Below are 288,358 nucleotides of genomic sequence, written 5' to 3' on the forward strand. Positions count from 1 at the left end.
TTCCAATCCAAGTCCATTTCAAGTGACAACATTGCTCCATGATGATTTTTTGAATTTCAATAAAATGAACTACAAAATTAAATCACAGGAAGGAAGCTTCAAATTCCGAAATATTGTCTGGCTTCAATTCAGAAAGGAAGAGCCAGACGTTTTTTACACAAAATCTGAATATGCAGGTAACTTCAAGAAAAATTTTCTACAAAAGAAAATAGGCCGTCCTTCTACTGAAGAGCTCATGAGAATGTACCCATCAGAGCTGGAAATCTCTGCAGCGAAATTTAATGATCTACAAATGCTATGCAAAAATCTTCTTATTCCAAGAGCGTACCACACTTACTACAATAATTTGCCAAACTCAAATTCAGTTCGTGATGCCCTCACCGAACCTGATTTTGAAGAGTCAGATAGTGATAATTGATAGTCAGAACATGTAAAAAAACGATATTTCTTCAAATTTCTACTATAGTATCATAACATTACGTTCTTAAACATTGATTTTGTTGATTAAATGATTAATACTATCATTAAAGTCATTTTTTTCATTCACTCCATTATCACATTCGCAAAAATGTTTTGTTGTTTAACAAAAATCTGACCATGGTAAAGTAACGAATCTGCTTTTTCAATATAAAAATAGAATAATTACTAGATTTTGAGTTCACCAACAATAAATAACAATAATCAATAACACATAGCCATAAAATTAGATTTCATGGAAAAAACTCGATTTTATAGGCAGATCTCAAGTTACTTTTTGCTCTCCTGAAAAAACAGGATTTTGCAGTTTCGCGACTTTACCATTGGACCGACGATATGGTCTAATTCTTATGGAAATTTTTTTCTCCTCCAAATCTGTAAATCAAAGTGTGAACGCTACACAAAACTATAATGATGATGTCTCTATCTAGACGGCTTATAGACTGTGTTCCTATCTATACACTGTCTAGAGACAATCTATAGACATGTCATGCAACTTGGTCTCCTAGTTTTTAGAAGAAGCTTCTACTAGGCTTTACAAAATAAGTAGAGGCATAGGCACATAGGCAATCAAGCCACAAGGTATACTTTTCAATGGTTCAAGGAAAAGAACATTGGTCAATCGATGAATATGTATGTATACTAAATTAAATACAGTAAGTAATTTATTCGTCATACTCTCTGTATTTTAAGTAAATAGACGTAGGCTATTTATCTTCTAAAAATTTGGATTTTTGAATAATATGATATTTTTAGTTCATTAATTTTGTTCATTCTTATTTTTTTTCGTGTGTAAAAAAGTAAAATTTGATTTGTTTGTACCTATATTCTTTATACTGCGTAGTTAAATACAACATTTCAAGGTCGTATAAATTCAAAATTTTTCTATGATTTAGGGACATTGTCCAACCAATCAATATGTATATATTCATTTGGTTAAATACAGGTATTTATCCTTCATATTCTCTGTATATTTAATAAATAGACGTAGGCTTTTTTCTTCCAAATATTTGACTTTTTGAATGATAATAATATTATTTCATACCGTAGTCTTCATGTTATTTTTAGTTTAATTTAGTGACTGGAAGAGTAAAATGTGATTTTTTGTGTGTCTATGGACTGCGTAGCTAAATCCTAAATATAGCATGTCTAGTATATTATAGTATAGGTAATATTTATAGTTCAAATAAACTTGACTATCGAAAACACCCCTTCAGTGAGGATAACATATTTAATACGATATTGGGGAGCCACCCAACTACGCACCCGAGTAGCGCAGAATTTATGGATGGCCCGCTTATATAACGGCTGTTCTTCAAGTAGAACAGCAAATCGCAAAACGATTTGCGTTTTCCAAAGGTCTTGGTCTGAGGTCTGGTCTGGAGGTGTGTAGGGGGCTTTAAAACAACACATTTTCACCTCCACCACTAATTTCCCGGTACTTACCTACTTTTAAATAACTCATTTAAGGCTCCCGATATTATCTTACAAGAAATTCACTTGTTTTCTGCACTTAATTCTGGCTTTTTTGAGGGGCATCCTTTGAAGCGACATAAAATAAGAACAACCATGAGTTTGTATATGGATACAATCTCATTCTTCCAAGCGTTTCATGGCGATCTAAAAGTATGTTTGAAAAATATATGGCCGAATTTCTCAAGGTTTGTCAACCTTTTTTCTTTCAATCAATAAGATGGCTCTCGATGATGAGAAACTATTTTTGGTCTCAAATTTTGTAGTTATTTTGTGTTGGATTTTTTCTGCCCTGTTGAGGAATTTGTGTGCTTTCAAAGTTTGGCACGTTTGTTTCAATAAGTAAAAGAACTATAATAGAATGACTCTTTGTTTGATAACGGGTGAATATTGGACAGTAATGTCCACTGTTGAAGCTTAACTATTATGAATAATTCATTATTGAATAGAATAGGATGACTTTCTGTTTGATCACGAAGAAAGATTGGAGAGCTATCTCCACTATCCTATTTGAATTGAAAATTGACGGAGTTCTCCACTTTTTCACTAACAATAATAATTACAATATAGAGTGACCTGGCTGGCTCAGGTCTGGTGTCAAAGTTTTCAGGTCGCAACTGAATAAATTTCAGAGCCTCTGACATGACCCAAGGACTGCTTTTTAGGCAGCCGGGACCGACGGTCAAAACTTTTTCACTGTTGAAGCTAAACTATTATGAATTGAAGAAAAGAGTTGAAAAAGAACTTGAGACAACAAACTGAGCTTGTCGAAGATTGATTTTTATACAATTCAATAACCATTTTATTATTGTATTAATTGCAGGATTTTGATTAACAGTAAAATTATAAAAAAGTCATGTTAATGTTTCTAATTGGATGTGACTGATAGCGAGCTCATGACATGGAATCATTCATTGGTGCTGTCTGCTGTGAAACAATGAAAAGAGGCCAACATTCTACCAAAAACAATTTGAAATTTAGTTTTCTGAAACTCCATTGTTTCCCAAATGGTAATAATAAAGCAACTATACCTCTGCATTGAAAAATTATGATTATGTTAAAAAACATTCGAATCATTCTATTTTTTTGGTAAAATAGCAATTGAAAAGTCAAAATTAAGAGAGGTAACATAAAAATATCTCTTCTCCAATTCCCTCTGAATTAATAATTGGATGAACTCAGCATTTTGGAGCTTTACCCAATAGTAACATTAATTCTTCTATTTTAAATAATTTAACATGATGAACAACCTCCGAATAATTGATAAATGATGGAAAGTTGTCTTCAAGTTCAAAATTTTGATAATTTAATCTTATATAATCTTGGTTGTTGCATCTCATCATTCTTCAACATCTCTTTAATCATGAACTCAACAGTAATAATTACTGATTAATTTCAAGTATGTGCTACATCAAATCTATTTCTTTGAAAATTACATATAATAAAATTTGTTGACAAATTATTCAAATAGTTCGGAATTCAAAAAATGAGCTATATTTAATGAGCAGAAAAGTATTCATAGTTTCTCTCAATCTATCGTTATTTGTGTTGATTATCCAAAATTATTAACACATTTCGAATATTGCCATTCAAAAGCAAAAATCTAGCCTCCTCAACCACTCCTATGATTTCTAACCTCCCTAACCTCTCCTTTAATTTCTCGTTTGATTTCCTAGTGTTCATACACTGGACAAATTTAAATCTCGCAGTATTGAGGCATTCCAATCGTAAAAATGACGTCATAATATGACAGCACATGCGCGTGAACTTTGGCCGCTATTTCCCCCCTTCAATGCAAAGTTTCCACAGTACGGGCAGTAAGTGTTATCATTCTTCGGTCGACTTCCCTGGCTTCAGCGTTGTCTCCTGTTCTCTGTGCATTACTTACTGATAGGTGTCTAGTGTGTGCCTCAAACTTGGAAAATGTCGCGTTTTCAAAAAATGTGTGTATCAAGTTTCTTATTATTTTTTCTGGCATTGGAATCAGTACATTGTATAAATGGTGGTAAGTTGCAAACTCAAATTTCTAATTCTCAGTTTATCCATGCCTAGAATTGGAATTCGATGAAAATGACCGAGTAGGTAGGCCTACTGTTTCAAGAGTTTCAAAGATGAAGATGTTTATAATACTTGACAATCAATTATAAGTTGTAACTACAACAAATATTATGTATGTTTCCCCAGTTTTTAATAGCATTTTCAAAGGATTAGGATATTTGAGAATTGTCAAAATCTTGAATCTTGTCAAGTAGCCTACGGTTTCATATTTTCCCATATTTCTCCATTCTTCATTTCTTCATTTCTCGGATTCATTCCCATTCTTTACTGTTTCAAGACTATAATTTTCGGAATTTACAGGAATGAGATCTGTTTTAGGTTTTCTAAATTCACAAAAACTTTTTCTGAAATTCATTCATTTTAACCATTTTAAGTTTATTATGATCTACAAACATTATGCAATATTTATGCGAGCTATTTCAATAAGATCATTTCTTCAGTATTAATTTTTTAAATGACACTGATTTTTGAAACCAAATCTCATCCAATGTTGAAAAGTTTCATATTATTTTTCCATATTCAGTTTTTATTCACCCTCTTGATTAGTGCCTAATGTCATTTTTCCTGATATGAACTATGAATGGATGTTCAAATTTTAAATAAAACTGGCCAATCTTGATATTTTTTGCATTCATTAATTGATTCAAAATATTCCCCATTCAATAATTGTGGTGATGAAGCATTGAATGTATTTATTGTAGTACTGTGGATATACTGGCTGCGTAATTCAGATTTGCATTATTAGAATTGATGAGATTATAGAAATTCATACAAACTTGAACTTCATGATCATGTTGTATGATAATCATTTGAAATGTTATAGTTTTCAGACATTTTTGAATTGCGTGATAGTGTATCAACAATATTTATTGAGATATATTTATTGATTCATGATTCCATTTCAACTAAACATTTCCGATTCATAAAATATAATTTTGGTACTAACGTCTTATCAAAGACTTGTCAATGTCACTGGGATTATAATATAATTTATTGATTGCACATTATTTTACATGAAAACCGGTCAAATATAATCAGCATGAATTTAAACAATTAAATTTTAATAAAGAATACCAAGCTAAGTTAACTTAGCAAAAATATTATTAATATTCTAAGCAAGGATGGCACGTTGAATAAATGATAAACATGGAAATTGGGTGAGAATACTACTTAAAAGACCGATGTTACCGTAATTTAATACCACAAAAAAACAAAATGATTGAGAACATTATTTTGCTCATACTTCTCATATTCAATGAGTGTAATATAATAGAATAGAAATGTAGAATACTTTCCGTAATAAAAATGTAGAATATTTTCCGTGCATCAAAACTGTGTCAGACTTTTAATTTTCTGGAAAATTTGCAATTCACATTAATTTTAACCCTTCAAGTAGATTGAATTTATCTTATGGTTCACTTCTTTCACCCCTATGAATGTAATTTAGTCTCATAAAGTTGGATAATAATTTACCAACAGTTCAAGTAAGGATGAAAACCATAGAAAAAATCAAATTAGTACATTAGATTGCAAAATACACAATATTCATAGAACGTTCATAATAGCTCGTTTGCAATGCTTTAATTGCCATAGTTTTAGTTTTCCAGTACTTATTTCATGCTATAAAATCTGATGGAGATGAAAATAAATTATTAATCCGAATAATGCAAATCAATTTCACAGCAATACTGTTTTACGAATCAATTAATTACCACTCATTATTATGAGTCATCACAATATATCATGGTGTTAATAATATAATGAGAAATTCATAAGCCTGAAATATGACTCATCCTTTCTGTAACATGTCCTCGAATGAGAGACATAGCGGATACCAGGTGACATTGGTTTCCAAATCTGTTTATGTACATGGAATGAGTGAATTTGGAAACCTTAAGGTCTACATCGTCGCCTCCTTCTTTTTCTACTTGGTCTTACATGTTTGTTTCACGAATCAATTGATTACCACTCATTATTATTCGTCACCACAATAGAATATGGTTCTAATAATCCAAGATAAGAAATTCACGTATATGACGCATCATCACGTCTGAACTACTAGACTGATGAACTTGAAATTTTGCTTATAGTTTCACAGAGGATGGTTATTGGCCTATTTAAAATCCTTCAAGATCTCATTAAGTCAAGTTCTCAGTTTGGCAAGTTTTAAATTCGTCATGCTTTCATTTTGTTATACTTTGTTGAATTTGCTTGAGAGTCATCATCATCATCATCATCATCATCATCATTATTATTATTGGCACTACAGCCCATGTAGGTAGGGCTTTAGCCTTCACAACCACATCCTTTCATCCCTCTCGACATTTTGCTATTTTTCTCCATCTTCTTACACCCAGTCTTCGCAAATCCTCCTCCACATCGTCAACCTACCGCTTTCTTGGCCTCTCTTGTAGTCTTCTTCCTCCAGGTTTGCCTTCCAGAACCAATTTTGGCACCCTCTCTACCGGCATCCTGTGCACCTGACCTGCCTATCTCAGCCTCATACTTTTCACAACAGATAAAATACTGTTCTCCTCGAACAATCTTCCTAGTTCCTCGTTTGGTCTTATCCTCATATTTCATTTTCTTTGATTGCTCCAAAAATTCTTCTTAAAATATTTCGTTCCCATCTCTATAGTAGACCTTCTTCTACTAGTTAATGCTCGAGCTTCGGCCCCATATATCACTACCTTCGGTCTTAAAATTGTTGTGTACATTTCCATTATGCCTTTTTTGACACATTCTTGAACTTGAAGATATTCTGCAGGGCGAAATAGACCCTATTTCCGAACATTATCCTTTTGAATGGCTTGAGATATCGACATGCATTTTTCACCATTCATTCAGTTTTTATTTTCTTCACCGACATCAGAGTGTTGAATTTTTTCTGTTCTGTTGAGGAATTTGTGTGCTTTCGAAGTTTGAAACGTTCGTTTCAATAAGTGGAAGAACTAGAATAGAATGCCTTTTTGTTTGATCACGAATAAAGATTGGACAGTAATCTCCACTATTCCAATTAAATTGAAAATTGACGGAGTTCTCCACTTTTTCATTAACAATAATAATAACAATATAGAGTGACCTGGCTGGCTCAGGTCTAGTGTCAGAGTTTTCAGGTCGCAATTGAATCAATTTCAGAGCCTCTGACATGACCTAAGGACTGCTTTCTAGGCAGCCGGGATCGACGGTAAAAACTTTTTCACTGTTGAAGCTAAACTATTATGAATTGAAGAAAAGAGTTGGAAAAGAACTTGAGACAACTGAGCTTGTCGAAGATTGATTTGTATATGATTCAATAACCATTTTATTATTGTACCAATTACAATATAGAGGATGTTGATTAACAGTAAAGTTATAAAAATCATCTCAATTTTCTTAATTGGATGTGACTGGATGGCGAGCTCATGGCATGGAATGATTCATTGGTGCTGTCTGCTGTGTGAACCAAGGAAGAGAGGAGAACATTCTACCAAACAATTTCAAATTTCGTTTTCTGAAACTTCATTATTTTGAAAATTTTAATGATAGAGCAACTACATCTCTGCATTGAAAATATGCGATAATGTTGAAAAAACGTTCAATTCTCATAGTAAAGTTGAATTACATTTTGGTAAAATAGTATAGTTGAAAAGTCAAAATGAGGAGAAGTTGTTGAAAAATATCTCCTTTTGGATTACCTCCAAATTACTACCTGGATAAAATCAGCATTTTCAAGTTCTACCCAATTCAAACATCCATTTTTCTTTTTCCCATAATGCAACATAATCAAGAGCCTCTGAATAAAGTTTAAAATTTGGATAGTTCCATCTTATAGAATCTTGGTTCTTGTAACTCATTCACAGTGGTGTATCCAGGGAAAAAAAAATTGTGGGGGGGTCAAAACATTGGAGTAGAAGCACCTAAACTTTGGAGGATGACACGGAAGGGTATGGGGGTATGGAGTACCCTACCAAAGGGGGGTACGGGGGCTCTCCACCAGAAAATTTTGAAAATATACCTTCAATTTGGTGCGTTTTTTCGCAATGTCCACTTAAAAACAAACATTTCATTCAAGTTTTTTTGGTGTTCACGTTCAGTGGGCCACTTAATTCGATCTTATCTTGAACATATTTCATAGTCCTAGGGTTTTTTTTATTGAATAACAAATAGAATGGAATAGAATTTTATCAGTCATTCGATCGTTTTAAAAAATATTGATTTCGTAGAACGTCTACTCATAATTAGATAACAAGCTAGAATGCTTCAATTTGGGCTCCAATAAATCACTATTTCAAGCAACTTAAAAAAATTGGCTTTAATCTTTTTTCAAATAAAAGAGGCATGTGTCCGGAAGAGACTACGCCTGTTCATCATAACTGTGGAACTTCTTAGTGCTATCTGTAGTTTCTCTATCCCCTGCTATCTAATCCATACGCACTAGATCACTCACTATCTAGTCCGGGCGCAAATGTCATTCCATAGTCATTTTTGGGTAACAACCGTGGAAGATGTCACAATTTCTTCGTTAGGTCTAGCATAATAAGGATCGTGATGATGAGAAGTCGAAATCACAGGCAAACACCTCGGAAACAAGATGGCCACCAAAATTTTTAGGGTTTTGCTATATCGCTTGTATTTCAAATAACCGTTCAAGATATTCAACCGTTTTGTTAGACGAAATATTTTTAAAATTTTCTCTACAATTTTTGTTCTATAAAATTAATGGTCCTCTAAAACGCATATTTTTTTCAGTTATAACCTTCAAAAGCCCAAATAAACTTTTTTCAAATTTCATTCCATTATAACTTTTTTTGTGCAAGAGATACAGTGAAATTTTAGATCTATGAAATAGAGCATTTAGATTTTAGATTAGAGCATTTTTCAACTCTTGAACGGTATATCTTCATGCACTGTACACCAAGAAATGAGTTCTCTAGCACCCTCCAAAAAAACCCCGCATGATTTCAGGTGTGTTTTTCCATAAGCATAAGGTAACAACAAGCAAGAACTATGAAATCGATTTTCTCTTGACTACTTCAAGATAGAGACTTGCAAATGGTCTCAATCTCTCCGTTACAACAAGCCGAATAACGAAACTATTCATTGAAAACAACGAAAATATTCGACATCATTGAAAAATTCAAGATGGCGGTCATTATTGACAAAAATTTCTATATCGCGTTTTTCAGTTTCTGAGAGATATCGGATTGGTATTATCGCCAAAGTGTTCAGAATTAACCAGAATATGATTTTCGAGATAATCGTCTAATCTTGACCACTCTTTTCATGATTTATTCAACTTAAAAAACTTGAAACATGCATTTTTCGGGGACAATATTTCATTTTCCACCCTGTAAATATATTAGCAGTACACATACACTAGTGTTATTGGTACAGTGGTTTAGATTAATTCCAAAGTTTTAAAATGACATCTATTTGGAGACTGTAAGTTCATATCCACGGCTGGAGCGTCATCGGAAAAAGAGAGAAAAAAACTGTTTACAGCGGAAAACACGCTTTTTCCACCAAATGCCATCCCAACAATTAGAAAACCGTGTAACTCATGACTCCTTGAAGGTACAGACTTGGGAATGGTATCAATCTCTTTGTAATGATGTGTAGAAAGAGATTATCCATGATGGCAATCTCAAAAATGTTTGTCATCATAAAAAAACACGGTTTTCCAATTGTTGGGATTGGCATTTGGTGGAAAAAGCGTCTTTTCTGCAGCAAAGAGTATTTTTCTCTCTTTTTCCGTTGACGCTCTAATAGTAGTAGATGGACTTACAGCCTCCAACTAGATATCATTTTAAAGCTTTGGAAATATTTTAAAACTCTATACCAATAGAAATAGTGTATGTCTACTGCGAATACATTTACAGGGTGGAAAGTGGAATATTGTCACCGAAAGAAGTATGTTTCAAGATTTTGAAGTTGAATAAATCATGAAAAAAGTAGTCGAAATGAAGTGATTCTTTCAAACATCATATTTTGGTTTGACATATGATGTTATCATCATATGAAAGTAATCATGTGATTAATTCAAAAAGTAGCTAACAGTAGTGTATTCTTGCAGATTCTATCCTCCAATCACAGAGCAGTATTTTAATTAGGGGGCGGAGCCTAAGCCCCCAAGGGGGCTCCAAACCCCGCCCAAATCCCCCTGTGCTCTGCGTGGGAAAACTCCATTTTATAACCCCTCGCCTGGACCAGTTCTCCCACCGATATGAAAACCGCCATTTTAGTTCAAGTATTTATTTGAAAAAAACAAATTTATGGGCGTACCAATTGTAGAATCCCCCTCCAATCAATCCCCCACGCTTCGCGCGAGAAGACCCCTCGCCTAAACCTCCCACTAGAAGACCTCCATTTTTGTTCGAGTACTTATTTTAAAAAAATATGTAGACATATCACTTGCAAGATCCTCCTTCCAAACAAGCCCTCCTACCACCCCCTATGCCGCCGTCCCCTGCCGCCCTGCTACTTTTAGTAAGCAGAATACCAGTTATGTAATGTAAGTAGATTGATGGTTTTATTTCTTGCATTAGAAAAAGTGTATAGCAAAAAGTATGTAGTATTACTTCTTATCTATAGAAGGAGCATGTATGGAATGTTGTTTTAACAATGAATGGAACTCTGTTTACATCCACGCTGACACATACTCCGGAATGTTGTTTTGACACTTCGTGGGAGAAGCTGAATGAAAGCTTGTTTACATCTGTACTGACCTACCCTACTCTTTTTTCTTCTTCTTCTCTCGTCTACCTTTTTTCTTCTTCTTCTCTCGGCTGCTAACTCAAACAGGTTCTCAGTTTCTTGCTCACATCAAGACCTAGTCTTTTTATTGTTCAGAGTCATATTGTAGTCATCATATCTTTTCAAGAGTCTAGTTTGGAGCGGTCTATTTAAAAGTGTCTCATCATATTTCACCTCAGGTTCTGACATGTTAATCATTTTAAAAAACTAATTTATTATGTGATAATCTGGTGGCCCCCTCTCTTGTAGACTCTTCCAATCGAATGTTTTTGATGCAGTAAGACACTTACTAATTAAATAATAAGTAAATTTAATCATTTCTGTGTTGAGTTTTTCTATGAAAATATTATTATCAAAAATAATATCACCCATACTATCTTTCACAACTTGTAGCATCGTATTTAGATCTCCAATACTAACAAGTTGTGCTCTCTCAATATAAAAATGTTTTCTAGATATAAAATTCGATTTCTCATTATTACTGATATATGCTGAATTCAATTTCTCCTGAAAATCTCTGTTTTCATATACTAATTCTGGAAAAATACTTTTAATTGTTTCTACTGTAGTATTTAAATTTTCTAAGCTTACCAATGTTGCTTTTTCAATATTAAACTCTTTTCTTGATATAAAATTCGATTTCTCATTATTACTTATATATGCTGAATTTAATTTCTCCTGAAAATCTGTGTTTTCATATACTAATTCTGGAAAAATACTTTTAATTGTTTCTACTGTCGTATTTAAATTTTCTAAGCTTACCAATGTTGCTTTTTCAATATTCAACTCTTTTCTAGATATAAAATTCGATTTCTCATTATCAAACAAATCTCTTACAGCTGCTTTAAAGTTTAACTGAATATATTTAATTTCCTTTTCTAGCAGATCTACTTTAGAATTACTTGTATTTATTATATTAGTTCTATACTGATTAGCAGAATTCCTGTTAATAAGCATTCGTCCAAACTTATCAATACTCATTATTATAATCTTGCTTATATTATATATCCGAACTCACATAGTTCTTCAACGATACTAGCGATCTCAACTTGATGACTGTCATGACCTGTCTGTTGTGATCTGATCAACAAGTCTAACCTTGAAATAAGCTCATTTACATCATCCCTATAAATATAAGTATGGTTTGGATTCATGTTCTTAATAAAAGTTAGACCTTTACCTTTCTTTAATCGTAAACTTTGTCATTGCATAGGAAACAGTAGTCTTTGAATTAATTTTGATTTCATACCATTTACACGTTTTAAATTCCAGTTAGAGGTAAGATGTGCATCTGTAAACAATAATAGCCTTTTATATTTCTTGAAATCATTAGTTTTAATAAGGTTAATATCTGGTTTACTTTTAAATAGTAATTCCAGCAAACCTTGACTCAATTTAATTTTAAGCTGTACTGATTCTCCTATAACTAAATAATCATTATTGAATATTAATGGTATCTTTCTACCCATATAGTAAGAACTTGTATACTTATCAAATTGTATTCCATACATTACTGATTTACGTTTCAAATCATGTTATTCGTAGGTTACTCGTTTGAAGATCATCAAATATAACTAAGCTATCTTTCGCTATTTTGGCTGGATACGGAATATTAATCGTATCACTTGATTTTATAAACTTAACTCTGCTTAATTTAGAAAATACTTTATCTAGAAATATGTATTTATCTTGTTTCAAACTTTTACTGAATAGATATAGATGTGTGAAGCTAAGTCCATCAGTATTAGGAATTAAATTCAATACTAGATTCAATTTTCCACATCCTGATGGACCTACAATTAATGCTCTAACATTGCTAGGAAATAAACTTCCATGTTTATTTCTATTTTCCTGTTCAGTGGAACAAGAACTAACAACCAATTTATCAAAATCTACTATAGCTAATCCATTTTTATTTTTTGAAATATCTTTCTCTTCTACCATAATATTCTATGTTGTTAGTATGAAGGCTTCCTTACTACTGTTCAATCGATTATATGTGTACATACTCAATCAGACTAAACCAGCTTCATACATTATTTGAACTTACTCATACCTTTACAACTAGAGTAGCTTGGTTTAATTCAATAAATCAACATAGAATGAGAAACATTATACAGCATTTATTTTTGATAAATCTTTACATAATTGAAGTATATAGTTTATATTCATTAAATATGGTATACGATAATCAAAAATTTGTACAATATCATCTTTATTTTTCAAACTTTTGTCGATAGTTATAATTATTTTACATTTATTTATTTTTAACTTACAACTAATACATTTATTCCTTAAGCCTCTACAAGTATTACTACTACTATTACAATCAATTTTCTCATTCAAAGCTAAAGTATTTAATAGTTTTATTCTCTCCTCAATTAACGAGTTCATCATGATTTCTGTAAAAAAGTTGAATTTATGGTTTATACAACATTGCTGACTCTCCACACATTTTCATAGTCTCAAACGTGAATCTTATCTTATCAGTGTTTTCATCTCTTCTATCATCAATGAAATAATGCATTTGAATATTTAACCAGCCTAACGAATTACAGTAGCAAAATTCAGGGATTTCATTTAATTCACATCTTTGATGTCTTTCAGTTTTATTTTTACTTATAATATAGCATACACTTATATGTTTTGATTTTTCTTCTTCACTTTTACCAGGTTTTATAAATTTTCTTCAAGTGTTAGTCCTACTTTCCCGAATTTATTCAATTCAAATATTGCTTTGTCAATGAGTTCAAAGTAACAACACCTATATTTTTTATCGATTTTATTTGAAAAATGGTTAATATCGAATGATTCCATCAGCAATCTGAAAATTAAACATATACTGTCAATCCTGTTCTAGCCCACTCTCATATGCACATTCATAGAAAAATTCCAGATAAGCTTATTTAATTGTTCTTTTGTTAGATGTTTATTCTTTTCTGTTATAATTTTTTTAATTCTGTCAATAGATTTTTGTAGTTTTGAGCAATCACATCTCCACAAGTCCAGTAAATCCTTATCTATGTGAGTATTATATGTTGTACCATATAAATCACAAACTAAAATATGATTATATTCATCACTATGCCAAACTCCTAATTTTTCATAGTGAGCCACAAATGGCGACCACGTGCTCTCCTAAAATTAAAAAATTGTAGATTTCTGTTATTTGTTGCAACACGTGCTCTGAACATATTGTATTTAAGAATATGAACACTCAAAGAGCTAGAACAATAAAAAGAACCGTTTCTCGAAACTATTGAGAATGCATTTGAATAGCCTACCTAGCCAGATGACTGGGGTTATTATTCTTTTCAAAATAGTTTGAGATAAAATCATTCTGTCATAGGAACTTGCTAACAATATATGATAACAGTAACGTCAGTCACAGACACGTTTACAATAGAAACCACATGGCCCACTGTGTTTTGTGTCAACCCTTGCATAAGGGTAACCCTACATATCTATAGCATAAGTTGATGGCAGGTAAATGAAGATTGTGAATAGTGATATTAATATATAGTTAGGAGAGAAGTGAATATAGATATGTAGTTTTCAATGTAACCACGTGGTCAGCATATGCTACAATTTTACCACGTGGTCAGCATATGAATATTATTGAAGCAATTATTTGATGATCAGTTATTTGAATGGTGATCACATAAAACGATAAACATGAGTAAATGTATTTATAAATTAGGTCATGAAGTAGATTAGGCTATATTTATAAAGTATTCAACAAATATAATGTTGTACAATAAATTATAATTTAATAATTATTATAAGCTAATTAAGTTAGTTGGATCCGAATTCATAGGCTAAGGACAAATTTGTAAATAGAATAAATTAGGTATATTTGATTGAAACATGTTGACAATGAGTATAAGAAACCTGCTTAATTAATTAAGTAGTAATTGATTGGTATCTTATTAATTTGATTTATTCAACTCGATTGTAATGATGTACTGTATGACATTGTATTCTGTTCATTTCATGTATTTATTATTGAAGTATTTGCCATATTAGATTTATAAGATTGATTACTGTATAAATCAAATCAATGCATTCAATTGTCAGTATCCAAACTTCAGAGTTTAAATATTGATAAAATATATGATATCATTTGTTTTAATAATGAAGGGGAGCCATATTTTAAAATGATATAACATAATAAACATTATAGTAATTTTAAATTGATATTTGAATCCAATTTGTAAGTAGAATATTAGGCTGATGAGTTTGAGTGTAGGCGGAGCTAGGTGGTGAGAAGGGCGATGAGCGGTGGGAAATCATGGTGCTAGTATATATGCAGGCAGACCCTGTCTTGCAAGTTAGTTGCAGTTAGTTGCAGTTAGTGGCTGTGAGTGGCAGTTAGTTGCAGTTAGTTGCTGTGAGTCTCTTGGATTTTGGACAGTGTTCAGTGTAGGAGTGAGTTTTTGGTTTCAGACTTCAATTATCCTATAGGGAATTGACTGAGCCAGGTAAAGATTGTATTTAGAATTTTCAATTTTTCTCATTTAAAATCCACACCACTCCACCCTAAAAAGCCCAAATAAGTATATCAAATTTTATAGCATTATAGTAAAGAGCAAACTTAATTATTACTTCTCTTTAAATTCATATCTAAAGACACAATCTTAATTAATTTCTTGAAGCTTACAGTTGAAATTCACTTCTAAGCACAAATAATAGTTTTTTAAAGCAAGGCTCCCCTAATCATATTCATTCTTTAAAATTTATCAATTCTCTTATTTTTGACTATAATCATATTTTTAACTAGAGTTGTTCAATATTTTGATTTAATTACTTACTTTTCAAGTAACCTGTTAAAATAGGAACTGTTTGTTAAATTTTGTTGTACAAAATTAAAACTTGAACTGTAGTATTTTTGAAAACTTAATCATCTTGTATTTATATCTAATCATCACTATATTTTTGATCAATTTTTTATAAATTCATATAAAGTTAAAATTCAATAATAAATTCATAATTAACCTTTGTTTTGCCTTTCACTTCGTACATTCCCTTACACATGACCCTGATCTATCTATCTTTACCTTTTTCTTCAATACTATTATTAGTTCAGTGAGTGAAATATAAGTATCCACACAGTGAGTGAAATTATAGTAAAGTAATTATTCTATCAATTCATAGTAATTGATTGGCGCCGGTCAAAATACCGTATAGAGTGAGGGAGTTCGAAATCCACTCTAAACAAAGACCGACTGTGGGAAAGAGTTCAATAGTCTCTCACAAATGTTAGATATTGTAGACTTGTCCATCCTTTTTCTGCTAATTGGTTCAATAACTCTTGATGCATCTCCAATAGCTCAGTTAGTTTACATCGATAACTCTGTATTCTCAGCATTTTCTCTAAAGAAACAGAATCATATTTACATAGTTCATTAAAATGTCTCTTTATAATATATGCTGACTTACACCATATACTAGATTATATTTTTTAACAAGGTTACAAGTACGTTTATTTCAGTTAAGGTCAACTGTGCTAAATCAGGTTCTCTTTATCTTTAATGTTTTCGAACTCACTTCTTACTTCAATACCAGTACATGTACTTCCTTCTAGCAAGGTTACGTAACTAACTGGTTTTCCTTGTTTTGAAAGTAGACTAGTCCAAATTGTCTGTATCCGGACCTACCTCAATACTTGAACCATCTGATTCATACTGATCCAACAATTTCTTGATATCTTTATGACCCCAAGATTTACTTTCAATGAAATTTGAAGATATAATAAATCTTTTATCATCAAAAGGACTTAAACTGATTTTTGACTGTTTTATTTGATAAATATCATGCTTAAATGATCTAATATTATTAGAAGTTTCATATTGAATCTTTCTATTGAACAAACAATCCTTATGAATATCAAAATTCAATTTCTGTGCTATGGTTATTCAAGAAACTCCCTTAGCCAAACATTTCTGTTTCATACTTAATACTCCATCTTCGTCTATGCCATCTATATATTTAAAACTGTATAATTTTGATTTTAATCCTACAAAAGAAATTAAAATTCGAGAAGAAAGCTCATCCTTAAATTTACCAGGTTGCTTCTTATTTTGAGTAGAATAACAAAAATGTGAAGTAGGATATTCAGAAGTATCGAATAAATATGAGTTCAACTTTATATCAGCATATATGTCTGGTGTGAAAATTTGATAGAGGAAACTGTCAGTATCTGACATTAGTAATCCTATTTTATCATAATTATACATTTTAAGCATTGATTTATAATGAAACTCATACATATTCAGTTTACTTAATTCTAAAACAGTGAAACCAGCATAAATAGGTTTATTAAGTACTATATTCTTTTTTCTAGATTCAATTGCAATTACATTTTCATCAAAAATCATCCATCTCTTAACAAATGTAAATCTTTTACATACAAGTTTTTCCAATTTTTTTTCGTCAGTAACTAATTGAATATCTAACAGCTTACGTTGATTTTGAAATAATTTTCCAAAAAGATGATTATTCATTGCCTTATAAAGTGATGAGTCAAAACTATTTGTTGATTCTTGTCTTAGTTTTGTGTTAAAGTTGATATAATCTTTTAGCCATGCTCTCTGCCTAAATTTTATAATTTTATGTATTTTTTCTAGCTTCATTCCAAGTTCTAAGTATAATTTTTAGTTACGTTAATGTAAAACATAACTCTTACGATCATAAAAATGAGCTAAAAGCTTATAATTTTTGTGTCTTACTTTGGGTTCAGTCTGGTTCAATTCTGTTCTTTCTCTCAGAACGGTTTCACTATTCTATCTACTAGAAAGGAAGCTTCCGCATCAACACTGCTACATACGGGAAAGGAAGCTCCTATCTCATCTACTGGATACAAAGCTCCACGTTCCACATTTTCTCTAAGCTTATAGCTTATCTCAAAATCTTTTGTTTTCTGCTGATAAAGTGAAAATAAATTGATTGGAGCTTCATCTTTAACTGGGGTTAATGGATAAGAGTCATGTAGATGTTCTGGATATGATAAATCACACTGTATAGCATACCCGTATTCTGAATCATCAGATATTGTTCTAACATCAAAATTTTCAATTTCCACATCACTTAAAAAATTAAAATCATTAAAAGGAAGGTTCTGACACATCACCCAGCCATACAGGTTATTGGCATCTATGTACAGAAGGTAATTAGAGGGTAATTTATAATTATAAAGATGTGACATAAACTTGTTATTAGCGAGTGCAAATCTTTTCACAATGAGTGATAACCAACCCTTTATGTTATCCTCAAAAAATAAATGCTGATCAATATCAGTGAGTAATTCTAATTCGACTTTTGTTTTTTTCTGTGCTGCAAACCATGAATAATGTGCAAGACTCAAAAAATGACAAATATCAAGATCATAATGTTTATAAAAAATCTCACATGCATTTTCAAAAACATCACAGAGTAATAAGACATCACTTATCAAATAAGTATCATGGAACTTGCCTAGATTTTTCATAGAGAATCCTTGCCATACTCTAGTTGCATGTTCATAATCTGTTTCATCTACATGTTTCCTAGTTAAACTATTATAAAATTTATCTTTGGATGGGAGTGAAGTCTCTGCAAATTTTTCTACACAGTCAATGTATTTATAAGGATAGCACCCTTTTTTTAAAAAACATTCCTGCTGATCTTTTTCACTGAATACAGTACACATTCGTTTAAACCTAACTTCATAGTTTGTATCAATTGATGCTAGATTTTTCACAAGATTATCTAATGATGTACTCAAAAAATTAAATGAATTCAAAAACTTGATATGACCTACCTTTATTGATGGAAATTTTTCAGATGATTGAGCAACACACTTTATTTTGTTCGTATTTTTAGATAATGCTTTTATTATATAATGACAGTCATAATTTTTCATATTATGAAAATAGCATGGAATATATTTCGGAATACGACATAGTAAATTACAAGTTTCATATGCATAACCATAAATTTTTGATGTAAAATGGTCATGATGTAGATGTTTCACATCTGTCTCACAGAACTCAACATCACAAATTACACAATTTTTTTATTTGCTGAAGCCTGTTTTGTTCTTCTAGACTTATATCTTCCATTGGTAATCTAATAATTAGATCCTTATACAATTCTTCACCTATTTCTACGATTTCATTGATAAATCTCTCAATAATTGGTTCACCAACATAAGTAGCTCTATGTAAAAATGGACCTTTTTAGATTTCACCATCATAGTTTAAAACTAAGAAAGAATAAGAACATGGTAGATGTCTACTGGTTTTTTTAGTGTATGAATAATTCACATGCTCATCATCATCATCATCATCATCATCATCATCATTATCACTGCTATCATTATTATCAATTGGAAGAATGAACGATTCGAAATCTCCATATATTCTATACTTAAATCGAAGCATAATACTATAATCTCTAAACTTAATGATTGAATTATAGCTATTCGGTTTTGGAAGTGACGTTTTCTGTTCACCATACTTAGAACAAGTAATCAAATGTGATTTTAAATTCGCTTTCCCATCAACATTTTTATTGTTATCACTTGTAAACCTATGAAAACAAAACTGACATACATGAACAGATTTATGATCTGAACTTAATGAGGATAATAGATGAGAAAGCCCATTTTTATTCTTTGTTGTATTAATTAATGTGAAATGCGCATTCTTCACATCACTTTTATTAATTAGTAAAAGTAATGAGATATTATGTTCACATTCCTCATATATCGAAATTCTATATGGATAAAACTTTTTAGTTGCGATACAATAAGCAATCACGCTAACCGAAATATCTTTATTCAACATTTCAAATTTTTTAATACCTTGTACATTGATAGGAAATTTTATAACATTAATGTTCAAAGTATGCTCAAATTGTTGTAGGTTATTTACACTCACCATAGTGTAGATAAGCTAAAATACACCAAACAAAGCATTTATAATCCAAATTCTGGATATTAATGATAGCTTTCTTTCGTAAAATCTCCTTCAGTGTTTTTATGTAACTTGAATTTGAGCCATAAATTAGATTATATCTCATAAAGTTGATGTTGAGATATTCTATTTTTGAAATACACCACCCAGAACCTTCTGAAATATATTTATCTAATGAGTTATATATTTTATTACAACCAAAAATGAATTGATCATCCAACTCTTCAATATTCTCATTAATATTAATAATATTCTGTGATGTACTGTGGAAAATAACACCAGCTTTTACTTGATGTTCTTCATCATCATTTAATGTTAGAAGTTTTATCAGATTGACTTTAATAGCGAGATACCATCTTATACAGCCAGAAAACCTTGTAGATTCATTAAGTAATATATTAAAAATTCTATCTTTCAGCTCATTAAAAGTTAGAGTTACATCTACTTCATTATTTCTAAAGCTTATTCTATATCTGATAATATTACTATTAATAGCAGTGACCCACTTAATTTTAAAGTCTATCATTTCAACACTCACCCTTTGAGACTGTCATGTCAATATCATGAACACGCGCGCACCAGGTGTTCGTTAATACTGAAGTGGAAACTTTCTCTTGGAGTCGAGTAGATTCTCTCGCCAAGTCGAAACTGTCTCTCAGAGCCAAGTAGAAACTCTCTTCGATTCTCTCTGACTGCAATGATGAGAGAAGTGTTGTTATTGACTCGGTGTAGCAGCCAGTTGCTTCATTACAGAATAGTGTATATGTTGTTGATTATTGTTGATTCTCAATAGTCAGTCTTACTGCGAATATGAATATGAAAATAGTTGAAATTACTGAAGCTATAGTTGATTAAGAAATAGTGTAAGTATTAATGTATGATGTGAGACTTGTCAATGAATTCGAAGCTGAAAGCTATACAATATTCTAAACAGTTGTTTATACTATCAAGTCTAATGAATAAATGTGAAATCGGGTTACATACAATTGATTTTATTTATATGTTATTGTAAATGGGAAGAGAATAAATTTTTCCCATTTCCCTCATTTCTGGTTAGCTGATCAATAATGTAAATGTTTTTCCTAGCTCTATCCTTCTCTTTGTATTAGATGCAAAGCGAGGTGAGCACATTCGTGTCAATGATTTCAACTTCGTGTTGAAAAGAGACAAACAATATTGACTTCTTTGTTAGATGCACTGTACTTGAATGCAGTCTAATCATGTATATCATAAAAGACAGGAAATTTGGTACATGGGCTTAACTGCACTTACAAGTAACATTAACATATAAACCTTCTAATTTAAGTACAAGGATGTGTTAGCCTTGCTATTTTCACCAAGGTCATGAAATACACCCCTTCCAATTCAGAATTACAGAAGACAATATCCCACCATCAGATTTTAGAGTGTAGAAGGAGAAAAGTTTTAGTATAAAAGCAACCAAAGTTTTGATTTGAATCATAGTGTTCATCTGATGAAAATGTCATCTACTAACTCTACTGATTTGACCAAGAACGTTGCTATGGATCAGCCAATGGTAAGTTTTAATCAATAAACTACTGAAACTATATGCATAAACTAACTTAATAATATAACTCTTTCTCAACTTAAATTAGTAGTTAATATCTAATGCTATAACAAATACAAGATTTATTTTATATTTCAAATATACTCAAAAAAACTTGTTTCAGATTTAAATGTGTTAAAATTTAAATTAGAAATACTGAATACAAAGGAAGTCTGTATTGAAATAAAAATATTGATTGTTAGATAGATTTCATGATTCATCAAATAAAGTCAAATATGGTATGAGATACATTAACTTTTTAACAGAATGAAGTTCACCAGACAAGCTAGTTATCAATAATTGGAATTTGTGAATCCAATTCTTTTTAGTAGTTACCAATCATTTAACTTAGTAAATGATCTACTATAAATTATCTTTATTCAATTTCAGGTAACATACGCAAGTGTTGTAGCCACACCAAAGATGGTGTGTTCACCAGCTCCAACGACAGTACCGCAAATACTGTGGGGATTCCCATATAACATATGGAGTAATCCTCAATTTATAATCAAGCATTTCCTGGATTAGGGATGATGCAAACCATTCCTGGACTGACTTCATCTTCACCACCCACATTTGAACCAACTGCATCTTCACCTACTGTCTCTAAACTGTCCACTTCTTCGGCAGTTGTCTCCAAAACGTCTATTTCTTCACCCACAGCCTCTGAAATGTCTATACCTTCACCTACTGTCTCCAAGCCGACTACTGATCGACCTGTTACTGTCGAGGAGGCTGCGGTCTTGAGGGTGAGTAAATCTTCATCCTCATGATGAGGATGAAGCAACATTTTCAGTTAATAAATTTAACTGTGCACAATCATATGTGAACAAACGCTGTATATCTGCACAAACTCTAAGTACCACATTTGAATACTCGATAATCAAGGCAAGATTTGTAAAGACATAGTGATGGGGATAGCTACATATTACATTTAATGAATCAAAAAATAAAGAAATAAGCATATTCCTCCCAGAAGATATTTAAGCTGGCTAAATAAAAAAAACTTAGATTCGTTCAATAAATCTAAATTGACACTAAAAGCAAAACATCGACTAGTAAACAGATTAATAAAAGGGAAGGAGATATCAGTAATGGTTACCGACCTTACCTTAATAGACTACTCCTGAACTCTTGTAAGGATATGTTAACTATATTAAACATTCGACTTTTAACAATTCGAGTATAGCTTAATTTGAACTTGATGAAGATTAAACAACATTTTCAGTTAATAAATTTAATTGTGCACAATCATATGTGAACAAACGCTGTATATCTGCACAAACTCTAAGTACCACATTTGAATACTCGATAATCAAGGCAAGATTTGTAAAGACATAGTGATGGGATAGTTACATATTACATTTAATGAATCAAAAAATAAAGAAATAAGCATATTCCTCCCACGAAGATATTCAAGCTAGTTAAATAAAAAAAAAACTTAGATTCGTTCAATAAATCTAAATTAAAACTAAAAGCAAAACATCGACTAGTAAACAGATTAATAAAAGGGAAGAAGATATCAGTAATGGTTACCGACCTTACCTTAATAGACTACTCCTGAACTCTTGAAAGGATATGTTGACTAAATTTCTTGATTCAACTTAATATTTGTTTTGATATGACACATTATTTATTTTCATATGTTTGAGTACAATTGAATTTATTAACAGAAAAAAGGTAGTCATATATAAACAATTCTATAAAAATTTCTCGATTTGGCTTAATGTCTGTGTTGATATGACGTATCTGGTTTTATACAAAAATAATGTATCAATAATAAAATAATAAATAATAATCAAAATTTCTTAATTTGAAATAAAGTGAGTTAAAATTCAATTTGTAGATTATTCACTTACCTTTCAATTAATGATAGAGTTGATTACTGCTACAGTCCTGCTAAAGATGTTATAGTGATGATGAAGATGATGATGATGATGATGTAACACTATTATATAGTAGTTGCTTCCTTCTTGAAGAATCACTAAGGCCAGTTTCACACGGCAGAGTCCTCGCTCCTGGATGATCATATTACTGAAGATCATATTTCATATTTTGCAGCTCTCCTGTACTTTCACATGGGGATCTTACAAATAAGCCGACAGATCTAACAACTATGCCGACGCTTGCTCAAAGTATGACTCATCACTTTTTCTCAAAGTCTAACTTCCTTAAAAATATAGATAGAAGATTTCTGATTTCGGATTTGGATTCAGCGACCCCAAATTCTTTAAAGCGTAAGTCCCATTTTCAAAAATACCCGAAAACAAGGGAGTTATAGCTGTTTTTAATATAGCTTTCCATTATCATATGATTATATAGTAAACATACTAAGATAATAATACTCCTGCCTCACAAAGGGACAGGCAAAGGTTTCAAGAAGTTTTGAACACCTGAGAAGTTTAAACATAAACATTTTCAATTTTTAAAAGTTCTAGTTTTCGAAAAAAATATTGAATTATGAAAAGATGAATCCAAATATGAAATCATAAATCATCTCCACTCATCACCCAATAAAATAGGAGGAGAAGGAATGTTGTACAGTAAAATTCACTAAATTTCAGTTGTCATTCAACAATCCAATTTATCAGGTTCAAATCGTTGAATATAGCTTTAAATTCCCAGCAATTATTGACTATTTCTTCTTAACTTCCATCCAACTTTTGGCGACTTCATTCTGGTCCTTGTAGATGACAAGACTTTTATCCCAAAGAGCAGGTCGGTTGCAAACTGCAGTAATCAACAGCTCCACATCAAACTCAGACATTGCATAATGACAGGTGTCAAAGTCAAGTCAAGTAAACAACTGACAAGTCAACAAGTGTCAACTGGAGAAGTGAGTGAGCAAGCACATTGCTGCCATAATGCGAAAAGCATTACCGTTGTACAAACTATTCTAAATTATTGTACTGTATTTCGTGAAGCCATGCTTTGTTAAAGCCAATTACTCAGAAAGGGTTTTTTTGTTGTTCGATGTTTTGTCGTCCTTATGAATTCTGTTGAAGCAAACATAATGTTATTTAAGAAGTTGTGCTGAACCTGTATAGTAATTCATAGAATTCTTAGAATTCATAGGAACGGTAAAAAATCAATTTTATGGAAATCAATGTACATGTAACTGGATTTAGAAGATCAATACGATAATGTGCTCTATCACAATTTAATCACAGAAATGTTTAAGTGAAAACTTTGGGCGCAAACCTTCTGCCATGAGGAGACAAATAAATTTATGAAAAGCTTGATAGCTTGAATAGTGATCTGATATTTGTTACACGTTTTTAGTCTAAGACATAATATGTCTTAGACTAATTTTTAATGTTTCTTCAATCGGCAGGAAAACTTTGGTTTTTCAAAGTTATCTTACTCCCTCATTTTGGGGTATTTTCAGAAATCAAGATAAATATCCTACTAAATTTCCTACATGAATACAGTGTAAGTTGTATTATGATAGCTACAGTACTTACATACTGTATAGTAAAGTACCTGTTCGTTTTTACCGTATAATTATATGATAATAGAAAGCTTTATTAAAAACAGCCATAACTTCCTTGTTTTTGGATATTTTCAAAAACGGGACTTACGCTTTAAAGAATTTGGGGTCACTGAATCCAAATCCGAAATCAGAATTCTTCCATCTATATTTTTAAGGAAGTTTGACTTTGAGAAAAAGTGATGAGTCATACTTTTGAGCAAACGTCGGCATTGTTGTTAGATCTTGCCTCTGCTTGCCTCGAGGGGAAAAGACATGACAAAACGAGGTTCCTGGATAGGAGTCACCATGTGAAAGACACGATTTGACTCAATGTACTTCGACAAAAATCGTGAACACTGTTCAGTGTTCAAGTTGCATGTCTCCTATCGTGTGAAAGTAGCCTAAGGAGTGAAGATTTTCCTGATCCGAACTTATATTTATACTTTTTTGTATTGAACAGTAAAAAGTCTGTTAGCAACGTTTCACATACATGTTTGAACATGTATAAGAAGATGGTGACTGGTTATGCAACAATACATATACTGAATAATGAATCAACACTTCACTTACATGTTCAAACATGTGTGTGAGATCAATAGTTAGTTCTTACTCTACTATATAGTAAAGACTGTATATTTGTATTTATCAAACTTGCATTTATCAGTCTTAGTTGGAGCTTTGAGAAGTTCAGACATAAAATGTTATTACAAAATGGATCTGATGAGTGTGAAAATAATAGCATGACTAAAACCAAAATTTCGTATTCAATCAATTTATTAAAATTAATTTGTATTTTCACTGTAATGTTATATTGGTTTGCAATAATTATCCCATTATATGCAAATTATAATGAAGTCTGTAGATGTGGTGACTTGGCAAATACGTAATAAACAGTATTAACATGGGCCTTATTGTTTACAATTTGCAAGCATATTCTAAATATAGAAATGTAAATCAGACTGGATGGAAAGGACAAAGTATGAAACCAATTAAATGGGGTGTGCCTAAAAAGAGAAAGAAGTTAATGCATAGATACAATGGTGGAGATTTGATTAGTAAGAGTTCATACTCTGTGCCGTTAACATAAAAAAACGCACGCATTTTAGAGAGATTAGGATTCCGTGTTAATTATAATTTTGTCAATGCGGCAATAAGTGAGATACTAGATGTAGAAAGCGATGTACACTACTACAATGATATTACAAGTTTTGAGTATCATACACATGGACCATATGCAAATCAAAAACTTGAACGCTCAGATGAAGTGAGAATTCCTATAAATTCTATGGATCTTTATTGTCTTCCATGTCGTTCGTTTCTATTAATTGAAGGTCGAATTGATTGTAGAAAGGATGTGAAAGATGATAAGTTGGATGCTGTGACTGAGGTGTCAGCAACATATAAATTAATAAGTAATGCAATTGGCTATTTGTTTGATGAAATCAGATATGAGCTTGCAGGTACATCTATAGCTAAATCAAGATTGGTTGGTATAACTTCTACAATAAAAGCATTATTGTTGAAAAATTTATTTGATAAGAATATTTTTCATTTAGCAGGATTTGATCATGAAGGATATACATTAACTGATAATAAATTCAGCTTTTGTGTACCACTAAAACTAATTCTTCCTTTTTTCGAGGATTTCAAACATGTAATATTGAATTTAAAACAAGAGCTTGTACTACTTAGATCATCATCAAATATAAATTGTATTGAATCAGCAGATGGTAAGAGAGTTTCAATAACTTTGACTAAGCTAGTATGGAAGATGCCGTATATTGAGCTAGAAAATCATAGAAGAATAAAATTCCTGAAAATACTTGATGCAGACAGACCATTAAAATTAGCTTTCAGGAAATGGGAGATTCATGAATACCCAGTTCTTCCTTTAACAAAGGAGCATAGTTGGACAATCAGAACAAACTCCTCAGCAGACATTCCAAAATACGTGACTTTAGCATTTCAAACAAATAGGAAATTAACAATGAAAGCTAATATGGCGAAATTTGATTTTTGTCATCTTCATAATGTTAAACTTTACTTGAACTCGCAGTATTATCCCTATGATCATTTCCTAGGTAGTAAAGTTTTGATGTACAAATCATTTCTTGATTTTGCATTATCATACTATAATTTAACGGTAAATGCTGAATATGGAAATGAAGTTGATTTTGCTAAGATTAAGGATGAAATACTGATTTTTGTAATAGATTGTTCACATCAATCAGATCACTTGAAGGTATCGACTGATGTTAGAGTAGAAATTGAATTTGAAAAGCCAGTAACAAATTCGACAACAGCATATTGTATTCTTGTAAGTGATACATTAATGGAATATAAACCACTAACATCGCTTGTAAGAGAAGTGCAATAGGTTTCTAATAGTATGTGTAGGTTTGTCAACTTCACAACATAGTGCGCATAAATCAGTAAATAAGTTTAAGTATGAAGGTAGGTAAGTAGTTGCTCGCGAGACGTGGTGATACACACACCATTGATTCATCGTCAACAGCATTATTCTCGAGACTACTGCAGAAGATGGAAGAACTAGTTAAGATCAAGGAGGAAGAAGGGGGTGATATTTATGATAGACTTTCAGCTTACTATACTGGTACTAATAGTTCATTTAATGAGATGCATCATTCTAAACCAGTTTCTAAACAAGGACGACAAACATATTCTCGTGCTTTTCAGTGTAGGTAATTTAGATAGTGAAGACACTTCACAAACAGAGACGGAAAGCGAATTGATTGAAGAAGATGAGGTGCTTAATAATGAAGCTGAGAAGGAGAATGCAGTATTGAAAGAAACAGGTGAGTCAGATATTTCAACTTTCTGTGTGATTGAATTTCGTTGATTTAAAAATTATTCAGATAATTCATTTATTCTAAAAGAATTTGCGCTTATTGATACACGTCAAACATATGTTTTATATCATTTCAAACCACCATTTCCTAAATCAGAACTTCCATGGAAATCATATCGTGATGTATCTTGACTGGAATTTTATCATCATAAGATAAAATGGGAGATTGGAGATACTGAATACTCAGATAATATTATCAAAAGTTGTCTACAAAACTATCAAAAAGATTATACTGAGGGTAGAGAAAAGATGGAATTTTTAAAGAAATTTCATGCTAATGTAGAGATGATATCAGATAATTTTGAAAGACCGGATTACAAAAAATTTGAAAGTAGTTGGTGTAATGAGATTTGCAAAATACATAGATCGGTTGGGAATGGACGTTGTGCACTTTTCAGCGCAAATCATTATCTTTCAGAATTACTAATAAAGTCAGAAGTAATGTGTAAACAACATGTGGATTATATGTGTGAGAGTGAGAGGATGAGATCTATGAAAAGTTGTCCTTTTTATAATAGTGAGAAAAAAAGAAAGTATGCAAGACAGGGTTTTTTCTACAATGGTAGTAAAGTAATTTGTGTTTATTGTGGATATGAACTGTTTATGCATAGAGCTAGAATATGTAATCTTAATAGTGGTATAAATACAGTAAATTTTTCAGTCTTGGTTCCACTGGTATAAATAGAGCTGAAAATGGTAGGATGATTCAGTGTGCTATTAAACATCGGTCAGGATGAATCTGGCAAATTGGTTAGCAGCTGAAGATAATTTAGAAAGTGAACTTCGCGAACATTTAGATTGGTTTGATATATGTGAAAATTCAATCAGTAAAGCTAAAAAAGAAAATCGAGATACAACGTTATTAGTGGAATTACTATCAGTTTTTTTATCAACAGTGGATATTAATGACATTAACGAGTATTTATGTTATTATAGACTGTTCAAATTAAATGGGAATAAACTATTTAAATTAGAAAATGCTGTATTAAATAATATTACATCATCTATAAACAATGATAAAGTTCATTGACTGCTCGCAAACATGTTTGTGCAGGTCTTCATAGTGGAAGTAGTGGGGAAGAGTATTGTGGGAATGAAGTCAGTAGCTTGAAATTGATATTCATTCTACTTTCAACATCGTGCGTGTGTGAACGTGTTTTCAATCATGCAAGACACTCTATCTTTTGATTTGGCAAAGTTCAACCAAACATCATATGAAGATATTCCAATTGTTCAAATATATGATTTAAAACCTGATTTAAAATATCCTATACAGAAAGCAAGATTAGCACAAACAAAGTGTCGAGTAAGGATTGTAATGAGACTATATGAAATTAATAAGAAGAGCGGTGTGTATTCGTTTTATGATGTTTATCTACCTGAGAAGTATTTATCAACATTGAATGCAGCAACTTTGGATGATTTTAACAGTAGAAAGTATGTAATGAGATGTCAACATAGAGAGGATAAACCATCTTTAATTCACTTGGAAATGCAATAGTAAGAACTCAAAACTAACTTAAACTGGATTGTTTTAATTTACTTGGAATTAATGAAACTCAGTGATGTAGGTCCATATCATAGTTGAATGTTAACAATTGATATTTCTTTATTAGTCTAGATATTAAGTAAATATTTAGTCTACTATAGATAATCTATCAATATTTAGCTAGAGATGGAGATGAAGCTCTTAAAAACTTCAATGCCTGCGCTTTTTACTGCATGGATAAAGTGAATATTCAAATTAATTATATACTATCGAATTATATTCATATTCATTTTCATCCTACAGTCAGGTGGAAAGAAAAGCATATATAAAAGAAAGTAAGCTGTATTTTACTCAGTCTTTGCTGAGTTCAGCCAGAGTTAACTACAAAAGGTGTTAGTACATACATAACCTATAAATTATAAGTCAATGCTTTAGTTATTCAAAGTTCAAAAAGCTATCAAGGCTTCTAATGGGTATAACATTTGATGAATTTTTATGAACTGGTAAATAGTGTAAGATATTCAAAGTACTGTTTAGATAATGACACTGACAGTAAGGAGGTTAAGCATATCAATCAAAATTCAAACAATGTAAATTCAAACAATTCAAGATTCTCTATATTATCTGAAATATATGATTTACTAGATATTGTGATTGATGGTTATGGTCATTTCCATTATGGTTGTAGCTGTGAATCTTCAGTTATGACAATAACTGATGTTAATGAGCTCTGGGAAGCATTATTTGATGTAGCTGAGCGTAAGTGTATGAAAAAGTAATAAACATCAAGCGTCAAAGCTATAAGATATTCTGCTTGCTAAAAGTAGCAGGGCGGTGGGGGGCGGTGGCATAGGGGGTGGTAGGGGGGCTTGTTTGGAAGGAGGATCTTGCAAGTGATATGTCTACATATTTTTTTAAAATAAGTACTTGAACAAAAATGGAGGTCTTCTAGTGGGAGGTTTAGGCGTGGGGTCTTCTCGAACGAAGCGTGGGGGATTGATTGGAGGGGGATTCTACAATTGGTACGCCCATAAATTTGTTTTTTTCAAATAAATACTTAGAACTAAAATGGCGGTTTTCATATCGGTGGGAGAACTGGTCCAGGCGAGGGGTTATAAAATGGAGTTTTCCCGTGCAGAGTGCGGGGGGATTTGGGCGGGGTCTGGAGCCCCCTTGATGGCTCAGGCTCCGCCCCCTAATTAAAATACTTCTCTGTGGTTGGAGGATCGAATCTGCAAGAATACACTACTGCTAACATCGTTAATAATTGAATAAATAAACAAGTTAGTTTTTACGAGAAAATCTCAATGTATAGATCAAGGAAATGTTAAATGTGAATGTGTGAAATTAATAAAAGTTATTGATTTATAACAGGATTCATAGAATGATATTCTACATTTTGGGGGCCTGTCCGGGATTGAATAGAACGGGATAAAAGGAATTTATCGCCAGATAGATCTGAAGTTTTGTGTGGAAAATATAATATTTAACAAGGTCGAAGAAGTGTGACTTGCTGAAAATAGCAGAAAGAGTTGAATATTGAACTGCCTATCAATGCAAGAGTAGTTTAAATAAGTAGATTGATTACCGAATCGGAAGGCTACAACGAAGAGTTCACCAAGAATCTGTTGGAGAGAGTAAAGACAGATAGAGAAAATGATGAGGAAAAGGAACGTGAAGAGAGACGAGAATGTGAGGAAATATTTACTTTGCAACTCAAGCAGCAATATGAATTGAGAAAATTTGAACTTCCAAACAGAGTTTGTGTTAACTATAGGCCTAATCACAATCAAGAAGTTAGTCTTGACGCGGAGTTGGTTTCTAACCCTGTGAAGGCCTGACGGCAAGCCAACCTGTCAGAATGACCGAATGTAGGAAATCATTTATTTTGCAAGTTATTACCCAGTGTGGTCGAACTCTAATTTATGGTAGATACAATAACATACGTGATTACATCATCATGTGTTTCAAGAGTTTGAAGTTATATTCACCATAGTAAAAGTTGTTGGAATCAGATAAATCTTTCGAATATTGTAGCATGATTATTTTGGAGCTTCCAGATGACTGAATTGATCCGATATCCTCGACATTATTAGGATTACAGACGATTTCTTGAAAATCGACATACGAGTATTTTTGCCGCCATCTTGTTTTTTTATGATGAAAAACATTTTTGAGATTGCCATCATGGATAATCTCTTTCTACACATCATTAAAAAGAGATTGATACCATTCCGAAGTCTGTACCTTCAAGGAGTCATGAGTTACACGGTTTTCTAATTGTTGGGATTGGCATTTGGTGGAAAAATCGTGTTTTCCGCTGCAAACAGTATTTTTCTCTCTTTTTTCGATGACGCTCCAGCCGTGTAATACAGTATAGACTTACAGCCTCCAACCAGATGTCATTTTGAAGCTTTGGAAATATTGTAAAACACTATACCAATAGAACTAGTGTATGTCTACTGCGAATACATTTACAGGGTGGAAAGTGAAATATTGTCACCGAAAGATGTATGTTTCAAGATTTTGAAGTTGAATAAATCATGAAAAAAGTAGTCGAAATGAAGTGATTCTTTCGAACATCATATTTTGGTTTAATCTGAACACTTTGGCGATAAAACCAATTCGATATTCCTCACAATAACTGAATAGCAAGCGATATAAAAATGTCTGTCAGTAATGACCGCCATCTTGAATTTTTCCGTATGTCGAATATTTTCGTTGTTTCCATCATCAATGTTCTTATTCGGCTTGTTGTAAAGAAGAGATTGAGACCATTTGCAAGTCTGTATCTTGTAGTAGTCATGAAAAAATCGATTCCATAATTCTAGCTTGTTACCTCATGCATATGGAAAAACGCACCTGAAATCATGCAGGGTTTTCTTTGGAGGGCGCTGGAGAACTCATTTTTAGCCCATAAAGTTATATCGTTGCAAAGTTTAAAAAACGCTATAAATGTCATAGATTCAAAATTCCACTGTATCTCTTGCACAAAAAAGTTATAATGGAATGAAATTTGAAAAAGTTTATTTGGACTTTTGAAGGTTATAACTGAAAAAATATGCGTTTAAGAGGAACATTTTATAGAACAAAAATTGTAGAGGAAGATTTTAGAAATATTTTCGTCTAACTAAACGATTGAATATCTTGAATGGTAATTGAAATACAAGCGATATAGCTTGTTTCCGAAGTGTTTGTCTGTGATTTCGACTTATCATCATCACGATCCTTATTATGCTAGACCTAACGAAGAAATTGAGACATCTTCCACGGCTGTTACCCAAAAATGACCATGGAATGACATTTGCGCCCGGACTATTCTATAAGAAAGTAGCTTATAATTATTATCATTGCTATTGCATTCTCTTATCCCTTACATATATTTTGACTTACATAGAACAATAAAACGAAAATATGGCATTAATAGCTGTTCCAGCACAAAAAAATTAGGTTACACTTCGGTGGGTGGGGGATTCATCACCATCACCCCCCCCCCCTGGATATGCAACTGCTCATTCATCTTCAAACTTTCTTCAATCATAAATTGAACAGTAATTGATCAGATTAATTTCAAGTATGTGCTCAAAAATATTTGTTGAAAATTATATAAAATTGAAATTTGTTGGAATAACACTAATTGAAAATTGAGCTATTATCATTCGAATAGTTCAGAATTCCAAAAATGAACCTTATAATGAGCAGAATAGAATTCATAGTTTGTCTCAATCTTTCCTTATTTGTATTAATTACCAACACACATTTCAAATAATATTGCCATTTAAAAGCCAAAACCTAATCTCCCTAACCTTCCCTTTCACCTTTAAAACCTGATTGAACAGAAGCTTTATGTTCATAAACTAGACAACTTGAAATCTCGCAGTATTGAGGCATTCCAATAGTGGAAATGACGTCATAATATGACAGCGCATGCGCCTGACGGCTACTTTCCCCCTTCCATGCGAAGTTTCCACAATACGGTCAGAAGGTGTTATCAGTCTTCGGTCGACTTCCCTGGCTTTAGCATTGTCTTCTGTTCTCTGTGCATTAATATTACTGATAGTTCTCTAGTGTGTGCTTCAAACTTGGAAAATGTCGCGGTCTCAAAAAATTTGTTCAGCAAGTATGGTATTATTTTTTCTCGCATTGGAATCGGTCCATTGTGTAAATGATGGTAAGTTGCAAACTCAAATTTCTAATTTTCATTTTATCCATGCCTAGAATTAGACATCGATGAAAATGACTGAGAAGGTACTGTTTCAAGTGTTTCATAGTAGAAGATGTTCATAATACTTGACAATCAATAATTAGTTGTAACTACAACAAAAATATTTATGTATGTTTCCCCAGTTTTTAATAGCATTTTCAAAGGATTTGGATGAGAATTGTTAAAATCTTGAATCTTATTTTCAACTAGCCTACGGTTTCATATTTACCCATATTTCTCTAATATATTCCTCGATATAATTTTTATTTTTGTGTACGTTTTCAAGACAACAATTTTCGGGATATACAAGAATGTCAGCTGTTTTAGATTTTTTAAGTTCACAAAAACTTTCTTTGAAATTTATTCGATTTCAGCCACGAGAAGTCTATTATGATTTAAAAACATTATGAATTATTGATGAGAGCTCTTTCAATAAGATTATCGCTATTATTTTTTTTTTTAATTACACTGATTTTTGAAAATTTAATTTCAATCAATGAAGAAGAGTTTCGTATGATATTTTCCATATTCAGTTTCTTTTCAGCCAAAAGTGGTCAACTTTGATTTTTTTTTCATGGAAATAATTCATTCAAAATTTCCCGTTAAATAATTGTACTGATTAAGCATTGAATGTATTTATCGTAGTACTGTGGATATACTGGCTGCGTAGTTCAGATTTGCATAATTAGAATAATAATTGAGAAAGTTATAGAAATGCATAAAAACATGATCATGTTGTATGATAATAATTTGAAATGTTATAGTTTTGAGGCATTTTCAAATCTGAAAATTCCTTGTTGGAACGGATTCGCCATTGCAACTCCTGTCGTATTGGGCCATACATTTTTCGCAGTTCTCTTCTTTCAAAGACATGGAGTTTGTTTCTATCTTTCCCTGTCATTGTTACAGTACTTACTGTATTTCATGCTATAGAATCTCATCGAGTTGAAAATCTATTATTAATCTGAATAATGCAAATCAATTCTACAGCTATACTGTTTACGAATCAAATAATTACCAATCATTATCATCAGTCATTACTAAATCATGATGCTAATAATCTAATTGAAAATTCATAAGCCCTGGAATATGACTCATCCTTTCTATAACATGTTCTCGAATGAGAGACATACCAGACACCGGCTGACATTGGTTTCCAAATCTGTTTATGTACATGAAATTTATGAATTTTGGAAACCTTGAGGTCTACATCGTCGCCTCCTTTTTTTACCTACTTGGTCTTATGGTGAGCTACTCTATAACTCTATAGGTGGTTCGGTCACGAGAAAAAGCTTCAAATTGCAGGTCCACAGTAACCGAAACTTTTAATTGTGACTGAAGTCTATTTCATCATATTCAACTAGAAATTTCATCCCGCGAAAAGCTTTTGAAAGATCCTAATGAAAATACATTGCATAAAATGTCTCCAGAAATAAAGCAACAATTTTCATTCCGCAGGTGTTAGCGCTTATGTCGAGAAGGAGAAGGATATATTTTTCTCATCTTAGTATTGATTACTCCAAAAATAAGAACGAGAAGCTTGTCTAGGAATTTTTGCAATCAGAATGCTTTGCTTCCTCTAACTTTCCTAACAAAATATCTATTGTTCCTTCAGTAATTAGAGTATTAGTATTGTATTTCTCTGATGAAATGGAATATTTTTAAAACAAGTTTGAGTTTGAATTTTGACAAGTGTGTGACCTGTTGCCAGTCATTACATATTATTGTCGGGTGGTTAAAACTGTAACTGACAGTTTTAGTTATAATTGTAAAACAATAGATACCATACAATACGTAACTTTTCCGTGTTCAGAAATGGATTATCAGTTTCACCGCTTGCTTTTGACCGTTCAACTTATATACAAGCTATATATTAATGTGTTAGAGCCAATCAATATTTTCGTACGTTTCACTTGAGTTTTGCACTTTCCATTCCAGAACTAATTCAAGAGAATGACTTAAGTGAGAACTTAATAATTTAATAAACAAGAATTTGGAAAACATGGAGTATTATAAACTCACTTTTAAAGTTTGTATACTCTTTTACGTTCCAGCCCACATCATGGATTTAATTTGAAGTCATGTAATCAGAATATCTTCATTGAGATTAGCTGAAAAATCAGTAATAACCCGAGAAGAAGGAGAAAATTGAGTATATTTGGTTATAAATATAATTTTGAGAAGGAAGATTTGATCTTCTTGTCTGCCATGGTGATCTTTACCCGAGAACAATAGTTAAGATAAGTTTCAAAAACACATTGAAATGAAATACAATGCCTACATTAAAATGAATAAAGTTGGAGAAAACTAAATTTTCACTCTCACTTATTCCGGTAATGCTCTTTTAGATCCCTTTATTATACTTATTTTCACTCTCCGTGATTTATGATTGTGACTCAGTCTTAAACCAAGCCTAAAATATAACTTATCCATCAATATGAAAATAAGTAATTCCGTTTTACAACTGTAATAGCTCTTCTTTTGCCTCAATGACTCATTTATCATGATTGTTACTTAAAATATCCATGTTCGTGTCATTTTCAATAGTAAGCTTATTAATTAAGCTTGAATAATCACCATAAATCCATGAATCATATATGACATCCATGGAATTGTATCACTTTCAATAGTGAGATCATTATCAATTACAGTATGTTGTTCTAGAATGCTCATGTGGAGTTCAATTTGTTTAAATTCGATTCTAGCTTTGGTCATCCTACAAAATGTCTTTGGGAGTCGACGGTTGATTTTTTTTTAAATTGAAATTTATTAACAACACTGACATGTTTTACAAATATTTTTACAATGCAATTATTATGTACAAACAGTATTATGATGGGAAAAAAACTTCAGTAGCTTAACAGCTGTGGTTGAAGTTCTACACTATTGTACATTATAATATGAACGAGACAGTCACTCAATTTTTATAACTAAAAAAAAAGAAGAATAAGTCTTTGTCAATTTCACACAAACAGAAATAGAGCACTGGTAAAAAATAAAAACAAATAAAACCTGAAAAACGAACAAAATATAAATATATACTTCCTTGAAGTACCTAACAATCTATACAGTAAATATATAACATAAAAAGAATAAATAAAAAATAAGTAAATAAACCTCTGTCACCAGTAACATTTTTAACAAATGAGTCAAGAAACAGTCAAATTAAAATTTCAGTCAAATTGAGCATCATCAAAATGACAAATAAAGACAAAAGTTGAAATTAGTAATAAAAAACTACGTTTGGTGCAATTGAAGGAAAAATATTATTAATTCAATAAAACCAATTTACGCGGAAATAAAAATGAAGAACACTCAAGTTTTTATTATTATTTTTTTATTATTACTTCTATTAAAACTAGTCACTAAGACTAACCATTAATTTTGTTCTCTTATTTCTTATCCTGAAATATTAATTTTCATTGCTAAAGTCTTCCAGTGAAGCCTAAAGTTCTAATTTGTAATTTCTATACTTTAAATTCTTTCGCTACACTTATATTTGATATACTTTTTTCACTTCAATAGCACTACATCAACTCGAAGGGCTTTGTTCTCTTCAACCTCCTTGTGAGTTCAGTGCTGTCTAGTAGTTGGATGACTTCGGTGTTGTCGTGTTGATGAAGACGTGACTCATGATGGGCTGCCAATCATCTTATTTCACTGGTCACATAGGGGATGTGCAGATCTCGGTGCAAATCGCTGTTCCTTATGTACCAGGGCGCATTCACCATGTTCCGCAGTACTTTGTTTTGGAATGTTTGAATCTGTTTGATGTTAGATGTTCTAGAGCAGCCAAAGCTGAATTCCATACGTCCAGACAGGTTTTAGAATTTGTTTATAAATCATTATTTTGTTGTCCAATGAGAGTTGTGATTGTCTGCCCAACAGCCAATAGATTTTACTGTATTTTAGTCCCAGCTCGCTGCTTTTCATCTTAATATGCTCTTTCCATTTCAACTTGGCGTCAAGAGTCATTACAAGGTATTTTGCTGTGTTGCTGTGTGGTACTACATTCTCATTTAGACTTATACGAATCAGATCATTGATATTTTTGTTTGTGGAGTTGATATGAATGGACTTCATCCCATTCAATCGAATTCTCCATTTTTGGTCCAGTCACTGAATTTGTTACTAGCATTCTGTAGTTTTGTGGCTGCTTCTTGTAATGTTTCCCCTCCTGCCAGTATTGCAGTATCATCAGAAAAAGTAGCAATTGTCACTGCATCCAATTCAGGAAGATCACTTGTGTACAGCACATAAAGAACTAGTCCAAGAACACTACCTTGTGGAACTCCAGCCCTTATTTCCTTTAATTCAGAGACGTCGTCACCTTTTTTTACTCTGAACAATCTGTTGGTGATGTATGATTTTAAAAGTTTCACAAGTTGAGTGGGAAGAATTTTATGAAGTTTATTGATCAGTCCTTCATGCCACACTTTGTCAAATGCCTGTGCCACATCAAGGAAGATAGCTGAGCATATACATTTTTTTCTCTAATGAATTCTCTATTACATTAGTGATTCTATGTACTTGGTCCAGGGTTGAGTGCTTCTGCCTGAAACCAAATTAATGGGCTGGTATCAGATTCCTGCTACTTATGATGGGAGTCAATCTCTTCATTAGCAATTTCTCGAAAAGTTTTGAAATTACAGGTAGAAGAGATATTGGGCGGTACGATTTTGCTTCTTGAGGACATTTCCCAGGCTTTTGCAACATAATGACTTCTGCCACCTTCCAAATTGAAGGAAAATGCTGTATTTGGAGTGATGCATTGAATAAATATGTTAGCATGACAAAACCTTTCCTTGGAAGTTTCTTCAAGATTTCACCTGTAATCAGATCAAACCCAGGTGATTTTTTGGTATTCAGATTATTTCTTCTTGAACCTCATTTATAGAAACTAGAACAATCTCTGTATCTAAATAATCTATTATATCTTCTTCAGGATCAATTTCAGATTGAATGTTGTTTGGCTGAAAGATTTCTTCTACATGTTTAGCAAAATATATCTGCCTTTTCTCTGTTATTTCTTGCCCAAGTACCATCTGGTTTTCTAATTGGAGGGGATTGTGATATTGGTCGCTTAATTCTTTTTGTTGCTTACCATAATGAATAATCTGTACTGGCATCAGCTGTCAGATTTTAAAGGTAGTTATTAATGGATTCCTCAGTTAGTTTCCTTATCTCTCTTCTCAAATTGTTGTGTTTTGTTATTCAAGATATTTTTGTCAGCAGGATCACGAGTTTGTTTCCATCTTCTTCTTGCCTTTCGTTTTTCTAAAACAAGTTGTCGAATCTCCAGTGGGTAATTGCATCCTTTTGTTTTCCTGGTGTATTGTCTAGTGTTTTTTCAGGCTGATTTCTGGATTTTCCACATGAAATTTTCTGCGGCTTCATCTAACTGCTCAGCTGTTCTAGGTGGAATATTCAAGTTGATTTCATTCTCCAAATCCACTTTAAAAGCTTCCCAGTCTGTTGGCTAACATTGGTCTGTCTTCTTTCTTTATTATTCGTTCACTGAGTGTGAGAATTACAGCTGAATGATCAGAATTCAGGTCAAAGCTGTCTTCAATGTCAATAAAATTACTGGACATCCTCTTTGTTATGAAGAAATCTAGAAGATCTGGAGTTTTATTTAAATATGTTGGCCAATAAGTAGGTGTCCCTGTTGAATGGAATTCGCAGCCCAGCTCCTGGATAGCCTCTCTGAGTTCTTTTCCTTTGGTAGTTGTGAGTCTTGAACCCCAATCCTTATGCTTGTCATTAAAATCTCCACCCACTATGAATCTATCTCCAAGCTGATGAAGAATATTTGTATAATCATTTTTCTTTAAATTGTAACGTGGTGGAAAATATGCAGCTCCAACAAGTATTTTCTGGTTGATGGACTGTATTCCAACTACAGTTAACTGTATTTCATTACTTTGAATACTGAAGTCTTCATAGTGTTTAATACTCTCCTTCACTATTACAGCTCTTGCTTGATTTTGAGGATGAATAGTTTCGTAAACATTATATCCATTGATTTTGAAGTGAGTCTGCTCAGTTGAATGGGTTTCAGAGATAAGGCACACATCTATATTTCGGGTTTTTAGAAATATGTCTATTTCTTGTTTTCTATTATTTATTCCATTGGCATTCCAGGTAGCAATCCTAATATCTTGTTGGCCTGCAATATTCATTTTTTAGTTTTCTCCTCGATACTCCTACTCTTCCCTTCCAAGCTGTCAAGTCGTCCAGAAAGAATGTTTAAACTGTTTAATTTCCTGCAAAACCTTATTAACATCAACTGGTTGTTGTTGTTGCTGCTTTGGTTGACTCTCCTGTTGTAGGCTTGGAGTGGGTTTCGTTACTTGGGAATAGCATGTTTCTCCAGTGTACTTTCTTGAAGTGAAGTTTCTCTGTTGGGTTGTATGTGGTACTTCGCTACTTCTTTTAACCATGTTGTCTTTTTCAGTTCTTCTTCTCTGAAGTTCTTTAGCGATGAGTCAGCCTCTGTAGTTAGCTGGGTGAGCCTCAGCACAATTGAAACATTTGGCTGGGGTTTCTTTAGCCTTGGTACATGAAATGGTCCAGTGTTTTCCAGCACACTTCACACACACAGGTTCATGTTGACAGTATGCCTGAGTATGACCAAACCGCTGACAACGTTTACACTGCGGAATCATTTTATTGCTTCTAATTGATTCAATTCTCACTTTCATTTATTTTCTATAAAGAACGATCTTTTAGGCAGAGGCTTTCAAATAATCAGTGCTGTCAACAAAATGAAAAAGTGAAGAAGAAACATATTTGTTTAATTTCATATATTTTTTTTGTATATTCAGTATTATTGAACATTGGAAGTCTGATAATGTGTTCTTTTCCATCCTTCTTCACTTTTTCATTTTGTTGACAGCACTGATTATTTGAAAGCCTCTGCCTAAAAGATCGTTCTTTATAGAAAACCCAAGTAAAATCAAAAGCAGTGAGAAGTGTCTTGAAATGGTGGGAAAGAAGAGCAACGAGAAATGTATGATAGTCTAAAGGGTTAGTTGGCCTCTAGAATATTTCCTCCTCAATGTCAATCCCACATATCCACTCCTCAATTTCATTTCTAGTTACATTGTTATATTTTTTGTGAAATACTTTCAATCCATAGCTACTGAAACTGAATAGATCTTCTTTTTCTCATTTTCTTGGACAAATGTATGGGAAACGAAAGTTTTTGTTAAAATTGAAACTCGATTTAACACTGGGACTTTGCTATGCCTTTTTAATGCTAAAAAACTATGATTAGTCTATACATATTCTTATTGAATTAACTTGAAAAGACAATGATATTTTCATCATTGAGTTTTGATCTACTATTATCGAGTCTTGACTGATGCCTTCTTTGCCTGATTCAATATTTAAATTGCCTCATTACATCTATAATTGAATAATTAATCCGTAATTGTAGGCTGTAGGGTGGAGGGACTGTCTATGCCTAAACGATCTTTGCTTTCACCGAAACTGTTGCATTCATCCCAGCACCCCTATTCTAATTTTCCAGAATTTATTCTCATATAGATCTCGTCTGATGATCGTAAGATTCTCATTGGTGTGATATATCAACCTCCTAAGACGGGAAGAATGTCTCTTCTTGAGAAAGCGTTACTGAATATGTATTTATATCAGCATACAAGCTTGCTTGATGATTTCAATTGTGATTTATTGAGGAATGGCTTTGAAAAAAAAATCTTATGACTTTGATCAACTCTACGGGTTTTGAGGTTCATTAACACCAACTTATCTTCTTTCCAATTCTGAAACTCTATTGGATCTGGTATTTGTTAATGGAGCTAACACATGGTTAGCTTTCTCGTTGTGGTCAATTTCCTGCACCTTCCTTTTCTCACTATGACATGATTTTCATCATTTATGATCTGAAGATACAATAAACTACTGGGAAACAGTTCACTTACAGGAATTTCAAGAACTTTGATATTGGAAGGGTATCTAATGAGACAATTGATATGCCTTGACATCAAATTGGTCTTTTCAATGATTTAAACGATGGAGTATCATTGCTTAATCAAATGATAGTGGATATTTTTGACGACACTACAGTCAAGTTTTTTTGAATAAAAGTTATTAAAAACTAGTACTCACGTGGAGCGCTTTCGGGTTGAAAGCGTTTGAGAGTTGAGAAAACCCGAAAGCGCTCCACGTGAGCACTAGTTTTCGGTAACTTTTATTCAAAAAACTTGACTGTAATGTCGTCAAAATAGTTCAAAAACGAATTATTAACTTGCAGTTCGTCATGGATAGTGAAATAGATGAGTGTTTTGAAGTGTTCCATATTTATTTATTTATTTATTTATTTATTTATTTATTTATTTATTTATTTATTTATTTATTTATTTATTATTTATTTATTTATTTATTTATTATTTATTTATTTATTTATTTATTTATTTATTTATTATTTATTTATTTATTTATTTATTTATTATTTATTTATTTATTTATTTATTTATTTATTTATTTATTTATTTATTTATTATTATTTATTTATTATTTATTATTTATTTATTTATTATTTATTTATTTATTTATTATTTATTTATTTATTATTTATTTATTTATTTATTTATATTTATTATTTATTTATTTATTTATTATTATTATTTATTTATTTATTATTTATTTATTTATTTATTTATTTTATTTACTTATTTACTTATTTACTTATTTACTTATTTATTTATTTATTTATTTATTTATTTATTTATTTATTATTTATTTATTTATTTATTTATTTATTTATTTATTTATTTATTATTTATTTATTTATTTATTTATTATTTATTTATTTATTATTTATTTTATTATATTTATTTATTATTTATTTATTTATTTATTTATTTATTATTTATTTATTCATGGAGACAACAGGTAAAAAACCCATTTTGCCTCCTCCACACTATACAATAATTTCCAACATAATACAATTTTCAATAAAAAGAAGATAGAAAATATGAGAAAATAATAAATTATAAAAATAGCTAATTATAAAATTATGAGAATGAAATAAGACGAAAAATAGAAGAAATATACAGTCGTATATAGAATAATAAAAATACATTAACTGAATTCAATAAGAAAAAATGCACACATACCTCAGTAAACTATAATCATTACTAGTATATAGACAAGAGGAAAAAAGTGTCTGTGTAATGTACTACCACTAGCCTTTATTAGGATAATTGAATAAAAGAAATGCAAGCGGAAATCACGAAATGATGGACCACATACTACAAGACTAAATCATATGAAATCATTCGGAATTTGGAGGGGGATATTAAAGTTACATTTTTATGCCGTAATGCAAAATTTCGATTCTACCAGATATAATATTCATTTAGTTAAAATACACATCGCCTCATACTTCATGTAATAAATTATGGCCTAATCTTCTCATTTACTGCTTATTATTTCCTGATAGAGGGCAGAACGGCAGTTTTTACACATAGCGATTCCTCGACAACACGACACTAGCCTACATGAATGGACAGAAAGCTCTCCCATTGGTTGATTCTTTATACGTCAAACTAATCAGCCAATCGAAGAGCTTCCTGTCGTGTCTTGTCGTTGAGGAGTTGGTGAATGTGAAAAGAGCCATTGGGGATCATAGCGAATATGAATCCAATCATAGATAACACGGTTTCACAGCTGTTCAACTATCCGTACCCCGATTTGTAAAATCGTTGTTCAGGTCAAGCAGTAGCCCTGCTTTATAAGTCTGTTCATTTCAAATCCACCCCTTTCCAAATATAAAACTAACTTCGCTTGCTTACGAAAGGGATGCGTCCCCTGGATATTGGAGAGAGAATTACAAGTAGACTCACAGGCTAGTTCCGTTCAACCAGTCAGATAACGAGGGATAATTCAGAGAGAAACTTTAAATACGACTTTTGATCACTATACAATACTCTTCCGTTAAGAAAAGTCGTGAAAAATGTTGGGAAGAGAATTCCTTTTTTTCTTCATACTCTGTATAATTTTCTGCAAATATTTTCTAGGATTTTATCCAATAATCATTGTCAGCATCCCAATACACATTACACCCGATTATAGAAAGTCAAAATTATAATCTAACAAGAAAATTGATTTCTCACTTTAGTCTAAAATCTCTTCAATTTTCATGAAAAAACGACATCACACTCTGTACTTTTTTCTGCGTGATCTTTTGAAAATCTTTCTAATGTTTTTCTAACACTTTTTAAAAATATCGATATCTCGATATATTCCTTTCCAACTCCCCTTCCCTGGAATCCCATTTGATATACTTCAATTTCTTAGGATCTAGTCTCCTAGGCATTAATTCCACCCTCATAATTAGAGAAATGAACATTTTTGACCAAATATTTTTTTATTCCATGATTCATAAAAAGCAACCTTTTTTCCAGGATGGCTTCCTGGAGGTGAATCCGAAACGTTTTCAATACAGCATTCGAATCACACGTTTTTAAAGATTTTACATTTTCAACCTCGTATTATCTTCACGCTCAACCATCCTGGAGAGCTGAATACTCAATAACACTTATCTATCTACCACTCCTCACAAACCATTTTCACCCGGAAAACCCGAAAATTTCCCATAAACAACAAATTAAAAAAAATTGTTTTTAGGTATATTCAAGTGGTATCCTGGCACTCACTGCCAACACTCCAGGTTCTCTTTTGTTGGCAAGAGAAGGGGATTTGATGGACAGTACCGTTTTGTATAGTATAAGACAGTTTATGTCTTATTCATGATGTTAGTAACTAATTTTCTTTTGCAAATAGATTTCAATTCCAATTATCAGTTTTTGCGCTATTTCTTAATTTCATCACATGTTCTTTTTGCCACAGTCTTTCATACGGATACAATTTAATTCTCAATTTTTTGCGAATTTGTACATCCTATAACTCATTATTTAGCAGGTGACCCGTGCTTTGCACTGGATAACATTTGGTGTTGTAAAATGCAATCTCATAATGTCCAGGAAACACCAGAAAAAATAATAATAATTATTTATTATTTCGTTCAAAATCACGTGGATCACCATGTCTCGAACCTATAACCTTTATAATCTTTTTATCTATGTTCAGGATATGATGAATCTAGAAAGAATTTAATTATTGAAAGGTGGAATGAGAGTATTGAAGATGATTTAATGAATGATACGTTGTGTTGAACTCACTAAAGCTCCTTTTGTGTGTGTGTCAACAAAATATATTCATATTGGGGTTGACATGTTTTGTATATGGTACCTTGTCAAGCAGCCTCTAAGGTTTGCTTAAAGTAGCTAATTTGGTTCAATAAACTTTTTTTCTATTCCATTCCAATGGTACTCATATTCATTACTGACCAAGTGTCAAAGTAGGTCATATCTATCCTTATTGATCGATTACTCATTTATTTGTTGGAACAAATTACTCATGTTTGTAACAAAGTTTTTGGAGGGATGCTACTGTAGAGGATTAGAAGATTTTTCCCCAGAGCTGTTCGCACTACTCTTGCCGTGTCCTTGATAATGCCGTTTTCTTATTATCGTTGCATTGTTCATAACGACATTACAAGAAATGAGTTGAATGGACAGCTTTAAAGCTCATTGAATTATGCAGTTCGATCCATACTTGATGCTAGAAGTTTCTCTCGAATCACTTCATTCTTAATATACCTAATAAATGAGTAAATAATTATAATAAATCCATTCTTACAATAAATGAGTTGAATGGACAGCTCTAAAGCTCATTGAATTATGCAGTTGGATTCATATTTGATGCTAGGAGTTTCTCTCAAATTTATCCATTCTTCATGGAGGTGGCTCAAATTGATTGGGCGTAGATAGTATTTTCCTCTCTGTCAAGTGTATAACATTCTGGTCATGAGGGAAGGCCCTACTTATCTAGTGAAGGATTTCATCTATCGTGTTGTCAATCCAATATCAATCCAAATCGCAACACGAGTTCTCATTTATATACCTTGCCAATTCCTATTCATCGCACTGCAATACTCATTTCAACGATTGTGGTGACTGCTGCAAGACTTTGGAATGGTATTCCTGAACATGTAGTTTTATTGGTTAAGGAGACTTTTCAATTAATTAGTTTTGTAGAGAAATGATAAGTTTTTGTTTTCCGTTATTTTTTTATTGACATCTCGTTGTTGAATGTGTGTGTGTTGGGTATCTGTGTGGAAAAGTTAAGTCATTTTATTTATTTAGTATTAATGTCATTTGAGTTGTATTTTTATTTCTATTTCTGTATACAGGGTGATTCATAATTATGGTAAAATATTTTAATATGTGATAGTAGAGGTAAAAATAAGAAAAAAAGTTGATATAAACATATATCAATAAACGCTTCATTAGCGAGCTATACAGGATGAAAGATTTCGCCCGGAACTCAGTTCCTCTGGTGAAATACACCGATGCTGAATTGCTTGGGGACTAGTTTTGAAAAACTTATGCTGGATTCATATGGAAAAATATCTGAAAAATTGAATAAAACTAGTCTGGAAGCTGTAGTGTGAGTAGTTTTTGAGAAAAAAGTTGAAATATGCAAAAAAATTAAGTAGAAAGACACAGACTTCTACGTTTGATGCCCAATAACTTCCTTTAATGACCAGTAAACAAATAATTTTTTGCAATAAAAATTGTAGAGAATTTAATTCTGAAAAGAATTATGTAAGCTGTGTAAACTAAATTTGAATAAAAATTGAATAAAATGTATTCTTATGTAGTACATTACACCTCAAAAATTTGCTGTTTTGTGAGGAGAGAACTAATAACTCATAAGTTGTAGCTGATTGCAAATAAAATATGCAGTTTTTTATGAAAAGTTTTTTTATATGAAAGTAGCATATCTAAATGACATTAAACCTATACCAGAAGACTAGTAGATTATGCCATTAAGCCTGGGAGGAAGCTCGAACAGTAGTAGATGATCTCCTATGATTCCTGCCCAAAAGTTTACTGATAACTGATGTTGTGGAAGATTAGGATTGATGGCATGAGGATTCTCAGCTGCCCAAATATGTTGGTTGTGGACGTTAACGATAGCTGTTCTTGTAAAGTGTGCCTTGTTGGTGAATAAAACGGTTGTTAAAAAGTTTGGGTAAACAAGTTTTACTAAAAACCATCGGCAAATACCAGCACGGGGAATACAGTCTCGTGGCAATAGAGTATGAACTTTCTGGAGGTGGTATGGATGTTATTGTTGCTATTTTAGTATCCTCCAAATAATAGACTGATTGACATTAAACTGCACTGACAATTCTCTCGTGCTCTTCTCTGGATGTTCATAAATTTCATTAAGAACTTGTTCTTCTAACTCAACAGTCATAGTAGATCGGGGTCTGCCTGCATAAATGTGCTCTTGGGATATCAAAGAACATGTTTCAGACAGACGTTGATGATTAGTGGCAAAAAACCTTGAACTTGGACAGACTCGGTTAGGAAAGTTCTCTTGATACAAACGTCTTGCTTCAGTACTATTACAGTGTCCCATTCTATACATTAAATGCATGTCAGCTAATTCGGAGTATGAATAATGTCTAAGATTACCTGCCATTTTTTAAAAAGTTGAAACTCAACACAAAAGCAAAGTGGAATGGTTACAAATAACTGGTTAATAGATTAAACAAAAAACACAGCGCGGTTACAGTAGGCCTAACTTACAGTTTGTTTTTTTTTGTTCAACAGTGAGCTAAAATATTTCTGAAAAAAATTTTCAGCTGATAATTTCTATTAAATATTTCCTTATTTGAATAATAATAAATCCATGTTTTATTTGCAATCAGCTACAACCTATGAGTTATTAGTTCTCCCTCACAAAACAGCAAATTTTTGTGGTGTAATGTACTACATAAGAATACATTTTATTCAACTTTTATTCAAATTTAGTTTACACAGCTTACATAATTCTTTTCAGAATTAAATTCTCTACAATTTTTATTGCGAAAAATTATTTGTTTACTGGTCATTAAAGGAAGTTATTGGGCATCAAACGTAGAAGTCTGTGTTTTTCTACTTAGATTTTTTGCATATTTCAACTTTTTTCTCAAAAACTACTCACACTACAGCTTCCAGACTAGTTTTATTCAATTTTTCAGATATTTTTCCATATGAATCCAGCATAAGTTTTTCAAAAACTAGTCCCCAAACAATTCAGCATCGGTGTATTTCACCAGAGGAACTGAATTCCGGGCGAAATCTTTCATCCTGTATTGCTTGCTAATGAAGCGTTTATGGATATATGTCTATATGAACTTTTTTTCTTATTTTTACCTCTACTATCACGTATTAAATTATTTTACCATAATTATGAATCACCCTGTATAATACATTTGAGTTTTATTCTTTGTTTCTGAATAGTAGTGTTAGGTATGCAATTGGCCATGCAATACCTGGCAATACATTTTTATGTATGATAAAATAATCAATATAATTTTACTATTAGGCCTATATTTGATTCCATCATCAGAATCCTCAAAACCCGTTTACACTACCACAAGCAGGTCCCGAGCATAAGTGACTGGCGCCCTGGGCAAATGATGAATCTGGCGCCCTTTTTATTATTATGATGTAGAAGCAAATAATCTGTTACTAATATTTTTGGAGTAAATAACAAGAAAACACGTCTTTGTTTCTCCAATTTATTTTTATTATCTCTTTTATTTTGCACCTCCAAGACTTTGGCGCCCTAGGTAAATTTGCACGTCCAGTCTGCCCATTTACAGCTCGGGGCCTGACCACACCACAAGTGACTGTTTAAGAATAAACTGATTGACAGTGGTGTGACAACTAAATTAGTGTCTCATTTTACAATAGATAACTTACTCTATTGAATTCATTCATTGTCTATTGTCTATTATGGTTGTAACTATTTTCATACAAGAAAATATTGTAAATAAATATAAATCTGAAAACTCCACATTGAATCTGCTATAACAATAGAAGGAAAACATTAAGTAGTGAAATAATACATCAAATTGAAGAGAAAACAAGGCTCTATAAATCTGCGGTGAGTATTCATTTTTACGATGCATTGTTGGAGAGCTGTAGGCCCTGAAACATCAAAAAATAGGATTAAAAGCTGTTATTTTAACAATTTTACACATTTAAGAGCGTATATCTCGAAAACTGTTGGAGATATCACAAATCACCACAGATCAAATATTGTAGAGAATTTATCAAGCTTTGTTTTTGAATTGTTACTGATGTCGGTTCATCGCATTTTTCTCAAGATATGAGCGTGTAAGCAAAACATTGAAAAATGCAATTTTTAAACCACCCTCATCCCTTTATCACAAGAGGTAGTGATGGGGACTTTTGATATGTTCACCCCCTAACTGGTCCCAACAAAGCTGCGAAGTCAAAAATTGTGTTCAAAACATTACCTCCAAATTCCTTTGTCAATTGGTCTATTTTTGCATAACTGAAGATCTCACACTCAACACTGAAGCTGCTGCAACAGTTGTGGGGATGTGCGTGAACTTGTGAAATTATACATTAAATTGAAGAGAATTTGATGCTTTTTGATCAGCATGGATTTTTCCCATCAATATTAAAAAAGTTATAAGAGCAAAAATAGCAAAAATCCAAGGAAAATGTGTTTTTTCAAAAATTTCTCATATTTTAGAGCGGATATCTCGAAAAGTGAAAGAGATATAGATAAAGTTGTTAGATCAATATTGTAGGAAATTATGTAAGCTTTATTTTCTTATAGAATAGTCATGTCTGTAAATGCATAATTTTCGAGTTATAAGCGAGAAACGAAAAAAATGGCACATTTGAACCACCCCCACCCCCTTAGAACAGTGGGTAGGGGTGGGGACTTTTTATATGTTTACTGCGGGGTCACTGGTTACTGACTGCGGGGTCAAAAATTGTCTTCCAAACTTTTCCCTCTATAACACTTTGTTGACTGGGCTATAGATCTACTATAAGTTATACTAATACTGAGAAAAATATAATTTGATAGTTCACATTTTTTCTAGATTCTCATTTTGTATGATTAATAAGGTATCTTCATATGTAGTTTAAATATCTTTGGAAAGGTTTGAGATATCGATATACGGTTTCCATGATTCATTTTCTCTTGAAATTCTGTATTGAAATCATGTATCAAATGACCACCTCCTTATTGGAAAAATGACGTTGGTTTTAAAATGCTAAAGCTAAGATAGCGGACCAAAATTTTGATGCTACAGAAAAGTTGTTTCTTCAATTTTAATAGGATCCTCAATTAATTAAACAAACCTGTTGTGAAAATATCCTTGTAATAACAGAAATATTAAGCTGTTGCTATTTACATGCTTCACTATGTTTTATATATGACTGTAATTGAGATCTGATAAAGGCTGATTAAACATTGGATATCCACCACAAGATCACTTTTACACTGAAAGATGAATATTTGGTCTCATTTAGGAATCCTCAATTTAAGGCCGATTCAACATTTTTGCGCAGAATGTGATTCTCAAGTGAATGACAGTACAGTCATTTCTTTTCGGTTGATGATTCATGAATTATAATTTCAAATGTGAAGATAACTAAACTTACTCACCCTATCCAAATTCCCCACACAATGATGTCTAGAATCGGTGGAAAAGCAAAATAAAATTTTTGGAGAAAAACTAGAAACTGAACGAAGTGATGACAGGCGATGTTTGCCAAGCTCAAGGTCTAAGTTGAAGAAACCGGAACTGATTTATGCGATTGTTGCAGAGAAAATTTGTTCAAGGCGATTCGGAGTATGTAAAGAAAGGAACGTCCATACTCTAATTTGATTTTGATTCAGTCAGAAATTATATTCAAGCTTTGTGAAAACTGGAGCTCATGCAGCAAGTTGATGGATGCTCTGATTAAGATCACATTTCCGCATGATTTCAGAAGGAACATTTTCGACCAAATCATAAGTCTTCGTTCTACCAATAATTACCCAGTATGAATTAATCCAAATCAATCATTGGGAAGGAAATGAAAAATATTAGCTCTTTAAATGGAAAATCACTTTATAGCTCTTTCAAATAAAATATGTGTTCTAGTCTCGCAACTCACACTAATGTGGGACGCTAAGCATCCTTAGCACAGGACAACTCATAATAATTTAGAGAGAATAATATGTTCAGTGTTATAAATAATAATAAATCTAATCAGTAAAGATCGCCTCATTGTTTTATTAGTGTAGAAACCCGTAACAATAGTAAAGTAGTCTACGGACGACCTTATAAGCGTTTCTAGATTCTTATTGTATCTCATCTGAGTTCCGCCGTAGATTTATTAGGTTTTTGAAACATGTAGATTAGTTTTTTAGTCAAAAACAGTAGTTGATTACCTCAAATATCAAGGTTGATCAAAATCTTACAATACGGCATACTCATCAAAATCTTTTATAGAATACTGGTTACTATTCTACTGGTTAAAATAATCATTGTGACTCATGATAATTATCTGATGAGCATCATAATCAAGTCATTACTAGAATAGTCCAGCGTAGTGGCCTATAATGTCTGACTCACAAAATTTCCTACATTCCCACAGAGACATCCAAGTTATTTTATATTTCTGCTACGTTGATTGAATAACGCTTTGCAGTCGTAGAGTCATACAGCTTTTTCTCTGATTTCCTGAAGAATCTTCTCGTAAATAAATTGTGCAGAATTACTAACATCATACGCCAGTAATTTTAGTTAGATTCTTCGAATCGGTATTAGATGTAGTGAGATTCGTTTTAAACTGTCATCATCCCTTTATAATAACGTCAATGCTCCTCATTGAACCAATGCTGAGAATTCATGGTGAATCAGTGAATTTCATGAATGATCACTTTAGTGGAGTTTCAACTTTCAAATGACAAGTGTAGAATATTAGAAATAAATAAGTCTCAAAGATTAATACTCAACGTGTGTAATCTCTATTGAAACATGTAGGATAGAGTGAATTCCAATCAACAAACTATTAAATATTATAACTGATTTATGTCATCTGTTTTGCATAACATCTGGTTTCTGGTATACTACATCTTCCCCCTTTCTTCTTAAGTTCAATCTGCATATCGCAGTTGATCTGCGTGGCATCTTCTCATCGTTTCCTCAACATTCACTAGGTATGAGTATGGTCCATTTACTTTAACGATTTTTCCTTTTTTGTAGCCTTTGCCTGATCTGTCTAGTACCCATACGCCATCGCCCTCTCCGAACACCTTTGCGTTGACTCTCGGCTTGCTGTTCCCTTGTCTAACTAACTCTTCGTCTACTCTGTCGTTAACATCTGGTAGTAATAGATCTATTTTGCAGCGTAACTCGCGACCGAACATCATAAAAGCAGGTGTTTTTCCCGTTGCTCTCTTTGGGGATGTTCTATGAGCGAATAAAAATTTATTTAGTTTTTCTTGTAAGGTGCCAGTACTTCCTTTTGAAATTCCCATACGTTCTTTGAACGTTCGTACACAACGCTTCGCCAATCCATTGCTTTTTGTGTGATATGGGGTGATACGTGCATGTTTTATGTTCAGTTCTTTGCAGAAATTTTGGAATTCATACGAAGTCAGTTGAGGACCGTTGTCACTTACAATTATTCTTGGGTAGCCAAATTTAGAAAATAGATCTTGTAATATATTGATCGTGGATTTTGTTGTGGTTGTTGACATGGGTATTACTTCGAGCCATTTCGATCTAGCATCTACAACGACTAACCACATTTTCCCTAAAAATGGTCCTGCGAAATCTATGTGGATTCTAGACCACACTTCTGTTGGAAGAGTCCATGAGAAAAGTGGCATCTCAACATCTCTGTTTCTGTTTTCTTGACATGCGGTGCAGTGTTTTACATGTTCCTCTAAATCTTTGTCCAGTCCAGGCCACCATACTTGGAATCGTGCTTTTCCTTTCATTGCTACAATTCCTGGATGACCTTCATGAAGAATTTGTAGTACTTTTGTTCTTAATCTTGTGGGTATGACTAAACGACCCGACCAGAGGAGTATGCCATTTTCAAATGATAGTTCTTCTCGTTTATTGTAATATGGTAGTAGTTCTTTGTTTACATTTGTATCTGTTGTCCAACCACTTCGGAGATAGTTTGTAACTTTTGCAAGTGTTGTCTCATGTTTTGTTGTTTCTTGTAAGCTCTTTGTTGATAATGGTATATCTTGAAATCGAAGGTGGAAAAGATGTGCTCTATTGTTTTCCCCTAACTTTTCGTTTTTTGACTTCAATACATTTTCCAAAGGAAACCTTGATAGCATATCCGCCGTTGCATTATCTGCACCTCTGTGATAATTTATTGAGTAGTCGTATGAGCTCAAAATTAAAGCCCATTTAGCAATACGGTTGGAAACTTTTGGAATAGAGTCATTTTCACCGAAAACTTTCACTAAAGCTTTATGATCAGTACGAATCTCAAAGTGTCTGCCATAGAGGAACTGTTCAAAACGTGTTACTCCGAAAATTAAACCTAATGCTTCTTTTTCAATCACACTGTACCGTTTTTCAGCTTTGTCAAGTCGTCTTGATGCGAACAAAATTGGCCTTTCAGTACCATCAGTATATCTGTGAAAAAGAGCTGCACCTAATCCGACTTCACTTGCGTCTGTGGCAAGAATTAGAGGAAGTGATTCATCATAATGAGCTAAAGTATCTGATGTTGTTAATAAATGTCTCAATTTTGTAGAGATTTGTTCATGTTTTTTATCCCAGTGCCAATTTGCTCCTTTTTGAAGTAATTTGTGTAACGGAACGCACAGTGATTGTAAATGTGGAACAAATTTACTGTAGTAGTTGATTGATCCCAAGAAGGATCTTAGTTCTTTGACATTTTTCGGTGATGGCATATCTTCTACGGCTTTGATGTGTTCAGTTGTGGGGTGTATACCTGTTTGATCTATTCTGTGTCCCAAATAGTTTACTGATTCCTCAAACCATTTACATTTTGTGGTTTGTACTCGAAGTTCATTGTTTTCAAAACGTTTTAACACTTCCCTGACTCTGTTAATGTGTTCTTCTCTTGTGGGAGCTGTTATTATTACATCGTCTAAAAGACATGCAACGCCTTCCAAGCCAGCCAAGATTTGATCAATTTTACACTGAAAAGCTGCTGTTGCTATTTTTATCCCAAAAGGAAGGCGTGAATATCTGAAAAATCCTCTATGAGTAGAAATAGTGAGATACTTTTGTACAGAAGTATCAACTTCCATTTGTAGATATGCATCCTTCAAATCAATAATTGTGAATTCTTTCCCTCCTGTAAGTTTTGAAGTGATTTCTTCAAACCTAGGTAGGGGATAGTTGTCTGGACTTATAAACTTGTTTATGGTGGTTTTAAAATCAGCACATATCCGGACTGCTCCTGTAGGTTTCACCACAATAACTATTGGTGAGGACCATGTGATAGGTTCTTCACTTGTGTTTACAGGTGATAGTACATTACTGTCTACTAAACGTTGTAGTTCCATTTCTACTGCTTTTCTTAAGGAAAACGGAACTGGACGTGGTTTTGCAACTATTGGTATAGCATTTTTTGACATGTGGAAAAGTACCTTGCAGTTCTTTATTGTTCCCAGATTTGGATTGAAAACATCAGAAAAATCTGTGATTATTTTATTTACCAAAACTGAGTTCTTTTTTTGTGGAGAGCTTATCGTTTTTTTACTGAGCATATTTCAGCACCGGGAGGTAAGGGTAGATTGAATTTGAGGACCCAATTAAGTCCAAACAAAGGTATGTCATCTTTCTTTATAACAATTACTGGTAATTTCCTGGAGTCACCAAAAGCATTGACATTTATATGTGTTTCTCCAAGTGTTTCAATGTCAATCCCAGTGTATGCCGTGAGGTTTCTTGTTGGTTTTGAAATGAGACTTCCAATTTTTCTCCATAATTTCTCGTTAATAACGCTGTAAGCGGCACCTGGATCATACAGCATTTTCACTGTGTTGTTGTTGAGTTTAACGTTCACCATTACTTTACAGCCTTTTTCCAGAGTTCTTATATGTTCAATATCGGAAAGTGACAGGTTGTCATCTTCTATTGATAAATTTTCGCGGACCTGATTTATCTGTTTGTCTTTTACAATTGTAGCGTTCCCTACTTTTAGACATGCTCTAGCAAAATGGTTCTTACCTCCGCAAGCTTTACAAAATTTGTTATTTGCAGTGCACATGACACCATCAGAATGTCGCCGGTTTCCACAACGGAGACAATGTGTATTTTTGTTCAATTTTAGAGTCGATTTCTTTTCATATTTTTCGTTGTACTTTTGAGGGTTAGATTCCATTGCCTGATGTTTATCAGAAATTTTTACTCTATTCAAATTTGTAGAACTGTTTTTAATTTCTTGCTGTTGAAGGTTAACGGTTTCTAGCAATTTTGCTGATTCTACTATTTTTGTAAAAGTTGTTTGTGTTGATGCATGCATTCTCAATAACTCAAGTTGCCAACTATCGTTGTTGATGCCTAATATGAACTGATCTCTTAAACGTTCATCCAGGTTATCACCAAAATTACAATTCCTGCGAGAAACCTTAAATCTAGTTCAAATTGAGTTATGGTCTCACCTTCATTCCGGAATCGTCGAGAAAAACAAACTCTCTGGGATAGAGGTGCTTGTGGTTTCGTGTAGTATTTGTTTAAGACTTCTATCGCATCATTAAATCCAATGTCGTTTATGGGGGTCGGATGCATAGAATCGAAAACTATCTTGAATGGTTGCGGTCCCAGATTCTCAAGTAGTAAGTCTCGTTTTTTTTCTTCGTTTTTGATGTTTCCATTTCGTAGGAAAATCTTGAACCTTTCGTGCCAATATATCCAATCTTCGGTTGTTCCGTCGAATGGTTGACATTTGCTGTGATTTTTATTTACCGACTGCGCCATGTAGAATATTAGAAATAAATAAGTCTCAAAGATTAATACTCAACGTGTGTAATCTCTATTGAAACATGTAGGATAGAGTGAATTCCAATCAACAAACTATTAAATATTATAACTGATTTATGTCATCTGTTTTGCATAACATCTGGTTTCTGGTATACTACAACAAGCAATTTATTAGATTGAATTCTGAACGCATTAGATTGAACACTCACCCTGTTTCTATGTACAAGAACCATACTGGCTAACGGATCCGGCTAGGCCTTAAGAACTTGAGTTTGAATGAAATTGGGATGAATATCAATCATAGGAAAAAGTTGTTTTAAAGTTTCAGGAAAGATTTTAATGCACTATTCGGATAATTTCCATACTGTAATGACTTTTTTATTTTATTTAAAAAGTTCTATATTCAATTGTAAAGAAATCACTCACAGATAAATAACTTCAAAATAGTACAACTATGGCGCGACAATGAAATCATCCAATCTAGAACATTATATTGAAGATCTTTATTCATCAGTGTTGGGCTTGTTAATCTACCATGAATATCTTCGGTAAAATCGATAAAACATTTTTCAAGTTTCCTTCGTTTGCAGTGGAAGTTGTCATAAGTCACGGTTCATAAGTACCACCGGTTTTATAACCCTGTTATGAAATATAGCGAGATTCACTCCGAACAGTCAGCATTCCTTATCTCATTGCTTCCCATTCAACCTATGCTGACAATTGAAAGTGAATCTTTGCACTCACTATAGTAACTGCATACACATTGCTGTTATGCCCACTATTCAGTACTAACAGTACTAGTATATTAGGTTCGTTCAATTTGTCCATTTGTAGGGTACAATTTCATTTTGAGATAACTCTAATCTGTTATGTAAACTCAAGTTCTTTTGGAATAGACTATATTTTTTCTGTGATGAACTCCAGTTTGTTCCGTTGGACAACTATCAGTTATGAATATTATAGATAGTTGAGGATTTGCACATTACCTTCGCATAGTAGCTCATAAGAGAAACAATGTTAGGTCTAATAAGAGCAGCCACTATGATCCTTATGTAGAATAAAAGTTATTTAGAGTTTCAGACAAAGCTAGAAAACTGGCTGTAATTAATTGATGAGAAAAGTTCCCACAGACTAAAATAATTATCTGTTGTTTGGCATTGTCTCTCTATGTGGGTTAACCTTGAGTACTCTTGAGTCGCTTTCAGGGCCTTGGATAAGTAGAGGCGATCATTTTTCTTTCAGCGGTCTATTAGGAAGCTTCTCTATCTTACCGGTAACAGGCTTACCTAATTTCCAGGCACGAACCGCTCTAAACATTATTTCTTTTATGAAGAATCTTAATTTTTCTTTGCCACTTCCTCCTAAAGTGGTTTGTTTTTAATTTCTTTATGAGTGGAAAATCGTCTATTGGGAAATGGAAAATAGAAAGTCGCTGAAGTACGCTCCAATAGTGGAAAGTCGTAGGAAAACTCATCCTTTGGAGTCGGTAAACTGAAGCTTCAATAATAAGAAGTCGGAAAAATCATCTTTTGTAGTCGTAACCTCCTAGCCCATCAATGTCGGCAGAAAGTATTCTCAAAGTTTAACTTCAATGCATTTTCAGAGTATATTACTTACGATTTCATAATAAGAAGCACTATTATTTCGAGTTCAGAAGCTCTAATATAACGTATCTGATTTATACTGTAGAACGAATCTCCATTTTAGGGCCAGATTTCAACATTTTTCGTCCCCAGGCAATATTCAAAATGCCGCCTCCTTGAATCATCAGTCATGAGTGCAAAAACTATCATTAAAATAGACTATTAAATGGAGCCTAATAACATGGTACAAATTCATTTTTGTGAAAAGTATTGTTGAAAATGAAATAAAATCATATAGCCTGGACGAAAAACGACCAGTGAAAAAATTATTAATCAGTTTGTAAGAAAATGGGTGTTGAAGAAAACAATCTTCCAATAAATTATGTCATATAAAGTAGGCTATTCAAATAAATTACTCATGAAACTTACAAATAGAAATAAGAGTCAGGTCTTATCAGAAAAAGACCTTAAAAATATCAAATATGCATGTTCTTATATTTGAAAGACAATCTCTGTGACAAATTGATAATCATAATGTATTTTAATGAATCATAGCAATCACTGTCGCAGTGACTTACCTACTCTTCTATTTTTGGTTTGTTTATGATTGGTTAAATTTATCTGGAATCGAATTTTCTATTGGCATGACGATTCAATTTCTGCTTTCTTACTTACTTCCTAGGGGTCATGACTTTAATTTGTAAGTTTAATGCAATAAATTCTTGTGTTCTGTCGAATCCAACCAAAGTATGTCTTAGGTAAAGAGAAAATTATTCCTGATTATTTTCAGTTAATTCTATATCGATGTGCGGCTTCCGCCATTCATTTTCTCTTGAAATTCTGTATCAAAACATGCATCATATGCAACATCTCATCTAAAAAATGAAGTTGGATTCAAATGGCGAATCCAAGATTGCGGAACAAAATTTTGAAGTGACAGGAAAGTAGTTTTTTTAATTCAAGTCGTATATCAAATTTCACTCACTGTTTAATTACCCTTGTAAAAGAATAATTATTGAGCTATTTCCATACTATTCACCACACTGTATATCAATATTCCCGCCCCCTGATCAAGGCTTGTAGGGATAATTCCATTCATTATCACTGTGTATGGTCTCCTCTGTCTACATTTTCGTTTTTTCCCGACGTTTTAATTTCATCGAGCTCTGGGCATCTGTCCCATTCTCAATAAAAATGAAGGGCAGTATATTTTGACTTGTTCACTTTTTGCAAAGTTTGATTGGCTCAGGCCCATATGCACTATTCACGTTAAACGTTAATCTAGGCTTACATGAAAATATGTTTGAATTTATTATAATTTTTTACAATCCAGGTTTAACCAAACAGCTGATTTTTGTCTGTTTCAACTGAGCTGGTACATATGGCCCTTAGTCGAATTTTTCCAATATATCGGCCTCAGGTTCTTTGCCGCCACTTGAACGTGTCACCCCTAGGCCCTGGCCTAGTATACCTAGTTGGAAATCTAACAATGCTTCCTGGAAATGATTTCAAATGAATAATGTTTTATAGGTCCAGCTGATGTTAATTCAAGTTTATATCATTGATCATTCATGAATTCATTTGTACCAATATGGTGCCTCCAAAGTTTTAAAAATGAAGAGATTTATTTGGATATTGGATTATGTTGAAAACCAAAGTTCTTTCACGCTCATATCCATAGATGAGAATACCAGGGCAATTGACGCACAGCTGGAAAAATTGAGCAATCATATGTATTGACTATATTGACGTTGCTTATAACTTGATTATTCCATGACAATAAAATGTTATTTATTTATACAGATAGAATAATTAGGTCCATAGAGTAAGTATAGGAACGTAGGCACACAGCTACTACCATAGAATAAACAATTAACAAGTATAGAAGTTTTCTCTGGTTACTTCCTATTGAATATCGTAATTATCTTGATACAATACGTGAGTTTGGTTTTTGTTTTTTATCAAGTAGAAGAAACCATACGAATAAGAATAAGAATAAGGATGATTTTTATTCCTTTAGTGCATACAAACAATGCTATCGGAAACGTCAAAATATACATTTTAAATACATCATAATAAAATAACAGAATAATAGAATAAAAGTTTCATTCCATTCAGGACACAAACAATGCTATTGGAAACCTCTATTTAAGGTTTCCTACATATTTATATGTTAATAAAACAATAATATCAAGAGTAAAATAATCCAATATACATAATGCATCATTTGAATATAAACACACACACATATATATATATATATATATATATATATATATATATATATATATATATATATATATAAAAAAGACTACAGAGTACTATCACGTATGGTTTCCAAAAAATGATTCTCTACTGGCAGCTGGAGGAAATCAGTAAGCGAGTATAGTGGGAACTGTGAGAGAAGGTTTTCAAGTTTTTGTCGGAATACTGTTAAAGGCAAGTTTCTGGCTGAGTCTGGCAGAATATTAAAAAGTTTCAAGGATACAAATGATTAGGACTAGTTAATACTTTTTTCAGTCTTGTGTAAGGTACATCTATTTTTGTCTTATTTCGTGTATTATGGCTGTGGATGTCAACTCTGCATCTATATGATCCTATATCCTTCTTTACTTGAAGTAGGAGTTTGAAAGCTACCATACTGTTAACTGTCATAACTTTTTCTTTTATAAATAATGTCTTGCAATGCTCCAAATACGCTGCACCTGATATAATTCTTATAGCCTTTTCTGTAGTAAGAACACTCTTTGCACATCTGGGGCACAGCCCCACTAGACCAATCCGTACATAAAGACACTCTGAAAAAAGCGAAATAGCACATTCTTAAATAGTGTGCGGGTACACAATCCTTGAGCCTTCGAAGAAGGTATATAACCCTTCTAAGTTTGGAGCAGACACTTTCTATATGAGGTATCCATGTGAGTTTATAATCTAGTGTAATGCCAAGAAGCTTAGCACTTTTTCCACTCTGACTGATTTGTCTCAAACCAAGCACTAGCTTCTGGGTCTTGGTTGTATTCAAAAATAGACGGTTTGCCCTAAACCAGGCTTCTGCCTCGCCCTGACATCTGGACATCTTTTGTTCAAGAGCACTGAGATCCACATCAGCAGTAACTGATGATGAATCATCAGCATAGCATACCACCTTGGATCGATTGCTAAACCCAATATCGTTCATCATAACCAGAAAAAGTAGAGGCCCAAGAATGGACCCCTGAGGAACGCCATGTGGTACAGCAATTGGCTTGGAAAACTCTGAGTTAACACATACTGTCTGGATACGACCCTGTAAATAAGATTCTAATAGTTCAAGAGCATTGTTCTGGATACCAAGAAATTCTAATTTACTTAATAAAATGTTGTGATCCACCACATCAAATCCTTTAGTCAAATTGAAAAGAACCAATCCTGTGTGCTTCTTATCATTAAAACCATTCTCAATGTCAGCCACAATGGTACTAACAGCATCAATAGTTGACCCACCTTTCCTAAATCCGTACTGAGTTTCACTGAACAAACTATTTGATTCAAAGAATTCATATAGTTGTGAGGCAATAATGTATTCAAATATCTTACTAAAGATGGTTGGTACCGATATTGGCCTAAAGTTTTCTGGTGAGTCTTTGTCCCCCCTCTTGTATATGGGCACTGTTCTAGAATGCTTGAGTGATGATGGAAAAACTGATTCTCTGATACAGGCATTAAAACAAGATGTTAATGGCTGTAAAATAAATTCAATGACTTGTTTTATGAAGGAGCTGGAAAGGGAATAAATATCTTTGCTAGTGGAGGGCTTCATTCTAGAAACTATGTAAGAGACTTGATCACATGATACTTCTTTTAATACAAATACAGCCTGCGTTTTTGGGGAAGATACCAGAAGCTCCTCAGCAGAAACAGCTGAAGGCTCGATCACTTTATGAATTTCTGCTACAGCACTGATAAAGTATTGGTTGAATTCTTCAGAGGATACAGTTGTAACAGTAGACTGAGCAGGCTTGGAATTTTTTTCGAATAATTTTCCAAGCCGCTGAGTATTTATTGTTAGCCGATTCAATAAACTTGACATTATGGTTCAGTTGAGCCATTTTCAATTCACATCTGTACAGCTTCTTAATATTATTATACCTCAACCTAGCTGAGTAGGTACCTTCTTTTTTTAATCTATCATAGGCAATAAGAACATAATTTTTCAAGACATTCAAAGCAGGTGAATGGATATACTTTTTCTTTGCTTTATTATTATGGCCAGGTGTGCGTTTGACAACAGGGAAAGAATCTAAAAATAGTCCATTGAATCTATTGAAGAATGAATTAAAATTACATTCAGCACTATCATGTACGGTAACTCTGCTCCAATCAACCAAATTAAGCCTATAGCAAAGCCAGTCTAAAGCACTTCGAGTGATAGGCCTGGAGCTTTGTACTTGCAAACTTTGTCCATTGCTGGGATGCTTACTCACTAAAAAATTAAATTTTACATAAAAGCAAAGTGCATCATGATCACTCAATGCAACTTGATCAACCTTCACAGAGAATGATTCCGGTTTTAAATCTGTTGCAATATTATCTAGGGCTGATTCAAGTCTAGTAGCTTCAAAATTAGTGAAATATAGGTCAAGGGACTTCAAAAGATTGATGAAGTCTGACCTTCGAGAGTCCATAGTTAGAATATTTACATTGAAGTCTCCACCAATTATGAAATTGTACTTGTGTTTGTATTTATTCAAAGACAAAATAAGTCTCTCCAATGCATCAAAAAACAATTCTAGATTGCCATTTGGTGATCTATAGATTACTATAATTAAGAGCTTTAATCTTCTAAAAATAATACCTGCGAATTCATGATAAATTTCATGACAGTGAGAAGACAAATCAAGAGCTTGTAACAGATTGGCATATGTATTTTCAATAAATATGGCAACACCTCCATTTTTAAAATTTGATCTACAGAAGGCAGTTGCAAGTGAAAACCCTTGTATTTGATCTAGATTTAGAAAATCTTCTCTAAACCAGTGCTCAGAGAAACAAAGCACATCAAAAGCTTTTCCCCGATTTATCATCTCGATTTCATCCATTTTGTTACTCAAAGATTGCACATTACAATACATGAGAGAGAAAACATCATTTCTAAGAATATTTACATTGTTTTGTTTAAATAATTGAAAGGAGTTATTTCTGAAAAAGAAGTATTTTGAAAATATTGATGTAAGGATCGAAAGGAAGAGTTAATTTCTTGACTGATGACTGCAGGGATCGTGACATCAGGAGCTGGGCTGCAGGGCGCAGGAGAACTGGAAGGAATAGGTGAAATAGGAAAAGATTCAATGTATTGAATGAGAGGAGATACAGTCTTTTCACGGCTCACAATTATTACTTGCTTCTCCGTAGAAACCTCATCACTACTCCCATCACTTACAGACAGATTGTCATTACCATAGAGTAAATAAATCTATATTATTTATTTATTTCTGTCATCTCTGGAGAAGCTTACAAGAATTAACTCGTCATTATTCACTACTATTGAGTAACATAATACTTATTGAAAAATAATTAATATCCTACCGATTCAGAGAACATGACAATGTTTCATCTTGACTATTGGAAACACAAGAATAACTATTACGAATGGCAATTAGAATTAGTATAACAAAAGCATCGAGTATAAAACATCGTGATCGCTAAAATGAGTTGAGCTTAAATTTTAGTAGTCAATGTATGAATATGAATGGAGTCTCTTTCATTTCCAATGGAAGAGGTCCCATGAATTGATTGAAGATAACAGAAAATAATTTTGAACAATATGTAGTCCAATATATATTGTAAAATGAATCTACTACTTCTGTAATGCATATTTAGTTCAACATGTACTTCTCTAATATACAATAGTTTGTTTGTTTTTTACCAGAAACCCCCTCTCACACACACTCTCTCTCTCTCTCTCTCTCTCTCTCTCTCTCTCTATGATGTAAAATTAGTTTGTTTTTTTAATCTTATAATCTTATTGTACAGTGTTTTAGTTTTACTTAGAATTAATATATTGGAGGGTTAAGTTGAGTGAGGGCCGGCTGTGCCCTAACTTCGCCCTCCTATGCTTTCAATGAAGGCGGCTAATCAATCAATCACTCTCTCTCTCTCTCTCTTAAGTTAAGTTTTATCAGTTTCATCCCCATTTTACCCGTCATGTGTCGTTCTGAGGTCGGTTCACGGTTGATCTGCTGCTTCCATGATGCCTCTCACTGACACGTCAGCTCGCTCGCCCTCAAGTAGGTATGATTATTTCAATAATAGTAATAATGACGCAGGTATGTTTCTAGTAAATAAGCTCCACTCTTCCAAAAAACTTTTCAAGGCTGCTCACCTTAACGTCCAATCCCTCAGCTGCCATATTGATGAACTCAGAGCAATCTTCCGTTTTCAGGACTTCAATATAATTGGAATTTCCGAATCATTCTTGAAGCCTAGTATTTCATCAAATTTTGTTGCATTACATGGATATAATCTTTTCCGGAATTATAGATAAAATAAAGCTTGTGGGGGTGTAGCAATTTATGTGAAAGATGGTATCAAAACAAAAGTTTTAATCACATCTAAACAAGAGTATTGTTCCAGACCAGAGTTTATGCTACTTGAATTATCCTTATCTAGTACTGAAAAATTACTCGTTGGTATCTGTTATCGCCCACCAAAAACAGGCCATATTACAGATTTCGAAAATGCCTTGCTTTCTCTTATGCCTTGCTATAACCGTATACTAGTTATGGGGGATATGAACACCGACTTGAACATGACAAATCGTAACTTTGACTACTTTCAACTGGCTACAATTTTCCAATGCCTAAACATGAATATTTACCTCTCAATCCAACTCATCATACTAATGAATCAGACACACTCATTGACCTTCTCATTGTCAGTGATCCCAACGAGGTTGTTCAAACAGGTCAAATCCCAGTCCCAGCTGTTTCTGGACATGATTTGATCTACTGTGTACTTTCCCATAAGATACCTAAGCCAGAACCGAGAATTATCACATATGGAGACTTCAAAAACTTTCATGAAGCCGCCTTCCTAACTGATGTGGCTCAGACTCCATGGCATCAAATTAAAGCATTACCCTCAGTTGATGACATGGTCAAGACTTTCGAGAATTGGACTTTACTTTGTATGACAAGCATGCACCTTATGTGACAAGGAGGATTAATAGAAAACGACGAGTACCGTGGATGACTGCAGACATACTTAAGATGATGGGACGTAGAGACAAAGCACATAGAAAATTAAAAAAGACATTCGACTTGGACAGTTTGATAGAGTATAGGAGCCTTAGAACTAGAGTCAAGGAATTACGGAACTCAAAGACTAAGTACTTTAATTCGTTCATGACAAACAATAGACAAGACTCTCAATCACTTTGGCAGGGAATGAAAGAATTCGGGCTTGGCAAACAGAAATCGAATCCCCAAATTGATTTACCATTGGCCAATATAAATGACCATTTCGTTTCACATTCCAACCAACGCGATGAAGTTGTAATTGGTAATCAGATCAATGATCTTTAAGAGCCGGTTAAAAACTTAGATACACCACTTATTGATCAATTTCATTTCCACCCAATCTCAGAAGAAGACACTTTCAAAGCAATTCAACGTATTCAAAGTAATGCTATAGACAATATTCCTATTAAATTTATCAAGATGTTATTTGCTGTTTTACCAACCATTACATACATGTAAGAAGCTGGTTGCTCTACATTCACGCTTCTTCTTTCTAATCATATGAACCATATGACTTGTTAATAATTTACTAATGTTGTTTATCAAACTAACAGCAGAGCTGATTGATTGATTGATTGATTGATTGAGTACTTTATTTATGTAGATTACAATATATACTGTCTTATACACTTATATACAATAGCTTACAATACAGCAAAATTATAGATGAATTTACATGATATAGACTAAGAAAATAATTATTGAACTGTATATGATATGAAAACGCAATTTGTAATATAATAACTATAGATAATAATTATATTGTTATGCATCTACATAAATTGGCGGAGCTTTGGACATATCAATGTCCATTCTTCGGAAAGAATATTAAAAATATCCTCCCCACTAACTCTCTACCAGAACGTTAATTTCATTATTTAAACTAAGGATTTATTTATTAATGGAAATATTGTAAAAGTTTTAATCAATATGAATATTTAAGAGAAAAAAAACAGAAAATTTATAAAGTAAAATAATTATATAGGTAGATAAGATCAAATAATTGATTAATAAAATGAAGTAGGCTGAAAGTAGATCAGGGTAATCAACTTTCAGTAATATACAGCAGTATGCAGTGGATAAGTGAAATAACATGAGCTTATATAATATATATATATACAATTCGTTCTATAACAGGTTTAAAGGTTTGTATTTGTGGGATGGGTGGGGGATGGTTGTCATGTGATCGTTCTAGGGCCGGACAGTTTCAGTCATTTCTTCCAAAAGATGTTTTTTTAAAGTCAGGATGAAGCTCGCTCGGCTCTCGATGGACCTGATAGAAACAGGAAGTGCATTCCATGCACGACAGGCACTGACTAAGAAGGATTTTGTGAAAATAGTAGTTCGATGATTGGGTATCCTTAAAGTACTTTCTCCGGTTCTAGTATGTGAAGCATCTATCCTCCTACCTTCAGAGACAAATTTGAAATCATCTTTAAAATAGTTCGGATTACCGTATTTCAAGATATCTCTAACAAGCTTGACTATTCGAAAAAGCCTCTGATCGGGAAGCTTCAATGTTGAACTAGCAATGTGGGCTGGGGTGATATGATCATGGCGTTGGAGAGAGTAGACGAAACGTAGACAATAATTTTGGCAACGCTGTAGTTTATCATTCAGAGTGACTTGCATATCGTTAAGAACAGAATTACAATACATTAAATGTGGGAAGATGAGAGATTGAACCAATAATAATTTAATGTTTCTAGGGAGGATATCGTGCATTTTCTTCAATGCATGCATGGCTGAGAATACCTTTTTACAAGTTTTGTTCACTTGTTCTGACCAGTCAAGAGTATTATTCATAATAATGCCTAAATTTTTAACTGAGCTACAGTAAGGAATGTCATTACCGTCTACACTAATTTTGTGAATCGATTCAAGGTCAATATTGTTTATAAGACGAGAATATCCAATTATAATGGGTTGTGTTTTGATGGGATTAAGCTTAAGGCCATTTTTCTTTGTCCATTCCACTATCGAATTGATATCCTGATTCATTATTCCAACTGTTTCATTAATTTTTGTTATGGGACAGCCTTTAATAGATTTGAAGGTCGTCTGCATAAGTATGGAAACTGGAGAATTTGATAATGGAAGAAAGGTCATTAGCATACAAAGTGAAGAGGAGAGGGCCTAAAATTGAACCTTGTGGTACTCCATGCATAACGTTTTTCCAAGTTGACTTTTTGTCACCGACAGATACACATTGTTTCCTACCTAATAGATAGGATTTAAACCAAACTAACGAGTTGCGACTGAAACCAAGAATAGCCAACTTATTCAGAAGGACTGTATGATCAACAGTATCGAATGCTTTAGAAAAATCAAATAGGGTGAGGATGGTGCATTTTCTTTGGTCCATAGCTAACCTTATATCATCAGTGACACGAAGCAGAGCTGTCTCAGTTGAATGGAATTTTCTAAAGCCTGATTGAAAGTTATAAAGCTTACTATTGTTGTCTAGAAATTTTACAACTTGAGCATGAATGAGTCTTTCTAGCACTTTGGACAATGCAGGTAAAATACTGATTGGTCTAAAATCCTCAACTTTATTGGGTGATGGAACTTTATTTAGAGGGCGAACCAGAGCAAACTTCCAGTTTTCAGGGAAAATGCCTTCTTCAAGTGACTTGTTGAAAATGTATGTAATGGTTGGTAAAACAGCAAATAACATCTTCTTGATAAATTTAATAGGAATTTTGTCTACACCCGTAGCATTACTATGAATACGTTGAATTGCTCTGAAAGTGTCTTCTTCTGAGATTGGATGGAAATGAAATTGATCAGTGATTGGTAAATCTAAGTTTGTAACCTGCTCTTCAAGATCATCTATATGATTAGCAATGACAACTTCGTCGCGTTGGTTAGAGTGTGAAACGAAATGGTCATTTATATTATTCAATGGTAAGTCAATTTGTGGATTCGATTTCTGTTTGCCAAGCCCGAATTCTTTTATTCCCTGCCAAAGTGATTAGAGTCTTGTCTATTGTTTGTCATAAACGAATTCAAGTACCTAATCTTTGAGTTCCGTAATTCCTGTTTAACCCTATTTCTAAGGCTCCTGTACTCTATCAAACTGTCCAAGTCAAATGTCTTTTTAAATTTTCTATGTGCTTTGTCTCTACGTCCCATCATCTTAAGTATGTCTTCAGTCATCCACGGTACTCGTCGTTTTCTATTAATCCTCCTTGTCACATAAGGTGCATGTTTGTCATACAAAGTCAAAGTCCAATTTTCGAAAGTCTTGACCATGTCATCAACTGAGGGTAATGCTTCAATTTGATGCCATGGAGTCTGAGCCACATCATTCAGGAAGGCGGCTTCATCAAAGTTTTTGAAGTCTCTATATGTGATAATTTTCTGTTCTGGCTTGGGTATCTTATGGGAAAGTACACAGTAGATCAAATCATGTCTAGAAATAGCTGGGACTGAGATTTGGCCTGCTTGAACAACCTCATTGGGATCACTAACAATGAGAAGGTCAATGAGTGTGTCTGATTCATTAGTATGATGAGTTGGATCGAGGGGTAAAATAGTCATGTTTAGGCATTGGAAAATTGTAGTCAGTTGAAAGTAGTCAAAGTTACGATTTGTCATGTTCAAGTCGGTGTTCATATCCCCCATAACTAGTATACGGTTATAACAAGGCATAAGAGAAAGCAAGGCACTTTCGAAATCTGTGAAATGACCTATTTTTGGTGGGCGATAACAGATACCAACGAGTAATTTATCATTACTAGATAAGGATAATTCAAGTAGCATAAACTCTGGTCTGGAACAATACTCTTGTTTAGATGTGATTAAAACTTTTGTTTTGATACCATCTTTCACATAAATTGCTACACCCCCACAAGCTTCATTTAATCTATCATTCCGGAAAAGATTGTATCCAGGCAATGCAACAAAATTTGATGAAATACTAGGCTTCAAAAATGATTCGGAAATTCCGATTATATTGAAGTCCTGAAAACAGAAGATTGCTCTGAGTTCATCAATGTGGCAACTGAGGGATTGTACGTTAAGGTGAGCAGCCTTGAAAAGTTAATTATTTAGTTATGAATAAGAATAATAAAGAATTTAGCATTTCGAAAATAATCATTAATTATGGAAATACTTTTGGTAAGAGATGTAATTATTAGTAAGAATAGAGATAATGATTTTCTTAGTCCCCTCTGGAGTAAAGTAGTTTATGCATTGAACGTAGTTTTGGGAATTAATATCAAGATAAATCAGTATTAACAAATGTGGATCTCTTCAGTTTGAAATAATTGCCTTATTATAATCATAAATAGCAGTGGAAGGATTCATTTATAGAACAGAAAGCCAGCTCATGAAAAATGCCAAGGTATATCTACTGTGAAATCTATTAATACGAATTTCCTATTATTGTAGTGAAGGGCACCTTAGTCATTGAATCCTGAAATGATTTAATTTACCTTTATTTTTTGAAGGTCGGTCATCCTCTCGACTGTGTGGACCCTCTTGGATCCTCTCTCGCCGATAGAGATCTTAATCCTCCCGTCAGATGACCAGACATTCCTGTGCCCATGACGGTCGGCCGCAGCGTTGAGGATCTTGAGACGCTCCGCAGTCAGATCCTCGCGAATGGTGACGCCAGAACCCTTCAGCTTCCTCTTAGCGTCGAAGATCATCTTCCTGGTCCGGTAGCTGCAGAGTCGAACTATGATGGGTCGGTCCTTGGGTTTAGCTTGCCCTTGTTGAGGTGGTTGACGCCTTCCAACGCGGTGCGAGCGGTTTACATCCGCCAGAGTCACAGGCACGTTTAGCTTCTTGTTGAAGACATCGAGCGCCAGCAGGTCTGTGTCTTCTTTGTCGCTCTCCGGGATCCCAAAAATACGTATGGAATGTCGGCGCCCATATTGCTCGAGGTCGTCGACCTTCAGGTGACAAGACACCTCCAGTTCACGAATTCTATCCTGCAGCTGTTTGTTTTCCTCCTTCAATGCCTGAAGTTCCTCGAAAATTGACTTCACAGCCATTGATACAGCACAATGGACAGACTCTTCGATTTGCTGTCGAATAATTCGGAGGGTCTCTTCAGACAGTGATCCAGAAATAGCTGGCCCTGGCTTCGGAGCATTGACCTCATTCTTAGGCGTGCCTCTGTTCGGTCGAACCATCGTGTACCGTTAGGTGGATTTACACTTTTATAAGCTAGGCGAAAAGGTGAACTGAAGAACTAGGAATGTTTTTTCAAGATGAATAAAAAGAGTGTGAGTTAATCAAAAATATAATTACACTATTGAATTTAGCTCGAGAAACTGAATAACTTGATGTATAATATCTAGTGAATTGAACTGTATAACCCTACGAAATATCTGTTAGAAGACGGAGCCGAGCTGACACACGTTTACTCACTCGACATAGCCAAGAGAGAGCCTGATGAGAGAATCATTGAATGTTCATATTTGTACAGTTTAAGATTTATTGAGATTTATATTATAATTGACATTAAAATCGATTTTCTAAAGTAAATGAAAATCTTTCGTCAATTATTCATTTTAAGTAATATGTGCGAAGTAAGATCATTATATACATTTTCAACAAGTCACTTGAAGAAGGCAATTTCCCTGAAAACTGGAAGTTAGCTCTGGTTCGCCCTCTAAATGAAGTTGCATCACCCAATAAAGTTGAGGATTTCAGACCAATCAGTATTCTACCTGCATTGTCCAAGTGCTAGAAAGACTCATTCATGCTCAAGTTGCAAAATTTCTAGACAACAATAGAAAGCTTCATAACTTTCAATCAGGCGATTCATGTCACTGATGATATAAGGTTAGCTATGGACCAAAGAAAATGCACCATCCTCACCCTATTTGATTTTTCTAAAGCATTTGATACTGTTAATCATGTAGTTCTTATAAATAAGTTAGCTATTCTTGGTTTTAGTCACAACTCCCTAGTTTGGTTCAAATCCTATCTCTTAGGTAGGAAACAATGTGTTTTTGTTGGTGACAACGAGTCAAATTGGACGAAAGTTATGCATGGAGTACCACAAGGTTCAATTTTAGGCCCTCTCCTATTCACTTTGTATGCTAATGACCTTTCTCCCATTATCAAGTTCTCCAGCTTCCATACTTATGCAGATGACCTTCAAATTTATTTAAGCTGTCCCATAACAAAAATAGATGAAACAGTTGGAATTATGAATCAAGATATCAATTTGATATTAGAATGGACAAAGAAAAATGGCCCTAAGCTTAATCCCATTAAAACACAACCTATTATAATTGGATATTCTCGTCTTATAAACAATATTGACCTTGAATTGATTCACAAAATTAGTGTAGATGGTAATGACATTCCTTACTGTAGCTCAGTGGGAAATTTAGGAATTATTATTAATAATACTCTTGACTGGTCAGAACAAGTGAACAAAACATGTAAAAATGTATTTTCAGCGATGCATTCATTGAAGAAAATGCACGACATCCTCCCTAGAAGCATTGAATTGTTATTGGTTCAATCTCTTATCTTCCCACATTTAATGTATCGTAATTCTGTTCTTAACGATATGCAAGTCACTCTGAATGATAAACTACAGCATTGCCAAAATTATTGTCTACGTTTCGTCTACTCTCTTCAATGACATGAACATATCACCCCTGCCCACATTGCCAGTTCAACATTGAAGCTTCCCGGTCAAAGACGTTTTCGAATAGTCAAGCTTGTTAGAGATATCTTAAAATACGGAAATCCGAACTATTTCAAAGAAGATTTAAAATTTGTTTCTGAAGGTAGTAGGATAGATGCTTCACATACTAGAACTGGAGAAAGTATGTTAAGCATACCCAACCATCGAACCACTATTTTTACAAAATCCTTTTTAGTCAGTGCCTGTCGTGCATGGAATGCACTTCCTGTTTCTATCAGGTCCATCAAGAACCGAGCGAGCTTCATCCTGATTTTGAAAAAAAAAAACATCTTTTGGAACAAATGACTGAAACTGTCCGGCCCTAGAACGATCACATGACAACCATCCCTCACCCATCCCACCAATATAAACCTTCAAACCTGTTATAGAATAATTATATATTTATATATATATAATAATAATAAACTCATGTTATTCTAATTATCCACTGCATACTGCTGTATATTACTGAAAGTTGATTACCCTGATCTACTTTCAGTCTACTTCATTTTATTAATAAATGATTTGATCTTATCTACCTATATAATTATTCTACTTTATCAATTTTCTGTTTTTCTTTCTCTTGAATATTCATATCAATTAAAACTTTTACGATATTTCCACTTATAAATAAATCCTCAGTTGAAATTAACGTTTTGGTAGAGAATTAGTGGGAAGGATATTTTGAATATTCTTTCCGAAGAATGGGCATTGATATGTCCAAAGCTCCGCCAATTTATGTGGATGCATAACAATATTATCATATCAATGAATACTTTCATGAAATTATGAACTTTCGCTAAGAACACTTGGGGATATCTTTTAAATTGCTTTTGTTATGACAATTTCAATGTTGTTGTTTTAGACTACTGTTGTTGTTTTGAAGTAGACTACTCTTATACTCTCTCTTATATTGATGCTATGTAATTGTGTTGGCCTGGTTGGGTGGTAGAGGGAACCAAATGGTTTCAACCCTGCCAGGAGAAAAATAAAACATCAATCTCTCGCTCTATCTCTCACTCTCTGTAAATCAGTGTAGACACTGTAGATCATGAAATTCTCTTGAACAAACTAGCTATTCTTGGGTTTAGTTATCAAACCCTTGCATGGTTCGAATCCTGCCTCTCAGGTAGAAAGCAATGTGTCTCTGTTAAAGATAATAGGTCTAATTGGTTAAATGTTAACCATGACGTCCCTCAAGGTTCTATTTTAGGCCCCCTACTCTTCACTCTTTATGCGAATGACCTACCCTCTGTCATCAAATTTTCTAGTTTCCATACATATGCTGATGACCTTCAAATTTATGTAAGCTGCCCAATCACTAAAATTAATGAAACAGTAAATAAAATGAATCACGATATAATTTCAATAGTAGAATGGACAAAGAAAAACGGACTAAAACTCAACCCTATAAAAACTCAGCCCATAATAATTGAATATTCAAGACTAGTAAACAATAAAGTGGCACGCACTGTATCACTTTCAGGATGTTGACTTAGCAGTTGATCATTTCTATGAAATTATATACAGAGCCTTCTCATTTCATGTACCAAAATCTAATATAATAATCAAATCTAAATTCCCCTCATGGTTTACTAGAGATATTATTCAATTAATCAAGCAGAAAAAAAAATGTGCACGAAAAATGACTTTTTCTAGATATTACCGTAGTAAATTTGTTGAACTGAGAGCCACTATTAAAATTAGAATCAATAAGTCTTATAAAGACTATATAGCTAATCTACAGAGTAATATAGATTCGAATATTAAACATTTCTGGAACTATATTGGTAGTAAAAAGGAATCTAGATCAAAGGGCGATTGTTTGGAAATGGATGGGGTTAAGTATGTTGGTGCTGATGTACCAAAGGCATTTGCGCATTGTTTCTCATCCATCTATGATGTCATAGGAGGTGATCGCGATAATGCAGCTGCTCAACATGTAAACCGCAATAACAGTAATCGTAATTTCGATTTACCAGTACTGACCATTCCATACCTTTCAGCCAATCAAGTCAATTCCGCAGTTGATGGACTTAAGGCTACGCGTTCAGTTGGACCTGATGGCATTCCTGCCTACATTATAAAGGGTTGTAAGAATATACTTATTGAACCACTGCGATTTATTTTCAATTTATCTTTGAAAACTAATAAATACCCCACGAAATGGAAAACTGCCTGTATAACACCAGTTTTCAAATCAGGTCAACCAAATATAATTTCCAATTTTCGACCTATTTCTATTTTGGACTCTCCTGATAAGGTCTTTGAATCTGCTCTATACAGAATAGTTTTTGATCATGTGAAGCATGTAATAACCCCTTTTCAACATGGCTTCATGCCCAGTAGATCAACTGTGAGTAATTTGCTGACTTTCACACAGTTTGTTTCCTCTCACCTTGACATGCAAGGTCGTGTAGATGTAATATATTTAGATTTCAAGAAAGCATTTGATTCAGTTAATTTTAATGTATTATTAGATAAATTAATTACATACGAGTTTTCACCTGACTTAATTGAATTATTTCGTAGCTATTTGGTTGATAGAGTTTCCCAAGTGAAGTACAATAATCACACATCTGAAAACTATGATAACCCCACCGGAGTCCCACAAGGATCTAATCTTGGACCTCTTTTGTTTCTTCTTTTAATTAATGATCTCCCTGATTGCATTAAAGAATCTGAAATCCTGATATTTGCAGATGATGTAAAACTTTACAGGTCAATAAAAAGCATTGATGATTGTGTCAGATTGCAGGACGATCTTGATCGAGTTAACCTTTGGTGTTGTCAGAACAGACTCAAGTTGAATGTATCTAAAACTAAATTCATGGTGTATACAAGGCAGATAAATTTTCAGCACCATTTATATACATTGGGAGGTGACAATCTTGAGTGCGTTAATAACATCCGAGATCTTGGAGTTATCATGGACCCAAGGCTTGATTTCAAGAACCACATTAACTATACCCTAGGTAGTGCTAATAAATTACTGGGTTTTATATTTCGCAATACCAAACCATTCACTAATTGTGATGTTAGTTTAAGAATATTCAATGCACTAGTTCGCAGTAAACTTGAATATGCTGCAGTAGTTTGGGGGCCTTATAATGTGACAGACATTCATGAAATTGAAAAAATTCAAAATAGAATTCTGAGACATTTATACATAAAAAAATTTAATTGCTTTTGTCCCTTTAATTTTCCAACTAGTGAGTTAAGATCGATATTTAAAGTGCACTCTCTAGAATTACGCAGATCTGTAAATGCTCTATTGCTATTATTCAACATTTTAAATCATAAAGTTCATATTCCATCATTCATAAATTTATTGAATTTCAATGTACCTTATACTAGGCCTAGAAAAAATATATTGTTCAACATCCCTTTTGTGAGAACTACTCATCACTATAATTCATTTCTTATTAAAAGTCTAAGATTATATAATACTTTGAATGAACATATAGATCCGTTTTCGAACTCATTTAATGTCTTTAAGAAAAATTGTGAAATGAATTTATCTTGTAGCTCGTTTGAGTCATGAAATGTTATGAGCTCTGGCTGAAACTCTTTTTGTTTTCTTTATCTTTATTATTAATTTTTATTATTATTTCAATTTTTGATTTACTTTTTATCTTATTCTCTTCTTTATTTTTTTCCATAATATTTTTCATCTTTTAAGTTTTTATTATTATGTAGTATGGTTATCTATTAATTGTGTAAAAAAGGCTCTTCATGGTATTGTCTGTGAGCCTTTATATGTATATGTATATCAATAAATAAATAAAAATATCGATTTTAACTCACCTAACAAAATTAATGTTGATGGTGTCGAAGTAGCTTACTGTGACTCAGTTAAAAACCTTGGAATTATTATGAACAAAAATCTTGACTGGTCTGATCAAATTAATAAGACTTGTAAATTTTTGTTCACTGCGATGCATTCATTGAAGAAGATGCAATATATTCTTCCCAGAAAAATTAGATTGTTACTAGTCAAATCGCTCATATTCCCACATCTTATGTATTGTAATTCTGTGCTCAATGATATGCATGTAACCTTAAACGATAAACTTCAGCGATGTCAAAACTATTGCCTCAGGTTTGTTTACTCTCTCCAACGCCATGAACGAATCACTCAAGCCCATATTGACAGTTCAACTTTAAAGTTACCTGATCAGAGAATGCTTCGTATAATCAAGCTTGTTAGGGACATTTTAAAATATGGTGAACCAATCTATTTCAAAAACGACTTCAAATTTGTCTCTGAAGGTAGGAGAATTGATGCTTCCCACACTAGAACAGGTGAAAATACTCTAAGAATTCCAAATCATCGGACAACTATTTATACAAAATCCTTCCTTGTTAGCGGTTGTCGTGCATGGAATGCACTCCCAAATCAAATTAGGTCCATAGAGAGTCGAGCGGGCTTCACCCTTATATCGAGACATTATATTTTGGAAAAAATGGCTGAAACTGTCCAACCCTAGAGCGGCATGACATTCAAATTAAACCTTCCTTAATCCCTATCCTTTATAATCATTACCCTCCACTCCCAAGTAAAAATTACGGTTTTTCTCTTTTTCATTTCATTCATGTAAATTTAGCATGGAAAATGTGTATAGGCTACATTTAAGATTGTTTCTTATTGATTTATTTTTTCTCATCCTCGAATGGATCTAAGCATCCTTATTCTATATCCCTTCCCCTCTCTTTTGAATTATAATTTCCCCTTCATAATTCCCTAATTAGAATTATTATTATTCCTTCATGAACTTTCATAATCATATTATCTTGTTATTTACATAAACTAATCTCTTTTGTACAATAATTTCTCTTTGTTATTGACATTATTTTTGGATTTAAATCTACAAATCTCTTTTCTAATAATAACTTTTACTCCTCATTATTCCAATTATTTTATCATATCGATTTCCTAATTATTGGGAATCAACTTTTTCTTTATTTTTATCCTTATTATTATTTTTACTTTCTTATGTTGATTGATTTAACTCTGAAAGATTTATCGTTTCTATGATTTGGTTTTTACTTATTGATATTTTCATTCTTAGATGATATGATTTTCATTTTTCACTCTTCATATTTCGCTTAGACATAATATTTCGTTTGAATTTTCAACTTTATTTTTCTATGGTTAAGTGCTGAAGGGAAGGGTATCCTTGATACCCTCTCTGAGAATGGACTTCTTAAGGTCCAAACTTCACCGTTTCATGTGAAAACATTACACTAGTACCTTAACTTTTGCATTTTTCATCATATTTCTTGTTCAATATTGTTGTAGAACTCATTAGTTAAATATGATTCACCATGTTATTTAACTGGTACTGATTTTTATTTTTAACGCTAGAACGTAAGTTGTATTATGTTTTGTTAAACACATGAATAAAGTAATCTGAATCTGAATCTGAATCTCTCTCTCGTTTTGTGTTACCCGGTCGTGTGTTAATGGGTGGGATATTATTTCATTTCCTTTTCAGAGAGTTGACAATTAGCTTACTGTATTTGTTGAAACACGCCGATTAATGAAGTTACATCACAATATTATATTATCGTTATTCAAATTACGTTCAATCTCCATTCTGATTAATAATTGTTCATACTTTGTAAAATTCGTTGAATAATTTGCAAGACTTTCATTCAATTTGAATTAGTGTATAAGCGTATTAGTGTATTGTACAATACACTATTATAAATAGCTCTAATATAATCTCTCTCACTCGCACAACACACTAATAAGTATTCAATAACATTAATTTAAGGTGTATTACTATGCCATTATAATTTGGTTTAAAGCAATTGACGTTAACACGTCAATTATGACATTTACCATTGGAATAGGATTTAACTCACCAATCAAATTAATTTATTGTTCATATTGAATAGTAAATGGTGCAAAAACGTTTCAGGAAAGCGTGCTTATTTCCCACTGATTGATTGAGTACTTGAGATGATTCATAGTAGTCACTATCGATATGTTGCACACACGACACACTTGTTAAGAACGTTTATCATGATCAAGTTTTAACGATAAGTCGAGTTAGTATTAGATCTCTTTTGTTGGTATCTTTCAGCAACTTCACTATAAACAAGGTGTAATGTTACTGAAAGCTTGATTTATGAAACACCAATAAACTTATTATGTTTCCTGGTCTATTAAAGTCCTGTAATAAAGGAATAGGCTGTACAGACACTAAGGGACAGACCATATTACGCGTTTTTCAGGCATATTCAGACGGCATTTGTTGAGTCAGAAGGGCAGGAAGCTCTCCGATTGGCTGATTTGTCTGGTGCCTGGAAAACGCTCATCCTTATCTATGGAACTTATTATAATTTATGGGATTTCTTCTAGATCACCCAGCAGAATGTCTCCTTTTGGAGGAACTTTCAGCTTTTCTTCTTTTCCTATTCAATTCTGTTCAGACTCTGGAAAAACTTTCCCATTTTCCAGCATCCATTCCAAAATTGCCACTCCTGAAAATTCATTTTCATTTGATTATTCTTACTTTGTGTCTTAGTAATGTATTTAATAAAAGTTTCAAGTAGTTTTTGTTCGATTAGTCATTTTGCCCAGAGTTGGATCTCTTATAACATTTTCAATCAATTGCCCTCAAGTCTCCATTATTTACAAGTGCTTTATCATTTCGCTCTTTAGTGTTGAAATTAAATCAAATGGAGTTCACTGCCAAATCATAGAAATTTACAAAAATGAAAAACAAAATTTAGTTTCATACTTTGACAAACAATATTACAAAAGCTTTAATTACAACTTGATAATAATATAATAATTAATATTGGCGTTGCTAGCAAAACAAAGTTTGTGCGCTAGCAATGACAATAATTTCATCTGTATACTATGTAGTAGGCTAATATTCCACAACATATTTTTTCGAAATCTATAGTCGGGATGCCGCATTAAGTAGCTATAAGACTTGAGGCGTCTTTTTTCAAAATATGCTTTTTCACATCATTATCCTGAACAATAAACGTTTTCGCAGGTACTGTTGGTTTGGAGGAGAGTCCTCAGAACGTCTCAATAGCCGAGGAAGAGTCCACTACAATGGTATGCAGGGCACAATCTTCAGTAAAACTGTGCAAATGGCTGTGGATGGCTGAAGTTGATGAAAATCCGATTTTGGTTGAAGAATTTCCCGGATTTGGTGAGAGGAAAACTGATTGTAGCCTCTACCTGAAGAACATAACCAAGCAACATCAGGGTTTATGGTCATGCGTTGTCAAACTTCAGAATCGAACCTCAGTTAGGGCAAAACCTGTCACAGTTTGGGTTCATGACAGTGAGTTATTGTTATTTATCAATTAACTTATAATACTACTATACTATTAGTATTAAGTCTCTCGGGCTATTTACACACACATTGATTTTTGGACGTACAATTTTTTGCCGTCCTTTTAAATTCTATTAGATTAATCACATGATGTCAAACAGATGATGTTTGGTTTGTCAAGGTCAATTTAATCTGGTAGAATTCATGAGGATGGCAAAAATCGAACGTCCATAGTTCGATGTGTGTGTTTAGGGTCAAAACATAGTGGAGCGGCAAAAGTATCAGAGTGAAGGTATAGATGAGAGTCTTCGAATAATGCATGTATCTTAAGGTGACCATATTTGTAATGACCTCGAAGCGGGACACACATTATGATGGTCGGGGTATATGTCTACCCTCTACCTTCTAACCTACCTTGGCCGCTCCAATATGTTCTGACCTTCTGACACACTTGAATACATGCATCATTTTCAACACTCTCAGCTACCCTCTACTTCCTTCTCTAATACACTCTACCACTACTGCTTTACAATTTTCTGTCTTTTATTTATATTTGGTTACTGATAGATTATCACTGTTACAGTAGATTACCACGGTACTGAAGCAAAAGCTACTCTACTTAATTTTCAAAAGAAATGATATTTTAATATACCAACCGCTCAAAAATGTTTCATAATATAACTATTTATATTTCTTGTGAAAATAATGCATATTTGTAAAATACTGTACTTTTATTGGACGGATTCCCTTCTGAAACTTGCAAAGAAATCATTATTATTGCGGTAGGCTACACATTATTTGTTTACACTTCATTCTTGTTACTTGCTACACTAGGCCCTATTATTATTTGTAGAATGATCTTAAAAATCATTCTTGCTTCTTGTTACACTTTTTCTTAAAACGTTTGTTTATGGAATACGTATTGAAAATGATTACAGTTAGGCTCTTGCTATATTATTGGTTTACACGTTTTCTGTAGAATTCGTCTTTGAAGAAAAACCAGCAAATGTGACGGCCTATGTGGGAGATATCGTGAAAATACCATGCTCCTCCGCCGACGAAATGGAATTATGCCAATGGTTCTACAAAAAAGATGAGAGGACTGTCTGGGAGGAGATAACATTCATGGAAAATGTCAAGGACTGCTCACTGGCTCTGTCAGATCTGAGTATGTCAGATTCTGGGTTTTTCAAGTGTGGCGTTAAAAGACCTAGAATTGATGAATCTGTGGAATCACCTCCTATGTACCTGCTTGTGGATGGTAAGAAAATAATTTATCTCAATCTCTATTCATTGTTTTGGGAGACCAGTGCATTGTTGTTGATATTGATATGAAAGACATTATTGCAGTTCACATTTTAGGTAAAATCTATGAATTTGGTGAGTGAAACAGTTCGATTCAGCATTGGTGTACAGGTTGTGGAATAATCCCCTAGTGCTTTTATATATGCCGATAATATTTCCATAGTCACCCAAGAGAAACTCATCAAGAACACTGAGGTCACTTTTGCAAAGGATTTCAAGGTGATTGCCAAATATTGCAAAAGATGGAAACTTAGCCAAATCTGAGTAAAAAAGAAGTTAGCTGTTCACATTTGTTCAATAGGGAGGCAAGAAAGAAACTATCAGTCAAGTTTGATAGTGTACCTCTCAATCACAACTTCTATTCAATATAGCTGAGTGTCACTCTAGACTCTTTCATTAAGACATAACATTGCAAAGTCTGCTGCAAAACTGAACACCATAAATAACATCATCCAAAAAATGTGTTGTACCACTTGGGATGCTTCAGCGAATACCCTTAGATACCCAGCACTGGTATTGATCTATTCAGCTGCTGAGTACTGTGCTCCAGTTTGGTTGAATAGCACTCATGTGAAGTAAATGTTCTCTCAAGAGAGCATGGTTTAAGAGGGCTCTCTTAAGATAATTCGATTGCACATCACACTGTCACTGCATATCACATAGCACACACAACTGCCCATTCACAAAGATATACCAACTCTCAACAACAGACTGCTGGTATCGAGATTTCTGTTGATTATCAACAGTGATAAAAGCGAAATAACTAAAAAGTATTTTCCACTAGGTACTGGGAAATAGAAAGAAAATTGACTTGATGATGTCCAAACTCAGTGTTGTCCAATGAGCGATCATGGGAGAAGTAGTTCAGTTAGCGATCCATTATTTAAAATAACAATAAGGATTGTTTGAAATGTGAAGTTGGTCTTGAATCGTTTTGATATTTGTGAAATAGGCTTACTTTATATGTAATTATTTGCAGTAGTATCACTAATTCATTTGAAGGAATGCAGATTATTGGTAGAAGTTGTCGAAATTGGACTTATTGGACATTTTAGTTCCCGTGCTGCGTTGTCAATGAATTCTCAAGTACAAGTAGCTGTATAGCAAACATGAATCACACACTGGCTCACTGGCTTTGGATTTGAAGCCAGCGTCTGCCTATCCTTATTGTTATTCTAAACAATGGACTGCTTTCCCCCAAAATCGCTCATTGGACGTAACCTATGAGTTATCTGGTGGGTGAATTTGATCTTGGACGTGAATGGTTCACATTGTACAGGATCAGGACAGGCCATGAGCGAAGTGCTGCAGCACTTTATAAATGGCGATTTTCGTAGATCAGCCGAATTTTGTCTAAAGAGCAGGCCAACAGACTATATGACGCATAATTAGGCACTGCGAGGGTAGAGCATATCCAGGAAATGCAAAAAATTTAAATGCCTCATTATGCACTCTTAATGCAATTATGCTTTCAATGCAAAGTTATTTGATACTTTCAAGCAAAAATTATATATTTGGACATTTATATATTTTTCTACTATAGGTGTGAAATATAGTCTAGTGAAAATATAGCTATACTAATAAGCCATACGCTAAAAAATAATAATTAAAAATAAAAAAGTTACAGGGGAAACAACGTTTTTCCAATCATTGATTTTTGATATATGAACATCTTAGAATCTAAATTTTTGAAGCAGATAATTTCAAAGTCGGTAAGAGATAGAATGTATAACATTTTGTGGTTACATTCTTCACGGTATTCTTGATTGAATAAAAGAACATTCTCATAATCACATTGTCAAACTATGTTAAACTTTTTGGGTGGGCTCCAGCCCAGAGCTCAATTATTATTATTCCTGGTGTGCCTAGAGCCCCGACCAGTGCTCCAGCCTAGAACCCACCCAGGTCTTCTGGAGTCGGTACCACTGCTCACGATGGAAGTTTTTCAGATCACAGAACACATAATAAGAGAAAAAACAACAAATAAATAAATTAATATCGTTTTCCTCTTGTGTGTGTGTGGCAGGTGCGTAATGAATAAAAACTGGTTTTTATTCAACAAAACACTAGCATTAGTTTACTAATTTTTAATCACTCAAAAATTAACCCGTATAATTCTTCTTCTTCTTCTTCTTCTTCTCCTTCTTCTTCTTCTTCTTTTTCTTCTTCTTCTTCTTCTTCTTCTTCTTCTTCTTCAGGCTCACCTCATCAATGAGAGGTGAATTGACATATTCTATAATATCGTTTTAGCGTTATTTTTATTCAAGATCAATGTTATGACTTCCGTTCTTTCTTTATGTATTAAACTCTAATATACTCTCTTGGATGAAAAGCATTTACTAAGTACTTGCAAGAAGTATCACGCAGTTGATCTTCCTACAATCAATGAATGCGCTTCAATGCAATCAATAAGCTTATCAATGAATAATTGAACCAAAACAGCAACGTAGAGAGCATTTTGAAGTGTAGTGAGGTATATAGGATTGTTTAATGAAGATTTCAAAACCTATATTCTATTTCCTAACCTTTATAACGTGAATTGTGGAAAGATCAATGGTTTTAAATATATTCTCTTCTCATATAATATTTATTCTTCGATAATATTCATGAATGCTCTATTCAATTGCCTTATTTATTGCCTCACAGTTATTGAGCTCCAGAGGAAGCTTCGGTTTCTGCAAGATTCTTCACTATCACCTTCAGACGTCTTCTTGGTCTCCCATGCTCCTTCTTACTTCTACTTAGTGTCTTGATCAAATATTATTTTTCCAGATATTTATCAAACTTGTTCACTCCACATTTATTTTTCTACCTCAAGGGAAGTAGATTTGGTTGGTGAGTGGCTGAGTAATCAAGAGTCTCAGACCAAGTGATGGATTACATATAGACCATAACCTATTAATTTGTATTTCGTCATTATTATGGATTCATTATTATCAGAGCTTTCCATTCATGTTTTAAGGCTCTTCGGTACACCTTCTTATTTTCATTTAAATTGGATAATCTTTTCCAATATAATTATAAGAGTGAGAAAAAGTGGCTACTGAAATTTTTAAGTGGTCTAATAAGCGAGTTATGGGTTGTTGAATTGCTAAACTCCGTTTTCTTTTCAGATCATGAACGGTTTCGAATTTTCCATTGTTGTTTTTTTTTCAATACATTCAGTATATCATTGGCTTTGTTCTAATATGCGTTCTTTTTCGCGATTAATGCCAAAATAAACAAGTTATCTAATTTACAAAAAATATAACTTTTTTATTTATGAACGATATGGGGAATAAAATGCTTTAGTTTGGAGAGATAAATTTTTTGAATTTTTAAGAGAAGCTCTAATAATATAGTCGAAACCGTTTATGATCTCGATACAAAACGGAATCTGGAAAGTTAGCACTTCAACAACCCATAGCCTGCTTATTAGACCACCTAAAAATTTCAGTTGCCACTTTTTCTCACTCTTATAATGATCTTAACAATTATATTTGAAAAGATTATCCAATTTAAATAATAAAAAAGTATTTTAACCGAACAGCCTTAAGAGAGCTGAAAAGATGACAGATCATTTTGGATGCATGTATTTTGTTGGCAGAGATAAATGATTGAATTATTCATGTATTCAAATGCAAAGAATCACCAGCATCTTTACATCATTTTATTCCAGACTTGCCTGGTTTCGAGTATTTATAGCATTCTCGAGTGTCATTGAAGGTATATTATAATTATTATATTAATGATATTTTTATGTTTCATTTTCATAATTCTATCACAGGTGTAACTTGTGTTCCACAGTATGGATACGGAATTAGACACTTTTCTGAATTGTAAAATGTGATAATTTTCACTCTTGATAGTGGAAAAGCTAATGACAAAGCCGTAATGATGACTAATCACTGGAAATCCAGTATTTATTTATAATGCTTTGAAAATGCTTCATTTCTAGTATGACCTGGACACAGAAACGAGCCAACGAAAATTAATGGAAATAGTGAATTGAGTGGATAGACAGATGAAGCTTGAAAATATTTTTGTACTTGTTGATGCTTGTATTTGTATGTAGGTGACCTACTGTAAAGTTGACATTAGGATAATAATAATTGTTTTCACACACTCAGATCATTGGGGATATATTTCCTGTATACATTGAAGTTCATTGTTGTGATTTGTTTTTTGACAGGCGACAGACCATTCGAGTTCGCACAGGTTCCAGTCAACTCAATATTCATCCCAGGAACCCCAGGCTCGATCCAATGCAAGACGAAAGATGAAGCCCAAGAATGTAGATGGTCGTGGCAGCCCCAAGGTTATGACGAGAAATGGCGAGTCAAGATGCGGCAATTTGTGCCAGAGGATGGGCATGATTGTGCTCTGCAGCTTAGAGACATTTCAACCGAGCCAGGTGGTCATTGGATGTGCTCAGTGCTGCCCATAAATTCCACTGAATTTGTTGAGACTGAGCCAATTACACTCCAAATCCAATCAAATCAAGGTATAAACAGATTGTTTACAAATGAATACCGCCGTTTTAATAATTATTATCATTATTATTATCATTATCATTAATCATCCACTGACCACCTATAGAAGGGGTATTCGGATTTGTCAATCAATATTATTCAGAAGAATAAAAAAAAAAAATCATTTAACTTACATAAAACATTACAAACTAATTATTTTGTACCTCATAATAGGTAAGGAATTCTTCAATTGAATATGCACATATATTCAGTAATTCATTTTTCATCAAGGCCCTGAATTTACGGCCTGTCGTTGCTTTAAGGCTGGCAGGTAATTTGTTATAGAGTCGAATCCCAGCACTTTTAACTCCTCTCTCATATAAAGTTGTTCTGTGGGTATCATCTCTTAAATCTTCACGATGTCTAGTTCCGTAACTGTGGAAACGTGCACCAGTTTTAAATTTGTCCTTATTTTGATCAATAAAACATAAAGCCTCTAGAATATACAAACTGGGAAGAGGGAGAATTCTCATCTGTTTGAAGTGTGGTCTACAGCTTGATCGTATTGTCTCTCCAACCATCACTCTTATTGCCCACTTCTGGATTCGAAAGATGTCTATTACTTGAGTTGAGTTTCCCCAGAAAATGATTCCGTAGGCCAGAAGAGAATGAAACATTGCAAAATAGACATCTTTGAGGGTTCTATTGTCTAATAATAATTTCAAATTTCTAAGAACAAACACCACAGAGCTCAACTTGTTTTTTAAAGATTCTATATGAGGTTTCCATGAGATTTCAGAATCCAATACAACTCCTAGAACTTTAATATCATTTACAGACTCCACATTGCTGTCTTCCACTCCCAAAGTTACTTCTCTAGCCGTTCTAAAAGGTAATTGCTTAGTCTTTCCATGATTCAATATCAGCATATTAGCATATACATAATTATTCATATGTTACATTTTGAACCTTCAGGAATTATTTTCAAGTTACAGGCCAATTGAGTTCATTTTGTTAAGGGTTTCTTCACTAATAAAACAGTTGAGGCGATTTATATGGATTAGATTCATTACTTACAACACTATAACACACGAAGGTAGACTAGAAACAACTATAAACTGATCACTACCTTATAGATTAAACAGAATTATCACAAGCTTACGTTTACTAATATAAATAACTGTTCAAGAATAACTGTCACCAAGAATAATAAACTGTATCAGCAACTACAAAGTCTGCTATCACTTTATCACTGGTCCGTGACGATTATTAACACTTATCACTATTCTGTAGATGTAGAAGAAGCGAACACTCCACTGTAGTTTCTTAACTTCCCTCGCCAACACGCGCTATTTATATAGCAACAGAATTTTCGAGTCTGGAGGTGTCGAAATAGCCTGACCAATCACAGTGATTTTGAAGGAAGGAATGGAATGCGCTTGCCATTGGTCGATGTCTCCCTGCAACAAGATGAACACACGGGAATGATCTAGAATGATCCAGAAGCCCCCCCTGCCTCCTCTGTGTAGTTTACTAGAAACCCCTCGCCTCCTGCCATCCTTCTCAAGGCCTTAAAACTGTTCTGTCCCAGAACAGTCAAGATCCATCCTGAAGGTGTGTCAAGCAATCAAGCTGGTTTCGATGGATCCGCTGGTGTGGCTGCCCATGGATTGTAAACACAACAGGTGACACTAATTCCAGTGTCCTTGAAGATTCTTCCAATCATTGGTCTCACAATCTTCCAGTCCAATTCATCATAGCCACAGCAGAGTCTAGGGATCCCAAGCTGCTCCACACCCAGGAATGGAAGATGAGTCCTTAGGTGCATTAGACTTTGCCACAAGGCCTGATATGTGGATTCTTCCTGGGGTTGGTCTTTGGTCACCAAATAAAACAGATGTTGATTCTGTTTCTGAAGATGAAGTGCTTTTCCCACTGTTGGATTCTGGAGGTTCAGCTCATTCAGTCTTCCAGACTTCCTCCTGAAGACCGTAGCAATCCCTCGTGATGCTCCCACATTTCTTGCCGATGCATGAAATGTTTTCAATGGGCCGATGCATAGCCCTTGGCAAGGTGAACAGGTCCTGGCGACTGTCGGTGACATTCCCTTCTTCCTGTGGCATCTCCAGATTGGCCATGAAAATCTTCAAAGTCAGGGCTGGCTGGTTGAAGAACCTGCACTTCTTGAGCTTCCCATGCAGTATTGTCTTCATGATAGGGTGCCAGTTGATTGGAATGGACAATTCATGGAGTACCTCGTGGCTTCTTGATCTTGTAGACCACATCGTTGATCCTTGTGACCACTTCATAAGGTCCATCCCCGGAAGTCTGAAACCTTCCCCTCCTGGCATGAGCAGTGCTTCCTGTCCTTAACACAATCCACAATCTCTGCTTCTCCTGTAATCTCCTGAAATCTTCTGCTTCTCCTGCCATCTCCTGCAATCACCTGCTTCTTGTCAAACATTGACTTCTTTGGACACTTGCTTCGAAGATTGCCCCCCCCCCTCTCTCTCTCTCTCTCTCTCACTCTCTCTCTCTCTCTCTCTCGCTCTCTCTCTCTCTCTCTCTCTCTCTCTCTCTCTCTCTCTCTCTCTCTCTGCAACACTTTATCTCTTTTTTCTTGATCCTGAGCCTCTCCAAGACCTTCATAATTATTTCCTCCATGAACTCATCATAATAATCCTCCATTGATACTGCTCGACCACGTACATGGCCCGATTGTGTCACAGCTTCATATGCCAAAGCCTGGGTGAGTGTCTCACTGAGGGTCTGAGGACAAGAAAGTTGAATGGGCCGTTGAGTTTCTGGCTCACGAAGGCCATCCAGGAATCTTTCAACTGCTAAACTCTCATAAACTTCATCATCCACAGATGGGTAAGCATTCCTCACAAGGCGAGCTATGTCGGTTTCAAATTCATTTGAATTCATATGTCGGAGTGATTCATTTGGCTTCTGGACTCTGTTCTTCAATTGGGAACGGTACAGTTGATCCATGTGTCGGTGACCGAATCTCTTCTCCATGCGCCTCAGCAGTTCATTAATGTCTTGTCTGTCAGCCATTGGGATTGTCTGAAGTACTGCCAGTGCATCTCCACGAAGCAATGGCTCAACATTGCAACCTTCACTACCGGCGTCCATCCGTGTATATCTGCAGCTGTATCAAACAAGGCACGGTGATCCTCCCACGGCATTTTTCCATGTTTCCAAAAGTTGGTATTCCACTGATCTGAGTTGGCATAACATAGGCCCATTGTAGATATTAACTGGGGTATCCTTCTCAAGGTGGCTAGCAAAAGTATCATTAACTTTCAAGGTTGCTCTCGCCTCACTATTTTCATCAATTTATTTGCAGTTCTTTAATCCTCTTAACGAATTTATCTTTCATGTTTCTTAAGTCCATTTCCAATATCTCATTGTTTTCCTGAAGTTTTCCAAATTTACATTCAAATTTATCTTCCAAATTTTACTGTTTTCATGTAATTTTTCATCAAAATTGCTCTCCAGAGATCCAATTTACTTTCCAAAGATAATCTATTTTCTTCCAATTAACTTTCCAATGATGCCAATGATGATTTATTTTCTTCTAATTTACTCTCAAATGATGCCAATGATGATTATTTTCTTCTAATTCACATTCCAATGATGCAAATGATGATTTATTTTCTTCTAATTTACTTTCCAAGGATTCAAATTTACTCACCATCACGGCTCTGGAATCTATTTCGAATGAGAATGCATCTGGGTCCTCACCTTGAGTCAGTAATGCTTCGCGAAGACGATTTTGTAGAACAAATTTTGAGCCATTTGTATCCAAAACACGCTCTTCGAGTTCTGCTTTTAGTTGTCTCACTTTCAAACTTGTAAGTGTACCTTCCCAACCATTTTAGATGAAGTTCCAAAAAAATATTACAAAGTTCACAAATATTTACAGATCAATGGCGATTTTAATAACAATAAGATAAAAGACTTACTTGAAGATTCACTCACTTAAAGATTGAAATTCACACATGAAGATGAAAGTCTAATCAATCAGAGATAAAAGTTCACACTCACTCGAAAATAAAAGTTCACTCAGATATTATAATATTGGAAATGAAAGTTCACACTCAAATATAACAGTTTATAAGATCGCCTGAAGAATAATATCTGCACTTCTGACACCAATGTTGCGGGTTTCTACACTGATAAAACACTTGAGGCGATTTATACTGATTAGATTCATTACTTACAACACTATAACACTCGACGGTAAACTAGAAACAACTATAAACTGATAACTACCTAATAGATTACACAGAATTATGACAAGCTTACATTTACTAATATAAATAACTGTTCAAGAATAACTGTCACCAAGAATAATAAACTGTACAAGCAACAACAAAGTCTGCTATCACTTTATCACTGCTCCATCACGATTATTATCACTTTATCACTAGTCTGTCACAATGAGAAGAAGCGAACACTCCACTGTACTTTCTTAACTCCCCTCGCCAACTGCAACACACGCCATTTATATAGGCAACAGAATTTTCGAGAAGGATCTGGAGGTGTCGAACACGCCCGACCAATCACAGTGATAAGGTTCTGTGATTCTGTGATTCAGTGATTTGAAGGAAGGAATGGAACGCGCTTGTCATTGGTCGACGTCTCCCTGCACCAAGATGAACACGGGAATGATCTAGAACGATCCAGAAGCCCCCCCCCCCTGCCTCCTCAGTGTTGTTTACTAGAAAACCCTCGCCTCCTGCCATCCTTTTAAAGGCCTCATTCATAACAATAAATAAAAATATAATTATGATTAGGCTACTATGTTTATGCATTTTATTATCTTTTCATTTTCCTATTCTTTGGGGTTGTAATATTATACTTTATTACGTTTTGTCTACTTGATTTGTAATGTTATTGCAAATAAATCGAATTTGAATTTGAATTGAAGTGAAAAAGCAACTGTAACAGTTTTACCAAAAGTCCTTTCCAAAGAATTTTACAAGTGTGTGCTCAGTAATATTGAATCTAGCTTCTTAATCTAGTGAGGTGAGTCGGTAGTGGAGACACATGATCGGTAAACATTTTGTGATAATTTTACAAATGTAGATTTTATGGCGTTGGGTCAGGAGGGACCCATGCAAAGCAAGTCCTGTCACAATCCTAGGCTCATAAAGCGATGATAGATGGGGAGAGAAGAGACGGCATGTGACTGGCAGCCAGTGATGTTCATGATGACACTGTTTTCAATTTCCATTTACAAAACATTCATTTTGGTCTGGATGTAATGAAAAGCTCTAACCTCCAGTAACTTGCTGTCTCTACTTTCCCTGTCTATTCAATCAATCTATGAAAATAATAGTAATTGCTGTGTTCCATTCTCTTCTTTTATACTATTTTATATTTTGGGGCAATTCAACTCGTGCAATACATATCGACATCGTGCATACGTGTCGACACTGGTCGACAAGGGATGTCTAAGAGTTATCTACTTCTCTCTAGAACAGTACCTCATGCTGTATGGGATTGTGGGATGGGGAGGTGCAAGCTTCTTGCACATCGAACCGCTCCTCAGGGTACAGAAGCTGATCATGAGCGTCATCAACCAGAAGCCTCCACGCTATTCATCAGACCAGCTATTCAATGAGTTTGACGTGATGGATCCAAGACAGCTTTACTCCAAGGATATACTATGCAGATTACACAAGAACCCAACAACATTTCAAACCAGAAACCACAACCACAACACCAGATACAGGAATCTTCTCATCACTAGTGTTGCAAGGAAGGCACTATACCAGAGACATTTCAATCATTTAGCACCAAAATTATATAATCTACTTCCTGCAAACTTTAAACAGATTAATCATCCTAGAAAGTTCAAAACAATAGTACACAATTGGTTGATGAGCAAAGGAAGACAGAACATAGAAAACATTATTTCAAATAACAACTAACCACCTAATGACTTACTAAACACTAACTAATTAATAATACGCACAAAAAAACAACAAAACCTACTCTAGAACATGGTACGCCATAGTGGAGTAGGTCAATTTCCACACAGAAAAAACTAAACAAGTAGAGGACACATTATAAGATTTTTTGTAACTAACTATTGTATGTAATATTGTAATTTATCTAATATTTTGTGTAATTGATGTTGTAGTTTTAGTTTTTTGGGAAATAAACATTTATTTATTCATTTATTTATTATATATTTAGGATTCAAAAATGGGTAGTTAGAGTGATGGAGGGTGAATCTTTTAGAGCAAGTTATAGAGATTATTTCAAAGAGTTAAAGATTCTCCCACTACCAGGTGTATATATTTTGGAGGCTCTTTGTTTCATTGATAAGAATAAAGATAGGTTCAATACAGGAGAGTTGTTCCACTCATACAATACCAGATATAGACTACCTCAGAGACGACATTCATCGAACTAGTTTGTATGATAGGGGGGTAAAGAGTGCACGAATTCGGCTTTATAATTCATTGCCAACACGCGTTGAGGCTCTTACAGGTGAAAAGTTTAGAATTAAGGAGAGGGAGGAGTTGTTGCAAGTTTGTCCTTATTCCAGTGAGGAATTTTTTTTGCATTATGAAATGCAAAGATTGACGACTTAGATTATAATTGACAAATCCTTATACCCCTTTCATAGGTGGTCTGAGAAATGAAAAAAAAAATAGAATAAAATGATAATTTTCTCCAGTTTTTATTGTTATAGAAACTGATGAGGTACTAGTTATTCAAATCAAAATTATCAAGTAGACATATCAAAATAAACCAAAAAGTAATGCTCTCAATGGAAACTGCAACTCGACTCTGAATAACATACTTGTTCTCTACTGAAGACATCTTGTTCATTGAAAACCAATAGAAGATTTAGAGCAAATATATATGGAGAAGAAGAAATCAGTTAAGGAGGTAAATTTAAAATGGAATGTAAAACGTCATTGGAAGCAGAAATGTATGGGAGCATTCGTTGTCACAGATTAGCAAACTTCATTTTATCAATGGTTGTAAGCATACTACTCCACAAAAGTTTTCATAGGTAGGTATACTACATTTCTATGTAGTAGATTGCATTATTATGTTGTGAATTATTCTGGTTCGATGATAACATTCGCTATCACAGATTAGCTAACTGTGGTTGCCATTTCTATTACAATGTGAAAAATCTTATTCTGGTTTGATTTTTTTTTTGCATGTTGTAGACATGAAAGCAAATGTATTGACGACCACAATAGCAGTCGTTGAGGGGAAGTCGAGTACTCTGAGATGCGAGATTGCCAGCACCGATGTTGAAGAATGCAGATGGAGATGGCATAGCTATGGTGGAGTTGACCAGCCAACAATTGTGGTCAGGAGCTTTCCTGCCTATGGTTCACACAATATGATGTGCAATATCGTTTTTACAAGTGTCATGTATGAGCAACAAGGGGTTTGGATCTGTGGAGTCCGCTTCAGGGGAGAGCAAGAATTCAAAGAGTCAACGCCATCCACTGTATCTGTTGATATGCCAGGTAGGGCAAGTGTCTATTGCCAAACTTTTCTCAATTTTATTACCAGTTTACTTCCAGTTCAGTAAATCAATAATTTTTTAATCTATATTTCAGCTGTCCTACCCAAGTTTATTATTCATTGTCAAATAAATTAATGAAAGTCATTAGTATTAATCATTATTAATTATTATAAATAATCATATTAATAATTTATTTATTCATTGTCAAATAAATCAATAAAAGTCATTAGTATTATAATACTAGCCAGCAGGCACGCTCTGCTCGCCTTATCCGTCTAGCCAGGAGGCTCCGCCCCCTGGACCCCCGACTGGATCAGCAGGCTTGCTTCGCTCGCCTGCATTTATCACTTGGACTTGTTCTTTTACGTCAAAAAGAGACTTTCAGGTCGATTGAACACCAGTTCTATTTGAGTTATGTAGCTCAGGGTTGCAAAAAATGTCATTCTTATCAGAATTAATAAATATTCAGTTATTTCTCAATTGAAGACTTTGTTAAAATTTTATGAGAATTATTGTATTTCATAAAAACTTTATAATGGAATCTGAGTGTAAGAAATAGCACATGTCTTTCCTGGTGCAGAAAACTAGCTGGAAGTCTCGCTTCGCTTGCCTTATCCTTAGCAATGGGGCTCCGCTCCCTTGACCCCCGGCTGGATCATCCGAAAATAGTATCAGCAGGTTCCCTTCGCTCGCCTGCATTTTTCATTTGAGATTGCTTCCTTCCGTCAAAAAGTCTAAAGAGATTTTCAGGCTCGATTCAATCACAAGTTTTATTTGCGCTACAGCGCATGGTTGCAAAAATCTTTATCCTAATCTAATCGTGTAAAGGTTCAGAATTGATAAATTTAATATTCAGTTATTTCTTTATTCGAAATTTGCTTAAGTTATTACGAGAATTATTGTATCTCAGTCTAATTGTTCTTTGAAATTTTGAACAGTAATGATCGAGAGAACTTAACAAACATCTAACCCTCTAAATTATGAATTGAGATACTTGAGAGATGTAGAAAAATGCATTGAAAACTCAATGAAAAACATGTGAAGAGAAACCCTCTAATTCAGCACCACCATTACTTAGGCAAACCTGTGTACTCTGTAAACTTTAGTGTTTACACTTTCAAGTTCATTTGTTCCTAAAAACCCCGGAAAACCTTTGGCCTATATATTGAAAAATATAAAATAAAACAGGTCTAAAATAGACGGACATGTGTACCAAATTTGGACTATTTGGGCCTATGAGATAATGAAAAAGCTGAAACATTTAGAAAAACGCCAATTTTGAGCGTATCTTTGACGAAATATTGGAGTCCGTTAACATAAGATATTTAAACCCTAGCTGAACCTCTGTATCTAATTTGAACGTTTTCTGTCAATTTGGTCATGGGATAAAATTCAGTAAAACTGAAAATAACACCTATTTTGGGTGCATCTTTATCCGTAGGCTATTTCAAAGCCCTTCTGATACAACTTTTTTTTTCCACCTCAGCTAAGCCTGTGTACCAAATTTGATCTGTCAATCAAATCTGTTTATGAAAAAGCAGAAAAACGTGAATTTTTGCGTTATTTCAAAGCTTTTTCAATATAAAAATTTTTGCACCTGTTTACAGAATTTTAACATTTTTTATGAATTTGTTTTTGGAAGAGAAAAGAAAAATACTGGAAAAAGCCGAAAAGCTTGAGAAGCGCTAGAAAATGCCTGAAAAACGCTCAAAAACCGCTGATCTTGGGCGGAACTTGAGCGTCATTTCAAAACCCTCCCAATACAACATTTTTCTACCTCAGCTGAGCCTGATGTGTACCAAATTTGAACATTTTTGCTAATACGTTTTTGAAAAAGATGAGAAAACGTAGAAAATGCTGGAAAAACGCAGATTTTTTCAAATCCGTTCTTAGTGCGCCTCTAGAAGGCCAACTGAACATACTTGCCAAATTTGAACGTATTTGGTTCAGTAGATTTTTAGTTATGTTGATTATGAATCAGTGATAGTGAGTGAGTGAATAAATCAGTGCCATTTCGCTTCATACAGAGTGTTTCAGAAGTAGTGTCGAACATTTCAGGGTATTGTTCCTGTATGATAGGAGACTACAAATGTTGTATTTGAAGTGTCCAAAACTCAGCGGTTATCCTTATAGCTGCCATTTTGTTTCTTCCACTTACAATTTTTTATCTCAAGAACGAAATGTTGTATTGATCTGCAATTTGGCATGAATATAAATTTATGCTATAAAGGCTCAACTTCAAAAAATAAAATAAAAAATTTTTGATGTAAATTTTCAAAATAACGGCCAATTAAACATCTTATGGCAAATTTTACAAAAACCGTTCACTCTACAAAAAAATTACAAGAGACAAAAAAATTAGCAAATTTTATCGAGATTTCAAGGATACCTTATTTATTGAGATTGGTCGAAGAATAACAGAGAAATTAATTATTTTCGTACTGCATGCATGATTACTTTTCACCATTTAAACATCATTATCAAATTTTTAATTCCAATAATTGTATTTAAGATGAAGCTTTGAAACTCTGTTCGACTTCATAAAGCCATTCAGCTGATTTTTTCAGATGATCTTGCTTGTTTTGTAAATGCATGCAGTACGAAAATAATAAATTTATCAGTTATTCTTTCACCAATCTCAATAAATAAGGTATCATTGAAATCTTGACAAAATTTGCTAATTTTTTGTTTCTTGTAAATTTTCTTCAAGGTGAACGGTTCTCGTAAAATTTACCATCAAAAATTCAAAATGGCTGCCATTTTCAAATTTTACATCGAAAATTTTTGTATTTTATTTTTTAAAGTTGAGTCCTTATAGCATAAATATTCGTGCCAAATGTCAGATCAATACAACATTACGTTCTTGAGATAAAAATTCATTGGTGAAAAAAAACAAAAGGGCAGCTATAAGGATAATACGACATTTGTAGTCTCCTATCATACAGGAACAATACCCTGAAATGTTCGACACTACTTCTGAAACACTCTTTATAATATAGGGTACCTATTCCAGAGACAAAACAGACCAAATATTTTATAAAATATAATAATGCTTATCTGAACTAATAATGGTTTGTTGGAAGGTATGGTGCGACTCTTCCCTGTTGAACTATTTTCGTTAGTAGCATTTTTAATACAACTATTAAATAGTGGGTACAAATTCGTTAAAAAGACAATATCTATAACTCATAAATATAATTATAATATGTACTGTACTGTGTTTTCTGTATATAGCCTACCGGTAAATATAAGTATTATACAAATCAAAAGTCTTTATTTTGTGCTATACATATAGGACCAATCTGCCTCTGCCAACATAGTATTCAGTCTTTTAGTGTTTATTCTGATTTTTTCAATATTTTTCCTTCTTATTTATTGAATGTATTATGAAGTGCATCAATATTAGAGTATCAATTTGTAGTGCAATAGTCAACCATATATTTTTAAACATCTATTGTTTTGCAGGGAAGCTGAGAGTAGTAGACGTATCCCAAGACCGAGTGATTGCTGAAAAAGAATCGATGCAATTGATCTGCAGATCGGCATCGGCGGTCGATGAATGTGTGTGGAGTCTGACACCCTCCGACAAAACCTACAATCCGACCAGAATTGAATTTGTTCCCGATCCATTCGACAGAAGAAACTGTTCAATGGTGGTGAAAAATGTTGGAAAGAAGCATGACGGCGAATGGAAATGTCTTATGCGTGTTGAGAGAACTGAAAAAACCTTTGAAACTGAGGCCAAGCCAGTCCATGTGAAAGTCATCAAGCCAGGTATTTTAGTCTACTTTCCCATTAATTCTCGAATTATCAACAATATCAATCATATTCATCACATTATCATTCTCTATATGTATTGTAGATAATCTTTCTACTGTTAATTCTATGTATTCCTGAATATCCAATGAAAGCGACATAAACAGAACTGTACCGTAAGGACTGCTACTGCAAATATTGACCGAATAACTACCAGAAGTATATTCATTGAATGAAACTCACCAAAAAAACAGGAATCGAAGTTGTAAAATCGCTTGTAAAACTGAGAACTAAAAGAGGTACCGCGGGCTCGATTCCCGGTTTGGGTTCAGTTTTTTGGTGAGTTTCATTCAACGAATTACTATTTAGTTCTTCTGTCAATATTATCAGTGGCAGGAGTCCTCATTTCTATTTATGTAGCTTCCATTGGATATTCGAATTAATTATTATTAATACTAGGCCTATGCAATATAAGTGAGTGAACACTACCTAATGAGTGATATTTTTATGATTTAACAAATTAAGTTATCAAAGGTAAAGTTATCACAGATGATGATGTTATTTATTTAACTTAGTTATTATTTAATTTTATTCATGTACAATTATTACACTTAGCGATATGAGAAGGCACAACACTGTCCCTTTTCAAATTTATACTACAGTCTTAATCAAAATCTAGGTCAAGTTACTAACACTTATTAAAAGAACAATTTACATTTAAAAAACAAATTTTCGATTTGGAATACATATCATAGACATAGACATAGACATATCTTAATAATACAGTAGGCTACTAAAAACAATTATTCAAAAAGCCTGAATTGTGAATAAAACTGGATAATGTCGAACCAAAAACTTCACGCACTATGTAGGCTAGAACTGGTTACTATTTTGTTTGATTGTTAACAAAATTAATACTGTATTGTTTCTGAACTCAACAAATTTAGTTTATAATTAGGGTTTAAAATCTACAAAAATATATCATAATAGTACTGTAGTGTAATAATAATTATTGTACGATGTGAAAATAAAACTGATTTGATTTGATCTCTTACAGAAAAGATCAAATTCGACAAAGTGACCTCTGCAGTACAAGTTCTACCAGGCTACCCGGCCAAACTGTCGTGCATCGTTTCCCACCCGGTCGATATGTGCCAATGGAGATGGCTGGGACTTGCCCCGTTCGAGAAGATTGAATTCCCACCCCTGGACGGAGGAATTGACTGTAGTCTGAATGTGACCGACATGAACGTCCTGCGCGACGGCCATTGGCAATGCGGAGCCAAAAACATCGGACAACAAGGCTATTACTGGGGGCCCATCACTTCTATTCAGGTCGTTTACACAGGTAACGATAATGCCAGATTCGTAAGCGGCAGCTGCATTGTGCGGGCATTTGCTGACAACATTAGGCAATATGGTGACGAGCATGAAGAGGATGCAATAATGATTGTGCCTTGTTAAACCTCATTTTTAAAACTAGATCTAAGATTCTTCTAAGTGCCATTATGGTGTGGTGGATAAGAGGATTGTTTTAGTTAAGAGGATTTTTTTGGCTAAGAAGATTGTTTTGGTTAAGGAGGATTTGTGGTTTTTCTATGGTGATTGCATATCAGAGATGAATGATCTTGTCTGATCAAAAATGATAGTATATAATTGCAGATATAGAAGTTTTATTATTCTGTTTTATGAGAAGAAATGATAGTTCAGTGGTTGTTGTATTGACATTATATTTTATTTCATTTAATTATTATTTTCAAGTGCCATTATAGTGTGCTGAATGAGAGGATTGTTTTGTTGATTAACTTATATATCAAAGAAGCTGATAATGATCAAGTTATAATGATTCTCTTTTATTGAAATGTATAGTCAGTGATTAGGCCTATATCAGTCCTATCAGGCCTATATCAGGCCTATCAGTGATTATGCCATGCTAATAATATTTCATTGATTGTATGTCAAAGAAGCTACCTAATGTTTTAATTTTTCAATTATAATTTTATTTTATTGAAAGGATAAGTTTAGTGCTTATGCCATGCTAGTATTGAAATTTTATTCGAATGTGCCATTTCAACGTTGAGTGGCTTAGAGGATTGAATAATAATTGATGGTTGGTGATACAAGTAGCTTCAATAAATTTGTTTTATTGGTAGAAAGGTTTAGTGATTGTATAGGCCTACTGTGCTAGTATTTAAAGTTGTCTCAAATGTGCCAATGTGTCATTATGGTGTTTTGGTTAAGAAGATTGTTTTTGTGATAAGAAAAGAGGCTTTGATGGTTTTGATAGATAAAAAGGAATAGTAGACGCAGAATACGATATTAGTGAAAAAATACGTCTTCAAGCGTGCCATTATGGTACCATAAATTATAAAAGAAAGAATTTTGTCTTAGATATCGTAAAGGATCATGATAAACTGAGTATGATGTAGGTAGATAATAATAGTAAACAATAAGAGAAATTTCATGATAAATTGAATTATATTTTTGTATTTAGAGATCTATTGGAATAGAAAGAAAATTTTTATTAAGTTCCTTTGAATGTCGATATGAATCTGAAGGTTATGATATACCGTAGTAGTATAATAAAATGCTGTATCGCATGATATTATCATAAAAGTTTGTAAAATCTACTTATATTAAAGCTTTAGATAGAATTATTCAGATGATTGCATCAGAAAAATACTGCAAAAAATTATCAATGGATATTTTACTTGAAAATTCCTAAATATTTTTATATATTGATATGAGTGGAGTAAGGATAAGATTATAGCCCATTCAATATAACATTTCTGGAAAACTGCGTCTTCAATGCAATTCAATCACTCAACACTACCCTAGATAACGACATAAATTCAAGTACAGATTGTAATGAGTTTATAAAAATGTATAAGTATGTCAGTAATACATATTGTTTTGGTGTCTGGTTTTTCACTATTCTTAAACCTGCTTGCTGTTCAATCGCATGAATCCACCAAATTCACGACTTCCATAGGTGCACTAATCAATTTCAAAATAGGGAAAATGCACAATAATATCAATATTTCAACAATAGAAATTGAGATGAATAACAAGAGTACAATATTTTGTCCTTCCATACATTCACCCGACAATCTTCAAATAAATCATGAGATTGCTGAGAATTCCGAGCACAATTTAAGAAAGTAAAAATAAGCCACCGGCTCTATATTTTTTTCTCATTCAAGATCCAATGCTAGGTTTTTATGCGTACGAAATGAGAAACTATCATTGATAGTTGCCTCTCCAATGAATTACAGAATTGTACATCAATTTATTTTATTAAGTCTTTTATTTTAATAATAACTCAATTAATCGATTTTTATTGTTGTTAAACAGATAAGAGTAGTTGGAAAAATATAAATCAAATGAATTCGTAATTAATCGTATATATATACACTTTAATATTGATATATATGCTATGTTGTACATGAGATTAAAATGCAGGATTTGATTTTTCATCAACTAATGTGAAGGATTTTCAATGGCTGTAATTATGAATATTGGATAGGCCCTCACTGAATTTTCAAACATTCAATTTGTATTATCGAAATATTTTTTTTGTCATAGACTTGTCATGGTTTTTTCTATTAAATGATTTTTAATAAACGTGAAAAAGTCAGATATCAAGGTTTCTTACTTTCCTCATACTTGTCTCAATTAACAATCGCCTCTACTTGTCTCAAGGTACCCCACCAATGGCGCACGTTGGTACAGTTCAATAAAAATGTTTTTTAATTTTTTATTTGCTTCTATGTAGTAGAATTTACATTCATTGTCCAAAATATTGAAATATACATTGAATGCAATGTATCATGTTAAATTTATAAATTTTAATCAAAAGTAAGGGAAGATATGGATCATTAAACATTTGTGTCTCAAGGTACCCTACTCTCCCTATGTGTTACAGATAAAACATTATCCGTTATTTTCGATTGATACACTTTACAATGGAATTTGAATGTAAGAAAATAGCACATGTCTTTCCTGGTGCAGAAATTTCTCCTTTTCATCATACACACAACTAGCCGGCAGGCTCGCTTCGCTTGCCTTATTCTTAGCAATGGGGCTCCGCTCCCTTGACCCCCGGCTGGATCATCCGAAAATAGGATCAGCAGGTTCCCTTCGCTCGCCTGCATTTTCCATTTTTGAGATTGCTTCCTTCCGTCAAAAAGTCTAAAGAGACTTTCAGTCTCGATTCAATCACAAGTTTTATTTGAGTTATGCAGCGGGTGGTTGCACAAATCTTTATCCTAATTTTAATCCTGAAAAGGTTCAGAATTGATAAATTTAATATTCAGTTATTTCTTAATTCGAGACTTGCTTAAGGCTGTTCGGAAGTGTTCTAATAAGCGAGTTATGGGTTGTTGAAGTGCTAAACTCCGTTTTCTTTCCAGATCATAAACGGTTTCGAATTTTCCATTGGAGTTTTTTTTAATACATTCAGTACAACATTGGCTTTGTTCTAATATGCGTTTTTTTCGCGATTAATGCCGTTATGGAATTTAGAAAAAAAATGTTATTTTATTATTTATGAACAATATGGGGAATAAAATGTTTCAGTTTGGAAAGATACATTTATTGAATTTTTAAGAGAAGCTCTAATAATATAGTTGAAACAGTTTATGATCTGGAAAGAAAACGGAGTTTAGCACTTCAACAACCCATAACTCGCTTATTAGAACACTTAAAAATTTCAGTTGCCACTTTTTCTCACTCTTATAATGATCTTAACAACTATATAGGAAAATATTATCCAATTTAAATAATAAAAAAGGGTGCCGAACAGCCTTAAGTTATTATGGGAATAATATTATTGTATCTCAGTCTAATATAGTTCTTTGAAATTTAATTGAAATAGGAATGATGTGAATGACTTAACAATCATCCATATCTAACCCTCTCAAGTATGAATCTACTTGAGAAATGTAGAACAATGTTTATAAAACTCAATGAAAAACTTCAGAAAAGAAACCATTTAAAAATCGCAAGGAACGTATGGAAAACGCTGTAAAAGCGCTTATATTGTAGCGTATCTTTGGCGTAATTTTCAAGTTCTCTCAAAACAAAGTTTCTAGACCCCAGCAGAACTACTAAATTTGGACATTTTCTCTCAATTGGTTCTTGAAAAATGTGAAAAACGCAGAAAAAACACTATGAAAACTCAGTAACTCCGCCTATCTAGAGCGTATCTTTGGCATAATTTAGAGTTCTCTCAAAAAAAAAATTCTAGACCCTTATTGCTGAACTTCTATATAAAATTTGAACATGATCTAACATGAGAAGGCCTGGGAAACGTAGGAAAAACGCATGAAAACTGCAGATCCTAGGCGGAACTTTGACGTTATTTGAAAACCCTTCCATTACATCATTTTTATACCTCAGCTGAGCCTGTGTATAAAAACTCTGGGAAACGCAGATTTCGAGTCTACCTTTTGGTATTTTTATCAAATCTGTTCTTAGTGCGACTCTAGATGGCCAACTGAACCAACATGCCAAATTTGAACATATTTAATTGGCCCAGTTGATTTTTAGCTCTGTTGATAATGGATGAGTGAGTGAATGAATTAAAGTGCATCGCTTTTATATCGGCATTAGTGGCCACCCTAAGACTATAACCCTGATTGGGAAAATAAAAATAATTTACATGAACATGTAATTTGTGTCCTAATTTTAAAGTAATTCTATACCGAATACATATGCTTATTTTTGTTATCTTATTTCACTAACCACTGCAACATACTTGTTTGGATTGAGATGGTGACAGATCTTTCGCCGCATGTCTGAGCTGCGTTCAAAAACTAGCCAACAGTCTATACATCATACAGGTGGGTCATATTCTTCTTAGAACAGATACCGTACTTGAAATATTTTTTATGAAAGATCCAATTTTCTTGGTTTCAATATTGGCATGCATGATCGGCAATCAATTATTGGTGCAGGGTTCGATCCTCACTTTGATGATAACTGTATTCTTGATTTTTATAGTTCAAGGTGATATTGATAGATTTTCCTTGTTCCTGTATTACTGCATGTTTTATTTTTCACTAGTGTTCGGGGTATTTGATATCAAATAGAACTTTGTTCTTTAATATTATGCATGTTCGTACATGATACCATCATGATGACTGGAAGTTATTCCAGGAAGTAAAACTGCGGAGACTACAAACAATAAGGTGTTGATCAGCAGGCTGGCTCATCAAGTTGTCGGAGTATAAGGCAAGCTGAGGGGACACCAATGTTGGTGGTCCAAGTGATAGAGCAGCCGGCCACAAAAATATGGTGTCCCTGGTGTAAGCCCGCGACCCGCTCAGACACTAACTTGGTGTCCCTCTGGTGACCCAGCCTGGTGTTCTAATGTGATCTCAAATCAAAATCAAAACAAAAGTCTTCTTTATTACACATAATATCTTGAGTACAAATACAATGATGAGTAGTATACCGTGAGAATTATGGAAACAGCTTAATATTTCTTTTACAATGAGGATGATTTGACTGTAATAGGTTTCGTTGGGGATCCTATTTGCATTGAAAAAAAACTTTTCTGTCGTTTCAAAATTTTTGTCCGTCATTTAAAGTCCAACCTCATTTTCTTAATAGGAAGGTGGTCATACGATACCATGATATCGATATATAATACCAAGAGAAAATGAATGACGAAACCCGCTCATCGATAACTCAAACTGTTTCAAAGTTATTCTCATTCAAATAAATGTACTAATAGATCAATAAAAAATGTAATTAATCATTAAAAATTTGACAGATTAAACTTTTCTGTTCAAAGTGTTGAATATGTGAGTACACGTTACTGTAAGTGTTTACTAGCACTTGAAAAAGTGAAATTTGATAGTGAAATTTATTATTTTTTTTTAGATTGTCAATTTACTCATTTAGGTCGTTTTAGTATTATTTATCAGTATCTTTGAATGTGAATAATTTCAAAAGTGTTTGAGATATCGATGTGTGATTTTCACCATTCATTTTCTTTTGAAATTCTGTATCGAAATCATGTATCATATGAACATCTCCCCATTAAGCAAAAAGAAGTTTAAAAAAATAATGAGCAAATTTCAATGTTTTCTGTCTGAAACTTGTCACTACACTATTATTTTATGATTCTCTCATTGAAATTCGCACTAAACTTTTACACATTTACTTCAAATAATTAATAGTTTAAATAATTAATAATAATTAAATAGCTTGAACAAACATCACCCACAGAGAAAGATCTAAACGAGTTTCTTTAGATTACTTTCATGAACACGAATTCCAAAACTTCATTTAACATACATTTCCTTTCCCTTTCTCATACATTTCCTTCTTTAATACTCTTTATAACATTAATTATCTCTGCCTCAAGATTTCCTAACACATCTGATCCAATCCCTAATATTTGCCGATCCTCTTGCTCAGCCCAACTTTCATTACTGTTTTCATTTCAGTTTTTCATAAAACTCAAAGACGTGGTCCATGATTTCTTGTAGTTTGCAATACCATCCTCAGTGTTCAGTTTGGCTATCCATTTCCTATTAGTGACACTTTTAGCTCTTTATCTATCCTTTTAGTTGATCCCGGTGTAAGCATGACTGAGTTTATCACATTCTCTTAGTAATCCTTCATCAACCTTCTGATTCTTTCTCACTTCTTTTCTTTGACGGCAGTGCTCCTCCAAATCGAGAGGTACCACAAATGTGGTGGGAGTCAATGGTTCATGTTATATCTCGCGGCCTCCAGTATTTAACTCTAGTGGCCCTCCGTCTGTAGAAAAAGCTACAGAGGACGGGGACTAAGATATATGGATACAGGTGGATAATATACGGATGCGGTATAGTCTCATTTAACTCGGATTATCAAAGCACTACTGTAGTAACAAATTAACCCCATCCTCAGAAATTTATAAATGGAAGTTGGAAAAATTCACTCGGTCTCGATTATAGTTGAACATTAACGAAGTTCAAATATTATTGTTTGCTTTGTACTTTCTATGAACTCAATAAACTATTTTAATATTCCAGAGAATATCAGCACACGTTTTTGGATCTCAGAGTATAACAACCACCTGTGTCTTGTTTGCCGCTTGAGCACTACAGCTCCCCTTGATAATGTCAACTGCCACTGGACACATCCAAACAACAAGAATGCATCTGAAGACACAGATAGCAGGTAAGATTCAGCTCTAGCATGGTCTTTACAAAAATATTCTACTCGAAATGGTGAAACATCAACTAAACTATGGTACCGTACATAACAATCTACCAAAAATGAATATGCAACTGAATATATGTAACAGAAATTATGAAACTATTTTTCACCACACCACAAGAACAAACTGAAAACTTGACAAATTAAAACCTTGCCAAAATAAGAACATGAGAACTTGATGAACTGAATACTTGGCGAACTAAAAACTAGACGAAATGAGAACTTGGCAAACTGAAAACTTGTCAATAAGTTACCGTATATATTCACTTCTCCTTATATGGCCATCAAAAATTGATAGAATGAATGAAAATTTTCAAGTAATTTATTGAAATGTTTGATTATAATATTGATTAATTTTTCAATTACAGTAACTTAATTAATTGAAAATGGCAAAGAAAAATAGTCGATTCATGTCCTGGTAAATTGATGAAACATTTTGAAAGCTATATAGGTAACTACTTACTTGCAATGAGAATTTTTATTTCATTCCGTTTTCAGTAATATTATGAGGATTTTTTTTTCATGAATATTACTGCCAAGCAGGGCTAGATTTAAACCGGTGCACAACAGAGCTGAACACTATTAGTACCTACCTAGGCATATATTCAGCAGTTTAATTTTATCCCAGTTAATACATTTAAGAGAATTTAAATCCTATTCTAATCCTGTATGTTATGTTTGCTGTCTTTCAACTAAAACTAAACATGAAAATGAATCGTCATCATGATATAAAATACTATTGACCTAATGCTGATGATTTTTATTTAAACATGACACAGAAAAAATTTTGTTTGAATAGTAATCAAAATTGATACAAATAGGCCAATTTTATTAGATAAAGAAAAAAATTTTCCCGGGGGAAGACTACAGTATACTCCCTTCCCCATGGGAGACATTCCATACCCTCCCGGAGCATAGCTCCGGAACTTTCTTGTGTCAAGTATCAAATAATTAACTATGCTTTTTTAGATTTCTATTTAAAAAAATATTATGCACATAATATTATATTATAGCCTACCTGTATGGGCCTACAATATAGAATGCAGTTATTATAAAAGATATTGTATCTTATCGCTCAAAACGATGAAAGATTCAAGGCTGCTACCGTACTCCTTTAAACCAGTGACCGCACTTGAACTGGCTCTGCTTAATAATCGAACCCCACCTTGGAATAATATTATATCATATCCATCAAAAATATTGATATATTATATCCTTTCCATGTCCACATCATCATTTCACATACTGTACCCGCTCTTTCGAGGAACACGTTCAGTAAAAAACTTCCACAACAAATAGGAAAAACAGACTATCATAAAAATTTTCAATTCTTAATAACGTATAAATCATTTGCGCTCTTTATTTATTGTTTAAAAAATTATATTTTAGTTTTTTATATCGACATCTTCTATAAAATTATTGAATAAAATCTCAATGCCCATTGCAACTTCAAATTCAAAATAATTAATCACAGTTATATCTATGCAATATTGTAAATAAGACAAAAAAACTCACGTCCCTTAAAATAAGAGTGCCGTCTCTGGTGGATGTGCTGCCACATTTCCACTTGTTCGTCAAGTAAATTTAAGGGCTCATTTCCGAGCTCGGGATTTAGCTAAGTTCTAGACTTTAAACAGCTGGAGCCAGAAAATTGGCTTTCCGAAAAAGGGCGTATTCGTAGTTTTTATGGTAATCTTCATTTTCTCATTTCTATAATTATTGGAGACGTTTATTGCCTTGACGAAATGATACATTTCTAAATAATTCAAAATAGGTAGCTGAAACTTTACACTATTTTCTCTTTATTTTATTTTGTGTTCAATTTTATAGTTTTTCAAAATTTAATTTAAACGTGGACTACGACGACGCCCCGTTTTGGAAAGCCAATTTTCTGACTCCAGTTGTTTAAATTCTAGAACTTAGCTAAATCCCGAGCTCAGAAACTGGCCCTAATATTTTATATTTTCAAATCACTCCAATTATTCCAGTCCGTTCATTCCATTCAGCTGTATGTATGAGTGAATCAACGAAGTTGATAAATTGTGACCCATTAAAAAAATATGATTCCACCTCTTGGCAGGATATAATTAGCAACGTCCCGTCCGAATCCCTCCTCACAGGGATAATAAACCGATTTTCAGTAGCCGCTACCAGGTCTAGTAGACGCCAAAAGTAGATTTAAATAATAACAATAGAGTACTTAAAGTGAGAAAACGGAAAAAATGACATGAATTCAATAATTATAATTAATGCTGTTTAATTCATAGTTAGTAAAAAATAGACTCAATTACAATTTTACGATATAATTCTGAACAAAAACACTTATTTTAGAGGCAAAATAATCAAATTGTTAAAAAGATTACCATTACACTACTTCAACAAACAGAGTGCCCCAATATTAGATTTTATCAACTTGTAGGTTATACAATTCAAGAGATTTAGGTTATTACAGAATGACCCAAAAAGAATGGTCGGCTTTTAAGTGACTATAACTAGAATAATTTCCAACATACATTTTATTTCTATATATTATGAGCTTGTTCAATTGTCTAATTTCAGAAAACGTCATAATTAACAAAACTGCTTCAAAGTCGTCGACGTTCCATTAGGTGGCGTGATTATCTTTTGGCCTTTGTTTGCCGCTCTTCCTTTACAGTATTATGTATGTTAATTATGACGTTTTCTGAAATTTGACAATTGAACAAACACAGCAATATAGAAAACTAAATGTATGTTGGAAATTATTCAAGTTATAGTAATTTAAAAACCGACCATCCTTTTTGGGCCATTCTGTATCTTACAACAACACACAACGTTCACATTACACATAAGGAACTAATTTTATCATCGGAAGAAACATAAATTATCAGCCATACTAAATTAGGATATTTATTGAGAACAATATTTTCAATAAGTCAAAATCACACTGATTATCCAGAAGCGAAATGCTAGTTGCAATTCAATACAGAAGTGGAATTAGTGTTAATCTAGCTCTAGAAGATCCACATTTACGAGTAACATTTTGAATGAATAACGCAACACATTGAAAAAACTGGTTATTTATATAGTAATCAGTCTCCTACTATTTACATTTTATTTTACATACTACTTTATTCATTTCATTTACATTTATGACAGACTGGCACACTGTCAAACGAGAGAAGGAGGTAGTAATTTCAAGCATCTTTTAAAATGAAATGTTAGTAGCAGACAGATTACTAAATAAATAACCATGTTTTTCAATGTGTTTCGTTATTCATTCAAAAAAGTGTTGATTTAAGTTTCATTACTTTACCTATCATTTCTTTACAAACTAAAACTTCAATCAACCGCCATTTTTGGTAGAAGTATCATAGAAAATTTTTATTGATGCCATATTTCTAGTTTTAAAAAAGCATTTAAAATGATGTAGCACACAATGGGTGTTAACAATATTAGAGTTACAACCCCTAAGTCACCCCCTTCCTTATGAGGGGTTGAAATTCAGTTGTACGTCAAAAGGTAGAGTATTCGTCCAATAACTTATCATGAAAGTTACAGTATTATAACTACAACAGTCTCCAACTTATTGAAGGGTTCCCATACATTATGACTTACTCTGTATAAATACATTTTCAACTCAACTAACTTAACTACCGTATATGATATGTGCAGAATAATAGTTTCTTCGTGTAGATACCTCTCCAGCCGCTTCCAGTAGAATGGGAAATTATCAATTTTAAAAACAACTTCCTCACTTTACCAAAAGCGGCCCAGAGATCCTTGTTTGTCAGCTATCTTGTTAACAATAAGTTAATACAAAAGTGGTGAGTCTTTTTTCCTATTACATGAATATTAATTTCATTTATTGACTGATGGAAATATCGGTATGGATCGCTAACGATTTTTCATCACTGTATAAAAAAATTATTAGAAGTTCAATTCAAATTTATGTTTAAGTAACTTGAAAGTAAAGCAACAAGGAGACATAATTTTAGGGCCGGCCTCCGAGTTCGAGATTTAGCTTAGTTCTAGACTTTAAACAGCTGGAGTCAGAAAATTGGCTTTCCGATATGGAGACTGGAGAGTAGTCATGGTTTTTAAGATATTTATTTTCTCATTTCTAAAATATTGGAAACATTCTTTCTTGACAAAATGAAGCATTCCTAAATAATTAAAATAGCTGAAACTTTACACAATTTAGTCGTTATTTTATTTTGTGTTCAACTTAAGTGTTTTTGGGAAATTTAATTTAAACGTGGACTACGACGAGGCCCCGTTTCGGAAAGCCAGTTTTCTGACTCCAGCTGTTTAAAGTCTAGAACTTAGCTAAATCCCGAGCTCGGAAACCGTCCCTTAAAATATTTTTATGGTAAACTTCATTCGCATTGATCTGGCAAAAACCCATGCACAATTCTGGGTGATTCACAACCGAACAAAGATAATTCAAGAAACATAAATTCGGGTTGACCGTCACCTTTTCAAGTAATTCATCTAGCACTTCAATCTCAAGGGTTTACTATAAAATGAGGATTATTGACATATCGGAGATGTTATCAATTGACTTATTATAGCATGGTAATCCAAGTCTGAGCAGAAGTAATCTATGATGAAGCCTGGTGTATAGACTAGATTTTTTTTAAGATTTCGTCTTGGAGACTTCAGGAGGGAGTATAAGACAAGTCATTCTTATGAATACTCAAATTCCATACAGTACAGAACAGTCAAAGTGTATAAATCACCAATCCATACGGAATAGTCAAGTGAAATAGATGGTGATATTCTTGGTTGTGTGGTATAATAGCAAGTTCCGTTGAAGCGGCGACAAACCAGTTCAACTGAAACAGGAGAAAAAAGCGATCAGAAACAACAGCAAAATACCAAGGAATAATAAGCTTTTAATGAAATTTGTTATTACTTCATTACAAGGCATATAAGTGCTGAAATTATTAAATATTGAATATGAAAAATATTCAATATATGAATATTTCTTGTAACCGGTGGAGGGTTTTATCATAGCCACCTCTAATACAAGGCCCCGGCCTTGCAACGTCGCAGCGTAGGCCAAGAATCTAATACATGATTGGTGAAAAAGATCAGCTGGTATTTTAAAAAATATTTTTACCAATCATGTATTAGATTCTAGGCCTACACTGCGACGTTGCAATATCGTAGGCCGGGGCCTTGTATTAGAAGTGGCTATGGTTATTTATAAGCCTCTTCAACTCACACCGTACATAAAATTATGTAGCTGAGAATCTCTCTATACGATGACTTAGTTAATTTTCCAAAATATGAAATATATAAAAATGCATGTGGTTCGATAGACATTATACTACTGCTGTGCGAGGTATATCGAGGGGGTGTTTCTTCTCTTCAATAATATTTTCTAAAATTATACTGCTAGGAAATCTCTTTTGATTGGTTTAGGAGCTTATAGTGACAAATGCACAGATTATTATCATTATTCAATTGTCACCTAGTTAAGCAACTAGCAACTACGAGCCAGGAACTTTAATGAAAAATATTCATAAAATTCGACTTCAGGCTTATTAAACTAATCAAAACTAATAAATAGAATCATGTCACATTTGAAATTTTCAAACAAAACAAAGTTATTCAGCAATCAATTCAGGGCCTCGGTCATTCTATGAAACTGAATTTTGAGCTATAAGCTTATAAGAAAACAACAAGAGTTTGGCACTCACTATTTTAACAATTTAAACTTGGACTCTTCAGAGACACTTGCATACGATTTAAGAAAACTCACTATACTTGAGCTCACACGCACAAATTATTTCCTGATTCTTCTGTTACTAACTCTATAAAATTTGATTTCCTATTTATATAGATAAAAATTACTGATAACTGAAATTTGTCAATTAGTCCCTCTGGATGGGAAATTGACCCATTCAGAGGACCGAGGCTCGCACACCGTTACACGATGTTTTCCGGTAACGTCTCAATTAGGACTGTGGCCTTTTCACTGAAAATTATTCCCCTTCCACTAGCGTTGAGCATAACTTTCAGTGGAAAAGCCAAAGCTGCAAAAAGGTCAACGTTCGTAAAATTCCCAAATAAAGAAGCTTTTTCGACATGAAATTGAAATTGTATTTAAAAATGCACGAAAATTGCTTTAATTTCGACAACTAAGCAACAAGTTAGCAAATTCAATAAAAACATGGTCAATTCTCATACTAAAAACTCAAGGTTCAACATAAGGTAAAAATCAAAGTTCTTTCAGTTCAATAACATGCAAAAGAATATAAGATACACAGAAAAAAATAACTACAATTATATCCACTATTACATTTCAAACAATATGAGTATGAAATATTCACAATACAGACAATTAAAACTTACAAAACTACATTCCAAACTACAATATGAGATATCCAAAAACTGTAAAAAGATTTCACTTTTGACACTGCCAACTGAATGAAATTTTGTGAGTTGTGATTACAGTAGGAAAGAAATAATTCTTGTTAGGATGTAGTAAGCTAAATGAGCTCACCCATCATCACTCGTTCATCACTGCTCATATATTTTCTATGATATTCACAACCATTCTATAGTGAGGTCCACGTTATAATGGCAGTGGAGAAAGATAGCAAAACAACGTTGCCATTCCTCTGTCTTGTCAATGCCTTCTATAGACGGTAGCTAATACAGGTTTATTGATATAATATTTAACTTATTTCTTGTTTGAAATAATCAATTTTATTTTATTAAGCACGAAATTATATTTTCCAATAATTTCATAGGTACTGAATTTTAATGATGAAGATGAAATATTTTGTTAATTTATTATTAATTCTACATTGTTAAAAGACGATCTGGCAACAGAGTAAAGCGAGAAAGAGATAGCGCTATTTGCTTTATTGAATGATAGACAAGGATAGTATACGATTGCTAATCAAACACTGCCATTATAACGTGGACCTCACTATAGGAAGTTGTATAGTCGCTGAAGAGAATGAATTATTATTGTTTGTAAGCAGGATTATACCAGGGTCATCTTTTTCAACCTCCGATCTCATATCATAGGACACCAACAAGCGATAGGGGGGCAACTTTCACAGAGCTCAACAGTTAAATATCATTCCCACCAAACGCCCTGTGATCCATGCGGCCAGAACGTGAATTTTTGTCAAATTATAGAACCACAAACATGGCCGCCTAACTTGAGTCTGCTGCCAAGTGCTAGTTACGTAGCGTTATTAGTTTTTGCAAGCAAAATGCAAAAGTTCAGCATAAATCTGAAAATTATTTCAATAATGTGTGGTTACCGGCAATCAGATGCATTTGAGTACCAAGTACTAAATGAAGTAACGTGAGTAATCAAAGTATCGTTTCTATTGAATACGTTAAGTAGTGAGGGATAATGACTGCATCAAGTAGATGCTTAATACCAACATAACAATATCACTGAAGAGAGAAAGAAACCGAGGATTAACGTGCCGTTCGTAAGATTTGGAGCCAAGCCATATGAGGCGTTTTTCAGACGAGTCGACAGGGCAGGAAGCTCTCAGATTGACTGATTGGGTAGGCGTTCCGGAATCAGCTGATAATTGGCCAATCGGTGAGCTTCCTGCCCTGCCGACTCGTCTGAAAAACGCCTCATGTGGCTTGGCCCTTGGATCGTATGGATATATTGGAATATTACGCTAAGGAAGCGGACCTCAAACATAAATTCGGCAGACATCTCTAAAAACATATGAGTAAATTTGTAAATTCTCATTTGAATAAGCTTGAGATAATATGTCAGCAACAGACTAAAATTTTTTAAAATAGTTTTTTAAACAGACTATGTCTAAAACCCCAACAAACCGACACTGTTGGAGTTTTGATGGAACATGTGTGACAAGCTCATGTGAGCATCATCTGTGCTCTAATTTAGATTGACCAATAATTGATGATTGAACAATCTATAAATTTGATGATTGAACTAATTTATAAATTTGATGGGCAAAAATATGTATTCAGTCCAACGCTCACCTTCAAGCTTAGTATTGATAGAAAATCCAAATAGAGCACTGGAGGAGCATCTACTATTTCAAGATAGAGCCTGCGATAAGCATGAATATCAAGATTATCAATCCATTCTGAAAAAAGAGTTATACAGCATGGGTTAAATTGTGTTTTGTTAAAGAAATTTAATCTAATTATTATTCTTGTAGATCCATCTATTCAGTGCGCTCCTTAATTAATAAATTATAAAAGTGTATGAACTGTCAAAAGTGAGGAAATTGTCATGATGAGCAACGAACTCCAATTTCAGGAAACAGTTTGGAAATCTGTCAATGGCTTATTTGTAAACGTAGAGCATTTTAATGAAAACGTACAGATGCAAATGAATCTATAAATTAAATAAATATGAAGAATATATTATTAATATGGTAATATTATATAATATACAATATCATATAGTAATATGATCGATATTAGTAGTCACTAATAGGCCTACTATATATCGGCCTGTCTCCCAAGATCTTTCTTAATTGAGATTTTGATTGGTTGCCTTTCAGGGATTTGATGTGCTCTGGCAATTTATTGAAAAATATGACACCTTTAATAAATTGATCATTCTCTGTTAGTTTCTTATTTACCCTTATCCTGTGATAAAATTTAGAGTTTCTACTGTTCTTGCTATGTATGTCACTTGAAGCAGTCAATTTATGTAAATTTTTGTGGATGAAGATTATGGTTTTATATATGTAGAGAGCATAAACTGTCAATATTTTATAGTTTTGAAATGTAGTTCTACAAGAGTCTCTATATCCTAGTCTAAAAATATATCTCAATATTCTTTTTTGAACGGGAAAAGGTCTATTCATGTATTTATTGGCAGCTCCTCCCCATATTATACCATAGGCTAGATGAGAGTACATGATTCCATAATAAATCAGAAGAAGCCGATCTTCAGTTAAATATTTGGAAAGCCTTTTGAGAATGTAGGAATTTCTATTTATTTTATTTGTGATGTAATTGATATGATCTTCCCGGGTCAGTTTTTCAACAATGTGAATACCAAGAAAATTCAACTTTTTCCTTACTTCTAGTGGTTCATATCTACGAGAGCAGTTTGGATCCAGTGAAAATTGATGTAAAAATCTGATGTGGCGCACTCACACAACTTTTCTTTGCTATTATGAAAATTATTGATCACCTGACGCTAGTTTTCACGCGCATCTCAAGTCTATTATCCAAAGATCTGAGCCAGCTGGTAACAGGACAATAACGCTGGAGACACACGAGGTCTGCTATCTCTTCATAGTGAATGATTTAATAGAATCAACAGTGGCCAACAGTTTGCAATTGAATAATAACATTTTCTTGAATTTCAAGCTTATTTTCAATTTTAGGTGAACATTTTACTGAACATTAATTGTAGAGATTTTCATTCTCAATCTTTCCCACTTATTTTGTGTTTAAATTGTATCTGAAGCCTGATTATTGGGAATCTAAAATCAAACTTTGCATAGATGGGGCGGAGCTCTTCAAATTTCTACAGATGTGGGACTTGTGGCAGTTGATAGAGCTTATCGATGACTATTTTAGGTATAAATTTGATTGTGAAAAACCCTGTTTTTGACAACATTTTCGCCATTTTAGCCGCCATCATAAATTGCAGTTGATCGAAATTGTTCGAGTCGGATCCTTATTGTTTAAGGACCTTGTTATAGCCTACACTGTATCTTATAATATTCAACGTGACATTTGCCGCTTGCGTTATATGGTAATTTTAAATGAAAAAGAAATTAGACCTTTACCTTCGATCTTGTTATGGGTGAATCGAGCATCTGCACTAGATGCAACGCCAACTCTTTCACGATGGAACTCAGCCGGAATATTCTTGCACTTCATTCTATAAAGAAGAATAATTCAAGTTTAGAAGTTGTTAATCAGTTGGTTTCTACAATTGTTCACTAAAGGCGTAATCCCTTAGCGATGGCTCTAGCCGCGCAGAGGAAAAAAGTTGTTGGGAATAGCACTTTGGGAAGTAAATTGAAATAAAATGATTTTATATACCGTACACAATTTAACTTAGGCTATGCGTTAAATAATATCAAAATCAAATCATTTATTGTCACACAACATTAAAATGTTACAACAACGTCATTAATAACACAGAAACATCAGTTTAAAAACCTATTACAAAGAAATCTTCAACTTTCATTGACTAATACTTTTTTAAATATTTACAGTAACTATTAAAGCTCATTCTTTTGATATTTTCAGGCAAAGAGTTATATTATTAACATGTTTTATTAACATGTATTGCCAGTTTTTTTGGGAACTTGTACACTGGCAATACTCGACTCTTATATTATTCCTATTTCTAGTGTTATGTTGGTGTATATTAGAGTTAACATCATATTGATTTTCAGTTTTCTTCACTGAAATCAAGCATGACAATACATACAAAGATGGCAGAGTTAATAGTCCGAGTTCAATAAATAATAATTTGCATGGATTACGAGGAGCCTTGTGGCAAATTATTCTCACTGCTTTCTTTTGACATTTAAACAAGATGTCTGTAGTTGAGCCATTTCCCCACAGCTGGATTCCATATAGCAAAAGGCTATGAATAAGGGCAAACTAAACACTCATTAAAACAGACATATCTACAATATTACATAATCTACGTAAAAGGAAGATGCCCTTGTTGATTTTTTTATAAATATATGTTAGCCTATATGACATTCCCAAGTCAGGTTAGTATCAATTCTCACGCCAAGAAACTTAGGCTTAATTGAGTTTATGTCATTAATTTTTCTGTCAAAGCTCAAAGTTATATCCTCTGTTTTTGTGGAATTAATGCTCAGATTGTTTGCTGCACACCAATCTTCAATTTTAGAGGTATTATTCAATGTGTTAGAATACAAATGATCCTTATTCTTATTAGCCACTTTCAAACCTAAGTCATCTGCAAACAAATACGAAGCACTATCGTCATTACAAGAATCAATAATATTAGGCAAATCATTAATATAAACAATGAATAACAGTGGACCAAGAATGGAACCTTGTGGCACACCGTATTTGACTATTCCACCTCTATAATACTCGCCATTTTTTTAAAACATACTGTATGGTACTCTATTTGTAAGATAGGAATAAATAAGGTCAACAGCCAATTGATTCAACCCGTAATAAGATAGTTTATGACATAATATAGTATGAGTAATATAATAAACAACAATTTTGGTGTAGTGCACTATATTTATGGGCTTCTGACAATTAAGTTAGTTAGGTTTGGTATGGGTTGTGTAGGTTTTAAATCCAGTACCGTACTGATCAATGTTTATCACAAAAGTCGATGTAGCCTATATTATTATTTTACTCCCACAGGTTGCAGTGTATGAGCTTTTCTAGAAGTGACGTGAATTTTAAATTAGTATGAACAAACCAGATGATATTTTAATGATCTTTCCAAGCGATCAATTGATTACTGTAGATTCATACATTTGGAAAAAAGTGTACCGTGTTATGGGGCTACTTTGATACAGAAAAAACACATTTTGCTAAGTATTTCCATAAGAAATTGCTGTAGTAAAGAAGCATTTTTTTTTAAACCAGGGGACAGGTCTGTAGATTCAAATTAGTACTATAAAAAAAAATTAACCCTTTTAGTTTAACCCTAAAAAAATGTTAAGCGACTGTTCAAAGTAGCCCCATAGATGGGGCTACTTTGATACGTCATATTAGATGCTCTGTAATACACATACTAGAAGAGTAAGGGTATCAATTGATATACAGCTGAAAAGAGGGGGCTTCTCTGAACATTTTGATATATCACAAGTAGGTATTCCTTAGAAAAATATTCTGACTAAAAATAAAAAAAACTATGTAACTCACCCGATTTATCACGAAGGTTTGACAAAATCCTCTTGAGGTCACTTAATTAATTATAGCCATAATAAACACACTAAATTGATGAAAAATATGTATATATTATGAAAAAAAATTTCAACAACACTGATCACTTTATAAATTTGTAGTTGAAGGATAAGAAAAAAGTAGGTAGTTTTTACACTATTTACAAATGGGCTTGTTGGTATCTTGGCATGTTCTTACTGTATATTCAAGCCCGCAAAAGAAATTCCAGTGAATTTCATAATCCCTCTAGTATTTAAGCTGGGCTCTGGTAATACTTGAATAATGTCTTCTGGGCTAACTTCATCACAGTCTTCTTTATCGGGCCAGATGAAACCGCCAGATGATTGTCTTGTAAACTTGATTTTAAGACCATCTGGTACTTGTTCAAGTATCTGCCCAACAAAGTGTTTCATGGTCTTTTTTAGGGCATACTGGACAATAACCCAAGATGATACTTTAGGTACAACTTCTTCTGGTTCAACATCACTTACATGACCAATCGAAATATCCATAGAAGATTCTGTATCGGAAAATTCAGATTCCGGATCAGAGTCTGATGTGCTGCTGTCGAAAGTCTTTTTGTCTGGTTTTGTTGTTTTGGGGGTTTTAGTTATAGATGTACTGGCACCACTAGTACTAGGCTTAGAATCTGTGCCAGTTTTAATAGGCTCTTTGGTCATTGTCTTAAGTTCTTCAAAGCTAATACTTTTCCCGGCTTTTATGGGTAACTTTTTCTTTTTTGTTACTTTGGTCTGTGGGCCCTGCCGCATTTTGCTCAGCATTTCAATTACAACATTATGCATTGTTTCATTTGAGTTTTCAGGTGTAGAGTTGGAATTGTTGGATTGTTCATTTTGGTCTGGAGGTACTGGTACAGCACTTATAGGAATGGTCGGGACAGGATTTGGCAGTTTCTGTAACACTCGTTCCGGACTGAATGGTTTAATACCAGTTGCAGCAAAACCTGACAGTATATTTTTTACCTTGTTATTTTCAAGTTCAAGCATAAGCTTTTTCAAAAGCTTAGGAAAAGTCTCTTTTGGGAGGGATTCGATATTTCTTCCTGATGTGATTCGCCACTGCTCCAAAATGCTGCGCCAAAGTTTCTTCACAGGCCCATAAAAGGCAACATCCAGTGGCTGTGTTAAGTGTGTGGTGTTGGCAGGTAGACAAACAAACAATATGTTCCTTTTTGTACACTGTTTCAATACTTCTGTGGAGAAATGTGAAGATAGATTGTCCCCAATAACTAGTTTTGGCCCCTCCCTAGACTTTGCCCAGGGGACGACGATCGTAAAGAACCAGTCTTCAAATGAGTTTGAATCGAACCAACCACTTTTTGTTCGATTGTACCGTGCTCCGGGAGGCCCTCCTTCAGTCCATGTATCCCAAAGTGCCTCAGCTTTATATACAGTGTATTGTGGTAGGCACTTGCCATCATCTGTAATAGCAAACATTACTGAATAGGCTGATTTTGAGTAGTTTATAATTCGCTCTGGTCTTTTAGTCTTTGCTTTAAAAATCATCTTCTTGCTTTTTGGATCATTAGTAAAGTTTATCTCGTCGTAGTTAAGTATGTTTCCATCTGGAATTCCAACCAATGATTCTTTTAAGTTTGTAAAATATTCCTCAAGAAGCTCTCTCGAGGTAATAGCTCTCTTTTGTTTAATGTTCTGGCACATTCGTTGAGTTAAAACATTTTTGTGACGCTTCAGGAACGATAATGCCCAATCTCGCCCTGGTAGATTGCCTTTAAACACTGGTACTACAACCCCCCGTGCATCTAGGTAGGACTTGGTTAGCATTCTTAGCTCTAATTTGTCTAGAGGAAACCCCCAATCACTCAGTAAAGCTACACTATCAGCTATTATCGATTCAACTTCTTTTGAAAGGCAATTGGGATGGCCCGATTTATTTCTATCAATTTGTACTGGTATTTCATCAGGCTCCGAATCAGACTCATTATGAGTAGACCTATCATTTTCTTGAGTTTCATTTTGATGGGCTTCTCTAAGGGCTTGTTTGTAACATCTCACATACTTAACTAATGTCCCAGTACTTATCTTGTACTACTGCACTGCGTCTCTAAATTTCAACTCACCTTTTGCAATTTGTTTCACAACAGATTTTAATTGATCATCTGTATAGTTTTTGTACTGCCTAGCACCTACCTTCCTTTTATAGTTCCTTACCATTTTTAGGTTAGGCCTAGCACTGATAAAGTCACTAGTCACTAAACACAATTAGACTACACTGTTTATATGTTTATCAAATCAACTTTCTGTAGGTTCACGTTATGTAGTTATTGTTCAAGTATTTATTGGCTAATGTTCCAGTTTTACTCACTAAACTTGCTCAGTACAAAGTTCAAACAATAACCTGCAAACAGAAACATGGCTGTAAACTCAGTTATAAAAAAAACAGCATTTTAAGGTTAGAACATCTGATTTTAGATCAGCTGTTCAAAGTAGCCCCATTGTTCAAAGTAGCTGTTAGATTTCGTCTCATACTTTAGCCAGTCTTATGGTCGTCCATCTTGTTTTTGTAGCATTTGAATCTACCGCTGCTACAGTCCGCAGACATTTTTCTCTCGTGTCATGCGATCTCTGACGTCACGGTTTCATTGATCGCTTGATCGATAGTAGCGCTAGTTGTCGTCTGCTTCTTTCAATGTTTTCTAGTTTAATATTCGTCTATAAGTATTTTGAATTGTATTTTCATTGTTTTTGAACCTCCTTTGGTATACTTCAACAGTCACTTCAACCTCAACACCTTCAGTTCGCTTAATATCGATTTTATATTTTCACTTCATTCGTTGAGTTTGTGCTCATGACTGCCGTGGACGTCATGTTTCCGCTATTGGGCAGTTCCTGTCTCTTCAACCAGTTTTTGGCAAGAAGACTCACTTGCTTTGTACAGTCATACGATGTAACATCTCAGTTTTTAACGCGTCCATCTTTGGAAAACTTTATCCATTTTCATCATTCATTATGTCCTAGTTTGTGTGCTTATTCAAGAACCATTCAACGCATTTTTCATCAGTGAACGTCTTTCAACCATATTTTCTATGAATTTAACTTACCTTTCGGGACTTTTCTACTAAGCGTCCTTTTTGCAAATCACGCCATGCTTTCTGCGTACAACGTTTTTCAATTATTCATCATATTATTATTATGAACTGTAAGTAATTTCAACATGAATTCCACATGAGCTTTCAACAATCCTCAATATGAACTTTTGATTTATTATTTATCACTTCAATTTTACTGAGCATCAGTACACATTTTTTAGCGGTCACATTCATTCTTCATGTATGCTCATAGGAGATACATTTTTCAACTTGGGAAGTCTTGTGCAAGTGCAGCTTACCTTATTCAACATTTCAACTCAGGAAATTTGCGCAAGTGCAGTTTGCCTTTCATTGTCAACCGCTACTCATTTTTAGCTACTCAGTCTTAGCTACTCATCAGTTATTTAGTCGAACTTTGTCAATCTCAATTCTTACTGATGCCAGTGATTTCAGTCGTCAAGAACATTTTATCTCTTTTTTCAAATATTTATTCACTGCAATTACATCAACGTTAGGACATAACCTCAAACATTTATTCTACTTAACTCATGGTGGAACTTTTTCCAATTAACATTCAACCAGTGAAACTCATTCAATTTGTGAAGTGCCCATTCGTCGTTATACTCATTATCAATTTAATATTGGAACAGTCTCAACTTTCAATATCTCAACGTATTCAAGTCAAGTTCTCTTCCGCATCGGTCATCGTTTATCAGGATATAATCAAGATATCTTCATCGTTCAACTTCTATTAGCCCAGCAGCTGTCTGCAACTACAATGTACTTGACAGGAGTCAAGTTTCATCCTCGGAATTTGAGTCACCGTAGGCCTATCACTTTGGCAACACATCATTAATTATTCAGGGAAGTCTTATTCTATTATTCACTTTTTTGTACTTACCCTCTCAGAGGCACTGTGTTTACTGGTAGTCTTCATCCCATTCAATTTTGTTCCTGATTAACTTTTTATTCCTAAATAATAACTATTTAAATACTATCAATCATTCAATTTTTTATCTTCTATTATTATTACTTATGTGTTCTACATATAGTAATATTCCCCATGTAACTTGACATGCGTTAAGCTGTCATTTCCAAGCCCGCTTATGTATTACAATATGCTGAGCTTCGTCTCCTTTCAATATTGTATTTGGTATTTTTCAACCTTTTCTATTTGTAATTATTAATCGAACCTTCAGTTCTGGACAGACTTTCTGCTCCTTCTGCTTACATTATAGCCAAGTTGCTATATTTGTCCTCTTTCAGTGTTACATAGTCAACAGCTTGAAAGCTTCAGGTACGATTGGATTCTACCTAAACTGAATTCCTAGTTTTCATTTTTTGTGAAATTAGGTTATTGTTCATATTCATATAATTTCTGTATTTTCATACCTTTAAGATTACTAAGAATTTTGCAGGACTTTTTATCTAGGATTTTTGTCTCTCGATTGATTTTATTATTCAGGTTAAGATTCTCATATTTACTATCATTTTTCAAGTATTCTAAATTTTTATTCATTTTAAACATTGCTAAATTTTGTACGTTCAATTCAATCTTTACTCATTGTCATTATTATTCTATTATTAGTTTCAGCATCAATATACTCTTTGTGTATTTCAACATTAACATTGTTATCCCAACTTTATCTTTGTATTACTCAATCTTTTGCGCTCACAGAGGTAACATCATTTTTGAAACATTGTATCAGTATTCTTAAACGTACTAGCAAAAGTCTAGGTACAATAAACAACTTGAGTGCATTCCTAATTCTTTTTATTTTAATTACAACTACATTAATTTTAAGCATTCCAATAGTTACATTCAAATATCAGCCTTACATTCGGATAATAAGAAACTTATTATCTATCATTCTTCAATTATTAGTCATCATTATTGCACTACCTTTGTGCATTCTACTTGTGCTCAGACGCACAGTAAACCAGAGGTATTTTTTCGGATCTACACATTCAAGGTTTGTAAATCCGCTCATAGCAAATAATGAAAAGCTGTCAGTGCCTAGATCAGATATAGATCTCATCTACACACTTCCACACAGTCCACTACTTTGCAGATCGGCCTTACAACCCGATCTACTGACAGTCAACATTAGCCCCATTTTAACCACTTTTTGACGGCAGTAAACAAAAAAAAAATTTCTCACTCGGTTCTGATTGTAAAACAATATAATTTGCTGGATTTTTTTAAGAAATGTATATTCTTTCACATGTCATGGATAACATATCGAGTAGCTCAATTTCAAATAGTGCACAGATGTAATTTGAATCATAACAAAATTTTAACAAGAAACATACTTTATATTTTTATTTTTTAATATGTACCCAAAGTATCAGGTTGCATGGGTAATAGCATAAATATGGTTGTTATATACCAGAAATGTTGTTATGGTAACAAAATTGTGCTTCAACAATGCTAGCACTGTGAAAAATGTGTATTTACAATTTTACTAATTTTTGTTCAAAGTAGCCCCATTCCACGGTACCGTATTTTATTGCCATTTGAAAAGATATTCATCTGAAAAAGAACTACCTATTTAAATCATGAAGATTTATTGACAGACACCCATATAGGGCACTTTTTTAGAAATTTCAAGCAATAGGAAGTTTATAATTGAGCAGGATATAGGCCTAGTTTACTAAAGCACAGTTCCAAGTAGAATTTAGTTTATGTTACTCTTTATGCTCAAGTTACCTACTCGTGTAAAAATATTTGTTGTATGGAGTTGACTTGACTTAAATTTCATATCAATTGTTTGTTTTATTCTGATTTGTATATTCAGATTTAGTGTATAAATTAAAATGGACATACCTAACCTACATAATATTTGGACAATTCAAGACAGAATTAGGAAATTGCAGAAGTTTTAGGCAATAGCCTGTTTTTTCTCCACCAACTATTGTATTGTTTGCTCTATCCAATAAATGAATAAAAGTTTTAAATAGATTAGCATCCTTGCACTCCAATCCTAACCTACAAATTTGACTAACCTTTCATTTACTTTAAATGGTTTTTGTATATTATTATAAAAAATCACATTATTTCTATTCTTTACTTTTACTACTCTATTGAAATATTTTGTCTTCTGAATAAATGATACATTTTATGGCCAACATTGGAGTCTTTCACCAAATCTCTATAGGTTACGTGATTTCAATAGTTACCTAACTGAAAGCTTCAGTTGTAAATTATAATCCTTGCTGTCCAATTTCTACAAAATTTAATTGCTCGCACAATTTAAATAGGCTTAATTGAATCATGCAACATAAAAAATTGAGCTTATTAGATAAACTTTAGCTTTACTGTATTTGTATTATACACTAGCCTACCTTTAAAAAATACATTTAAGAAAGAATAAGTGTAAAAATAAATACATCAAATCTCAACAGACTGCATAAACTATAAACATTCTATTATAGAAAATTAAAAAAACAAACTAGTTTTACCTTCAAGAACAGCTCAAGACCGGCTATTACAGAAATATTTGCAAAAAGATAGTTCTATATTCAGATTCACTTTTAAATATTTTAGATAAGAAACTCAATTATCACATTCAAAAAACACTCAACAGTATACTAAATATAATTACATTTTGATCTCATAATAAAGTCTTAACAAAACATAAGACTGGAAGGTGAAGATCAGTTAGTAAATCTTGTATAATAATAATTAATTCAAATCAAAACAGTACTTCTATAGTAATAATGTAAAAATGGAACAGATACTACATTCTGTAACAGAGTATTAGAACAGTTTATTATCCTCCTTGGAACAGTTAACAGTATGATCGAGATGGCAATGACAAAATCATATAAAAATATAATTGTAAATATTTTGACGGTTGAATAAATTTATTTGAATGGACAAAATATATTGAAGTTGAATGATTGATTATGCTAAGGATTTTGATATGAAATTTTTACAATGTGACACCAAAGTTCACCTTCGAATCTCGCTACAATTAGGCGCGCTCCTATTAGGGTGGCACTAAATTCCGGCACTAGCCGGTACGAGATCGCAGTTTCAAAGAGTCGAGAGTTGGTGAGACACTTTTACCTAAGCTGTGAACGGTATTCTTCACCACACCACAAAAATCAACTGAAAACTTGATGAGCTACAAACTTGACAATCACACAAAAATCACACAAAAAAGCTAGGACGGTCTAGAGAAACGGCCTTAAAGTTTACGACGGTCTGGAATGGCCTCACAGTTTGCATGTGGGCTACTCATATGCCACACTAGCTTTTGACAAAACATTGAACTACCTACAATAAATAATAGGTAATAAGATTCATAGTTGTACGTGGTTTGCAGAGGTGAGGCGTCCGGTCATCTCTGGATTCGCCGATGACTGGACAAAAATTGATAAGTAATGTGTATATTATTAAATAAAAAATATTTAAAATAAATACAAAAAAAAGGTGAAGAAACCAAAAGAGAAACATTTTTTGCGAGCGCGCCAAGCTTGAATTAAGTAGACTACTGCATCATCAGTTTCATCTGTTCAATGTGATTCTCAAAAATATGCGATTCCAGTAATGCTATTTAGCATTGGTTACCACAACTCTTCTGCATCATCACTCGCTCCCTCTCCCCATAAACGATGGTGGAATAAACCAAAGACGTGTAACAGAGGTATCTTTAAGGTCTTTGGAGTAAAGGTCAAAGACATCGCTATTTTCTGTGATTCCACTGTTCCGCGGCAGTGTTGCAAACCATACGATAATTATTTTGTTTGCAATTTGTTATTGATAATAATAATTATTATTATTTATTCTATGTTTGGTTTTGAAGCAACTAAATTTAAAAATCTACATTGTGAGAAAAATTATAAGAACTGAAAATTTAGTGAAGTGAACAACTAGAGAACAACTAAAGACTAAAGCGAACAATAAGTAAAGACTTAACCTATTTCGGACTATATGTAACCTTATCTAAATTTGGGAGAGGAATAGCACAAGGTTTCCTTATTTTTTCTCTCCCTGTCATTTTTGATTATGTACTTGTTGTATGAATCAATATAGAATAAAGAATTTCATTGAATTTTTTTAAATTAATCTGAGAGCCAGTTTCCAAGCTCCAAGCTTGAAATTCAGCCAAGTTCTAGACTTTTCAACTCTAGGATTTTGAATAGTAAGCTTATATTTTACTAGATGTCATCTTTCTCGATAAATAATCGTCCAAAATGGAACATTATCTTTAAAGTAAGGGAGGTGCTATCTTTAAAGTAGGTGCAGCTTCCATTCAAACTTTGAACTGAATTGTTCCTGGAGATGACTGAGCCAAAAAGTCACGCCTCGCCCCTGGTGGTTTGTTCTCTTCACGTTATCACTGTTAATTAGAGTGTAACATTTTTTGAGCCCCTTTGTATTTAAAAAAATAATTATTAATATTTAGCACCCAACCTCAGATATATTAATTTTGTACTGTACATATTATTAGCCTAGTGAGGAAACGTTTTTATTTTAATGTGTATGTGATTCAATTACGGACAGATTGTAATAGTAGACCATCTATGCAAATTAATCACATGGATGTTATAAATACAGCATATTCCATTTCGATTCAATCTTATGATAAATAATTCATTGAACACTGTACTCAGAGATGTTGTACAATTTTTAATGATGAAAATTTGTAACCGTTAATATTGGAAATGTTTTATTTTCACAAAACCATACAATGCTAACACAAATACAGTAAATTTTGGGGGTTTTTAGAGGATTTATTTTTTGAGTACTTCTTGTGAGCTGTTTACATAACATGTCGTTATGTATAAAAATTTAATAAGGGTTTGACTTATAGGCTTTGATGTTTAACTTCAGTTGAAGTTGATGCCTTTTGAGCAACAAAGATTCTTTAAAAACTCTATAAATAAAACCTTTTTAGAAGAAAAGATAACATAATATTGTGTTTTTATTCTATCTGAGAATATTATTATCTGCTATATTATCAATTTATAATTTTGTTGTTGTGCATTAGCAATTAGTGTTTAGTTGCTTGCTGTAAAGATTTGACCAGTTTCAGTATTTTTCTGCCTTCTTGAAAACATTCTGTCTCTTCACAGGTACAGAACAACATTTGACAAAGAGACAGGAGAATGCATTATTATTTTTGAATACATAATGTCTGATTTTGGTCAATGGGAGTGCAAGTTTGATGTCGATACCGAAAATGGCACCATGGTACTTGGAAATTCTAAGTTCTTGATGCTCAACAATCCACAAAGTACGTAACAATATATTTATTCATTAATTACTATTTTTCTCTCTTATATAAGTTTTCTATTCATTTATGTAGACTCCTTCTTTCTTTTATATATATATATATAGCCTCGAAATTATATATATATATCATAATATAATGCTATTGATGTAGACATGAAATTCACTTAAAACTGTCACCATTGTTTAAATGGGAAGTGATGGTGTTATTCAAAAGGAATCCTGGCATTTTAAAGTGAATTTTACTAGGCGATTTTGTATAGGAAAATCATATCGATTTGTAATGAAGGAACACATTGAGAAACCCGAGCATTGTAATAATAGAGTAGTATAATAGGTTATATATTGACATTAGATTATTAATTATAAAAAATACAAATATTAGTATGTATTTTACTATTCCTATTTTATAGAAATATAGATAATATTAAGGTACCTATCAACTATTCATTATTGAGATTATTTCAGGTAAATTTACACCATCCAGTTTCAATTGGTTCCAGCCGGTCGGTACTGAAGCGGAGGTACGGTACGGTACTAAAAGTATAAATACTTTCTTACGAAAGATCACTCAGTATTCTTTCAGAATTTAGATTTAAATTTTCTAAACTCTGAACTGCCTGGGCAGATGATTCAAGAGCTTGAGTCCCATTTTTGATTGGTTTCATGGGTAAGAGTGGTATTTATGCGGTGCCTTGACAGTACATAGTTTTCCGCATGTCGGGAGTTGTATGTGTGCAAATCTAAACCTTTCTAAAGATGGAGTTGATTATGAAGTGTGGGTGCAATAATTCAGTCATATAAGTTTCCTAGGAAAGGTCCCAATATCACACAATCTGGCAACGCAGATTGTGCTAAATGTAGCACCAATACAGATTGGTCATGTAGCGCACAAGTCCAAGGCCCGGTTGTACATAATTTTAATCGTGATCAAATGCCATGAGAACTATAGCCAAAGAAGGCTTTTTAGATTGGTTCTTGTCACATTTAATCATTATAAAAATTGTACAGGCTGTTATGCAACCTGGCCCAAGTCTTTACTTGTTTAATTCAGAGACTTGTTTCAATCATCAATGAATTTTCAGATATCCGTTTGAGATGGGTGGTGGGACTGATGGCCGCTGTGATTCTCATCCTGTGCATAACACTGGCTGTCTCGTTCCTCTACATGTGTCCTGCTCGAAGGGACACGGCCAAATCAGTAGGAACCAACAAATACAAGAAAAAAGAGGAATATCAAAAAAATGCACCTTCACTCCCTGCTCCGCGCTACACTGAACATCCAACGAGAATCGACTTCAAATTTGAAGAACGTCCAAATACTACTCATATTGAATACATCACACCCACTTGCTCCTCATCATCACATCATTTGTATGAACGGGTTGGCCGCTTATCAGCAACCACTAGTTCTACACAAAAAACTCTGTACCAAAATATTGACGATTGAATAATCTCTTCTAACCGTCATGAAATTACAATATACTGTAGTTCTGTAATTTGTACTTGTCATAAATAAATATCATAAAACTTATTCGTGTTATTCCCTTTGCCATTGATTTTTTGTTCACATGTACCTATGGCTTTTGTTTGGGTATTGTGATAAAAGATACACTAAATACCTTATACTCTATTTAATAATAATAATTGCAATAATAATATGAGTGGAGCAGTCACTCTGTTAAAATCGCTTGATACTGTCCTTTGGGGGTCGGAGCCCAGGAAAGAGTGGTCAAGCAAACCTTAAACAGGAAAATAATAATAGTAATAATGAACTTTATTGATGGAGACAACAGGTGGAAACCCATTTTGCCTCATTTTTAAAATACAAAGATGATAAACAATTTAAATACAAATGGAAATGAATAAGAAAATTCAAATTCATTGAGCTATATTTATTTAGCGTATGGCAGATACACAACAAATAGCTAATGAGTTTCAAATGCCTAGATATACACTGTATATTTCCAAATTCTTTGAGATATAAAGAATACAATAAGATAGGAATGTCTTGAAGTAGATAAAATATAGGTTTTCGTGCTGATGCTGGCTTTAACCTTAATAACTATTGACTATAATATTAGTGAAAAGTGTTTGAAATTTAAATTTAGTATGATTTTAGTGATTTGAACGAGAAGTTGTTGTTTTCTGGTGCCCTTCTGTGTATATAGTAGGCTATATTAGATGCGAGGAATAGATTCGTATTTCTCGCCATCTAGTTCTAAAAAACGTAACGATCTACAACCTCTCCTGAATTTAGCTCCCGACCTGGAAAAAAGCGTTCAGACTTTCTAATCAGCAAAATGGATGAGGAAAGGTTTAAGGTATTACTGCTGGACGGTTTAGAAACTAGAATTAAGAAAAATTTCTATGTAAAAATATCTACTTTTAGCCACGAAGAACGATGTAACTGCTCTAACTGAGACTGTGAAAAGATTAACTAGTGAAAATAGCGAATTAAAAAGTGAATTACAATCTCTCTAATCTACTAATAAAGGGCTTAGCTAATAGACTAATCAATTTGGAAGATAGAAGTAGGAGAAATAACCTTATTTTCAAGGGATTACAGTTTGATTCTACTAAGGAAACAAATTTCGTGCTTGTAGTGAGACGTTTCTGCTTGGACTATTTACGTTGTAACGATACTTTATTCATCAGCCGTGCTCACCTACTTGGAAATCCAAAAAATAACAGTGGTTTAATTATAGCTCACTTTCCGTGTGATGATGATGTGAACTTTATTCTGTCTAATGCGAAAAAACTGAAAGGAACTAACTATTTCATTTACAAAGACTATTCATACGAAACCCGGAAAAGTAGAGGAAAACTAATGGCCTTGCGGAAAATTATTATGGACAATAAACCAGGCTCAAAGTTTAGGGTCGTCCATAACCGTCTGGTCATTGAGGAGGCGTCTTGCACGTGGGATTCTGGCTCAGGTTGGCTGCAGATCGGCAACACAAATGGCCAAGAGAAATTCATGGAATTATTGGGAAGCGAGTCCGAGGAAATTCTGAGATCTTTCAAGGAGGGGCAAAAAAACAACAAAAATCAGTAGAGACTTAATTATGAATTAGGTGGAGCCGTCAGTCGTGTCGGTAGGCCTAGTGTGAATGAATATCAAACTGATTTTCTAGTGTATAATGTTTTTGGATTGAAAGGTAAGAACTATTTAATTTTTTTAGTTTTGTGAAAGGGTTTGATTGTTTTATTTTGTTAGAAACACATGTAGAGGAGGGGCAAGATGAAGGATATGCTTTTTTTACCAGAATATACATTGTCTTGGGAGTATGCAGTGAGAATTAGTCGTTTTGGTCATGCAAAGTGGGGTATTACGATGGGATATGAAACATCCTTATCAGTTTTTTTTCATCGATGATAATATTATAAACAGAAAATTTCAGTTGATTTGAGTAATAAGGAAATATTTATTTTGCCAATTTATCTAAGTGGGGGGTCAGAAGAAGAATGATGGAAAAGAGATTTTGATATGATTTGGGATTACCTGTCAACTTCCGATAATAACATAAACACTATTCTAGTTGGTGATTGGAATTGTAGAGTAGGAGGTGAATTACAGAATATCCCAGTTGAAGTCCCTGTTGATAATAACAATGTAGCTCATGCTAGAAAATTAATCAAAAGATACAATGTTTAATACTAGAGGAGAAAGAGTCTTATCTCTCTGGGAAGTGTATAATTATATAATATTGAATGGTAGAGCTAATGGGGATGAAAATGGGGAATTAAATTTCTTGAATCAGAGAGGTGCGTCCGTGATAGATTACTGTTGTGTACCGCTAGATATTATCAAGTCTATAAATTATTTCTCTGTACTCGATGAGCACTTCACAGATCATTTTCCAATTAGCTTTAAAATAGGTTGTATGAGAGATGTTGTAAATGAGAATGATGATAAGCTGCTTTTGTCTCTTACCTAGGCTTAGGTTTGATAGATTAGATGTATTGCATTATTCCCGTAATCTTTCAGAAAGATGTAGAGATATTGAGCTACCAAATAACCCAGATATTGCAACAAACTGTTTAAAAAATCTTATATACTCATCGGCTAGTAACAGGCAACTCACACACAATAATACTAATACTTCCAATACAAATAAACAGCAGGCGTGTTTTGATAGAGATTGCGAAAGAACGAGACGTAAGATGTTTAGTCTACTCTTAATCTGTTCAGGAGGTTCGGCAATATTTCTGTTAAAAATGACTACTCAAATTCAGTTAGACAGTATAAATAATTGTGCAAAGAGAGAAATAAAGAGTATTACGAGAAGGTCAACAATAAATTTCGAAGTGTGAATAACTCTCTTCTGGGATCTTATAAAAAATTTCAAAAGTAGCCGTCCGACTCAAATCATTCCTATAAAATCTGATATGTGAATCAATTATTTATTCAAATCTATTTACTCCTGTAAGACTCAGTGAGCCAGTTTTGTATGCAGAACCTTTGGTAGAAATAGAATCTCGAGATAAAGAACTAGAAATGATTGAATTAGATGCTCTACTTACTAAAATGAATAACAATAAAGCTCCTATAGAGGATAGAAGTGTTTCAAAATACTGCTCTTAAGAGCATTCAACAATATTATAACTTATGGAAAAACCCCTGAATTAAGAGCAATTGTTCTATTTGTTCTTAAGAGCAATCATTTTTACTCTTCATAAAAAAGGAGATTCTGCTATTGTTTCTAATTATAGGGGCATCTCGTGTATGGATATTATGACAGGACTTTTGCCGTGCTACCAATTTCTCCTAAATAGGTTGGATAGCATTTCACACCTATTAACCTAAAGGAAGTTATCGGCTCCAAAATGGTAGATTCTTGATAAACTATGAATGGATCTATTGCTTATGAATGAGAAATCCAGTTTTCAGAGCAAACCAACTTATAATCTTCAGAAGAATTTTGGCAATATACAACACAAATCCACAAAACAATACCTTACACACTTAAGTATCTAGCATCATTACAAGCTAAATACTTATCCATTTATATAGTTGAAAAACAATGGCTATAGGCTTGTAGACACACAAAACAATTTATACAAACTTAAAACACCATAAAACTGTTCAAATCTCAATTTAAAACATTAAAAATTTTACTTAAACAGAAAAATATTCAGAGAGCACAAAATTAGAACACATAGCCAGCCACCATTTTTTAGAGAGAAGACCTAACAAGTACAGAGCAAAGCCCCACCTCAAAACCAGTGTTGACGTTATGAACACGTCACCGATATTAAATTCCAAAAAATTATAAATTACAAGTTTAGAATTTACATTTTACATTTGTTCTCAATAAAACTTTATTTCGAAACTGTTATTTTAAATTTATATATCCTCTATATCTATAATGATCTATTTATCTGTTAATTCTGTTAACTCAGTTTCGGTGATACCATGGAATGTGCAACACAATTATTTACGATAAATTCTCAGTTAAAAAGTTGTCCGCATATCGATTACTCTGATATTTACTATCAAGTTTTATAGATCTCGAATTGAAGATTCGATTTTAATCGAGAAAAAAATGTAATATTACACTTCTTTTCAAGGGCATAATGAGCAATAGAGTGGCCAAGTGGAAGAAAACCAGGGGTATTATAAAAGAATGTCAGGCAGGCTTTCGTTCTGGTTACTCGACCAGATATTTCGATAACATATTTGTTCTCCATAGCATTGTTGATTACTTTTTACAAGTTAAAAAAAGAAAACTTTAAGCCTACGGGTTTTTCATCGATTTCAAAAGAGCATATGACAATATTGATAGGAATGCTTTATTTTTTAGATTGTATGGAATAGGTCTATCTAGTAAATTTATTAATATTTTAAGGGGGATTTATAGCGATAATAGGTGTAGAATTTGGTGTAACAGTGGTAGAGGATTGTCGGCCGAATTTGCAATAAATAGCGGCGTAAAACAAGGCTGTCTAGCCTCGCCAATTTATTCTCCCTATTTATACATGATCTTTGCGATTATATAGGTGGAGGAGTATTTGTGGGAAACCTAGATTTAAATGGGCTCATGAATGCTGACGATGTCGTTATATTAGCCGATACCCCGATTCTTATGCAAAAAATAATAAATAGATTAAGAAGTTATTGCATTAAGTGGAACTAAAATTGTTGTCTTCCGGAAAGGTGGTAAACTTAGAAAAAGTGAAAAATGGTTCTATGGAGATGAGATTGTGGAGGTTGTTAATCAGTATAAATATTTGGGGGTAATATTCACGTCCTACCTGTCATTAAAAAGGCATTGGGATGATAGGATAACAGCAGTGAGATATAGTATAAATAGTATGTGGAGAAGCCTAATCCAGAATGAGAAAGTTCCCCTTTCAGCCAAGTGGCATGTTTTTAGGGCGGCATGTAAGTCTACAGTGACATATATGCAGCGCAAGTGTGGGGCTACTTGCATAGTGACCGAGAAGAAAAATAAAAAAAATATTTCATTGAAAGGTTATTTGGCCTTCCCAAGAATACCCCTGACTGAGTGATCTATTTACAGTGCGGTATGGAGCTGATGTGGATCTACACTTTGAGAATTCATATGAATTATATTTTTAAATATTCCATATACCAGAGAGTCGATATCCACGTAGAATAGCGTATAAATTCTTTGTCAGGAAATGTGGTTGGTATAAGGTTTGGCTCAGTCTCTGTCAGCGCTATGACATAACCATAGAATGGTCTGATAACACAATTCAAGTGGACAGATGGTTGAATTTCATCAATCAAATGCTACTAGAAGTGAAGCAGAGAACTTGTATTGCATGGAGAGAGCGAGCTGATCAGTCATTATATCATAGTATTGTACTCTTCTTTACTGATAGACTTAGGAGATCGCACGTATTTGAATGACTCTTACAAGAGGAGTTTCATAAATACAGAGTCCGGATGTGAATCGGGCGATTTTGAAATATTAAAAATCGATGAAGTTTTTAACAAAACTTTTATCCTTATCACCGTAATCAATAAAGAAAAGCATTATTTCTTAATCTACAATACTGTCAATTTCTTGAAATTTACGTCGGCAAGGTTATGTCTCTCGTCTGGCATTCAGCATGGATGCGCTGAGAATGAATCAGCTGAGTGAGAGTGTACTGGTGGAATGTAAGGATCTGAAGGAGGGGGGTGGGTGTGAGAGTCGAGTGTAAAGAGATGAAAGACGCATATTCAACTCAACGCATTTCAGTACAATGGAGACTTGCAGCAATACACGACGTGCATTCGCCGTTAAGGCTTATTACCAAACGCGTAGTTAGGAAGCTGCGAGAGAAGGACGTCACCTTGCCGACGTAATTTTCAAGAAATGAACAATATTGTAAATTTAATTATAATGCTTCTCTATGTAGATTACGGTGATACGAATAAGAGTTTTTTCAATAACTTGATCGATTTTTAACAGTTATTTCAAAATCGCCTGATTCACTGCCGGATTCTGTATAATTTTTAGAGCTAGAGCTTCCATGCTACCGCTAAACTTCAGACCAGAGAGGGAGGAGAATAGGCATTTAAATATGTTCCTTATGCAACAGTAGAGAGCCTGAGAGTTTGTTCCACTTCATGGGTAAGTGTAAAGTACTAGGGGCGATAAGACAGACGTGGTTTCGTTACACATATATGAGTGTAGATACAATAATTAGTTATTTGAATGGTAGAGATTGGTACTGCCATGTCGGGTATCTTAGGGATGCTCTGCGTTATAGGGAATGTTTGTTCAGGGAATTCAACAGCTAAGATTGCTTGAAGTTTTCTTTTAAATACTAAAGTATTACTTTTAATTTATGTACTTTAAACTTAATTTTCTTGTCAGTAAAATGGTCAGCATAGATTAAATTATGTTCTTCCACTCAAGTAGGCTTGATAATGTTTGATTTGAACAAGAAATTGCAATATAATTATTATTATTTATATGTAAAACATACTTTTTTATGCTATGAAACATGTGGCGAATCATATATTATTGCCACCTGTTATGTTTTCAACCGGCATATAGTTTGTTTATCACTAGGGGAGGGTGGGCCACAATGAGACATAGGCCACTCTGAGACATTAGAAATATTTAATCATAGAGCTGTTCGACATGTGCTGGACTATGTTGGGGATATAGCTTCGAACTCATATTCATCCATAGATTCACTTTGAAAATGGCTGCTATCTCTCTACTGGGTTCTGTTGTACTTCATCTGTTTTTGAAGAGCAAAATTTGTTATAACACTTGTTCTAATTCAGAGCTACTACTCAGATAAGATGGTGTCTCTATATTTTTGGTACTAAGCTATGAAACCCTGTTTCTTATGTGACATTTCAATATATTTGTACTAGATTTTTTAGGCTCCAAACTGGTTTCAGAGACGATTCAATGTAGGCATTCACACTGGGCCACAATAAAACACTTTGGTTTGGGCCACAATGAGACAGATTTTACGTGTATAGCAATGTTGAAATTCAGTTTTTTCAGGCTCCGTTTCTTTTATAAATTTAATTTAAAGTTCAAATTAATAAATGTAAATTGGAGAATTCAATGTCTTGTTTTTTTCTTATTCCTTTTTAAAAACCATGATCCTTAAAATGACATATGGTAGTTCCATGGACAAAATCATGTGTTTTTCATTTTATTATCATTAAACTAAAAAAGCCCAATATCATAATAAGTATTTTATATCTACCTGACGAGGCTCAATAAACTTGAAAATAATCATGTTTTTTGTTTTTTTACCATGTCCCAATGTGGTCCATAATGTGTCTCAATGTGGCCCAGTGTTGGGCCACAATGAGACACTTGCAAGGGTAAATAGAAACAAATTTTATTGGCATTAAAAATTACATTAGATCATCACAATAAGAGCAAAAGGTGCAGGAAATGATAAAGTTACTATCTGACTATAGAAATATGCATTCTGTCAAATCAAACAATTATGAAAATTGAAAAAGTGATTTTCGTCTCATTGTGGCCCATCCTCCCCAACTTGTAACATTTTATATTTCAATATTTTAATCAGAGTTCAATTTTGTCATTCCAATATTAAAAATATTTCATCATTAATCTAGTTTCATTTAATCAATTTCAACATAGGAAATCAACAAATAAAATTCCTATACTGGTGACCCCGACGTGATCAACAGCAAGCATTTTTACAGGTATTTCATGTGAGTAAAAGTTACCTAAAAATTACCTAGCTACTCAATTATCCACCACGATGTATGAAGAAAAAATTTCTGTTCAACGTGAACAGTTCACAATATTACAGCATCAATTGGATAACTTTTGCCGAGAATTTAAAAATCTAAAAAATGTATTTTAAAACTTTTATTAACCTACAAAAAGATGAAATTTTGCATTGAACACTTTCAAGTTTTAATTTCTACAAAAACGAAAATTACACTTCTGAAGAATGAATCAAGTAGTGAGCAACATAATAAAAAGGAGACACTTTTTGAATACCGCCAAACATCTGGACTGGGAGAGAGCAATATTTCCTAATGAAGCATGGATAAATGACAGTACCTACTTCAGGAATGGGAAAGAAGAGTAATCATTCAAGAATTAAACACTTGGTTCATTTACTGATGCTTCTAACCACTCAGTTGGAGAATGCTTACAACTGGTTGAAGGCGTATGGCAACCTCTTGCTTTCTTTTCAAAAAAAATATCTTTGAAAGAAAGTTGCTGGCCAGTACTATGGCAACCTCTTGCTTTCTTTTCAAAAAAGTTATCTTTGAAAGAAAGTTGCTGGCCAGTATATTATCGCTAGTTACTTGCTGTTTATGTAGCGGTACAGCATTTTCGCCACCTCTTAGAAGGACATCCCTTCACTATCTGCACAGACCACAAGCCTCTAGTCTATGCTTACCAACCAATCAACTCCACAAACTCAACCAATCAACTCCACAAACTCAATCAATTAACTTCCACCAATTATCATTCATCTCTGAGTTTTCGATGGATATACAATATGTCAAAGGTACCAAACTTCAGAAGATAACACCAGAGAATTCTTCTCTTCCATTGGAACGTGTACCCATTCCTGGATCACCACTTACTGTGCTCTGTGATGTATCTACAGAGAAACCTTGACCGTTTATTCACATACTTTTAGACGAAAAGTCTTTGACAGCCTCTACAACCTGAGTCGTTTTCCTCGACGTCAATTACAACGATGTTCTCCTGTGAATTACGAATTAAGTGCCGCAAATGGAAGCCAGCATACATCCTTCAAGACGACTCACCTCAGCCTTCCCACCCTGTTCCAGGAAATAAGTGAGCTTCAAAATTTTGGATGGCCAAATCGTCTGCCCGGGGGGGGGGTAATGTGGCGAATAATCTGATTGCCACCTGTGATGTTATCAACCGGCATAGTTTTTTTATCACTTGTAACATTTTATTTCAATATTTTATCCTGAGTTCAATTTTGTCCTTCCAACATTAAAAATATTTCATCATTCATCTAGTTTCATTAAATCGATTTCAACATAGGAAATCAACAAATAAAATTCCTATAAACATTATCTAAATCAAAAAATTTTTCTTAGTGTACATGACAATATTTTATATTAGTGAAATAGTATCAGTGTAGTATTGAGCTGTTCAAATTGACCATGACAGGATGGATTGGAATAAACAGTAGTTAAGAAAGATAAAATAAAATCGAGATTTTCTTTCGGCTAGACGAATCAGTGTTGGAAGTAGAAAGTTTCATTTCTGGTGATGAGATAAGAATCGATGCAGCAATACTGTTATAGTTTGGTTATCCAAGTTGTGAAAAATACCGTACACCTAAATCTGGTCTGTGTTGAGAATAGAATTGAAGAATAAAATTGATTTTAGCAAGACGAAGGTCAAACAAAACTCAGATAAGATAGTTATTGAAAGTGTATTAGAGTAAACAACTCGACTGACGGCTTCTGCCAAGTCATCTATGATGATTTTTCTAAAATAAATTTTTTTGATATTGTACTTTTGATTGTTGATTCTTGAGATAAAATATAAATTATACATGAGGAATATTGATGATCATTGATCAATAAGTATAATGAAATCATTTATAATAAGCGTACCGTAATAATAGTCCAGTCAATGAAAGGTTATAGAGGGAAAAGTTTGGAAGACAATTTTTGACCCCGCAGTTCTGTTTAGGGTAGTAAGGAGGTAATCATATCAAAAGTCAACACCCCTCCTTAGCACACTATTGTATCATACTCAAAATCAAATCAATGTTGGGCTTGGAGGTCCCCAAATAGGTCAGCAGTCACTAATGACAAACTTTTTATGGTTATGGGGGAGGGTGTCCATTGGCTTGGGGGTCGCAAGAAGAGATAAACATCCACAGGAGAGTCAACAAGCAAAAGAAGTTGGCAACCACTGATATAAAGTATTGCTATAGCAAGTATGGAGACTTGAAAAACTTTTCTAAATATTGTTATGATGGTGGACTAAATGAATAATTACAATTTATTTGCATGATAAAATTTCTTTTTAATGATTACAAATTGGAGATAACAGAAGAGATTTTCGTATGAATTCTAAAATGAAAACCAATAAATAATAAATAATTAAAAATCACATCAAAGTTATGACTATAAAAAATATTTTTTGAAAAGGAAAACAAAGTGACAAACGAATGAAACAGATAAACAGAGACTGTCACTTTTACCACTGATTTCCATTTTGAAAAAATAAAAAGTATAATTTCAATGATAATACATGTTTTTTTTTAAAAAACTCAATAACTGAGGAATACTATTTATAATTGGAATGGTGAGCTATTATTTGCTATATTTTCATCTAAGAGGTAAATAAAATGATTGAAATAACAGCAAACCAGTGTAATCAGTTTTGTAATCACATTGAACCCCCTCAGTAGTGAATCACCAAAATGCCATGATCAGTGTGGTGTTCAATTGAATTATACTAATAAAATTACGGATATGAACTCAAGACTGTGAGTGTTAGGCACTTACAATTATTATTATAGATACACAAAGCCAGTAACCAATTAATAATGAATAATTAAAAAGCACATCAAAGTTATATGACTATAAAAACATTTTTTTGAAAGGAAAACAAAGTAACATAAACTAATGAAACAGATACTGTCACTTCCACAAATGATTACCATGTTGAAAAACGAAACTCGATGAGGCATCATCTTCAATTATTAGTTGAGCCTAAACCTGAACTTGAATTTTACTCATTGGAAATCATTTGTGCATTTGGAAAGATTTGTTCCATTTTATCATCACAATATAGAATAGTTCAACAACAGTATTGTATCAAGTGTATAAATAAACCAATGTTCATATTGATTAATCGAGGAAGTACGTGTATACATTATTTTTTATATATTACATATTATAATTATAATCATTGATGCATTACTTAATAGCTTAACAAAATCCTAAGTGATACAATTTGATTCCTACGGTATACCTGTTTTAGCATTGAACACATACACAAAGCAAAATTATTTGATCACTAACTGAAATGATATGTGCTGGTATACGACAATATCTTATACTTAGGTTTAATCACAGAAATTAATTATGAAATAATAATAGTAGAATAATGTACCGACAAGGACTAAGAATTGTTCCGTTAACACTTTATATTTGGTTAGATTTAGATTAGAGTATAATTCATCAATACGTCAAATTAAGACAGAAAAGTACTATACTAATGATACACACACATAAGTGCATTTACTCAGTCTTATAAGCATAGAATGAAAATTAGCCATTATAACACCGACCCTAGGAGAGCATAAATCAACTTGGAACGTTTGCATTGCTACCAATAAAAGACAGATCCCACATATCAGTATCATGTCACATGTCATATCAGTATCATATTCCTATGAGTTTTCATGGACTATTCATACTCGCTGGAACCGGCTGAGTGGGAATAGTCCTTTTAGAACTCATGGAAATAATACATTCACTATACTGAACACGTACAATGATACGGATATGGGAATTCACCTCTAACACCGGACAGACAAGACATGTGCTGACATCAGTGATGACTATGCTGTAATATAATTTACATGACTATGTCTGTCTAGCATCGGTGGATGAGAAATAAGGTTCAAGTTGAACTTTCTGATATTCTACTCATACATCTGGTGTTTTCCGATATCCAAGTTAATAATCATGACTTACATGCATCATCTCATGACTACAAGATTATTTATTTGCGATTTTTACTCAAGGTCTAAATTGTAGATATTTATTTCTAATATTGCAATATACACGTTATAAATTACTCAATAAAACTTACTTTTCATTCGATAAATAGAGCACATAGCTTACAAACCGAGATGCGACGATCATTCATCACATAAGCACTCGTGAGTTCATTAAATCAAGAAGCAAGGAGAACACATTCATGAACCACCACCATTCAATATTCAATATGTAAATAAGAATTGGAAAAATGTTCAACAGATTACAAAATCCTTACTTTAGTGTCATTTAGAAATTACTTCCATCAGGCACTGATACGATTATCAAATAATTGCTAACGACAATCAATAAGTGATAATCTATTGATTCACATGTAGGAGACTGGATAGATGGATATTGCTGAATTATTACAGGAATTAAAAATTTAGAATTGTACATCAGAGTAACACAATTATTCGCTTATTTACTCAGTCTCATGTGTATTGGAAAAACATTTATATCTAGGTATTCTACATTTTTTATAGTAACAATACAGAATAACAGTTGGGATCCAACTTAATAGCATAATAAATAACTAGCAAATACAAATCCTGAGAATAATAAAGTCTATTCCAAATGTTTAAATTTGTTAATATTGCTTATAAGAATAAATCTAATTTTATTTTAGAACTTCTTCTATTATGCTTAGAATAGTTACAATAATTAACACATGTAAAAGGTTTGCAAGATTGTTATCTTCAATTCATACACTGAATGAATACAACAATCTGATTCTTGATAGTACAAATAGTTATTTTAGGTATGTTAAATTGCTTTAAAAATAAGCAACTTATTTTGGTAATAAAACTTACTATTATTATAGCTAAGTAATGTGTGTTCCCTACAGGCCACATACATATTATCTACATACATAGGCTGAAAGGCATTTTCGGCTATGGGCTAGTGCCTCAGCCTCGAAACAGGATAACAGAGACGAAAACGTAAAACAGGCTAGTCATTTGCAAAAATGGCATGATTTGGAACATGGAATGTTGAAAATGGGTATAAGGTGATAAAATTGCACAGGAAAAATGAATTCAGATTTGGGAAACGAACGTGGGAACAGGCAGGTGGAGTTGGTGGAAGAAATGCGCAGTTTTTTCAATAATTGAGAGTACATTTTTTGAAACAGTAAAGTTAAAAGAAAAGTAGGTGATTAGGTTAGGAAATGAATGCACGAATTAGAGAGCACCTATTCACTGCCTCAATAGTGATACAAGTATTACTTCCGTCATTTTATATTTATTTCTGAACTTATCCCAAACTAGATATTTGAATTAAGATAAATTGTTTCTACATATTGAGTGAATATTGAGGCTAGTGTGCTTTAAGTTATAGTATGAAGTTTTATATTAATAGTATCATATTATAGTACATCAATATGAATAGTTTTTAATATCTTCATTTTTTGTATTTATTTTTGGTAGTTTTTCTATTACTCATTTTGGATTGTGGATATGGTAGATTAGGAAAAATGGTTGACAGAATCTGTTGTTCCGCATAATATATTTCTGTTGAAAATATATTATATTGATTAATGAGTTAGTATGATTCTGTTTGATAGATTGACAAGTAAATACGTTGATGAATTAATAAAACAATAATAAAATAGGTGGTACATCAAAGCAACATTGGACTTACTGCATAAGAGATATTATTATTAAATATATACAGTATATATATATATATATATATATATATATATATATATATATATATATATAATTAAAATTGTTTTTTTAGTTTAAAAATGCCGTTTTTTATATAAATTTCATGGGATTTCGTAGAATTTCAAGAAGAAAATTTTAAAATAAAAACAAGAACAACAAAAAAATAATAAGAAAAATAAAACAAGGTTAAAAATGAAAGCATAACTGGAACAATAACAGAAATAAATAAGAGAATGGATAAGGATGTAGAAAAGAATATAAACATTTATACGATGAAAAAATAAAAAATAAAAACTAGATTGCTTGAAGATGGGATGGAGACGCACCTGACAGCAATCAAGGATGCAATACACTATTCTATACACTATTCTTGGACAGCAATGCCAGTCAGACGATGGCTACAAAAAGTGGCAGTGAGAGATGAAAGGGAAAATGTATTAAATAATGTAATGGGAAAGCCAAGATTTAGCCAGTAACTCTAGTGCTATGAGAGGAAGAAGATATATCGTAGGAAGAATAGGACAATAGGTGAGCGAAAACCCTTATTTTTCAATAAATTTCTGTTCTGCTAAGTAGAAATAGAGTACCATTGGTTCTTATGGCAGAGTTCACACATCGGTGCAATTAGAATGTGTGAACACTTCCGAAAAACCAATGGTAGTCTCTCTCTGCCCAGTAGTGCGCAAATTAATTGGGAAGTATGACTTCACAGACAATACAAATAATTTTCTTTTTATCGTAATTACATCGACCTATATTTTTATTGTATTCTATCGACCTATCCTATCTTTCCATACCGTTCAAATTCACCAACTGATTTTCATGGAAATTTTAAAATCAGTATAAAGAGAATTTCAGTAGGTGTAGTTTCCTTTAAATGACTTAATTTGAGAGAGGCTTCAGGTTAAGAATCAGTTTAGTCTATACTAACAAACAGCCTTTTAGAATCCTATCCCTAAACATGAAATTATGTAAGAAGTGAATTCTGATAATCAATGAATGAGACCAGAATTCGTGTACTTTAGTAAGTAAAGCATGAGACAAAATTTTAGTATTGGAAATAATAGAAAAATTGAAATACTTTCTACGTGGTAATATAGATGACAAACTCTCACAGTGCTTTAGCTCTAATAACTAAGACCAATGACTATTCTACGACTATGATCCAATTTATATTTTATACTTCATTTGAACCTTAATTAAATTTTTTATTAAAAACTAGTCACCAAACCTGAGCTAACCAGGTCACTTTAAATCCCGGAATCCATGGATTCCATTTTAAATCAATTGAAACTTCTTAACAACGATGATAGGAGTCTTGGAACCTTCAAGACATGTCGGAAGAGCCTATACAAGTCAAAATTAGAGTAGAGGCAAAACGTTTTTAATATTAGAAAGCGTAATTGATAAAATTTCGATTAAAAACTCTTGAAAAGTTGTGATAAAAAAAGATACATTGGGCCAGGCAGACCACAAAATGTTAATACAAATATAAATAGTTAGAATAAATTGATACCCGGGACTAATTCTTATGACAATAGGGATTCAAACCCTCTTAAGGTTACTCAACAAAGATTCTAGTATCCAGGAACGTTTGGGTCAGGTCATGAAATCAGTCAGTCCAAATGAAGACAATCACTGGAGTGTTCATGTCGTGACCTATCTAGACCCCTCTACGAGTCTAGTATCATTCTACATTCGCAAATTAAAATTTATAAAGACTTCTTTAGGACAGGTGTCAACACTTTGCACATTTTATCAACCATAAAACGTCATCCAAATAAAACAATAACGTAGTTAATCAATGTTGTCATTGCGACAGAATCATTTCAATTTTAGTATACCCGAGAAATAATATCAACGTGATCAAAAGTAGCTTATCAATAACTATCATGCATTATGAGTTCCGGTACTTCATTCGTACATTGTTCAATCCTCATCAGTCATTCCAACTACTGAAATCCTTCTCTTGAATGGGAAAATTATTTGATGTGGTGTATGTATGATGCACGTAGTGAAATTTGATGGTTGCTGGTAGTTCTAAGTATACGCCTCCAATGTTGGCATTATCCACCATTGGCACTTTGCATCCAATGTAAAGATGATAAAGATGTTCGACAAGTAAGAATCGATGTGGTCTGCACCGGCTGATTAATGACAACAAATATCTGCAACATTTTAATTGCATAAGCACAGTGATACATTAACAAAGCAAACAAACATAACTTAAAATACATCTTATATGAATATTAGATAAAAAACAATTCAACTCTAATACATAAATTTCTTAGCAGAACCCAATCGGTCTCAACTTATACATGGGTTTTATGTCACCAGCATGAAAGTTACATTGGTTTAAGGCTGTGCAAAGACCAAAAATAACTTTTAGCTGAGTTATTTTTGGTAAATTGAATGAAATTCTCAAAAATTGATATTTTTGGAACATTTTTCTTTTATTCAGTCGACAATACCATGAAGAATTTTCCCTACATTTTATCTCTTACCGAATTTGAAATGTTCTGCCCAAAGATTTAGGGCCGGTTTCCGAGCCCGGGATTTAGCTAAGTCCTAGACTTTAAACAGCTGGAGTCAGAAAATTGGCTTTCCAAAACGGGGCGTAGTCGCAGTCATTGTCATAGTCACGTTTGAATTAAATTTCGAAAAACTAGAAAATTGAACACAAAATAAAATAAAGAGAAAATAGTGTAAAGTTTAAGCTATTTTGAATTATTTAGAAATGTCTAATTTCGTCAAGGAAAAACGTTTCCAATTATAGAAATGAGAAAATAAAAACTACGACTACTGTTATAAAAGCTGCGACTACGCCCCGTTTTGGAAAACAAATTTTCTGACTCCAGCTGTTTAAAGTCTAGGACTTAGCTACATCCCGAGCTCGGAAACCGGCCCTAAAGCCGGTGCTCATATAACAAAAAGTAATGATCGGAAAAATAGCTTTTTCATTTTGATAGCTTGATAGTATACAAATAGAAAAACTTTGAAAAATATCACCAGTAGAAAGTTTATTTTTAGCCTTTGCACAGCCTTAACCAGCATAAAAGTTGCATCGGATTCATGAAGCTTAACAGGGTTTTATATGAGCTTATAAATCACATTCTAGTCGAATTCTCCATTACATATTATTTATTATTCAAGAACAACAATAGATGTCATTCATAATCATGGTAACTTGAAAGATATAAAATTCAATCAATAAAATTATACAAATCATATATTTATTTTTCAAGGTAATCACACTCTTTTTTCAAGTAGCTTCCACTACTTGGACCATGGAACCTGAAGAAACCTGAGTAAATAAATGTTTAATGAGGAGTGAATAAATTTACTTCTTCCGTTACAACGTTTTCAGATTAAAATTTCTATTACAATGTACATATATATTATCAACTCTATATTCTTTTGCGGCATGTGAATTCGTGACGGAGGATTTTGGGCGCGCCGTTATCAACCGATCTCCTAGACCAAGGTCTGCGAGATCTAGCGAGACTACTTCCTATACTGAGTTCCACGTTATGATGGCAGTGAATAAAGATGGGATAACAGTGTTGTCGATGTTCTATCATTTACTCCATTTCGCCACAGACTGTACTAGAAAACAGCCATCTATATTGAACGGCTGTAACTAAAATCTTACAATCACGTTTGAAAAAAATAACCGTATTTTTTATATATACGAATTGATAATCAATTTAATGTCAAATGGATTACATTCATAACTAAAATATCCCTTTACGTAATTTGATTCAGAATTGAGGAACTGAGATCAGACTTTTATTCTCACGCACACCTGAAATCTTGGTAGCTAATTTAAAAAGCTGTGATACAACAATCTGAACTTCAAATCAATAGAAATTAAGTTTCGGTAGGTATTATATTCCAATTTCTCTTAAAGGTAATAACAGAATAGAAATTCTATTTATAATAATATAATTTCAATGAAAAATAAATTGAATTGAAGATAATTTCAATGAAAATAATTCTGAAATAACCTATACCGGTAGAGGCTAGCAAGCATGTTTGTGAGGATGGACGAAGTCTAGGATGGTCAGGTTATCAACTTCTAACCTAACTTTTAATTTTTGTGCGGCTGAAGATTATTTACATTTGTACAGTCACTGTCAAAAGTGAAAATAATTTTTTTCTGGCAAACTGACAACATTGTAAAGCTAGAAAGGGATAGCGCCATCTGCTTTGTCGAATGATAGAAAATGATAGCAACACTATTGTCAATCAAATACTGTCCTTATAACGTGGATCTCACTATAGACCAGGAAGTATCTCAATAAAAAAGTCACTAATATTAAATACTTGGAAATAATAATAAATTATTATCTAGAGTGGGATGAACATAATATAGAGCACGTCTGTAGAAGAATTAGATATTCATCTTACAAATTGTACCAAATAAACAGAGTTCTTAATAAGAAGAATTGGGAAATGAAATTTCCAAAAAAGATTAGAATAATCTTTTGGTATATCTTTGATTATCACTATTATTTTTATGGCTCATTTACGATTCAGAATTCATTGGAAAGCACAATACTAATGATAATAATTGTAAATTTCCTTACGTGGAGAAAACAGACAGGCAAGACTCTAGTCATATGTATGACCGGGCGCATTTCTGTTAGTACAAATTCTCGATATTATCCAGTCTTTCTAAGCATTGCCTGGCCATCTGTAGTTTCCGATTAGTGTAATAGAGGCCTCCTAGCTTTAGCGCAGAGTAAAGTCCAACCTGAAACAATTTTTTTAAAAAATCTATGAAAACCATTCCACATTGAAATCAACTGGAATAAATTATAAAATAATATAAGTATTTTAAAGCATTTATATGGAATCGTTGAGATTATTATCAACACACAAATGCAAGAGACACAGTCAAAAATACCACTGATATGATTAATTTTGCATCACGGCATTGCTATGGAATTGTAAAAAATAATCACATAATTCACACTAAATCATCTTTTTAAACTAAAATATTACAAAAATAATCAATGCGGAGCATTGAAAAAAATCAATTTTCCAAATCAATCAAAGAAAGAGTGAAACAGCTATTTATGTATTAAGAGCGTAAAACGCGACTTTATTGCTTAAGCAAAACAGTTATCGTGCGACGCATAGTGGAGCACGATTATTTTGCAGAAGCAATAAAGACGTTTTACACTCGAATTACAAACAAAACGTTTTCTACAACTGCAACAGTATGAGACTATGAAACAATAAGTACAATAATACATTATACAGAGTGAGTCATATGTATGGGAACCTTTTAATAAGTTGGAGACTGTTGTAGATATAATACTGCAACTTTCAGGATAAGTTATTGGTCAAATACTCTACCTTTTGACGTACAACTGAATTTCAACCCCTCATAATTGGGTGCCTTAGGGGTTGTAACACGAATATTTTAAATGTAAACACCCATTGTGTGGTACATCATTTTAGAAGTCTTTTTAAAACAGGAAAGATGGCATCAATTAAAATGTTCTATGATACTTGTATCCAAGATGGCGGCTGATTGAAGTTTTAGTTTTTTAAAGAAATGAAGGGTTGTAACTCAAATATTTTGAATATAAACACCCATTGTGTGAACTGGCGTCGGGGTTGGGGATCCCATCGCCCAGTTGCTTCATGCAACTGCAGACACCTACTCCGGAGCCCTTCTTCCCAAATCCCCTCTTATCTTTATTTTGCTCCGAAGACATTTCATCCTAGGGCGGCTGTTTTTCCATTGACTTTGCTTTTGAGCCATCCTCTCCTATGTGCGTGACTTGACGCATGGTGGGGGGCATCGAGATGCCCATCCAAAAAGTAGCGCACAAACTTTCTTTCCTATCTGTCTTTCTTGGCAAACTCTTAGTTTTTCCTAATTTTCCAGTTATTTTCTCAAAAAACTGTTGCCTTGCAGAAGAATTCAGTGGAACACCAAAGGCTAAGGGAGCAAACCCCCTGAAAGAAAAGCCACAAACCGGTTAACGGCCACAAAGGCGGAAGAGGAGTAAAATCCCAACGGCGGAGTGGGCGGAAGAGCCTAGGGGAGTTAACCCTGAAGGAAAATCTTGCAGGTGTTCTAGGCCATGAAGCGGCGGCCCCGCTATGCCACTCGGAGGAGGTGGGCTGATAACCCGCAGCCTCTTAAACATAATGATTACAGAAACAAACGAAAATGTGAATCGGACCGGAATTTTTGGACTAAAACGAAAAGCACGGATTGGATTTTGGAATGTAAGAACCCTTTCAGAAAGTGGTAAAATGAAACAGGTTGTAAGGGAGATGATAAACTACAAGTTGGACATTTTGGGCTTGAGTGAGGTGAGGTGGCTTGACTCTGGAGAGGTGACGGTGGATGGAGAAATGACTTTTCTATTCTCAGGCAGAGAAGGGGAACAGGCTGAGCGGAGGAATGGGGTAGGCATCCTGCTTACCAGGAAAGCAAAAAGTGGTCTGATTGAGTGGAAACCAATTTCAGATAGAATTATAACAGCTCGCTTTAAGACAAAAATCAGAAACATCAGCCTAATTCAGTGTTATGCACCAACAGAGCAAGCAGATGATGAGCAAAAACAAGCGTTCTATGAGCAGTTGAGTGAGGCTTACAGATCAGCCAGCAGGAGAGATATAGTGATGGTGATGGGTGACATGAATGCCAAAGTTGGAGCCATCAATGAGGGCATAGAACACATTATGGGAGTGCATAACCTTGGTGAACAAAATAAAAATGGTGAGATGTTCACAAACTTCTGTGCCAGTAGGGATCTAGTGATTGGAGGTACTTTATTCCCACACAAGAAATTCCATAAGATCTCATGGGTATCTCCAGATCATTTAACAGAGAACCAAATTGATCATATTGGAGTGAGCAGGAAATTTCGACGGTCTCTGACAGATGTAAGAAACAAAAGAGGTGCTGATGTTGGGAGTGATCACCACTTGATGCTTGCTGAATTTAAATTGAAAATAATGTCAGCACGGAAAAAATTTCCAAACACAATTAAAGGCTTTGATGTGGCAAAGTTACGAAAAAGACAGGTGGAGGATGCCTTTAAAGTTGAACTTAGAAGCAAGTATGAAGCCCTAACTGAGCATTCATTTGGAGATGAGGATGTAGAGCATGCGTGGAAGAGTGTGAAGGATTGCTATGAAGAGACCTGTATAAATGTTCTAGGACGCAAAAATTATAGGAGAAAAGAATGGATGTCTGAGCTTACTTGGAATCTTATAGAAGACACAAAATCAAAGAAGGGCCTTCTAAATGCAAGTAAAACTCGCCTCCAGAGGAGACAAGCCCAAGTAGAATACAATGCCATTGAAGTGGAAATGAAAAAAAGGGTCAGAAATGACCACCACAGGTTTGCAGGTGAGATGGCTACAAAAGCAGAGGAAGCAGCTAGAAAAGGGGATATCAAGGAGAGCTATATAACATTACAAGGATCCTCTCAAAGAACAAGACCAGAAATAATAAACCTGTCAGAAGTAAAACAGGTGAGCTTCTCACAAATATTGAAGATCAACTGCAGAGATAGCGGGAGCATTTCATGGAATTGTTGGGTAGTGGAAAAGGAAGATGTACAACCGTTTGAGGAGGACCCTGAAATTCTTGTCCATAGCCCTACAAAAGATGAGATCAAGATGGCTCTGAATGAATTAAAGAAAGGCAAGGCACCGGGACTGGATAATATAGCACCAGATGTAATGAGGGTGGATGTAGACCTGACAGCATATATACTCCCGCCGCTCTTTCACAGGATATGGACAAAAGAAAGTGTCCCACAGGATTGGAAAAAAGGACTGACAGTGAAGATTCCAAAGAAAGGTTACACCTCCAACTGTGACAACTGGAGAGGAATCACATTATTATCAGTGCCTGGAAAAGTCCTTGGAAAAGTCCATGGAAGAGTAATTTTAAATCGAATCAAGGACTCCATAGAAAGAAAACTGCGGAAAGAGCAAGCAGGATTCCGAAAGCACCGCAGCTGTGTTGATTTAATAAACACCTTGAGAATCATCTTGGAGCAGAGTAATGAGTGGCGTGTCACACTATACTTGGGGCTGCAATGGGGTTTAAGACAGAGGCTGGAAGACCTGGATTTTGCTGACGATATTTGCCTATTAGCCCAGCGTTCCAGAGACATGGAAGAAAAACTGCTTAGGCTAGAAAAAGAAGCTGCAGAAGCAGGTCTCTGTATTGATAAGAAAAAGACAAAGGAAATGAGATCAAATGCATCAACAGATAGGCAGTTTGAAGTGGGTGGTACTCGCATCCAGACTGTAGACTCCTTTGAGTATTTGGGGAGTGCAGTGACCAAGACTGGGTGCACTGATGAAGATGTTGAAAGCCGAATTAGAAAAGCGAGTGGTACCTTCATCCAATTGAACAAGTTATGGAAAAACAGAAACATATCCAGGGCAACAAAAATTCGGATTTTCAATACCAACGTGAAATCAGTACTTTTATACGGATGTGAAACATGGAAGATCACTGGGCGAATGGTAGGGCAGCTGCAGACCTTCATAAATCGATTTTTACGCCGTATCATGTGCATCTACTGGCCAGACACCAATGAGAATCTCTGGCAGTTAGCAAATCAATGTCCAATCCAAGAGGAACTGAAAAGGAGAAAATGGAGATGGATTGGGCACACATTGAGAAAAGAAGATGGTGCGATTGAGAAGGCTGCATTGAGCTGGAACCCCCAGGGATCACGCAGACAAGGACCCACGGATGACATGGAGAAGAACGGTCGAGGCAGAGTACAGGCAACAGAGAAAGACTTGGGCAGAGGTTAAGAGGCTCGCAGCCAATAGAGATGAGTGGAGAACATTTTCGGATGCCCTATGCTCCTCAAGGAGCCAAAGGAACTAAGTCAAGTCAAGTAAGTCATTGTGTGATACATCACTATAAAGGCATTTTCAAAACGAGGAAGATTACATCAATAAAAATGTTCTCTGATACTTTTACCCAAAATTGCGCCTGATTAAGCTTTGTCAATTATTTCTTTAATAACTAAAATATCAATCAGCCGCCATTTTGGATAAAAGTATCATAGAACATTTCTATTGATGTCATCTTTCTTATTTTAAAGACTTTGGAAATGGCGTACCACACAATGGGTGTTAACATTTAAAATATTTGAGTTACAACCCCTCATTTCCTTAAAAACTAAAACTTCAATCAGCCGCCATTTGTATCATTGAACATTTTTATTGATGTCATCTTTTCTGTTTTAAAAAGACCTTTAAAATGATTAACCACACAATGGGTGTTTACATGTAAAATATTCGAGTTACAACCCCTAAGTCACCCCCTTATGAAGGGTTGAAATTCAGTTGTACGTCAAAAGGTATTTGACCAATAACTTATCCTGAAAGTTACAGTATTATATCTACAACAGTATTCAATTTATTGAAGGGTTCCCATACATATGACTCACTCTGTATATTGTGTGTCATCACGGAACTCGGATGACTAGTCTATTGTAGCTATATACAGGGGGGGACTGAGCTACAGCTGAGAGGCCCTCGGACACTGTCCTCACTGCCATTTTGAGGCCAATCTAATAATTGAAAATATTCAATAATTCATTTAATTTCATATTGTCAGTTTTTATTATTTTAAATAGTTAACGTCAAGACGGCTGGTATGAAACATTCAAATCTGCAGCTGCCGCGAACGAATCATTACATATTATTTGAACCATCACACAGATTGAGTTCGTTGGCCAACAAAATTGACCCATTAATTCGATTGTTTTTAGGAGATAACAGGATAAAATTAAAAGTGCATAGGAAGGATCATTACAAATCACAAATGAGCTGTCAGCTGGATTATGAATTGCTTGCAATTAATAACTCATTACAACTTTTTTTGACATTCAACTTCTTTCAATAGAACAGCTGAAAGAAAATCAGAGGCATTTTGAGCGAGTTTTCCAGCCAGAGGCTCACTAGTATGGAAGAGTTAACAGCTAACTCAAAGTTTCATCAGGCAAAGGGAGTTTACGTGTTGTGCCACTTAGGTTGAGACTCACTTTAATCATGCCATCGACAATCAAGTAGCACTTCTTTAGAAAATATGACTTATTCTTTTTGCTAGGCAGAGAATCTTGGTTTAGGCGATTTTTTCATAATGGACATCAAAATTTAGACCATTTAATATTCTATACTATACTAATGATGTACTGTATAGCTCAAATCATGTTTTATGCGAATGATTTTATTTGTGTTTCACAAATGAGTTGATATGAGTAATATCGAACAATAAGTTGATTCGAACAATTTTAATCTAATTTTAAGAATTTATTCCCATCTTTTCCCATTGCCTAAGAAAGATTCTTTTTATGAAATTTTCAGTCATTAAAACAAGGTCAATTGCCTGGAATTGTACACGATAGTTTTTATTCCTTAATTCAGATGTTCTTAACCTAATAGTTGAGACCCTTACTGCAAGTGGTTTCGCAGGAGATCTGGAGTATGTGAGTTCTCCATCGGTAATGATGGAGTTAGGGATGCTGTCCTCGGATTCTTCGGGAGTAGTACTGATGAAAGTTGTCTTTGGATTCACAAACTGAGGAACAACAGGCACTGGAGCTTCTGGGATAACAACCATTTTTTCCGTCTGATTGACTATTAGAATTGGGAATCGTATTGCTGCTTCCGGAGGCGCTTGTGTGATAGTGTGTGATGTATTGGTGTTCTCGTTTACCTGCAAAAATAAATTAACAGATGAAGGTTTTTAAAAAATGTTTAGAAATTCAAATTCAAAATTCATTAACCCACTAATTTGAAAAATTGAAAATTTCAACTAATACATATAATTTAAATTACTATCTAGTACTAAGTTGAATAATTAGCAATATTTCCCTATTCTAAATGACTGTATTTGGATTGCCCTTTAAAGAGAGATGAAATCAGCTTGAATATTATTGAGAATCGAGCAGGTGCAGAATAAGCTTCTCCGCTTCCTTTTCTACATGAAATTCGGAAGAGCATGTCCTCTGGGTTTTCCCTCTGGACGTTTGAGGTGCCTTTTCGATTTAGACTCTTTAGGAACTAGGCGTAACAGGTTGTCGTTGCTTTTTGTTTTGTCACTGTTGAGGAGTACTGTCGATTCACCCAGTCTCCTCACAAGGATTGGTTTTCAGGTGCCCTCCTTCAATGTAAGAAGAGTTAGGACCTTTCATGTTCCAAGGTCAAGAACTTTGCATAATTATTGCTCTCCACTAAACAGAGCACTGAGGCTTTTCAATTATATTTGTGATTGAGTTGATGTACATGGCCCTGCCAGTGAGGCTAGAAGGCGAATTGTTGAGGCTATTGTTCAGTTGCTCTGATGCTCTCTCTTATTTTTGAAATATATTTTTCCCCCTTTTTCCCCCCGTATTATAGGTAAAGAAAGGTAAATTCCCCCATGCCTATTATTAACTAAGCCTACTATTATAGATATATAACTACTATGATATAACTCACATACATTTTCTTTGTTTTTTCTTTGCTTCATTATAATGTTTTACAATTTATTTATCCGTAGCTTTAAATTACATTTAACATAATTTAATTCCTGTATTAATTTTATTTTAATCAATTTCTACTTTCACATGCTTTCCATTCACCATGCTTATATTTATACCTTATGTGGATTGCTTGACAGCATACACTGTATGAATGTAGAGTCATAATTATCTTTCGTATCTTTCATTGTACTGTATTACCATTTATTTTTCTTTTTTATAGTTAAATTTGTTGGTAAATAGTAGTGAAGACTGATTTGGGCGTAATGCCTGTAGTCTTCCTTGACATTGTAAATAAATAAATAAATAAATATCAACTTCTATTTCTCAGTGATCTAGAGTTAATGAACCAGTTTCAAAAGGGATCATTATAATTGGCAATTTCAATGTCGAAACTGATTTGCATGATAAATAGAGTTTGATGATTCAGTGCTTTCAATCTCATCAATTTGAAAATTCATCACTTACTGTAATTGACAGCAGTGAAACCGCTCCATCAATTTCTTTTATTGGAGGATTAGAATAATCCAAATCATCCTATTTTATCTCCCAGTTTTATCTTATTGAATAATATACACTGGATAATTCAAAGTGAACAATCCTCTTATAACGTAAAAAGTTATACATTATTTGGATTATTTCAATTGAGTATTAAACAACAAGGTTTATTCCAAAACTCTTGAGATTGAGAATTTAGAATAAGTTATGCCTGCGGAGAAGCAGACGTGAAATTTTTGTTCAGTTCATTTCCGATCAACCAGTTCAAAAGGAAAATTTCTATCAACGGATTTATAACCGAAAGCTAGTCAAGATTTCAAAAACTAATTGTTAATTGTTTCGAGCTTTGGAGTGAGCTTCAAGTTTTACTTCTTTGTGAAGTTATTTTCATTTTTTTCATCAAAATCATTTGATTTGAGTACTCACAATCAGTGGTGGGGCATGAACAATCGGAGTGGAAATGGTGACAGGATGAAGGCTGTTGGCAATTGTATTATTGTTGATGACTTCGCCAGTTTTCTTCTGTTTGTTAAGCACATCTTTAGCTGCTTTATGATCTGCCAACAGTTGATCGAATGATTTGCTCCTGCCTTCTATCATTCTCTTCAACAAAGCTGAATGTCTTCGACAGGTCAAAGATCTCGTACAATGCTTTAAATCTTCTGTGAAAACTCCGCAATGTTTATCAACATCAAATACTTTTCCCTGTAAATGGAAATAAAATCATCAGTATTATTTGGACATTCATCCATTCTATGAATTTTTATTTATTCAAATTATGAGTGAAATTACAAATCATATAATTATGTTTGAGATAGAACATGCTAGAACAATAAATAAGATTATAATATTACAATCTATTACAGCACTACCCATTCCCTCACTCGGATTTTCTTTGCGAATTATGATTTTCAAAAAATGTATGTGATAAATATTACAATTAATACGGTATGAATAAATGTTCATTGTTCAACATTGATATTGTTATATAAATACTTACTTAAATGCATATATAAATACTTACGGTAGCAATTTTCATTTTGACGTTTTAAAAATAATTTACTTAGTAAATCCAGACAATTAAACCTAGTGTTAGAACTAGTGACTTGAACTATATTTACTAAAGTACCTCACTACTTAACTAAACTGAAAGACCTCGATAAAATATGTGTAGTTTTCAAACTACACCGCCACAGCGCTGCATTCGCCGGTTGGAGCCAAGATCTATAGAAAAAGGCCAAGACATGCGGCAATTTTGTTGAAAAATTTGTTTATTTGCTGTTAGTCTGAGCTGATAAACAGCTCACGTATTATTAGTATGAATAGTATAGTCTAGAATTATATTATAGTATAAATAGTGTAGTATAATTCGATACAATAACATTATATGGAATAGACATATTGAGTCTCGCTCCAAAATTTACATTGGTGTCATGACCTCTATCTATAGACCTTGGTTGGAGCATGCGCTTCATGTATAGGGAGATTCACTTTAAACTGAAAGCATTGGTTGAGTAAGGAACACTGATGTTATTTACAAGGAATACTGACAGTTGAAAGTTGACAATAGCAACATCCATTGATAAAGCAGCCCATTCACTATCCGACTAGAGAGGTAAAATATTATGAATGAGGCTGCTCTAGCCTCTAAACTTGCTGCTGCTGCTGCTGCTGCTGCAACAGCATTATCCAAAATTACAGCTTCTAACTTGGAGAGAAATAATCTCAAAAATGAAGCATTTCAAGGTTAGTAAACAAGCAAGTAAACAGCTTTTTCCAAGTTTCAAATAGAATTCCATGTAGGCTTAAGTGGTGACAGTGTATATCAATAACTTATTCTGTACCTATGTCATTGGAGAGTAAAATTTTTACAGAAGCTATATCCAATTTTGAGAGATTTGTTTCAATTGTAAATCCAGTTTCTGCTGTCCAAGAACTCATTTCAATGCAGTTATCGGATTTGAAATGTTCGCAACAACATAGTGTCAGAACCTCACTTTACAACAGTACTTGAATGTTTTGTAAATTCTGAACGCGTTTCAAGGCACTGACTCGCATCTGCTGCATACAGAAATTACCTTAATATTGATGAATATCTTGAGAATCACATTACCTGAAGATTAAACACAGTGCTTTGGAACTCATTCCGAATTTACAAATATTCAAGTAACCTACTGTTGTGGAGGTAAGAACTCAATAGCTTACGATGTAAAATTATAAAAAAATTAAAATCATTGGTACCAACTATAACCCAAGAGTACAAGGGTATAGTACTCAACTGAGTACTCGAAAATGCATTGAAGATGAACTTAATTGTTCGTAACGCATCCACAATTCGAACGTCAGGTATTACTCTTTAATAGAATAGTTGAACAGTTTCTAGAAATCTTCTCAAAGATGTTCTATGAAATTGGGAAATCTATTGTTCCATTAGGATATACGATTTCTTTCTATCCTTTATGCACTATCATAGGTACTACAAGTATTATACTCAAGCATTCACAGCTCTCTCGGCGACTACCGAACCTATCTATATTCTCCTGACCGCAATCATTTCATAATAATTGTAACATTTCATTGAGCATGTGTTTGATAAAATCAGATTCAGTACAATGAAAAACGTACTTTCATTTTGCGGAGATTCTGGCGAGATTTGGATGCCGTTATCTTATCATTGGTCTGCGGGATTGGCGGGATGAAAGAAGGCGATTTGGCGACTGCGGGGATTGTGGCGGTTGGTATAGGAGTTGTAACCACTTCAACAATAGGCACCTGAAATAGAACAGCTTGGTAAAAATTCATTTTCATTCAAAACTTTCCCAACCTTTCAATTATCTATTTGATAACTGATGCTGATAGGCTAATTTATCTATTGATGCTGAACATTGAAAAAATTATCAATTGAAATCACGCTGAATGCTCATCAAATAAATAAATTATTATATTCCACTTTCCAAATTTCTTCCCACATTCTTTCAATAAATCGATTACTTTCTCATGATCTATTTCTATGATCTGAATTTTATTGTAAAATCGATGGGAGTATGTCAGATGACTTGAATGAAGTAATTTCAAGGTAGTTAATATAAACACAATAAATGAATGGAATAGTTACACTACTAATTATAGTATTACCCATACTAATATAAGCAGTACTCTTTCAGTAACTGAAAATAACAAAATCTAAGGGCGCCCACCAACGACAGGACAAGTGTGTACACACGTACTCGTCATGTTTGTTGTGTCATCAGCAAGAAGCTTCGATCAAAAACAGTGGTTTGACAGCAGTTCTAACATAAAATAAACAACCAATAACAATAAATAAACCACTAGAAAATTACAAATTATAAGGATGCAAAAATAATTTAACTCCAAATAGAGCTGCAAATAAATAATAGACAACAGAAATCGAAGATACAAAAACTTGACCTCTAAGAATTTTGTTCGAAGCCTTTCGCTGTGAAGACACATATGTTCAACACATTGTCCTGTTGACCCCCCTGGGGTGCACATCAGTCATAAATTATCAGTGTTCACATTATAGTTTATATTGATTGCAAAATAATTTATTAATACTGAATACTTCATACTTCAATACTAAACTTCTGTTCATAGATCCAAGAGTACTGTTCTATTCACACTGAGCAGTTCAAATAGGAATGAAGATTTAATGATAGAAATGTAGATACAATGTGTAAAAATGTAAACGTTACCTCTGCTCCATCCTCTCCATAAACAATGGGTGGTATCGAAACCTGTATGGTGGCAGCACTGACTACGCCCGATTTCAATTGCACCAAAATTGGCTGAAGTGTTTGAGGAGGTGTTGGAGGAGGAGGAGTGGGAATGGGAGTAGGGAGAGCCGGAGGAGCAGGAGCAGGAGGGGGAGGGGGAGGGGGAGGAGTAGTGGGAAGGAATGTAGTGGCAGGAGACGCAGGAGGTGGGAGAGGAGGAGGCAGAAGTTGAGGAGTGGTAGGAACAGCTGTAATTGGAACTAGGACTTTTGGTTCAGTGACAGCAGCGGCGGCAGCAGCAGAAGTAGCAACAGCAACAGCAGCAGCAGCCAGGTTTGATTCGCCATTGACCACAGCCTTAGTTGTAGTACTGTCCGCTTCAGCCAAAAGCACTGAGTTGGTTGTGCTATCTGCCTCCGCTAGAATGACAGGGAACGGTTTCTTGGATTTGGCGTTCTTCAGCAGTGGCTTCATCACTTTCAACTTTGACTTTTTCTTGGCCACTGGCTGAATAGGCTGGATAACCGGGAACCTGGCATCGATTACTGTTGTGCCTGAATGCCGTAGTTCTGCAAAATAAAAACAATCATCAGCACAATCAACATTACATGTACAATACAATTTAGTCGACTGGGTGAAATAAAAAGATGCAAGAGACAAGGATGGATCATGTGGGGACGAATAAAGTCTCATAGGACTATCAAGGCAAAAAGGACCTGTGACTTTTCCACTTTCAAGTTTTACATTTAACCATTAAAAATATAGATCTTCAGCACTATCACACCAGAAGAGTAAAATATACATGCACTTCAATTCTAACATACTGATGTAGGCTAGCCCTACATGGATACTAATCATGTGAACACGGTTGCCAAGGTGACTGTTTTAGCAAAGAACGTTTACAAGTCAATAGTTATAGTAACTAGTTGGAGTTTAATGAGAGATGTTCGAAGATGATGAACGTTCTAAATTGATGTTGTATTTTGCTCAATATTGTAAACTTTTAATGAATAAAGTGATAATTACAAAAGCACATTTACAACATAGGTGTCGGAAGTAGGATTGAATCCTTAAAATAAAATTGTGCTGAAAGTTTGCTACACTCAAAAAGTTTTGCATGAAAATGCCAGCAAGATGAAAAATGGTGATGGAAGCACTCAACGAGTTGGTAAATTCGCTTAAAGAAGGTATGCTAGAATCCGTATCTAATATGGGAAAAAACTTGCAACAGGAAATCAAGGAAAATTTTTAAATTGTTTATGTTAGTGTTGATAGGGAAAAAGAAAAGATGCTGGATGACTTTTAGAAGAATCATGGCCATTGGTTTGCTCTAGACTTTGATGAACCTTTTAGGTTGGCTCTGAGATATATGTATAACATTGTTAGTGGGCCACAAGTTATAGTGATTTACTGAAGACGTGAAGAGGCTTACAAGAGATACAGGCGATTGGAGTCTATGTTCTTGTAACCTGGTCTGAATGATTAAAAAATTTTATGAATTTTAGAACAAGATTTTATGAATTTTAATTTCTTTCTCATGAAGAATGATTTCAATCAAATAGATGAATTAAGAATGATCTGACTGGTTGTGAAATGGTTTTAAATATTAAAAGTTATTCAATGACAATGCCAAGATGAGAAGGGCATTTCTATATCTTGATCTAGAATATCAGAGATGAATAGTTGGAAACAACAGACCGTCGAAAGCAACATTGTTTGGTGCCTCAAGAAAGTCACACATAGGGTGTGGGCACAGGTAAATGCCTAGGGTGTGCAGGTTGTGACATACATTAGGGTATGCAAAGTGAGAAAATAAGGAGCAAGTGAGGGAGTCAGAAGCTCGAATGGGACTTCTCAGTCCTCGTCATGTAGCTGAGAGGAAGCACATCTGTCCGGAACTGCAGAAGCATGGCTGTCTGGCGGGGAGGAAGCGTGGGTTTTTTGGTACTGCAGACATGGAGGTCTGGCAGGGAAGAAGCACGGCTGTCCGGAACTGCAGAAGCATGGCTATCTGGCAGGGAGGAATTGTGTCTGTCCTGAGGTTTGGCTGAGCAGAGTATTGTTCGATTTAGAGGTTTAAGACATCGTTGGTGGGGACGCGATGAAGCCCACAAGGTTGAGGATCAAATGCTGCTATATCCAATTGTTCAAGTTTCATTGGAAATACGAAGAATCCAAATTGTTTGTTATTTGGCCAAGAATTGAATTTGGCAATCAAAAAAAAAAAAATGTTTGCTCAAAATTAGAAAGAGCATGGGAAGGCCCATACTACATTGTGAAGAGAAAAAAATGATGTAGTTTACAGGATTAAGAAAACTGAAGGGATAACCAAACCAAAGGTTGTACACATTAATCGTCTAGCACCTCATCAGGGAAATCTGGATATTGGAGGCCAATATCCCTAAGGGAGGAATAGTGATGTAGGCTAGCCCCAAGAATAGTATATAGTAGGTTGCCTTGATCACATAAGACGCGTGGAGAACGCAGCCTGCTATGGTGTGACGTCATGCTGCGACCTCTCGGCCCGGCTTAACATGCATTCAAATGTAAAAATGCCAAACTTTGAGCCCTCATAGCAAATTAACCATCAACACTACATAGAAGTGATTGACATCAAAATGTTCAGCATTTTATCCCCTTTGAAACAATATCAAAACCAATTTTCAGTAAAAATCCTATAAATGTTACTGGCGAATCTAAAACAAATCGTTTGAACACACGATTTGATTTGATAATACCATTTCAAATACGTTTTTGTACTTTCTCTTTGTTTTTTCTGCATCATTTTAGTTCTTTCTCTTAAACAGATTCTATTCTCATTTAGAAATTTTATCCTTATGAAGGTCTGTGGAAAGAACTAACAGCATCTTTAGGAATTTCAGAATTTCAGGATATTAACGTTATTTCTTTCAACAACTCCTGAAACAATGCGAACCCATCAACGGTTGCCTAGCTTTATCACAAAAATAAACAGTCTAGATAAGCCCTAAGAATGTATTATGAACATCATTTAAACATTATGAAGATTTTTATCTATCCTAATTATGATAAAAAAATAGATAATCACGACTTTTAATGACTTTAATTATGTTATTTTATCAAGAAATAAAGCGCATTACACTACTGTACTGTAAGGTAGTTGAAACAGTTCATGAATAATTAATGTTATATTTTTCAAAGTTATAATTAGTTGAAGTATTTTAATTATAATTGAGATCTATTCTTGCTTTACACAAGTGTTCTTTGCATTCATAAGTATCCCATGGACACATTGAAATAAAAAATAACATACTACCGTGAATAAAATATGATATTTCCTTTGTAAATTTGTGTCCCATGAAAATAATCAATAAAATATACTGATAATCGTCGAAAATAATAATACTGCGCTGAACAGAAACAAAAACATAATACAAGAGCAACGTGTTGGCACTACGCTTTCCAGTAGACAACTGAAATAATTATTATAGTAACCAGACAGTTCAACGTTCTAAAAATAACTTGTAACCATGGTGAACAGTTCCATGAATTCGCTAAATTTGTTCTAGGTATTTGTCAATTAATAAAGTCTTAAATAAATAGTCATAAATACAAATGCCTGCAACTAGCATTCCGGGCGACGATACTATCAATATTCACAAACGATTGTCAAATAAGAAACAATCATTTTTACATATAATTGGACGAACAGCATAAAATTAAATATGTTTAATACGCTCTATTTTGTCACATTATTGTTTAAAATAAGTCAAAAACAAATAAGTTACCAGCCTTTTCACAAATATGAATCGTTTTTACCGATTGAATATAGTGATAGATTCAAGGACTTTCTACACTTTTCGAAATAAATTAATGTTTTCAAAATACACATTGATGTGAAGCTTGTTTCTTTCTGAATTGAATGGCATATTCATATTTTTTATCAATACAGCGGTTTTTATGTGAGGAATTGATATTTGACGCGGTGTTTTGTATGTAATTCTTATGGGAAGCCGGCTTTTGCCGGCCGAGAGGTCGGAGTTTGACGTAGGCTCATGCCATCTCATTCGCGTATGTAAACGCGATCGAGGCAACCTGTTATACACAGGGCTATCCTTGGGCTAGCCCTACATGGATACTAATCATGTGAACACGGTTGCCAAGGTGACTGTTTTAGCAACGAACGTTTAGAAGTAAATAGTTATAGTAACTAGTTAGAGTTTTATGAGGAGTTTTATGAGAGATGTTCAAAGATGATGAAGTATTTTATTTTTTATCTTGTTCATAAATGTAAACTTTTAATGAATAAAGTGTTAATTACAAAAGCACATTTACAACAATACTATTAATCATTTTCTTAGTTGGAATGCAGATGATGGAAAAATTGACAGCCGACTCCTGTCCATCGATTCTCCACCACCGATATTTTATATCCATTGAAAATTCAACTGAAGCTGTGCGCAGACTTACGCGTCACATGATCATTTCTCAAACATGGATTAGCCAAGTCTTTACGAAACTCGGGAACAGTGTGCAAGCATAGCGTTTCGTTCGTCATGTTTGGACAGGAGATTGGCACGAATTGATTTTTTTTCCATTGTCCCCTCATCAACTGGGCTTCCTATGGTTCGTTGAAATCTGAAGTGCAGCTGAGATTAGCAAGAGTTCGGCTTGTGGGCGGCGTGTGTTTGTGGCGCGTAAATCTAAACACAGCTTCACGAATACAAGAACAGAACTTGTTAAAATACATTTCAATACAAAATTTAAGATAAATATTAGTACCATAGAACCCGCAAATTATCAATCAGGGTAGGAGAAAACACAAAGCGGTCAGGCGTTTCGAATTTCATCGCTCTGATCGCTCGGTGTGTGCACACAGAGAGCAGTCTTCAATAGCTAGAATTTGGAACGCCTGATCGCTCTCTTTGTTCACACACTTAGATTGATAGTTCTGTGAACAGTAGACCTCACGCAGTTATAAACCACAGCCTCCTCTTATACTGTTCATCAGAATAAATCCTGTCTGTTTGACGTGTCGGCAAGATATCGGTGTGGAAACGGCTAGTGGCTATTGGGGTTGGTGTATCAAAAATGCTAACATCAAAAGCTAATCTCCTTCAAGACATACTGGCAACAGGTCAGCCCGAGTTGAAAACAGAGAGAGATCGAGAGAAGTATGATATTTGTTCAATGTTAGACTCTCTTGAGAGGTCTATGTTATTTTAGCTACTAATATTAATATTCCACATGACAAATGATTTTTACCAAGTTACATCAAGATATTAATAGCATGCGTCATTGCATGCAATTAATAATCCACTCGACAGCTGATTTATGAAGAAAAATTCTATAGTTTGATTAATCCTATCTTCAGAGTAGATGATATAGTGATATCAGAGTATGGAGGAAATTCCTTTTCCTTTGATTTTATCCTTAAAATACAAAATTTCAAAAACCTTGTGTATACATCGACGCGCAGTTGAAAAAGGAACATTCCTGCCAAATCGCATAGAATTCTATTAACGCGTTTGGCCGTAAATGCGTTACATACATACATGCTTACAGACAAACGAAAGAAAATCCGAGTTAATACATAGACCTAACTGCGTTCGGTCAATTACTATTTTGCTGAAATGCACTAAATGATAAGGTTAGTTAGTTTTCAAATATGAACTGTTCAACACAAAAGGCCATACTGTACAACCATAATATGGGTTTCTCTTAAAAATGACGTAAATTTTACAGTATGAAAAAAGCCAGGTGATGATTTTAAAAATTTATTGACAGAAACCCTTTATCCAAATATTTATCAATATGAGTCTTACTTTAAAATTTCAATTAAGATTTAGAAGATATTACATTTCAAGGCATTTCAACATCGGTGCAAGGCTAAACAATTCAATGACTATTAATTAATTCAAAACTTTTATCATTTTTACTTTGTCGTTAAATGTTACTTTCATGGATTAGGAATATAGCATTATCAACCAAGTTCTATTCACTGTGAATATTACAAATGAAATTGTTGGTAAGCAAGTGCAGGCAATATCTTTGGTTAGTATAAGTTTCAAAACTTCCTAATAGTTTACATAGAGTACTACATACCCATATGATTCCTCAGCCCTTGTTTGTTGATTACAGCCGAGCATTGTTTGCAAACCACAAGAGTGAAAGACTTTCTGGGGAAACAGAGACCGAACAATCCCATATCTGCAAAATATTTAGCATACCACATTAAATTTTCAACCTAAAATATAACACTCCAATTTCAAACTCAAATTATATTAATTACAATTCACAAAATTAACAATTACAAGCAATACAATAACAAAATCACACAGCTCAGCGAGAAGAAAATTAATTGGCTGATAATTATCAAGTAATAATTTATACAATAGACAATAATGATTGCAGGATGAGCTGAATGATAATAGGCTATATTGATTTTTCTTTTAGTTTGATATGTGGGCTTCACCAATTTAGAAATTAGCCAATAAGTCATAAAATGAGAGTAGGTTAGATTAGGTTAGGTTGTATAGTCTAATCAAGTCATTCTAATATATTTAAAGAATATGAAGAGATCAGGGGTCTATTTCAAAAGGTAGCCCCTTTGAAATAAAAATGAATGATAATAGGGTATATTGATTTTTCTTTTAGTTTGATATGTGAGCTTCACCAATTTAGAAATCAGCCAATAAAGATATCAAGATGTCATATAACGTCTACCTTTTACTAATGTACTAGTTATAGTGAGATTCACGTTATGATATTAGCACCTAATTAACATTGGTTTGCTTTCCTTGTCTGTCATTAGACAAAGTCGATAGCTCTATCCTTTTTTACCGCCAAATCGTTTGTTGACTGAAAGAAACATAATGAAACACCAAAATACTTTGTCTCAGTTATGAAAATTTATTATAGAAAATATATTTTCTTGACTAATGAAATATATTTGAGATAGAGTTCATCATTATTAACAAAATCAGATATATCAGAATAACTTGAATCACATCAATCCAATATAGGAAGCGGTGATAGAAAAGAATCAGCAACTCTGAAGTCCTATCATTTCCACTGACTTTAAAACGCCATTCTCACATAGTACATGCTTCCCCCAAAAATTTCAACATGAAAATAAAATATAAATGGTCTGTACCTTCATGTGAAATAACAGTATCATCCAGATTTAAAGATATCAGAGATAATGCTGCAGCTACTCAATGATAACATTATCTACAAATTGATAGCACTCAAGAGTTGAACATTAAAGAAGACTAAAGTGAAATTTGATAAATTATCTAGAAAACTTATAGTTTTCCAAAAAAGTTTTTGCAAATTTCTGTATTTCTAGAATTTCAAAATAGACTTGTTTCATTACCATCAAACTTTGGGAAAAGGTAACCTAAATATCAGCTTTTTGCCCATGTCCACAGAACTAGATTGTGTTAATACATAAACAAAGAAAAGACCAACCTGATTTTGATAATCGCATCACAGAGCTTTGTTTTGAAATTTTCTCCAACTCCAAATCTTCTTCTTTCACTGTAAATAAAAAAGTTAAAATTAATGAATTGAGTTAAATTGACAATAATAGATTTGAGTCGGCTGATTTATACCTAACCATAAAGTGGGCATTCAAATATAATAATAGTAATGTTTCACATTATGACAAGTTTGTGTTATTAATCTTTAATGAAAAATAATTCTGGGGAATTGATTAGCCCTGTATAGGCTATTCATTTTGATTATCTATAAGACAAAGTTCAAGAAGCGTTAGTCACTTATGATGATGGTGATATCTTCATTTATTAATTTTTAAAATAAAGTTAAAACCTAATCGTTGACAAATAATTGAATTCTGAAGTCTTTTAAGCACCAAATGTGGTGAATAATAGAAACTTATTAAACTATGATTAAGGAATAAATATTTAAGCTTATAATATTAAAGATTCAGCCGGCGTAACTCTAGGTCCAGTGCCATTATACATGTCATCAAACGTGTCATCACTGATCTGATCCCTAACCTCCTAACCTACCTTTTAGCTTTCAAACATTAATAAACATATCTCAACCTGAACCCCAACCCCTTCCAGCATATTGCAATCCCAAACCAAAATCTAATTCCCTAACCTACCCTTTCACCTTTGAAATACTAATAAACACATAAATCAACCTGATCCCTAACCGGCGTAATTCAGTCCAGAGGTGTGCATAATTAGAAGTGTAAAAAGTCTTCAACAAAATGAAGTTAGTAGAACTATTTTTCTTTTAATTTATGATGAGTGGCCGCCGTTTAATTTTTGTTATCAAAATAGCGTACTAAATCGATCCCAACCAAAAATATGAAAGGTATAATGGCACCGGACCTGGACTTTGGCCGATTCAGCCTCAATCTACAGTAATAATCTCTAGTCTCCTGGGGCAGACCTGTAGGCCTACTACAATTAGTGATTTCATTTCATGGGTGCCGCCACTGCACTGTGGATTCGGAAAAGCTGTTTCTACCATGGCTTCAACAATATTATTAAGTATAACCATAGCCACCTCTAATACAAGGCCCCGGCCTACGATATTGCAACGTCGCAGTGTAGGCCTAGAATCTAATGCATGATTGGTGAAAAAGATTTTTTAAAATATCAGCTTATCTTTTTCACCAATCATTTATTAGATTCTAGGCCTACACAGCGACGTTGCAATATCGTATGCAGGGGCCTTGTATTAGAGGTGGCTATGGTATAACTTATACTTCAATACCTGCTGCTTCTACTATAAGGATCGAATGAACTCGCCCGAGAATTTACAGGCCCATGGACCGAGTTTCGGCTTCTTATTCTTATGGGTCAGATCATACGAGCTCAATTCAGTAGTCTGCCACATATTCTGTCCACAAGCCTATAGATTCGGCTCCTACAAGAGGTTATCAATTTCCGCTTTTGGTTATTTCCACACCCTTCAAAAAGTTGATCCTGGCATCAAGTTACCTGCTTCATTTTTTCATACAATCATCTCGCCACTGATGCAAAATTTCAACATCAGAATGAATGGTCGATAATTAACCGATTCAATTCATATGCTATGCCTAAAATTATAAACATGAACATAACCAAGCTACACGACAAAATGAAAGTTTTTCACTCTGTTCACGACTGAGGCAATTTCTGTGGATTTTTTTTGTGTTTTTGAAGTTTCTGCCTTTAAACCTTTAAACCTAAAGTAAGTTTGTGAGGAGTGAAGACTAACCTTCACTTATGCGAACATTGAAGTTGAAGCATGAGGTCTCCAACATGGTTTCCTATCTAGGTTAGATAAAATTCTACTTATTTATTGATAAGTCTAAAAATATTACAAAATGGTTTGGACATACCTTCGGGACTCAGCCGACCTGTTTTGTCGGTCCATGCTGACCATGGCTGGCCCTGAAATTGTGTCGGGCTGATACATCTTGTCTCCATTTCCATCTTCACGGATAAAGCAAAGGTGAAAAGTTTGATACCAGATAATCAACACCTTAAATTTGTAGCTGAAAGAATCATGGCAGTAATTTGAATAAACCATACCATTGAATTCTATAATTGAACTACGGATTGAAATACAGTTGTAGATATAGATGAGTTACAAAACCATAGCAAATGAGTTTGTAGGATTCTGTAATCTTGAAACCTACATGCAGCATCATAAGTTATTTTTCTTTAAATATATTTGAATGCAAATAAGACAACATTATGAACAGCAGAAAATCCCAAAACAGAACTCAAGCAGACTACAATTTAATAAATATATCAAATTATCAATGAATCAGATGATAACTGAACTGAGTGGCTGAGCATCTGCTGTCCCTGTATAACATATAACTGTATTTTTATCTACATGTTGTACTGTATATATCTAAAAATGTAGGAAAATATCGCATCCCCGAAAGTCATACCGTGACGAATACCCAAACTATATATATAGCATAACCTTGTTTTGAAATGCAAACTTTTCGTCTTTCAACTATGAAAAATATCAAATAATACGAGCATATTGTCAATGAAATCAAAAACCTAGCCTCCTAATCCACCTTCTGCTTTTCAAATTTTTCAGGTTCAATTACCTTCCAGGTTATGTTTATACTTTCACACTTAGACCAGTTATAGAATAGACACGCTGAGAAGTCTAGTCTCTGAAGCCAACATATACTGCCACATCACCATATCGTGACGTCAACATCAGATAGAAAACTTATCTGCAGTTTGTTTACATTGTTTTCTATCCAAAGCTGACGTCACGATATGGTGATATGGCAGTAGATGTTGGCTTCATCGACTTTCAGTATGAATATATAATGAGCCGTGTCTATTCTATAACTGGTCTAAGCTTTCACAGCATGACTATACTTCAGCTTACGGTTTTCGGGGATGCGATATTGTGATTCCAACTAAAAACTGGACAAACCACTCACGGTCTCAGTCAGCACCGTATCGCACATGCGTTAGTAGCGGGTTTTTCCCGTACCAGTCAGTCAGTTCTTTGAATGTAACGTTCTTTGTGATGATGGTTACCGAGCACTGTAACTGAAGCCAATCGGCATTCTATTTTGATGATGATTATTATTATCCAATGATGATTTATAATTGAATTCAATATAATAATCAATATATTATTATTTTATTTGATAAAAAAGAGAGTAAATTTGAAAAATATAATTGATGAAAAATAGTGTTTGTTATTTATCTGATGTTAAAAAACACTATAACTGAGTCAGCATATTGTCAATTCAAAGCAAAAACCTAACCTATCCTTATGAAACATAATTAAATATAACCTTAATAAAACCCAACCCCTATATCTTTCACATTTAATACTTTAGATTTATTTATCATCTTTAGAGCAAAACATAAGCATGTGGTTCATTTTCTAGAACTAAGCATATCCATTTTATGATGCGCAAGTTGAATCTTGTTGGCACATGATCAGTTGATATAGTGAGGTCCACGTTATAATGGCAGTGCAGGAAGATAGGAGAAAAGGGTTGTCAAATCTCAGCCTTGTCACCCAAACAGCTGATACTGGTATATCTGATGAATTCAACTGTTTATTATTGTTGGAAATAGTTAATCATATTTCATTTGTCAAGAAAATATATTTTTTGAAGATTAAAAATAAATTTTCATGATTCAGATAAAATATTTTGTCAATTAGTTGAATTTCTACATTGTTGATAAACGATGTGGCAACATTGCAATGCGTGAAAGAGATAGCGCCATCTGCTTTGTTGAACGATAGACAAGGATAGCAACACCATTGCAAATCACACATTACCATTATAACGTGAACCTCACTATAGATACTCAAAGAATACTTTTGAATAACTATGTGATAACTGTGACCGTTGCTGGCCGTTACTCTGTATCTTTGACAAAGAGAAGCTGCTGAAGCAGGAACTCAAGCCGACGCAGCATTAAGAATCACAGAGTGCTCAAATTGTAGGATCAACATGAACTGATTATTATTTGAAATATAATTCGATGATTTCGAGTTTATTTTTGCAAACTTGAGAGAAATTAAACGCCCATTAGTAACAGCTAAAAAGCAACAAAAGCTGATATTTTGAGAATAAGAAGTGATATCAAACTTGATGCGGAATTCAGGCACCACTGAAAAGTGGCACGCTCATTGCTTGAATCCTTGGACCAGTTCTATAACTGGTCTAAGATTGAATCAGCCCATTCTCCATAAATATCATAATACGCCGAAAGTGACTGCTTTTGTATGTATGAACGGTACATGCAGAGCTGCAGGAGAGTATTTTGTCAACGAGTCTACTATCATAATGGGAAATATTATTAATTAATGGATTAGTACATAATCCACGACTGAATTGAAATGAATTTGCATTAAATATATTATTTACTTTCAAGCATAGACCTATTCCTCATCACTAATGTTATCAGATTCAGTATCTACCTTATGAAGTCATACCATAATCAATATGTTAAGTAACTTCTCAATCATGTTGTTTTTAGACTCATCATTAATTTTTTAGGCTGTAAATCACACCGATTATCGTATTTTGACTCTGTGACTGTTTTATCATAGACAGGATTATTAGTAACTACTAAAAAGAACATTTAGTATCAAACTGATACTTTGTTCAATATGAAGCTGATAAATGATGGCCAAAGTTTGTGGTACCGGTACCGTACTTGTAAGTGCCATCGGTCGACAAAGAGATATTCTCTACCATAACAATATGCCATGCTTCACATGAGTAATTAATTGATAGGCAGGCCATAGCTAGGTAAGGTAACTTACCTATAGTGAGGTCCACGTTATAATGGCAGTAGATAAAGATAGAAGAATAGCGATGCAGATTCTCTGCATTAATTAATTATATTTCTAAACTGTAAAAAACATAATTGGCATCGTTGTGGACCTAGAAAAAGATAGTACCACCGGCTTTGTCGAATGATAGACAAGGATAGCAAAACCAAAGTTGATCAAATACTGTCATTATAACGTGGACCTCACTATAGTGTGGTACATTTCACATGCACCCATATTTTCATGTCAATTGAGTGGTGACATCGTCACTCTTTTCAAGTAGGCCTAGGCCTAATTTCATGCACATAATAATATTATTTTCCAAATGGATTATTCACCATTCACCCTCAGGCGAATAAATATCATGTGGGCATCATCCACAATAGAAATGAAAAAGTAAATACGTTTCCACAATAGTGTTTGAATACTACAATTTATTGATAACTCACCTCAGCCCATTCAAAAAACAAGAATTATTTTATTGAAGTATCATACCGGTACTAGTTAAATCATGATTAATATAAATAAAGAGCCAACGTTTATTATTAATTACTTTTCTACACATTTAAAGTTCCACTTCAGAAATAATAAATAAAATTAAATGTATTATGAGTAAACACATAATAGATACTATAGACATTCTAGCCTATATGACTAATAATTGTTTGGTGTCTCAAAATTATTGTAGTGCTATAATAATAGGCTATAGGTACTATACAATATTTTTTCAAATCAATTTTTACATCAAGGAGTTTATGATTCACTCTGTCTGCTCAATTGAGCAGAAATTCATTGGAAAGCAGGGCTTTATTTTAAATTAACTAATTCCAACTTAATAATGAAATAGGCAGTAGGCGTTGCTGCCTCACTTACTCAATTCGATATGTGTTATTCTTGTTAGTAAATTTGACGAGTGCTAGCAGCATTTTTTAACAACCTCGTAGCTGCCAGATAATGTGTACGGTAGGCCTATATTGCCTTTTCTATGGTGTTGGAGCACCCAAACGATTTGGAGGAAAATAATGAAGATTCAAGGCAAATTTGCTGAATAATATTGTGATGCAACTATAAAGCAGGACCTGTTTCAAATTTCTCGTCTTTCAAAGTTGAAAAAATAAGTATACCTACATTCGTCGAGTTCAAAGCCAAATTTCAAACACTCTGAATGCTTATAAAAAGTTCAAAAACGTCAAAGGAACAAATTATATGAATCAGATTTTGACTGATAGTTTTCTTGTTATTGACGTTTTCCAAAAATATCGAATAATCTATAGGCCTATATCTCGAAAATTGAGGTCGATATAAGAAAACCGGCCCCACCCTGATAATAGACTATAGGTTTTGTTATCAGTACCTACAAACCCAAAGTCAGTAATACATTTACTATACAAGAGCAGGACACTTTCACAGTTTTATATGGGCCACCACTTGTAATTGAATCTTAGTTCCAGCATGATTACAGTTTTATCATAATAAAAAGTCTAAGCAATTTTATCTGAAGGTACGGTAACCAAACTAACCTTCTCAGATTCTTCTTCTGGCGAATGAATGCCTATTTTGATCATATATTATTGAAAGATCACGGTTACCAACGAGGAACATTGTCATCCATGTAGTTCAACACTTACCTTAAATAATCTATCAATACAACACAATATTTTTATTAATGGAAGAAGTTACTATGCGCGCAGATTCTCCAGATAGTTGTCAACTCCCGTCTGCATAACTATTGCTGTTAGTCACGATAACTATGAGGCAATAGCTGGCCCTACCACCCCACCACTAGAGTACGAAAAATGACCTTGAGAATTTAGCATATGTTTTATAAGCTCTGAATGTATTGATTACCGGGAAATTGTAAATTCAATATTTTTCGATTACCTACTCATTAAAATTCTGATATGGATGATGTCGAATAAGATTTTGTATTTCACTTTAAATACGATAAATCACTAAATATTTGTTAAAAATTCTTTGTACTTTTGAAATGAACATTCCACTCCCTCCCTATACTTTATGATAAAGCTCCTTCTCTGGAGTGGAAAGCATTTAAAGAGAAAAAACCTATAAAACTTAATAAAAATCATATTATTATACAAAGTGTTTTTGAAATAGACCAACAAACTTCATAATGTGTTTTTTACATCAAAATAGAGAAAAAATATTGTGGGTCCAAGAATGCTTATTGTTACAGAGATAATAATGACGGAGGATTTCCCATTTATCTTCAAATTTTCAATTTTATAATTTAGTTGCGGTCTCATGAGGGTACTTGAGTGATCAATTCTTATATAAAAATCAGCTGAAGAAATACAATATGAGACCAGTTAAAAATGTTCAATTTAGGTGGTTATTTTCATTATTGAGGTAGTCGGCAAAAAAGGCTAAAAAATATTTTTTCCCAATTTCAAAGAGATAGCAATAGGAATATACCTATATCCTTTATGGTGACTGACTGGTATTTTTTAATTATTTGTAGGAATTTAATTCTGAAGAAAAAATGCTGTTCAGCAACTAATCGTCAAAAACGCACCCGCACCTCACAGATCAGGATATAGAAGGCAAAACAGCAATCTTTTCAAAAAATACTTCTTTTATCTGCTGTTTTATCTCCTTTAAGACCCGAATTGTGAGGTCGGGTGCATTTTAGACGAAAAAGCTACTGAGAATGTTTCTACGGAATTTTATTCTCTACAATGTTACCTACATGATTCAAAATACCAGTCATTAATGAAGTATCCTATTTCTACCCCTTTGAAGTTGAATTTTGAAGAAAAAGAGTTTCATAGAAAATCTTTCCCATTTTCTCAATAATCTTCAAAGTTGGGCCTACACATTTCTAACAGGCTTTATTGGATTTCTCATCTGATTTTACATAATAATTGATTACTTTCAAGTAGCCTCGTGAGACCGCCACAAACTTATAAAATTAAAAATTTGCAGATGAATGTAAAAGGCTATTTCGTCATCTAAAAACACAATCATTATCATCATCTCGGTAAAAAAGCATTTTAGGACCCATATTTACTTGAACCTATTTCTTTGTTTTGATAACAGGAAACATCAAGAAGTTTGTCGGTCTGCTATTTCAGAAACAATCTGTAGGTACCGTATATAAAGATAAATCTGTCTAAATAATCTGTAATCATTTTGAAAATATACCTGGCAAAGACCACATATGGTTATAACTATTACCTTAGGTACTTGAAGATTGGTTACTCTGCTATAATTTTTTAAAGCCTGAAATATTATATATAATACCATAGCAACCTCTATAAGTTATACAGGTGGCTTATTTAGAGGTGGCTATGATAATACACATGCCTTGTAAATTGTAATGTCTAGTTTTTTTGAGACTGAGTATGGTAACTTGGACAGATAACCAATTGTCTTAGTTCTTAGAATACTTGTAATGGTCATCAGAAGTAACTGAATGGTATAAATCATTAAACACGCATATTACCCATCTGCAGACATAATTTTTGATACTAATAAAATCATTTGTTACACCTCACTTCTTGGTGAGTTCGAAAACGTTCAATATGTGAAAAGGTGCGCCCATAAAACATGGGCCATTTGATTAGTTTTTATGTAACATTTTATAGGAGTGATAAAACATTTAGTTATCATAAAATGGCAGAATTTTATTAAATTAAAAAAGCGTGAATGCTAGTGTAGAATATTGAGAGTAGTTAGGCATTGTAGACATGAAATAAATAAGCTTCATAGAATTTTTTATAATTTTGATATAAGTAAAACTCTGTTTTCACACTTGGATGAAAGCGAAAAGTAGCTTAAATTTATTCATTTCTTTTGCGAAATAATGATTTGACAATATAGGCTAATTATTCGAAAAACTTCAACTCTAATAATTGGATGCATAATATAGGATAATTGAAGATTCTTTTTCGAAAAAATGCTTGTATTTAATATATTCAAGCATGTTATAAAGTTCAATATAGTTTTTTTAGGATATGATATAATATTTTATTTGCTGTTCAGATGTATGATGTGTAATTTTCAATGTACAGCATGATAATAAGAAGGGTCATCATTGTGATGAGGATCCCAATAATTACTACCGTACCGTACTCTATTTTTATAAGGTCTGACTACAACAGTTTAAACTAATATAAACCCCTGTTGTAAGCAAAGATGAGAAAAGCAGTACATAATACAACAAATCATATTATGTTTTCTTATATATCTGATTCATTTGCCCCGAGTTCAATATTGTTGTTGGGTGGTTTTATTAAGTAGGTAGGTAGGCCTACTGATAAATAAGTTTAACGAGAGGACGATGTTTTGGATCTTAACACTGCTGAAAGCAAATGCAGTAATGGTCATTATTGTCCGTAACATTTTCAATGAATCAATTTAGAATCCTTGGTGATTAGAATAGGCAGTCGAGATTCATTGTCAAGTAGATACGATCGAACAATAATGTGCTTCATAATCTGACATGTTCAATGAAACCTTTTCAAGTTTGTTTTGTCAGAGAAGCTTGACGTGTAGTCCCGTCAAAAACGCTCAGCAATTTCCTTACTAGGTACAGGCTATAATCTTTCTCGACATCCATTATCGGCAAGGTCAACAGCTCATTAAATGAACTCGGCTTGTATTCTTTACAAAACCTACTTTGTCTAGTAAATAACTATCATAACTATATTACTCAAGTTGAGGGGTCTCTTTATGTCTATATGTTATGAAACAGATGAAAGTACATTTTCAAAATTAAAAAAATTGTGAAAAGATTTTATATAACTGGTGTCACACCACACTGAATGTTTTATCAACAGGAAGAGCATGGTGTAGATTCCAATAAGGTACCTAATTTATTGAAAAAAGGTTCTATCCAGGAAATCAATAAAAATGTGTGAGATATTTAGTTGAGTGATATTTAGTACTGTGCACATTTCATTCAAAACGGCCTTTGAATACGTGATTGAAGTAAATACAGAAGAAGTAATAAATAGTATGAATTGACAATCTATGTATTAAAAAAGGTGCAATTCATAAAACAAGATAGAAAGATAAGACAAATTCTATAAAGTATTTATTGTATATATTTTATTCAAATAGGATAGTAAGTTTTTATCATAATATTATAACAGCAAAAGGAACTATAAGATATCATTATCGTCCCTGGAATAATGGATGATTAAAAATAATCAATCAAATATAAACTGATTTGTGAAAGTTATTGTTACATGATGTTCCTGTTTCTGATATTTGCTTATTTGTGCGATTAAAAGTGATCCATAGATTTTATTTTATTATAATATCCAATTATTGGAATGCTTGTAATTTGAAAGTTCTCAACAAAAGAATATGTTGAACAAGAATAATAAAGTACTATTCAAGCTCTATAGATTAATTATGATTAATTTCAGTTTGAAGACTGAGATTAAAAAAATGTATCACTTTTTATGGATAAAGAATCATTAATATTATTTATTTACATTTAAAATGTTTCAGTACCGTGTATATGATGAGATGAGCCACGAAAAGATTAAGTTATGAATAAAGTTATGATCGATTAACAAAGATTATTCTCGTTTCTGACATGGACTGAATTTTAGCATTTTTTGTTGTAATTTTTTATTAAACTAATATAAAATAATGAATCATCCCACAGTCAGGTAGGCAGAGAGTTGAAAGTAATAGAAAATTGGAAAAATATATTAACCTAATGATCTTTGATAAGCTGATTCGGTTTCTTATAATTTTTTTCAATCACTAAGGATGAAGAATGGAATAGTAATAGTATTTACTTAAAGAAAAGGCAAACTCCTGGGAATAACATTTTCCTTCAAAAAATAAAATATACTGAATTAACATTTTGATTCAATTAAAACTATAATCACGTGATTTGTAACTTCTTATCATAATTTAATAGAATAATTTAGGGTAATGGAATTACCATCAGTAAATCATATAGTGTAAAAAACTGGAATAAGTAAAATTGGTGGATGATTATTTTGTTGTATTTCCATTAGATGTATGAGTGACTAATATGTTTAATTTTTTCATTTTAAAATGAAGAAAATATTGTTTGTGTCTGTACACAGATGTTCAGTACAAGTATGAGGCTACATGAAGTATTTGTGAAGATCATATTTTCAAAATTAACTGGCACACTTTTTTATCTAGAATAGTAGTAAATAATCTTTTAAGTAATGAAACATTTTTCGCAGATTATTCAGTATCTAGAATCTACAGATCTGAATTTGATTAATGATTTGGTTATCCAATAATTCAGCTCTGTAATCTACCAACAAAAGATAAATGGCTCATCCTATTCAATGGTTGATGTTTAATGATGAACAAATAGAATATCTTAGAACGAATACATTCGACAAACTATCTGTAACTATAAGCATAGATAAAAGATGGCATAAGCTTATGCTATAAGGTACACTAAGTGATAACGTGGTATTTAAGAAGCTATAATAAATACAATTCATCATGATTTATGCCTAGACTAATTTCAGTTTTCATTAATCACTATTTCTACAAGATTTTTCGTTAGTTTCACATTTTAGTCATAAGTTATATCTTTCATGAAAAACATTTAAATTGCGAAATATGCCGGACTATATCAGCTAGTAATTTAGTTCCATACTCACCACTTATTTCACTCATAAATGTAGCCATTTCATCAGGATTCATACTAGCCGATTTCTCGATGTCCAATTGTGTTTCACAAACCATCATCGGAAGAAAATATGAGCAGTGCATGTAACCGTAGATACCCTTTTTAGTTAGTTCTTGATAAAATTGCTCTAAGCTTGGTGGGGAGCAGTCATTCTCTTCTACAACCTTTGATAGAGACTCGTGATAAATTCTTATAAAATCATTCCAATGTTTGGAGCGTAGCTCATAAGTCGTATTGATCCAGAGAAACAAGGATAAATCAATGGCCGGTGAGGCGTACCTAGATCTTTGCAAATCAAAAAAGCGAACTGATTTTGGTTTTCCTGTAGGGTCGTAGGAGAAAAGCAAATTATTTCTAAGAAAATCCCCATGACAAATCACAGACATTGGCTCGTCAGGAGTAATAAGTTCATCCATGATTTTTTGAGGTTTAACCTCGAAAATACTTTTTAGTTTGGTTATTAGAGGATCTTTTGGATTTTCTTCAAGCACAGGATCAATACCTCTGAAAGCGCATTTTTGTATCATAATGCTCATATCATTTTTGCTGTGATGCTCTTTCAAAATAGTTGTAAGGTTTGCGAACTCAGTAGGTGCTTGACTCTTTAAGATGTAAGAGAGAGCATGAAACTCGCCGAGAGCTGTCAAAGTTAGAGCAACGTGGTCGTAGTCAAGGAAGGCGCGTTCTTCTGTCAGTTTGAAACCTTCACCACGCAGATCTTCAATTGCTATAACATCACTTTCAGGGTCCTTTCCAAGAGTTGTAACACCAAAGTAGAATTTTGGGAAAATTGAGGGAATAACTGTTGTGGAATTGTTGAGTTTGGGGAGAATAGTTTTGTACATGCTGAACTCGTTGTGAAATTGCACGTCACTGTTCATGAGTTCTCTGACAGCCTTATCAGTGGGCTGGAATTTGACAACTACATCAAAGCGAGTGAGATGATTATCAGCTGTTGCACTTTTATTTTCACTAGCCGCGGATGCAGACAGAAAGAGCACTGAAGAAGCATACTGGTCCACGCCGGCAGCTTCCGCGTCCAACTCGCAACTCACGAATCTCAATCCGGGACCAAAGTTGCCGTCTCTCATAGCTGTTGGAAAAAGCTCATTTTCCAAGTACTCTCTTCTGTTTTTTGGCACCATTTCTGTTGTTCAACACTCAACTAACACACACGCACTATGTACTGTAGCATTGAATCAATTCAACTAAATGAAGAATGAACCAGAATTTGCTTTGGAGCTAGCCCAATTAAGCTGTATACAAGAGATAATAATTGCTGTTGCTCTGGGTCACACAACAGAAACTCGTTCAAAGGATGCTCATCAAGATACAGTACACTCAAATTAGATACGGAACATTGCAATGTATCATACCATAAACTGATAAGTTATCAAAACCTTTTAAAAATAAAAAGTAACGCTTCCACTGAAAATACTACTTCTTATCAGTTGTGATAGAAACCGAAGGTCTTTCATGTTTACAATCAAGGCTAAAATTCAGCTACCCTTACAATAGTACAAGAATTTTTTGAAGACTCCTTGACTGATCTTTATTGACCTACATAAATCTAACTCGAATTTTATGGTATTTTTCTAACTAGTATTCTATTACTCATCAATGTTGTCTTGATTGTATTTTATTTATTCTTTTGTTAAATTATTCATCCTTAGTCTATATGTTTTTATCATTAGTCTATTATTTCAATTATTATTGTGATTGATCAATATTGTATTATATGAATTGTTAAATATGACGAGACATCAGCCTTGGCAGTCACTCTGCATCTCTGGCGTTTTTATGTCAATAAAGATATTTATTTATTTAGCCTACAAGGGAATGTCTTCAGCAAATTTAGGCTGCTATTCGCCTGTAATAATAAATAACAACCACTTTATTCTCGCAAAAGAAATCACAAACAATAATTAGAGAAAATGTAAAAATGAAATAATATTGTATTGAACATATGTGGTTCAACATGTGTGTTTCAATAAAATATATGAATTGGAACATATATTTTTATTTGACCATCTCTACAAAATTATTTGTTAATAAAACTAAGAACATAAAATTATACTATAACTATCGCTCCAAGTATTATTTATCGTGTTGCATGCGCAGTATTGTTAAATCGTGAATGTAATCAGAGATAAGGAATATTACTAACTCCTCTCTTGCTCTCTGGTGTAATATTAGCAGTTACGATAGTAATATCTCAGGTTAGAATTAGATTTCGGGTCATTCAAGTTTATTTAAATTGCTGGTTCGTTTTTATAAGATTTTCCTTTCTGAATGCAAATATAATTGATTCTCAATACAAAATATAAAAGCCAAGGAGCGATAATTCCAAAATGTTGTTAGAACATTCCAAAAAAAAGACTGACGAATAAAAATAATACACAAGTATACCGAAAGTAACTGTAGAACAATGAAATTAACATAATGAGAAGTCTGGTTTAAACTAAAGAGACTCCCGAGAGGTTTCAAAATACACTAATATCGTACGAACACAATTTTTTTTATTTACATAAGTTATCTGACATTGAAGATATATTTTACAAGATACCAAGATAGTTAGTTGATAGACATAGGTATGATAGTTTTAATTTGACAACTTAATTATATGAATACCATACAGCATACACACATAATTCATAATTCGACAGAGATCAAATACTAATAAAGACTACCATATGAATCACATAATCGTTATGTATAAACATGAATACCATATTGTATAAATATATTTCAATAATTATTGAACGAGCGTTAGCGAGTTCTCACTTTTGATTTACTGGAGGCCAAAGTCGTTGTCCGTCTGTTTGTATGTTCTTCAATAGCTTTAGAAAGAATTGATCAATCAGCTTCAAATTTTGAATAGGTATTCTTCGAACCTTTTTACAGGTCAAGTTCGTTGGACAACAAAGTTGACACACTCCTTCGTCCTTTTTCAGGATATAGCAGATAACATTGAAAGTGCATAAGAAAAAAATTTGTTTTGATTTAGTCAGCTGAAGAATTCGTTGCACGCAATTACAATTTTCCATTCATTCATTCATAACATCAACTGAGGCTATTTGAAAGCTATCACACAGACAGACCTTCATGCGCTGACACATGATTTCAGCTGGTTAATATACAACATAATTTATATCTTTCAGATCAACAAACTTTTACGGGTTGAGATATCAATGTGCGGTTTCCGCCATTTTTTCTCTGTATCGAAATAATGTATTACATGACCACGTTCTCATTTAAAAAAAATAAGTTTAAAATCATATGAGGGACAAAAATGTTGAAGCGACAGAGTAATTTTTAATTTCAAATAGGTTCTCCAATTAAACCTCCTGTCAAATTATACTTGTGAAAGAAATATTTAGCTATTTTCATGATTTTCACCAACTCTATAATTGAAAGTTGCGGGTTTCAAAGATTACAAAACAACTTTAGGTTTTTGAGCGAGTTCTACAGCCCAAAGGGTCACTAGTTATTTATTTTTACCATTGGTGAAAATAACAAATAATCTGTGAAGTATAAATCAAACAAAGGATGATTACCGGTACTCCATGAATATTATTATATTCCATTAAATCGGATTTCAGGCTTCATATTACATAGAATAATTTAGGCTACATTATGGTATTACACAATATAAAGCACAAAATCGATATTCAATATCTTCCCTCTAATATTGATCATTTAACATGCTCATATTATATTTTACCATTGAAAATACGATTATTAATGAACCAGCATCATTAACCATTTCAATTAGTAAATACATATTATGACTAATATTATACATATCACAAAAACTTGGGTTACAATAATTGTTCAAGATAATAATTACATCTGAATAATGATTCCCATTAATTCAAAAATCTGATTACGCTTTTTTACACCGTACGTATTAACCTAATTACTTCAAATTACTATATATGTGCACACACAACACTATAGTACTCATTAGTGATGAATATGAACTATAGCTTATATACATTTAATTAGTATTGCTATTTTACAAGATTAAGTTAATCTATTCTAGACTTACTTATATAATGTTTAAATCATACAAAACTTGAACAATATCATAGCGGTTTCCACAAACAAGCAGTATTATCTACAAAATTCACTTTCGAATAATGTTGTAGTTACATTCTAAGTACTACTAATACTAATCTGACACATAAATTATTCATATGGTGATAAGTTCTTTGAAGAATGAATATGATATCATATTAGACTGATTGTACTCATTTTCAGATTTGGAATTCAATTTCATTCGATGGTGTATGCTTGTAGAACATCACAAAAGATTTTTTTCATTTAATGCATTACAAAACGGTAAATTGAAATTTGAGAACAAATGCATTTCATGCACACTTTTTTGTTATTGAAACTAGATATTTGATACGATAAAATGAATAAATAAATAAAAAATTAGAACGGAAAAAATCATCTTTATGGATTAAAGTGCTTTTGCAAGACTAATGGCAGATACTAATATTGTTTGATCTAAACCAAAACAAAATTCAACTATCCGTCAAGTTTTACTGATAGGCTACATTTAAAAAAAAATCAAATGCGTTGATAAAACCAGATTTAGTTTGATAAAATTATTAAAATTAATTCTAAAGGGGCCAAAAATAAAAACAAAATTAATTTAACGCTAAAAATTAGATTTTGCTAAACGTAAATGCCGCATTGTCGTTTGTACTGATTCTTCTTTGAAGGCGCACGTTTCTCAAGGTTTTCTAGTGTTCCTGTTTTCATTGCAAACTAATGATTAGTGGTTTAAATCTTGATTGCACAGAAAGTTTTATACAATAATATCCACCTTCAATCAATATTTGTTAATGAATTCTTCGATTTTTATTTTAGAAAAATAAGTTTTGACATTTTTGAATTTCTTGAGTTAGGTACGATTTTTGTTATCTGTATTATTTCTTTTTGCATAAGTATAATATCTTTCATTTGTATTATTTTTTATCATTTGTATTTGTAAGATTTTTATTGTAAAATAGATATATTTGGGGCATCCCGTTGTCTCCATTGTGAATAAATAAATAGATAAATAAATAAATATTAATGCCTGAATGTGTTCGATAAAGTGAAGGAATAAAACATTTCATAATAATTTACTTCAATCTTATATTCAATAAGAAAGGAATTATTTATGAATTTCAGAATAGCATTAAATTGAGTCCATTTAATATAAATTTGAAAAATCTAAAATTATATAATCATTTGAAGCTTGAAATAAAAAAAAGTGCATCGTTTGGAGTCAGTATCATTGAAAATATGAGAATAAATAAATAAATAATTTATATTATATTAGAATCTACATAAAATAAATGAGAGAATATGGATATCAAATACACTGTATATTCAATTAGAAAGGAATTATTTATTTTATGAATTTCAGAATAACTTTAAATTAAGTACATTTAATATAAATTTGAAAAATATAAAATATCGAAGAATCTAAAATTATATAATCATTTGAAGCTTGAAATAGAAGAAGGTGCATCGTTTGGAGTCAGTATCATTAAAAATATGAGAATAAATAAATAATCTATATTATATTAGAATCTAAATAAAATAAATGAGAGAATATGGATATCAAATACACTGTAAATACACTGTACTACTAGGGTAGTGTTGTATATGAAAATGAATATCAATGAGTTACATCAATTATGAATATCAAGAAATAAATATCAATTTCTCTATCTCTACAGTGTTTTGAAAACAAGTGATTTTCACTTGATTTATCGGTATGCAATCATTATTAATTGAGAACAGCCAGTAGAGCAGATTTTTTAAAATGACAAACAGTAGCGCTTTTGAAGTGGAGACTGAACACATGTATTTAAAATGTTCAATATGTGTCTAAAATTATTATTGTTCTTGAAAGAGCTCCAATCATTAAGTGAAAAAAACATTGCAATTGAAATTATTTCGCGTCGACAAATCTAGTAAAAATAACAGATAAAAATTTATCAATAATTCGAATTCATTATACATGTAGAACATATTACACATAAAATTGCGGACAGACTTCACCCAAAGTATAAATTCTAACTTGAATATTATTGCTAAGTGATATAATAAGTACACTTTATGTTTTACAACACTACTAGCACGTTTATGTTTCTATGTTTGGTGAAATTTTGACGAGTTTCATGGCACTGGGGCCCATTCCCATATTTAAACAGAAAAGTACGCTAAAGATGTGACCCAATTCGTTGAAAAGCATAGCTGAACACGTAGGGTAGTGATATTTTTTACTTATTACACTTTCACTAATTTCACTTATTAATTTAGTAGTTCTTACCTCCAGTCAAAGCTAGTTATTTATAGCCAATTTGATCATATAAAATCAATTTGATCAATTTGATTAAATATATGCTCGTATTATGCAGGTGATTCAAATCGTAGCATTTGCTTGGAAATGACTTAGAATTAGCAATTGCTAGCTTTTATTTAATCGAATTATCATATTGGCCTTTTGTTGTATGGGGACTCTTATCTAGATAATAGGATTTATCAAGGCGATATTTGTCCTCATCCAGTATATTGTCCTTATCAACTCATACTGCTGTTGATGGTACATTATTTATACGACTCAGTGTTGCCTGAACTTTTTTAGAGCCAGCTACAATAATATAATTATTTAAATGCATTGTACGCTCGAGGCCTCTATGACTAGCGTCACCATATAAATTCGCTAATGTGTGGCCTAATGCATTATCAGTATCTCACATGATTAAAATGGCCCTATGTTTTACAAATAAATGACAAATAATCAGACTGTGAGCTCTGGAGCTAGGGCATCTAACCGCTTCTGCAAAGACTCTCTGTCGTTGATGAGTTTCCATGCTTGCTTCTTCACCTTCTCTCCAACTGCTTTTTTCTTCAACTTCGTGTCAGCAATCTTCTTATAAATTTCTATTATCTGTAAAATATACGTGTACAAATGAGTAAGACATTTCAATGTGAATTATGAGTACATGACATGCTTATTTTGACGTAAACTGAGATAGGAATTGGAAAGAATTGGTTCTGAAGAGCGGATAAAATTATCCATCTCCAGCAAGACATTCAACATTCTGATTTATTGAATACAAGCTTAACACGAAATGGTACGAGTTTATGTCAGCTAAAATACTTGAAAAGCATGAGATTCATACTTGAATTGGCTTGATGGAATCCTGGGAATATGAATTATACGACTAAGTCCACTTGTAAAGGATAAGATAAATTCAGTTAGTTTGAGCCTGAAAGAACAAATGGGTTTCAGAACAATATCTATCATGTTGTTTGTGATATTTCACTCGAAACATGAAATACAGGTGAAAACCCTTTTTTGCGTTTGATGTTAGTTAACTATGTTATAAGGCACACACTTTTGAGGAAAGTATTTCATAAAATATAATGCAAATTAAGTAAGACCTAATCGCGAAGTAGACAATCTGAGATGCTTCGATGATTTCTCCGTGCCTTAGATCTAAAAAAGTGCAATATTGAGATGATTTTCCTTGTCTCATAGTATTATAGTGTCATATTTTTGCCACTCACTTCAGCATCGATTTGTTTCATTTCATTGCGTAGAGGAGCACGTGCCATTTCAGCTTCTGCCTTTTTCAGTAACTTTCTATAAACGGAAAGATTTCTCAGCGCTGTCGTCTTTAGTTCTTCTTGGCATTTTTTGATTTCGGTGAGAATCTCATCGTCTTCCTCCTATAAATAAAATATCAATAAATGAAGATTGTATACGTCTGCAGATAAAATACAATTTTTAATACATATAGATACCATACCACAATATGTACCGAATCATGAAAATCAACTGTTAGTTTCAGTTCGTCATGGCAATCTAAATAAAAAATCTGGATTGTATTTTTATGGACTTTAAATTGAAAGTTGATGTAGTGAAAACCAAAACCCACTTTCCGTCATACTGCACATAATATAACATACAGGGTGGGTGAAAAGTCCGAGAACGGCTTAATATCTCATACACAAAGGTAATTTGATGGTGGGTGTGATTGGGGATCCTACTCGAATTGAAAATAATACTTCACTATGACTTCAAAAATCTGGTCCGCCATCTTAGATTCGCCATATTGAATGCAATTTTTTTTTAAATAGGAAGGTGGTCATGCGATACATGATTTTGATACGAAATTTCAAGAAAAAATGAATGGTGGGAACCGCACATCGATATCTCAAACCATTCAGAAGATATTCACATTATTAATCAATACTATTCTAAGCAGAAAGGAGAGAAAAAAGTATGAGAACGGCTTAGTACCCCATAAAAGATTGTGATTCCAAGGTGGGTGTGATTGGGGGTCCCTCTCATATTGAAAATACTACTTCAAAAATCTGGTCCGCCATCTTGGATCCGACATATTGAATGCAACCTTATTTTTTAAATGGGAAGATTGTCATGCGATACATGATTTCGATACGAAATTTCAAGAAAAAATGATGGAAAAAATTAATGGTGAAAACCGCACATCGATATCTCAAACTGTTCAAAATATATTCACATTATTAATCAATACTACTCATGTATTTCATTTCTGATATGCATGATATTGATGAATAATGTGAATATCTTATGAACGGTTTGAGATATCGATATGCCGATATACCGCATATCGATATGCGGTTTTCGCCATTCATTTTTTCTTGAAATTTTGTATCGAAATCATGTATCGCATGACAATCTTCCTATTTAAAAAAATAAAGTTGCATTCAATATGGCGAATCCAAGATGGCGGACCAGATTTTTGAAGTCATAGTTAAGTATTATTCTCAATTCGAGTAGGATCCCCAATCACACCCACCATCAAATTATCCTTTGTGTATGAGATATTAAACCGTTCTCGGACTTTTTTCTCTCCTTTCTGATTTGAATAGTACTGATTAATAATGTGAATATCTTCTGAACAATTCGAGATATCGATGTGCGGTTTCCACCATTCATTTTTTCTTGAAATTTCGTATCGAAATCATGTATCGCATGACCAACTTCCTATTTAAAAAAAATAAATTTGCATTCAATATGGTGGATCCAAGATGGCGGACCAGATTATTGAACTCATATTAAAGTAGTTTTTTCAATTTGAGTAGGATTCCCAATCACACCCACCGTCAAATTAATAACCTTTGTGTATGAGCGTAGGGTCCCAATTGACAGAATCCCAAACGACCAAACGACAAACCACGTTTTTTGTCGATTGGGAAAATTCTTAAAAGTTTTCTGCCATTTGGGATTCGGCTGAATGAGAAAGTTCCAGTTTCAATATTTCATTAATTCTGCCAATTGGGAAAAAGTAGTTTTCGGCCGTTTGGGAAAATATAGCGTTTCGGTCGTTTGGGATTCTGTCAATTGGCATGCCACCGTGTATGAGATATTAAGCCGTTCTCGGACTTTTCACCCACCCTGTATGAATTATAGGCTGTTTTTAGTTTAAACGTTTCACAAACGGGTAGTAAATTATTATCAAACATAATATTATATTTAATAAAATAGCATAATTATTATTATTATTTCCTATAATAAAGGTGTATTTTTTATGTTCGCAGCAGACGATTTGCTTGGAAAGGTTCGTACAGACTTATGCGCCACGAACACGAGCATTTAGCTCTTCAGCTGATATTATGCTTATTAAATCTGTATTTTACTGTTTCTGTACAAATACAAATATAATAAACAAAGCATCAGTTGATGAAAAGCGAAATGCGCTTGTTCGTGGCGCATAAGTCTGTACGCATAAAGTCAAGACTTCTTTCCCGGACTGACCTTGACTTTACCAGACGCAAATCGCGAATCGATCAGCCTTTTTTTGTATTGTGAATGTATAGTGTTTCAATTATTTGTTGTTGTTCACTCATTTGTTTATTAATGCTTAAAATTGTCTGTTTACTTATTTGCGAGTGGCAAAAAATATTGCACGTGACTCTTTGGCCTCTTTCACACGATAGGAGACGTGCAACTTGAACACTGAACAGTGTTCACGTTTTTTTGTCGAAGTACATTGAGTCCAATCGTGTATTTCACATGATGATCCCGAGCCAGGAACCTCCTTGTCACGTCTTTTCCCCTCGAGGCAAGCAGAAACCTGATTTGATCGAGATACTAGCGGACAAATCGCCGCTTTCACATGGTGATCCTACGTCTCACCGGTCATCACTTTTTCTCAAAAACTATCTTTCTTGAAAATGAAGATAGAAAGATTCTGATTTCGGATTTGGATTCAGCGACCCCTAATTCTTTAAAGCGTAAGTCCCTTTTTGAAAATATCCAAAAACAAGGAAGTTATGGCTGTTTTTAATGAAGCTTTCTATTATCATATAGTTATACGGTAAAAACGACACAGGTTCTGTACTATACAGTACGTATGTACAGTAGCTATTATAATATAACTTACACTGTATCCGTTTAGGAAATTTGGTGGGATATTTATCTTGATTTCTGAAAATACCCAAAAATAAAGGAGTAAGAAAACTTCGAAAAACCAACGTTCTCCTGCCGATTGACAAAACTGATAAAAATTTAGACATATTATGTCTTAAGACTAAAAACGTGTAACAAATATCGGATCAATATTCAAGCTATCAAGCTTTTCATAAATTTATTTGTCTCCCCATGGTAGCAGGTTTGCGCCCAACGTTTCACTTAAACATTTCTGTGATAATCATTAAATTGTGATAGAACACATTATCGTGATGATCTTCTAAATCCAGTTATATGTACATCGATTTTCGTAAAATTGTTTTTTTACCGTTCCTATGAATTCTACCAGGTTCAGCACAACTTCTTAAATAACATTATGTTTGATTCAACAGAATTCATAAGGACGGCAAAACATCGAACGACAAAAAACGCTTTCTGAGTAATTGGCTTTAACAAAACATGGCTTCACGAAATACAGTACGATAATTTAGAATAGTTGGTACGATAGTTATGCTTTTCGCATAATGGCAACACTGTGCTTGCTCACTCACTTTTCTCCAGTTGACACTTGTCAGTTGTTTACTTGACTTGACTTTGACACCTGTCATTACGCGATGTCTGAGTTTGATGTGGAGCTGTTGATAAATGCCGTTTGCAACCGACCTACTCTTTGGGATGAAAGTCTTGATATCTACAAGGACCGGAATAAAGTCGCCAAAAGTTGGATGGAAGTTTGCAAAGTGATCAAAGAAGATTTCGTAGCTCTAACCATTTCCCAACAGAAAAAGTTTGATAAATCCATGATTATGTTAATCACTACTCATGATACAAAGTATCGAACTGCTTTGTACTATGATACATGGTTTTCATTCCGTATCATTCTTTAATAAAAATAAAACGAGATTCCGGTTTCAAAAGCATCAAAGTCGCCAGGCTGGTCTGAACTATTCATGACTTTTTCAGTATGCATTATCCACTCAGCAGTTCTAATAGAAACATAGACATCAGTTTCGTTTTACTTGGAATGGAATGACATTTTTTATTCTTTCAATTCCTATTATTACCATAGATCGATTCAGATCAGCACAATGTTTATACTGTATGTTCATAATAGATTTTTCTGATTGTTGCAAAGAAATAATCAATAATTACTGGGAATTTAAAGTGATATTCAACTATTTGAACCTGATAAATTGGATTTTTGAATGACAATAATTAAAATTCAGGGAAGTTTACTGTACAACATTCCTTTTCCTCGTATTTTATTGGGTGATGAGTGGAGATGATTTCTGATTTCATATTTGGATACATCTTTTCATAGTTCAATATTTTTTTTGAAAACTAGAACTTTTAAAAATTAAAAATGTTTATGTTTAAACTTCTGAGGTGTTTAAAAACTTCTTAAAACCTTTGTCTGTCCCTTTGTGAGGCAGGAGTATTATTATCTTAGTACATTTACTATATATCATACGATAATGGAAAGCTATATTAAAATCAGCTATTTATTTATTTATTTATTCCATAAAAACATAGAAAGGCTCAAAGACAAACTCCAGTACGAGCCTTAATGACACATTTGATAGTGTAACGTTACAATTAAAAAAAAATAATAATAGAAAAGAAAATAATATCGCAATTCATTAAATATTCACAATTCAGTAGGCTATAACTAATAAGATTAGAAGAGAACGATATATTGGTCAGATTCAGAGAGTTAGTAAAAGGGTATAGGATGAAAAATATTTAAATAAAAAGAAAGAAGAAACAGTTGAAAAAAGGAGAGTTAGTAGAGCTCAAAAATTTTTCACAAGATTTTTTGAATGTATTGAAGCGGTCATAGAAGGGGTCAAGGAATGGGTTTAGTCTATTGTACAATCTCATTGTTCTATTCAGGTAGGAATTGAAATGGTGAACGGTTCTGACAAACGGTATCTGAAATAGCATATTAAGTCTTGGTCTATTGCATGGAACATGGAAATTTAACAAATTGATGAAATCTGGCATGAATATATTATTATTTAGAATGTCATATAATAACATTAATGCTCTAATGGATCTTCTGGTTTTTAATTTTTGGACTTTAAATGTTGACCTTAAGGTTTCGGTGGAAAAAGCTATTGGACAAAATGTATTATACGTTTTGAAATAAAGATACCTCAATAACTTATTTTGAATAATCTCTAAATCATTTACGACAGTGCTCTGTGATGGCTCCCAAACAAGTGCAGCATACTCTAGCTTGCTCCTCACTGTTGCATTATAAATATTCAATATGACCTCACATCTAGTGAAGGGCTTACAATTACGAAAGAGAAACCCTAGTGATCTATTGGCCGAATTCATGACATGAGCCAAATGATCCCTGTATTCAAGTGCTGGGTCCATCAAGACTCCCAGGTCTCTCATACTCGTTACCCTGTCCAGAAAAGTATAATTTATTTTATAACTATATTGTCTGGGATTCTTTTGGCGGGTAAAGATCATGAACTTGGTTTTTGAAATATTGATTTCTAATTTATTCAATTCACACCACCTCTGAACACCGTCCAAATCCTGCTGCAAGAAGAAACAATCATGAATACTAGCTATAGGCCTGAAGAGCTTAACATCATCAGCAAACAGCAGAATACGGGACTTTTCAATGTAATCAGGAAGATCATTTATTAACAATAAAAACAATAATGGGCCAAGATTTGATCCCTGAGGGACACCTGATGTGTTGGTGAAATCAAGAGACCTCTGATTATTAAATAATACATAAGATTTCCTATCAACGAGATAACTTTTAAAAAATGTAATCAGACTCTCAGACAGTCCGAAACCTTTCATCTTATTTAAAAGTACTGTGAAACTTACTGTATCAAATGCTTTTTTGTAATCTAAGTAAATTACATCGACGCGACCTTGTACATCTAGCTCAGAGGAAACAGATTGGGAAAACTGCAGCAAATCAGTAACCGTTGATCGCGAAGGCATGAACCCATGTTGAAAAGGGGAGATTACAGGCTTTACGTGATTAAATACTTTACTGTAAAGTATATACTCAAATACCTTGCTTGTTGAATTCAAAATAGCAATCGGTCGAAAGTTTCCGATTATATTTTTAGCACCAGATTTGTGGATGGGTGTTATCCTAGCAACTTTCCATTTAGCAGGATATTTATTTGATTTGAGAGCCAAATTGAAGATAAATTTCAATGGTTTAGTGAGTATATCCTTACATCCTTTTATTATATATCCTGGCACTCCATCAGGTCCACAAGAGCGTGTGGCTTTCAGGTCATCTATGGCTGAGCTGACTTCTTCCTCAGAGATAAATTTTATTTGAAGTTTATCAAGAGGTGGCAAAATATGATTAATAATATTAGCTTCATTGTCGTTTTCGGGAGGCGTAGTATCATTATTGTTATTGCAATTAATATAGGTTGAATGAAAATAATCAGCAAATGCCTGAGGCACCTCCTGACTGGTATATTTACATCCATTCCATTCAAAACAATCTGCCACTGACCTTGATTCCTTTTTACTCCCTACGTAATTCCAGAATTGTTTCATATTGGATTTAATGTCGCATTGTAATGAGTCTATGTACCTCTGATAAGCTATATTTATTTCCGATTCTATAACTCCCTTGTTTTCGGTTATTTTTGAAAATGGGACTTACGCTTTAAAGAATTTGTGGTCACTGAATACAAATCCGAATAAGTGATGAGTCATACTTTGAGCAAACGTCGGCGTAATTTTTAGATCCGTCGGCTTATTTGTAAGATCCCCATGTGAAAGCACAGGAGAGCTGCGAAATATGAAATATGATCTCCCGTAATATGATCTTCAGGAGCCAGGATTCTGCCGTGTGAAAGAGGCCTACCAGGGACTATCTGCTGCGGTACTCGCATGATAACCCAGTCACAGCAACCCTGCTCTGGGAGCTACAGTATAATGTTCATACCGTAAACTAATACATCCCAGTCTCGTGACGAAATATACTATTATGGAACAAAATCAAAAATAATATTTATAAAAATTCGGAAAAGTGAGTTTAGGGATGTTTGACAGCTGACAGTTTGAAGTGAATCTCCCTATTTATTGAGGATGAAGTTTTCCAGTTTATCTGATAATAATTTGACACCTTGTAGGGCTGAAATCCTGACAATATATATATATATATATATATATATATATATATATATATATATATATATACATTTAGTATAGATAATAAACGCAATATAGAGACTGCATTTCTGTATAAAACTGAACATCACCGCAGTAGCAGAAATTCATAATTAAATTTAGAAGTTTATTATTAGGAACAACTAGAAAACTAATTATAATTACAAGCCTATTATACTTGGCATACCGTTATTTTCAATGAACTAGAATAAGAAAAAATAGAGTACATGAACATCAGCTGCTCCAATAAACTAAATATGAAATACAGTCGAACCTCTCTATAACGAACCTCCACTTGACGAAATCCTCTACACAACGAATTATCACCTGGTCCCATAACATCTTGGAGTTTTGGCTGCTTATTTACCTCTATTCAACGAATTTCGGACCTCTCAACAAAAGTTTTCTCTTGACTTCAACATACAAAATGTAGTGTGTATAGGAAGCAGACGATCATTTTCAAGGAACTGTTTAGTTTCAGCAGAAAGGTCGATAGACTAAAAATAATGGCAATTCAGGTAGGAAGAAGATGGGTGGTGGACAGTCAAAAGAGGTTGAAAGACAAGTCAGAAATTGAATGCAAGTTACTCTAAATTGGATTTCAAGAACTTGTCATTTGTAGACCAGGCAGGTGAACGACTGGACTTTCTAAATCTTGCTTTTGTCACACATTTCAATTCTTTGAACTGACTAAGATAATGATGGTTGTGACGAACTTGAGGAGAAGAATCCGTCAGATCCAGAAGTTCTAGAAGCTTTCAAAATCATCAGGCAAGGATTAAATCTGAAAAATAGTGTACCAGCCTTTTTATGTTCGACTGTTTGAATAGATGTGATTCGTTTATTGAACATAATGTTTTATTCAAATGCAAAATTCAACCGAAAATTACTCACTTTTCCAAATAAAACATTAAAAAATAGGGAAATTGAGTTATTATAGTATTTATAGTGAAGTCATTGACAAAATTACCGTATTTTGCGATCAATCTAATACAGTAGTAGTGTAAAACGTACTAAAAAATCTTTGGTGAAGGAAGTTAAAAAATATTGTTACCGTACTGAGTATGTACTTTGATTAAACTCTACTATAAGTACAAATCAAGCTTTCTAGAAATAAATTGGTGAGTTTACTTACCTATTACATTCTATAAATATTCAAAAAACAAGTTTTTTTTATTTCAAACAGCATGAATTTTCAAATTTCCATATTAATATTGGCCTTATAGGTACCCTACCTACGTTCGCGATGATATGTTTTATGTACCATATTCATTTATTTACCGCCGTGATACCATATTACAAGATCCATGAGACCGCGGCAGTTTTCTTGACAGAACAACCTCTCAATAACGAATACCTTTCAGCAGCGAATTTTTTCTTGGGATAATCGACTTCGTTATACAGAGGTTCGACTGTATATTTAAAATCCACAACATACTTATTTTATTCTATCCTAGAAAAGTGAAGCATTTACCTGAGAAGGTAGAGGATCCAAAAAACCAATCAATTCCAAATTTTTGCGAGCGTTTCGTTCAAAACACAATGTATTATGAAGAAGTGGAATCTTCTTGAATGAATTTGGTACTGTATTTTCACCTACAACAGAGACATAACATAAATTAATATTATTCTTATTCATTGAATTATAATAAAAGTATTTTATTAAATGATTAATGACTTTGAAATCTCATGTCGTTGAAACAAGTCCATTACTGCAACCTATTATCAATCCATCTATCATTACTGTAATAAAATTAAAAGAAAGCTCCAATTTTAGTCAGACTAGTTTAATTTCAAAAATTGTTATTCACACAACACAAAATAGAATAGAAGAAACAATAGATAATACATTTTAAGGCTATGGTTGCCCATGTGCTAGAAAACAAAGATCATTGGAATGGGTAAGCAAGAAGGAAACAGGGAAGGGAGTGGCGGAAGATAATAGTACACATCAAATGTATGGCTTCAATAGCAAATTAATTTTTTTTAAAACAAAAATGGATTTGAAAGTATTTTTCGCTAATGAAAATTATACTACTAATAATCTCAGAACGTGAGCCAAATTCAAAAAAGGGCTATAACATTTACTACAAATCAAACAATAATTCAACTTAATCCAAACAATATTTTTTTATTTGGAAAATAAATTATATTGGGCTAACTTATGAATTTCCAACTCATATAAATTAACTGTCTCTTGATGGATTCTAAGCTTGTTATTAAACCAAAAAATCGTATAATATATTTTAGCTGTGGGTCTCTAGAATGATTGATGACAATGTTTTATATTAGCGCAAGAAAAAAATTCTGTGTTCAACAACTTTCATTGTATTAATTTATACAATGTTATTTTTTACGACAGCATTGAATATCAATTAATACTACTAATGGTTATTTTTTAGGACAGCATTCAAATCAACAAATGTTGGATGAATACAATACGGGTCTGTTAAAATTGACTTTTTTCAAGTTTTTGCATTATAAAAATTTCTTCCAAGTGACAATTTTAAGAAACTCCCCGTACTGTTATACAGTATTTTATGCTATTTATGTTTTAACAGTAAAACTAATTGACCGAAGCGAAGCTGAGGTCTCAGTTTCGACTCGATCGGCTGTTGTCTGTTTGTTTGTTTGTACCGCAGTTACGGTCGCAGTTATTGTCCGATTTGGATGAAATGTGGGATGCAAGTTCTTTGAAACAAGGTGCAGAAACGTATGTGTAACGATTTTTGATAAGACCTCCGGTTTTTTGTTATTTAAAAAACCGCAGACCAAATCCATCATGGAAGTACTTTTAGTTATCTAGCGTCTTTGAAGATACAGCACTTCATGTTCCTACTTTTTCGCCTTCAATAACAACAACTCACGGTAGTGTAGAGAGCTGGAGCGTTGGATCTCGCACTGTGGGACCCAGGTTCGAATCTCGGTTCGACCAGATTTTTTTTTGCAAACGATACTTTGTTTTATCTTATCTAATAATATAAATCATTATAAAACTAGTAGTTCTGCGAACAGTAGACATCGCTCATGAATACTTTCAATCTTATGAGAATAAGGGTCAGTAGAGTAAGTACAGCATATTGTGAAGATTTAGCCATGTCATCTATTATATTCTCAATTGAAAGTGCTAGAGACACTGTTTCCAGGGACACAGCACTTATCAAGGGGGTACCTTTATATCGTCTACATATTTACAATATTAACATATATTACAAATTTTCTAATTTCTAATAATTAAGAAATCGGTCAACTGACAGAAAAATGGAATATGCAGTAGGCAATTTAGACGATAGTGAGACGGAAAATGATTCTAAATAACATGGGTTTGTTGGTGACAATGGCATTAGGTTGCTAATGATGTTTTTCATGAAAAGTGGATTTGATGTTATGGCTTGCTATGCCTATGCAGAATGTTAATGCTCACAAATCGGTTTCCAATCTCATACCTAAAGGAAAACAAAAGACTTGACACTGTAGAGCGACACAAAAAATGCATATAATACAATAATTATTGTACCTGATAAACTAAAAATTCAGTTAAAAAATAACTAAAATAATAACTGATAGTTATGAATAAAAGAAGTTGGAGATTAAAGAAATGTTTATGATGTTAAATATTGTCTACAACTGAAATAGTTGTTGATTTATTAGTTGATTAATTTTATGATTATAAAAATTGTCCACAACTAAAATAGTTTAGTTATCTGTAACATAGATAATAATAGTTATTTATGTATTAATATTAAAGATTTTTTTAAAATAATTTATCCAATTTATTTGATAAATCAATTTAATAATAATAAGATGATGCAATTTAATTATTCTATATAGTAATAATAATAATAATAATTTTATAATGATACATTATTAGAATAAGATAAAACAATTAGTATCGTCTGCAAAAAAATCTGGTTGGAACGAGATTTGAACCTGGGTCCCACAGTATATCAAACCATCTTGGAAACCATGCCATCGTAACAGTGGATGCGAAAAAGTAACATGAATCGCTGTATCTTCAAAGATAGGAAAAGTAACTTTTGAGGTTAGTTTACGGTTTTTTAAATATTACAAAAAAACCGTAGGTCTTACCAAAAATCGTTACACATAAGTTTCTGCGCCTTGTTTCAAAGAACTTGCATACCAAATTTCATCCAAATCGGACAATAACTGCGGTACAAACAAGCAAACAAATAGACAAAAGCCGATCGAGTCGAAACTAAGACCTCAGCTTCGCTTCGGTCAATAAATTATTATGGTATTAGAATTATTATTATCATTAAATTGATGTATCAAATGATAAATTGGATAAATTATTAAAAAAACTCTTTATTGTATTGGAGTCCAAAACTGCAGTTGTAGAAAAAAATGTGTATGTGATTCCAGCGATAAAGTCAAGTTTTACGCTCTCAATACATAAATAACTATTATTGTCTATGTTACAGATAAGTCAACTATTTTTATCATCATAAAAATTTATCAACTAATAAATCAACAACTATTTAGTTGTAGACAATATTTAACATCATAAACATTTCTTCAACTGCACCAAAGGAGTCAATAAAAGGTTCAAAAATTCATTATATTTCACGAGTTTCAAGTTGAGAGATTGATCAGTAAGAGAGTGTTGAATTTGAATGTGTTCATTTCGTCGTTTTGCAGTAGTGTTTTTTTAAAGATTACGTCCTAAGGACTCCAGTTTGGAGTATAAGACAAGTCAGGTCAATAATTTTACATAATCAACACTAATTAAACATAATATAACACCAAGTAAATAAAACCTAGTCTTGGTTTGAAAGGAACTCTTGAACACTATAAAATACTCTATCAACTGAATATTTTTGAAGATCTTCAAATCATCATTACTTTCAAGGAGTTGTGGTAACTAGTTATAAAAAAGGTTTTATATAAAAATACGGAAATGAAATAGAATCAACTTTTAAAATACGTAGTAAATAAATACAGTTGATTAGAGAATGAAAATAAAAATCCAAGTACCGTACCCTTTTTTATGAAATCCAAAGAAGGGTACTTGAATTTTTATTTTCATTTTCATTCAAGAGCAGCCCTAACAAAAAAAGACAGTTGATTAGATTTCCACTCACCTCCTTTGCTTTCTATGTCTGGTGATGACATATCTAGTTTTTGTCTTTTCGCAAGAGGTTCATCGTCATTCGCTGTAATGGAAGATAAACGTGCATTTCAATTAGAAAAAAACTTACAGAAATGTTGACAATATTGTATATTAAGATTGTTGATGTTTAATAATCAAGATATTAAGTCCATTCTCGTATATGATTTGCACAGAACACCGTTGTTTTTCAAAAGGTTTTATGGCCAAAATCAACTGACTGAAACTTTACTAGATTTGAAAACACAATCGATGGAAATAAACTGCGAATTATACCTTACCAGTGAGTAATAATAAGTATTTATTTGACGAAATTAGCATCACTTTTACATAATGACTGCATAATTTATTTCACTATGAAAGTGATGACTTATATCAGCTTATTCAATACTCATTTTATAACTGTAAAAAGTCATTTATTTCATAAGTGGCTCATATCAGCTTATAATAATAGCTTATACGGGCGCAGTAGTATTTGTTCCAGCTTCGCAGTTACTCCCCTCATTAACAACTTCAACATCTAATAAATGAAGCTGGAAGCGCCTCCCCGTGGTGCGCCTGAATACCCAAATTCAGGATGGGGCCTCGAATTAGGGGAACAAAATCAAATACACACCTTAGCGGACCCGCAATAACATCTGCCGCATCTGCCGTCCCAAGGCATGGGTTTGGTAACTGTTGGATATTGGTAATGATTGTACTGATAAAGATGACATATTACCCCTACTAACTGCGCAAGGTACATTGGGGTACATTGAAGGAGCCAAGATTGTGCGTGCCGAGGACTACTAGTCCGAGAATCCTTCAACAAGTAGGTCATGACTGCAAGAGAAAATAGGTCCTTTTTAGGGCCAACCCTAGTGACTATCTCTATTAATATTGAGGGATTTTCAAGTACAAAAGGTACTTTATTAGCGGATATGTGTAGAAGACAAAAATGTGACATATTATTGATTCAGGAGACACATCGTGGAGAGGCTGATCGTAGACCTACAATTGAGGGAATGAATCTTGTCATTGAGAGACCACATGAACAATATGGCAGTGCAATCTTTGTGAGACAAGGACTCAGCATAACATCTACTGCCTTGACAGAAGTGAACAATGTGGAAATTCTCACTATTGGAACCCCACAGTTTTCAGTCTCCTCAGTATACAAGCCACCACAGGCATGTTTCTCATTCGCTGAGCCTATCAACTTTTCTTGTGACAAGATAAACCTTGTGTTGGGCGATTTTAACTGTCACAGTGAAGCATGGGGTTATCAACATTCGGATCAAAACGGATTGTTACTTGAATCATGGGCTGAAGCTAAGGATCTCCAATTGCTACATGATCCAAAACTACCTGCATCGTTCAACAGCAGCAGATGGAGAAGGGGTTACAACCCTGACAACATCTTTGTGAGCAGTAAAATAGCAGCCCAGTGCACAAAAGTTGTTGAACAACCAATTCCACGCTCTCAGCATAGGCCCATAGTGTGTTTTGTCAGGGCAATTGTAACACCAGAGAAGGTGCCTTTCAAAAGGAGGTTCAATTTTAAAAAGGCAAATTGGATTGACTTTCAAGAACAATTAGATCAAAGAATTCAAGAAATTGTTCCATCTCCAGAGAAATATGATGAATTTGTTCTCTTAGTGAAACAAATATCAAGGAGAAATATTCCAAGGGGATGTCGAACCAACTACATTCGAGGTTTAACTGGAGAAAGCATACCTCTTTTGGAGAAATACCAGGAGCTCTTTGAACAGAACCCTTTTGATGAGGAAACTATAGAAGCTGGAGAAGAACTGATGCAGATACTAGCTGAAGAAAAGAGACGTCGATGGTGTACACTGGTTGAGGATCTTGATATGAAGCAGAATAGTAGGCAAGCCTGGAGACTTCTCAAAAATCTAAGTGGAGATCCAACAAAGCCCCATCAGAATCACACTACTGTTACTGCAGACAATGTAGCAACACAGCTGTTGAAAAGTGGAAAATCCCATGGCAGGAAGGAACGGACACGACTGAGAAGGAGTGGCAGGAATGGTAACAAAGAGAGTGGAGCGCTGGACCTTCCTTTCTCAGTAGAAGAGCTCAGCCTGGCAATCAGAGGCATGAAAGAAAACAAGGCAGCGGGAACAGATGACATAAGAACAGAACAAATAAAGCATTTTGGACCTGCTGTTCTGAAGTGGATTGTACAGCTGATGAATACTTGCCTGAATAAACTGAATATTCCAAAAATGTGGAGACAGGCTAGAGTGGTGGCTTTGTTGAAGCCTGGGAAAGATCCAAGTGATGCCAAAAGCTACCGGCCAATAGCATTGCTCTGCCATCTATATAAGGTCCTTGAGCGAATGATCTTGAATCGTGCTGCAGGAAATCTGGACAGTAAATTGATCAAAGAACAAGCAGTCTTTCGACCAGGGGAATCATGCTGTGGACAAATTTTAAATCTTACTCAACATATTGAGGATGGGTATGAGAAGAAGCTGATAACTGGAGTGGCTTTCATAGACCTTACAGCTGCATATGATACTGTCAACCACAGAAAACTGCTCAAGAAACTGTATCACATTACTGGGGATTACAAACTTACAATGGTGATGGGCTGCTTCTTACAGAACAAAAGATTCTGTGTACAATTGAATGGCAGGATGAGCAGATGGCGTACACAGAAAAATGGTTTGCCACAAGGAAGTGTCTTGTCGCCAATACTGTACAATATTTACACAAATGATTTGCCTATCCCCAACAATGCAAGGCTTTTTATGTATGCAGATGATACAGCAGTTGCAGTTCAAGAAAATAATTTTGAGGATACATCTCAAAACCTATCCAGTGCATTAGAAGAGTTGGCAATATATTATGATAGTAACTATCTCAAGCCAAATCCTAGCAAGACACAGGTTTGTGCATTTCACCTGCGAAACCGTGATGCAGGAGTTGAGCTGGATATAACATGGAGAGGTAATAGGCTTGAACACTGCAGAACACCCAAGTATCTGGGGGTGGCTCTAGACAGGACACTCTCATTCAAACAGCACTGCCTTAACACAAAGTCTAAAGTGAGTGCCAGAAATAACATCATCCGGAGGCTGACTAATTATGCATGGGGTGCTCATCCTACAACTCTAAGAACATCAGCAATGGCTTTGTGCATCTCAGCTGCGGAATATGCATCTCCGGTCTGGAGCTCTTCCGGTCTGAAAAACTCTACCCTATTGCAGGAATAGCTCCACCTAATGTGAGGAGAGAAGTGGCTGCTGATGCTGAGAGAGCAAAACAAGAGAATGATCCCCGCCATCCACTCCATGATTATGTCCAGCTAGACCGTCGGCTTAAATCAAGGAAAAGTTTTATGGCAAGAACAAAGGCACTTGACCAATCAAAAGAAGAGAGCCGCTTAAACAGATGGAGAAATGTGCTGAACCATCAATATCAAATAGCGCCATATGAAAGAATAAGCGCTGGACATAATCTGGACTACACGATTTGGAGGACTCTCAATAGAATGAGAACCGGAGTACCCAGATGTAAGACCAATATGTTGAAATGGGGAATACTTCCTGGCGGGAACGCTCTATGTGAGTGTGGAGTGAGACAGGATCCGGAGCATTTAATGGTCTGCGGGATACTTCAAGTGACATGCACTCCTGATGATTTGATAACAGCCAATGACAAAGCCGTAAAGGTGGCTACAGCACTGAGAGAACGGGCGTTGTCATGAATCACAACGATTCAAAAGTCATTTCAACTGGCGTCTTTAAATTTCCGACATTATTGACGCACATCATCACTCATAAAGTTTTCTACATAAACTTGAATTTTTCCGTAGATTTCTGCTGAACTATAGAATTTCGCTTGAAAAAAACTAATAAAGCTAAATTACAAAATAAAAACAAGTGTATTTTTATAGCTATTTCGAAATAAATTACAAATGAATCTAGCTCTTGGCGGAAGACCTAATTGAGGCGGCCATATTTCTGGGTCTATAACTTGACAACAATAGACAATGTGGACGTGCCGATCACAGAGCATTTGGTGGGGAGGTCAGGCTGTTGAGATTTGTGAAGATCGCCCCCCCCCCCAAGGACCTCGTCTATGTTTCATGATATAGCCTATGATCGAATGTTGAAAAAATGACCCTTGTATAATTATATTAATAATCTTATTTATAAGTATAAAATCAACGCTGATAAAGCAATAGCTGATATGAGTAATTACGTTTTTACTTACACAAGAACAAAAGTTTTGTCTCTTCTTTCGATGAACAGACTATAGAGAATTGAATTTGGCAGACTAGATACTGAGCTTCTTAAATGAAAATCATATTACTGAAAAAACTATTTTCAATCATGAATTGAAGCTATACTTACCAATAAGCAATACCCCTATTGTAAAAATCAACTGCTTTGCACACCTTATTCAACTGGAGAACCAAATTAAAAAGACTAGATACTGAACTTACTTTTTATTCTACTCCCCTGGAATAGAGCAAGAGATAATGAAGGATTCTCTTCTAGAACAGCTGAGATCATGCGTTGTGCCAGTGGTCCAGGAATGCGATCTTTCATACTGGAAATAATAATAAATGTTATTTCCATTGATATACAAATAAGCAATATAATCAATAAAATGTGCATAATATTCAAAAATACAATATATTAAATTTACTACAAATATAAATAAATTGCATTTTTTCTAAAATTAATCTACTCAACTATGGGAAGCCCATGTTCTAGAGCAGGTGTAGCAGTAATACAGTTAAATTAAAAGTGGGGGTGCAAATACATTGGGTAAGTGAACTCACATATTGTTCGAAATTATGTTTTCTATATTATGTCTTCCAGTTGTTGTGATCCAGTTTTTAATAGCGCATTTAAATTTTCTTAAGTTTTCTATAATCTTGATGTGTACAGGAAGTAAATTGTGGAGTTTTGGTGCTAGGTGGTTGAAGTGTCGTTGGTATGTTGCCTTCCTAGCCACGTTCGTGATAAGAAGGCTTCTATTTCTATAATAACATTGATCAAACATCTATAGTAAACACTGGTAAGAGTCGAGATTCTTCAGACATGATTTTATAGTACTGTAGGTACTTTGTTACAACCATAAAAACAGATTATGTTTTTTCCTACAACAAGAACGATATTTTCCCATTGGAGATAGGTAATAAATTTAATGATACGATGTAAATGATATGTGAGGATTTGAATACAAACAACTGTCATAGCATTATCAAATATTTCATAGAATACACTGTATTGTGATTAGACACAAAATAGCGCCTATTTCCTGACAGTAGACACAGCAAATGTACTGAAATAGGAACTCACATAAGACTGATGACTAAATGTTGGACTCTTTTTTCAGAACTTATATGATAAGCTTGAAAATAATATGAACTGGAATTATTATATGCTTCGATTAATGCTAATAAACAGCCAACATAATTTTGAGAATATCCCATGTTATAATAGTATGAGCATGCAGTGTTATAATAGTTTGAGTATGTTTATATTATGCTAATACGTTCACGATGTTGGTGTTAATGGATTATCTGAAAATTATATAAAGAATAAAAATTGAACTGCTGACTGCTATTTTTCCAACGCTGCCTTGTTGTTATGCCTTTAGTGCGCTTTGAGCACGACAGCCACTAGTACTTTACGACAGCCACTGAAATATTTTGAATACTTTATGCTCTTAATCCTCAAAGTGTTATCCTTATTTTTTAATTGAGAAAAGTGATTTTATTAGCACTACACATTCAGATGATACACGTAGTAAGCAGTGTGGAAACAGTGAGTAAGAAAACAAAGAAGAAGAAGATGAACAAACGAGAAAAAATATTCTTATCATGCTGGTCAGCACCCATTACCCAATGATTTAGTGGATTATAAATCAAGTCAAATGTTCATTTGTTGACGATTCCCTCATATTTCTATAAGTTGTGCGTGAGCAATGATGCAATAAATTCTATAATCGTTTTAGAATGGGCTCAAGTACAACAAATTTATCATTGAGCATCAGTACAAAAGGAGAAAGACTAAAGAATGGATTCGAAATAGTTACCAAATTTTTTCGCCTTTCTTGGAATAATCTTTGGTGTCTTTGGGCTCGGTAATTGAGGTGGTTGTGGCTGCTGGGGTACCATCAGCTTTCCTCTTCATTTTTGAAACATCACGTTCGTCAGCGATATCTTCGTCGTTCCAAACCTGAGTATAATGCTTTCCAAGTGGTGGAATCTTTCTCGCTTGTGCTTCTTTTTCACAACTTTCAATCAGTTCCTTGAGAAGCTGCGATCATAAAGATATGCCCATTGAAATAGAATGTTTCATGGTGACGCAATTAGTACTATCAATTTTTAGAAATTTCAGTGAACTTTGTTCTATAATAATTGAGTTTTTACAAGCATTGCTGAGAAGAATACTATTCAGTCACATTTCAGACATATATTCTCGTTTACATTCTCGTCAACAATTGCCTTTATTGAGGGCAAAGTTGGGAACCCAGATCCTCACTGGATCTGCAAACCCTCTAAACGATTTTATTGATATAAGATATTGATACTGTTACCTATTAATATTGATACCTTTGCTTCGCAATGTACAGGTATGTGTTCCTCTACTTGATTACTCGTAAGAGTACCTAACTAGAGACCCCCTGGGTTGAAGAACTCGCTTATGAACTGTTGTATTGATCTCTGAGATCCGCAACAGAGTTGGTGAGAATTATTAAGGAAACAGCTAAATATATATTTTACAAGTAGTATGATATTATTACAGTAGTAGGTTCCATGGGGATCCTATTCCAATTGAAAAAAAAATACTTTCTGTCGCTTCAAAACTTTTGTCCGCCATCTTGGATCAGTCATATGGATCCAACTTCATTTTTTTCAAATGGGAAGGTGGTCATATGATACATGATTTCGATGCAGAATTTCAAAGGAAAATTAATGGCGAAACCCGCACATCGATATCTCAAACTGTTTCAATGATCTCAACATTTGAAGATACTAATAAATGAGTACCTATACATTGAATAATCAAGTGTTAGTGAACAATAATAGTAGATTCTACTCACAAATTCAACACTGAACAAAAAAAAACAGCAACTGCTATCACAAGTAGTATTATGAATTGCTTATATGTTACAGACACGCAGACATACGTTAAAGGAAGCGAGTTGAAATAAAACTTATAAATTTATGTTTTGTATTATTCAGCTGAAATCATGTGTCGTCGCATAAAGTCTGTTTGTCTGATATCTCCCAAATAGCATCAGCTTTTTTTAAATGAATGAAAACATTTGAGAAATAGCATGCAATTAATTCCAGCTGACTAAATAATAAAATCAAAACAATTATTTTCTAATGTACGTTCATTTTTATTTTTATATTTGAAAAAGGACGAAGGAGTGAAGCAATTTTGTTGTCCAACAAACTTGACCTGTAAAAGGGTTCGAAGAATTCGTGTTCAAAATTTGAAGCTGATTGATCAGTTCTCTCTAAAGTTCTTGTCGAACATACAAACAGACAAAATACGACTTTGGCCTTCAGTAAGTCAAAAGTGAGAACTTCGCTAACGCTCGTTCAAATATTGATATTTATATCCCCAAATACACAACCAATGATTTCTATAGGTAGATGAATCATTCTACGGTATCAAAGAAAGTTTCAATTGCATGATTACTAGAGAAATCATAAATTGATAATTTCCAATATTTTATCAATTGACAACCCACGAAATCTATAAGAATTTTTCATCTTAAACAAGTTTTCTTCAATAAAATTTAGATCACATTGAAATTAATATGGTTACTGATGTGGATACGCCATCACATTGAGCTTATTTCATTTGTTAGCTTCAGTATCTTCTGTGGGGTTTTGTGATATGTTGAAGGAAGGGTCTGTTTTCATATGAAAGTCAGATTTAAACCTATTGGGCGTTTTTACACTTATCGATTTCTGTCAGGACAGAAAGCCCTTTAATTGAATGATGGTCAATACACCAACACAATCGGAGAGATTTCTGTCCTAACGTGTCGGCGAGAAATCGTTGAAACGGCAACTGAATGAATTGATAGAACTGAATTAACTTTTTTTGTCAATATTTGAGAACTACTTTCTACCTTGATATCTTCAGCAGATATATCTCCACAAAATTGCTCGACATAGGCCCAAAATTTATTTGCAGTTTCGTTCATTTTTGCTATTGCACTGCTTAATCCATCGGCATCGGACATTGCTTCCTGAAAAAGATAATACCAGAGTTATGAAGACAAATGACAAATAAACATTCATATTTGTACATTGCAGGAAAATCTTATATTTAAAATATGTCTAAGATGAAGAACTGATTCAACGAAAAGTAAACATTTTTTCTTGAATAAGTTTAATACATCATTATATTTGTGTGGTTACTTTTTAAAGACGTCCGCTACTATGTTGTCTGATACAACTTTCTTCATTATATTTCCTGATGACTGGGAACTTGGTAATTTGACATTAAATCTGAATTATCGATTTTCAAGAAATAATAAGAAAATAAAAACATTGTACCGTCAAATTGCGATATTTTTTCGGTGAATTATATCAGTGATACGGACATACGGTATTAGTAGAATTTTTAATAGATCTGAAAAGCTAGCCGTTTCTTCTTTTTTATTTTCTTGATCATTTATTATTGCCCAAGTGAAGTTCTATACTCATAACATCATTTATTGTTTGAGCTTACATAAATTATGCTGAATAAAGGTATTTGGATAAGGATTTTATTTTATAACTGGCATAGAAATTGTCATTGAAAATAATTTTATTAATCACTATCTCGAGAAGAATCTGGGGAGTACTTCATATTCATACTTACAGAATCAGTATTCAACATCGAAGATGATTTGAGTTTATTTTTGTGACTATTTGAATTTCTTGAATCCTTGAACGGTTTACCAATCTTCAATAAAGTCCTTTCTTCATTTTTTTTCTGAAAACATTGTAACGTTAAGAAAGAACAACGAATATTCATAATAATATAATTACATTTACTCATTAAATTTTATAATGTAATGATTTTATTTTATAATAATAAACATTTCATTTTATAATTAATGAAATATTTTATTGCTGTATTGAAGATGAATTTAGAAGCTTTTGATTCTTTAGTAAGAATCGATTAATCTAATTTTTATCATAATTAAAACTATGATAAAAACGCTCAAAATAGGTACAAAATTAAAAGAAATACTGCTGCATCTTAGGTAAGATGAAACACACATTTCTTCATCAAGAGTATGATTATTCTCAGACAAATGAATAGTACCCATCTGAGGCATTTAGACGTTCATCTACATTTTTACACGTTTGAGAAACAGGTACAAAAATTATAGTTTCTTGGTTCTTCACAGCATGATTCTTCTCAACCTAATAAATCGTATAAAATACTAATGTTTTGTACAGTTCAGTTTACTACAGGTAAATGTTCAGTATGCAACAGTACTGCTGTAAGTTAAGAATTAGAGGAAATATACATTTATTACTAGTAGGAAACCAAATAAAGTGCTTTGAACTTTTTTATGGTGCTTATAACTTATAATATCACATCCACTATTTATAGTCGATTCATCGGAAGGAGAGCCCATAGCCAGTGAGTATAGAATGTAATTTACATTCTATACTCACTGCCCATAACATTGAATTTGAGCCTTATTGCATATAAAAGTGATAACTCATACCCATTGTTTATTGCTGAACTCGCAAATATCATTCAACAATGCTATCTTTTACACTGAATCGTATATTTTGATTATTCAACTCAGTCTGATGATAGGTGGCTACTGTAAATTGGTTTTGCTTAGTGAATTGGTTCCAAAATCCACTTACACACGCGCATGTTTGTTTACATTGTATCTCGGCTCCCAGAACCGTCTATAGACACTGACTAGCATTTTACTTCCATAAATTAATTCTGTTTTCAATATTATCAGCGGAATCAATTGGAAATAGTATTACTAGGGATTTAATATATACGAATTGATATTTATTCAATTATTTAGAATTACACAACATTCAGAAATTATGAAGAATTGAGAAATTGGGTGTGCCGAAAAGTAGTGTACTTCAAATTTATACCTAATATCTTGACTACGAATACAGTTTTTATTTCATTCAATTTGGAGACTAAATTGAAATGATTATTTTTTTCTTTATAATTAATAACGTTATTATTACTGTTTTCTTGTGATATTCAATTGAGTGAGTTGTGAATATAGCCTACTTATAGAATTACTTGAAATGCCTCCCAGAGCCAAGCGTTGTTTTTCTGGGAGAGCCTGTTATTATCATAAGATAAAACTTTCTTCAATTTAAAACTTTATGGTAGGCCTATATTAAGATCTACTTTCGTCTTAACAAAGTTTTTGTTTCATAGTAGGAAAAATGGTAATATATTTGATCTTGTTAATATAATGTCTTGTTAACTTATAGCAGTTCAATGGAAGACAACTAGAAGTGGTATCTAAATAATTTTTACTGAACATTTTCCAAAGATCTGTGGCAACTAATGAGATCGAGCTCCAAGAGGACTGAATCTACATCGGATCTACATTACGGATCAAGCTATTTTTTTCAATGTTTTGTTTAGATTCTAACTAGCAAACTGAAAATATTGTTGTGAATGCTGTTCTCTATATTGTTACAAGATAAGATACGTAATAAGATCCAACTTACAGGTTGGTTGGTTTTATTACTGATAGGTAAACTTCCTTTCTTATCTTCCATGTTATTCAGTATATCGATTTCGTTGTTCAGGTTCATTTTCCTAATCACAACACTGGACAGCATGGTTTCTAGCTCTTCTTGAAGTTGATTGAGATCGGCCATATTGATGTTTTCCTCTTTCGATCTCAGGAGAACTGTGGAATAAAAAATGAGAATTATTTCAGATTCAAAGTACTATTTTCACCTACTTCCTACTGTCTTAATCTAACCCTTTCCCAATATGAAATTCTTGAACAGAAATTTTATCTCACAAACAATCAAGAACAAGAATAGTGCCTATTTATGCAAATAATTTATAGAATGAAAACTTGTTTTTTTAATCGATAACAGAGAACACAAAATATTCACATTAAGAGCAAATATTGAGAATATAATTAGGCTGTGTAACGGTTTATACCTGCTTTGGTTTAACCGCCGCTTCCATACAATATAAAAACAAAAATTGTTATCTGGCGTTTTGAGCTGCAGTTACAATGGAAAAAATCAAATATTTTTTAAAATTAAATTTTGAAAATAATAAAAATGGTAGGCTACTGTGGTATAAGGATATGGTGTGTAGGCTACTTTATTGATTACTTTGGTAAAAATATATGTTTACAAATTGGTAATAGGTTTTACAATACACGATACTGAAGAGTAATATTCAAGTATAAAAGTGTCATAGATGAATTGTGATGCTTGGGTAATATATCTCTACTATTACAATGCACGGAGGTATCCCTATGCAGCAGTTAAAAATACAACTCAAATATTAGATCATTTTTAGTATTGTTAAGAGAAGTGAGTAGGCTACTATGATTTTCTTTTAATTATGAGAAAAACATTGTTTGTAATTTGCAATGGATACTTACTGGATGTCATGCAAGGCAGTTTTGCCTTGGTCATAATCCTGAGATCCGGAAATGAGAGGACACATTCCTCTACTGGATCACTTGCTTTTTGGAATCGACCATCCTTCATTTTTGACAGCACATTGCTTGCACCATTTACATTACTCCTTGTGTTATCTTTAGGCTTCACGCCCTTTTTAACAACATGCTTCATGTTTGTAGATTGGTAATGTCTTTTTATCGGCCTGTAATTGAAACGGAAATAAGTCTTACAAACACTCAGAAGACAAAATAATATTTATATTTGAGTAAAGAACTAATATTGGACATCAAGAGATTAATATGCAGAATTAATTCATTTTCCCAACATATTTTTAAAAGATAAGAATAGTAAATACCATTGCAAGGGTGAAGTTTAGGATGGTTTATCAATTTTATTTTATTTAGATTTTCTGTAGGTTATTGACCTTTTCTTGAATGTTGAAGAAACCATTTCATGAACGATGATAATATTTGATTTTATTGAAAACATCTAATGCTATAATTTGAAATAGTTAATTTTTGGATAGTATTAGTGAATTGCATATTGAATGTCTATTCATATTGAATCACGTCTAAAATATATGTAATCAGTGTTGGCTTCTAAATAACACACTTGCAACTAAGAACAGAATTTGGTCATTGAACGAAGCTGAAGAGAACGATGGAAAAAAGTTAGTTTTGAAAAATGTTCCCGTAAGGCACTACTGAAATATTAAAGCGACTTGATCAATCGGCAACGCAGCATGTTTTCAAAAGGTGACTCAGACTAAACGATTCCCATATCGACTGCTCCACGAATGCGCGACTACGTTGTTCGGTAACTTGACATGCTGGTCGCCAATAGACCTATTACAGAGTAATTTCGATAAAGAGTGGTTTATAGACTTGAAGTGGAGTAGCGTAAACATGAACGAACACACCTTCAATTTTCAAATTTGTTGAAAAAGTAGAACAATTTCCTAATTAACAACAATTATTAACTTGAAGATTACCAAAGGAAAAACGTATAGAAATATAGAAATATCAGAATTTTAATGAATCGAACAACTACTAGAGTACTGGGAAGTAAGTGGACGTCTCCACCGTTCACAGGCCAGTTATAGAGTTTCTGCACTGAAATTCTTTAACAAGCTGCCTCCTGATGTGAAGCAGTTGAATGAGGCCGCCTTCAAGAGAGCCGTCAGAAAGCTGCTTTGTGATAAGGAATGAATTTTTGAGTGATGATTTCAAGATTGGTCACTGTTCTATCTGTCATCTGAATAGTAGTGTTATTATGTGTATTGAAATTGAATTCTATGACACCATCGATCCTACAAGTGTGGATAATGGATGAAGCAGAAGGTATTAAAGGTGATGAGCAAGACAAGCGACTGAAGTCGTAATGGTCGATGTACTAGAGTACCCGCAACTCTGATAAAATAATTTGAATACTGCAAGTCTGCACATAGGAGAATCGCAACATATGAAACCGAGTAAATGAAACATAAAATTTAGTTTCTATGAAACCGATACATAAGATTAACCCAGAACAGTGTACACTGTTTAATGAAACAACGTTTCACAAAAATCTCGTAGCAAGAAAAAATAAAGGTTGGATTCCATTGGAATCGGTTCAGATGCTGAACACTCTCGTAGTTGAACAATAGCCTAATTATCATACTTATATAGATAACCCTATGTTATATAATTATGAATGGATGTTTGCTGGAATAATAATCATCAATTCTCTATTTAATTCAACTACCTACATGAATAATGGCCAACTATGAGTGAGAATAATGGTTTTAAAAAACGTGGTGCACAGCTTAATTATTCAAGATTATTTTCAAAATGTGTTGACACTCTGGTTAATCTTGGGGTCGCTGAGAACAAATCTGCAATCAGATTTTTTATCATGAATAATGATGAATAATGGGAAAAACCCAGCTACTCGTCTCTCTGCTATGTGGTCGAAACACTTCCCGTTCAAACATCCATATCGGAAGACAACACCGCCAATCTGTGTAAAACCATCAAGACAAGATGTAAGTGAAGACTGTTTGCGTTTTTTTTTAATTTTTCTGATTTCGTGATCAAAATAACACAATGGGCCTAAATCGATTCCAACCAAAAATTTGATGACAGGTTTGTTTGCTAAGAGTCTTGATTTTAGCCCCATCCTGCACTGCGGCATAAGGTTAAGAGCAGATAGTGTATAGTGTGGTCCACGTTATAATGGCAGTGGATGAAGATAGAAGAATAGCGATGCCAATTTTCTGCATTAATTAATTATATTTCTACACCGTCAAAAACATAATTGTCATCGGTGTGGACCTTGAAAAGGATAGTACCACCGGCTTTGTCGAATGATAGACAAGGATAGCAAAACCGAAGTTAATCAAATACTGTCATTATAACGTGGACCTCACTATAGGCATGCACTAACGCCGATAGGAAGCTATAACACGAATTATCACATACAATGTGATTGAAATTTACTATAGATTCAGACCTGCATGGGGGAAAGTAGTGGGTTGATACTACGAAATAGATAAATAGAATGCAAAATTTACAACTAAGGGCAATTCACAGTATATCAAAAAACTCTAACGTTTGTGACATTCGATCGAACTCATGGTTTTCGCATCCTGTCAATATCAATATAATAGTTCCAACAGATTTTCAATGGAGATGAGATTACATCCCGATCTCTCTTTGATTCAATTTCAATCCGGATAGGCCTACGCATTTTTTGTGCCGTTTTTCACAACTATATCGGATTCCTATCTGCTATAATTGATGATAATTTAACATAAAATAATGTTTAAATCTCACACACTGTACACTAATGTCATGAAATGAGTATAATACATGGGATAATTCAATTGAGAAGCTTTTTATTCACATTGAAACATATTTATCGTCAACTCATAAGCACTCTATGTACAGTACGGGATTCGCATCCGCTATTATTCATGATAATTTAACATAAAATAACGTTTAAATCTCTCACACTGTACACTAATGTCATGAAATGAGTATAATACATGGGACAATTCAAATGAAAAGCTTCTTCATTCACATTGAAACATATTTATCGCCAAATATAAATTATCGTAAGTACAGTACGAGATTCCAATCCGCTATCATTGATGATATTTTAACATAAAATAAAGTTTAAATATCATACACTGTACACTGTTGTCATGAAATGAGTATAATACATGGGATAATTCAATTGATCCGAACCTACTATCAATACTATTACAATGCAGCGCTTCCTAACAAGATGGCGGATTTTAGCGTCAGGGTACTAGCCAAGTTTCCATACTGTATGTATACTGTGCTTATGCGACTCAGATCGAGAAGAGACTCGAATCTAGTCGAGAGCATGAGTGTTTCCAAATGCTGACACTCAGACCAGTCGATTCTAGTCTCCGCAACGTCACCATTTGAAAACACACATGCTCTAGATTAGAGTCGAGTATCTTTTTTGAGCGGCTTGAAATACTGTTTGATAGAATTTTAAAAAATGTTTCTGATAGGATTATTGTTGCAGGTGATTATAACATAGATATTTTGAATAATTCTCCCAATCGTAGAAAGTTAATTAATGTTCTACATCAGTTTGATTTACACTGCAGTGTTAAAGATCCAACAAGAATTACAAGATATAGTAGGACAGCCATCGACAACATAATAACAAATATTAAATATTAATTGTGAATCCTATGTTGCACAGGTAGTACACACTTTGTTGTCGGACCATACTGCACAGTTTTTCTATCTACAATTAGCTCATGTTTCTGGTAGATTTAAAGCAAGTCGGATACCGTTTAACACTCCTGTGTACAGCTGCTCTCAGGAGAATATTAGTAATATGATAAGTTCATTGAGTATGGAGTCTTGGTTGTCTGTTTATGAAAAATCAGATGTGAACACACAATCCAAGCAGTTTCATGAAATTTTTCTTAATCACATGAATGTGAACTGTACTTTAAAACAATCGTATAGAAGGAAGCAAAATAAAAGGAAAATGAAAGGATATTGGATTACGGAAGAAATTATTCAGATTAGAAACATATTAAAATTAGTTAAGATCAAAATAGATAATGGAGAAATAGTTGATAGGGAGCTGATAAAACGAATTCAACAAAATTATGACGGTGAGGTTATACAAGCCAAAAAAACAACTTATTAGTAATTCAATTTTAAGTGCACCAAATAAATCTAAGAAAAGCTGGGAAATAATAAATGAACTCAGAGGCAAAAGAAAAACTGCAACCGAATATAGAGCTAGAACAAAATGGAGAAATCTCTATAGATCCTAAAGAAATTGCTAACGCTTTTAATATTTTTTTTTTATTTCAATGGCACCAACATTGAATATATTAAACTCAAGTAAGAATAATGACAATGCTTCTTTTTCTAGGAAACTCTACCATGAAAACTGTCTCTACCTTTTTCCAACAGATAATAATGAAGTACTTAATATAATAAAAAGTATCAGAACAAAAAGTAGTGTAGGGTTCGATAATATTCCAATCAGCATAGTTAAAGCATGTTGCAATCAAATAGTCGAACCTCTAGTTTTCATAATTAATAACACTCTTCAAACAGGCATCTTTCCGGATGAACCACTATTCTAAACTTTCTAAACCACTATTCAAAAATGGTGTCAGAAATGATATTAATAATTACAGACCTATTTCCATTTTGTCAGCTTTTTCTAAGATTTTTGAGAGTTTGATATATAACAGGATTATGAACTATCTGGAGAAATTTGATTTAATATCTCCCTGCCAGAATGGCTTTGTGAGGGGGAAATCTACTATATTTGCCGCTGTATCGTTCATTGAAGGTATCATAGATAAGGCTGATAAAGGAGATTATGTAATCGGGGTGCTATTAGACTTATCTAAAGCATTTGATAGTATTGATATCAAATCTCTTATCAGTAGGACTTCAAACGTCGGAATAAGAGGAGTTGGGGGTAATTTGATCAAGTCTTACTTGTCCAACTGCTATCAATATGTTACAATAAATTCTGATACCCAGGTAGCTGATTCAATGCCTCTCAGGGTCACAAGAGGTGTACCACAAGGATCTATTCTGGGACCTTTGCTTTTTGTGTTGTACACCAATTATCTGCAATCATCTGTCCCAGTAGGTGTTAATGTTACTCTGTATGCCGACGATACAACCCTGATGTTTAATGATAAGAGCCTCAATGAACTTGAAATAAATGCCAACACTCTTACAAACCTCATTGTTCAATATTATAACGAGTCGTTTTTGTCAGTCAATCCAAATAAGAGTAAATATATGCAATTTGGTTTTAAAAATTATTTCTTTGAACCGGTCATTAATATTGGAGACTCAAAGATAGAAAATGTCATAGAAGCAAATCTTCTAGGTCTGGTAATTGACAGAAGCCTTTCTGGGATGCTCATATTGAAAAACTTGCCAGCCATATAAGTACTAATTTATTTGTCCTGCGAAACATCATATGCTATGTACCCCTAGACACGGGAAGAGTCCTATATTTTGCATTGATTTATTCACACATTTCTTATGGCATTGAACTTTGGGGAGCTACAACTTTGCAGAACATGAATAAAATAATCATTTTGCAGAAAAGGGCAATAAGATACTTAGCAGGTTTAGGCTTTAACCACACTTGCCAAGATGCATTCAGAGATCTTTCAGTTCTCACAGTTCCTTGTATTTTCATTTATAAAGTGATTATGTTAGTGGTAAAAAATATGAATAGCTTCACAACAAATTCAGATGTACACCATCATAATACCAGGCATAGAAATAATATCAGTGTTCAATATCATAGACTTTCTCTTTATAAGAAGAAGCCCAGTTATATTGGTGTGAAATTATTGAATAGGCTGCCAACTCATTTAAATCCTAGGACGCATTCCTTTAAAACAGACATAATATAGGCTCTTAGTTGATAAGAGTTACTATAGTATTGACGAATTTGTAAATGGAATGTAGTGTGTTTCAATGTTATTTATGTTTGCCAATGTAATTTTAATGTATGATTTACATGATAACTTGCTGTGTGGATTATCTTTTATAAAGTTTTTGACTGTAAATCTTCCTGACATTATTCAACTGTATGAAAATTTTCTGTATTATTGTTGAATAAAATGAATATTCTATTCTATTCTATTCTCGACCTAATTGCTCGACCTTCAGTCGCGTAAGTGTGAGTTGAGCATACCTCGACTCGAATCGTATGACTCCAGTCGAGGATACTCCAGTCTCTCGATCGACCTTACGACTTTTTCGCACATCATTACTTCATTTCCATGCTACTCTATTTTCTTACCATACTTTAGTAAAAGATCTAATTCGTCACTAATTTGCATGTAATAAATTTTATAATAACTATTAAAAATATAAATTGTCTTATCTGATTCGTATTATTGTCTCATCTAAAATGATAAAACATCACTTTCATAAAACATAGCCTTACTTTAATTAAAAATGCATTAAAAATACTTCAATTAAACACAACTCAGGTCGAGGCTCGACCAACATTTCGAGTCGAGGCTCGACTCAGTCTCACAGTCGCGAGGTCGCGGAGATTAGAGTTGACTGGTCTGGGTTTCACCATTTATGGAAACACATGCTCTCGACTAGAGTCGAGTCTCTTCTCGACCTGAGTCGCGTAAGTGTGAGTTATGCCTTGTGGTTAAAGTGACCAGATAGTGACACAGAACACATGTGTAGGCAAAACAAGCTATCTTCTGCTCTCTCCACATTTTATAACTATTCTATTGTTTTTTGAACGATTATGAAAAATCAACCTGTCCTGACAACATAATGATAATAACAATAATAATAATGAAATTTTTCCATTTACAACATAGCTAACCTATTAATAGTCAGGTCCACGTTATAATGGCAGTGTTTAATTAGCCATGGTATTGCTATCATTGTCTATCATTCAACAAAGCACAAGGGCGATCTTCCTTGACAAAGCACATAGTGCTATCTCTTTCTCGCTATGCTCTGTTGCCAGATCGTCTTTTAGCAATGTGGAATTGATAATTAATTAACAAAATATTTCATCTATATTATGAAAATTCATTATGAAATTATTGAAAGTTATTATTTCTTGCTTAATAGAATATAATTGATTAATTTAAAGGAGAATGGACAGTCAATATTACATCAATAAACCTGTATCAGCTACCATCTATAAAAGGCTCCTATCTTTCTCTACTACCATTATAACGTGGACCTCACTATAGAACCTATAAAGTATTCTTTGATCTGTTATAGCCAAGAAATAATATTTGCATGCACCAGCACCAGCTTCTTGATTTGAATTTGTACTATTATTATGATAATACACTACAGTGGCCTTTGTTAATTTAAGCAGTTACTCTAAGACATTCTTTGGTGGAAATTAATTCCAAAAGTGCGCACCAAAAACTTGAACTGACGATGTGAAATGATGTTCTATGGCAACAATTTGCACCATTCAAGTGATTTGCCACTGGAATTAGAACAATTTACCACTTTTTCGTGTTCCCAGACCTTGCCCAATGTCAGTGGAGAAAGATAGGAGAAGAGTTTTGCCGAATCTTTGCATTGTCACTGGCTTCTATAGAGGATGGATCATATAATATTATAGTAGTATATCAGTTGTGATATTAACCACATCAGAGTTTAACATTGGAATGACGACTTGCAGACTATATTATTTGTGGAAAATATGGAATACTTACTCCATGACTGGAGCATGCTTTCGATTCTCATGAGAGTAAATATTTCATATCTCTCACAATAGTCTATGCAAGTCATCATTCTTGCAATTCATAATGACATCTCAGCCCTCTAATACTCCATCAGCAGAGATTGTATTTCACTTTATTTATTTATGAAGTATTTCAGTAAGCAAATCTACAAAATATATTGGAATCATTATAAACAGTAAACTTTGATGACAGCAGCACATTGGAAAAATGTTTCAGCAAGATTGACATGAAATTTATTTTCTGATTTACAGGCTTTTGCCCATTGTAGACAGGGACGTTTTGATGAAGGTCTACTATGGATGTTTCAGCAGTATTATGAGATATGGCATAACAATATATGATGGAAGCGCATTGACTATCTGAATTTTCGTATCAAATAAGGGTATTGGAAGATAAACACCATGGACCGCTGTCTTAACAAATGAATATTTTGACTCTACCAGCAATGTTTATCCTGGAATCAGCCACGATGGTGAAGAGGAGACCTGAAATGTGAAACATTCCTTGTTTAATATTTGTATATTATTTGTTTCATATGAAATTCATAAATACAACACCTGACAGACAAGAATGATTCATGTGGTGCAGGTGACATCAACTTTAGCCAGGAATGGGCCCCAAATTCTTGAGGATAAAAATATATAGGTAATATATATAGAATGAAATAAAATATCAAGTAAGGATATATATATATATATATATATATATATATATCATAAGTTCCAGCTACCACATAGAGAGATAGGACAATTTTATTCAAGAAAGCCAGGTCAAAATGATAACAAAGTCATTCTACTCAGTGGAGGAATTTATACAGAATGATGAACACGATGTGACTGCCTTTCCAGTGGGATGGAAACAAGAAGTATCAAGTAAGTAAAACAATTAGATGACCATCTCATTTTGGCCCCAGAGAAGGAGAAATCCTTTTACTTCCTGGTTTGTCTAGGAAATCAAGAACCTGAAACTTTTATGTTTTACATTTTCATGTTACATTTATTCAGAGCTTATGTGGTATAGTTTTTTCCATATTTTATTTCAAGTGAAAAAACTTTTACAGTGAAGTTATGATGTCATAAATCACAGCCAAACTGTGTGAGTATTAATATAACAAAAAGGTAATTAAACCTTAAAGGTTTGAAATGTAAAATGTAGGTTAGGAGGTCAGATTTTTTCTTATAAATGACATTTGATAAAAATTAGGCTAGTATAAAAGAAAATTAATTTCTTCAATACTCCAATATTTTACTATATACATTATCTACTATTGAACATAAGAAAAATCAAATTATAGAGCTAATCAGCTGTCAGGTGGATTATTAAGTGCATGCAATAACCCAATGCAGCCATTTCTCTTGACGTTTGACTGCGCCATTACGATATTAAACTCGTTGACAAAATACTCACCTGTAGCTCTGTATGTACCCTACATACAGTTCACTTTCGACGCGTTAGAAGTGTGATCAACGGGCTGGTTTAAACATTTTTTTTATGTGTGCCACTTCAGGAGCTTCTCTTTGTCTCAGAAACAGAGTAACGGCCAGCAACAGTCACAGTTATTCAAAAGTATCTTTGAGTATCTATACTGAGGTCCACGTTATAATGGTACTGTACGATTTGCAATAGTGTTGCTATCCTTGTCTCGTTCAACAAATGTGAAAGAGTTGGGGGTTAGTTTTTATTTAGGTTATATTTAATAATGTTTTATTAGGATAGGTTAGGTTTTTGCTTTAAAATTGCAATATGCTAGAAGGGGCTAGGGTCTAGGTGGAGTTATGTTTTTTGATGTTTCAAAGCACAGAATTACAAGGAGTTTTATAGGATTATTATAGGAGTTTTCTCTGTTTCAAAGGTGAAAGGATAGGTTAGGCGGTTAGGATTTTGCTTTGAATCACATGTTTGTGAACATGTTCATGAAATGAACCACATGTTTGTGAACATGTTCATGAAATGAACCACATGTTTGTGAACATGTTCATGAAATGAACCACATGTTTATGTTTTGTTCTAAAGATGACGAATAAATCTAAAGTATTAAATGTGAAAGGTTCAGAGGTTAGGTTTTATTTAGGTTATATTTGATAATGTGCTATTAGGATAGGTTAGGTTTTTGCTTTGAAATTGCAATATGCTAGAAGGGGCTAGGGTGCAGTTAGAGTTATGTTTTTTGATGTTTCAAATGTGAAAGGATAGGTTAGGGGGTTAGGATTTTGCTTGAAATCTAAATTATTAAATGTGAAGGGGTTAGGGGTTAGTGGTTAGGTTTTTTCTGGATTATATTTAATAATGTTCCATAAGGTTAGGTTAGGTTTTTGCTTTTAAATTGCAATATGCTAGAAAGGGCTAGGGTCCAGGTAGAATTATGCTTTTTGATATTTCAAAGGTGGATAGATAGGTTAGGATTTTGCTTTGAAATTGCAATATGCTTGAAGGGAATAGAGTTTTTCAAATAGTTATGTTTATTGATGTTTTAATGTAAGAGGGGAGGTTGAGGGTTCGGTTTTTGTTTTGATATGACAATATGCTGACTTAGTTATAGTGTTTTTAACATCAGTTAAATAACAACTGTTATATTTTATTAATTATATTTTCAAAAGTACTCTTTCTTTTATTAAATAAAATAATAATAAATTGATTATTATATTGAATTTAAGAAAAATCAAATTATAGAGCTAATCAGCTGTCAGGTGGATTATTAAGTGCATGCAATAACCCAATGCAGCCATTTCTCTTGACGTTTGACTGCGCCATTACGATATTAAACTCGTTGACAAAATACTCACCTGTAGCTCTGTATGTACCCTACATACAGTTCACTTTCGACGCGTTAGAAGTGTGATCAACGGGCTGGTTTAAACATTTTTTTTATGTGTGCCACTTCAGGGGTGCTGGAACTCCATGTCACTCTCGAGATGATTGATGAGTTGGCAACGGTGTAATAAGAAAAATAGAAAATAATAATTTCGTCTTAAATTTAATTTCTTATCCATTGAAGAAAAAAATGTTTTTTTTTTCATAAAATCAGTTCGGAAGAATAAAAGATTCTAACTACTACACTACAATAGTTTTCCTCATCACGATAGAAATCCTTTTTTGGGCTGCTATAAATATTGTTCTAATCATAATTTGAAATTATTTATTCAGTTTTCAGTTGTATCAACCTATTTTCTAGGGGTTTTCCAATATCATTCTTGCTTTCTATTCAGTAATTTGAATGCCACCTCGAAACTTCTTTGTCGTTGAACTTTGAGAACTGGCAACACTGCCATTGGTATTCGCCCGCCATATTGTATCGGCTTATTGCATTATTTCTGTTGTATTGGTTGGTATCGTTTGGTGTTGCTATTCTAAAAGAATTCAACCGTTTTCGTTTGAAGTGAAATCAATTTCCTCCAAACAGAAGTAGTGACAAACGTATGGCTGAACTTCAAGTCGTCGTGAATCAGGAAGTGCAGTTAGGATTGGAAAATTCCAATTCCGTGGCAACTAGAGGCATGTTTGATCCGGTGGCTCATGATCTTGATGCATCTTTCAGGCTGACTCGTTTTGCTGACTTAAAAGGATGAGGGTGTAAAGTCCCCCAAGGGGTTCTTATGAAACTCTTGGAGGGACTCCAGCAAGACGAGAATATTGCCAATGATCAAGATCATGCCCACTTTATGCACATGGCTGTGCCACGAATTGGTAAGCACATTTTTCATATATTATACCTTTGCTCAGAATTTCTAAGTTTGTAGGCTATCTTCTTGGTATTGTTGCCGGTTGTTGTTGTAATAATAATAATTTCTCTGGATGTTGGACGACACATCCAGAGGAGTTTATTCATAAATTCATACATTACATATTATTTTTTTCATACATTTTCAATAATATAATAATATTCAGGGATTACAAAATGATACCTCACTATAATATATGTGTCGAGGTTATCATCAAATATACTATTTTATGCTACAACAGAATACAAAAATCTAAAACTATATATATTACCCTAAGCATCACCTAGTACAAAGATACTAAACCGAGATACTATTTTCTACCTATAAATTACCTTATTTAAAAAGAATACTACTTAAATCTAAATCCTACTTACTATTAGTTCCTCACTACTTTGTATCCCAATACTGAATAACCAATTCTAATTTTTCTTTTGAAGCTATTGAAATTTTCCTCCTTTGATTTCTAATGGTGTTCTATTAAAATATTGTAGGCCCTAAATATCCTAGTGATCTTTGCCCAAATGCTGTATTCATTCTTGGTACTTCTTGATTGTAACGTTCTCTTATTCTAGTATCATGGCTATGATTTATGATATGGTTCCTATTTTGATGTTTTTTCATATACCCTAATAACAACAATATTTATACAATTGCCTAACACTGAGTACTCTATTTTCTATAAATAATTCTACAGTTGGAAACCGGATTTCCCTGTTTCCCATTATTTTCAAAATGCGTTTTTGAGTTTTAAATAATGGATCTATAAAATTGAAGTTAGCTGAACCCCAAACTAACAGACCATACCTTAAATGAGATTCAACTAATGTTAAGTATACAGTTTTTAACATTTATTTGTCCATGATACGCCTTAATTGATAGAATTTGTATATAAGCTTCCTTTTTTTGGCAGTTGTATAATTATGTTATGTGCTTGTTCCCTTTCAATGAATCAAATACTATTATTCCTAAATACTTTATATTGTCAGAGCGTTCTATTAGTGGGCAATTACAATTATTGTTACTATTTCTATCACAATTATGAAGCTTCTTTGTTGGTTCAATAGTTGTTAATGTTTCCGCAAGAATTGTATAATGAATTATTCTGACTTGGAATAAATTTTGAAGTGAAGGATATCATTTTAGAATTATGGAGAAACTAGACCAGTGGACTGGCTCTAATAGACTTTTTAGATCATGATGGAGCATGCTTTGACTTACTGAATGATTTAGGCGTAGTGGCATTGACTAATTTATAGCCTATTAGAAGCTATTTAGGTAGCTGAGATTAGAAGCTCCTATGACAGTCCACTATAATGGACGTTTTAGAATTTTAGATCATTATGGAACATTCGTTATGATTCAGTGGCATTGTTAGGTGACAAAGTAATGGTCTGTTAGAAACTATTTTATTTTGAACAATTTCAAAACTATTGACACAGCCCGTGTAAGAATACCATAGTCTTAAAAGAATTTGTACGAATCATCGACAAACTGATAGACTTTTGATTCAAAAACTGTAAAGCGAATCGTTTCTACTTTATATTGATAGGCCTACACCTTCTTGGTCCATCTGATGAACGTTATGTTCCTGAAGGTGTAATTCCTAAGTGACGATTCTAGGCGTCATGGTCCGGCTGCTTTGCTCGCCTTATTCGTCCAGCCGAGGGGATCCGCCCCCTGGACCCCTGGCTGGATCATCCAGAGATAGGATCAGAAGGCTCGCCTCGATCGCCTGCATTTTTCATTTTTATTTTACCTTTCTTTCAATTAGTTCCTGGAAAATGTGATAAAGGGCAGAATAAACTCTAAGGAACGCTAGGAAAACTCAGTAAAACCACCTATCTTGGGCGTATCTTTGGAGAAATTCGAGAATCCTATATCAAGACAAAATTTCCTTGCTGAATTTCTGTATCAAATTTGAACATGATTATATGTCAATAAGTTCTTGAGAAGGCCTAGAACACGCAGGAAGAACGTTTTAAAATCGCCTATCTTGGGCGGAACTAAGGCGTTATTTCAAAACCCTTCCAATACAACATTTTTACACCTAAGCTGAGCCTGTGTACTGAATTTGAACAATTGTAAATAAGTTATTTAAACGCTGAGAAAACGCTGGAAAAACGCAGATTTTGAGCTTATCTTTGGATTTTATCAAATCTGTTCTTAGTGCTGGTGCGCCTCTAGATGACCAACTGAACATACATGCCAAATTTGAACGTATTTGGTCTAGTAGATTTTTAGTTCTATTTATAGATATATTCTATTTATCGTTTTATATTTATAGATATAGATAGAAGTGAAATGGCACTGATTCATTCACTCACTCATTCATAATCAACAGAACTAAAAATCTACTCGACCAAATACGACTGTGAGTTATCTTGATCGCTGTCATTTTGATAAATTAGTGTTTTTACTTTCCTTGCCCTATTACCATAGGTAAGGAAAGAATTGCTTTCCAAAAAAATCTAAGGTACCCTAATTTCATGTTTTATATACGTTTCATTACTTTCCTTGCCCTATTACCATAGGTAAGGAAAGTATTGCTTTCCAAAAAATTTAAGGTACCCCAATTTCATGTTTTCTATACGTTTCAAGGTCCCCTGAGTCCAAAAACATGATTTTTGGGTGTTGGTCTGTGTGTGTGTGTGTCTGTGAACACGATAACTCCATTCCTAATTAACCGATTGACTTGAAATTTTAAACTTGAGGTCCTTATACCATGAGGATCCGACAATAAGAAATTCAATAAAATTCAATTCAAAATGGCAGGTAATTGCTAAAAAACCATGTTTTTCACGGTTTTCTCAAAAACGGCTTTAACGATTTTCTTCAAATTTATACCCTAGATAAGCTATTTATAAGCCCTATCAACTAACATGAGTATCATTTCTGGGAAAATTGCAGGAGCTCCGTAATATTCCTGAGAAGAATGAATTTTGTTAAATTTCTATTAACAATAAAATGAAATTTTATTAACAATAAAATGAAATTTTATTTCTAATAAAAATTTATTTCTGATAGCCACCCATATTTCCCAGCGCTACATAGTTCAAATAAAATTCAGGGTGTCCACGCGGCCGGAAAACCGGGAAATCCGGGAATTGTACGTGAATTTCATTTGGGCGGGAAATGTACGGGAATTTTGTCAAGATACGGGAATTTTTCGACACTTCCGTCAACTAGCTAATTGTATATCAATTAAGAACAGAGTTGAAATTTAGCCAGTTGATGAGTGGTGTATTAGGGTACAAACACACTGAAAGTAATGAGCAGAGCGTACAATATCTTAAGTAATGAGCGTCTACTCGCAGAGCGGAGCGGAGCGTGGCTTCAAACTTTGGAACAAGCTGGTTTGTTTTTTGGAGCTTCTACGAGCGGAGCGTCAATTCGTCAACGTGCGAGTGTCCTACTAATGTACATACAAGTGGTCCACTCTTGTACATAATGCACTTATTCTGCTACATTTTCCCACCATCTAGTACACTAGTATATTTAATGTTTGCCCAAATTCCCCTGTAATGTGTATTATTTGATTAATCAAAAGAGAAAATTCACCTTTTGCACTTGAAATCAAAAGTAAGGCTATTCTTATCCATTTCATTTATATTTCTATATTTTTTTAAATTAATCTACTCTCTCACCATCTAGTAAATGTTGTGGGGGAAATTTGGTTCTTATTTTTCCCCGTGCTGAACACACTGAGTCTTAGCTAATATCCAATACTTTAAGTAATTATTCTCACAAAGTAATGTCCGTGCAAACTTGGGCAACGCCATTTTCTAGGCCCTTGACGCTTGACGCTCAGACACTTCATGTGTGTATCATGAACGCTCTGACCACGCCACGCTAAGCTCCACTCTAGAACGCCACACCACGCTCCTCTCCGCTTTCAGTGTGTTTGTACCCTAAGTGATGGATGATGCAGGTCGGTGTATCGATGTGGCGTTTTATAAATATTGTGTATCGATAGGTTCTATCGGAACGAGTAGGTTTTCTTACGATATTCATTATTAAGGTATGTCCACTCATGCCGAACCGAACCTCGAACAGCGCAGCGAACCGTACAATTCGCTGCGCAGCGCGCCGTGCAGCGAACCGCTCAGCGAATTCAAACAATAAAATTCTGTCAAGTGGTGAATCTCTTTCAATTTTAAAATGAAACATATCTGTTCTGTTGATTTATTTTACTAATTTCGGCATCAAATAATCAGTTTTCGTAGTGTCAATGATATCTGAAATAATTTCAAGACATAATAATGTTCCAATCAATGATTTTTTCTAAACATGATTAGAATATTATTTGATTTGAATTCTCTTATCATACTTTCTTGTTAATCAATAATTGATCATCCATTTTGAATCGATAGGTACTGAATAAATTAAAACCAATTGGAGTATTCAATCAAACGGGCTCTATGATATTATTATATATTTGGTAACAAAAATATTTAGAGTAGTTATAATAACCTATCACGAAAAATTAATATTATCCACCTTGCTTATCCGGTTTTGATCAGGGTCATTTCAAATAAGCAACATATTGGATAAACTGTTTTCATCTGCTTAGTGTTTTTGTTTTTAATTAAACTTACATACCCGAAATGCGAAAACTCATTCTTTGATGTGTTTATATTTGCATCAATAAATTTTTAATCTCTATGATATTTTTACTCAAATATAAGTTTTTCAGTCCTTCTCTCATTTAAGCCATTAAGTCAAGCCACTGACAGACTGACTAACGCACTGTACAGTCGGCCGAAAAAGCTGTGGAGTGTCGTGCAGAGTACAGTTCAGTACTGTTCTGAATGTTGCAAATCGATGAAAATAACACTCCCTTATATCTTGATCAAAACTTTATTATTGACTAGAAGGTAACCCGTGCTCCGCAAGGGTCTATTTCAAAACTTGACAAACTGAAAACTTGACGTAATGAAAATTTGAAGAATTTAAAATAGGCATATAACAACCATCCTCGGTTAATTAAGAATCTGTATGCAAAATTTCAAGTTAATCGGTCCAGTCAATAGTTCAGACATTTCCTATCCCTTACTAATATCCAGTTCTGTACTTTATTATAGTATAGATTGGTGAGCCTAAAAAGGTCCTATCCACCTGAGTAAGTTTTTTTGGGTTGCCAAAACAGAGACACCTTTTGGGGGAATTATTCAACTCTACCCACTTTTTCGTGAAATAACAATGATCAATGATCTTACCAACAAAAATTTATGGCAAGTGGAAAATATTTATGAAGGTGTCACTTTTTGTGAGTTAGTATATGCTGTAGTATTTATTAAATTAAATTGGATATGGAAATTACAGAATCTGTCCCAGTCAACTTATGGTTAGTTGGTGAAATTAATTTTTAGTTTAAAAATAACAAAATTATTATAATTTTAAAAGGAAATAATTGTAATGATACTGAGTTCTTAGTCAACAATATTTTAATATTGAATTTTATCCAATCATTAATTTTTCAGAAATCATTCTATTTGCATTAACCCTTATTTATTGATTCCTATAAATTTATTATTCTTGACAGTGAATTGTTAAAAATATAAATTAAATAAAATGAGAAGAGGCCTTTACTGTATTAATGTTTGCGAAAGTATTCACATGTTTTCCTCTTGTGATGGATAGCCAAAATTGGACCGCAAGCTTCACGGCGAATTTTAAATTTTAATTAGTTTTAAATTGAAAATTCAAGGCACAGTCATGGGTTCCTTCTTTTGAACTTTTTGTTTATTTTATTATGACTATTATACCTTTGGCTTAAGCTATTTGGTTCTACCTTTACTTTTGGTTCAACTTATTTTTCTGTTTAATCGTCACTTTATCATAACTTTCTGTTTTTGATTTATCATCACTTTGATCGTAAAAAACTGAAAAATTCCGTATCTTCAATAAGTTTTTCACTCCCTATGTTGAACGAGCCCGCACCGTCACCGTCAAAAAGTAAACTGAACTAGTCGGTGACGGAGCTGACGCGGTGCGGTAGTATGTGTCCTTACACGATTAAAAGCATTTGTTTTTTCACTCGCCGTAGTACGTCCGACACTCGGCCATGCCTCCGCGCGGGCTCGGTGCGGTTATGTGTGTCCCGGCCATAAAAGAGCGGCTAGTGGCACGACGAACGGTTCGGAGAACAGCGCGGCGGTTGTTTAACAGCTGAGTGTTAACATTATGAAACCGGAAATAAAAACAAAGTACACACGCTCGCTTTTTTTGTTTTTATTTTAACCTGATATCATGATTATCTGTTTAAAAATCGTCCATGTCAAAATCATATGGTCAATTCATTTCTGTTAGTTCTCTGGAGCATTTTTTCTCAATGAATAGTTTGCTAAAAAAATATGAAGATAAATTTATTAAAACTCAGGGAGAATTTTTATTTTTTTATTATTTTTCCATGATAATTAGATGATTTTATTAATGGAGAGAAGAGATGCACGTTATGTACCATGTTTCATAATTGAAACAAATTTTCAATTCAAAAAAATAATCATTCTGAACGTTCAAAATGAATATAATAAAAAATAAACTATTCAAATAGTTCACAATTAAATTGAAAATTTTGTTGTTCAAGAAATCACATCTTAGTATTTGAACGCCAGCTTTTATATTTTATTACCAGCATGAATTATTGTGAAAATCCAAACACAGCTGTGTTTGAGAAGAAAATACCTAATTAGAACCGTTCGAATTAAAACCTGATATGTATGAAAGCCTCATTCGTTTTCGGCAACGAACCGAACCGAACCGAAAATGAACGGAACCGAACGAAACGGAATGTGTGTAAAGCTAGCCTAACAGTCCAGTCAATATATACATGAAAAAGGGAGTGTGCTTGTAATATAAATATTGTAGCTCTGTTTTTTCAATATATTGTTTGGATACATGAGAGAAGTCCAGAACCAATTTTTACATGCAAAATTTCCTTGTGCTTGATACAGAATGACCCAAACACCTCGTATTATCGGTTCATTTTCTAGTTTCCACCAAACCCAGTCGTCGGACAGTTGAATTTCCTCTCGCCTTTTTTCAGATTATAAAATTCAGAATAAAATGAAATAATCCGGAGCTCTCTATAATGTGTTCTGAGTTACAAAACGAGTAAAATTTCTACAAACTAATCAATTTTAATGAATTTCAGTTTTCAATCAACAATATCTTCTGATTGCCACAATTCAAATGTATAATTCAAAATCCCTCTGGGAGTAATTTTGTGCGCTCTCTGGTCTCAGGTTGAAGAGCACAAAATTTGCCCAGAGGGATTTTGAATTATACATTCAAATTGTGGCAATCGGAAGATATTGAAAATTTTGCATGCAAAATTGGTTCTAGACTTCCCCAATTTATCCAAACAATATGTTGAAAAATCAGAACTACAATATATATTGCAAACACCAATGTATATACCGGTAGTGACTGGACTATAATGTTTTAAAGGGTAGGTTAGGGAGTTCCGTTTTTTCTTCTAAATTGCCTTTTTTATACTATTCGAAATGCAGTGTGCAGTTATCATCTTATAATGGCGCTACATTTTGATGAAAAACATACTTGTGCACTTTCGAAATTGTTATTTAAGAGTATTATATTTTTCCAAATTTACCCCCCTTCTGAGTGACCCCATAAACCCCCCTCCCCCAACCTATATTTTCACATATTAATCATGTGTTTCAACCAGCGAGGAAAACCGGGAACAACTTGAAATATACGGGAATTATACGGGAATTTTCTGAGCCTGATTCAGTGGACACCCTGAAATTGGTGATTGAATCGAGCCTGAAAGTCTTTTTTGACTTTAGCGGAAAGGAACAAGATCAAATGAAGAAATGCAGCCAAGCGAACCGAAATGATCTTTTTCGGGATGATCCAGCCGGGGATCATCAGTCCAGGGGATCCGATCAATGTGTCAAAATTTATGAGTATTCCAAATCTCGATCCTCACAAGGAAATACTAAAATTAAGTGCATGTAACTGGTGATTCTAATAGAACATAACCGTTGTTTAACAATATGAGCCAAAATATTGATTGATTGTTTGGGACGGTCCTGAAAAGTGATTACAATGGAAAATTTGTATTTTGGCTGTATACAAAATGGTTTTCTATTTTTGCGTGTATTCCGCCTCCCCCTTTACTAAATTTCGACGTTTCTGAGAAATCTTGTTGAGAATTAAGTGTACTTTCACATTATACGAGTTTTTCATCATTACTTTATAATACTCCAAGTTGAATAAGTAGTATAGAGTGGAAGCAGTGAGTTTCCAGAATTTGAAAAAAAACCTTGAAGAATATCCTTTCTTTAGGAATCTGCAGCTCCAAAAACATAAATCCTAGAATCCTGGGATTCGTATCTTATGTAGGTAATATTAGCATGGTATGAATGCTACTACTCAATCTCTCAATCTATTGGAAATAAATTTTATTGCCTTTACGTTTATAGTGAATGCTTTCTCTCGGAAATCCCGATGTTTTTGAGATACAATGGAAAAATTGAAAAAATGCTCAAAATTTGAGGGGTTGTTAGGTATGTAAGAAAGTTTCGGATTCAGCACCCCAAACTACGGGTTTATACGACGAGAAAATTTCTTCCGGGGCTGTTTCCTGAAAAATGACCATTTGACTGGGACTATATATGGAAGATGCTGATACTGGTATATCTTATGTAGATTAGCATGGTATGAGTGCTAACACAATGCTAATGCACCTATTATTTCTCTGCCCAGCATGGTAGAGATTCTTTGGGAAGCTTCAGTTCTTCCTGTTTTCATTTACTGGTTATGCGTTTCTACTTTTTCTCTGGAAACCAACTTTGAAACATATCTTATTATTATTACTGATTTTTATTACTCGTATCTGACAACTCTGCTATTGTTGGAATCACCATGTATGTTGAAGCAATGTTATGTTTCTTATATTAGGTAGTAAACTGATATCGTTTTGCAGGAATTGGAATGGATGCTTCAGTCACGCCTTTGAGGCACGGTGGTCTGTCCCTCGTTCAAACGACAGATTTCTTTTATCCGTTGGTCGATGATCCTTACGTGATGGGTGAGTTTATAGAATCTATTGAAGTACCGATGAATGTCCTTGAATTTCCGTGATCCATCCGAATATCGGAGCTTTGAAGAAACCTACATACGGTCTTTTTAAATCCCATCTTAGTGCAGTCACATTATATTTTTTTCTCAAGTTCCATGTTACATTTCAAGGTCTATGAAACATTTCTAGATTTTTCCTCAACGGATTTCTTGTGAACCTATTGGATATTCACATAAGAATACAATAGTTTGAAGTATCAATGATCATTCGTTTCATAATGCATTTCATATTAATTTGTGTTTATTATTCTTATCAAAACATGTCCCATAATATCAACATATTGTCATTTAAAAGCAAAACCCCAACCTTCCCTTTTACCTTTATAACATAACTAAGCAGAACCTTTTAGGCTATGTTCATCTGATTTTATAGCCAAGACAAATTGAAATCAAGTCGATCTATAATCCTGCCATATTTATTTATTATCTTATTGGGAATACTCCCAATTTATAGGTGATTTGTCGAATAATTGCATCCTTAGAACTAAGTGGGATTTTTAACACTAAAATAAAACTAACAGTATATAAAAAAATTATATAATAGAGTGTAGCCTATATAAGCCTATCATTATTCTTAGTCCTAAAAATAGAGCAAATGTGAGCATTTTACTTTGTTCAGAGTGTCAATGGGCTATATGAATAAAGTTGAGCATTTGCTTATACTTCTAAAATATTGAGCATATGCTTCAAATTCTATGAATAAACGTGAGCAAAACCTTTTGCTCATGCTCATAAAAAAATAGTTTAAGCATTTGCCCGAAAGTAAAAGGTTATGCTCAAAATTGTATGGATAAACTAGAGCATTTGCTCAACTTTTGATGCTACAAAAAAGGTGAGTCTAGTCTGGAGCAGTTTTTCATCTTTTGCTCATAATAAAATGGCTCAACTAATTCGTGTGAGTAAGAGAAAACTACCAGATACGATCACAACCAATAGCTTAGAACTATAGAACTTTATAGATTCAACCATTATATCACCATTACTCCTACAAAGGAATAAATACTAAAGATACAGAATAGGAAATTTGCATTTCAGAAGATGTGTAGACGATTATAAGAAGGCTATTGAGATTATAAGATTATTATAGAGATGACATTTTTTCACGCTATTATTTCAAAATTCAGAACTCAACTAACCTAAAACTCAATTCATAGAGAACAGAGAAGACGACTAAACACAAGCTGTGTCTATACTTACATATTTAGCGCTTACGTGAGTAGCACATTCTAACCTTTCACTATAAAAACATGTAAGGCCACAAAGGCGACTCAGCTGATTAAAAATCTTTCAAATACGTGAGCATTTGCTCTGGAGTTTAGGAGCATAAAATAAGAGTATAAGGTGAAGCTTATTCATATAAAAATGAGCAAATGCTTATGCTTCTACCTAATGCTCATGAGCATATGCTCTGTTTTTATTCATATGGCCCATTGAGTTTGCAGAGTTTATGGTTAATTGGATTCTGCCACCGAATAGTACACTTTATCAACTAAGATTTTTTCACAGATTTCTTGAAAGGCTTTACAGATTAGATTTTTCGAATGGTCTCAGGTAATTTATTATATAATCTTATTCCTGAATAAGAAGGATTCTTATCATATGTTGCATGTCTATGGACTGGATACAACAGCAAATGCTGATTGCGTTTGGAGTAATTATGTCTCTCTGTGCAAAATTGAAATTTATTGATATTACTCTTGATAAAAAAACAGAGTAGAGTAGATATCAAAAGGCTCTCAGGCCGAAACTGTTTTCTGAATTTTAAACAATGTATTTGAATGTTGGTTGATTTTAACAAACTAATCTGTTTGATTTTAACAATAATTAATTTTGAACAATTTGGCTTTATCAAAATGTTCGTTAAGAGGAATCAAAACCATAGAAAAACATTCTAGTAATATAAAATTCTTAAAAGATGTTCATCAACACAAAAGCGTTGCTACAGCTAATACTCAATAAGCTAAGCTAAGTGACAAGTGTTACAAACAAGTTCATGTCGTTTATGTTGTCATCTCCTTTTTTCAAAATTTCATTTCCATTTTTATTGTATCTGGAATTTCCCTTTTCTCTTTTAATTCTCATTTATTGACATGGGAAATATAAATTAAAACAAAATAGATTATCAACTGGAGTTTTTGAGCAAATGATCCAACTGGTACTCTCCAATAAAAGTGAGTCATAGATTCTCATCAATTGGCAATAATAGGACTACTTAGTGAAAGCCTGTAGACTCTAAATCGTCAGAGGTGAAAAGTGCTTGTAGCTTGTAGCTTTTCATGGAAATTCATCATTCGTTTTAATTTTTAGATCGAATAAGATAAAACCGACAAATAAGATTGTGCAATTTCCCAGGACACTTAATTCTTGACTTGGGTAAATAGCAAATTTTAAAATAATGGTCCATTTTTCTATATGCAGGATGGCATGTTTGAATTATTGGGCAATTTATCAACGATCAGAATTCATCAGATTATTGAACTCAGTTGATATTTGAAAAAGCTTATCAAGTATAAAGTGTGACAGTTATTTGTTGGCCTTGTTATTACCCTTTTTAGCTCCAAGAATGGATGTTGCTCAATGTTATTGTGTTGAAATGAGACATCTACTTGTTTCATATCATTCTTCATGGGCTCTCTCAAAATATTGTTTTCTTGAAACTATCACCCCACATTGATGCGGCCAGTATATCAGTTTAAATACATTACTTACTAGTTTCCAGATCAAGAATTCTGGTGAGATTCACATCATACTGTCCGCATTCCTTATAGATAAAAATATTGAATCAATGAAATTTGAAATATAATTTGGATTTTCGTTTAATAATAATAATTATTATTATTATTAATTCATTAGCATCTGAATAAATGCAATATCTGAGTGATTTCCATCTTCCATTAAATCAATGCTTCTCATTCTCCTAATGATAGTTTGAAATGCATTTCGTAGTTGCAGTACTGTCAGAAGTGTTTAGATTTGAATTATCTTTTTTCTTGTCTTCTTCATCTTCTAGCTTTAGTTTTTCATAGATCTCATATCCTCTAATTTCATATATTTAATTTCATCCAATGCTCCGAGATATTAAGTATCACCTATATTGATGGTTTTGATCTTTCAATTAATTACACATTTATCTTCTACCTTTCATTAGTTTACTATATTTTTATTTCTAACTCTTCTATTTTATAAATCATGTTTCATTCACAGCAGTATTTTTTTTACATTTACTATTCATTTAAATTATCTTGTCATGTACCATATCATTATTTTCTCAAATTATACTAATCATTGTTCTCCATAGTTCTCAAGGGACTTAACAATGTAAGCTTTAATAAGTGAATATTTTATACAAATTAAAAATCATATGTTGAAATTATATATTTTTCAAAATAATTTTGTTGGATTTTGTACAATTTGATGGAATATTGTGCAGGCAAAATCACTTGTGCGAATGTGCTAAGTGATCTTTATGCAATGGGCGTGACAGAATGTGACAATATGTTGATGCTGCTTGGCATTTCAACAAAAATGACTGAGAAAGAGAGGGACGTCGTTATTCCGCTAATCATCAAGGGATTCAAAGTAAGTAACTACTGTAATATTAACTTTGTTAAGTAATTCTCGAATTAAATTCATTTTCAGAGATCTTATAGAAATGATCCATAGTGAAACAATATTTCTCATTGTTGTACTTGGTTAACCCAATCATGGTGATGCAATGGAAGTTGATTTTTATGCAAATAAAACTATTCTTTTGCTATAAATAGCAAAGTAGGGCCGCTGTAAGGAGTGATATGCATCAAAAACTTGCTGCTCATGAAAGCTTATGTCGCTTCTTACAGTGACCTAACTTTTCATGGAGGAAAAATTAGTATTGTCTTATTAGTGTTAGTATTGTGTTTCATTTAAGTTTTATTATTGTATCCAATATTGTGATTGATTATAAGATGTAGTGTTTATTCAACGATGTATAATCTTTTACCAGGTAATCAGATTCTATTTCCCAATCAATCCAATAAGAACTAACTTCTTAAAAAGGCTTTGCTATTCCTATACGCCTTTTATTTTGACTACACTTATTACTCTGTCAAAATACTGACATTGCTGTTACATTGCTCAATGTTTCCAGCAATGAAGAGTTTGATATTATTTTTATTGAGTAGCTTATTTTCTTTGAAACCAAAGCATAGTCATACAATATTACTTCCTTTCAAAATATCGCCTCGTCATTTACTTGACATGTTAGCTATCATACTGTACTTAGAGCTTTACTTGTTAACAATTCTTAAGAACATTCTAATCTAAGCATGTTTTGGTTAATATTAGTAGAATTGATGGTGATGTGAAATCTCTCCATAATAAGAAAACAAAGATGTTTTGGTTTGGTTTTCATGTTTTGGTTGTCTAGAAACCAGATATTAGGTTCGATAAGATTGTTATTTGTTAATGGTTGCTGGCAACCAAAATGTACCGTGCTAAGAACGTTCTTAAGAATCTTTTTCAAATAATGTACGGTCCTCAATTTTTAATCCTAGACAAGTGAATTCTCATAAAGTTTCAGGTGAAAGAAAACTGTATTTGCATTTGTAACCTGTGCTAGAATTGATGATATTTTGTTGATGATTTATGCTTCAGATAAGCCTATAATATATGTAGAAGTATATTAAGTAGAAGTTTTATTCAATTAAAAACCGAGTGTATAAATTTAATCTCCAGTAATAGTTTGGAATCTTGAGAAAAATAATTATTTTATAAAGATAATTTTTATCTGATATGTTATGTTTGAAGTTGAGTTAATTTGAATAACACTTTCAAATTGAATTTAATAGTAAAAAACTAAGTTGAGTTGATCATTCAAATGTGGCAAATAAATTGAAAGTTGAATGTTTTGACAGGATACTGCGACAGAAGCGTGTGTGGCAGTGACGGGCGGACAAACTGTGCTAAATCCTTGGTGCACAATCGGAGGTGTAGCCACAACCATTTGTCAACCCAACGAATACATAGTGTTTGTTATAATATCCATTTTCACATTTTCTAATATTTAGTTAATCTTTGATTTCATATCATAAACCTTGAGAATACGTCATGAATATGTTACACATTGTTATTTCCTTATTAATTTTATCTGTTCGATGTGGGCTTATTTTGGAATTATCAGATTTGTAGTTACAATAATTTTCACTTTCAACCATAACCATAAAACACATCTACTGTCCACCATAACCATAAAACACATCTACTGTCCACCATAACCATAAAACACATCTACTGTCCACCATAACCATAAAACACATCTACTGTCCACCATAACCATAAAACACATCTACTGTCCACCATAACCATAAAACACATCTACTGTCCACCATAACCATAAAACACATCTACTGTCCACCATAACCATAAAACACATCTACTGTCCACCATAACCATAAAACACATCTACTGTCCACCATAACCATAAAACACATCTACTGTCCACCATAACCATAAAACACATCTACTGTCCACCATAACCATAAAACACATCTACTGTCCACCATAACCATAAAACACATCTACTGTCCACCATAACCATAAAACACATCTACTGTCCACCATAACCATAAAACACATCTACTGTCCACCATAACCATAAAACACATCTACTGTCCACCATAACCATAAAACACATCTACTGTCCACCATAACCATAAAACACATCTACTGTCCACCATAACCATAAAACACATCTACTGTCCACCATAACCATAAAACACATCTACTGTCCACCATAACCATAAAACACATCTACTGTCCACCATAACCATAAAACACATCTACTGTCCACCATAACCATAAAACACATCTACTGTCCACCATAACCATAAAACACATCTACTGTCCACCATAACCATAAAACACATCTACTGTCCACCATAACCATAAAACACATCTACTGTCCACCATAACCATAAAACACATCTACTGTCCACCATAACCATAAAACACATCTACTGTCCACCATAACCATAAAACACATCTACTGTCCACCATAACCATAAAACACATCTACTGTCCACCATAACCATAAAACACATCTACTGTCCACCATAACCATAAAACACATCTACTGTCCACCATAACCATAAAACACATCTACTGTCCACCATAACCATAAAACACATCTACTGTCCACCATAACCATAAAACACATCTACTGTCCACCATAACCATAAAACACATCTACTGTCCACCATAACCATAAAACACATCTACTGTCCACCATAACCATAAAACACATCTACTGTCCACCATAACCATAAAACACATCTACTGTCCACCATAACCATAAAACACATCTACTGTCCACCATAACCATAAAACACATCTACTGTCCACCATAACCATAAAACACATCTACTGTCCACCATAACCATAAAACACATCTACTGTCCACCATAACCATAAAACACATCTACTGTCCACCATAACCATAAAACACATCTACTGTCCACCATAACCATAAAACACATCTACTGTCCACCATAACCATAAAACACATCTACTGTCCACCATAACCATAAAACACATCTACTGTCCACCATAACCATAAAACACATCTACTGTCCACCATAACCATAAAACACATCTACTGTCCACCATAACCATAAAACACATCTACTGTCCACCATAACCATAAAACACATCTACTGTCCACCATAACCATAAAACACATCTACTGTCCACCATAACCATAAAACACATCTACTGTCCACCATAACCATAAAACACATCTACTGTCCACCATAACCATAAAACACATCTACTGTCCACCATAACCATAAAACACATCTACTGTCCACCATAACCATAAAACACATCTACTGTCCACCATAACCATAAAACACATCTACTGTCCACCATAACAATAAAACAAATCTACTGTCCACCATAACCATAAAACACATAACTAATAATAATAAATAGATTTTATTGTCGTAGACCAATATAGGTAATTGACAAAGTCATGGTAATACAATTACGAAATAATAAAGTCAAAGCAATAGTTTAAAGTCACAAAGTAGAATTACATCAAGTAGAATCGAAAAACTCTGTCAAACAATAGAAAGGTCTCAAAACCAGCCACTCAAAAAGTAATTTTTTAAAAATAACAATATTTTCACAACATTTGATATCCAATGGCAACTTATTGTACATTCTCAAGCCTATGCTGTCATAGTGTTTCATGCTTATGACAAGACGTTGATATGGAATATCAATGTGGTCTTTTTTCCTGGTGTCATAAGCATGAATATTGGATCTTTTATTCAAGCTATGGAGATTCTTTCTAGTGTGCATGATTACTTGAAATATATAGAGATTTATGACAGTCAATATTTTTGTTTTTTTGAAAAGAGGTCGACAGTGATCTAGATACCCTGCACCTGTCAATATTCTGATAGCCTTTTTCTGCAAAAGCAAGACCTTATTGATGTGGCAGCTGTTTCCATATACTAAAATTCCGTATGCAATTATGCTTTGAAAAAAAGCAAAATATGAGCTTCTGAGGTATTTTTCCGGTACAAGATTCTTCAACTGCCTTAACAAAAAGATAACCCTAGATAACCTAGCAGAAACGAAATTTATGTGGGGTTCCCAGGTCAACCTGTGATCAAACATTAAGCCTAAAAACTTTAAACTATTGTTATTGTTGTGTGTGTAATCCCTGAGACCAAATGTCATAAGCTGAGTTTTATCCTCGTTCAATTTAAAGCCATTAGCTCTGAACCACTTGGAAGCTTCCGCCAAGGTATCAGCTGTCATATTATGTAAAGTGTGTGCATCTGAATGAGAATTAAGAAAAGTAGTGTCATCAGCATACAACACAGTCTTGCTGTTGATTGTGAGAGGAAGATCGTTTATCATCAATACAAAGAGGAGTGGTCCCAATATTGATCCTTGGGGGACGCCGTACTTTACTTTAGCAAGGTCGGATCTCTTATTTCCTACACAAACAACTTGCTGGCGATCGCCAAGGTACGATCTAAAAAGACTAAGGCTCCTTCCACTGACTCCATAATAAGCTAATTTTTCAAGCAAAATATCATGATTCACGCAGTCAAATGCCTTGCTCAGGTCACAGAAGGCAGCCTGAGCAAAGCACCTGTTTTCAAAAGACTCAATTACAAATTTTATAAGTGCATCAAAGGCGTCATTAGTGGATCTTCCCTTCACAAAACCAAATTGATGCTCCGATAGTACCCCAAGATTTACCAAGTATTCATACACCTGTATATACATGACAATTTCTAGAACCTTGGAGAAGACAGGCACTATTTGAATGGGTCTATAACTGGAAGGTTCCTCTTTTGAGCCTTTCTTATGAACGGGAACAACTTTGGAGACTTTTAATACATCGGGGAAAACACCCTGTGTAATACACCTGTTAATACAAATGGTCAGTAATGGCACTACAGAGTGAGCAATATTTTTGAGAAGACAGCTTGATAAACCATAGAAATCTTCACTCTTCGAAACTTTAAGATTATGAACCACTTTAAAAATCATCTCTTGACTCACCTCATGAAAAAAGAATAAGCTATTTTGCACTTTATTGACATTATCATTGAGCAATGCACTGGCTGTAATTGATGGCTTGTCTATCTTCTCGTGCACATCATCTACTGATTGAATGAAATAATTATTAAGTTTGTTTGGTTCAGGAGTAGATAAGTTTACAACATTCTTGTTAGAGGATAAAGTTTTGATAATTTGCCATGCTTTCTTACATTTGTTATTAGAAGATTCAATGATTGATGCGACAGAATCCCTCTTGGCTTCATCCAATGAATTTCTGTACAGTGCTCTGCATCTAAGATAAAGTGTTTTCGAATGTTCGGTTTTTTGTTTTTTGAAGTTTTCATGTAAGAGAGTGAGTAGAATCTTAATCTTAGCAAGTTCAGGTGTGTACCAGTCAGCCTTACATTTGAAATTCTTTCTATTATTAACTTGGGAAACTTTTTTTCTACAGGTCTTTCTAGGGATAGTTAGATTGAAATAATATAAAACTGTATTGAGGAAGGATTCGAATATATCACTTGCATCTGACTTTTCCATGACAGCACACCAATTCACTAAATTTAGAGACCGATTAAATTGTAGTAATTTATCTTTAGTAACAGGTCTTGAAGTAATAGTGACAAAATCGTTAGAACTAGACTCAACAGAGCTACAGGGCACACATATCGTGACACAATCATGATCAGAGTAAGAAAATCCTATGACACTAGAATTTATCATATCAGGTTGAACGTTTGAAAAAATATTATCGAGACATGCTTGGTCTCTAGTGGGCAGAGTATTGAAAATACGATGATTAAATTGTCTCAATAGATTTTTCAAATTATTGGAATGACAAGTTTCATGATTGACATCAAAAGCAGAATTAAGATCTCCACCAATAACAATAGTATGGTCATTATAGCATTGTCTAGACAAAAATAGAAGCAATTCCTCCAATTTGGCTAAAAATACTTTGGGATCTCCACAAGGAGATCTGTACAATGATACTATAATGAGTTTCCTGGCTCTAATAATAGTACAGGTGGCCTCAAACTCACGTTCAATACATAGAAAATTCAGACTCAATTCTTGACTTTGAGAGTAAAGATTCTTTCTGACAAATATTGCAACTCCGCCATTTTTGTGTAATAATCTACAGTAACTACTTGTTGCAATACAAACATCCATTTTACTATATCCGATTTCATCAGTGAGCAACCAATGTTCACTTATACCTAAAATATCAATATCTTCATTAATTACAAAGTCATTGAGAACATTCAATTTACCTCTCAATCCTTGAACATTTAGATAAGCGATTCTTGTGCAAGGTATTGTATGTTTTAATGAGTCTAATCTATACCTATTTGAACTTGGATTGTTGAGTTTAAACAACTTTGCACAATGTTAGTATCTACCACAGAGTCTGTTATTAATGAGGGACTGCAGGGAATGTTACAAAGTTCTGCATCGTCATTCAGTACTTGATCACGAGCAGATGAACAACTTGAATCGAATCCTGATTGGTTTATAGAGTTTTTGAGTGAGTCATGGAAGGACACAGTAGCACTGGATTCCGGAACATCTGGGATATGAGCTGCAATGACGTCTCTATGATGGCGAACGTCTGGAGTAGATCCTCCGTGCAGAATCGTCCGAGGCTGACCAATCAATGGCGTTGATGTTGACGTCAATGAGTCATCAATGCTGATTATTGCATTGACATCGACGTTGGTTTTCATCGGAATGGAAAGAACTGGTTTTCTGGCAGTTTGCTTCTTTTGTGAGTCGTAGCGCGTTGATTTGACTTTCTTAGAGAGAATGCCGCTATCAATTGTCACAAAATCGCACAAAGACCTTCCTACAAAACGTTTTCCACCCTTTGAGTAATGCAGGCCATGCCTTGTGAAATGGTGTCTTTGCAGGTTATTATTGACTTCTCCATATATCACTCTTGATACTCCACAATAAGACCGTATTCTTGCGAAGATTGATTCGTTAGCAAAATGTATATTGTCATTGTGGTGAGGCATATCATACCTAAAAGGTATTGCACAAACAATGAAGTTGGTATTTATTCCCGATGTCAATAGCTTATCCATTCCTTGTTGGATATTGAGATCACATGGCTCATGATTGCCAAAGTCATTGGACCCCGCCATTACAATCACGTAATCGAATTTTGTCAAATCCTTTATAAATTGTATCCCATTTGCAATAACCTGTTTAAATTTAGCTCCCGGCAAAGTATACACAAAAATATCGTAGTAGTCGGACAAGTGACCTAGGTAATTGTGCATATCTCTACCTTGACTTGCAGCCAGTATCACAATACGCCTCTTCACTGAATTTGAAGATGATAATGATGATGATTCTTTGATAGGCCTCCTTGGTTTCTTCCTGACTGCAGATGCATCGGTTTCACCTACATGCACCTGGGCTTTTACATCAAATGTTGCCGTTTGTCCTCTAGTCAATTGTGTTATGGGTGACCCGATCTCCTCCGCATCCAAGACTGAGAAACGATTTGAAGTCACTATTGAGCTGTCATTGGAAAATCGTTGAAATCGACAGGCTGATTTAGGAGTAGTGAAATTCATTGGAAGTGCTCTGCTATTTTTCAATAAAGTTAATTCTGTTTCCAAATTAGAAATTTTATCTGCAGTATGCTGCGCATCACTCTGTAAAAGATTGATAATTTCATCTCTTGAACTGAGCTCAACCTTCAATTCGTCCGCAGTAGTCTTCAAGGCTTTCAGTTTCATTTTCAACTGATCTATCTCAACATCAGCTCGCTCTTCGTTGCACAAAGAATCGTTTAAAACATTAGCTCTGATTTTCTTTTCTTGTGCAAGTGAATTTCTCAGAGAATTATTTTCGGCTGCAGCGTTCGTCAAATGAATCTTTAAATCTTCATTCACTTTGATTGCAGCATCGTATTTATTCAACAGTGAAATAACTTGTGGGATTATATCTATCACAACCTCTTTCGAAAATTTGTTGGAAATGGAGTCCAACACAGTATGCATATTAAGCGCAATCTCTATTACACCACTGTTAATCAAGCCCTCCTTAAGGTCTACCAAATTGCGCTCCATCTGTGACCTCACGGAGTTGCGTCCAGCTCGTGTCAACATCTCATCGAATATGTCAAATGGGTTTGGAAGAGAAGGAAATTGAAAGCTTAGAGAGCCACCAAAGCAGGATAAAACGGGAAGCTCCTGAAAGGATTTGAGAGGAATAAGGAAAATGGAAGAAGCAGAAACCAGGTTTAAGACGATGCAGTGTTAAATCATAGACCGAACTCACAACATGCGGGTGTAATACAAAAGCAATCAGTGAATCATCACTATCAGAACAGAAGAAGAGAATCAACAGGTGCAAAAAAGCCGGCTGGTTGTAAACAGGGAGATCACTACGTGAGATAGAAATTCAATGACTGGTATTCCTTATCGTATTCTTCGGTGGGTCAGTCGATGAAAGTGAAAACAGCCTATGTCAAGTTGAAAAGATAAGATATTGCATTGTAGATTGATTGTTGAATATAACTCCTAGATATAACCAGAGTAGGAAGTATCACGCTCAGTTATGATAGGTATAGCAGCTGATAAGGCAAATCTACTTCAACAGTTGAGTAAGAAGACACGAGGGATGAAACAATCCGTCAAGTTGCAGACTATGAGGTCAAAGTTCATTCAAAGCAATTTATCACACGAAATTCTTTTCAGTAGTCACTTTTGTAGGTTAGAAATGTTGCTATTCGTATTAAAATAATATAATTAAACTTCACAAGGAAACTCAGTACTCACTAGACTATATACCTCTTATATTTCTCATGGAACTGGCACAATGGGCAGAAACTCTCGAAAAAACATATTTAAACTAATAATGAGTGAGACCTCTTTTCAAGAATACATACAGTAGCCTTCAGTGCTACCAACACTATCACTATCACATCTACTATCCACCATAACCATAAAACTGTCCACCATACTGTATGAACCTCTATAATCTTATCAGATAGGCAAGATAAGGCCGGTGCTGTCTCCCGCTAGAGCGTTCACCCAGTTTCAGTTTGACTCAAGGCAGATAGCTGCATTTCTCTCTCGCCAGAACCTGCACCTCCCCCGCTCATAAAACATATTATATGTCTTATAAAGCATATTATAAACATGCACATCGCACGAGTGAGGTAACCTTGCGCAGGTAGTACTGAAGTCCATTGATTTACAATCATACCCAACAATTTGGTGAGTACCGCAACACATGTCCATTATTAATATCATCACACGGCCCACCATATTGGTCGCTACCAGCTGTACAAATTGCCCGCGTTCTGGGAACATGAAATGTGGTAAATTGTCCGATTCACAATCTACTCGGTAAAAAGTTCTGTGTCTCATAGGAATTTAAAGTTTGTTTCATGTTTTTAAGAAAGTTCTATTACCAATATATCTAAATTTAAAATTATTTGTTTTATTCTAATTAATATTTCAAGATTGATGATTTGGTGTAGAAATTGAAATGGACATAACCTATGTATAATATTTGGACAATTTGAAACTAAATTAGGAAATTGAAGAAGTTTTGGTCAATAGCCTGTTTTTTTCTTTTCCGATCATTGTTTTGTGTGTGCTAACCTAATGAATAAATAAATAATTTTGACAGATTCTGTACCAGTAACAAGTTCCTGCCCTACAGTCGAAGCCTGGTAAATTGTAACAGTGCCAATATGAACAGCTGTCATTGGTCAATTGAATTGTAGTCTGCTTGCTTCTCTGCGCATGCGCTGATAGCTTGTTTGTTTACCATAGCATAGCCATAGAATACATAACCAACAAAATGATGTTTGATAACTATTTGTTAAATGATTTCTTCTGTATAGAATATTTGAGAGTAATGGAGTGAAAGAAATTCACATTTTTCTTGGCGGTAAGTTTATAAAGCAACCTTAGTTCATTTATGCAGCTAGTAAACGACACATTTTGGTGTAAATCAACTCCATAAGTGTGCGCCAAAAGCTTGAACTAAAGATTTTGAAATGGCACTCCATGGGAACATTCTGCACCAGTCACGTGGTTGAACAATTTACCATTGGAACTAGAACAATTTTCCACTTTTTCGTGTTCCCAGACCGTGCCCATTGGCCGCTTCTAGCCGAATCTGTTGTCGCTTGAAGCCACATTGTTTTTTTTAACTGTATTAAAATTTATTCATTTTTAATTGAAATTACAGTCTTATACAATGATAATTCACACTAGAAATAGCTTGCCTGTCCGATACACGATCAAATTATTTATCACGTTCATCTCCAGTTCTGTAGGATAGTTATCTATTGTTCACGATAAACATGCAACCAAAATATAGCATGTCTTGCTTTGGTGTAATAATAATAATACAGTAATTCATTCTGAGCTGGTGTATTATATTTTCAATGGAATACGCCGTCAATCTAATGGCTAGTCCACATGTTGGCCCAGCCTGGTAACCAAACTTAGGCAAATGAAGACCAGCGCTGGCTCTGGTCGTCATTGGGCCAACAAGTGAATTCGGCATAATATTAATTAGAGAAGACTTCAACATGGGATTATCTATCTCACAAATTAGCATGCTCTCTAGTATATTCAATCAACTTCATGTATCTTGTCTATTTCGGAGTGGTTTGACTCAGTGGTCGCGCTGATAAGCAAGCTATCGCTTAGATAAGTTAAGAATCATGCACCTGATACTCCCGTTGGAAGGGTGACCGCTTGAATCAACTCCACTGAATATGATTCATGAATTGTAAAATCGCTTCTCGGTGCTTCGGAACCCACCTAAAACTGTAGGTCCATTCATCTCTTAACCATAACCCACGCACAAGCCTAGAGCTAATGTCGGCATCACTCAGCAAAAAAAAAAAAAAAAAAAAATCAATTACATGCTAATCTTTATCTCGATTTCAAATTTGAATTTAATATCATTTCTTTCGAAATTGATGACGTTTTTAGGCCAGACAATGCTGTTGTGGGAGATGTTCTCGTACTAACCAAACCTCTTGGTACACAAGTGGCCGTGAACGCGTATCAGTGGCTAGAACAGCCAGAACGATGGAACCGCATCAAGTTGGTGATTGGCGAAGAAGAAGTGCGGAAAGCTTATCAACGATCTATGGATTCTATGGCCAGACTTAACAAAGTTGGTGAGTATGGGATTTAACCCTATAAAAGCTTCCAAATCTTTAAAATAACCAGATTTTTTTTTTAAATTCTTCATTCCTGATCCGATATCTCAATAATTCTCGTTAGTCATAAGTTATTGCACCCTAATTGATCATATTCAAATATCGAATTGGAATTGAATTATGAATTTTGATCGTCAAATTTGATCATAATTATTGAAGAAAACTTCAACGGAACCAACAGCTCTCAAAGTATCGCATGAATTTTTGTTCATGTATTATTCTACTTACTAGTAGGTAACCCGTGCTTCGCAAGGGTATATTTTAAAACTGCAAAATGAAAACTTGACGTAATAAAAAATTCGAAATTTGAAAATTGTCCTATAACCATCCTCGGTTAATGAAGAATCTTTATGCAAAATGTGTCAAACATAATTTTCCTACATCACGCACGTGTATGAGCCAGCTCTTTCCATTATTATAGTAAAGATGATGGATAGATGGATTTATCAGTATTTTTGAATGAGAATAACTTTTGAACGGTTTGAGAAATCGGTGCGGTTTTGATGCGACAGAAAATCAGTTATTTTTATTCGAATAGGATCCCCAATCATACTTATCATCTAGTGTCCCTTTTAAAAGAAATGTGCAGCTTCTTCTATACAACAACTGGAAGCAAGACAAATTGAAAACTTGACATAATGAAATCTTGAAGAACTGAAAATAGGCATAAATAACCATCCTCGGTTAATTAAGAATCTATATGCAAAATTTCATATTAATCAGTTGAGTATATTTCAGACGTGATGATGCGTCAAACATAATTCCCTATTCCTTATGTGTATAAGCCAGTTCTTTCCTTTATTATAGTATAGAAAACTGAAGAATACATAATACTTGAAAACCTCACAGAATCATATTGATTTTTCCAATACATCAATAAATTTTAGTTCGATTAGGATCCTCCTCAATTTGAATCAGGCAGTCTTTTGTTTTCCCAATTCCAAAATACTCGTTTCACTGGGAATTCGTGTCTGATAGTACATTATAACTAAAGAATATAAATTATTACTTATTTTATTGTGATCTATTCATGTTATTCTTATGAAATTCAATGATAGGCCTACAGCATGAAGACTATGTTCAATTCATTTTTACTGGTGGCAAAATTTTACATTAAAAATAATTATTTGATAAAATCCAAGTTTAATTGTAATGAAAACAAATTCCTTCAAAAAATAATTGATAATAATACGTTTCGAGGGAAAAAAATAAGAACAAAAAATTGGGAAGCATCGGGAATCGAACCGAGGAACCATCGCTCCGTAAGCTAGCGTTTTACCGTTGCGCTACACTGCCGTCTACACTGCCGTTCGAAAATGATAGTCTTGTAACAGCATTATAACCTCCTCATAAAAAAACACACTTTGGGCTGCAAAAATGTAGCCTATGGAACTACATGTACGGTAGCATAGATGAATTTGAACATTAATTCTGAAAAATCTAGAAGGAAAATTGAAATTTGGGCTTCCAGGTGCACGAGATTGATATTTTCAGAATCTATGTTCAAAATTTGGAGATCTAAATCATTCCTGTTTTTCCGGTATGCAATCCACAAGTTGACATGTTTTGATGCGAACACACGAACAAACACAACCCTACTCTCTCTTATTATATAGAAGAAGAAGAAGATAGTCCAGGCAATGAATGCTCAAAAAAGGGAATAGAGGGAAATGTTTGGAAGACAATTTTTGACCCCGCTGTTCTGTTTAGGGTAGTAAGGATGTAAACATATCAAAAGTCCCCACCCCTGCCCATGGCGTGCTAAGGGGGTGGGGGTGGTTTAAAGGTACCATTTCTTGGTTTCTCGCATAAAACTCAAATCTATGTATCCTAAGGACTTGACTGTCATATAACAGATTAGAGCTTTCATAATTTCCTACAATATTCATTCCAAAACTTCATGTCACACCTTCAAGAGCGGATATCTCGAAAACTAGAGGAGATATGAAAAAAGTTGTGGAATGAATATTGTAGGAAATTATGTAAGCTCTAATTTGTTATATGACAGTCAAGTCCTTGAGATACATAGTTTTTGAGTTTTATGCGAGAAACCAAGAAATGGTACCTTTAAACCACCCCCACCCACTACAGTGGGTAGGGGTGGGGACTTTTGATATGTATACCCCTTACTACCCTAAACAGAACTGTGGGTTCAAAAATTTTCTTCCAAAAGTTTTCTCCAATAATTACGAGCAAATTTGACTGATAAAATCCTTTAACTGATGTATTTTTAAGCCAGCTGGTTCAAATTCTGAATTAATTGCATTATATTAGACGGCATCATAACGTCGTTGTAACTACAACCTGTTTATGGTTTAAAATGTCAAGATGTCAGATGTTGGCATGAACTTGAACTTTTTCCATCTATCATAATTCTTTCATCTAAACAGTTTTGTTTGCACCAGTGCGTATGTACGGGCTAGGTTATGTTCAAAGAATGCAGTAACAGCATCTGGTAATGGTTGCTGTTTCTCAATATTATTCTTTATTAGATGAGTATGATGAACAATATTGTATTATTTGCGATTTTTAATATTAATGCGATTTTATTTCTGCTAATACTTTGTAATAAATAGAATGCATATAAAGATGAAAATGTATTAATGCAAAAGACAAAAATGGTGAGTCAAGCTTCAAATTTGACATGTACTTGACTTATTGTATTTTAAAAATTAGGAAGAAAACAGTTTTTGGTTTATCCTGTTGATTTTCTCCCAATCACTAATTTGATGTGATTGTGAAAAAAATGAAATGAAGAGTAGGGTGAGCTAGTATGAAAATATAAGAGACATTTTTTTACTCCACTGCACTGGGTTTCATCAAGGATCGTGTCTCCGCAACCAGATCACCTCGCTCAATTTAAAAAAATTGGATTGAAGCAGCTGTTGGTATAATCACTGAAGAAACACTCATCAACGGTTAAGGGGCGGTTACATTAGTCAAATTCAAGTTTTTTTCAACTTTTGAATTACATGGGTAATTTATAAAATTTGAAGTCAAGTTTACTTAAATTCAAGTTTTCATAACCTCAAAAGTATAGAATTATAAATTGAAAAATATGAAATTAGTTACTAATTTCAAAGTTTAATTCTCACTTATCTCACTTTTCTTACATAATACTTTTCTAGTTAGTTGTTCTTTTCATTTTGCATTGACTGACAACTGTCCATCTCATTTTCCCCATTTGTAGGATACCTTCAAGATTCAAGTTGAATCCAAACGTCAAACATGTTCAACATCTGCAAAACTTGAAGGGTCTACATTGGTATGGTGGCTTTGATAGTAGATTCAAGTACCTGCTCTTGTAAACTTGACTTCAAGTTTGCAAAATAAATTCATTTCATGCAAAACTTCAAGTAAATTGAAGTTATACAAGAATTCGAGTAAACTTGGCTGTGAACCCCCCTTTAGGAAGAACTTGATTATAGACTTGATGAGTGTTATGTGAATATTTGAATATTTTTAAGGTTCTTTATGAAGCATAGTAGTTCCTTATTTGACATATCATTTATAATAACTTATCTTTTAAAATAATTCAGTGATACTTATATGTGGGAAACCATCTTAATAATATTCAAATAAAAATGATGAAGAGTTGAAACTCATATTTATAGGCATATTCATTTGTAAATGCTCTGTACTTGGATGCGTCACTGTATGCATGGATTGACATCGCTAGATACTCTATTGAGTCGAAACTTTGTGCTCAACTTTAAATGAATTATCGAAACTTGAAGACCCAGCCTAATCCACCTACAGAAAGTGTTGTTTAATATAATCTTTTATCTGTGAAATATTGAGAAGAAACGCATTGAGTTTATGCATCATAGTTATTGTCAAAATCCATAATTTCACATGATTTTTTTTCTGAATGCGAAAATAATGAAACCGTTTTACCAGAGAAAAATGAATTTATTTCATCCAAAGCATTTACAAAAAAATCTGGTGTGGTACACTCACACAACTTTCCTTGCTCAATGAACTGTAAGCCCTATTCTTAAACGAGAATAATTCAGGGGAATAACATAAGGACGATTGGCGGCAACATATTTGAAACTACGATCAGACTTCTGTATATGTGTATATATAATTGTTTTCAGAGTAGGCTACTTTTCCTTTGTGTAAATTGTGAAATTCGATGATTTTTTTAAAAGTCGTCAAAACAGCTGTTCTACATATGAAATATCTCGACTATGTGTTCTTTTTATGAACTGCTCTACATACCTACCTCATGCACGAGAAGGAGGTTACAAAGTCCATTTCTCAAGGATGGGGTGGACCCCCATTAGTTTCCAAGAAAGGAGACTCATGCCAGTTGATAGAGCTGATAAATAACTATACAGGGTATGAATTTGAAAAAAATCGGTCGTCATTTTTGAGAAAATCGTGAAAAACATGGTTTTTTAGTGATTATCCGGCATTTTTCTCCAAAGCTCCTGCAATTTTCCAAGAATGAGACTCATGTCAGTTGATAGGGCTTATAAATAGCTATCCATGGTATAAATTTGAAGAAAATCGTTAGAGCCGTTTTCGAGAAATCCGTGAAAAACATGTTTTTTTAGTAATTATCCGCCATTTTGAGTTCAATCGAATCGAATTTCTTATTGTCGAATCCTCATGGTATAAGGACCTTTAGTTTAAAATTTCAAGTCAATCGGTTGATTAGGAATGAAGTTATCGTGTTCACAGACACACACACACACACACACACACACACACACACAGACCAACACCCAAAAATCATGTTTTTGGACTCAGGGGAACTTGAAACGTATAGAAAACTTGCAATTAGGGTACCTTAATTTTTTTGGAAAGTAATACTTTCCTTACCTATGGTAATAGGGCAAGGAAAGTAAAAAGAAAGCTTTTTTCTTTACTAAAGGTGGTAATGTTCTGATGATTAGATTTACACCGTCAAATCAAATTTGATTACCTGTACAATTAATTACTGAATCAATTATGAAAACAGATGTTTTGAGTGACTGTAGAACTGCGTTGGTGCGATTTGTTATAATGTGAAACTATTTTCAGCTGCTCGTCTGATGCACAAGTACAATGCTCATGGTGCTACCGACGTAACCGGATTCGGCCTGCTGGGTCACGCACAGGTCCTCGCTAAACATCAGAAGAATGAAGTGTCCTTTGTCATTCACAACTTGCCTGTCATTGCCAAAATGGCAGGCGTTGCGAAGGCATGTGGAAACATGTTTCATCTTCTTCAAGGAAATTCTCCAGAAACATCAGGTCAGTACTCTATTCGACTCCAACATCAATAGTTAGAAGGTTGAATACTAATCAGCTGATTGTAGATTTTGTTATGATGCAACGATACCAGCTTCTAACAAATCAAATCAAATTTATTGCCTTACGAAATATGTTCACAATTAAATACAGATTACAAATGTAATATTTTAAAATAAGAAATATAATTTTTTAATATAATATATACTAACTCGGCGACACCAGCAAAACCTATAAACTATAATATTAGAAGTGGTCGCCATGACGTCAGCACACAAACATAAAAACTACGATCAGCTAACAAGTAATCAACCTTCTGACCTATTGATCATTGATCTTGGTTCAATTCAATAATAACACTTTCCATAGGGTGATTAAACGCTTGTACTTATCCAATTCTAATCTACAACCAAAACCTAAATCTTATAAAACTCAAGAGAAATATTTTAATTGTGATACCACGATTTAGCAATTCCAATCCAAATCTGAATCACATTCACAATATTCCACATTTATTTTCATTTCCATGATGGAATTGTGATTCAGATTTGAATTCTTATTGCTAAATCGTGGAATCCACCATAATATTCCTCATATATCTCTGCTTTTTATGTGATATTGGTTTTGGGCTTGTAGGTTAAAATCTGATGATAACGTCTGAGCGTCTGGACCGCCCAATAAACACATCAATAAACAATCAATAATTTGATTTTATTATCAGATTATTGATATTTATTTCTAAACATGCTGTAATAGTCGCTAAGGCTTATGTTATGATCAATTTTTTAACTTTGGCAATCCTGAAATGAAATACTGCGCATGCGTAGCGAGCGTAAAATATATTATCAGTTCCCTATTCTAAAATCAGCTATTCCACGATGAGTTTTCATTACGTAAAAAAGTGTTTCACGAGAAGTTGTAGAAAAAAGTATATAAAATTGAATTTATGTAATCAAATTTTTGACAAATTGATTTCTAGTGTTACTACTCTCCAAGTATGAGGTGTGAAACTTGAAAAAATTGTCATGTGACACGCTGACTCGTAATACTATTTCACAGTACTTCAAGGTTTCAAGGTGTGGAACTAAGGCCCAAAACTATAAAGGCGTCTCATATCCGCTGATTTTTTTCGCTCGTTGCATTGTCTGTTATGAGGTAAACTATAAGATCGAAATAGACGCTCCCCATCAGAGGCTATGCATGCTGCTAAATAAATTCAGATGCCCGTATAGTTGCGGCCTAAATCTTTTGCAATGCTACTTTAAAGGTATAAGTTGAGGAATGTAATGTAATATGTATTTTAAAGTTTGAAGTGTGGAGACTGTGGCTAATGTGATATGTATTTTAAAAGTATACAGGATGGGTGAAAAGTCCGAGAACGGCTTAATATCTCATAAACAGAGGTAATTTGACGGTGGGTGTGATTGGGGATCCTACTCAAATTGAAAAAAAACTACTTTTACTATGACTTTAAAGGTTTGGTCCGCCATCTTGGATCCGCCATTATTAATCAATACCACTCAGAATTTCATTTCTGATTTGCATGGCATTGATTAATAATGTGAATATCTTCCAAACGGTTCGAGATATCGATGTGCGGTTTTCGCCATTCATTTTTTCTTGAAATTTTCCTTATCGAATTCATGTATCGCATGACCACCTTCCTATTTGAAAAAATAAAATTGCATTAAATATGGAGGATCCAAGATGGCGGACCAGATTTTTTAAGTCATAGTAAAGTAATATTTTCAATTTGAGTAATATCCCCAATCACACCCACCTTGGAATCACTTTTTTCTATGAGATATTAAGCCGTTCTCATACTTTTTTCTCTCCTTTCTGCTTTGAATAGTATTGATTAATAATGTGATCTTCGAAACGGTTTGAGATATCGATATGTGGTTTTCGCCATTCATTTTTTCATGAAATTCCGTATCGAAATCATGCATCGCATGACCACCTTCCTATTTTAAAAAATGAAGTTGCATTCAATATTGCGGATCCATGATGGCGGACCAAACTTTCAAAGCCATAGTAAAGTAGTTTTTTTCAATTTGAATAGGATCCCTAATCACCCCCGCCGTCAAATTACCTTTGCTTATGAGATATTGAACCGTTCTCTGAGTTTTCAGCCACCCTGTATGTAGCTAATTTGATTTGTAATGGTAATTTTGGTAATGGAAAGTTGGAATGTTGATTGTTGATTGATGTGGTGGTTTGTAGGAGGATTGCTAATCTGTCTGCCGAGGGAGCAAGCTGCTGCCTATTGTAAAGACATCGAGAAGCAAGAGGGGTACCAGGCGTGGATTATTGGCATTGTGGAAAAAGGACAGCGAACAGCTCGTATCATCGATAAGCCGAGGGTCATAGAAGTGCCTGCCAAGGACAGAGATGTAGTTTTGTGGTAAGAAGGACGGCAACGACCAAGCTGATTGTATTAGTTTCTCATGAGATTCGCTTGAAACACCGGTCTGTTTTATTCGAGTAATGTGTACAAATAATTTTTCGGTATGAAGTCTATGTTAACTATAATTGAAATTTGTGTGCCAGTGAACTTCTAACATGTGTATTCTTCCTAATGAATCAAATGTACATTTGATGTGGAAATCTTATTGGATATATTTCGCCATTACTGTTTTATCTATCTTCAATGAATAATCCAATTTAGCAAGTACTCGTATTTCTGAATTTGTTCTATTCTAGAGAAATACCTAAATAATAAAAAAGTTGCACACTACAATTAAACTGATTTCCTATTACACTGTTACACACTATGATATACTTTCGATATTATATTCAGAATCGAATAATTACATTTCGAGTACTTGATTTCATCCATTTATTTTCTTCTGATATTGTTTATAAATGATTTTCTTAGTTTAATTAGATGTTCTTTAAAATAAGTATGAGTTATCGGTGTTATGTATTGGTTCTTCACTCAATGTAATTATAGTAAGAAATATCCTACAATATTATTTATCAAAGCTGTATGTGTAAAACAGTTTAAGCACTCTTGTTTATTGAAGCCACTTTTTGTAAAACTACTGAAGTTATGAATATTATAAAAATATAATCCTTCATCTATTATAAGAAGTTTATCTCGGATTTTGATTCATATTATGTCCATAAATAAGCTCAATTCATAGTGAAATAACTGCAGTCTTATATCATGATTTATTTATTCATTGATGATTTACATATTCTTCAGAGTAGGATGGCTTCTAGTGTAACAGGAACCGTTCAATTTCGGTATTTGTACCTACAAGTAGATAAAACCTAAATTATATTGTATCATTCATTTCGCTATCTCTTGACAAATCGTACAAATTTCGGCCTTATACTTTTATTATAACTATAGATTCATTCCCATTACTGTGAGAAAATGTATTGCGTAGAACTATCGTACAATAATTTATAAAAAAATGTAAAATTCAAATTATTGATGTCATTAAGGTTTTAGAGCGTAGCTAGGCTATATTTATACTTGCGCGACTCAAATCGTGTGACTCCAGTCGCGGATACTTCAGTCTTTCGTACCTTACGACTTCAGTCGCTTGTATCGCAGTCGCGGCGTCGTCGATACTTGAATCACCTAGTCTGAGTGACACCATTTAAAAGACTTGCGTCGCCGAGAGACTGAGTCTTGAGTATCTCAACGATTTGAGTCGCGCTAGCTTGGGTATAGCCTTAAACTTCGATAAATGCTTTTTATGTATGTTACGTTCGACAAAAGAAAAGTTCTGGCAAATCTTCTACAGGTGATAACATAATTTCCTTTTTATAAAACATGACAAAATCCATATTAATTTCTCGAATCCCCTAAAAATCGTCCAATGGTACAACCTATTTGATGATTAAGATTTATGGACTTTCAGCACATTTGAAATTTGTCAAAATGAATGTCATTTTAATGGTCCATCAATTTTTATTAAGAGTTATAGAAACCGGGCATCATGTTTCGCTCTTTACAGTTATGCAAATAAACTTTTAAGTTTGTAAGCATTATGTAATGTTTGTTGAATCGCTTCATAGGTCTACTAGCATGACCTCTATGTTCATTCAACCAGATCCTCACTGATGTTAACAATCTAAACAGTTTGTGTTGCTCATCCATTCTTTAGAACTGAGTTGAGCCTTGTAATTATTGGTAATTCATTTATTAAATATTTATTCCCAAAGTAACCAGAACTTTTCTTTTCTTTAAATTTTGTTACTAGTTTCGAGTAGATTTTCTAGACTGAGATCATGCCATTATGCAAATGGCATTGGTGTGATATTGTTACCTTATTTCTGCCATAAATAAATATTTGGATATGCTAAATTGCTAGAAGTGTAAAAAAGTACAATTTTTGTTGATTTGTAGAAAGGAATTAGAGCAATAATATGGGATGATATGGTTGATTTGTGCATGCATTTTCATTTCTTACAAATATAGCTGATACATGATATGGCTTCTAATCTGATTCACTATCCCATTGACAAATTGGGCTTCAATGACAGTGCTTTTAAAAATCTAGATTTTAAGATGTATGTTGGAAATGCTAACCTTTATTATAAATATTTAGTTGAATTCAGTGTGAGAGAAGAATTATCTTGACCATTTCCATGGTAGAACACCCAATCACTGTAGATTTTCTCAATCGAGGCCTAACCTATCTTGTTTTCAACATTGACTTTTGAAATTTATTGTTTTCAGTATTTCTGAATCATGAGAAGAATAACCACATAAAACCAAGTTTTAGTTCGTAAATGGATATTGTATTTGTAGATGTTTTCCATTTGTTATTGTAGTTCTAAATTCCAATGGTAACTAAAAAATTGAATGGTAACTAAACGTTGTCTGCATATTTGTTTGATGGCTTTTCTTGTGGGATTTAAATAGTACTACCTGTTAAGGTTATTTGTTTGCTGCTAAATATGCATGTTTATTGGAGAAAATTGATGTCATCCCAAGTGTTAAGACATGATAGGTTGTGTATTGTAAACCTTGAAAAATTTATTGTCAAGTGTGCATATTTTAGATATGTTTGATATTAGTTGAAAATGGGAAGTCGATGTTAAGCTTAGATGAATAATTCCAAATATTATACTTTCTACTGATAATATTGACATTTTGTTCTGTATTTAACTGTTCATAAATTATACGTTGATGGTTCTTTTCTTTCAGAATGTGAACTGTAGCTTTATGATCTAGATTTAGACAATCGTCGTTCGACGAATCTTTCTCTGGTGATATTTGCAGTCTTCATTCTGAAAGAAAATTTCACAACTGGAGTGATTATTACTTATAAAAACATCTATCTGACTTTGTTTCATATTACAGCTCATTTAAAAAGTTGATGTTTATGAATAAAAATATCTTTTTATCTTTCTAAAAATGTCTTTATTCTGCACCGAAACTGTGTTATATTATTCTAAAATTGTAGTCTAGAAATGATATATTGTTATATGAATTACTAAAATAATGTGACTCCATAACATGTTATATTGTTTTATTCAGATTGTTTATCTATACTTGGAGTTTCAATGCACAAGGCAACATCGTCAATCCATGTCGAGTCTGTTTCATCTGAATATTTAAGTGACGATGATACAACGGACAATGATCCTAGTTTGGCTTATTAAATTGTTTCAATTTGCCAACTACACGCGCATAGTGAGGAGGTACCGAGGTAGAAGTAAAAGGTAGAGATGAAGGTATGTATTGGTTTTGCATTGATATACCCTACCAGGAAGTCTCGCGTGATTGCTTTTAAAGGCAACCGAGTTAGCCGAGTTAGCCTTTGAGGGGTCTATCGCGCGATGCTCAGAAAACTTTTCCATCACTAGCTCTAAAGGAGAAGGAAAGCCGAGTGTGAAAGCAGCGCCTCCTCAATATGCCTAATATGGGGACCTCCATCTCCACCTCTTACCTCTTCATTAAGTGCGCACCCTTGGGTGGTAAAATGGTGGAATGGCGAAGGTAGCTTCAAGAATGAGTGTTGCATTTACAATAAATTAATGTAATTAGATGGTGGCGAATAGTCGCCTAATGGTGATCGTGTTGTATTTTTCGAACCATTTTAATACATGCATTACATTCAACACAATCAATGTTGAAGCTACCTCTTCGCCGCTTCACTATGTTTTCACCCATATATTTAATACTGGTACTTCATCCAGCACTAGAGTCAATAAGTTCTATCAAAAGGCTGGAGATTGTGCCATTTTCATTTTTACTTATTTTTATTGCGATCTAAATGAACTATTTTGTAAATACAAATTAATAGATAACGTTTAAGTTGTTGACTTTACTGTTAAATTGCGCCAAGAAACGTCAATAGATGACATCAAAGCTGCTGTCAAGGACGCCTCTGAACGATGAATGAAAGTCGTACTGGGCTACACAGAAGATGAAGTCGTCTCATCAGACTTCAACGGCGATACAAGGTCTTCCATATTTGACGCTAAAGCCAGTATGTCCCTAAATCCTAATTTTTTCAAGCTGATAACTTGGTATTATGAGTATGGTTATTCTTGTAGAATCATTGATCTCATTAAGCACATTCAAGATAAAGAATGTTGATTTGTGAAAAATATAAAAGTTATTCATATTAAAATCTGACAAGTTATTTATATTAGAATCTGATTTCATTAATTAATAGATCCTGTCATTTGTCATTAGTTTTACAAAAGTATCTCTTTATGATTGTCATAATGTCTGCAGTGCAAACATACACAGTATGCGGGTATACACAAGACTTTGTGTAATAGAGGAACCATGTAACAATCACTGTGGCCATTGGTGGAAGGTAGGATTCTCCATAGATGGAAGATGGAATACTCAATAGATAAATTGTTGAATACTCATACGATTTTTGTAGCTTTTGGCGTGATGCCATAAAACTACGAATAGTTTATGTGTATGAGCATTCAACGTTCTATATTATATCTATTAATGTGGCATTGAACCAGATTTCAGTTTGAAAGAATTTTCAAGTAATAGTGAAAATAAAATTTTTTAATCGTAATAGATTATGGTTTAATCAAAACTGTATAGGTAATCAATTTATTATTAAATGCTGCTTTCTCCTTGACTTAGGCAGGGACAGGAGTATTTGTGGTTACTGTGTTTCAACACAATAATATAAATGGTTTTTGGGTAAAATTATTTTATTTTATTGTTCATAATTTTTAGATTTGATACATTGAAATATTCCTTCTTTGCAGTATTATATTTTTTTGTCAGATTTGGATTGTCAGTAAATAGCCTACGTGCAGACTTAAGATTAGTCACAGAACCTGTAAATTGCTTGGTTAAAAATTACCTGAGAGAACACAGCTCTTGAAAAAAAAAGGATGGATTTTCATCCAGCAACAAAGTGGTATCTTTTTAATAGGTCTACTTAACAATGTTTGATTCATTTTATTCAGTACTGAATTATCACAAAGTTATCATTTAATAGTATAAACCTATCAAAATTCTGGTAATTTGAATTTTGCCCTGCACAAGTTCGACTAATAGTTGGCCATGATTAGTACATTTCTGTTGTGAGTTTAATTTTGTACCAAATTCAAAGATTTCTTGGAATACACAGACAAGAGTTGATTGCAGAATGTAATGAAAAATGCTCAATATTTTAGTTGAAAAACGAAAAAATCATGTTTACAAGGGCCTTGCTTGGTGACCCTACCAGTAACGTAGCCTACTGTACGTTGATAAAAATCAAATTATATAAATTTAGAACGATGGGTTTTTGACTTGTTAAACAACAACATTCAGGCTGTGTCACTGAGATCTTCAACAGTGTCTGTTCTTTTTTCAAAAGACTACTTATAATGCCTCCATTTCCATATCAATCATTTCTTGTCCATCAATAGAGTTGGTCATATTCACACTATCTATTTGTCCAAAGCGATCATTCAGCATGTAGAAAAGTGGTGAATCTTTGCAAGCCACAGAATCCTCCGGTCTTGCACAAGTGAATGTCTCCTGTAAAACATTAATTTCACCAGATTATTACAACTTATAAAACTGTTTCCTGTTTGTGCATTTTTATAGAGAAATGCAAACAATAAAAAAACTGTATCTCACATAGAAGATGAATCTATAATTATTATATTTTATTAATAATAATATATTATTCATTTTACATTTATTATATTTAATATTATATCGATTATAATAATTATAGATACATATTCTATAGTGAGACTCACGTTATAGTCAGTGGAAATTATATAAATAAGACGTTATGGCCACATTTCCATTTTTAATAGATACCGTAGTTGTTATTCAAGTTATCCCGGTAAATCCGATCTGATATTAATTATTGTTGATTTTTGTTAATAATGTAGGTATGATTTATTCTACCTTAAATAGGCCTACACTTTTTTCGTCAAGAAAATATATTCTCATCATTTAGTAATAAATACTCATAATTTCTGTATGATCAATTCTACCTTGGCATATTTTATTCGCCAAGAAAATATATTCTCATGATTTAGTAATAAATACTTATAATTTCTGACATGAGATATTCTAGTAATAGTTCATTATCAGCATAGTTCAATTTGGCAACGGTGTGGACTTGGAAAAGGACACAGCTATCTGCTTTGTCTAATGTGACAGACAAGAATAACGAACCAATGTTAGTTAATCATATGCTGACTTTATAACCAGAATTTCACTATGGTGGGCTACTACTCAATATTTTCTATGAAATAGAGAGACCAGAAAGAAAGCATAGTTAATAGGCTAAGATTTGTACTAGGAGTAGGATAATTCTAGGTGTTTAGACTAGAATTTCCCTATTCTCATTCTATGCTAGTTCCATTTTAGTTTTTTTCATACTGTAGTTTTACGTTTCAGATTTTTTCGAAAAAAAATAAATAAAATGGTACCTGCATAGAATTATTATCTTGTTAATAGTTCTAGTACTGCTGTATATCAATTAATCCTAGTACTAATTATTGATTCAAGAAATTAATTATAAAAGTAATAAATAAATTAATTAGTTTTACAAGTTATTATTATTACAGATAGGAAATTCCAGCTTTTACACCTTCAAGCACCATTTGAGTAGAAGGTTGTTAGAGGTCGGTAGGGATGGTGCAGAGCAACTGCTTCAATCAGCCGATAAAATTCAATCTCTTGTGAATTTGTGTACTTCTAATGAGTGTTTTCAAGCTACCGTAATTAATTTTCCTATAGCTATTAATTAGGATAGGTAATTCCATTGTATGAACGATTTGCATTGTTTGAATTACTAAAGAATGTAGAAACATAATAAAATTGTTACCTAATTTTAATTCACGATATTGAAATATTTTCATACAACCACACACAGACTCAGTCTTTGTGGGAAATATTCACTATTTAAATAATTTTGTATGTACTAAATAAATGTTTATGATTTCGAATAAAACACTTTTTGATTTGAATCAGCTGAAAATTCCAATTGAGGTGTATCTATGCATGAAATAGTGAAATAATGCTTGAAATTTAATTTTTCCAGAATCTAACTGCAAACACTAATAAAGATTAGTATTATTATCGATTTATTACAAAGTATTAGTAGAAATAAAATCACAGGTTTTGATACTCTCACGGAATTCATGGTTCCTATGGACTCTGAATCAGCCATATTGTAGTGCATTCTATCTACCATATTATTTATCATTTTATTATGTATACCAATTTTCATCACAAAGTATCAGTAGGGATAAATTGACAGATTTTGATTCTTACACAAAGCAGATGATTCTTATGAGTTGGAAAATATTAAAAAATTGGAAATATTGTGTACCTGATTGAATACAGTCTCCTGAGGACAGATGAAGCTCCACTTGAAAGTTTCCTGGCTGCCATCCACATATTGCACTGGGAGGCACACATGGAAAAGCTGGCAATCATTCTCAGTGTCAGCATAGTATCCATAGGATCTACTTTCACATGTGAAAGAGGTGGAAATTTCTTCCCTTATTGTTGTTGCATTACTAGGAAGTCCAAGAAGCTCGCGATTCATCTATTGGAAAAAGAACAAGAATAAATGAATGCATTAATTCAATTAGATTGTCAGTAAATAAGTCAAAGTTGTCTACTAGTTTTGTGCAGTATTAATTCCATCTATATTTATAATATTCAGAAACATGATGAATTTGAATAATAAGCTCCAATGATTCCAAGTCTACTAGAAACTGTGTATGCCTACTCCACAACCTCTCAATGTTTATCATACTGTGGCGTGGACCAGGAGCAAAATTAAAAATTTGCCGCCCCTGGGCTATCCAAAATCAGTTTTTTCGGCGTTTAAGGATCAGCTTAGGTCTAGAAGCATTTTGTGTTGAGAGGGGTCTCAAATTACGCGGATGTACATCAGTGATCAGTACCGGGATTTGTCTTGTTTTTAATTGCGTTTTTAATATACGTTTTATTTTTCAATATACGCTTTTCATACGTTATAATGTTTCCTATGGTTTCCAAGAATGACAACTAGAAAAGTACCGATATGATACATTGTTTCAGTTAAAGTATTAGAGGTACTGATTAGAGGAGTAGAAAGTTTCTTCTAACCAGTTTTTCTCTGCATTTCCCAGATTTTCCAAGTAAATTAGAACTTGTGAGGGTCAGATAGATGATTTTAAAGTTCTCTACATCATTTCAATTTGAAATCTGAAAAAAATTGAAATGTTACAATTTTCAATTTTTTTTATAAAATCCCTACGAGGTACTTAAAATATTCTTATTCCTGACGAATATAAACCGGGTTTTGCCATAAACATTTTCCCATAGCTTCAAAATATAGAGAATCACATCCTATGTTATCTCGGCTAATCTCATCTAAAGAATAACTCATATTTTGAAAATTTCAAATCAGCAGGTGATTGAATCGAACTTGGAAGTTTCTAGTGATGGATATAACAGCAAATGAAGCATATTTTAATGAAAAAATATGGGCAAGTGAAGCGTCTTTTACTACTGTCTCAATTTTGGGGTCCAGGAGGTGAAGCTCCCTTCCTAGACGGATAAGGTGAGCACAGCAAGCTTGCTGCTGGATAGTTATATCTATTAAAAGATATTTAATACATAATTTATTCCTATCAGATAATACTTACCAATTGTAACAATTTTCCTCTGAACTTACTATTATAAAATTAAACATCGTTCTCCGTTCTCTGTAGTTCTCTTATTTTGGATTACTTTGCATGATCATAGTTTCATGGACGATTGATGAACACTGATTTTTCAAATTTAATATTTCAAATTTAATTTTTCAAATTAATATGCTCACAAATTTTCAAGTAATATTTTTTCACATAACTTTCAAATTTTGGAATATTTTTGTAATTTGTCTGCACCAAAATTTACCGTCCCCTAAATTCTGCCGCCCTGGGCTTTAGCCCATTGTAAATTCAAGCCTGGCATGTACCCAAAATTATTATAATAATAGAATTACTTTTTTTATGACGTGGTGAAGTAATGCCCTCTCCACAACCACTTAAACAAGAAATTATTGAGGCTCACAAAAAACTCTTTGAGAATCAATTAAAAAGTCTAATAATAATATAAGCTATATACCAAATCCCTTGAAGGCTGCTTTAACTGCGAAAATTGATAACGAGTATAACAGAAGATCATTAAAGGGAACCTATTAACAATGATATAGACCTACGTTACTATATAAAAATCGTTATAGAAACTCGTTCGGGCAATGATTGAGGTAGGTAGCATATTATTTGCAATTCTGTTTGATTAATTATTATCTTGATTATCTTGTATAAAATAGAGATTAGATAATTTAAATTCCATCTTTTTCGAGAAACTTCGACCCACTTTGGTTGAGTCATTATGTTGGAATCGTGAGGCAGTCCAGACATAGAATTTATTGCATTGGATGATTTCGTATTTGCTTTGCTCTCAAGAGAATACAAATTCAAGCTTCCGTTAAAGACAATCGGCAAGAGCCTTTAGGTATTACCGTATACAATATACATGCAACATTTTACATAATATACCGGTACAGAATTGCACACCCAACGCATTAATACGCCTAATGAGTGGTCTACTCATATTTATTTAAGTAATTAAGTCATCAAGAAAGGATATTTGATAGTCGTTGATATTATTTAGTTAAAGAAGTTAACTTTCAGCAAAAGTCACTCGAGCCCAAGAAGCTCTCAAAAATCGTCTATTTTTAGTGGAGAGCTTTCATGAAGTTTATTGAAAAAATAGTGTTTGTATTTTCTGTGTAGTTAGATTTATAGCTATTACGATGAATTATTTAATTTCAACTGTAAGTTTTATTCATGATGATTTGTTTGCAAAAGATGTAACGATATTGTATGATTTGAATTCTTGAACTGAATTTGAATTCTGTTATCATGGATAATAAAAAACCATTTGATTTGATTTCTGATTTGTATTTAGAGACCTTCTAGAATACACTAAAAAAATAATTAGAATCTTGCAACCAAATTGGACGTTCAGAACAAGTGATTACCCACTAATACTAGCATTTAATCAAATTATCATTTAGAATATAACTTTACTATTTACTGTAATCACTTGGATAGTGAGTCCAATAATGATGAGATTCTGACACATATTTAGTATGTTTTTAATCATAAATAATTCATATAGAGATCAAATAAAAATTATTTCCCAAAAATAGGCTTTATTCATGTACTTACACGTAAATGTGGCTTTCCCCAAACAATTAGGCAGTCTATCACAAAGATACCTGAAACACAATTACGGTACTAGATTATTTTCTAGATCCAAATTATTTTCAAAATTATATATACTTTATAAACAACAGGTTTGAACATTTGAACATGATAACAATTGAAACTCTTTCAATTGTTATCATGAATAGATATATTATTGATATAATTATAAGGCTATATAAATATAACTTAATAATAATAATATAATAAAATATATGAAAATAATTATAATTATTATTCATGATTGATGTGATCTAATTTCTATAATTGAATTCAAGTGATTCATTATTATATTTAAGGCTATTATTCATAATTGAAGATCAGTTTTACTTTAACTAAGTACAGTAACAGTCATGACTTTAACTAAGCGGTGGAATCCATATTCACACTGGTATCTAAACGTTAAGGTGAGATAGTTGACACTATCCCGTTGGATGGGTGACCAACATGAGTCGACTTCATTAATATCACTTCCAATCAATCGCTTTCCGATGGTAAACACAAAACGCTGAAAAAGTCTTTTCATCATCTCTGCATTAACCATGCACAATCCTGCAGCTTATGTAGGCAGAACCCTCAAAAATAGTTCCATTAAGATGCAATTGGGTTCAATCACATCACATTCCTATACGAACTAAAAGATAAATACGGTAAGTTTGAATTATGAAATTTACAATATAAACAGAGATGTTACGGAATTTCTCCATATTAAGATGAAAAATAAAAGCGATATTATCAGTTCCACTTTATTTTGAGTCAAACTAGTTTCATTTCACTTAAGGCCAATCACTTAATTATCAGTGGTCAGAGTAGTCAAAAATGCCCACTGATGATGATGCCTCAAGTGCATTGAAAGTAGTTTGGCTTGAATAAACGGAGTGGAACTAACAATATCGCTTTTATTTTTCACCTTAATAAATGAGTTTTCAATTTTTATCAGCATAGCTATGAATGGATCGTGATTTTAAACTTCATGTCCAAAATAAAATAGAAAACAGAGCACACAATCTCCATTATTTTGATGGCTGAGATTTCATTTCTCTGCTTTATTATAATATAGCATCGCATATTCTTCTATCAAAAAAGCTATGGTAATCATTATTAAAGTCAAGACTCTTTGACGTATTCCTAAACATCAATACCACGAAAATATTGATTAATAACTGAATCAATTATGTAACATAAAAGTAATTTGCCAGGTAGGGATATTTTCACAGATAAGTTTTCAATATTAAAATTGAAACAAGTCAAATTTAATGTATGAATTCAGGGCTACTTTCTAGTATTCATAAAATAGAATTATAGTACCCTTTAAAATTAATAAAATAATAAAACAAAAGGTAGTTACGTTACAATTTGTATTATTGTTTTATTATTTAATTAATTTTAAAGGGTACTATAATTCTATTTCATTGATACTACGGTACTCATTTACTGGGTCCAATTTTGAGAGTACAGTACGGGCCTTCACTCTACTGAGACATGAAACATGCAATAATTTTGTAGAACTTAGGTTATAGCTATTTATTCAATCCACCGTCTTCAAAGAGCTAGTTGAGATGACCCATTTAGAATTAGCGTATCATCTTTGTTAGCGTTAAAACATAGTGGAGCGTTGAAGGTAAGAGGGTAGTAACGGAGAACGTAGCTGAGAGTGTTGAGAATTACGGTAATGAATGTATTTAAATGTTTTCTTTTCACTCTACGGTCACTGCTCCACTATGTTTTAAAACATTTGAATTTGAATATATATGCATTACTTTTCAACACTCTCATCCAGCTACCTTCTGCGCTATCCTCTACCTTCGTCGCTCCACATTGTTTTGACCCTTTATGTTATGTGGGGGAAGAATAACAATGGTGTCAGGTAGCCTATCTACGACCAAAGATAATGTTCATATTTCTATAACCAGTACACTTTTCGAAATTAAAATCTTTGGAGAATAGAACAAAAAAATATGGCGTGGTACACTCACACAACTTTCCTTGCTCATTGAACTGTAACATTAAACGAGAATAATTTAGGGGAATAACACAATGCCAATTGGCGGCTACAAATTGATGTAGGCTAGCCCTACATGGATACTTATCATGTGAACACGGTTATCAAGGTGACTGTTTTGGCAACGAACTGTTTATAGATAGAAATAGGCCTATAACAAGTTGGAGTTTTATAAGATACGTTCAAATATGATGTTTTATTTTTATCTTGTTCATAAATGTAAACTTTCAATGAATAAAGTGTTAATACAAAAGCACATTTACAACATTGGTGTCGGAAGTAGGATTCTTGAAGAAAATTGTACTAAAAGTTTGCTATACCGTACACTCAAAACGTTTTGCATGAAAACGCGAGCAAGATTAAAATGGAGATGGAAGCACTCAACGAGTCGGTAAATTCGCTCGAAGAAGGTATACTAGAATTTGTATATCTAATATGGGACAAAATTTGCAACAGGGAATCGAGGAAAATTTTCAAATTGTTTGAGATAGTTTGTGTTAGTGTTGATGGGGAAAAAGAAAAGATGCTGGATGACGTTTAGAAGTATTATGGCCATTGGTTTGCTATGAACGTTGATGAGCCTTTTAGGTTGGCTCTGAGATTTATTTATAACATTTTTAGTGTGCCAAAAGTTATTGTGATTCGCAGGGGAATCTGATCACGTGGAGAGGCTACAAGAGATACAGGCGATTGGAGACAATGTTCTTGTAGCCTGGTCTGACTGATTTAAAAATTTTATTTCTTTTAAAACAAGATTTTATGAATTCAAATTTCTTTCTGATGAAGAATGATCTTAATCAAATAGATGAATTGAGAATGATTTGACTGCTTGTGAAATGGCTTTCAATATTAAATGCTATTCAATGACAATGCCAAGATACGAAAGGATATTTCTATCCCTCAACCTATAAAGTATCAGAGATGAATAGTTGGAAGCAACATTGTTTGGTGGCTCAAAGAAGTCACACATAGGGTGTGGGTACAGGAAACTGCCTACCTGTACAGGTAGGATGTGCAGGTTACAACATGCATTAGGTTATGCATAAGTGAGAAAATCAGGAGCAAGTTAGGGAGTCACTAGCTCGAATGGGACTCCTCAGTCCTCAGCATGTAGCTGAAAGGAAGCACAACTGTCCGGAACTGCAGAGGCATGGCTGTCTGGCAGGGAGGAAGTGTGTCTGTCCTGAGGTTTGGCAGAGTATTGTTCGATTTCAAGGTTTAAACATTGTTGGTGAGGACGTGATGAAGTCCACAATGTGGTAGATCAAATGCTGCTATATCCAATTGTTTAAGTTTGTTATTTGTAAGAATTGAATTTGGAAATTAAAAAAAAAGTTTGCTCAAAATTAGAAAGAGCAAGGGGAGACCTGTACTACATTGTGAAGAGGATAGTTGTGTATAGGATTAAGAAAACTGAAGGAAGAACCAAACCAAAGGTTGTACACTAGCATCTTATCTAGGAAATCTGGATATTGGGGACCAACATCCCTAAGGGGGGGATAGTGGTGTAGGCTAGCCCTACATGGATACTTATCATGTGAGCACGGTTGTCAAGGTCACTGTTTTGGCAACGAACTGATTATAGATAGAAATGAAATAAGTTGAAGTTTTATGAGATACGTTCAAAGATGATGTTTTATTTTATTTTTATCTTGTTCATATAAATGTAAACTTTTAATGAATAAAGTGTCAATACAAAAGCACATTTACAACAATATTGAAAACTACGATCATACTATTGTATATAATTGTTTTCAGAGTACATTTTCCTTTTTGTAAATTGTGAAATTTTATGATTTTTTAATAGTCGTCGGAACAGCTGTTCTGCAGATGGAATATCTAGACTATGATGTGTTCTTTTGAATAAACTGCTCTACCCACCAACCTACCTCATGCACGAGAAGGAGGTTACAAAGTCCATTGCCGTGCTACCAATTTCTCCTAAATAGGTTGGATAGCATTTCTCACCTATAAACCTAAGGAAAGTTATCGGCTCCAAAGTGGTAGATTCTTGATAAACTATGAATGGATCTATCGCCTATGAATGAGAAATCCAATTTTCAGAGCAAACCAACTTATAATCTTCAGAAGAATTTTGGCAATATACAACACAAATCTAAAAAAAAATAATACCTTACACACTTAAACATCCTAGCATCATTACAAGCTAAAATACTTATCCAGTTTATATAGTTGAAAACAATGGCTATAGGCTTGTAAACACACGAAACAATTATAGACAAAATTAGAACACTATAAACTGTTCAAAACTCAATTTAAAACATTAAAATTTTCAATTAAACAGAAAAATATTCAGAGAGCACTAAACACTTTTCAGTAGCCAGCCACCATTTTTTAGAGAAGAGGAAAAGCACAAAGTACAGAGCAAAGCCTTGTAGACACACCTCAAACCAGTGACGACGTCATGCACACGTCACCGTTATTAAATTCCAAAAAATTATAAATTACAAGTCTAGAATTTACATTTTACATTTGTTCTCAATAAAACTTTATTTCGAAACTGTTATTTTAAATTTATATATCATCTATATTTAAATAATCTATTAATTCTGTTTCTCTGTTTCGGTGATACCATGGAATGCAACACAATTATTTACGATAAATTCCCAGTTAAAAAGTTGTCGTATATTGATTACTCTGATATTTACTATCAAGTTTTATAGATCTCGAATTGAAGATTCGATTCCAATCGAGAAAAAATGTAATATTACACCATTTATCAAGGATGGGGTGGAACCTCTGTTAGTTCCCCAGGAAGGAGACTCATGCCTGTTGATGGAGCTGATAAATAACTGTACAGGGTATGAATTTGAAAAACATCGGTCAAGTCACTTTTCAGAAAACCATGATAGAAATTTAACAAAATCCATTTATTCAAGAATATTACGGAGCTCCTGCAATTTTCACAGAAATGAGACTCATGTATTGTCAGTTGATAGAGCTTATCCAGGGTATAGATATGAAGATCGTTTAGAGCCGTTTTCGAGAAAACGGTGAAAAACATGGTTTTTTAGCTATTATCCGCCATTTTTTCCGCCATCTTGAATTGAATTTTATTGAATTTCTTACTGTCGGATCCTCATGGTATAAGGACCTCAAGTTTGAAACTTCAAGTCAATCGGTTGATGAAGTTATCGTGTTCACAGACATACACACACACAGACTAACACCCAAAAATCATGTTTTTGGACTCAGTGGACCTTGAAACATAGAAAACTTGAAAATAGGGAACCTTAATTTTTTTTGAAAAGCAATACTTTTCTTACTTATGGTAATTAGGCAAGGAAAGTAAAAGAAGGTATGTGTATGTTGAATTCATAATGGCTTTAGATATTCGAATTGAAAAGGAGATGATCGTTTTTAAAACTCACAAATAAACTAGAGCATGCATGCATCTCATAATAGCCTTTACACTACAGATAAAATATTATAATTCATGAACTTATTGATTGTTGTAATTGAAAAAGATGTAATTGTGAAAATGTAAAATTCATACAAAATTTATTAATGAATAAAATTAATCATTCTAATGACCTAAAGCTAAACTATTCAAATTGAAGTGCAGTACAAGTACAAAAGTACAGTAATGATAGAGTAGCCTACAGAGTAAAAATAAGAATTTGAAGGCTCAATAAAAGAATCAGATTTGAATCTTATAATATTATTGCAATATTGATAGGTTATTCGAAAAGTAAATTATTCAATAATAAAATGATATTTGATATTTACATGAATGACAAATTTCCATTTCAAGAACATTAAATAAACAAATGTTCAAAAATCTATTCATATCATACCAGTACCTAGTGATGAATTAATAATACAAAAAATATTAATATTATAATTGATTGTATAAAAAAAATTATATTATGTATAGTAACTACGAAAGTATAGCTACTTTGAAAATAAAACTAATCAATAATTCTTGTATAATATGGTATGTTTTTTTCAAGAAAGGGTTTATTTTAAAGAACAGCCTATTTGAATTTGTAATCAAATAATTAATACATGCATTATAATAATTTCCAAAAATAAACTCACCAATAATCCATGAATAATACATCCTTGCAATGTGAAGATGAACTGTCAACAGACAGCTAAACTTAAGCATTGGTTGTTTTATAGGCTGTGATTTGAACTTGGCATAGAGCCTCTACCAAGGCCATTTACCTTTGCTCGGTATCAATAATTGTTATTCCAATCGAATGTTGTTTGACAGTAGTGTAAGTCTATTGTTTCAAACTCCAGCAAACCGTAGGCCTACACTTCCACGTTCCACCTCTATAATATAGATAACTGCACTTATGAATCACTGCAGTGTGATTCGGAATTGCCCTGGTCTTGAATAGAGGAAAATTAAAGTTGTTTGGCCAAAACAGAAGCCCAGCATTTTCAATAATGCTCAATTATGATTCATTTTTATATTCTATCGATTGGTAGTGAATTTATGTCCATCACCATAATGTCCTCACTAATATAAGGGAAGGCACTCTTTGCCTGAATAATATATTTCAGCTCCATCAATGGACATTACAGCTATTGTATTTCAGCCGGGATGGAAAATGCAGAACCGAAAACTCTTGTGGTCATCACTGGGATCGTATCCGCGACCCTTCCTCGTTCACAATTTGGGAGATTCGATCAATAATGTATGTTTGTAGGTAGATGAATAAATGAGAATCATCATGACTGAAATCTACGTGTACCTATAATATCAAATACTGTATCTCATCAAACACGCTTTAAAGCAAACCGATAGATAAGAGTGCTAATTAAATCATTATTATTATTTCCACCCTACACCTGTAATTTTGTACATTATTTTATCCACAGGAGCTGCTACTACTACCCTGCTAATTTTCATTTTATGAAACTAGAAGAGGATCTATCTAAAAAACATGGAAGAAGTAGGCCTACATAATAAGCACCAGCACCGCATCACTGTTCAATGTCTTCGTCCATAAATCGTTTATGTCTAGAGTCTAGATTCTAGCATATTACAGTAATAATTAACTCGATTATTTGCTTAAGATTGGGAAAAATATCGTAATTAAGGTAAAGCTGTGTAATAAAGTGTTGGAAAATGTATTAGTGGAAGAAAAATGTTGAGTGCATCACGGAACAAAAGTTCTTTTTTGCATCCAGCTAAATTGTTGCCCTCATGCACCTTTAGGCAAAAACCGTTTCACGGTTTCATCCATGCGGATAAAAACAAGTCATATCGTATACATGCACAAATAATCATTTAGATGACAAGAGAGAAAAATGATCCACAGCCACGCGGGAGTAAGAAACTGAAATAGTCAACTCATTAAAATGTATGGGTTGTAATGGAGCATACGTAGTATAGCCACTTACAGGACAGTTATGTCTCAGAGAGGCGTGAGAGAAAATTTTTAACGAAAGCCGCGCCTAGGCATTCTTTATTCCCACTATTCTTTTGTTCAAATCCATTTGTCACCTCACTATGTTATCTATAATACATTTTATCTATTCTCTATGAAAAGAACGATCAAATTTGATAACGTTTGTCGCATTATCATCAAGACAACTTAAACTGTTTCTATTAATTTCGTTTTTGATGATACTAGGCCTATATCAGAGAAGCTTTTCATGAAGCAACAGTCTCATTTTATGGCTTATCTCCTAATTGGTTGCATTCCGTAAGCAGTGCCTTGTTAATTCCTAGGATTTAATTCCCAGGTTTTTCAAAAACTGATAAAAGCTAAATAATCTGCAGTTTATTTGTTGGTGTAGAATAATTGTCTTTGAGATTTCATAGTAGGGTACCTAATCATATTGAATACAGAAATAGAAATAGAATTAAAAATTATCTATAGCCGACTTGAGTTTGTTAATTTCACATTAATCAATATAACAAAAATTCAGTGATAGCAGCAATGCTGAGATAGAAAGACAAGCTTTTGAAACTCCTCAAACTTTATTCATTTCAACCGGTTAAAAGTGAACAGTTTCCTATGAAAGTTGGTATAGTATACGATCAGTGTGTAGGTGAAGAGTTTATGAAATCAGATTTTTAAGAAAGTGATTCGTTGCTGAGTTATTTGTTATTTGCATATTCGACGTTTCGTTGTTCTATTAATTTCGTTTTACATTGTTTAACAATACTCAACATGCCTCCTAAAAGGAAGGGTTCGAGAGACGAGCAAGCTGGAGATAACGCCAACCAAGATAGCAACGAGCTTGATGATAAGGTGCAACAGAAACTCGACTTTATTATCAACGAGCTAAAGATAATAAAAACCGACGTTGAAGAGATTAGAGATGAGCAGAAGGATATGATCAAGTCAATTGAAAGTTGTTTTGAACTCATTGCAAGCAATAAAAAGTCTATTGAAGAACAAGGGGCTAAAATTGACTCTTGTGTTCATGATATCGAGTCAGCTACTAATGAAATTGATTTATTAAAAAATAACTTGGCCAGGGCCAATGGAGAAATTGCTGCGTTGCAACAGTATTCTCAAAAGAACTGTATTAATATAGTTGGAGTGCCGGTTCAAGACAACGAGAATATTTTTAATATCCTCAGAAACATATCTTTGTTCATAAACTTTGAATTCAGTCAGGGCATTATTGCTAACTGTCATAGACTGTCAGGTAAAAACCGTAAGATGGCACCTCCCATAATAGTTAAATTTGTTAGGAACATCGACAAACAGAATTTCCTGCAATGCAAGGATGGAAAGGGAAGAGTCTTAGCCAGTGATATTGGATGGGCGAATGATACTCGTACGATCTACATCAACGAAACTATGTCCCCGTTCTACAGGAGTATTTTCAGCAGAGGAAAGGAACTGCAAAAGCAAGGTCATTCGAAATTCATGTAGTTTAAGAATGGTAATTTATTCGCCAAAGTTGATGAACATTCCAAACGCTTTCAAATTTCAACAATCCAGGATTTCAAAAAGATACTTCCTCAGATAAAACTTTGATTTCTTATATTGTTTCATGTCATATGATCATGTGTATGAGGGTGTTTATTATTCATGTACTATGAGTCTATTATGATTTTATATTATGCCAATTTTTTTTCTCATTTTTCTTTTCTTGTCTTATTGACTGTTTCGGCTCGAAACCGTCAAGGCTGTTAGTTAAGTGCTGTGTGAGTGGAATTTCACTCGCTGTTTTTTTTTCTTGTAGAAAGACTTTCTACAGTATAATTTTCGTTAAAAAGTATACATATATCTTTTTCTCATTTACAATAAATGAGTTTGTTTATTGTTCAACAATGTATTTGTCTGAATTGGCTGTATTGATAGCGTCATTCCCGAAACATCTTTAATATAATATAATTATAAATGCATGATATTATTGGATGGAAACATACTATTAATAATAAAATTGTGGTAACTGATTCAAACGAACTCACCAGCGCTATAAAGTTCACGTTTTTAAGTTTTTTTTCGAGTTTATTGAGGTGACTCCTGCTTTTTGAAAATGTAGAAATAGAGATGTGTCAGATCTGTTTCTGCATTTTGTCTGAAATCTCATATATCGAAGTGTGTGAATGTAGTGTGAATGTTGCATGTGGGAATTCAAATTGTATTGTTTGTTATCACGACTCTCTTCATTGTAGTTTAATTTTCTTATTTATCTATGGGAGCTAATGTACAGTTTCTTGAAAGTATAGATGATGTTAACAATTGTTTTCTCACTGATAAAAATAATCTTACTATAGTACACCAAAATATTCGTAGTATGAACTGTAACTTTGATTCTTTTATTACATACTTGAATTGCTGGAAAAGAAGACCAGATGTTATTGTTTTTTCTGGAACATGGACTCAATCCGATAATGATGCGGCCATGTATAATATTGAGGGGTATGATAGATATCACGTTGGTGCTGATTTCACTAGAGCTTCTGGTATTTTAGTTTGTTTCAACTGAAGTGGGAATAACTTGCTCTGAAATTACAGTGAGTATCAATGGTGCTGATTGAGTGTAAGGTTTCAAATTATTGTTTTAATATTCTTTGTATTTATAGATGACTGGTGTTCAAATAGAACATTTTCTTGATAGTCTTGGTGAATTCTTAGAGGGTTGTCAGGCTGCTAATTGTTTTATAATAGGGGACATTAATGTAAATATAAATAATGTAGATGACAGCAAAACTTTGGAATATCTGGCTATGCTGTATAGCAATGGGTACGAGTGTCTTATAGACATGAATACTCGCATACTGAATAATATCACAAGGGAGATCTAAGAACTCTCCTACACTTTACAGTGGGTTCTCTAAAAGCATCCTTCTTACAGTATCCTTCTTATAGTATACTATTATATACTAAGGTTCCTGGAGCACAACGGTAATTTATTGAAAGCTCTTATTGATAGGACCTCAGATTGACACTGTAACTTTCTGAACCTTTCATAGGGAACATACAAATAATTCTGTCTAGTGGAGTGCCTATGCATTTATGATCAACACTTTAAAGTATGCAACTCATTTTTTACTTTCATCAGAAGGAGCATAATATAATCTGAATAGTATTCTGATCCAGCCATTATTCTCAGAACTTTTTTCTGGAAAAAATTCTATTTTTTCTCACATTAGCTACCCCACCCCAGAGAATAAGCCCGTACATAGTTACAATCTGGAAAAACCCAAAGTATGAATTTTTCAAATACTGATAAGGAATGAGGTTTTCAGTTGTCTTAACAGAGACACCACCCTGCTGAGTCGACAACATACCCAATCAATGTGATTTGTCCAAGTTAGCTTGGTATCTAACATATTATACCAAGAAGTTCTCGATTTCATTTGTTACATTTCTCAGGTTGAAAATCATTGTCTTCGTTTTTGATTTATTTAAAGAAAGGTAGTTAGTCTGGAACCAAGTTAATACATTCTCATAGGCAAATAATATTCAGATGTGATTAAACCTTCCTTCTAAAATAACCATAATGTTACATAAAATTACAAAAACGACGAAATGAGTGATAAATCAATGTTTGTAAACCATAGATAAATAAATGAATAAGTAAATAATCAATTATAAATGAGCATATTACAACTGTGATAATCACGAGAGAACAAAATTATATCCATGGAAGACATGATGGAGTGCTGAATAATAAAGGTATAAAATGCTGTATCATTTTAATTTATCTCCTAAATGTGTACAAGTGTCATTGTTTATACAATCCAATGCTTAATTGATAATTAAGAACTTTGGGACACAAAAGTTTCAACGAAATTAAGAACTCATCATATATTGATTAGGAAAAGTCTACTACATATTCATAAATACAAACCATGACTAATATAGTTTTTATATAATTAACTGACTATAGTTCTAATGTGATTAACCAAATAGTTTTAATACAACTAAGACAAAAAACAACCCAATTAATTGAGAATTCAATTCAACCAGTATGAATGTTAAAGACAAAGATTATTAGGCTATTTAAATATGAATGTCACACACAAGTCTCTTATCCCTGATTTGAGATTGCCGTCCTCTGAAGAGAGTTGTTCAGCGTAATAGGGTGATAGGTGTCCTCGCAGGAATCTCATATCGATTACGCATGTAACCTTCCAAAAAATGTCTTCTCACTTTTTTCGCGATATTAAATCGCATAATAGAGCCACTCGTTTCTCCGGCTCTGTCACTCATTTCACTGTCTTCCTCGTTAACATCTTCTTCTTTTATTAGTTAGGCTTGTTCTCTCCCCTTCTTCATAATCATCTTCTCTTATATCCATGTCATTGCATAACAACGCCCTCCTGAGAGTACTCGAGTCGAAGGAGGTCAAATAAAAAGAATAACAACTCCTACTCTTCCTTTCCTTCTTCTTGTTCCTCCTCCTAATCCTCATCTATTCAAAATACTACGAGTATCGAAATTTGCCCGTGTGGTTTCATAGGTGCACGCATCGAAATTAAGAAAGGGCAACGTTTTGCTACTTTAAACAGCTGTCTATTATGCCCGGTATCAGTATCAGCAATTAATAGTGATGGGATAGTGCCAGTGGATATGCTACCATATTCGGAGACAGGCATTATTGCGTCATTCCATTCATTCACTCCCACTTTTCAACAAACACACAACAATGATCAACTATTTCTCTCATTGTCATCAATCTCATTGATAGTTTTTTTATTGATCCTGTAAAAAATCTCTGAACAGAGTTCTTTCATCATCTAAATTGATTGGAAAATTTAATTAATTCATTCACATAAATTACAAATCATATTTCAATTCCAATCAATAAATTTTTATTCCAATCAACAAAATACAATATACATAAAAGAAATCGAAACACAAAAAAAATCACAATCAAAAATAAATTTCCAATGAAATACAAAAACAGGCTTTATGGCGAGGTGTGCTGAAAAGAAAGAAAGGAGGAAAAATACCTAGCCAACTATGGTTTCCCATGTAATAGGTAGGTAGAGGGAAAAGTAAGGAAAGAAGGGTGAAGAGGAGAAGAAAAGGGAAGTATTGGAGAAGAAAGTAGGAAAAAGAGAAAAAAATGTGTAAAAATTGTAAGCGAGTCCACTTTCAACAAATGTATCTAAAAGAATTGGCCTTGCAAACAGTAGTTTGAGCAGAAATCCCGAGATTCATTCGTCGATATGGAAGAAAAAGTTACCGCATGTCCAAGTTTTTATTTCTAGTTTAGTTTTTCCACACCACTCGGCCAGGTCGGCTTTGACTTTTAAGAAAACAAGAAATGTTACTAATAATAAATTTTATTTTTATTTTTTATATTCATAGCACCTAGTTAAAGACTAATAAGCTATTCTATTTTGACTTTAATTGATAAGAATATTGTAACGAATGATAAATTTATCAAGAATGATCATAAATCATGATGAGATGAAATGATAAGAGATCGATAGAATCCATCAGGACTTGAAGAGGAGTCTGTAAGTTTAGAGGTGAATTTGTTTTTTTTTCTTTTTGAGGAGGTTTCAAAGCTCATAGCTATCGTGCTGGTCATAGTGCATAACTAAGCTCGTTATAGTGGAGCAGACACACTTATAAATCGCGAGTTGTTTAATAAGCTATTAAATAGCTTTTTTGATAGTACCAACTGCTTCGACATTCACTTCCCTAAAGACTATGACTTCAGTCATCAATTTTATCGAGCACCTATAGCTGGATAATTTGAAATTTCATTCGTGGAAGACTAACATGTTTTTAATGGATTGTAAATGTTGAGTTCTCCAAATAAATTTGTGGAGTACCATGGTGATTTGCTGTATGCAGTAATTGGTTTTATAATCGACCCACCTCTTAAACTACCTATATCTCAAGAATGCATAGTGTACCCGAATTCTTCGAATGGTCCCTCAATATCATTGTTAGTTATTACACAACATTATCTATTGAAGTTTGGTAAATCATCAATTTCTATGTAACATTCCTAAGTTGTCTATTCTATGAAGCTTATTCTCCATTTCTATTTCACTTTTACATTCTACTGTACAAGCATCGTTCATAGATGCCTAGACCAATGGCCAATTGGCCTCAAGTCAAATTAATAACTATGAGAAATCGGTGCTTGTCACATAATATTTGGTTTTTTCTGTTTTGAACTGCGCATCGGGTGTTTATCTCGGTAAATCATCACGTCTTTCACAAATCACTGCTTCATTGTTGTGAAAGCGTCTGGAGATTTGTAGAGAATAAGCACGGTGAAGTTAAGCCTCCCCTTAATAATAATTGCTTTCAAGTAAAGTCTCTACCTTCTTCACTCTAGGATAGAAGACTATTTTAGATTAGATAATTCAAATTCCAATTTCTGTGGTGCCTCAAATTAGTTTTTGTGTAGGCTCATGTTAGGGACGACGAAAATATGGTACGGTACAACAAGAACATTTTATCTTTTTTCAATTCATCAACATTTCATAACTCAATCACGTTGTTGTGTCATCACAGCGAAAGGCTTCAAGAAAAATATTTTGAGGTAACCTCAAAATATTTTGGTAGACATATGTTAATCATGGATAAAATGGGACAAGATAGGGTTTTGAAAATGTTCCACAATATCATGTCCAAAATTCACTATCTTACGGTCAGGTCGATGTTTAGCTTCCAGTGTAAGCAGCGCTCGCGATCACATTGTACACATTGTAAAGTATGGGAGAGAACAGGTCTCATTCGCGTTTCAGCACGATGACATCCACATATTTTTATGTTTGCCAGCTGATCAGTGTCATCTGAAAGCTAAACAGCGACCTCCCCGTACGGTTTGTGAGTGATTAGAAGGGTTGAGTGATGTGGATTTATCAGAGTGATATTTGTGTAGCCTACCTTTAGGAGGGGCTGATAGCGATATTTCCAATGGTGTAAATTACCGAGAAAATATCGATTAGATAAATCGGGGATTCATACAGCAAGCTAAAAATCGGCCCATAAACAATGTGAAGGGGAACAATGAGTCATCATTTCTGAATATTCTGAACAGGTTAGTGAGTTCAGTCACAAGTATGAGCCCAAGTCAGCATTCGTTCGATGAGGAGCATGGATGATTGGCAGTTTATGATGAACCTCGAAAAAATCGCAAGCAATTCATGACTAAGACCGACAGCAAGCAGCACTCTGAGGTGATTTTTCCAGTTCTGAGGACCTGAAAATCTCACCGGTTGCTCACACCGCCATTTTTATCGCCGTCCTTTACATTTTAAGTTTTTGTCTGTGCGTATTGTGCGGTTGAAATCACCAGCACCAGGTAGAAATTGCCTGGGAAATATCACGCCGGAGTGAACCCCGCCTTGAAGTGATTTTCCAGTTGAAAAAATTTCTGAACTTTCTTCAGAACGAATCAACGTGTTCAAACTCAGTTCCTAAGTTCAGCTGAAGATTGTGGAGAGATTGTTGAGAGAGTCTTATACATATCTCAGAGTTGAGCACATAATCTAAGATTTTCCATGTAATGTTCTCGATTTCAATGCGGGGGGGGGGGGGGGAAAGAAAAACCCCAAGAGACCAGAGATGGGTGAAACTACAGGCACAAATGTGGGTCAAGAGGCTGCGTCAAGGGTGGCCAGGCGCCCTAGAGGCAACTTGGCCACCCCTTCCTCAGCGGAAGGACCATCAAAGACGGAATGGAACTCACGTAGGTCACGAGGACTAATCAGTCTGAAGAGACTGCCAAGCATATCACACTGGATTGCGACAAGCAACCAGGTGATGAATGGGATGTTAGTATAGGGAAAAAAACTCCTGGTTCTTGTAAAGGACACAGGTATTGGTTTGCCTAACTAAGATACTACTTGGGAACACAAGCTTCGGTTGACGTGTGGGGTTCTTTGAACCTTTGGATCCTTGAATCCGTCCCTTCAAAACAATAAACAATATTAGAAACTTCAAAACTTCCCCCTCGCAACTTTCCAAGTGATGGAACTTGATTAAACAATGTAAACTTTCTTTGACAATACATTCCTAAAATGTTAGTTTGTTTTTTTTTGGAAAATCATGAATGTTGAAGTCGATACTTCCAACAAATTATACTTGAAACAAAACTAACTTTTTCATTCAAGAATAACATCTCTACTATCCATTAGCCATTAATTTCTGCTATCTACCAGCAGAACTCTTAAATACTTTTTGAATAATTTTAATAAGCAATAAGAAAAGAATATAGGTATAGCAAAACATCTGAACAGTTGCAACCAGTACTCAGTACGGTAGTCTGACTGTTTTGATACGCTTCGAATAACAATCGATCAATCAGGAAATAGGAAGAAGTAGTCCCAATATGGATCTAGTTCGTGATTTGTCCGTTGTTTTCATTCTTTCTCTCTGTTCCATTATTGCCCAATGGCCCCAATCTTGCCAAATATTCTTTTATTCATCTACTTTCTGTTCTGAAATCCTTCTCCATCTCTCTCATGTTTATTTTTATTATTCCTCTCAGAAGAGTGGTCATGAAAATAATATTTTTGGGAAGATTTTCCATTCAAACTTTAGATACAAAGTTTTTAGTCAACTTATAGATACAAAAAATACTATATTATAGTAATTTCAAATTGTAATTCATCTCCTTGTTTTTCAATAGTATTATTCAGGATATAAATAGAAGTGTCATTGAAAAATTAGTTAGAGGCTACTCTTGATATATTACAGAGTATTATTTATTGTAAGATGCGTTATGTATTGCATATTTATAGTATTCTTTATATATTGTAGAATGCGTTATGTATTAAATAAAACATAAATCTCAGTATCCTTTTAAATTATTCTATCACAACATGCTTCGGACATTGTGTTGTTTGTATTTCTATGTACTAGTGTACATTGTAATGTGCATAAAAGAAGGAATCCAATATGATATCCTATGTACCTTTTTCTGGGTTGTATCATCATATACTACCTAGCCTATCACTTATTTATCACTAGGCGACTTGTATAATATTATCTCTATTATCCTGGAAGTAATTTGGGAAGTAAAATATTCGTTCTTAGCTAATTTCGTCGTATTGAGTTCCATGAAGCTCATTACGCATTCAAGTTCATAAATACGGCCACTTGATTTGGCAGCACAATTGGAAGAGAATTAACTTCAAGCTGTATATAAGTTGATGATTATCTACTTAAATATAAGTCTGAAGTTTAATAAAGCTCAAATTAAAATTTTCAAAAACATTCTGATCGATTTTTTCTTGCAATTATTGATTATCTCTTCCTCATTCAACCAAAGGAACTCCAGAAGAACTTGAAATCGTTAAAAAGCCCTAAGTTGACCTTAAGGTCAATAGATGACCTATTGTGGCATTTCAAGTGCCAGAGACTGAGTCCTGATCGACCCTACTTGAGAAAAGGACAGAAACACACGAACAAATTCAATAGCCTTCCATGGCAAAGGTTGAAGTTGACTGTTACGCAATAACTTATCGAATACTGAATAGTTTTGATATAAAGCATAAACATCCAAACATCCAGCAGAAGATAGCGGATTGGTTTATTCTGTAGTCTTGATCAATAATTCCTCTGGAGATAATGGTCAGTAAATGTTTCTTATCAATCAAAGAGGGATCCTGCTTAGTGGAGAGTTCAATGAGAATGTTAGTCTCTCTCTCTCGCTCTGCAATCAAGTATTTAAACTCAATTTAATATCCCACCAAGCTAAAAAGTTCACTAAAGGTTGACGGTACGAATTTTAAATGAAAGAGCAAAACAAGTTCAATCAATCTACAACAACAACCAAGTATATACAAAAAAGGGTATTGAGCAAGAATGTATTATAAAAACTGTAGGATGTAGGATTCAAGTTTATGAAAACAAGACATGTAAACTTATAAAATATTTTGATAAAAAAAGAACAACAGGAGCAAAGGAGCAAGGAGCAACATGAGCAGGCTCGAATTCCGAACTTGGAAACACTAAGAATGGAAAACGAAATCAATGGACAATGGATACCATAATCAGAGTTGGAAGCCTGTAGTGAGATAATATGAGATTCATGTTCAAAAGCATCTGATTTAGATAGGTTTGCTATCCTTGGCTGTTATTGAACAAAGCATTTGCTCCATCCACTTCGAACTCAGCTCCGTTGCCAAATTGCCAGGAAAGTCTCTTGTCTATTGTAGAAATACCAGAATATTTAATGTCAGACATGAAAATTGATTTTTAAATAATGATAAGGTATATCTTCTTGATGAATATAGTTAATTTTAAATAGAATCGATTATTATTTACAATAATCAACAATTACTAATATTATATCAGATAAACCGGGATAGCTTAAATCACAGCTGATAGTAGGCTGTGGAAAAAATGACAACTACAACTTTCAAGTTGTGTCTCATTCGAGTTTCTTATCACTAATTCAAATATAAATCAAATACAGTTTTATAATTTTATAGAGAAGAGCCAAAAAGTGAAATAGATGAAGGCACCAATAATATTTTGCAACTCATCTTGGCATAAATGGATGGACAAGAACTATCACTCACTACCATCTAGATTTCAGAAATTACAAAAAAGTAGACTACTGGATTTCATATGAAATAATTCACTAAAAATAATGGAACGTAAATGGATTGTTACAACAACAGGAGTTGAAAGCAGTTCCAAACATAGGAAAAAAATATATATATATATGTCTTGTAACTTGTAACTGAGACTGATTTCATAAAGCAGCCGTTCATAAAAATTCAAATGCTATAGGATTTATCATGTTTTACATTCTAGCAATGTCGCTAGGGGTGGGAGAGTCATCATCATCAGAGAAAATCTTCAACATCATAAGAAGTGGAACATGAAAGTGATAGAATACAAAATTGATAGGTGTAGCTGTGCAAGCAGTAAATTATCACTTTGTTGTAACAGCTATTTACTGTCCTTCCATTAGAAGAGATGAGTATTCGATATTGCTTGATATTTTGGAAGAAAAATTCATTCTTGGTGAAGGCTTCAATGCATAGCACTTGCATTGGGGATCGTGCTTTACTACTCACAAGGGAAGACAGCTCTTTTAAGCAATGGGAGTGATGAGGTGTGAAGCTTGAGCCACAAATGGCGACCACGTGCTCTCCTAAAATTTAAAAATTGTAGATATCTGTTATTTGTTGTAACACGTGCTCTGAACATATTGTATTGTAGGAATATGGATGCTCGAAGAGCTGGAATAATGGAGAGAACCGTTTCTCGAAACTATTGAGAATACATTTGAATAGCCTACCTAGCCAGACGACAGTCATTATTCTTTTCAAAATAGTTTGAAACAAAATCATACTTTCATAGAAACTTGCTAACAGTATTCCTCACGTCAGTCACAGACACGTTTACAATAGAAACCACATGGCCCACTGTGTTTTGTGTTAACCCTTGTATATATCTATAGCATAAGTTGATGGCAGGTAAATGAAGATAGTGTATAGCAATATAGATATATAGTTAGGAGAGAAGTAAATATAGATATGTAGTTTACAATGTAACCACGTGGTTAGCATATGCTACAATTTTACCACGTGGTCAGCATATGAATATTATTGAAGCAATTATTTGACTGGTGATCACATAAAACCATAAACATGAAACGAGTACATGTTTATAAAAACTAGGGCATGAAGTAGATTAGGCTATATGTATAAAGTATTCAGCAAATATAATGTTGTACAATGAATTATAATTTAATAACTATTATAAGCTAATTAAGTTAGTTGAATCCGAATTCATAGGCTAAGGACAAATTTGTAAATAGAATAAATTAGGTATATTTGATTAAAACATGTTGACAATGAGTATAAGAAACCTGCTTCATTAATTAAGTAGTAATTAATTGGTATCTTATTAATTTGATTTATTCAACTCAATTGTAATGATGTACTGTATGACATTGTATTTTGTTCATTTCATGTATTTATTATTGAAGTATTTGCCATATTAGATTTATAAGATTGATTACTGTATTAATCAAATCAATGCATTCAAATGTCAGTATCCAAACTTCAGAGTTTAAATATTGATAAAATATATGATATCATTTGTTTTAATAATGAAGGGGAGCCATAGTTTAAAATGATATATCATAATAAACATTATAGTAAATTTAAATTGATATTTGAATTCAATTTGTAAGCAGAATATTAGGCTGAAGAGTTTGAGTGTAGGCGGAGCTAGAGGGCGAAGGGTGATGAGGGGTGGAAAATCGTGGTGCTAGTATAAATGCAGGCAGACCATGTCTTGCAGGGTTAGTTGCTGTGAGTCTCTCTTAGTCTCTTGGATTTTGGACAGTGTTCAGTGTAGAAGTGAGTTTTTGGTTTCAGACTTCAATTATCCTATAGGGAATTGACTGAGCCAGGTAAAGATTGTATTTAGAATTTTCAATTTTCCTCATTTCAAATCCACACCACCCCACCCTAAAAAGCCCAAATAAGTATATCAAATTTTATAGCATTATAGTAAAGAGCAAACTTAATTATTACTTCTTTTTAAATTCATATCTAAAGACACAATATTAATTAATTTCTTGAAGCTTACAGTTCAAATTCACTTCTAAGCACAAATAATAGTTTTTTAAAGCAAGGCTCCCCTAATCATATTCATTCTTCAAAATTTATCAATTCTCTTATTTTTGACTATAATCATATTTTAACTAGAGTTGTTCAAATTTTGATTTAATAACTTATTTTTCAAGTAACCTGTTAAAATAGGAACTGTTTGTCAAATTTTACTGTATAAAATTAAACTTAAACTGAAGTACTTTCAAAAACTCAATCATCTTGTATATTTTGAATCATTACTATATTTTTTGATCATTTTTTTATAAATTCTCTTAAATTTAAAGTTTATTTATAAATTCATAATTAACCTTTGTTTTTCCTTTCACTTTATACATTCCCTTACACACGACCCTGATCTATCTTTATCTTTTTCTTCTATACTATTATTAGTTAAGTGAGTGAAATATAAGTATCCACACAGTGAGTGAAATTATAGTAAAGTAATTATTTTATCAATTCATAGTAATTGATTGGAGCCGGGCAAAATACCGTATAGAGTGAGGGAGTTCCAAACCCACTCTAAACAAAGACCGATAGTGGGAAAGAGTTCAAGCTCTTTCAAACTGGAGAACCAATCTACTGGCCCACCGATACGAGGAAAATCCCAGACCTCATAGATTTCTTCCAGACAAAAAATATATCAGTGAATTATTTGCATTTAGAGAATAGTTTTGACCTAAATTTCGACCACTCAATCAGCTTTGAGTGATCCAATTCTACGGAAGGAAAATACTTGCCCTGCGCTAGCGAACAGCCACACTAATTGGGATGGCTCACAACAGATGCTGGGGAAAACAATAGAATTGAACTCACCATAAAGAAACGAAGCACATATTGATCGGGAGTTGGAGAAGTTTGTGACAAATATCCAACAGGCAGAATGGTGTAATACTCCACAAATCAGAAGAAAGACCACCGGAAATAATATTATCCTGCTGAAATCAGAGAAATGATTGTGGAAAAACAAGGAGCTGGAAGGAAGTGGCAGCAAATAATTGTGTATCATTAAATCAATGAAAGAGTAGAAGATGAAGACGTTCCCCTCAAGAAAAAAAGTTTTGAGGAATCTGACTCAAGAACTCAGGAGAGAGATTCAAAATATAAAAAAAATCAATCAATGAGGAACTTAATAGCAGAATGCAGTACGCACTACTCACTTTGGAAGGCAGCAAATTAATGAAAAAGCCCATTCAACATTTCCTCCTTTCAGAAAGCAGGACAAACAATGGGCAAGGAATAGTGATAAGAAGGCACAGACATTTGCAGATCATCTTGTAAATGTTTTCAGCCAAACAACGCAGCTGAAGAAGACATTTTAGAGGCAGAGGAGAATATTTTACAGTCGAATCAAGAAATAATGCGTGTTACAGTAGAAGAGGTGAGAAGAGAAATAATAAATCTAAATGAAATAAAACTCCTGAATTTGACATGTTAGCTGGCTTAGTCTTTATGCACCTACCAAGAGAATCAATAGTGGAATTAGCAAAATTTTGAAAGTTTGCAGATTACCAATTTGGCTTCAGAGTACACTCTACAATAGAAAAAGTGCATAGGATTGCAAATGTAATGGAGAAGTGCTTGGAAGAGAAAAATGTAGTATTCTAGGACTAGTTCTCTACCTACTCTATTATACCTCTATACCAACTGAAAAACTACAGTGAACCATCAGAAAAAAATGAAGATTAGACTATAAAGTGGAGAATGATGAATTGATGAAGCAGAGTCAATTCACATGAATTTCATCAATGATAAGAAGGATTACCAATAACCAAGTTGTACCATCTTCCAATGATGCAAAGTATCAAGGTATGACCTTGGAAGCAAGGATTCGCTGGAAAGCCCATTTAGAGAAGAAGAAAGAAAGCTTGAAATAAAGTATAAAAAGTTGTATAAGCTGATCGGAAACTCCATACTTTCAATCCCAAACAAAGTATTTCTGTACAAATAATAAATATCATTAAAACTAGTATACAAAACTTTGGGGTGTACCAGGGACACCAACATCAATGTCATACAACGATTCCGAAATAAGGTGCTGAGAAACATTGTGGATTACCACAATGCATTGGGCGCTATAACAAAAAGAGCCTCGGGCGCGAGAGCTCAGTATGATCAATAATTTTTATTCATTGTCAATTATGATTCATTTCATGCTCCTTGGTATGTCAGAAACAGCTATCTTAATAGAGATTACACGTTGACCTGGAGCAAGAATAGTGCTATATACTATCCTTGCTATATACTATCCTTGGACCAGGAGTCCGCCGAGATCCAGAGACATGCGGAGAGGCACGAGGGCGACTCCACCAACACGACAACGTCGAAGCGATCCAGCTGCCGAACAATGGAGGGTTGGTGGCGAGGCTCAAAAGGGGGAAACCGTTTGTACTTTATAGTGTAGTGCTTGGTTCAAGTAGAGTCCAGTGAAAGAGCAAAGCGGTGATTGAGTGGAATCTAGTGCAGTCAAAAAGTGTACATAATAGTTTAATGATAGCAGTAAGAGTTTCTAATGAGAGATCCTCTGTTTCATATTTCAAGTAGTATGTAAGGATAGAAAAAATTAGCTCATTAGTCTTTAGACTTTAGCTAGTAGCACAGAATTATAGGAGTTTCTCTGCTAGTAGGTAGCCTATTATTTCATCACTATAGCAAAAAGAGCCTCGGGCGTGAGAGCTCAGTATGATCAATAATTTTTATTCATTGTCAATTATAATTCATTTCATGCTAGTCTTCTTCACTGTAAAAAGTTCAATGACCATAAATCTGTTATCCATGATTTTATGTATATTTTCTTCGCGTATGTTAGATTATTAAGTCTCATTTCTCAGGTTCCAAGCGCCATGTAGATTCTCAGCAATTTACTGCTGAAATGGATCTCTCTCAGTTGCATTTGTATCATATCATATACGAGGGTTTTTCACCCTTCGATTGACCATAAATAAAATAGGAATGTTTAAAAAAGACTTTTTACACACACTTGGCTACACTTTTTCTTCAACATAATATTGCCGTAAAGGTTGAGACCTTTTTTCATATCAGTGGCAGTGGACAGGCCTACCAAAATCTTTTTCATAAAATTCTGTCGACAAATGGGTATATGTGGGTTATGACATTGTTTTGATGCTCTTTGTTTGGAAGCTAGGTGGCCTTTCAAGTTAGGCGGCCATGTTTGTGGGTCTATAACTCGACAACAATTGACATGAAATGTTTAGTGGGAATGACAAGCTGCTCAGATCTGTGAAAATCACCCCTACCCCTTGTTATGCTTTTCTGATTTTGATAATATGAAGTGGGGGTTTATTGCCGCTCAGATTCAAACAATCGATCAAGAGTAAAAAAATCAAAAATATGAATTCAGATTTCATTACCGTTTGAATCCAATCGATCAATCTCTCATTTTCTCTGAGAATGAAAGTTTCAAACCCAAGTATGACAAAAATTTTGTCACAAATAGGAAAAACAATGCAAAATCTTAAAAGTAATTTAACGAGCGTAGCGAGTTCCCACTTTTGACTTAAGGCTGGAGTCATTGTCTGTTTGTGGATGTATTTGTATTTTTGACAATAGCTTTCGAATGTTTTTTATCGGTCAACTGAATAAGGTAGATGAGGTCAAATATGAATTCAATGATAAAGCATTTATATATTTTCATTTAATGAGAGCGACTTGATATAGGAAATCAAATCCTTTGATATTCATCAAAACAATTTGAGATACTAGTTTCGGTTGTTAAATCATTATCAACCTCTAGTAAGCCGAAAGCTTGAACCTTGTGCAGTACGATATGGGTTGAACCCCACGATTAGTCATTCAGCTGTTGACCAATGAAGGTTGAGCTGTTCTGTCATTGGCCGAGACTGAACATACCCAAGTACTCCAAATATGGAGTTAGTATCTCAATATGGTTTAATACAATTTCAATGGCTTCGACAATATCAAGTCATTTTCATTCAAATAATCTACCACATCACCTTCAAAACAACACAGAAAGTTATAAATTTCAAAATTATATTAATGAAAATTGTTTTTCCTACAGTTACCTTGAAAAGTGACCATTCCTGCACTGATTACAGAACGCAAAGAATCACTTTTCCGCTCTAGTGCGCAAAGTATTACTTTGCGTATTATCTAGCAGCCATCCCAATCAGCTGTTGACATTGTTGGCATGTATTTTGGATGCGAATTTGTTCTATTTATATTTTTTCTGATTTTCAAATAAATAAAAATGAGTACTCATTAAATTATACATTTTGAATATTATTCATTATTCATTATTTCAAATAATATTTTTTTCATTCATCATATGGTTGGTTGAAAAAATATTCAGAAATTGAGATTTACCCAAAATTATTCAAATTTTCAAATTAATTGGATTAATTTAATTTTTAATTTGAATAAATTATTGATTATTAATTTTCAATTGGATGTTCAAGTTTAAAATAAATTAAAGTTGTTATTAATAACAAAATTATACAAACATGGATTTCAGCCATCATACTACCCATAATCAAACACCTCTCATATTCAATGCTAACTGTAGGAAAAATTTAATGTGAAATACGTGAGCAAAGTTCCTCTGCTGCACTCAAGAAACCATTCCGCCCTCGCCTACGGCTCGTGCGTAAACGTTTCTTTCGGTGCAGCAAACTGTCACTTTGAGCACTAGTTGCACAAATAACTATTGTGATGTATTCAATATCTAAATTTGGGAGAGAAATAGCACAAGATCACCTTATTTTTCCTCTCACTATCATTTTGATTATGTACTTATTGCATGAATGAATGAATAAAGAATAAATCTTGTAAATGCTACTGGGGAAGTGATTGTCTGTGCAGTGATAAGCGTATCTATTTGCACATATTGGATAAGGTTCGTGCTCTTGGTTCTCCAGTTAATAGATTGTTAAGAGCTTAAAAACAACTTCTGGTGGTTCAAAACCAACTAAAACTGCAGAGCTATTAAGAGATGTGTAATAGTATCTCTAATAACCATCCCTTCCATTACTCATTACTCACGTACAAGCCTAAGAATTATTTGAGAATCATTCTCATAGCTGAAGAGTTGTTCGACTTCCATCTATTCTCATTATCATTCCTTTCATTTCTAACACATAAGCCTCATGATTATGTGAAAATCATTCTCAAAAGAAAACTGTCACACTTCAATCCATACTCATCATTATCATCCCTTCCATTACTCACCTACAAGGAACAACTAACTATAGAGAAAATATAGCGTATCCCATGGTGTAGGTCGTTAATGTTCCAAATTCCAAGCCGATTTTTTGTCAACTTAATCCGATTGATGTCGACTACTTTCTATTATCACGGTTTTGGCCGGGTGAGAACGGTACAGTTCAAGACACTACCAGCGTCACAAAGATTCACGAAAAAAGTTACCAATGATATTTGGAACATAAACGCCCAATACCATGGGATATCTTCTATCTTTTCTCTGTGGTACACGTAAAGTATTTTGTGGGATTCATTCTCAACCAAAGAATTGAACTTCAACAAGTGAGTACCAGTATAACAAGATAATTTAAATGTATCACCAGATGGTTTTAAAAGTTCAATTTGTCCATATTACTATCAATTAGTTGAATGAAGTAATGCTAATCAGATGCTGAACAGTCAATAATGCCATACTCAATCAAATGTGCAATGAAAACACGTGGGCCTAATGATGATAATTTTCATGATGCTTGAACATTGAAAATTGAGTTTTGTATTGAGTAAATAAAATTACAACATATTATTGCGTTTTTTATTCCATTATGGAATATTAATTCTACAACGTATCTGACGACTATAAATTTAACTTATGTGGTTTCCGAATAAACGGACAGTGGTTTTTAACGTAAATTATTGCCCATTTTGATACCACTACTCCTTACAGTAAATAGTAAATTCTTATGGCGTTTTGTCGATGAGGATTCCCGTACAAGAAGGTCCTGCTAATTTCAGCCGTCAATGGGCCTTACCTACTTTACTACTTATACTATTAGCTCGAATAATAGTGTAATAGTATTATCAAGTTCATAGAACTTGATGTAATATCTAGAATCAAGTTCAGCAAGTTGGTGAAGTTGCTATCTGATACTTATCCAAAACAATTTGGATTCATGGACTATTGCGCAATGGAAACGGCGAGGAAAGTTTTACAAATATTTGATTTTGATACCACCGAGGTGCGCATGCGCAGAAAGCTGTGTCCAACCGGTTGGACATAGACAGTTATTTGCCAATGGACATTTTTCCCACAAATATCTCATATTTTTATGTAACGTCAATGAATTAATGAGGTGGTGGAGCGTTAAGTGCTAGCGTTGACACGATATTCAATGCAAGGAATGTGGTAATTCCGATTTGACCATCATCTGTTGTTTGTTTGTTTGTTTGTTGATTTGAAGGAGCTCGAGCAATTTTCTTGGAGGCTACAGAATCCAGCTTCAAGCTAAATGACAAACACTCAGCATTGCACAACTATCGATTTATTGGCCCCAGCCTGAAAAAAATCCCACTAAGTCGCTATCAATTATTTTCTAGTCGCAAATTATTTCAAGCCCAACTAGAATACTAGTATTATACAGTGACTGGTTCAGATAGGTGGAAAGAGGAAATATTATTTTTTGTCACGCACTGTTCAAAAGCCTCTTTCGTTGTCCTTACAACGTTGGCGCTAAGCAAGAGTAGCAAAACATAGTTTTATAGCAGAACATAATGTTCAATAATAATGGTTTTAACAAGCTTTTTGGATTATACATATCTGCTAATGAAATAGTGGAAACCCAATGAGAAGCCTTTCAAGGAAACAAGAAAAATATTTGTTCTGGGTATTCTCAAAATAAAATATCTTCACGCATCTATATGTATTTAATTGAAGGATCAAGAGAAAATAACGGAGCTACAACATTTTCTTATATTACTGAACGGTTACTACACAAGTGCAGTTTTCAAAACTTTTTACAGTTTCTAGTTCACCAAAATTTAATGAACAAAAACGAACATTCCATTCTTAATTAAATATAGTGCGCACTACCTTTGATGATGGGCTTCACTAACAAAACATACATTAAGAAAAAGGTTTATAGATAGATATACCCATTTAAATATCTTAAGGAAATTTTACTCTTCAATTTTATATTCAATGCCTCTGTTCTTATTTTACAATATAATTGTTTTGCTTAATAATTTACTTAGCTTGAATAACAATAGAAAATAGAAGTAATTTAAATATCTTAAGGAAATTTTACTCTTCAATTTTATATTCAATGCCTCTGTTCTTATTTTACAATATAATTGTTTTGCTTAATAATTTACTTAGCTTGAATAACAATAGAAAATAGAAATAAGTTTAGTAAAAACTCTCTGATATTCCGATGAACTAATTAAGACGGCTGCAACAGCACGAACTCTGAACCCTGACGTTTTTAAAATCTTGTACCTAGGTTAAAGAAATGTTTGCATTGTAACCCGGTTGTCAATATTTTCAGTAGCGGAAATCTTCGGGATGATTTACAGCATTTAATTGGGATTTTCGTTTAATAATAATTACATATAGAGAAGACGAATCAGAAACTAATTGACGTCTTGACTTGTTAAACTTTCAAACTAGATAAGACCATTCAATTTATATGAAAGTGTTGATTGAATCATAAGAAACAGCTAATTTTGTAAGAGTAAACATGTATTCAAGAATTTCCACGTAATGACGATTCCTGGTGAATGAGATTGTTGGATTCCAGTGAAATACCACACATGTACTTTCTTTTGGCAAAATATCAAGTTATTTGGAGCCTGTTTACTGTCTGCTTGTTGTTTTATGCAAATCGGTTTACACACGCACACTCACTCACACCTCGGCCCTTTGAAAGCAGCTCCAAGAGTATCCACCGCAGTAACATTGACGCGGTTATGAATTTGCCTAGGATCAACGCTCTTTAATTTGTTTATCAGAAGCGAGTACTTCATGAAATGAAGAATGTTACTTTCCGACAACTCAAATTCATGCAACCCTCTTTAAAGGGCTGTTTCTTTTCGATAATTGGAATTTATTAAACCTTCATTTAGTGAACCCTGAATTTAGTGCTGTAGTTCCAAAGTCTCTATATCAGTTAAAATAAGAAGATATATTATCTTTTATCTCGATATCCTCCATTTATATACTCTTTAGTATGCCGAAGATTGAGCTTATTGGATGAAAATTATTCGATTTTAGCGAGCATTTCAGTGGGAAATAATCTCCAATATCTATGTTCATTAAATCTTTCAGAAAACTCCCTATCGAAAATCTGTTCATATAGAAAGCTCTCTCTCTACCGGTCAAACGTTTTTAGAACATTAGTCACTATTGAGTGTGAAACTTTTCATGTTTTGGGATTGTATCCACACATATGGAATCATGATACGATAATAATTTTAACAATTATAATAATGTTATAACGTTACTCTTAGATGGTTTACCAAGGGTGATATCAGGGCTCGACACAATTGGCCAAAAAAATGCAAGCTCCCTATATGATTGTCCGGATGCGTCTGGTGTGACTTACCTACTCCAATGCTGAAGCCTTCCCACTCGGTCGGTTAGGATAAGTAGTAAAAACAAGGCAATGCATCTATAAACTGTATCGAGTAATACAATATGATAGCGTTTGCAAAATAATGCAAAAAATATCTATTATTCATGATGTTCATCTTTTAAAATGTATTTTTGATAGAATACATTCTTACTCATTATGCGACTCTTTGAAGATGAGCTCATTTACTCATTCACTCATCAACTCGTCTATTGATCAAACTTACAACAATGAGAAAGGGAAAAGTGGCATTTCAATTTTTTGGAATTTGTTGACTGATCAGTCTACAAGGCTATGTACAGGCATCCATAGGCTTGAATTCAATATCCTTGAATCCCATATCTCCATGAAATATTATTATTTCAATTAAGTATCATTGCTCATGAGACACCTTATTTTACAGCTCCTTATTATGCTTTTTATTTATCACAAGAAACATATTGTTTTTTTGTATATAAAGGTGCCTAAAATAAATAATATATCGAAAAAAGGTAGCCTGAAAGTTATTAAGGTAAAATAAATAAGCTGAAAGCCTAATAGTAGAAATAGAGGTACAACATTACGATGTGAGATTTGCAATCGAGATAAGGAAGAGTTAGTTATTAAAAGCTTCCTGCAGATGAAGCGAAGACAAGCTCAAATTGGCTGAAATTACCTATGCGGATTGCCAGAACGTTAACACCAATGCATTATGTCTTCCACGATGATAAATTAGCAAGAGATAAACTGATGACATTCCAAGATTAAGTCATGTTAGCTGTCTTGCGTATACATTAGTTATTTACATGTCTAATAATTATTAACAGTTCACTAATTGACTTATTACTAGTAATAGTGGATCTGATTTTAGCAATTTATAGTACTTTTTCTCATTGCCTCTTCTATAAATAATAATACACCCAAATTTACTGATAAATAAATATAGTATCTCATTGATATGGAGAGTGGGCCAAGTTCGGAAGTATCAATTAGAATTGGAGAGCTACCACGGTCAAGACTATTGCAGGTTGCACAACTAAACAGTGTG

The 288,358-nt window shown here is 33.5% G+C and overlaps 8 protein-coding genes across 11 annotated transcripts; 3 read left to right on the forward strand and 5 right to left on the reverse strand.

Annotated features, from left to right (window-relative positions):
* The first annotated feature begins 27,386 nt into the window (after window positions 1-27,386).
* LOC111047169 (obscurin) lies at window positions 27,387-125,958 on the forward strand. Its single transcript, XM_039443046.1, has 10 exons — window positions 27,387-27,552; window positions 77,722-78,018; window positions 78,989-79,270; window positions 83,486-83,797; window positions 90,971-91,279; window positions 94,744-95,052; window positions 96,092-96,382; window positions 103,065-103,212; window positions 124,268-124,428; window positions 125,510-125,958. Exons 2-10 carry the CDS (start codon window positions 77,784-77,786, stop codon window positions 125,872-125,874), a joined length of 2,412 nt encoding a protein of 803 aa, XP_039298980.1. The 5' UTR covers window positions 27,387-27,552; window positions 77,722-77,783; the 3' UTR covers window positions 125,875-125,958.
* LOC120354915 lies at window positions 107,477-123,331 on the reverse strand. 4 transcript variants are annotated; one of them, XM_039443047.1, is made up of 4 exons: window positions 121,646-123,331; window positions 113,004-113,098; window positions 111,229-111,335; window positions 107,477-108,068 (listed from the first exon to the last, which is right to left on the reverse strand). In XM_039443047.1, exons 2-4 carry the CDS (start codon window positions 113,095-113,097, stop codon window positions 107,955-107,957), a joined length of 315 nt encoding a protein of 104 aa, XP_039298981.1. In that variant the 5' UTR covers window position 113,098; window positions 121,646-123,331; the 3' UTR covers window positions 107,477-107,954. The 4 variants fall into 4 exon arrangements, 3 of the variants coding, with proteins under 3 accessions (XP_039298981.1, XP_039298984.1, XP_039298983.1); XM_039443050.1 differs by lacking the exon at window positions 121,646-123,331 and adding an exon at window positions 121,190-121,345; XR_005573298.1 differs by lacking the exon at window positions 111,229-111,335.
* A 9,943-nt stretch (window positions 125,959-135,901) lies between the features above and the next one.
* LOC111047175 (ataxin-7) lies at window positions 135,902-164,969 on the reverse strand. The gene is made up of 9 exons (XM_022332855.2): window positions 164,444-164,969; window positions 162,553-162,621; window positions 161,185-161,289; window positions 155,080-155,669; window positions 153,992-154,138; window positions 151,793-152,071; window positions 149,803-150,063; window positions 143,927-144,093; window positions 135,902-141,505 (listed from the first exon to the last, which is right to left on the reverse strand). Exons 1-8 carry the CDS (start codon window positions 164,535-164,537, stop codon window positions 143,983-143,985), a joined length of 1,656 nt encoding a protein of 551 aa, XP_022188547.2. The 5' UTR covers window positions 164,538-164,969; the 3' UTR covers window positions 135,902-141,505; window positions 143,927-143,982.
* Window positions 164,970-172,423: 7,454 nt separating this feature from the next.
* On the reverse strand, window positions 172,424-176,045 carry LOC111047168. Its single transcript, XM_022332842.2, has one exon. It carries the CDS (start codon window positions 175,183-175,185, stop codon window positions 173,944-173,946), a length of 1,242 nt encoding a protein of 413 aa, XP_022188534.1. The 5' UTR covers window positions 175,186-176,045; the 3' UTR covers window positions 172,424-173,943.
* Window positions 176,046-176,539: 494 nt separating this feature from the next.
* LOC111047167 (transcriptional adapter 3) lies at window positions 176,540-205,670 on the reverse strand. The gene is made up of 10 exons (XM_039443051.1): window positions 205,426-205,670; window positions 204,524-204,708; window positions 202,668-202,781; window positions 201,931-202,050; window positions 199,873-200,096; window positions 198,269-198,375; window positions 193,787-193,858; window positions 190,159-190,280; window positions 181,622-181,783; window positions 176,540-180,998 (listed from the first exon to the last, which is right to left on the reverse strand). The coding sequence occupies exons 1-10, from the start codon at window positions 205,616-205,618 to the stop codon at window positions 180,849-180,851; spliced, it is 1,449 nt and encodes a 482-aa protein (XP_039298985.1). The 5' UTR covers window positions 205,619-205,670; the 3' UTR covers window positions 176,540-180,848.
* A 10,797-nt stretch (window positions 205,671-216,467) lies between these two features.
* On the forward strand, window positions 216,468-251,416 carry LOC111047165 (inactive selenide, water dikinase-like protein). Its single transcript, XM_022332840.2, has 7 exons — window positions 216,468-216,893; window positions 225,879-225,983; window positions 229,464-229,612; window positions 230,926-231,038; window positions 240,565-240,755; window positions 245,829-246,041; window positions 248,262-251,416. The coding sequence occupies exons 1-7, from the start codon at window positions 216,626-216,628 to the stop codon at window positions 248,444-248,446; spliced, it is 1,224 nt and encodes a 407-aa protein (XP_022188532.1). The 5' UTR covers window positions 216,468-216,625; the 3' UTR covers window positions 248,447-251,416.
* A 1,763-nt stretch (window positions 251,417-253,179) lies between these two features.
* Window positions 253,180-264,912, reverse strand: LOC111047161. The gene is made up of 4 exons (XM_022332837.2): window positions 264,811-264,912; window positions 258,711-258,760; window positions 255,827-256,045; window positions 253,180-254,010 (listed from the first exon to the last, which is right to left on the reverse strand). The coding sequence occupies exons 1-4, from the start codon at window positions 264,878-264,880 to the stop codon at window positions 253,852-253,854; spliced, it is 498 nt and encodes a 165-aa protein (XP_022188529.1). The 5' UTR covers window positions 264,881-264,912; the 3' UTR covers window positions 253,180-253,851.
* A 1,991-nt stretch (window positions 264,913-266,903) lies between these two features.
* LOC111047172 lies at window positions 266,904-267,617 on the forward strand. Its single transcript, XM_022332853.1, has one exon. The coding sequence runs from the start codon at window positions 266,904-266,906 to the stop codon at window positions 267,615-267,617; it is 714 nt and encodes a 237-aa protein (XP_022188545.1).
* The last annotated feature ends 20,741 nt before the right edge of the window (window positions 267,618-288,358 follow it).

This window comes from Nilaparvata lugens, chromosome X, assembly GCF_014356525.2.
Source record: "Nilaparvata lugens isolate BPH chromosome X, ASM1435652v1, whole genome shotgun sequence".
Lineage (NCBI taxonomy): Eukaryota > Metazoa > Arthropoda > Insecta > Hemiptera > Delphacidae > Nilaparvata > Nilaparvata lugens.

Bases quoted from the DNA above. Each gene is read 5' to 3' on its own strand.
- LOC111047169 (XM_039443046.1), top strand. From the start codon at position 77,784: ATGGTATGCAGGGCACAATCTTCAGTAAAACTGTGCAAATGGCTGTGG. The intron at 83,798-90,970 runs GTATAAACAGAT...TGCATGTTGTAG, and splicing joins CCAAATCCAATCAAATCAAG to ACATGAAAGCAAATGTATTG. The intron at 91,280-94,743 runs GTAGGGCAAGTG...ATTGTTTTGCAG, and splicing joins TGTATCTGTTGATATGCCAG to GGAAGCTGAGAGTAGTAGAC.
- LOC120354915 (XM_039443047.1), bottom strand. From the start codon at position 113,097: ATGAAGTGCAAGAATATTCCGGCTGAGTTCCATCGTGAAAGAGTTGGC. The intron at 111,336-113,003 runs GTAAAGGTCTAA...CTCTTTTTTCAG, and splicing joins CACCCATAACAAGATCGAAG to AATGGATTGATAATCTTGAT. The intron at 108,069-111,228 runs GTGAGCGTTGGA...CTCCTGTTTCAG, and splicing joins TATCAATACTAAGCTTGAAG to TTGAACTGGTTTGTCGCCGC.
- LOC111047175 (XM_022332855.2), bottom strand. From the start codon at position 164,537: ATGGAAATGGAGACAAGATGTATCAGCCCGACACAATTTCAGGGCCAG. The intron at 161,290-162,552 runs GTTGGTCTTTTC...AATATTTTGCAG, and splicing joins GATGCGATTATCAAAATCAG to ATATGGGATTGTTCGGTCTC. The intron at 150,064-151,792 runs GTGAGTACTCAA...TTATTTTTGCAG, and splicing joins TTCATGCCCCACCACTGATT to GTAAACGAGAACACCAATAC.
- LOC111047168 (XM_022332842.2), bottom strand. From the start codon at position 175,185: ATGGTGCCAAAAAACAGAAGAGAGTACTTGGAAAATGAGCTTTTTCCA.
- LOC111047167 (XM_039443051.1), bottom strand. From the start codon at position 205,618: ATGAAGCATGTTGTTAAAAAGGGCGTGAAGCCTAAAGATAACACAAGG. The intron at 202,782-204,523 runs GTAAGTTGGATC...CAATGTTTTCAG, and splicing joins GTAATAAAACCAACCAACCT to AAAAAAAATGAAGAAAGGAC. The intron at 198,376-199,872 runs GTAACTATTTCG...TATTATTTCCAG, and splicing joins AAGAAAGGCGAAAAAATTTG to TATGAAAGATCGCATTCCTG.
- LOC111047161 (XM_022332837.2), bottom strand. From the start codon at position 264,880: ATGCTTAAGTTTAGCTGTCTGTTGACAGTTCATCTTCACATTGCAAGG. The intron at 258,761-264,810 runs GTGAGTTTATTT...ATTGTGTTTCAG, and splicing joins GTATTATTCATGGATTATTG to GTATCTTTGTGATAGACTGC. The intron at 254,011-255,826 runs GTACACAATATT...AATGTTTTACAG, and splicing joins AGGAGACTGTATTCAATCAG to GAGACATTCACTTGTGCAAG.
- LOC111047172 (XM_022332853.1), top strand. From the start codon at position 266,904: ATGCCTCCTAAAAGGAAGGGTTCGAGAGACGAGCAAGCTGGAGATAAC.